The sequence below is a fragment of the Phycodurus eques genome, chromosome 3 (genome assembly GCF_024500275.1).
Source record: "Phycodurus eques isolate BA_2022a chromosome 3, UOR_Pequ_1.1, whole genome shotgun sequence".
Lineage (NCBI taxonomy): Eukaryota > Metazoa > Chordata > Actinopteri > Syngnathiformes > Syngnathidae > Phycodurus > Phycodurus eques.
Window position 1 is genome coordinate 19,606,735 of NC_084527.1, and position 286,008 is coordinate 19,892,742.

The window sequence follows — 286,008 nt, forward strand, 5'->3', positions numbered from 1 at the left end:
CTGTCGATACGCAGACTCGTCACCATCTTTGATGAGGCCGATGACTGTGGCCTCGTCTTCAGAAGTTTGACAGCCGGGTGCGTTGAGGTGCAGTTGTTCGTGTGGAGAAAGAAGAGCAGCGGAGAAAGGACACATCCTTGGGGCGCCCCGGTGCTGATGGTGCATGTGGATGAGGTGGTGTCCCCCAGCCTCACCTGCTATGTCCTGCCTGTCAGGAAGCTGTAAATCCATTGGCAGATGGCAGGCAAGACGCTCAGCTGGAGAAGCTTGGAGGAGAGGATTTCGGGGATGATGGCGTTGAACGCAGAGCTGAAGTCCACGAACGGGATCCTCGCGTAGGTCCCCGCGCCGTCGAGGTGTTCTAGGATGAAGTGCAGTGCCATGTTGACTGAGTCATCCACAGACCTGTTTGCTCGGTGGACAAACTGCAGGGGGTCCTGTGACACTCTTGAGGTGGTCCAACACAATGCATTCAAAGGATGCGTTTCATGACCACATATGTCAGGGCGACAGGCCTGTAGTCATTCTGACCCGAGATTGCAGGTTTCTTGGGGACTGGGATGATGATGGAGCGTTTAATACAGGATGGTACTTCAAACAGTTCCAGAGATCTATTGAAGATCTGTGTGAAGACTGGAGCGAGCTGGTCCGTGCAGACTCTGAGGTTCTGGGGCCGCCGCTTTATTGATCTTTTGTAGTTTGAAGATACGTCTCACATCCTGTTCATGAATGGTCAATGCAGAGGTGCGATGGAGGTCAGTGGTACGGCGAGGTGGGTGTGGGGTTTGAAAGTGTCATTTTAAAATCTGCAGTAGAAGGTGTTGAAGTCATCAGTTAGTCCTCTTTTGTTGTCCGCTTGGGGGGATGGTCACTTGTAGTTGGTTAGCCATTTTAATCCTCACCAGACAGACTTACTTACAGACAGACGCTGGCAGTAAACTGTTTTTCCAGCTTTTCTGCATAATTTCCCATTGCAATGTTAATTTCTTTAGTCAGCTGATTTCTAGCGTGATTGTACAGGGCTCTGTCCCCACTTCGATAGGCGTCCTCTTTAGCCTGCCAAAGTCGCTTAAGTATGGCAGTGAACCACGGCTTGTTGTTACTGAACGTGAGAAATGTCTGTTGGTACACACACATCTTCAGAGAAACTGATATAGGATGTGACAGTGTCCGTATAGTCATCCAGGCTGCCAGTTTCAAAAACACTCCAGTCTGTGCAGTCTAAACAGGCTGGAAGTTGTGTCTTTGCTTCATTGGTGCACTTCTTCGCACATTTAAGTTTACGCCTTTATGTTGGTATTAAGAGAATTAAGCAGTGATCAGACTAGCCCAGAGCTGCACGGGGGGATAGCATGGTATGCGTCATTTAGCGTCGTGTAGCAGTGTTGAAAGGGAAAACTTGGTTGTACTTTGTGTTTAAAATATATATTATGTAACAGCATTCCTGGAACCTTTTTGACACATCCCTTGGTTTGGTTTCATGGATGGACGCTCAGCACTTTTCGAAGGTTAAGAATACAAAGCAGGTGCTTTGCAAACACTGAGTCAGCATGTGGATGCCTCAGCCTTCAAGTTACGATTTTGTCATATTACAAATAACACACCAAGGGTAAATAACAGCTATGTTTGAATTGAGGCAAATAAAGTTCACAAGTAGAACACAGTTTGACTATAGGGAGTGTTCCTCTATGGAAATGCTTAATGAATAGTATCATCATCATACATCCATCCATTTTCTGTTCCACTTTATCCCCACAAGGGTCGCGGGCGTGCTGGAGCCTATCCCAGCTATCTTCAGACGAGAGGCGGGGTACACCCTGAACTGGTCGCCAGCCAATCGCAGGGCATCATCATATATATATATATATATATATATATATATATATATATATATATATAAAATATATACAGTTTGGTACGGAAAGTATTCAAACCCCCTTCAATGTTTCACTCTTTGTTATATTGCAGCCATTTGCTAAAATCATTTAAGTTATTTTTTTTCCACATTAATGTACACAAAACACTCCATATTGACAGGGAAAAAAACAGAATTGTTGAAATTTTTGCAGATTTATTCCAAAAGAAAAACTGAAATATCACACAGCCATAAGTATTCAGACCCTTTGCTCAGTATTTAGTAGAAGCACCCTTTTGAGCTAATACAGCCATGAGTCTTTTTGGGAATGATACAACAAGTTTTTCATGCCTGGATTTGGGGATCATCTGCCATTCCTCCTTGCAGGTCCTCTCCAGTTCTGTCAGGTTGGATGGTGAACGTTGGTGGGCAGCCATTTTCAGGTCTTTCCAGAGATGCTCAATTGGGTTTAAATCAGGGCTCTGGCTGGGCCATTCAAGAACAGTCACGGAGTTGTTCTGAAGCCACTCCTTCGTTATTTTAGCTGTGTGCTTAGGGTCATTGTCTTGTTTGAAGGTGAACCTTTGGCCCAGTCTGAGGTAGTGAGCACTCTGGAGAAGATTTTCGTCCAGGATATCCCTGTACTTGGCCTCATTTATCTTTTCGTTCGATTGTAACCAGTCGTCCTGTCCTTGCAGCTGAAAAACACACCCACAGCATCATGCTGCCACCACCTTGCTTCACTGTTGGGACTGTATTGGACAGGTGATGAACAGTGCCTGGTTTTCTCCACACTTGCCACTTAGAATTAAGGCCAGCAATTTCTATCTTGGTTTCATCAGACCAGAGAATCATATTTATCACCATCTTGGAGTCCTTCAGGTGTCTTTTAGCAAACTCCATGCAGGCTTTCATGTCTTGCACTGAGGAGAGGCTTCCGTCGGGCCACTCTGCCATAAAGCCCCGACTTATGGAGGGCTGCAGTGATGGTTGACTTTCTAGAACTTTCTCCCATCTCCCGACTGCATCTCTGGAGCTCAGCCAGAGTGATCTTTGGGTTCTTCTTTACCTCTCTCACCAAGGCTCTTCTCCCCCAATTGCTCAGTTTGGCCAGACGGCCAGCTCTAGGAAGGGTTCTGGTCGTCTTCCATTTAAGGATTATGGAGGCCACTGTGCTATTAGGAACCTTACATGCAGTAGATTTTTTCTGTAACCTTGGCCAGATCTGTGCCTTGCCACAATTCTGTCTCTGAGCTCTTCAGGCAGTTCCTTTGACCTCATGATTCTCATTTGCTCTGACATGCACTGTGAGTTGTAAGGTCTTATACAGACAGGTGTGTGGCATTCCTAATCAAGTCCAATCGATATAATCAAACACAGCTGGACTTCAATGAAGGTGTAGAACCATCTCAAGGATGATCAGAAGAAATGGACAGCACCCGAGTTAAATATATGAGTGTCACAGCAAAGGGTCTGAATACTTATGGCTGTGTGATATTTCAGTTTTTCTTTTTTAATAAATCAGCAAAGATTTCAATAATTAATTTTTTTTCTGTCAACATGGGGTGCTGTGTGTACATTAATGAGGAAAAGAATTAACTTAAATGATTTTAACAAATGGCTGCAATATAACAGAGTGACAAATTTAAGGGGGTCTTTCCGTACCCACTGTATATGTATATATATATATATATATATATATATACACACACACACGGTATATGCTGTATCTATTGTCTATTTTACATAGAGCATAGATTGAGGGGTATGGCTGCGGCGTTAACTGAGGAATACAAAACACTTTGGAGTCTGGAAGATGCTATTTTTGGTACAGTAACAGTTTTTTTGGTCAAGTGGTTCGCTTTTGGCAACAGATTTGGAACTAGGAAGAACACTAATTTGTCATGGCTCATGAAAGCGACTCGTCTGCAATGAGTACTGTATGTCAACAATGTCACCATGACCAAGCACACCGGTGGGGTAAGTTTGGATAAAATGTGAAACTTTCAAACATTTTCATGCTTTTTTTTATATTTACTTCCAATAACTTTGTACTGTACTGGGCATTTTAGGCCATGAAGAAAATCCTAGAAAACAATAATTTTGTACTGTACAGTAATATGGGTGCATAAGGCCTCAAAAAAGTGCTTCAATGTAACGGACAATCGGCTATATCGGACGACCCTCCGGCCCCTATTAGACCATTCTATTGAGGTTCAACTGTATAAGCTTTACTACCATTCATCCTGTCTATTTGCACAGCTCCCGTCTCCTTTACAGTATCTACCATTAAATCCCACAGCGGAGCCTGGTACCGCACATTAAGTCATGGAGCCTTGCAAAGGCGCCCGAGACAGGCCGTGTAAGGCGAGGTGGGGTGGAGTGGGGGTGGGGGCTGATATACAAGCCAGGTTGTCGAGCCGTGGGTGGGGGAGAGCCGAGGGCCTCTTCACTTGAGGTGATAGATGCGTGCCAGGCCAGCCATTAAAGGTGCAGTACAGCTGGATTTATCTACCGGGACCAATTCCTGGTTTCCTGGGAGAGAAAGGCGGAGGAGGAAAAACTTGTGCTACCAGCGCTGCTGGAATGTAGCAATACTTCATGGAATTTAAGGATTAGTAGAATTTATTTGTGGAAAATCAAATTTAAGACTTTGTAGGAGACATACTGCATTATGCATTTTTTGTTTACAATTTCTAATAGTGTCTTACTAATAAATATGTGGAATTCTTTTGTTAAAAAAAATAATAATCAAGAATCAGTTACGGGACACTCTAAACAGACCAAGTAAAAGTACGTACATTTGAGTACTCCCCGCAGGGGTGTGGACAAGTCACATGACTTGGACTCGAGTCATGAATTTGATGACTTTTGGCTCAACTTGACAATATGTAAAAAAACTTGCAACTCGACTAGGACTTGAACAGCAGTGACTCATGACTTCACCTAGACTTGAACCCATTGACTTGAAAAGACTTGGAACTTTGACCAAAGCACAGAAATCCAATACTTCATAGCTTTCTCGAGCTACAGCTGTATGTGAAACCCTCTGCTTTAATATAGTAAAATATAGTTAGAGTCAACATAATGCTGAAGATCTAGATGCAGTGCGTCATCCTAATTATCTGTTAACAGTTCACACCCTGTTGAACGAACTGTGGTCCAGGAATTGACCCAAAGGTCATTCTTTCACACACTACCTAAAGTGATGGTTTCATAAAAAAAAAAACACACAAAAAAACAGCACAACATAAATCAGCAATAAATGTGACAGCTAAAGAAATGTATACTTTCCAAGTTGTCATCCATGCACAGGGCTGTCATGGCCCCTACTCCACCTGCCTGGTGGTTATATGTCACGCTTGTAAAGTGATATCATTGTGTTAGTATCGGAGTATTTTTCGAATTCAAGTACGAATACAGACCAACAGAATACAGACCAACAGTATCGGTGCATCCCTACTTTACACCAAAAATGTCAAAATTGAGGCCCACTGGCATGGTGAAAATATATTGAGCTTTTCTAGATATGGAAAGGTGCAAAGAAACTAGAGACAACTAAAACAGTAAAAAAAAAAATATCTTCATAATGCCCCTGTGAATAAAGATACAGTGGAACCTCGTTTTATCGGACCCTGATTTAACGGATCTCAAAAGTAATGGACTGCCAGGATAGTACATGTGTCCAAAAATAGTTTCCAGTTTTCACTTAAACCGACGCTGACAAAGTCTGTAAGTTCCAGAATTGTCCACTGTTGTTTACTGGTGCAATATAGGCAGAAACTGGGACACACGTATTTCCGGGTCACAGACATACAATATGACTAGATTCAGCCAACAGACATGCCCGTCCGTGCCTATGTGGCAGCCATGTTAAATATGGTGACATTCCATCAGAGGAAATGTATTGACATATGGCAGCCATGTTGAATGTGGCAACATTTCCAGGCATTGCACTGACGTGGTGGCCATGATGGCAGGAGTCCCATCTATTGTCGCATACAGGTCTGCGCAGAGAGAGCGCATATGGCAGTGGTGTTTAAGAAAAATATGACACAAATCTCTGAAGCATGCTATTTTTGGTACAGTAAGTAGTTTTTGTCAAGACGTTCGTCTATGGCAGTGGAATTGGAAATAGGAAGCCCATTAATTCCTCGCGGCTCATGAAAGAAACCCGCCTCAACTATCCACTCGTCAACGACGAGGACACCAGTGTGGTAAGTTTAGATAAATTTTTCGAACATTTTCAAGCTTTTTTATATTTATTTACAATAACTTTGTACTGTACTGGGTCTTTTAGGCCATGAAAAAAGTACATAATAATTTTGTACTGTACAGTAATATGGGTGCATTTGACCACCCAAAAAAAAAAAAAAAAAAGTGCTTCAATATAACGGTCAATCACCAATAGCGAACGGGGGTTGCCATGGTTGGGTATAAAAGGAGCTTGCCTGAATTTCTCAGTCATTCACAAGCAAAGATGGGGCGAGGTTCACCTCTTTGTGAACAAGAGTGTGAGAAAATAGTCGAACAGTTTAAGGACAATGTTCCTCAACGAACAATTTAGGGATTCCATCATCTACGGTCCATCATATCATCAAAAGGTTCAGAGAATCTGGAGAAATAACTGCATGTAAGCGGCAAGACCGAAAACCAACATTGAATGCGTGACCCTCGATCCCTCAGGCGGCACGGCATCAAAAACTGACATCAATTTGTAAAGGATATCACCACATGGGCTCAGGAACACTTCAGAAAACTGATGTCAGTAAATACAGTTTGGCGCTATATCCGTAAGTGCAACTTGAAACTCGCCGCCGGCTTCTCTGGGCCCGAGCTCATCTAAGATGGACTGATGCAAAGTGGAAAGGTGTTCTGTGGTCTGACGAGTCCACATTTCAAACTGTTTTTGGAAATTGTGGACGTCGTGTCCACCGGGCCAATCCGGACTGTTATGGACGCAAAGTTCAAAAGCCAGCATCTGTGATGGTATGGGGCTGTGTTAGTGCCAATGGCATGGGTAACTTACACATCTGTGAATGCACCATTAATGCTGAAAGGTACATACAGGTTTTGGAGAAACATATGCTGCCATCCAATTAACGTCTCTTTCATGGACACCCCTGCTTATTTCAGCAAGACAATGCCTAACCACATTCTGCACGTGTTACAACAGCGTGGCTTCGTAGTAAAAGAGTGCGGGTACTAGACTGGCCTGCCTGCAGTCCAGACATGTCTCCCATTGAAAATGTGTGGTGCATTATGAAGCGTAAAATACGACAACGAAGACTCCGGACTGTTGAACAGCTGAAGCTGTTCATCAAGCAAGAATGGGAAAGAGTTCCACCTACAAAGCTTCACCAATTAGTGTCCTCAGTTCCCAAACGTTTATTGAATGTTGTTAAAAGAAAAGGTCATTTAACACAGTGGTAAACATGACCCTATCCCAGCTTTTTTGGAACATGTTGCAGCCATAAAATTCTAAGTTAATGATTATTTGCTAAAAACAATCAAGTTTATCAGTTTGAACATTAAATAGCTTGTTTTTGTAGTGTATTCAATTAAATATAGGTTGAGCATGATTTGCAAATGATTGTATTCTGTTTTTATTTATGTTTAACACAAGGTCCCAACTTCATTGGAATTGGGGTTGTATGACCATCTAGTATCACATAAATGACTAAGTAAGCACTGCTTTAAAGATTGTCAACTTACAACAGATTTTTCTTGTCTGGGTGGCGCTTTTCTACCTTAGTTACTCAAAGCACTTTACCACTGTTTCCTCATTCACCTACTGATGACGCAGCATCAGGAGCAACTGGGGGTTCAGTATCTTGCTTAAGGATACTTGGACATCGTCGCAGGGGCCGAGGATTGAACCCACAACCTTCAGGTTGAGCGACTACCACTCTACCACCTAAGCCATGCCGCGCCCATGCATGTTTCTCTGGCTGTGCTGTTTTGTACTGTAAAACGTGACTACAAAAATGTCAGGAAAAGCCTACAAGAACTTATTAACTTTATTTGGGGTTCATCAGAGGCACTTGAAATGGTAGCAGGTGAGTCTGAGTCCCATTTAACATGAGTTTGTTCATTCTGACACAGTCACTCCAGAGCTATAAGAGGGTGTGCACACTTGTACAGTCACATTATCTCAGTTTATTTTTACTCCCCCTCTCCATAAGAATTTTTTTTTTCAACTGAGTAATACAGGCTGACGGTTACAATGGTGGAAAAAGTTTTGAAATTATTTATCTTGGTCACATTTTTTATAACAAAAACCTGGCCTTTGAACAGGGTTGTGTATATCCACTTTGTATATACATTTATGTATGTATACATACAGTGGCTGAAATAAGTATTTAACACGTCACCATTTTTTCTCATTAAATATATTTCCAAAGTTGATATTGACATGATGTTCCCACCTCCGAACTTCACCGTTGATATGGTGTTTTTAGGGTGATGCGCAGTGGCATTTCTCCTCCAAACGTAGTGTGCATTATGGCATCCAAACAGTTAAATTTTGCTCTCATCTGATCAGACTATACTCTCCCAGTATTTAACTGGCTTGTCCAAATGTTGTTCAGCACACTTTTAACGAGCTTTGACATGCTTTTTTTCCAGCAATGGGGTCTTGCGTGGTGAGCTTGCATACAGGCCATGGCGGCGGAGTACATTACTCACTGTCTTCCTTGTGACAACAGCACCTGCTAATTCCAGGTCTTTCTGAAGCTCTCCACAGGTGGTCCTTGGCTCTTGGACAAATCTTGTGGTTATTCTTTGCACTCCTCTGTCAGAAATCTTGCGAGGACCACCTGATCGAGGCAAATTTATGGTGGTATGATTGGCTTTCCACTTACGTATTATGGCCCGAACCGTGCTCACTGGAAAATTCAGAGGCTTAGCTATGCGCCTGTAACCAATGCCATCGTTACGTTTTGCAACAATTAGTTTGTGATGGTCTTGAGACAGCGCTCTGCTTTTACCCATCATGAGATGTGTCTTGACTCACACCTTGACAATGAGACCTTCTTGTAGGCCATCAATTCGGACTGAACCAGCTGATATTCATTTGCACTGACAAGGTGCTGGATTGCTGTTTGATTATTGATAGATTTTAGTTGTTGTCTTGGCTTTCCATGCCTTTCTGCACCACCCTTTCTTCATGTGTTCATTACGTTTTGCCTGTGTCATTTCACACAACTGAGCTTATTTGTTCTACTTTGTTTGTATTATGGATTACTGGGGTTGTTCCCAACATCTGGTGAAAATGTCAGGTTAATAGCAACTTTGGAACTATATTTAGTGAGAAGAATTGTGACGTGTTAAATACTTATTTCACCCGCTGTGTGTGTGTGTGTGTGTGTGTGTGTATATATATATATATATATATATATATATAAAGAGAGAGAGAGAGAGGAAGAGAGAGAGAGAGAGAGAGAGAGTGAGAATGAGACAGAGAGAGCGAGAGAGAGAGAGAGAAAGAGAGAGAGGCATTTGTTCCAGAGCTTTTAATTAACCCAAAGCTAAGGTAGGGCAAAGTAACTGGTTTAGTATGTTTTTGTTGTTGTTTTTTTAAAGAAACAACAATTTTATTGCAACTTTGCGGACCCCAAAGCTATGACTCATGGACCCCTGGGAGTCCCCCCCAGTTTGGGTACCACTGCCCTTAAGCAAACATCTCAGGGATAAAAGGAATGTGTACGTCTGCATTTCAAGGTCAAGCCCATGCAGTTTATTTACTCAAAGGCCGTTAAAGTGATGGGCCCACCATAGGATTGTTTTGTGCTCTGGAGGTGTGGTTCATTTCCCACTATTCAACCTCCACGACGGGTTTTGTAAGCGGACCCTGCGGCTCATTGTTTCAACGTGTTCATTTAAGATGTTAAAAAAGCGCCGCGTCACAATGGCAGAGAAAATAAAGCTCCGCGAGAACTTTGAGGTTCTTTTTTTGTATTAAAAACTGTCCGCGGTGACCTGAGCTCGACCACAGGTTTTGCATGGAGTTATACAACAGCTGAGCATTGTGTGCCATCACAAAGCCTACCACCCGCCAATTTGCTACGCTCCATTAGAGGCCCAAAAGAGGCTGTCCGTGAGCTCAGGTCAGCAGGCATCAAAGGAGAGTGTGTGCGTTTAGTTTTTTTTCATAAGCTTTTTTTTTTTGGTGCTTCCACAAAGGGTGATGAGAACATGTGAGAAGAATATACACACGAAAAACGAATAGCCCTACCGTGTTCCCCCGCTATATGGCAGAAGTTTAATACTACAGTGGTGCCTTGAGACATGAGTGACCTGACATCTGAGGTTTTTAAGATACGAGCGGTCGTTCGGTCGATTTTCTGCTTTGACTTGCGAGCAAAAATTTGAGATACAATCATTTATGGTGACAGTGAGCTCAACTCACTTCGCAACAAGCAGCAGTTTGGCAGATAGTGAACAATTCTTCAAAAAAAGAGGCTTCAGAGAGGCTTCAGGATTTTACATGATCTTGTCTTAGTTCTGGCACCATGCAAGTCCTCAAGAGTGGGTTGGGGAGGTACCGACGATTTTTTCCGGCAGTCCTGTCTGCCCGTTGTAGTCAGAGTTTGTCCTTTTGCCGTTTGTGTAGAGAGAGAAGAGTAGCGGAGAGAGGACGCATCCTTGGGGGGGCCCCGATGCTGATGGTGCGTGTGGATGCGTGTCAACACAAATGGGTCAGAAACACATTTACAAAGACAATATAACAATTCTCACATTCTTGATCTTTTCAAAGAAAAACTAACATTACTGAGAAGCTGAGACCATCTCCATGTATATCTGTATGTCTGTATTATACTGCTCCCAGGTGGCCAAGGCGCACACACCAGAAGGAGCAGCACAATGTCCACTGAATTGAAGCAAAAAAAAAAAAGAGTGAATTTTTTTACATTCAATTTAATTATTTAAGTGTATAAGAAGATGTCCGACATGAGTGTTTTGAGTTACAAAGGTTATAATGGAAATAATTAAACTCATATCTCAATGCAGCACTGTACTACTTGCATGCAACAAACATTTCAGACATACTGTACCAACACTTCTGTGTCAATTAAAACATTTTTTTAATGAGTCAGCAAGCAAGTCTGACTTCAGAGTTGTGCACCTTCAGTGCAATACCATGTTGTGCCACAACATAAAGGGCAGCACTGAGCTCGACTGGAAGACATGCAGAGTCAGAGAAGAAGATGAAGAAGCGGCAGAGAAGGACCTTAACTACTGTAAGCTCCGTAATAGTCATTGTTCCCACAGAGCAGAGAGAATATATGCCTGTGAGTATTGCTGCAGTCTCTTTTTGCTTGTGGTACTGCTCTGTGTGTTGTTCAAGTAGCAGCTGTTTGAAGGTTTATAATTACTGTAATATCTATGTTCTTTTAAACCATATATGGCTTTTCGCATTATATGTTAGCATTACGCTAGTAGACTTTCAGTTGGCGAAATTAATGGTTTGGTTGGTTGTTTAAATATACAATGAATAAATTGAATGGTCTTTTGTTGGATGTGCCAGTTTTGCAGTCCACTTCAACTGAGTGACAAATGAATACGTTGAACCAAGCACGCGTCGCCTCTTATTTGATAACTAGTCGAGCGAGTCTTTTTGTCTCCTCAAAATGCTGTTATCAGGCCATCTCCCACTTTTTGACTGTGAGAAAAGTGAGAACAGGTGCTAAGGAATCCTTGAAAAAAAAAACAGTGTTTAAATCAGTTTAAGAGTGTTTTAATATGTTTCAAGTGTGTGGGAGAGGTTGTCTCTCAAAATGAGGTATTTTTACTGAGCAAGGGTGGGGCTGGAACGTATCCTCTGCTGTAATTGGGACTTGACAGCAATTTATTTCTTAGGGGGAAAATTGATTCCAAAAGGACTTGGCAGAAGGGATGTAAGACCTTATTCCTATATTCCTAATACTTGACAGTATTTGTCATCAATTTGTTTAGCCATACTTATAAAATGATAAATATGCAACTATTTGGATAAATGAATTTGGCTTCCCCTCGCAGGGTGTTGTCCTCAAAAAGGGAAACGTGTCACACCTCTCCAGCACCACGGGAGCTTTTTGGACATCCTCAGTGTTGTGCATTGTTTTCATTTCCAGTTGCCCCTCGACATCCGTAAGAGTGGCTGTTAAAAATGGCCGTCAATCTCCTTTGAGTGGAAAGCCAGCACACTGCCAAAGCCTGTGATTTTTTTTTGTATGATCATAACAAAAACATTTCCTGTGTATCGCACCAGTTTCCCGATTGTGCTCCTCCTGTTGATAATAAGTTGAAAGTCTCTTGAGGGAAATTAATATTCTCCCGTGGCCTTTGTCTTTTCTTATTTTTTTTCAATGATATTTCATGGAATAAATAAACTTTAGAAGAGGAATGAGTCATCAACGTGTGCGCGGACCCGAAATTATACCCAAGAAAATCAGCAACGTTAACATAGTAAACAGCACTTTGAGCTAGTAGTGACCACGTCTTCACGACAGTTCTGAGGTTGTGGGCTCAAATCGAGTGTGGAGTTTGGAGATTTCTCCCTGTGGTTTGTGTGAATTTTTCTCCAGGTACTCGGCTTGCTCTGACATTAAGAAAATATGCATGGTAGGTTTGTTGAAGACTATTCAGTGGTTCTCAAACTGGGGTATTTTGCCTATGCTGTTTATTCTCCTCATGATGCTGGCCCCTGCTGCTAAAATCAACTCTCAGTTGAACAGATCATGCAAATCTACTCCTGGAACGGAATTATCAACAAAAATGATACATTCAGTGTTTGATTCAATTTTTGGTGTGTTTTCTGAACAAACTGAAAAAATGACTAGGTAGGCCATTATTTTAGGAGGGAGACTGGTGCGCCACTAAAACAAACAAACTAAATCAATTACTCCTCCCGTCCAGTTTTGTACCTGAACAAAAGTTCACTTCTGCCTGATGAACGTTATTAAGAACATGCCCATTCTGGTATCTGAACGGTTTTTCAACTACAGTTCATTTTCATTCAAGAGTGCCAGGTTTTGTTCCGGACTTCCAGGCCAAAACCGGTCCGAACACACTCCAGACGAGCCTTCATATGTCGAGGGATAAACGGCATATTTATCAACGGATTCGGTGCAGCCGCTATTCATGTTTACATTAGGCAGGCACATCGCAGCTGCGTGAGTGTTCGGGGTGCGTTTAGGGAAATGGGAGTTGTTCTTTTGTTCCTTTGGAATGCAGGACATAATGGATTCCTAGGAAAATTATTATTTGTATCAGAATGCTTTAGTTAAAACACCATATGTTTACATTGTCATAATATGGAATTTATTTTAAGATAAAAATAAAGCTAAAATATTTTGCTAATATAGTCCTCCAGAGGTAAAAAGAATGCAAAGTTGTCAATGTCCTTTCACCATCGTTCCCATCATACTGTGTTGTGTGTTTTTGTTTGCACATTAAGGACAAAAGTTATGTTTTTGTTTTAATTCCTCATTTCAAAAGACAATTAAAGCAACAAGTTTTTCCTCATGTTTTTGAGATTAACTACTCCTGTGGACTGAATGGGTGGCAACATGGGGGAAATTAAATGCCAGTATTTTGAGGGCAATAGCCCGTCAGGAACATATTGAAGAAAAAAGAAAAAAAAAAAGAACTATGAACTAGTTACATTTTTTAACGGTAAACTTTTGAATGAGGAACTATGAACTGAACCAGTACATTTTTGGAATGAATGAATTGAACTTTGAAGCAGTTCGCATAGAAAGTGAACTTTTCAGACACTGCTCCATACTTCAGCTTTGGGCAAATTAAAAGCTATGATATGATTGTGATGTTACATCACATAAATCTCTCAAAGCGTGCTTATGTCATGCTCTTTGTCACTCCAACTTGAACTTTACTGTAAAACTGACCCATAAAAACAAGAGCATCAAACATTAAATTTCAAAATGGTCGACTAAATCACATAATTTCATCTCACCAAAGTACAAGAGCTTAATGCTAACATATAATGAAATGATCATAGATGTTAAGGTAATTATAAATCAAACATGTTCTACTTTGACACAAGCGTAGCACCAACATATGCAAACTGAGCATACAACAATACTCAGGCATATATTCTCTCTGCTCTGTGGAAACGACGATTATTACTGGAGTTGAGTTGGGACCTTCTCTGTCTCTTCGTTTTTAATTACACTGCATCATTTATAGTAGACTGTGGCACAACGTGGTCCTACACTATAGATCACGATTAATTTATTGTGGTGCCTTCTCCTTCTGGTGTGCCTGAGTTCCCACACCTGGGGGCAGTATAATACAGTCATGTAGACAAACGAAGAAGAGTTTCACGACTAGTGCAAGTGACACAATAAACCACAGTAACATTACTCATTTTTGTGGGACAATAAAGTATATATATATAAATGTCTGCATCCATCCATCCATCCGTTTTCTGTACCGCTTATCCACACTATGGTTGCGGGCGTGCTGGAGCCTATCCCAGCTATCTTCGGGCGAGAGGCGGGGTACACCCTGAACCGGTCGCCAGCCAATTGCAGGGCACATATAAACAAACAACAATTCACAGTCACATTCACACCTACGGGCAATTTAGAGTCTTCAATTAACCTACCACGCATGTTTTTGGGATGTGGGAGGAAACAGGAGTACCCAGAGAAAACCCACGCAGGCAACGGGGAGAACATGCAAACTCCACACAGGCGAGGCCGGGACTTGAACCCCGGTCCTGAGAACTGCGAGGCACTGTGTGCTAACCAGTCATCCACAGTTCCACCTAATGTCTGCATCCTTACAGTAATATTGACTGGTTGCTTAAAAAAACAAACAAACAAAAAACACAGGGGTGGGGGGGTGGGGGGGGGGGTGTCAATTCTGTTTCAATATTTATACACAGTCCGGGACACGCGATAAGGAAATCCTCCCATAGCGGAAGCAGAGCTACTGTACACCACGTTGAAAAGAAAAGCCCCTCAAGTCAACATTTCCTGGCCTTTTCCTCGCTTTGCAATCAAGTGAGAGAGAGGGAGAGGGTAAAAATAAAACTCTTATCTGACCACTCATCTTCAACAACACACCACAAGTGTCAACTCCAAATATGTTACCTCCTCCAAGGAGGTTTGTTTGTCAGCGAGATCACGCCACAGTGACCTGAGTGAGCGCTTTTCCAAGAAACTCTGTCAAGGGGTGTGGCACAGGCCCATTGAAGAACACAGTCATGATCCAGGATTTGTTTTCACACTTTTGTTAACAACCTTCCTCAATTTCCCTGTACAGTTGCCACATGCGTATGATACTTACTGCTGACTATTCATGCTGCCTTTTGTGCAGGTTCAAATCTGCATACAGTATGTAGTCTTTATTAGTCATGTACAGTTCCCAAACACAACATATACTACTCCTGGCAAGTAAGACACACATATGGAGTCCTTCTGTGTTCTTGTGACATCACGGACACTCTAATGACCACAGAATTTCAACACGTAGTCAACAAGGGTCTGAAGGTCTGACCCCGACACTTGGCTGTCACCCATTACCACCGACCTAGCAGCCTGTGTGGGCGCAAGCTGGGACAACAACAGGACTGGCACATACCACGTGTAGTCCCGAATTCCTCACAATGGAGCTGTGTGGCTTGCGACTTAAATGAGTAAGTGGATACATTCAAGGCGGCACGTAGTTGCTGTCGCTGCATCATGCTGTTGCTGTGCTTGTTGTTCCCTCAGAGCGGTCCTGTGACAGCACGAGGCGTCCATCTGCGAGATAATATAAACAAAGCCTTCATAGTCTTCGTGGTCAAAGTGAGTCGAAGTGCTGGCAATGAAAAGGCCACGGCTGTCCTTAACGCCATTACATTTTTTATACACAACTTGTATGCTACTTATAGTGTTCTTCATCTATATCGCGGTTCATCAATTCAAGAAACTCAGTCTCCGCTGTATTGCAAATTTTTAATCGAGCATTTTTTTTTTAGCTTTTACAGGCAACTCAAAATTTAGAGTTGCTCATCTTTAGTGTAGTACCACGTTTTGCCGCAACATGTTGGTCAGCACTGAACTCTACTATATGCAGATGCAATGTAATTAAGACCAAGAAGAAGAGAGGTCTCCTGCAAAATTCCAGTAATACAGTAGTCGTCGTTCCCACAGAGCAGAGAGAATATATACCTGTTTGTATAGGTTAATGCTCTGTATGTATTAAAATAGCAGTTGTTTGAAGGTTTTTAATTACCTGAACATCTATGCTACTTTCTGTTAACCCATCTATGGCGGTTCAGATTATATGTTAGCATTAAGCTAGCAGACTTGCATTTACATAAGTAAATGGTTCGGTTCAGCATCTTGGGGTTTAAATATACATTTGATTCACTTCTGTTTTATGTGTCAGTTTTACATTAAACTTCAACTGGGAGTGAGAAATAAATGTCTGCCTCTGATTTGGAGATTTGTGCAAGAACGATAGTGCTCTTTTTGTTTCTTTAAAGTGTTTTTATATACAATAGTCTCCCCTTCTTGACAAGGGCACGATAAAAAGGCACTAAGGAATACTTTAAAAAATCTGTTTCAATAATTTTATTTGTGCTTTAATGAGTTTAAATGTGTGTGGTTAAAGCATGTGGGAAGGGTAAAACATTTTTAAAGCGACTCTCTATATCGTTTTTTCACCTATTACGGGTGGGTCTGGACCGTATCCGTCGCAATGAACAGGGGGTTCACAGTACATAATTCGCTGGCGTCGGATCGAAATGTACAAATTTGGTCAATTTAATATTTTTTTTACAAATCGATTCTTGGTTTATTGATTATTGGTCAGTCCCCATGTGGGTCTGTTATCTTTACAAAAGTCTAAAGTGTTGAAAATGTCTTGCTTTCTTTGATGATGCAATGTTATTGGGTCAACAAACATGCCGTATTATTACACCAAGTACCTTGAAAATACTTGGCACACTAAGTACCACCACAATGACCAACATGAAAATACAGTAGCGCAGAAGGCAAGCGTTCATGAAAGAGAAGGCATAGGTTTGATTCCTAAAAAGTATATTAAACATTATGTAAGCCACTGTAATATTATGCAGTTTAAACATTAACACTGCACTTAAATATAGAAAAAAAAAAAACTCAATGATTTCATTAAAAGGTCTTGCACATAAAAAAACAGTTTGAAAATCTATTGTACTGAAAAAAGTTAAATACAATAAACCGTATTTAACAAAGGTACTCGTAGTTATAAAAAATGCACCATTACGATGACAGCGATATCACTTGACGAGCTTTACATATACCTTTCTGGATGGAAGCCATGTGAAGATACTTAAAGGTAAACACGGTGACAAACACGGTGTCAACACTTTTAGCTGGCTGCAACTTACACCAAGTTTCGAGCCCTGTTGCCTGCTATGCCAAGCCCGCTGCGCTTATGACTGTCATAGTTTAATTTTATAACTTGTGGTATTCTTAAGACGCAGCCTTTTATTTATTTTCACACATTTTATTTTGTACATAACACACAGACCTAGCATCCAGTGTGTACTATAGAAACCATACTCTACATTCTTCTTCGTCTCTTATTTCTTCTTTGTCTTGCCCTTCTATATAGTGCCCTCTAGTGTTCGTACTGAGACATCACATCGCACTTAACGCTGCACGCTACACTGTGGCAACATTGGCAACATTGTTAGAAAAACATGCAGTTGCATGCACATCATCCTCACAGTTCTGAAGACCCGAGTTCAAATCCGGCCTTGTTGAGTTTTTATGTTCTCCCCGTGTCTGTGTGGGTTTTCTCCGGGTACTCTGGTTTCCTAACACATCCCACAAACATGCATGATAGGTTAATTGAAGACCCTGCCAGTTCAGGGTGTACCCTGCCTCTCGCCCACAGTCAGTTAGGATACGCTCCAGCACACCCACGATCCTAGTGAGGATAAGCAGTTGGGAAAATGGATGGATGGATGGATGGACAATTGCGACACGTAATAGCATTACCAAGTATCGATACTTGGTATCGGCAGGTACTCAATGCAAGTTGCATTTCAAGTTCGAGGTACTTTCTTGAGTCCTTCGAGTCAATTGATGATGCAAAACGCTGTACACGTTGACCCACGGAACACTGTTCACATTCATACGCATTCAGCACACAGTGTCACTGGAGCTCATTCAAAGTGAATTTGTTACTATCAAGGGGGGTAATCAGCAGGCAAAGTGAAACCTCAGTGTCCCAGAGGTGTTTTCCCTGCTCCAGGGACCTCCCCGCCCTCCTTCTCCTTAAACTGAGGCTGTAATTAATGGTCCCCAAAAGGGACACTATGTGATCATAGAGGCTAAGCAACCACTGGTGTAGTTTTGTCTAACAAGTGTTACATAAATTCCCTGTCGACCTTTAGCCACTTCGAGAGGAAACCTGTGACAAAAAGTTAGTCAGTTTGGGGAATTTTAGTGCAGTAGAGCAGATTGTTTGGCAAAGGCAAATAAAATGTATTTGATGAGGAGGCAAGGAAAATAAAATTGATGTTAGGAGGAGGCAGCAAATAAAATGAGAAACAGCTTTTGTCTAAGTGTCGTAATTTATTAGTATGTATTTTCGAGTTGAAGAGTTGAATTATTTGCGTTTTAATGTACAATGCAATTGTTATTTTTAATACGCGAGTGTCCTTTTTCGTCATATAGTATATATTAGTGACTCAAATAGAATTATTGCATTATTTATTTATATATATATATATATGGTTATTTTTTCTTAGTCTAATAATTATTGTTTTTAATTATATATATATATATATATATATATATATGTGTGTGTGTGTGTATATATATATATATCAAGCATCCACGAATACAGTGGATCATGTGATTTTGTAGCCATGGTAATATCACATGGGTGCCATTAAACATGCAGTCCATCCATCCATTTTCTGAGCCGCTTCTCCTCACTAGGGTCGCGGGCGTGCTGGAGCCTATCCCAGCTGTCATCGGGCAGGAGGCGGGGTACCCCCTGAGCTGGTTGCCAGCCAATCGCTGGGCACAAACAAACAAATAACCATTCACACTCACATTCACACCTATGGGCAATTTAGAGTCTTCAATGAACCTAGCATGCATGTTTTTGGGATGTGGGAGGAAACCGGAGTGCCCGGAGAAAACCCACCCAGCCACGGGGAGAACATGCATACCCCACACAGGCGGGGCCGGGGATTGAACCCCGGTCCTCAGAATTGTGAGGCCGACGCTCTAACCAGTCGTTCACCGTGCCGCCTATATGAATACCTTACATTATTATTACATTAAATCTAATTGGATTGTGCAGGTGTACAGTACAGTATCAGAATCATCTTTATTTGCCAAGTATGTCCAAAAAAACACAAGGAATTTGTCTCCGGTAATTGGAGCCGCTCTATCTAGTACAACAACAGACAGTCAATTGACAGAGAACACTTTTTAGACATAAAGACATTGACAAAAAACAGTCACTGAGCTTTTGTTAAATTAGCAAATGATTTAAAATCAACTTAATTAGTAATTTAATAATAAAAATAAATAATTAAAATTTATAAATACAAATAAACTTCACAGATATGTCAATAGTATTATTTAGCTTTTACTAAATTAGAAAACTATTTAAAAACAACTTCAAGTGTTCATATAATAACACAAATAATTAAAATGTAAAAAGACAAATAAAACGGCTGTCCGATAAGCCCAATTATTTTCGTATGGGAGAGGGACTGAGCCCAACTGCAAATAGCAGTGATTACTCAAAAATTTAGAGAAATACTTGAATAGGCGGGGTTTCCCCACAAACACAAATAAGTGGGGTTTTCTGCACAGCTCCCCCCAATAAATCAGTGAAGAGGTGACTTTGCGAATGCTGAACCGCGAATATGCAAGGCATCAATGTAAGCAAATAAAAAATGGAATTCATTCTTTTAGCTTTTTCTAAATGAGAAAATTATTTTAAGGCGACTCAATTAAATTGTAATGAAATAATAACAACACAAAGTCAGCTAGATGTACGCTCCTGCTCAACCGCAACCTTGAGGACAAGCGGTATAGAAAATAGATGAATGGAAAATAAATATATAAACACAAATAAAATAAACAAATAAAAATGTTAGAAAATATATATTTAATTAAATCAGGACGCATTTGAATAGTTAGCACCCACACAATAAATAAATACACTTAGTTTGCTTAGGGTGTTGTTTTTAAATTTTCCAATACAAATACATGAATGTTTGTTATCACCGACTAATCTACAGACGTCCCAACTGGACAAACATGGAAGATAAAAGCAGCCTATAGAGTAGACAAAACAACGACATGCGGCAACCTCCTGCGTGAGGATGAAACGGCAACCCACTTCCTGTTCAGACATGCTAAAGCCTCCCGTGAACCTTTACACCAGACATGTTAACCTCGAGGCCTGCTAATACTCCCGGATGTGATTTCTTTTTTGCGTCACAGTGAGCAGCAGAGGGCGGCACGGTGGGCGACTGGTTAGAGCGTCAGCCTCACAGTTCTGAGGTGCGGGGTTCAATCCCCGTCCCCGCCTGTGTGGAGTTTGCATGTTCTCTCCGTGCCTGCGTGGGTTTTCTCCGGGCACTCCGGTTTCCTCCCACATCCCATAAAAAACATACATGAATTGGAGACTCTAAATTGCCCGTAGGCACGACTGTGAGTGCGAATGGTTGTTGGTTTCTATGTGCCCAGCGATTGGCTGACAACCAGTTCAGGGTGTACCCCGCCTTCTGCCCGATGACAGCTATGGATAGGCTCCAGCACGCCCGCGACCCGAGTGAGGAGAAGCGGCTCAGAAAATGGATGGATGGATGAGCAGCAGAGCCAACATTAATAATGCAAGATTAAATTTTCGATCACCTTTAGGAAGTGTAAGTATCTGTCGTATATATGTTGTCAATGCTGTACTAGGAAGAAGTGATGTTGTAACAATATGCTTGTAACATGTTAAAAGTGCACAGCCACAGTTTATCAACAATTTAGCAGCCAAATACCGTTAGCTATATTACTTAGGTTAGCTACCATACTGACTCGTCCGTACTTTGCACTATATGGCCACATTTCTAGATCATCTTATGATGATTACATTACTAAATAAAAATCAACACTTGATACACTTGCATTTGTAACGTTGGCTCTGGTGCTCAGTGTGACGTGAAAAAAAAAAGAAATCACATCCGGGGGCGTTAGCTGTCACTCAAAATAAATTAGTCAATGAGGATGCATTCCTCATAAAGCCCACCCACCCAAGAGGTTTGTGCCAAAAGTCAGCAAAAAAAACAGAAATATAAGCAAAAAAAACCAGAAAACTACATGAAAAAAACCTGAAACGTAAGCGAAAAAAAAAACAGAAATGCAAACGCAAAAGTCCTCATTGCGAGCAAAGAAATTTTGACACATTTGCGATCTAAAAGGTTTTGTGTTAATCTTTTTTTCACGTATACGATTTAAAAAGTTTTGTGTGAATGTTTTTGGCACAAATCTGATTCCATAGACCTCTTATTTGATCGGACGCAGTGACGTCTACAAAAATACTTTTCAGATTCTTATGGGGTGAGTTTTCATTAACGTTATCTCCGTTATGTTAGTGTTTATTCAAAGTTTTGACAATGATGAAAATGTTCCTCGTGGTTGTTACAATACAAATCTGACTGCAAAATAGTGTTTTCTGCATCGAAAATCACATGTTTATAGGATTCGGACACAATAGAAAACTCTATGGACATTTGCGCTTTCCTTTTGCTTTTGTGTTTTGTCATTGGTTGTCGGCACACGATGTGCTGAATGGGAGACGGCCTTGTGAACAGTGCTGGGCCCTAAATCAACACGTTAACTGCTTGTATTTTGATAAGAAATCAATTGAATACAGCATCAGTCTTATGTGCGAGGTCAGGTTTGAAGGACGAGCGACACGCGAGCCGGGGGAGCCTTGGTGATGTTGTAATGGCGTGTAATAGCGTCGTCATTTAGTGCAGTGTTGGGAAAGTTCATTTTCTACGCGAACAAGTTCATAGTTCATTTCACCGTTCCAAAAATGAACTAATTCAGTTCATAATTCAAATTTTTGAACTAAGTTGAAGTTCTTTTTTTGTTTTTTTCCTCAATATACTGCTGATGGGCTATTCCCCTTAAAATACTGGTATTTCATTTTCCCATTGTTGCCACCCATTCAGTCCAACCTAGTAGCCAGCTGTAGTTTCACACTACAATCTCAAAAACATGAGGGAAAACCATGAACTTGAAAATGAATGGAAAATGGGGAATTAAAAAAACAAAACAAAAAAAAAAAACAGGACTTTTGTCCTTAATATGCAAACAAAAACACACAACACAGTATGACAGGAACGATGGTGGAAGGACATTGGTAACTTTGCATTCCTGGCAGCTCTGGCTGACTATATTAACAAAATATTTTATCTACTCTTATATTACAAAACAAAAGAAATTCCATATCATGACAGTGTGATCATACAGATGTTTGGCTAAATTCTGATACAAATAATAATTTTCAAAGTACCAGTATTTTCACGACCATAAGACGCACTTAAAAGTCTTAAATTTTCTCCAAAATGGACGGGGCACCTTATAATGTGGCGCGCCTTATGTATGCACCGAGTTCCAAAATCTGTAAATGTTGTTGTGTGACTTTAATGAGCGCTCCGCTTGACTGACTCGGAGCATTTCCTGCCGACACGCTGCTTATATAGAGGAAGGCGGACGTGACTGAGGACAGCATGCGGACATAAAGGGGGAAGGGTGCGCGTGACAGAGGAGGCTAAAGACACGCCCCCAGTAGGTATATAGTTCCCGGTATGTGCATCAGTTTGGCTAAGGACCCCCGAAAATGGCACCTACAAAGAGACGCTTACGAAGCACAGTTTAAACTGCAAGCTATTAGTTACACGGAGGAACATGGGAATTGAGCAGCCGCGAGAGAATTCAAGATCATCGAATCCATGGTTCGCAAGTGGAGGAAGCAGGAAAACGAGCTTCGCCAAGTCAAGAAGACGAAGCTGAGTCAAAAAACAAGAAAAACAAAACCCGGAAACAAGGCGAGGTGGCCCGAGTTCGGGCAACGGATTAATGAGCAAAGAACAGCCGGGAGAAGCGTCTCTACAGTCACCATTCGAGTGAGTGCAATAACTCGGAGCTTGCCATCATTCCGGGAGGCTTGACGAACCGCTGGACGTCCGTGTAAACAGGGCATTCAAAGTGAAGTTGTGAGTGGCATGGGAGCCATGGACAGATGCCGAACACAGCTTTACTAAGACTAGGAGGCAGCGCCGGCCGAGTTATGCCACAATTAGTGAATGGATTGTGGATGCTCGGGCTAACGTGTCTGCTTGCACTGTTGTTCGAGTTTTCGTAAAAGCCGGCATCATTTCTGAGGAGCCGCACGGCAACGAGACTGAGTCCGACAATGACGAGAGGGAACTTGCCGTGTTTGATGGAGAACTGGCCCAGCTGTTCATTTCGGATACAGACGATGAGGACTTTTATGGATTTGTGGATGAGGATTGATCCAAAAATAACGTGAGTACATTGTTAAATACTGGATTAAATATGTTTTAATCCATAAAGTACAACCAAACTCAGTTTGGCTCCCGCTGCCTTTTTAAAAACATTGTTTTAGCGTGCATGCATGCTACCGTATGTTTCAAGCTAGCGTATGTTTTACCATGCCTGCGCCCAATAATACGGTGCGCCTTATGTGTGTGTTAAATACAGAAATAGAGCCCATAACTGAGAGTGCGCCTTTTAATATGGTGCGCCTTATGGTCGTGAAAATACAGTGATCAATTCTTGCAATTATGTACTGTATTACAAAAGAACCACTGAAGAACACATTCACTCCCATCTACGCAGTGGCTCGGAACGCACCTGGCGTTATTAGGATTCCCACATAGTTTCTTGGCAGGACATTAACTGCTCCAATATTACTGGCTGCAGGAAACGTGCGGCTGCACTATGATTGGGTGTCGTATCCCTGTAGAACTTGCCCTCCTGCTTCCAGACGGGAAAGAGGTGACTTCAGTGTGGCGGTGGTAATGTTTCCCACTAACCGTAACCCACCCTAATCCTAACCTTAAACCATCCTAAACCACGTTAAGAGCATACCCTAGCCCTAAACCTAACCATAACAAACTTGTTTGTTTTTATTTTGTACAAATGTGACATGTTTGGGATGGTCATCTTGTTACATTTGCATAGCCTGCCCTTCCCGTGACGCAGGAGCCAATCATGTTGCAGTCAGGCGTCTTCTGCCTATAAACTATATGTGGGAATCCTAATAACACAGCAGCAACGTGCCTGCCATGAATCAATGGTGGTGGTGGCTTCCCTGAATCGGTTGCCAAATAGAGCTTTTATCCGCCGACATATGAAGGCTCGTACAGTATATAGTGTGTCCAAACGGTTTTGTCCTGGAAGTCCCTAACAAAATCTAGCACTCTTGAATGAAAATGAACTTTCGTTCAAAAAACGTTCTTTGACACAAGAATGAGCGCGTTCTCATTTATGTTCATCAGGCAGAAATGAACTAATTTCAGTTCACATTTAAACAAAATATGAACTAGTTCATGAACTTTCGTTCAGGTACAATATTGATTTAGTGACGCCATCAAAGGAAAAAATGTGAGTGTCATGAAAGACTAGTGTACTATTACCTTTTCTCAGCCCAAACGCCCAGATTAATAAACACAGTGATGCAGAATTGGCAAATCACACATGATTTACATATTGCACTATTTTTGGTGATTATTTCAGCGTCGTAGTCCTAAATTAACCATCCATCCATTATCTACACCGCTTATCCTCACTAGGGTCACGGGTATGCTGGAGCCTATCCCAGCTATCATCGGGCAGGAGACGGGGTACACCCTGAACTGGTTGCCAGCCAATATAAACAAACAATGAGTCGCACTCATATTCATACCTATGGACAATTTAGGGTCTTCAATTAACCTACCGCGCATGTTTTTGGGATGTGGGAGGAAACCGGAGTACCCGGAGAAAACCTACGCAGTCATGGGGAGAACATGCAAACTCCACACAGGCAGGAGTTGAATCCCGGTCCTCAGAACTTTTATTTTGTTTGTTTTTCTAACCCAAATTTTGGGATAATTCCAAACCGTACTATGTGTGGAGCATTCAACAAGGGTTCCAGCGTGTCCCAGGATTGCTATGATATGATGTGATTGTTCCAGTTTGACCATGAAACAGATTTTTCTTTTTTCTTTTTCTTTTTTTTTTTTGCATGATGGTCTTCAGTTTATTTCTGTCACAGCACTCACTTGTGATCTCTCTCTTGAGTTGTAATGATTAAAAAATTGAGGAATCTGGATGGTGATCACTGACTTAGTCAAACTAGCTTGTTTATATTCTGGAATTTGGATGCTTTTTAACATCTTTGTTTTGAGTCCACGGCTGCGTGATGAGGCGCTATCTGTCGTTAAGCCCAGATGTGCACAAACAACTGCCTCCTTCGCTGGTGGAGGAGGAGGACCACACAGGAGTCGAGGAAGGAGGATGTGGACGCGACAGAAAATAAGGAACATCTGCTCGAAGAAATCACAGCAGAGATCGCAGTATATTACAGCAATCCCTAGGTACCTGCTGGTGGCCGTGCGCAGCATGTAGGGGAGTGACCTGATTGGAGGAAGCCAAGGCATGAAATCGCTGCTTTTACAGTCATAATCTCAAATTCTGATCTCATTGTTGCAGAAATAGTCCAATATTTTGGAAATGATAAACTTTTTATATGTGAGGATAAGCAGTACAGAAAATGGATGGATGGATGCACCCAAACTACTAGGGAGAAGCTTCGTCATGCAACAAGACAATGACCCACACACTGCCAACACAACAAAGGACTTCATCAGGGGGGAAAAGTGAAAGGCCTTAGACTGGCCAAGTCAATTACCGGACCTTAACCCAATAGAGCATGCATTTTACCGCCTGAAGAGGAGACTGAAGGGAGATAACTCCCAGAAACTAACAAGAGCTGAACAAGGCTGCAGTAAAGGCCTGGAAAAGCATTTCAAATGAAGATTGCAACAGTCTGATGAAGTCAATGGGTCGCAGCTTGATGCAGTAAGGGTTATTCCACCAAATATTAAATTTTATTCACTTTAAGTTAGTTTAATGTCTGTTCCAATACTTTTGCTCACTTGAAAAGTGGGTGGCTTCAAACAAAAGGGTCTCTGTCTTAAGTTGTTTAACACATTTAGATGTAAATACCATGAAATGAAAGCTGAATACTGAACTTTTGTCTCATATTTGTCATGATCTGAAACCCAAATGGGCGGCACGGTGGACGACTGGTTAACAAGTCCTCCTCACAGTTCTGAGGACCGGTGTTCACATCCCGGCCCCTTCTGTGTGGCGTTTGCATGTTCTCCCCGTGCCTGCGTGGGTGTTCTCCGGGCACTCCGGTTTCCTCCCACATCCCAAAAACATGCATTAATTGAACACTCTAAATTGCCCGTAGGTGTGAATGTGAATGTGACTGCGAGTGGTTGTTGGTTTCTATGTGCCCTGCGATTGGCTGGCGACCAGTTCAGGGTGTACCCCGCCTCTCGCCCAAAGATAGCTGGGATAGGCTCCAGGACGCCCTAGTGAGGAGAAGCGGAATGGAAGATGAATGAATGAATGAATGAAACCCAAATGTCAGTATACAACAAAATCAAAGGAATTGACCTTGTCGTTCCAATAGTTTTGGAGGGGACTGTATATTTATTTATTATTTGTTTTTCCCAAAGAGCCAAACCCTATTATTTTGGAGATTTTTTAAATATTATGCAGCGATTTAAAAAAATATATACAATTTATAGAATGTATTTATTTTTAATAAATATATTTATTTTTAATAAATATATTTATTTTCAAATATATTTTCACAATATTTATTTCCCATTGCATTTTATGATGATAATGTCACTTGTAGTGCTTATTCAAGCATTTGCTCCACCTATTTATGCATATGAAGTACAGTGGGTACGGAAAGCATGCAGACCCTCTTATATTTTTCACTCTTTGTTATATTGCAGCCATTTGGTAAAATAATTTGTTTTGTTTTGTTTCCCCTCAATGTACACACGGCACCCCATATTGACAGAATAAAAACTGAATTGTTGAAAGTTTTGCAAATGTATTAAAAAAGAAAAACTGAAATATCATACAGCCATAAGTATTCAGACCCTTTGCTGTGACACTCGTATTTAACTCGGGTGCTGTCCTAATAATCCTTGAGATGGTTCTACACCTTCATTGGAGTCCAGCTGTGTTTGATTATACTGATTGGACTTGATTAGGAAAGCCACACCCCTGTCTATATAGATGACCTTACAGCTCACAGTGCATGTCAGAGACAGAATTGTGGCAAGGCACAGATCTGGCCAAGGTTACCAAAAAAACATTCTGCTGCACTTAAGGTTCCTGAGAGCACAATGGCCTCCATAATCATTAAATGGAAAAAGTTTGGGATGACCAGAACCCTTCCTAGAGCTGGCCGTCCGGCCAAACAGCAATTTGTGCGGGAAGAGCCTTGGTGAGAGAGGTAAAGAAGAAACCAAAGATCAATGTGGCTGAGGTCCAGAGATGCAGTCGGGAGATGGGAGAAAGTTCTAGAAAGTCAACCATCACTGCAGCCCTCCACCAGTCGGGGCTTTATGGCAGAGTGGCCCGACAGAAGCCTCTCCTCAGTGCAAGACACATGAAAGCCCGCATGGAGTTTGCTAAAAAAAAACACCTGAAGGACTCCAAGATGATGAGAAATAAGATTCTCTGGCCTGATGAGACCAAGATAGAACTTTTTGGCCTTAATTCTAAGCGGTATGTGTGGAGAAAACCAGGCACTGCTCATCACCCGTCCAAACTTTACCCAGCCCTGCTTTAAACTCTCGCCTACACAGCTAATAAAGGTTTCATGCCGGTGACCATTTGTCCTATGGGAAAAATGTTGAGGTTGACTGTATTGCGTTTGACTTTGGAATTTTGCTAAGCAGTCTAAGTCGCACACTGACATTCCACTCCGCCCACTTTCATACAATGACTTCCTCTCTCTATTACTCTGCAGCATCATGTCTTTTTTTTTTTTTTGGGCCCCCGGCTAGCCTGGGAACAAAGCTAATCCTCCTAGCGTATGTAAGGGTGGGGTGGAGGTGGGGTGTGCGGTACAATGCGGGTCTGTGCGTTCTTGTCGGTGCGGACCTCTTCCTGACCATGGCGTTGTCGGTGTGTGGTCCTCCAAGGTTCTGTGAGAAGCCGGTCCCAGGCATGGAACAAAGGTAGATAGATAGATGGGTGGATGGAGTGATAGATTGATCGTCTTTCCCCATTGAAATGAATGAAAATGCAATTCCTTCGAGCCCCCCACCCAAAAACAAAAAAAAAGTTTTTTCCCCATAAGAAAAATACCACTCTATAGTATTTTACTTTATAAAAACATACAGTAATAACAATTAAATAGAATGTACAAAATTAAACAGTTCGTGCATCATGATAATTGTACACTCTGCTGCTTCTTCTGGTGTGCATACCTTTGTCACCAGGGGCATTATATTAAAGACATAGACGTAGATTTGATGAAACAGAAGAACAGCCATTTCAATTAAGCTGCAGCAATATTTGTTTTTTTTTCACAGAAAAAAGACTATATATCTGTCAGTAGTTATATTGTCTGTCTACATGTGATGCTACCGTTTGTCTTCAAATATAAGTTGTGCCGCGATATTGACGCTAGTTTCGTTAGACTGTCTATGGTATTTTGCATTGTGTGTTAGCATTTAGCTACCAGACTTTCATCAGGCAAAGTTCTAAGCTAAATACATGGGTAATTCTCTTTGTTTTATGTTTAGTTTTCCAGTAAACTTCAACAGGGAGTGGCAAAACTATAGCTTGAAACAAGCACTTGGCCTCTTTTTTGAAAATGTGTTCACTATCTAACTGCTGCTTCCCATGAAGTTCACTGCCACCATCTAGCACCAGTAATGCAGACGTTTGCTTTGAACTCTACTAGATAGAAACAATGAGCCGAGCAGTGTCGTGTATCACCTCAAAAAAATAGGTCAGTGTTAAGTCAAGGTACCACTGAATCATTAAAAAATATATATTTTAATAATACAGAAATAAAATATACCTCATAATCAAAGTGCAGTCTGAAAGTCCTGAATGAGGAGCATGGTGAGCAGTATGCAAAATGTCAGTACAAAGTTAAGGGAATGTGCTAGTAAATTATATTTTTTACGAGAACTATTACGAGGAGCAGATGTGCTGAGCCATGCGTCAGCCAAGATAAACAGCAGACACAGAGATGGAAAGCGTTACCTTGATCCGGGCGTTGCGGGTGTCCTGCGTGGAGGGACGAGGATCAGCGAGTGCAGTAGATGGGATCAGGGAGTCCAGTCCAGGTGGAGTTACATTTTTACCTTGGAACTCCTACAGAGGGAAAAAAAAACGCACAGCGTTCTTCACTATGTCCAGTGGAGAGAGATGGGAGAGGGTTTGTTTACATACAGTGTTTCTTTTACAGTACCCCAGCAAGGGTGAGGCTTCACTATTCAGTGATATATGAGCAGAAAGCATCTTAATGTATCAGGGTTGGGTGGGATTGTTCTCCCTGTGAACCTGTAGCTTGTCACTAGATTGACTTTAATGTGTCTTAAGGCTCTTTATGCTTCCAATTATATGATGTTTATAAATTTCAGAGTCATGAAAATAGGACATTTACGGACACTAGCGCAGAACATATGATATGAATGGCTTATTTAGCTTAATTCCCTAATAGGAGTTTGTCAAAGTACGAGCTCTAGAATTAACCCCAAATGGCTGCTACAAACCAAAATGGCTGACTTTTCTGTTCACTTTTAGTTATGAGTCCTTGAAACTTTTATGTGTCCTGTTATGATAGACATGTCCATCAAGTTTCCCGGTGCATCAGAATCAGAATCATCTTTATTTGCTAAGTATGTCCGAAACACACAAAGAATTTGTCTCCGGTAGTTGGAGCCGCTCTAGTATGACCACAGACAGTCAATTGACAGAGAACACTTTTGAGACATAAAGACATTGAGAAAAACAGTCACTGAGCAATAAAGGATCGCTAGTTGTCTGGTAATGCCGGTACAATTTTTTGTGCAAAAAGATGCAGAGTGCTCTAGCACTTAGATCAGTTTTAATGACTAATATAGCAACAGTGCGGTGCAATTACCATTGTGCAAAGGGCTCCAAGACTTCAAGGAGTGTATCCAGTTTAAAGTGACTAGTAGCGCGATAATCTGGGACAATGTTGATTGTGCAAATGTTGCAGATACTCCTCAGTCAGTGTGCAAGTGGAAACTGCAGTCCTTTTCTAACTGTGCAGGGGATGCTACTGAGGCAGTTTTGGGGGGTCGTGTTGGGCATCCCTAAAATATGTAAAATTTTACCAAAATACACTCGCTTATGAATATTGGTGAGTTTTAGGGCTTTCTGTTAAAAAGCCGCTGCAGCTTTCTGTGCTCCTCTGAAAAGGCGCCAGCATTAAAAAACACAACAACAAAAAAACACGACTGCGGGGAGTTTCACACCCACACAAAAAGGTTTGGTCGATAAGGTAAATACAATTATGTGTTTGTCAAACACAGCTGGGAAACATTCATTTTAAAAAGAAGTTTTCCAGGAAACATTTCATTTCTTGTTTATTTAAAAAGGGACTGATAGACATATAGACATTTGAGGAACAAATCTCTACAGCATCACAGCTAATGCTAATTTCCAATGCCCGTCCCTAGATGGGCTGTAAAAAAAAACCATAAAAATTTTAAACGTTGTCACATTAGAAATACAGGTGAAAATATTTTAAAACAGATGGACACAAACACATGCACCCCCTCACCCCATATGTGAGTACTTGCCTAATTATCACTTCACCATTTTGTCAGTTTAGATTTAAAAAGTTTTTGATTTTGTATTATTTTTAGGTCAGTGGGCAGCTCATTCCATGTCTTTGTTCCCTGAAGTGTAAAAGATATCTGGCCAAAGGTTTTTTTTTTTTTCCTATCGGATATTTGACAGATTCCTGAAGCTGCATTTCTTGTAGATACGCCACATCATTACGGGGAACTGTGGTATTAGATGTGGAAGCTGCCGCCTACGGACAAAAGTATCGGGAGTCATGACTACAGGAATCATATAGCAAATTGGTCTTTCACAAAATTGCAAGCATCCCATCATCCCAAATGTCTTGAACGAAGAGATCCAGTCCAACCACTGACTTTTGTAGTGTAGTGTATACCAGTCCCATGGACCACAATGAGCACAGTGAGAGCTCAAGTCACCGTCGCATAGAATGACCACGATTCATTTACCACAGTAATTTTTAGCATTAAAGGAGATGCATTCAGAATTTCCCCCCCCCCACAATTTAGACGAGTTCCCAGACTGGGGGGGAATAACCCTTGGGAATATGGCAGAGACATCGCCCAATATAAATAACCCTAATAGTCCACAACATTCAATGATGTGCCGTTTATCGGAAGCTAACGCTCACCTATGCATCCAACTACGCTGCAGCTCTGCCTAACTTTTGACTTTGACATGATAGTTTGAAAATGGAGGATCCTCACCCAACCTACTTTCAAGTCATGGGTGGAGAATCTCAGTGTGGAGAATTCTATTACGCAAATTAGTCACACTGTTACATCATAACTTGGAAACATTCAGAACGGCTCACTTTACAGACACATTTTGGGAAATAGTCATCTTACAAAAGATTGACTTGGCTGTGTAATTTCACACTTGATGGATGGGCAGGTAATAACCCAATGATTTGGATACAAGCTATTATACGGACATTTGACAACTCACAAAATGAGACCAAATATATGAGCGGTATTATTAAATTTTGATAACCTTTACAGGGATCTCGTTTGATGTGCGCCCCGCGTCCCTGACGCACAAAACTGACGACGGACGCAAAAAGCTTTGTGAATGTGAGTCCACTGACGCACAACATTGCATGTATGTGTGCAAGGCTCAAATTATGCGGTCTCGCCACCCAGTTTCCAGGTCAAAATTAGCATTTTACGCATCTGAAATCATTGAAAAGCAAAACTGCAAATCAGGTTTACTGCGGAGATAGTTGCGAAGACTGAAGACGGCAGTGGCGTCTATGTCACAATGCACACAGATGCGTGTACGCGGAAGTGAAGCATTCGACTTGGAGGCGCCAAGACAGCGGTTGCAAAATGTGAAGCCGAATTGAGGAGAGAGAGAGAGAAAAGAAATGGCGAAAGTGTGGCCGCATTTCATAGTGAAATGCAAGGCCGTCACCCGTTCGTTGTAACACGGAGCTTTCTCTCCGCCGAGTATGACGCCGTGTCGTGGGACCTGAGAGACGAAAGTGAAGTGCAAATCAGTGAGCTTAACGTTAAGTCTACTTTACTAACAACATTAGGGCTGTCACTTTTAATTCTAAGTGGCGTCGAATGTGTGGCTTTTTTTTTTTTTTTACAGTGACAAGGACAGTATAACGCAACCATAACGGTACATACAGTGTGCTTTTTGCTCAATGTAGTCACTGCATGACATATGGCCAATCTGATTATCTGTATGTGGCAAAAAATGGAGTCAAGTAGGTGAAAAACGTGATAAATGTGGCCAGAGCGGCGTAAGAGTAAAATGGATCTTCATCATGTACCCCAGGGGTGTCAAAGTCATTTTTGTCACGGGCCACATCGTAGTTATGACTGCCCTCGGAGGGCCGCTACAACTGTGAACCCATATAAATGAAAGACGACCTCATACACTGTAATTACATACAGTATACACAACACATTGATGAATAAACGGTTTTGAAATCAGAAGCCTATAAAAACATGTTTTTCGACTGCTTACATTTCTTTTCAAAGTGGGATTGGTAACAAAAAAATGCTTGCAAATATCTTAATGGTATTACACCAGAACACAATGAGCAATTGTGCGGGCCAAATATAATGATGTGGTGGGCCGGATCTGGCCCCTGGGCCACCAGTTTGACACCATGATGTACCCAAACAGAGAAGGTTTTAAGTGAAGGGAGATGAAGGAAATACTTTTCTCTCTCGAGGATTCTTCATTTTAGTTTGAACAAATTGAAAACTTCCAAAACTTGTAGGTGTACAAAGAATAGTTGTCTTATTCCTAGTCAGCTTGTCTAAGCTCATAAATGCACAGCCATGAACCTAATGTATTAATATGTCTCAAAATGCTCAGAGAAGATCCACAAAGGCTGTTAAGTGGGAAGTTCCCACTGCGAGCTCTTATTCAAAGTGCATATAAAAAGAGAACTGCCATTATGAACCAAAACAAAGGTTTCTTTTAACAAACACAACCTCTAAAACGGTTCAATTAAGATTTGTCAAATTAAACTATGTAAAATTGTTTGAGACTTCACTGTTGTGTCAAGATGCCAAACAGAAAAGGGGAAACTCAAACTTTCTTTTTCTCAAGTCCAGCACTTTATTTGAACACTTATAACTTTCTCATTTTATTTACTTGCTCTTATTGTGAAATGCAGCCCTACTTTTATTTAGTAAATGAGAGAACATTACACTGTTGTGCTCATATGTTTGATTAACAGGGCAGAATTTGTAAGATGTGTACAAGTCTTTATTATGCTTTAATATCATTATATCAGTGGCATAAAAAATATCAACGATTCTATCGTTCATCTTGAAAGTTTTGGGGAAAATACATTGTTCTAAAACAATGTGCTATCGTGGCAGGCCTAAACAAACAATATATTGATAGAGAACAAGAGCAATGGATAACACAAAAATATTGTACCAACAGTATAAAAGATTAAAGAGTAACAAGTGTAATAAAGATCTGCAATATAGCAGAAGCAAGAACCACAATATAGCGGCGGATTACAGTATCTGTATTCCATGACGATAAGTTGCAGGGACTCATTGTTCCTATGACATGTGCATCCCAGGACGCTGTCTCAAGTTTAAAATGATCTATGCCTTTATATGGAACTCACTGGAATAGTTGGAATTAACAGCAGAAAATGCATGTACTTTAAACTTTTAAATAAAAAAATATCTAATAAGATTAAAGTTTAATTTGAATTGTATAATTCTGAATTCGTCCAAAACATGGGAGAAGCCAAAAGTCAAGTTATTGAAGAAGTCAAATTAAAAATGTTGATTTTTTTTTTTTTTTTTTTTTCAAAAGTTATATTAATAATGTAATCAAAGTAACATTGTATGATTTGGAATTTGACCAAAAGTTTTGGGAAATGTTTTATTAAAAAAAGATAAATGGGCACCAGCACATTTACGCCATTGCTCAGGGATCTTCTCCCTGCTAGAATTCTGTTGAACAAGCTGTTCAAAAATTCCACAGCCACCTCTCCTAGATGCTTCCATACCTCCACAGGAATGTCATCAGGACCAAATGGCTTTCCATTTTTCATCCTCTTTAATGCCTTTCTAACTTCCCCCTTATTAATCGTTGCCACTTCCTGGTCCACTTCTCTATCATTTTCCTCATTCATCAACTCCACAAAGTATTCTTTCCATCTATCCAGCACACTACTGGCACCAGTCAACACATTTCCATCTCTATCCTTAATCACCCTAACCTGCTGTACATCCTTCCTATCTCTATCCCTCTTGTTTGGCCAACCTTTATAAATAATGTTCTCTTTCTTTAGTGTCCAACCTTGTTTAGCGTTTGCCACCTCTACCTTTGCCCTACGTCACATCTCAATGTATTCCTTTTGCCTCTCCTCAGTCCTCTCAGTGTCCCACTTCTTCTTAGCTAACCTCTTTCCTTGTATGATTTCCTGTACTTTGAGTTTCCGCCACCAAGTCTCCTTCTCTCGTTTCCTGCCAGAAGATACACCAAGTACTCTCCCGCCTGTCTCTCTGATCACCTCGGCTGTAGCGGTCCAGTCTTCTGGAAGCTCCTCCTGTCCACCGAGAGCCTGTCTCAGCTCTTCCCGAAAAGCCGCACAACACTCTTCCTTTCTCACCTTCCGCCACATGGTTCTCGGCTCTGCCTTTGTCTTCTTAATCTTCCTCCCCACCACCAGAGTCATCTTACACACCACCATCCTATGCCTCCTGTCTAGCCACACTCTCCACTACCTTACAGTCGGTAACCTCCTTCAGACTACATCGTCTGCACAAGATGTAACCCACCTGCGTGCTTCTACCTCCGCTCTTGTAGGTCACCCTAAGTTCCTGCCTCTTCTGGGAAAAAAAATGTTCACTACAGCCATTTCCATCCTTTTTCCAAAGTCTACCACCATCTGTCCCTCCAAGTTCCTTTCATGGATGCCATACTTACTCATCACTTCTTCATCACCCCTGTTTCCTTCACCAAGATTTCCGTTAAAATCTGCACCAATCACGACTCCCTCTCTGTCTGGGATGCTCAGAACTACTTCGTCTAGCTCCTTCCCAAATTTCTCTTTCATCTCTTGGTCGCATCCTACCTGTGGGGCATAGCCGCTAATCACATTTTTGATAACATACTCAATTTCAAGTTTCAGCCTGATCACTCGATCTGATACTCTTTTAACCTCCAAGACATTTTTAGCTAACTCGTTCTTTAAAATCACCCGGACTCTATTTATCTTCCAATCTACACCATGGTAAAATAATTTAAACCCTGCCCCTAAACTTCTAGCCTTACTGCCTTTCCACCTGGTCTCCTGGACACACAATATATCAACCTTTCTCCTCATCATTATGTCAACCAACTCCTGAGATCTTCCTGTCATAGTCCCAACATTCAAAGTCCCACATTCAATTCTAGGCTCTGTGCCTTCCTCCCCTCTTTCTGCCTAAGAATTTGCATTCCACCTCTCCTTCGTCTTCGACCCACCGTAGCTGAATTTCCACCGGCGCCGTGCAGGTTAACGGTGCCTCGGACGGACGTTGTTAACCCGGGCCACAAACGATCCGGTATGGAATTCTTTAAATGAACGCTCATATTTGTTTGGCAAAGTTTTAAGCCGGATGCCCCTCATGACGCAACCCTCTGGATTTATCTGGGCTTGGGACCGGCCTACAGTTGCACTGGCTTGTGCCCCCCATAGGGCTGCATTATTCAGGTAGGTTCATTAAAGACACCATTTCTCTGTAGGTCTGAATGTGAATGGTTGTCTTTCTATATGTGCCCTGTGATTTGATAGCGAACAGTCCAAGGTTTGCCCCGCCTCTGGCCATAAATCAGATGGAATAGGATCCATCTTACTGCGACACTAATGAGGATAGGCACTATGAGAAAACGGATGAATGAAAAAATTTATATGCGTATCTATCTTTAATGATTGGCTGGGAGAAATTACATGCTTCTGAATGCCTCTCAAAAAAATGATTGGTTGTGCAGGTGTGCCTAATGTACCTAAAAATATTCTGGTTACCCGTTTGGTTTTGTGGTCTTTCTCCTCCGGCCGAGCTTGTTTACCTCTCTCCTCCCGGGTTTTGTACCTCCTCCTGAAGCCTACACAAATTCTGGTCACCAGTCTTCTGGATGAAGAAGCAGCACAGTGGGGCTCACCACATGGAATCATCTTCCTCACAACAACTGATCTTTATGGCCTGATCGGGTTGACTGAAGTTCACTAACCAACTGCTGCTGCAACGATGTCCTGAAAATACATTTTTAACTTCAAAATGCTGACTCAGTCGGAAAAAAACCTACGCCATCATGTGTAAATTTACCTTAACAGTTCCAGCTTGGTACTGATGCAAACCCTGTTGTCTTAAGACGAGTTCAGTTTGTGGTGCAACAGCTCCACCTCCTGGCCAACACGTGCAATCAGTTCTTCCGTTCTAACAGGAGAGTCTTTTTACTTACACCACTTGGACTTTGCCTTCAATACAGTGAGTGTGAAAAGCCTAAACACCACTGTGTGAATGCCAGGTTGAAAGGTCAATTGTCAATTTTCAGGAAAAGCCTACTAGAATAACTGAACTTCATTTGGGGTTAATCAGAGGCACTTAAAATGGTGGCAGGTGTGTGGTGACTGCCATTTAGCATGACTTTGAATGTGATTGGTTAATTCTGAATTTAGTCACATCCGAAGTTGTAAGAGAGTGTGCACACTTGTGCAACCACATTATCTCAGTTCTTTATTTTTACTTCACCTCTAGGATTTAATGTTTTTTCTTTAAATTAAATTGTTCAGGCTATCTGTCACATTAATGTTTGAATTTTTTAAAATTATTTGTCTTTGTCTAAATTTTTTTAATCACGAAATTCATTCTGCCTTTCACTGGGGTCTCTATGCTTTACGTGTTCCACTGGCTGCTAGAACACAGAACAAGTGGCCACAGTACAACTTCTGAAATCATTCAATCAATTAATTATTACATTAAAACAATAAAATTACACTGAAATTTTAATTAATCTTTTTTTTTTTTTAAACTATATATTTGCAACTCACCCGAACGTTTGGGGTAAAGTTAGATTTAAAAAAGTTGAAAATAGTTAACATAAAATATGTCGTTATGAAAATGAACAATTATATAACAATAGAATTTAATGGAAATATTAAACAATTACAATTAAACTTTTAACCAATAATACAATTAAAAATGACATTTAAAAGTGTCAAGTTACAAAATTAAATCAAAACTATTATCGGTCATTCACGCAAAGTTTGGGGTAAATGTAAATAATACTAAAAGTGTTTAAAATGTAATTTCAAAAATTACATTACATAATTTTAATCAAGTATTATAATTATTTTTATTATTTAAATGTTATTTTTAAAACGTTCAAATAAAATAAGATTATATCTTTCCATAAAGTTGAATTATATTCAAATAAGACAGTAAAGTTACATAACAAAAACATTTTTTTTAAATTAAATTTCATTATTTGGAATTTGACCAAAGATTTCTGCAGGGTTGATGCTGTCTTGTCTTGATCATGTGGATTACACAACTGTTGGGTAAAATAAATGTAATTTAACATTCTTGCAACGTGCCTTATACTGATCAAATTCAATAATTTTTTTAAATTAATTGAAAACTAAATTTTTTTTAATAAATTAAAATTGTGTAAATCAAAAGAGGACTAGAAGATACGGAACACGTTTTTAATTGACTTTTTTTTAAATTTACATTGAAAAATAATTAATTGATGAAATCAGAAGGCAACCCAAACTTGAGGGAAAAGTTGAATAAATATCTAAATAAAGTTGCATAATTTGGAATTCACCCAAAGTTGTATTTAAAAAAATACAAATAAAATAAAGTTCTATTAAATATTACCAGTCAAATAAATTGTGATTTTATATCCGACATCCATCCATTTTCTAAACTGTTGTCATAAATCACTCCTGTAACACTCATGATCATCTGACAATGCCAAAGCATGACTGCTGTTCTGTTCATGTTTTTGCCCATAAACTAATTATTTTTACCTTATGTTGTTGTGTTTGAGCTGAGAAATGTAATGGAACATTTGTCCAGAATGAGACACAGCTTTTCCTCGGGAGTTGGAATCCGCTAAGAAATAGTGACGCTTTTATGTGACAGTTGTTGTTCTGTTCATGATTTTTCATTAAAACCTTATTATTATTGCTATGTTTTTGTGTTTGAGACACAGTTTTTTCCTGAGTAGGAATCTATTGCGAAATGCTGATGCTATTGCACGCCAACAAAACAAGCAGCAGAAGTTCTCTCGCTCTTTCTCCAAACCTCACGAAGATGCATGACATCATCAGACAAATGTCGAAGATAGAGTGCTGTTTCCTGGGCCTTTATGGTGGGGCTGACGTCCCTCTGACCCTGCTGGTGAGATGAATCATCCAAAGATTTATGTGCAAAAGAAGGAAGATTTACAAAAACAGGAATAATCACAGTTCCTGTTACATTACATTCATTCCAGTCGTACAAAAGTGTTTGGATGTAAAGCCAAACCTCTCCAAAGCGGCTCTGGTTGCATGTTCCACCTCGTCCTGAAGCCTCTGGGTTTCCTCTGTGCACCTCTCGAGCTCCTTACTGGTCCAGACATGAAACATTTTTCTCTGTTATCAATATAGTCATTATATTGTGAAATGCAGGCCATAAATATAGGCAAAAAAGTTTCATGATAATTCTGCCTAAGGTACAAAGATAATAATGCTCAGTTTTGTGTGCACAGTCACAATTATTGTACTGTGTAAGGTCTAAAGCCCACCATACACCAAGCGATGCAGCTGAACTATCGATGGAATGGGACAATCGCGAACAAGGTCTGCGACTGACCCTCGCACACCTTCCAACGATCCCAAACTATCTGCAGCAAAGAAATGTCACCCATGGAGTTCTTATCAGGGTTTGTTGAAGGGTCAACTGTATCATTTTATTGGATAATACAAGGGTATTTTTTTCATGACTGAAGCTACATTTCTCCATCTTCGTTGAATGCAAAGAGAGGAAAGAGTGAGAAGGAGACTGTGAATTACAAGGTGTCGAAGAGGCCCAAAATAAATTAACCTCTCACAAGTCTTGTGATGGTTTATAGTGAGAAATTATCCAATTTCACAGAGATTATTATTTATTTACTACAATTCATGTATCGTTGTTTAACTAAATTCCACTACTACTACACGCCATCATTTGTTCAGTATGTATACTTTTTGTGGCATTTTTGTTTGGTGGTGTGTCGTGAGAACTCTCTTATGTAAAATACGTGCCTTGGCTCAATAAAGGTCGGCCTGTACAGCTCATACAATGTTAAATGAATAGCTCACAGAAAGCGACAATTAAAAACAGGTAAGAAAAGCCCCAAATAAGAAAAATAACAAAAAAATAAATAAATAAAATAACAATAACAACACAAAACGTCTAACGTCAAACTGTTGAACCTCAGCCCAGAAACGTCCCGTGTGGCTGGAAAATAAGTCGAACACGACTAAATGTTAACAAAACAAGTCAAAAGCGGCTAGGCTAACTAGCTAAGCCAGCTAAACGTCATGAGCTGAGCTAACAACTTAACAGCTCCTGTTTCCTCTCGACGTAAATCCATGATTAATGCATGTTTTAAATGTAAAACGGGGAGTTTAACCTTGTATAACTGTGTGCCAAATATTGCTAAACTAGAAGCTACGACAACGTCGGGTGCCAAGATTGTCTTTCCGTTCCATCACCATGGGAACTACATTAGTGGCGTCTTTATTGCTTAGTTACAGCATTACACACATACAACACTTACGCCAAAATATAGTTAGTTAATACATAATAATATTTTGTATGTTGTCTCATTTTACCTTTATGACAATTACAGAAATCACTTAAATTGTTGCGGGCACTTTTAAATAATCTTCTTTGGGGTGTTTAATAGTGACGTTTTCAAGAGCACGTACAACTGCACCGCCATCTCCTGACAGAAACGGGAACTGAACTACTGTACACGAACGGCTTCTTCCTGGCGAGCAGCCAAGTTATGGCCTTTGACAGCACATTAGTCTGATTATGTTTGGATAATATGTTATTGTGTGTGTGTGTGTTTCATTAAATGACAATAACGATAAAGCCAAACTTGATGGTAATCTTCTTTTGGAGTGTTAATGACTTCGTCTCGCGATATTTACCAACTCCATCCCCATTCTGTGCCGGGAAGTGAACATACACCAACCGCCAAGCTATGAAAAAAGAAGAAGAAAGAAAATACTCATAATATTCATAAACTATTAAGCACATTGACTACAAAAAAAAAACATTTCAAAAATGTCTTAATGCGGCAAAACGTCCATCCATCCATCCATTTTCTGAGCCGCTTCTCCTCACTAGGGTCGCGGGTGTGCTGGAGCCTATCCAAGCTGTCATCGGGCAGGAGGCGGGGAACACCCTGAACTGGTTGCCAGCCAATCGCAGGCCACATACAAACAAACAACCATTCGCACTCACATTCACACCTACGGGCAATTTAGAGTCGTCAATTAACCTACCATGCATGTTTTTGGGATGTGGGAGGAAACCGGAGTGCCCGGAGAAACCTCACGCAGGCACGGGGATGCGGCAAACGTGAAGTTATTAAAGTTCAAGATGTGTCTCTTTCCGGGTTTTGTCACGGCGGTGCATGTTGGGTATTGTAGTTTACCAACCTAACAGCGGTTATCTCGTCCGAGCAAACGCTCCCTACGAGTTACGTCCCTAATGTTTTCATTACAGTATTTTAGTTTTTAACGATCCACGTGCATGCTTTAACGTCGATGAGTGTTTACACTTGGATGTGCTTGCTTAACTGAGGAAAATAATTGAACCTTTTAGTAATTTGACGACCTATGAAACTTTGCTTTGAAGAGAGAGATATTTTCTGCTTTGCATTTGTATTATTCTATTTTTCCAGCAACATAAGTGATATGTAGTAAACAGTATGTTTTGAGGGTGTTTTGGTGGTGTGATCTTCCAGTGATACGTGACACCTCACCCAGCAGGTGTGGCCTGCGAGTAGACTCCAAGCACTCATGCACACAAACACGTACACACACGTCTGTGTTTTTGCATGAATCCCATTGACAGAGTCACAGTGCTCGGAAATGGCGTTGTTCTCCAGAATGAGGGACCACGGAGCCCTGGACAAGGCCCTGGTGAAGGAGCTGAAGTCCTGCTGTGCACGGGAGAGCAACTTTCTTCCCAGGAAGTCTGGTTTGAAGATGATGGAGTCCTCAGCGGTAACCCACTGACCCACTTTTTGCTCTTTGGTGGTATTTGGCCTCCTCAGAAATGCCAATATAACCTCAAATATTCAGAGCGGCGTTTCGGCCAAATGCAGAGATGCCCGAGTGGAGGAGCTGTGGGGTCTGACCAACTTCTTCGGGTACAGCATGCAAACGTTTGTCCGAGCCGTCAATCTCCTGGATCGATTTCTTACTGTTATTAAAGTAAGAAGGTCAAAAATCCCTTCGGAAAGAACGGGAACAGAAATAATTTGTGCGTGGGTCAAACTGGTCCATCGTAAAACCTTTATGACAATGCTTTGAATTACATTTTTACCATTTCTAACTGACATAAAAGAACTGAACCCACCCCCAAAAGCTCTGTTCAATAACAACGATAATAATAATAGTGCTATTGGCTAGGGGAGTATTTCAGGAAGTAGGTTATTGAAATTAACCCTGAGATGCGGGAACGTCTGGGTTATACGGTGCAGAGAGCTGGCTAACAGAAATTCCACCTGTCGGTCACCATGGTAACAGATTCTGGGAACCGAATCTGCTCGTAAGCGTGTTTTCTATGCTAAAACCTGACTTTGTAGTGCTCTCCTCCCACCTGAAGCAAACATAGCTTGTCTGTTTCTCCATGATCCCAATCCATATTGCGGCACAAGTGAATCTAAAATGATACGCTGGCATTCCCAGATTAATTTCTGGTATTGCGTTTCATCAAACTCAAATATGTATCTTCATAACATCTCTAATCTCACACACCGCGGACTTGTGCTGACATGAGGCAGTCTGACATTCCACACATCATTGCGACAGTCGGAGGTTCAAAGTAGGTGAAATTCTGGCTACAAGAGAAGACACATTACTAGTTCCAATATACTTTTTATTTATTTGGCACATAGTTATTCATCCATCCATCCATCCATTTTCTACCGCTTATCCGGGTCGGGTCGCGGGGGCAGTAGCTTTAGCAGGGACGCCTAGACTTCCCTCTCCCCAGCCACTTCATCCAGCTCTTCCGGGGGGGATCCCGAGGCGTTCCCAGGCCAGCCGAAGGTCGTAGTCTCTCCAGCGTGTCCTGGGTCATCCCCGGGATCTCCTCCCGGTGGGACGTGCCCGGAACACCTCACCGGGGAGGTGTCCGGGATGCATCCGAATCAGATGCCCCAGCCACCTCATCTGGCTCCTCTCGATGCGGAGGAGCAGCGGCTCTACTCTGAGATCCTCCCGGATGACCGAGCTTCTCACCCCATCTCTAAGGGAGAGCCCGGACACCCTGCGGAGGAAACTCTTTTTGGCCGCTTGTATCCGGGATCTTGTTCTTTCGGTCACGACCCAAAGCTCGTGACCATAGGTGAGGGTAGGAACGTGGATCGACCGGTAAATCGAGAGCTTCGCCTTTCGGCTTAGCTACTTCTTCACCACAACGGACCGATGCAAAATCCGCATCACTGCAGACGCCGCACCAATCCACCTGTCGATCTCCCGTTCCATTCTTCTCTTGTGTGCAGCTTAAACACTTCTGAAAAGGATTTTCACAAGGTTCAGGAGTGTGTGTAGGGAACGTTTGACCATTTGCACAGAGTCCTGAACTCAACTCGATAAAACACCTTTGGGATAAATTAATTAGAATGCCGACTGAGAGCCTGGCCTTCTCGTCCAACATCACTGTGTGACCTTACAAACGTGTTTCTGGAAGAACGGTACAAAATTCCCTACACACACTCCTGAACCTTGTGGAAATCCTTTTCAAAAGAGCTTAACCAGTTATAGCTGTAAAAGGTCGACCGATGTCATATTAAACCCTATTGCTTCAGAAGGGCATGTGAAAGACTCATTGGCAGTTGTAGAAAACGCATGATTTCAGTTGCTGCTGAGGGTGGCCCTACCAGTAATGAGGTTTAGGGGGCCATTACTTTTTCACACAGGGCCAGGCAACGTTGAATAGTTGTTGTTGGTTTTTTTTCTTAATAAATCAAATCACCAATTCAAAACAGCATTTTAAGCTCACTTGTGTTATATTTGTCTGATATTTAAAAACATTTTGATGATGATTTTAAACATTAAAGTGGAGGGAATTCGAGAAAGGGGCCAATACATTTTCACAGCACTGTAGAGACACACCTGAAGAAGAGATTCACAACTGACTCAGTGAGCTGCAGTAATATTAATCAGTTTTATTTTTATTTTGACAGTAAAATTCAACTGGCTGTGATATTAAACAGCTCGAAGCCTCTTTTTTGAAGCATCGTTCACTATCTGCCAAACTGCTGCTTGTTGTGAAGTGAGTTATGTTGCCACCATACAGGGGTCTTATCTCAACGTTTTGCTCAGAATTCTCAGCAAAAAAAAATCGGCTGAACGACGGCTCAAATCTGGAAAAGCTCGTAAGTCCAGCCACTCGTATCTCCAGGCACCGCCGTAAAGTATTTCCGTTTGGATGATAACCGATTTCCTAGAAAACCCGCCTGGTTTAGCGTGTGCTCACGAGACTGACTTGTCACCTCTTCGGGGATTGTGACAGGCGCAGCCCAAACACGTGCCCTGCGTGTCCGTGTGCTGCCTCCACATGGCGGCCGGCGTGACGGAGGAGGCCGAAGACGTGGCACCCGTCCGCGAGCTCATCCGCATCGGCCACAGCAAGTTCACCGTGTCGGACCTCGGTCGCATCGAGACCGTCGTGGCCCAGAAGCTGGGCCCTGTGACCCCAGCGGTCACTGCCTTCACCTTCTTGCACCTCTACTACTCGGCTTTGAACGCTGTGTGCCATGATGACGGGTAAGGACTCCCTCGTCTACTCATCTGGTGTACAGTAAACCCGCATTTATTGTGCGAGATGCATTCCAGACCCACCCGTGAAATCTGCGGTATTGAGAGACCATCCAAAAAACATGAGTTCAAACGCAAAAGCAGACATCTCCATTTTTTGTGAATTGAGAAAAATGAGGTTGTTGTTTTTTATTTCTGTTCCCACATTACAGCTAATAATTTTTATTTAGGGTTATATTACATATTCATATATATGAAGTAATATATATTACTAAATAGTAATATATATGAAGCAATTAAGAAGCTAAATGGCAATTTTTAGGCACGGGAGCCCTTTGCATTGGAGGGGGAAAAGAATCACAATACTGTATTTGCTTATTTTTTTGTTTGCTTCAAACCCTTTTTTTTGGTGGAAGAATGTGCGATCCTATGTGACCGCCTCAGTAGCACTGACGAAAAATTGTGGCCCCCGCCATCATTTAAGTTGCCCATCGCTTGTATAGATCTTACAATAATTATAAAACTTCAAACAACTGCTATTTTATCACACATTCAAACAGACACATAAACGAGACTTAAACATTGTATGTTTAAACACCAAAATGGTACAACCAAGCCACATAATTTCATCTAACAAAAGTCCACTAGCATAATGCTAATATGTCATAGACAGCCGAATGGAAGCATTTGCATAGATCTTATAGTAATTCTAAAAAAACAAACAACTGCTACTTTACACACACACACGGAGAAGCAACACATACTGTACAAACAGAGCATATAATAATATGCGCTGGCATACTGTATATTCTCTCCGCTCTGTGGTAACTATTGCCGTAGCTCAGTTGGGCACCTTCTCTGCCTCTTCTTCTTGCTTCTAGTTACGCTGCATGTCTTACATTAGAGCTCAGTGCTGCCCAGCATGTTGCAGCACAATGCGGTACTACACTGAAGGCGTGCAATTCTAAATTCGGACTTGCATGTGTACTGTGAAAACCCATACAAATTGATATAGCTGTGGTGTGAACGATGAACCGCGATATAGTGGTGGTTCACTGCACTTCTTCTTTGTATTACGCACAAAATGTTTGATTACCTTTGTTTTTAAAGGACAGAGATCCCAAGCGTCATGACGCTGGAAGCGCAGCTGAAAGCCTGCTTGTGTAGACTTGTTTTCTCCAAAGCAAAAGTAAGACGCTAAGCTCCCAGTTTGACTTTAATAGAGCAGCGGTGATCTAAGTCTCTCCTCAATAGTCGTCCCTACTCGCCCTCGCCCTAGTTGCCTACGAGTTTGAAAGCCTGCAGTGCACCGCCGCGCCAAAGATGATGCAGCAGATGCAAAGAGTCACAAAGGTACGCCATAGTCAAATATTATGTGTTTGTAACAGTACTTAAGGTTTCAACTTGGGGAATATATGATCAAAGCTTCTATTTAAAACATTTTTCAATACTTTTGTCAAGTGATATTTTGTCCAAAAAAATGTAAATTTATATATATATATAAAACGTTTTTCCAAAAATTGGTTTTGAATCTGTTTTTGTAATTTTATTTTTTCACATTACATTTTAATGCATTTCTTTTTTTCCCCAAATGTTCTTCAATTAGACATTTAAATAAAAAAAAAACATATTTCCAAAATTAGCCTTTTTACATAGATTTTTTTGCCCAAACTTATACAGTATTTCAAAGAAATTTAAATATACACTTCATTCATTTCTTTCACGTTATTTTTCAGTGTTTTTTTTTTTTTTTACTAAATAATATTTGGACATTTTTCCTGCATATATTTAATGTTCTACTAAAGAAAATATATTTTTTTTCTGAGCTGGCATCTGTCAGATTCACCGCATCTGGACCCTACCAGCTTGGTAGTAGTAGTGGTAGTCGACCACATTGCACCCCACTGGGCATTTAGAGGGCATTCTCATTCTTCTGCAGGTGAGTGACGGCGATCTACGCCATTGGCAACACCTGGTGGCCAAGCGCATGACGGAGTACCGCTCAGCACAGTGCCACAAGCCCAACGGCAGGAAGCTGGTGTGGGCGCTGTCCAAGATGACTGCGCAGAGTCTGCACGGCAACCTCTGCACTGCCCCCCGTCTGCCCACCATACCTGAGGACGCCTGGGACCACAGCCTAAGGTATTATATACTTTATGTTCATAATCTGTCTCGTAACATGTCGATAGGTTGTGCTTTTTAGCATTGTTTATTGTCAAAATAAGATTATACTCGTGATTCACGCTTCACAAATTGACATAGTTGCCCAAAAACACCTATTTGTGGGTTTTTGTGCTGCAGTCCTGAAATATGTGTTTTTTTTCTCACAGTGAGGAGGACCCGAGTAGCGGCGAAGACAGCCCTTGCGGCTCTCTGGGCAGCGGTGGTGAAGGAGCCTTCTTCCCTGCCTCCTATTTGTGACTCATCACCACCTGTTTTTTCCCAAACAAACGTTGATTTGCTCCATGCGTAGCCAATGTGAAAAAAAAGCAATATTTTTGGCAAGTCCTTGGTGGCTTTAGTGTCCATGCTAGACACATTCCAGCAAGACAAAAAAGAGTTGCAGTTGACTGTCAGCTAACATGCTGCTTAACAGGATTATGCAAGTAATATGTGCCTACTATGTTCTAATGTCACATTTCAATGTGAAAGTTCCAGACTTAATATGCTGCACTGTTATTATGGTCTTTTTTTTTTTTTTTTTTTTTTTACTTTGTTTACTAAGATAATGTTAAGGAAAAAATATACTTGTACAAAACACCTTATAAAAAGGTGTGGAAAATGTGGTTTTATGTATTTCAATGTATCACCAAGGGAATGTTTACACTGTATTAGATTGTTTTAAAATGAAAGATTACTCTTTTAATGCAGTTTGGTTTGTGTTTCAGTGGTTCTCCAGCTCTTAAAATCAAGTACAACTAAAAAAATGATTAGCTCTCCAAATACCCCCACAATGACCAATATTAAAATACTGCTGCTGTGGTTCTCACCCCTAGACCCATTGTCCACTCTGTCCCCTAAAACTCTTTTTCCGTCCAGCTGCATTTTCAATAAACATAATCATAATAAAAAACAATAATAATAATAAGCAGAGGGAGTACTCAAACTTCAATAGTTCAAACTCCCCTGTTGCACAGAAAAAGTGTTCCAGCACAAAGGCATACAGACCCACCACTGCTAGGCCATGCAGCTGAACAGAAAAGGTTAAAATATATATATGTATATATATATATACATATATATATATATATTTATTTATTGATATCTTAAGTGTCGTTTTAATATTGCTAAATAAGGTCTACATATTACATTTATAAAAATATATATAACATTTTTAAAATTAGCATTCGCATTCTGAACATTTGTGGATTAAATATTTTGTTTGTTTTGTTTTACTGTCGTGGGCCATAAATTGCCCCTATAAATCTTATTTAATGTGCACCCGACTTCCACTTCCATTATGTTATTGGACTAGCTTCCCTGCGCGTGCATGTAAGTGTGCGCGCGCCCACTCTGGCTCCATCTCCTTGATGAAGCCTGCAGGAGGAAGAGGAGGAGGAAGGAGGAGGAAGGCAGTATTAAGGGGGAATGACAACCGTCCGAGCTCCATCTCCACCACCACCACCACCACCATCATCCTCAGCATGTATCCGAAAAAAGGCACACGCAACCGGCGATGAACCGCGGCGGATCAACGTCCGGGCAACAGCGGTAGAAGACGCAGAAGCAGCAGCAGAAGCAGCGACGCCGGTGATGCGGACGCTCGGCCGGACGACAACGACGACGACGACGACGACGACCCCCGCCGAGTGAGGCCGCTCCCCTCGCCAAGATGGCCCGCGTGGCGCGCGCCCTGGGTCTGATCATCCTGTGCGTGGCGGTGCTCATCCTGTCGCTCATCAGCTACGTTTCCCTGCGGAAGGACAGCCTCTTCGGGACGCCCGTCGGGGGGCCCAGGATCATGTTCCACGCCGGCTTCCGGTGAGCGATCAGCGGGGCTGTGCGTGGGGAAAGGTGCGGCCAGGTGGGGAAGGTGGGGGTGGGGGGCACGTGGGCTGTGGGCTGTGGGCGAGGGGTGCAACATGGACGCTTTATGGCTGCTTGTCAATCAAGCAAGCAAGTCATGCTGCACTATCGTGTATATAATGTCACAAAACATACATTGGTAAATGTTCCGGTTTTGTTATTTGTGTATTTCAAACTACTACCACTACTATAGTTTATTACGCTCATTATCGTCGCTCAAGCATGATGTGACATGCTTTGGGTCATGAGTTGTTACTTTTCATAGATAGATTGGTAGATATAGATGGCACATGGTGTGGTATGCTTTGGATGGCGAGTTGTCGGATGGATGGATAGACGACGTGGTACGCTTTGGATCATAAATTGTTACTAGATGTGGTATGCTTTAGATAACGAGTTGTTACTTGGATAGGTAATTAGATCTACGGATGGATGGATGATTGATGTGTTATGCTTTGGATTATGAGTTGCTACTTTCCATAGATGGATGAAGGATGGATAAACGGCACTTGATGTGGGATGCTTTGGATCCCGAGCTGTCGGACGAATGGAGGGACGGATAGATTATGCATGATGTGGTACGCTTTGGATCGTCAACTGTTACTTTGCATTGATGAATGGGTAGATGGATAGGTGACGCATGATGTGGTATACCTTGGATGAAAATATTAGAAAGAGCGCGAGACATTTTTTGATGCGGCTCTTATACTGGCTCTCATTACACTGTTTCAAAAGTACCACTAACTAATGAGTCTTCGAGATGGCCGCAGATAACGACGGAACCAAGCCAATTACACAAAAACTAAAACAAGCACAATGCCGATTCTGTGTCTTTGTCAGATCTCAGTTCGCCATGAATTTCCTGGACCCATCCTTCATCCCACTGACCACTGCCTTGAACGAAGAGCTCCAGGGGAAGCCGTCCAAGTGGAAATTCAACAGGACCGCCTTTTTCCAGCAGAGGTAAGATAAACGTTTTGCCTCTGGTGGGGGTATGGGGGGTGGGGGGTATTTGATTCACAGAATTGTTCACTGAGGCCAAAGGAAATGAGAAAGATGTGAGAGAATTCTTTGGCTGGAAAGAACAAGGGGGCATTCCAACTTTAGCCCCCTCGTCTTGATATTTGCTTTCATGTGGGATAATAACAGATATACACAAGTATCGGAACAGTGTGGCCAATTGCTTTACTTTGGGTGTAGAATGAAAACATTTCAAATGCTTTTGACAGCGTCTTCAAATGATTTGAAGTAGCCGTCAAAAGCTGCTTGTTATGAAGTGAGTTGAGTTGAATTCACTGCCTCCACACGGCATTCCAAACTCAAATGTATTTTTCCTCAAAGTCAGAGCAATAAATCGTCCGGACAACTGCTAGTATATCAAAAACACTCACAAATCGGGTTACTTGCATCTCCACTGTATATGTATTGTGAAGCCCTTATACTACAGTAGCTAAGAGGTATGACCAACATGAAAAGCAGCAAGCGGTCTTCTGTGTGTGGAAAAACAAGCAATTGTGAAGCTGATGGAAGATGGGAAAAGTAGCCCACATTCACTCCAGAGCGCCGTCTATGAATGGAAAGACAAACGATTGTGAATTTGCGGGAAGATGGGGAAAACCAATTTTTACCAACGACCTTTTCACACTGCACTTGCCCAGTGTGAAAGGCCCCCGCGTCAAAGCGCAACTACGACGGCAACGGGGTTGCGGCCATCCCGTATGTGGAAGGCGTCGCTGCAAAACGCGCTGCTGTCCCCTCGGCACATACACAATGAATGGGAAAGTCGAGGGCGTCAGACGCCTTGTCAAGTGCAGTGTGAAAGGCCTTTAAGGCCGCAGCGCTGTCTGTGGGTGAAAAAACTAGCAATTGTGAAGCAGAGAAAAGATGGATAAAGTAAACATGAAAGGGAAATGTATACGGGCGGAAAATGAGGGATTGTGAATCATGTTTGTTACTCTCTCTATTATTCTCTCTCACTTTCACAACTGCTTGCTTTTCACCTGTACACAACTCTCTGATTTTGATGATGGTTACTTTTCTCATCTTCTCCAAACTTTCACAATTGCTTGTTTTTCCACCCGTAGACAATTCTGTGAATTTTGTCTTGGTTACTGTGCCCATCTTTTCTGAGCTTCACAATTGCGTTGTTTCCCACTCCAAAAAAAAAAAAAAAAACGGCTCACTCTTCCGATGCTTTTGGAGAGGGAGTGTAAATACAGGGATAAAATCCTCCCCTGGGGAATGACCAATAAACTCAAAGTGTACTTTTGTGTCAGGAAGGACATTTTCAACCACATCGACATTCCGCACAACTTCTCTCTGACCAAGAGCAGCGTCCGAGTGGGCCAGCTAATGCACTTCGATTACTCCAGCCACAAGTACGTATTCTCCATCAGCAACAACTTCAAGTCCCTGCTGCCCGACGCTTCGCCCATCCTGGACAAGCACTACGGCACGTGCGCGGTGGTGGGCAACAGCGGCATCCTGACTGGCAGCCACTGCGGCTCGGAGATCGACGGCGCCGACTTTGTCTTTCGCTGCAACTTCGCCCCGACTGAGGTGTACGCCAAGGATGTGGGTCGCAAGACCAACCTGACCACCTTCAACCCAAGCATCCTGGAGAGGTACTACAACAACCTGCTGACCATCCAGGACCGCAACAACTTCTTCCTGCACCTGAAGAAGCTGGAGGGCGCCATTCTGTGGATTCCTGCTTTCTTCCTGCATACATCGGCCACCGTCACCCGCACCCTGGTGGACTTCTTTGTGGAACACAAAGGCCAGCTCAAGGTGGAGCTGGCCTGGCCCGGAAATATCATGCACGATGTCAACAAGTAAGACAGCAAGATTGTTATCCACGAATATAACGCAATAGTACATCAGCGCTGTACCAGAATATAACTTTTACACACAACGCGGCAAATAACCCATTTAATTCTATGAGAAAAGTAACTGTTGTTGGGAGGATTTGACCTTGCTAAGTCCATCACCTTAATCACTCATCCACAACAACCTGTAACATTTTTTCTAGATGCAACCATGAGCATAAATGCTAGGACTAAGTGAAGTAGAAGGAGCAATGTCCAAAGTCATCTATTGTTGGTAGGATTCGGACCTGTTTTGAGAGACCACAAGTGATTTCTAGTCCATCACCTCAACCACGCAGCTAGGAGGAAGCCCAGGTAGTTAGACATTCGGCACTGCCCCATTCACTAGTACCAAGTTACCCACGAAGGCATGTTGTCTCTGGTGAAAGTTTACAAAACAACCCGTCGTAAAATGCGCACTGCAGAGTCAGATGGTAATGTTGATGTTCAGCTTGCCATCTCGCCCACAACACCCTGTGCTACCTATGCGAGATCCTATGATTAGCATAAGTGCGAGCATAAATTGTAGTAGATGTACCAAAACGTTCTGGGAAATTCATCTGTTGTTGGCAGGATTTGAATCTACGTAGGGAGAACTCAAGGCAGTTCAAATCCAGCTCCGTCCACATCAACCGCTGTTCATTCACAAGATGCGAACATTAGCATTATTGCAACCACTAACTAAAGAGTCAAAGTTCCAGAAAACCTTCCCGTTGTTGGCAGGATTTGAACCTGCTCAGGGAGATCCCAATGGATCTCTAGTCCATGGCTCAGGTGGTAGAGTGGTCGTCTCCCAACCTGAAGGTTGTGGGTTCAACCCTAAGCCCTTGTGACCATGTCAAAGTGTCCTTGCGCAAGATACTGAACTACAAGTTGCTCCTAATGCTGTGTCACCAGTAGGTGAATGAGGAGACATCGTTAAAGTGCTTTGATTACCTTGAAGGTAGAATAGTGCTGTACAAGTGAAAGCCCATTTACCAGTCCTGCAAGATGCCATTTTGTAGCGCTGTTCGAATGTGTAATGAGTTTGGGGTTATCCCCTCAATGTATCGCACAATGCATCTTGAAAAATAATGATCGATGGTCACGAGAGGAAAACAAATATACAGAATATCCGATAACACATTGTGTTGTGCTGCGAAAATATCTTTAAAATAAGTAGAGCAACACATCACAACATGCGTGGACATAAAGTGCTTTGTTTTTATTCGCTAGTGATTAGGGAGTAGGTAATGAGTGAAGGATAATATTACATTTATTAAGCTTTCTTTGTTTGTCCCTCGGGCAGATACTGGAAGACCAAGAACCTTTCCCCCAAGCGTCTGAGTACGGGCATCCTCATGTACACGTTGGCGTCGGCTATGTGTGACGAGATCCACCTGTACGGCTTCTGGCCATTCGGCTGGGACCCCAATACGGGCAAGGACCTGCCCTACCACTACTACGACAAGAAGGGCACAAAGTTCACCACCAAGTGGCAGGAGACCCACCAGCTGCCCAGCGAGTTCAAGCTGCTCTACCGGCTGCACCGCGATGGCGTCAGCAAGCTGAGCCTGACACATTGCATGTAGAGGGGAGTCACCAGGGGAAGGGGGGTCACGCCGCGCCCGCATTCCGCATAGCGAGCGTTCATGCTAAATGTCCGCCTTGCTCGGTTTTGGTATTGTTGTGTTAAGTATTCCAGTCTGTCGCCTCCATAATGCTCCTTCGCATGACTGCTGGCAGTGGCAAACACAGTGGACCCTCCACAAGGACAACACTAAACCCAACCCTCGAATTGTTCAGTTACACCATAGGAAACAACGGAAGTGGCAGGACACCATTTTTCTCCCACACAGGAAATGTTGCAAAAGTATCTTTGCAACATACAGATTTTAACACCCACAAGACATGTCGTCCACCTATTCTACCAGTCTAAAGTTATCCACCCACTATACTTTACCCACGTCTAATGTCATGTGCCAACTGCAGTCCACCCTTGGAGGGTAGATCGTTCGAATTCTGCAAAATGTTTGGGAAAGGTGCATCGATGCAACCTTTACCAAAGGAAAGGAGATACAGTATATTACCCACAATCCTTTACGGCAGTAATATTAGGCCGCTGCCCAAGTTTACAGACTGCGCGAAGATGTTCGAGACTCTCCCGCTAAAGACTTTAGAAATAATTAAATAAAACTTTTCTTTGAATAAATAGTACAGAACGGTATATAAAAGCAAACATCAAGAATACAGTCTTCGTGAACAATAGCAATGTAAACATACAAATTTGCCTCAATGATTGGAAGACAAACATTACTATCCATACAAAAAAACAACAACACTGTAAACACAAAATATAAAACACAGAAACATGAGCGAGGGATGAAATTTCGAGTGTGATGGAAAAAGGACAGAGAAAGAAAAACAAACTAGAGACATTTTTTTTCCCATTATTTATTCATAAAACAAAAGATACAAAGCCAATTGCCAGAGGGTGACATCAAATTGGTGCCAAAAAGGCAGATGATCATATCACAAAAATAATAGAGAACAGAGAGCCAAGATTTGAATGACTTTCGCAGTGTCTAAGAGTCCTAAAATATTGCTTGATTTAATTTTAGTATCTATATTTATTATTTGTACATTTCAATCGTTGTAGAAACACTACTTGGGTAGAATCCTTGAATTATTCCCCAAAAATATTTTATTAGTAAGCAAGTATTTTCCAATAAAGTGAAATACATGTATATCATTAATTTATACAAATATGATATAAATATGGAAACACGTATGAAGCCTAAACATTAAATATTGTAATCTTTGGTTGCTCTGTGCTGATATCTTGTGGTAAAAGACATTAATAAGACTCAAATATTTTGCAGGTAAAGTCCACAAGCTAGAAACTTTACATTAGCAAGATTTGTAGTTGCGCTCAGTTATGAAAAGTTGACGCGAATTAATTTGAAACAGGGCTGTCCTTTCCTATGCTCAAAAGGAAGCACCTTTTCATGTCTCTTTGACCCGATTCCAAGAACGTTTCAGGAAAGGGGGCATAAATGTTAGGAGATCGGACTTAACGAAGAGGGAATCTACCTACTTGTCTAAGGTGATCCGCCCACCTGTCGAAAGTCATCTGACCTCTACCCTCTACCCACGTCTGAAGTCATCTGCCTGCTTAGTCTAAAGTCATCTGCCTATCAAACTTCACCCACCTGTCTAAATTCATGCGTCCACTAGACCCTGCACCATCAAGAGTCATCCACCTACTAGACTCTGCCCACCTGTCTAGTCTTTTACCCACTAGACTCTATCCACTGGTCCAAACTCATTCAACCACAAGACTCTGTCCACTTTTCTAAATTCATCCACCAATGAGACTGCCCACTCGACTCGGCCCACCTCTCTTAAGTCATCCATTCACTATACTCGGCCTTATCTAAAATCCTCTAACTAGACTCCAGCCCTCCTGTCAAAATTCATCCGCATCCTAGACTCGGTACACCTGTCAAAGGTAATTTGCCCACCTGACGCGTCATCTACCTTTTAGACTACCCACCTGTCTAAAGTCATCTACCCGAGAGACTCCACCCGTCTGTCCAAAGTCATCCATCCACGATACTCTTTCCATCATGGCATTTATTTGGAATAGATGGGCAAACTGTTAGACTTGGGAGGTTCCACTGTAATCCAAATTGTGTTTAGTTTAAAAACAAATAAAAAATAAATAAAAAATCACTGCCTAATCTCAGGGAACGAGTTAGATCAGTGTTTTAAATCCCCATTGGATGCGTCCGAACAGATGCGCTACCCTCTTTGGCCACAAGATGAGGTGTCAGACAATCTGCGCTACTCTTGTTTACAACACTTTAACAACAATCCAACAAGTCCCAATTCTAAAACTTTTGGATAAATAAGTAACATTCCAAATAATAAGCCATAGATTCACAGAGAGATCATATATATATATATATATATATATATATATATATATATATATATATTTACACACAGGATGTTTTTATTATACTACTGAATACTGTCACGTTTAGTGTCACTTTCTAAAATATGTCGTCTTCAGTCACGCTAGGTAACGTAAGGAAGAATGTCACGATATGGCGACAAAATAATACCGCAGGAAAGAAAAGGCAGATTTTCCAGAAAACAGTTGTAATACTGTGAGAATAAAGTCATAGAATAAAGTGGCAATGACGAGGCATAAGGAAATATTACAAGGGGTAAAAAATTTTTTTTTTTTAGCAAGAATAAAATCGTGATTTTAACTAAGTAGTCGTGTTTTTTTACATCTTTTGTTGTTTCTCCATAACTTTTTTCTGGTAAAATTCTGACTTTTTTTGTGATATCAAAACTTTACTAGTGTAACTTCATGACTCTTGTCTCGAATTATTTTTCTAACTTTATTCTTGTAAAATGATGACCTTTTTTCTTTTCCCTAAAAACACAACTATTCTCGTAACATTCCAACTTTTGTCTTTAGTAACGTTAATAAAAAAAATTATAATTGTGCAACTTTTTAAAAACATGCTATTAGGACTTTATTGATATAAGATGTAACAGTACAAGTTTTTTATCGCAAAATTATAACTTAATTGTTGTAGCGTTCTGACTTGTCGAAAAAGTACAACTTCATCGCCAAATTAAGTATTTTTTTTTTCTTCAAGAATGCAATTTTATTCTAATAAATTAATAAAATTAATTAAATAAAATCTAATAAATGAGTTTTTTTCCTGGAAACTAAAAGTTTATTCTTGTAAAATTAGGATGTTCATGTAAAATTAAAACTTATGTAAAATGTAAAATTAAAACTTTATTTTTCTCGTCAAAAATTCCAACTTTGTGACTTGGTAACGATACGGTACCTAAGCGTGGCTAAAATCTTAAGAAAATACAACATTTTGAGCAGATTCAAATTTAACATTTTTTATTTCGGGTTTCACCATGGCAACCGTCAACTAGAGTATACACATAAAACAGATTATTATGAGAGATTTTATTGCCTCGTGTCATAAAGCAGACAACTTGCTGGACTGTTATGAGAGCATGTTCTACTCGAACCTCACGTTGCATGCAAGAGGCACTAACAATGTTTTAGAATTCATTAGTAGAACCTTCTTTTAACCTTGCTTTGCATTGCTGACTGCAATTTTCCTTAAGAATATTTCCAGTGACTGTATAGTGAATAATAAGATACTCTTTTGGAAAAGCCGTTTGAGCATTTATTCTATATCCTTCTAGCGTAAGGTCAATGTACTGTACTAGTATACTCTTTGTTCTCATTAGTCAGACAATTCAGTGCACTAGCAAAACGACTAGGGTGCACTAATAGAACAACTTTTGAAATACTACAAATAGAATCATGCGTGTACTAGGGGTTGAACCGACTACTGGACTTTACCCCTCCGCAATGAGGGTTAGAGCTTGAGGTCAATTAGTCGCCAATCATGGGTTTTGGCAACACGGCGCCTTGCCAAACTCAACAGGAGGTGGGTTTTGCGCAGCAAACTAGCAGGGGTGACTCAAGAGTGCGGAAATATTTTTGTTAAAAATTAGATTGGGACCACGGCCACAAATTATTAAAGTCTATGGCAGCCTTAAATCCTCACGTCAGCAGTCAGGGAATTCATCAAACAACATCCTGTAACAGTGAAAAGAAAATATATTGAAGCGTCTTCTTAGAAAATGAAATAAAGACAAGCGGTGGTCAATCAATAACATATTGTAAAAAAATTACATTAATGTCGCCAGACAAAACTTCACACCCAATCACAGTCACAGACACCTTCTGAGTCCCTTTCACAGTCGGCTCTTATAAAACTCTCACAACAATCCAGATAACATAACTTCAAGTTTTCGACAATACATGGTTGAATTTGAGAAATCCAATACATCCTCTTGTAACTTTAACTGTGTTATGTGAATTGGTGTTAAGGTTTTACAAGCTCCGACAGTCTGCGAGGCTATGACGATATCTGAATGTGATTGGATGAGCGAGTGGTGTCTGAATGTGATTGGATGAATGAGTCTGAGTGGGGCCTGTACAACTGAGAACGGCGGGAAGAATGAGTGAGCGAGCATGTGGTTGGATGCCCACACAGTCTTTAATCCAGCAGCAGTTGGTGAGAGGTGGAAGTCCAATGTCCAATAATTTTATTGCTTGAATGTCTGGTGGTATCAAGTTAAAGGCAGAATTAGAGTAAATAAAAAGTAGCCTAGCAGAGCCGAGGCTGACATTTTTCGGGATTCCCACCGGGTCCAGTGGCATTCCCGTGGGACGGGAGTGAATTTCACCATCAATCACAGGATTGGGCAGGAGGGGGAGCAAAGGTCATCTGGAGCTAGCGGGAGCGGGAACTATGGAAAAAAAAAAGTCACCGGGAATGGACGGGAGTGGAAACCATGGTGGTGGGAGTGAAAGCGTGATGCAGTTATATTGTATTTCATTTTAAAGCTATAATCCACAAATGTTTTGTAAAAACAAACAAAAACAAAAAAAAGTAATGTTCACCCAAGCCGCCACGAGAGGAGATGACACAATGCTGATTAAGCCATTCAGCTCCTCTAACATCTTGCTGTATTTGTCAGTATCTAATTTTTTATATTGAGTGACTGTCCTATTAATTTCTCGCGCTGGCTCGGTTGGTGGCGCAGTGCAAATGACGGAAATAACGGCACGGAAATGACACGTCCTTCAAAACAGTAACATTTTGTAGAATCACATATAAGGGCCATAACACGCATTGCCTACGTCATATTGAAGCGACGGCTCAGTTCTTTTGTTGGGGGCGTTACATACTATAGCTTTAAATCAAATCGATATTTGAATTTCCCCTCAGCATCGAGCCAAACATAGCTACACTAAGGGATTAAGACGGCTTTTATTAATAAATTTATGTTTTGTTTCTTGATCATTCCGGTAATTCAATGTATTTATTATGGTGAGTAAGGCAGACATGTAATGCATATTTCATACCGAGGAGCAAAAAGTGAGCAAGAATGACTGAGAGTAAACAAAAATATGTGGGGCGGGAGGGATAGTAGTGGGATTCTATACATTTTTGCTCAGGAGTGGAATTTTTTATTTGTTTTTAAACTCTGGATTGGGTAGGATTTTTTCAATAATTTGGTACTGCGCGAGATTTTATTTTTTTAAACATTCGCGATTTGTTGGTTTTTTTTTTTTTTTTTAAACACCGGGGATTGGGATGGAGTGGGAGCGATTTCTATGGGAGCGAGTTAGATTTTTTTACTTATTTGGGATTGGGAGGGAGCAGGAGTCAGCATCCACTCCTGTGGCAGCCTCTATAGCAGAGCGCCCCTGCTCTTCCAAGTGTGGGGTGGCAGTGTGGAGTCCCGTGACAATGGCATCTTCTGTCCATCTGTTAGCTCTATATGCCAACTGGTGTGGGTCAAATATGGGTGGGAGACAGGATGTGATGTGATGTCAGACCAGTTTCTCTAAACACTTCATAAAAGTAGGTGTCAGAGCGACTGGTCAGAGTTCTTATTAGTGAGGACAAATAGCATGCTAGTACATGGATCTTAAGCAGCTTTCCAAGTACTCCTGCTGTATAGTTCAAACGGGACCAAACCTCATGCAGTTCTGCCTCATTTTGTCACATTTCTTTTCTCCAAGTGTGTGTTTATCAGAAACGGGGGACCACCCAAGCAAGTCGTCGGTGATCTTTAAGAAGCTGGAGGACACATGATGGCGTGCCTCATGACTGTGTGACTTGTCACAGGATGTCGCGAGCACGCTCAGATTGATTTTTGGCTGTTGCTGTTGTTGACGCCTAGAATCTTTTCCCAAACAAAAGCGTTTCTTGTCATGTCAGACTAGGGGCTATTTTGTTTATTACTCTGTGTAGCTGATGTCACGTGTACGAGGCGCTAACTGTGCATGAATGTCTGGGTGTCAGCACATTAGGAATGTACGCCAAAAAGAATGTTTGAAGGAAATAGTCTTGGACTAGCTCTTAAATGTCAAACTAAAAGGTCATCAATCCATGAGTTACCTCAGCCAAGCCTGAGAGCGCAAGGGTTTGTTCTTTTGACTTCTTATGAAATGCCATAACGTTTTGGCATTGAAAATAAATACAATATTTATTGTATTTGGCCACCATTTGAGGAAATGTTCATTTTTGTCTTTAAAGTCCGATTGCACTGGGCCCAAAGATAAAAAGTAAAAATAAATGCCCCCGGCGACTATTTGAGGAAATGTTTACTTTTGTCGTTACAGTCCACTTGCATTGGGACCAAAGACAACAAGGAAAAATGAACACTTCCTCTCAAATAAATGTCCACATGTCCCCCATTGAACATGTCCCATTATTTCATATGATCAATTTGCCACCTGTCTGTACATAAGTGCCACACAGAAGAAACTTTATTCACAAGATTTTTTTTTTCTTGTACCTTTTGCTACGTCTGCATGGCTAACGTAATTACGTGGACGGTTATGAACATGTCATATATATAAAAAATCATCAATGTCTTCGGGGGTTGTTTTGACCAAAAAAATCTGTATATTTAAATGTCTTATTCCACTGTATGATAAATGTGTGCCTGCATATTAATATGTCCAATAAAAAATATTTTTTTCTTCCAAGTGAACCAAAAAAATTGTTTTACCCTCTTTGAAAAAACAAAACAAAACAAACAAAAAACAAAAAAACCTAAATATCATTCATAAGAAAACTTGTTGAAAATGTGCTAATTGCATTATCCATGATAGTAACTAGTTGGAAACTAGTTTTTAAATGTACTTTTTTGTCATCTAACAAAAAGGCAGGCTAATGTAAGTTCAACCACAGAAAAAGATCATAGAAAATCATTAGCCTTAGCCTAGATGCTAACTAGTGCTGGTAGCTACAAAGCTAATAGTTGAACAATACTACAAAGTCTTGTGATTTCACGAGAATCCAAAGGGTTAGCAAGGTACAAAGCTAATTGTCTGTGTCTGTGTGTGTATTTAATGCTAACAGATGATTACGTGATGATTTCACTTTCACTTTGTCATCTAACAAAATTTCAGGCTAATTTAATCTCAAGAGAGAAACCTAATAGAAAAGTATTAGCCTGAGCCATGATGGTAACGAGCTCTGGCAGCTAAGAAGCTAAAAGTCTAACAGTGTTACGGAGTGTAGAGTTTATGCTAGAATCCAAATAGGCAGCCAACTACTTTTTATTTTGTCATCTAACAAAAAGTCAGGCTAATGTGAATATCAAGGGAGAAAACTAACATAGAAAGCATTAGCCTTAGCCAAGATGATAATAAGGCTGGCTAATATTTCAACAATACTTCGGAGTCACCGCCACACGTTTTTTTCCCCCCCGTCAACGTTCCTCCCACATTTCAAAGACAAGCATGTAAGCTTCACTGAAGACTAAATTGTCCATAGTTGTGAGTGTGTATGCTTGCTTGTCTGGGTCACCAGCAATTGGCTGGAGACCAGTTCAGGGTGTTCCCCGCATTGTTCGCCAAAAGTCAGCTAAGGTTAAATCAATGCTCTAAATCAAAGGTGTCAAACTCATTCTTGTCACGGGCCACATCGCGGTTATGACTTCCCTCGGAGGGCCGCTACAAATGTGGACCCATATAAATGAAAAATTACCTCATATACTGTAATTACAGTATACACAACACATTGATGAATAACCAGTTTTGAAATCAGAAGCCTATAAAAACATGTTTTTCAACTATTACATTTCTTTTCAAAGGGGGATTGGTAACAAAAAAATGCTTGCAAATATATCTCAATGGTATGACACCAGAACACAATTAGCGATTTTGATTTGCTTTCGTGGGCCACATAAAATGATGTGGCGGGCCGGATCTGGGCCCCGGGCCACCAGTTTCACACCAGTGCTATAAATGATTCACAGGTGTGAATGTGTCTATGCTGTCTATGTGTGTCCTGTAATTGGCTTGCGAATAATCCAAAGTTTTTATTGTTTTTATTGTTTGACTGATATTATGATGATAAAAAATGACAAATTATCTTCAGTAGGTACACTTACACCATCCAATGAGATGCAATACAATGAGCATTATTATTGAGACAGCTCTTGTATTTTCTCCTATTGGACGGCACGTACCTAATAAAGTGTCCGGTGATGTCAGGCGTGACGTCAGCAGGCGCACCTCCTCCAGACGGCGACCTCGTGCGCTGCCCCTGCTGGCCGACTGCTGCCGTTGTGCTCGGTTTCTGGCGCACTGTGCTCCATCCGCTTCATCACCATGTCCAGCAGGGTCTGCACCGCCTTCTCCACGCCCAGGCCTGTAGCAGCACTCGTCTCATAGTAGGGGATGCTGGGTGGGGGAAAAGAAACGTTTTTTTTTTTTTTGTAATAAGCTTAGACTAAATCATGCTAAACACAGTTGTTTAGCACAGCCTTGTGGTGAAATGAAATAACACAAACACCTCAGCCTGATGGGAACCAGGCAACAGCCAGGAGGCCAATATGGAAAGCCGCTTGAGCATTTAGTCGATATTCTTGATATTCATCTTAACGTCCATGTACTAGTACACTCTTTAGCCTCACTAGTAGCACAATTCAGCGCGCAAGTCGAACAACTGCGTCTTACTATTATTATTTATTTATTTTCCACTAAGAGTGCCAATTTTGACCTACTGGTACACAATTAAACCTTACTAGTAAACTACTGTGGTGCATTAGAAACACCACAAGGCCCAAACAGTAGGCATATGTCACACACGAGTAGTGTCCTGGACCCTACGAGTAAAACCAAAATGCCCGCTAGTAGTTTTGCCTCACTAGTAACATGTAGTTTGCCTACTCGTATGCCTAGGTTCTTCTACTAGTGTCCAAAAATGTCATGCAGTAATAGAAAAAAAAGACTAGTAAGACAGTCGTTTTACTAGTGCGCAGAATTGTCTTACTACTGAGGACAAATAGCATACTAGTACATGGACCTTAAGCTGGATAGCAAGGAGATAAGAGTAAATGCTCAAACGGCTTTATGCAAAGTTTTTGCACATTAGTAGGACAACTACATGTTTCTAGGGAGGCAAAACTGCGCACTAGTTTAAATGTGTGCCACTAGTGGTGCTAGTGACATTATAAAATTCTACTAGTTAACATTTAGTGCTTCACTCGTAATACTAGTACTGCACAGAAGACAGCTAGTGCACCTACTAATGTGCAGAAATATCACACAGTTTTAGTTAAGGCAGTAGTGGGGAAAAAACATTTCTAGTAATACAGTTGTTCTACTACTGGGCTCAAGGGTTTCGAGCTCAAGGATATCAAATAAATGCCAAAACCGCTTTTCAAATGGCAATTATGTGAGTATTTGTAATAACAATGAAATATAAGTTAAGACAGTTAAATAGTCTATGAAGAGTTATAGACTGAAGGCGGGGAATAATGTATGTACAGTACTTACCCGTATCCGTCAGCCAAATCTCTGGCTTGCCTGGCGTGCACGTCCCTGATGCTGCGGAGGTCAGCCTTGGTGCCCACCAGGACCACGTCGGGACTGTCGCAGTATGCGTTGGCCTGGAGCTGACCTGAGGAGAGCGGCGTTCGTCGGCACCGTAAAGCAGGGGCAAGACATGGTAAAACAAGATATAGTAGAACAGGTTTAGAAACCATGTGTTTTGCGTTGCTCTACAGCCCATTTAGGTAGCTAGATGATTCTGAATTAACCATGCTGGTTGCATGGTTAATTCAGGAGGAATTAACCATGCAACCAGCTGGTTGCTACCAATTAGTGAACATAGTTAATGACTCAGAACATCGTTAATGACCCAAATACGCAGACATGTAATCGCTGAGAGAAATTGTTTTTCGACTTCCTCTTGATGAAAAATTAAGGAAACTAAAGCATGATCCAGACATTATTTCACTGGAGGTGTGACTTAATACTTATGCCCATATTGTGTGTGTGTTTATAAAAAAACAAAAAACAAAAAAAAAAAAAGGGACACATACTCATCCAATTCCTGACATTGAGGAAGCTTTGGTGATTGGTCAGGTCAAACATGAGCAGGAAGCCCATGGCATCTCGGAAGAAGGCTGTTGTGAGGCTGCGAAACCTGAAAACATGTTACATACATACATGAGTTTCCTCCGCAGGATGTCCGGGCTCTCCCTTAGAGAGAGGGTGAGAAGCTCGGTCTTCCGGGAGGATCTCAGAGTAGAGCCGCTCCTCCACATCGAGAGGAGCCAGATGAGGTGGCTGGGGCATCTGATTCGGATTTTTTATTTTTATTTTTAAATGTCGATTAAAAGAACATGTTTGGAAGAAAACATGGAACTCAATCGAAGTCCGGCACACCAAAAACTAACGTGGAACACATGAATTGGCCTTTAATTCCATAGGGGAATTATGTCAACCCATCACTACAGTACCTTCATTCCAATATGATATGTAATGTCTAATGTAACAAATGTATCTATAATATAGTACATTTTCACTGCTCCCAGAGAATCAAGATTGCCTCGAGGGCACCGCCATATCGATATCTGTAAATGTCCTGGAATTCTAAGATAAGTTACAGTACCTGTATAGCCACTGCTGCCCTGGGGCAGTCTGACAAAAGTGTAGTTGCCCTTCTGCAGCTATGCCCCCTTCAACCACCACCAAACATGTTCATTCATAGGAAATGTGGGATAAGTGTCTTACCCAGGGACGACACAACAAAGACATACGCTCGGGCGGGGATACGAACTGGTGACCTTCCCGTTGCAGGGGGTACGCTTACCCTCTCCACCACGCCACTCACACATTCGTTTGAGGGTATAGGATTTAGTGTCTCTACGGGATATCCTGTACCGTCATTTCATGGAGCACATTTCTCAAGTTAAAAAATGTAAATGAAAAGACCAAGTTAATCTGATGCTTTTAAGAAGAAAGTGATCACTGTTGCAGTCAGAAGGGAAGCAGCGTCCGTGACGCAGCTCCGCAGTTTGACATAAAGCTATTGTGTGATTATTAGAGGAAGTCCAAACAAAAGCTCCGACCCGTTAAGTCTGTACTATTTTCAACAGTACAAGGAAAATGTTATACTCACTGTATCATTTAGGATTGATTTGAGTCGATCACCATCTTTGTTCGTTTCTAATATGAGAACATGAGTAGAAATGGTGAGAAGGCGACATGAACGCTCGCCCCCTCCAAAAAATTATGTCACTGGATGCACACAGAGCAGAATATTTATTTGAAAAACCGAATAAAACACAGATAATGCTTCATGTTTTGAACATGAATAGCAGCAAATCAATGGTGCGTATTATACAGAGGTAGAAGTGTTTTCCTTATTTTGGGGGTGCATACTACACTCAAGAGCATATTATGCATAAGATATTACAGTACATAGTCTGTTAGTTTTATGCACTTTATCTTTTCCCTGTATGTGTTGCAATGAGATGAAGCGTGACATTCTGGATTAAAATGTACCTCTCTTGTCCAGCTGTGTCCCAAAGCTGAAGGTGGACTCTGAAGTTCTTTTCCGTTGCCCCGTCGGAATTAGTCCCTGTGTACATCTGATGGAAAAAAAAATAATAATTTGAAGGGTTAAAAATTTAAAATTGATATTTTATACTAATGACAAGAACTGATGTTAGTTAAAATCCGTATTCAGTAAAAGCAGCAAAAAAATAAATAAAAAATACAGACTATGTTTGTATGTAGCACAAGGCCTGAGCGTTAAATGCACTTTTATTAAACGCCCATGGCGGAGATGGAGTCACTCACCAGCCGTTTTTCCCGGAAGTCGATGCCCACCGTGGTGGTGAACTTGTGGTCGAACTTCTTGTCAGTGTACCTGTACAAAAAGGTGGTCTTGCCTACGCCCGAGTCGCCGAGCGCCAACAGCTTGATCAGATAGTCGTAATCCCACTTGGCCATGGTGCCGCTCAGCCTACCAAGCTACGGGAAAAAAAAAGCAGGGGAAAAGTAAAGGTTGAAGTGGGCTTAACACAGCGTCTTACCGCTGTGATCCGAGTGGGACAAGCGCATGACTCGGCCTGAGCTCCGCATGAGTCGTCAAAGGTGTTTTTAGATCTCCTGTTTTGGTAGAAAGAATCCCATTTATGGACTGCACGTCAGCGGTTCCTGCTGGGCCCACGAACGCGGTGTGTCCAATTAAATTTGGCTGAGAGGCCCACAAGGTGAAAATAACAGAGCAAAGCGTTGTTTTTCAGACTTTATATAGACAATGTCCTTATCTGTTTCAATGAAAGAAAGCCCTTTCTAAAGCAAATAACTATAGCCAATCAATTGAAGCAACAGAAGGTTCACATTAATAATGCAAAAGTTGTAATGAAATGTCATGAAAGAAAAGCATATTATACCGGTATATATATATAAATATATATATATATAAATATATATATATAAATATAAATATAAATATATATATATATAATATATATATATATATAAATATATATATATATATAAATATATAAATATATAAAAAAATATAAATATAAATAAATATAAAATATAAATTATATATATATATATATATATATATATATATATTTTTTTTTTTTACGTTTTAGTTAAATCAATAACAAAATACAAAAATATGTTTTTATTATATATTATAAAAAGGTACTAATGTAAACAAGTTTAAAATAAAATAAATGAAAGGCAGATTTCTTTTATGGAAGTAAAATGTTGAAGAGAATGTAAAAGGTACAATTAAATATCATGAAAGAAGAGCATATTATTTTGGCATATTACTATAAATACAATAAAAGGCACGTCATTTTTGCATTGGAGGAAATTTTTTATTTTTTATTATGTTGAAAATAAAAATCATATCATACTGAATAAATCATATAATCAAATGGGTCTGTTATTTTTACAAATTGACCAATTTCAAGTGTTGAAAATCTTTGACAATGCATGCTAATGGTTTAACAAACATGCCGCTTTTTTGTTTTCCTGATGATTTTTGGAGAAGCCAGCATTCCACACAATGGCAGCAACATACTAGTATCATTTACGTTTTGTCATGGTCTTAAACTAAGGCCAGAAAATGGTTCTAATCAGTAGATATTTTTTAATTAATTGACATTTTTCTTCCTACCGCAGATGTCATAAACAAAACCAGACAAAATGAATCTGTGCTATAAAACCATTTTAAAAATATTTTTCATTAATCTCACAGAGGCAACAACATGGATCAACAAAATTCCAACAGAATACTTGTTTTCCGATGCAGCATCTCGTTGCTAAGCGCCATTCATAGAGCTAAATCGGAAACATCCAACAGGCCAATGAGGAAACGGCACTGTACCACCCACAGCCATGAGCCTGTCTATAATTAGGAGTTGCGTGTCTTTAACGCCACCATTAATTGATTCTCTGTATTCACTATAAATGGACAGAAAATAAAGAAAAAAAGTGCCACATGCTGGCTCCTGATGCAAACTTGTCATTTGGACCAATTTGGATCCCCATGTAAATTCAAATTCATTCTTTGAAAAGTCAGAATTCCCAACCACTGCTGAAGAAGAATAAGAAATAAAGTTCTCACCAGCAAGTCCGGGAGCAGTGCCTGCGTCCATCCGATCTGCAGCCTTGTCACTCATTCCCCAGTCGCAGAGTATTGCCCAAACCTCCCCTACATGTGATGCAAGGGTGGAGCAACTCGAGTTGCTATTATTTTCTTCTGGAAGGAGGAAAAATAAGACTAACTGAACCTGACAGCACAAAAGGGTCATATTAATCATAGAAAGAGAAATGGGACTTCCCGCGACATTCGCACCAACTGCAAAGTACAAGATGAACCATCCAATTAAATAACAGTGAGAGAAATTAATTTTACCCAGCAGATGGTCAAATGTGAAAATCCCACTTTTTTCTTGCTTTTTACATGCATTCAATAGACAAGGAGCCCCACAATAAGATAAATTGATCCAAGAATGCGACTTTCAGTCCAATAACTGTTTTTATTGATTAGAAAAACATGAAAAGTAGTCCAAAATACCAAAAACAAAACACACAGTCACTTTGGGGAACCATTAGAATAACTGCTAAGTGAACCAGTGAGTTAACGTTGCCTGATTTTCAGAATCAGAATCATCTTTATTTGCCAAGTATGTCCAAAACACACAAGGAATTTGTCTCCGGTAGTTGGAGCCGCTCTAGTACAACAAACAGTCAATTTACAGAACACTTTGGGGACATAAGGACATTGACAAAAAACAATTGTGCAAAAAGATGCAGAGTCCTCTAGCACTTAGAGCAGTTCGAACGACTAATATTGCAATAGTCCGGTGCAATGACCATTGTGCAAAGGGCGCTGAGACTTCAAGGAGTGTATGCGGTTTAAAGTGACAAGTAGTGCGATCATCTGGGACAATGTTGGTTGTGCAAATGTTACAGATACTCCTCAATCAGTGTGCAAATGGAGCAGATGCTACTCTGGCATGAGTGGCCAGTATATGCAAATAGTGCAGCATGGCGAAATTGGTCTCGGTTTTGCCTGAGAAAAAAAACATTTTTACAAGGTAGAAGTGTAACCAACTCGAAAGCCAGAGATGTTCCACGCCTTTATGTAGACCCTTACCAAAAATTACTTCGATCTCGGTTGGTCCTAATGTCACAATTTTGTGTCCTACTTTCTACTGCTCTAGTCTATCAAAATGGCTGCGCGCTCCAGTTCCATTCATGCAATAAAAGTCTGTTGACTACATTTATACAAGTTAGAGGAGTGATTGCAATAAAACAAGAGCGTTACACCTTTATCCAGAACTTTATCAAAAACAAATTGGAGCCACCATTTTCTTATGTCAAAATAGCTGCTGTGAAAAAGCCAGTGTACAATACCCCAATATACAGTATTTGTAATTCGGCATTCACAGATTCTCACATTTAATGATTTTTTTTCCCCCTGGGAACCAATCCTCCAAGGAACTATGTTGAACTCAGTTGAGGAGCTTCGTTTGGACAAAGGTAGTTCTTCACCACAATCTTGTGGCACCTGGGTACAAAGGAACTATGTTAAAATGACTTGAGGAGTTTCATTTAGAAAAAAAGGAGTGTTTGCCGCACACTACAGCTATGTTGAAGTGAGCTGAGGAGCTTGTCTTGTGGGATTGTGGTGCTAAAGAACTACGTTGAAGGGGTTTAATTTTTACAAAAGTGGTGCTTTGCCTCTATATTGTGGCATCTTGGTGCCAAGTAACAACATTGAAGTTGAGAAGCTTTATTTAGACAAGAGGAGTGCTTTGCTGGAATTTGCCATTGAGTCTGTTGATGTTTTTAAGAGGAGGCTCAAGACTCACCTTCTTGGTTTGGTTGTTAACTGATTTATTAATTATTTTGTTTATTACTGATTTATTCCATTATCTATTCATTTTACCATTTTTATCCTATCTTATTGTATTTCTTACTGTCCTTCAGTTTTTTTATTCTGTACTACTGTCTTTTAGTCTTCTTAACCTTTAAGTTTAAATCCAGTGTCTTCTCATGCAGCCTCCATGCTGGGACGTGTGCTTGGTCTGCCCACGGGGATATCATTCTGCAGTTTCCCCGTGGCCCGGGGGACAGGTTCGCTCTGCACAATGGGGGGAGTCTATCCTGGTCTTCCCAAGTGATGGTGGTCATTGCAGCGGCATCCTCTGTGGCTGCGGGCGGTGGCACCTTTCAGTGTGGATGGCTCACACAGGTTTGTTTTTCCTCACCCGGATCCTCAGTGCCATGCCATGTCTATACACTATTAAGTATGCATGTTCATGTGGTTGTGCTTTGCATTTAAATGTGAGAGTGGGAGGCTCGGGTATACATCTTGTGTTGTATACTTGTCCTTTTTTTGTCAGTTTTAATTTCTGTAAAACGCTGTATTTTAATGAATGAAAAGTGCTATATAAATGCATGTGATTTGATTTTGTGGCATTGTGCTGCCAAGAAACTATGTTAAAGTGAGTTGAAGATCTTTGTTTAGACAAAAGTGGCGACTTTGCAACCATCTTGTGGCATTTTGTTGCCAAGGAACTATCTTGAAGTGAGTTGAGAAGCTTCAGTTACACAAAACTATTGCTTTGCCCCAATCTTGTGGCATCGTGGTGCTGAGGAACTATGTTGAAGTGAGTTAGTGCTTAGACCATTTTTTGGCTTCTTTAGACAAAACTTTCCAGGGGGGTCAACACAGATTCTCCCTATTCGTTGCAGGTCCTAGTCCCTATTCATTGGACTATATTTGGAGTTTTCTCTAAGCGGGTTTAAAATAATTCAACAAACTGTTGGCCTGGCTTCCCGTTCCGCTGCCTTTCTTATCTTTGGCTTCTCTCCCAGGCTTCCTGGAAGCGGCAGGGATCTTCAAAACTGGCATCCGCTGCTCCCACTCTCTCATAAGTTCCCTCTGAAGGTTGGCCGGCAACTCGGAAAACACCTGAGGGTCCACATTGGGCGGTAATCGATGTGTCGCGGAGATTTTGGAGTCACCGCCGTAAGAGCATGTGCTACTGTGAGATGTCGTCACCGGCTGAGACGCCTCTGCTGAAACAGAAGCGCTCCGTGTGTGTCTGGCCTGGCGTGATGCCGCATCACGGCCTGGTGTGCTCTCTGCGGTGTTCTCCGGGGTGAGTGGAGTCATTATGCTGGGTGAGCCAAGACGATCATCTGCCCCACTTGCACTCATAGAGGAGTCAATCTAAAAAGGAAGTCAAATTGAAAGATGGAAATGCATTATTCTTGTGTTTTTCTTCATTATCATCAACATCAGGCTAAAATGTAAAGCTGTGAAAAAGTATTGCGCCCCATTCTTAAATTAATTTTTTTTGCAGTTTCCCCACTTTATTGTTTAAGATAATCAAACAAATGTAAATATCAGCCAAAGATAACCCAAGTAAACATAAAATTGCAGTTTTTAAATGTGATTTTATTGAGGAAAAAAAACTACCGGTATTCAAAGCTACCTGGCCCGATGTGGAAAAAGTAATTGCCTAAACCTAATAACTGCTTTTTCTGTGAGGAAAAAACATGACAGGCATGCAACACTGTTTGCTGACCGCCGCCGTCGACAAGTTGTAGAATATAAGTAATGTGAAAACCCACAATCACCCGGAACCAAGAAGCAAGCGAGGGCAAACACCAACTTGTGAGTCATTTCAACCAGGTTTTGTTCATGATGATGATGGAATGATTGAGCGCTAAAAGGCAGGTGCGCTTAATGAGCCACAGCATAAACGTCCATGACGGACATACTGTTACTTCAGCAAAATGCTAACACCAACACTTTACTAGGAGACAAAGACCAAAGTAGTGAAAGAGCTCATCAAGCAGGCATACTGTAGAGTGTCTCACTCATGATAGACGATAATCACATCGTGACTAGTGAGTGGGTGGTAATATAATTAGACCATTTGAGCAATACGTGGTTTGTGTTTAATTACAGTAAGATTTTTATTATTTCTATGTTGAAAAACAACATCAGAAGTAGCAGGTAAACCTACTGTTAATCCAAACCGAAGAGATGTTAGGTGCACATTATTCGAATAAAGTGTGAATGAATTTGCCATTATTATTTGCCATAATGGTTGTTTTTTTATTATATGCGTAATTAATTTTACCTGATTACTTTAGAAACAAAAGGAATTTGGGAAATTTCACCTGCACTGTCCAGTATCCAGGTATCTATTTCACAGTCACACTGGTTGAATTTTTGGCTAAAAAGTAACTGAATCAATTTCCAAACACTGAATTGTTTCGGAACGGATTGTTCTAGAATAACCAATCCATCCATCCATCCACTTTCTAAGCCGCTTCTCCTTTCTAGGGTCGCGGGCGTGTTGGAGCCTATCCCAGCTGTCATCGGGCAGGAGGCGGGGTACACCCTGAACTGGTTGCCAGCCAATCGCAGGGCACATACAAACAAACAACCATTAGCACTCACATTCACACCTATGGGCAATTTAGAGTCTCCAATTCATGCATGTTTTTGGGATGTGGGAGGAAACCAGAGTGCCCGGAGAAAGCCCTTGCAGGCACGGGAAGAATATGCAACCTCCACACAGGCTCGTCTTTAAATCGAATCATGAACTGTGAATTGTGATACGAATCGAATTTCTGCCAAATTAATCGTTACACTCCTAAATTTTAGTATTATTATTTCTTTTGTTTGTGCTATTTTTTTGTTACAAAGCATATATGTACTATATATGTATATATATTTTTTTTCATTTTACAGTTTACTATTTTTATTTACAAAGCATTTTATTACATAAAAATATATAAATACACACACTTTTAATTCAAAATAATAAATATACCGCTGCCGTCGGGCAGAAACCTTGTACTGTACCTCCATAACCAGTTCAGATCACTTTTCCGGAAACCCCAAAAATGGCATGTTTGTTGATCGATTAACATGTTATTATTATTATTGCACCCAAAAGGTATCTCAATAAAAAACATTGGTAAATATTACACTAGCACCACTGAATCCACCCATCCATTTTCCGAACCGCTTATCCTCACTGGGGTCACGGGTGTGTTGGAGCCTATCTCAGCTGACTTCGGGCGAGCAACAGGGTACACCCTGAACTGGTCACCAGCCAACCGCAGCGCACATATAGACAAACAACGATTCGCACGCACAATCTCACACCTAAGGACAATTTAAAGTCCTCAATTAATCGACCATGCATGTTTTTGGGAATGTGGGAGGAAAAAAGGAGTACTCAGAGAAAACCCATGCAGACACGGGGAGAACATGCAAACTCCACACAGGAGAGGCCAGATTTGAACCTGGGTCCTCAGAACTGTGTGCGGGACAGATATGCTAACCAGTCGTGCCGCAATATATAACTAATAATAATGATGATAATAATAATAATAAGAAGAAGAAGAACAAAAGGAAGAAGAATAAGTAGTAGTAGTAAGGTAACTCTGTACACTTTGAGAAATCACATACATGTACTTGTCACACCACCAGAAATTGTAAAGGTAAAATGATCAGAATGGTAATATCATACCACAGTAAAACTGAGACACTTGTGTGTGCTACCTGGCTTTGAGTTGATGTTTGGGGGGAGGTACTGGGTGCGAAGAAGGACGTGATGGAGCCCCTGGTGCTGGCAGCGGCTGTTTGGGTCGGCAGGTTGCTGAAGCACACGTTAATGAGGGTCAGGTGGAATGGCGCCGCCGTGTCCACCATTTTCGAGAAGAGGTTCATGGCCAACGAGAGCAGCACGGCCGGGGTGTCGTCGCTGCTGGCTAAAATGGATATCGCAGGAAATGAATAGCAGAGCAAAGGCCTCAGCCAAGGCAAGTTGTCTCAGCATAGATTCACATTTCCTGTATGACTGAATGTTATCATTAGGATTCATGCTTTCAGACAAGTTGGGTACGACATGCCCTTTAGAATCAATCAGGTTCTTGCTATGAGAAAGCACACCTTTTATTTCAACCTGTTTTGACAGGGCACACCCACCTCATGCAAATGAGCAACTATTCACCCCTCCTCCCTCTACTGTAATGGTCAAACATTTAGGAAAGCTGATTGATTGAGAAAAGCCACTGGTGCCGTAGAATAAGTGAAATATTGATTTGTTTTATTTTTTTGTATTACACAAAATTTTTGTCCAACTTGAGACTGCATTCGTCTTACCTGAGGTGATCTTCTGTTTGACGTGGTTGGGGATAGGACACTGCCGGCTCTCCCGACTGTACCACTTGTTGCTCGCTGAGTATTTACGAACAGAGAGGCGGAAGGTTTGCGGCTGCCTGCCGTCTTTGCGCATCCTGGGTTTCATGTTAAGATAGAAGGGTTCATGTGTGTCACGTTTTAACACAAACATTGAAGGAGGCTTGTTTATGTTCTGGGGCTGCTTTTCTATATCTGGCATAGGGGGCCTTGAATCTGTGCAGGGTACAGTGAAATATTAAAGGCAATCAAGGCATCGTAGAGGGAAATGTGTTCATTTTGACTGGTTTATTAATCCATTTTCAACACCGCTTATCCTGTTTAGGGTCGCGGGACGCTGGAGCCTATCCCAGCTGACTTCGGGCGAAAGGCGGACTACACCCTGAACTGGTCGCCAGTCAGTCGCAGGGCACATATAGACACGGACAACCATTCGCACTCACATTCACACCGTCACTGAGTGGGAACTGAACCCACGCTGCCTGCCCACGCTACACCATCAGTGACTTGGTTTATTAATAGTAGTTTTAATCTTTTAATGAACATATCAGTTGTGTGGCATCAATACTCCTGCTGTACTGTGCCAGATTTTATTAAATTTTGCAAATGTCCAGTTTATTCTAATGAATTCACTTTTATTCCTGCTAATTCCCATGAACAGTTTTTAACATGCAACACAATTTATATTGGATATAAAATGTCTACACACCCCTGTTAAAATGCCAGGTTTTTGTGGTATAGAAAAATTAGACTACGATCAATCATTTCAAAGCTTTTTTCCACCATTAATGTGACCTATATCCTTTATAACTCGACTGAAAAAAATACAATATTTCCTTGAAAGGAAGTAAATATAAACAAATGAGATAATATGGTTGCACAAGTCTTATAACTAGGGATGAGGCCGTGTTCAGAATAACCAATCACATTGAAACTTACTTAAACTGGAATCAGCACACACTTGCCACCATTTTAAGTGCCTCTGATAAATCCCAAATAAAGTTTAACTGTTCAAGTAGGCTTTTCCTGACATTTTTGTTGTCACATCTTACAGCCCAAGCCATGGTCTGCAGAGAGCTGCCACAGGTTGCAGGTCACATTATTGGTGAAAAAAGTTTTTAAATGATTTATCTTGGTCTAATTTTTTTTGTTTATATCACAAAAATCTAGCATCAGAATAAGAGTGTGGAGACTTTTTGTGTCCACTGTCACTGCTTCCTGTAATAGTGGTACACTATTCAGTACAACAAAGGAAGGTGGTACAGCTAAGTTTTCCGGTTCCCTTCACAATACAAACTATCTTCTAAACAAACCTCGTTTTACTGCTTAGTGGAAACAATTCTATGAGAACAGTCTGAGGAAATGACTGACCTCTCCACCAGGCTGCTCAGGAGCTGCTGAATCTTGTCCATTACTTCTTTCATGCATGTCATTTTTTTGAAAGAGTCTTCATCACTGAGAGACTAAAATCAGGTCATTAACATCGACAGTGCGCATCAATTACACGTTCCACTGTTACCTGAGGGGCTCCGGTGGGGGTGACGGGAGAGTCGTCCATGCCGAGGGATAGATTCTTCAGACGTGTCGCGCACGGAGAGCCTAAGTCTCTCGCCAGCTCGGTCAACGGGAAGAGTTGAAGGTCCCTGACGGTGATCAATCCCAGTACTTGGAGCCTTTTGGCCGTTTGGTGTCCAACCCCTGAAGATACACAACGTTGACGAATGCCGTTAGCTGATTTTTACACTAACATGACAGTTAAACACTTTTAAAATATTACGTTGTAGTATGTCTAATGCAGCCAATTTCGCATCTTTGTCATCAAGGCTAATACCTGGTATCTTACGGAGGCCGCTCAGGCTGCCCATGATGTCATCAACGTTCTCCGGCAGCAGTGTGGTTTGCTGGTTGGGCTTGAAGGTGCCTGACACCAACTTGGCCAGCAGCTTGCTGGTGGCGACACCAGCGCAACCGGTGAGGCCCAGTTTAGCGTGGATGGCTTCCCTCAGCTCGGCGGCGATGTGCGACCCTAACGCCAACTCTGGATGATTATTGGCTTTAGCCTCTGCGACTTCTCCTGTACATAAAAAAAGCATCACATTTTTGAAAAAGAGGTACAGTAAACACCCAGTCCAAGCCCTGTCCCCATAAAAGGCTTATAATTGCCTATAGGAATTGTTCAAATTGTAAATTACCACCAACTATGATCTCAAAACACTATAATATTGTTTCAAACTCATCTTGCAACATTAGCCTTAAAAATAAATTGTTTACAGAGGATTTGATTTGGAAAAAAATGCACTTTAAGTGTGCGTGCACATGCAAATGCGGCAAAACCTCTCTGTAACTGCCATTAACAACCCAGGCTAAACTTAGCTCCTCCCCAACATACAAAGCTTGTCTCTTCGTAGCAATGTATCACTTCAACATACTTCGTTGACACAAATTCCTATTTAGACAGACCTTTGGCTACATCTTTTAGAATCTTAGGGCGTTGTAGAAAGAGCACAACAAACAGTATTAAGTGAGCAAATGGCTGGAGACAAGATACACACAAAAAACAATTATCTAGGTAAATACGTGAATAGTGAGTAAGTGTAACTAGTTTCACAGTTTGTGTCAAGCCTTACTTGAAGTGCTATAGACGTGGCCTTCAAATGAGAAGTCTGGCGTGCATGGCAGCCGGTTCGCTATCATCTCTGTGATGTCCACGAAGTTCTCATCGAAGCCAAGCCTCTCGACCAATGGACAGAAGGACAGCAGAAGATCTTGTAGGAAGGAGAAAAAGGAAAAGCAAAGCGAGGAAACATTAACAAGCACTTACAGTACATGCACAGGGCTTTGTGTAATGTTTGTTATAAAGCCATTCATGATCCCAGCTCGTTGCAACAAAGCATACACTAACTCAGTATTTTCGCTCATCCTATTTGAATTGTCACTCAATGAACACTAAATATGGTACAGCAATCCCCCACTTTTGCGGTACACTATTCACCAATTCACCTATTGCATTTTTGTTGTTGTTGAACCTATCCCTAGCTATTCACTGAAAAACTAAATTTTGTAGTTTTCAGCACTTTCTGAACCATTCTAAAATACCACAAGAGAGCACCAAAGCCCTGTCTAAATAGGAATTGGTGTCAAGGAAGTATGTTGAAGTGAAACCTCTCCATTGAAAGACGAGCTTTGAAAGTTTGGGAAAAGCTCAGTTTAGCCTGGGTTGTTGCTTCCGACTGGAGTTTCGTGTTGACCTTTGAAAACTGATGTCGGGGGCAAAATTTTTGGGACCCATAATATAAAATGTTTACCAAGAAACACGCACATGCTAAAATCAGTGCGTTTTCAGAAATTTTAGGCCCGTCAAAAAGTTTATTAATTTGTCTGAAGAATAATTATAAACACAAACTAATGAAGCAGCTGTTGCAAAATCAAAAATTTGCATTGAATCTTGAGCTTCGGTATCCGACTAGATGTGCGGCATACCTGTCACTTGATAGGACATTTCTCTGTAGTGCGTCAGGTCTTCTCCTTTCACCAGCACCAGTTGAGGACATTTCTCCCTGGCGTTGGTGACGGACATCAGCTTGGTGACACCCTGCTGCCTCGCCACATAGTTGCATGTAACTATGATGTACTTCTGCTGGATACCTGATGGGATCAGAACCATTTTAAGGGGACCTCTTGTTTAAAAGTGACTTTTTACTAGCTTGTATACAAATTGTTTGGTCTCTGGAGTGCAAGTGAAAAGTGAAATTACACAACCAAGTAAATCTTTAGTGAGCTGCCAAGTTGGCAAAATGTGTCTGAGCAACCCATTCTAAATGTTGCCTAATTATATTCCCATCCCCACACATTCTCTGTTATTCACTGAAAAACTCCCCTATTCACTGTTTTTATACTTTTTCTGAAACACCCTAAAATGCCACAAGATGGCACAAAGGCCAGTCTAAATAAGAAAGCAGTATTGTACAACCATTTTACAGGAAAATATTTAAACATGTTAACACTACAAGTCGTTTGGTAATGACATGCAATAAAAATATTATGTGACTTAAGGGTACAAATGAGGAAAAAAAACTTCCTCTTCCAGTTATCAAAATGTCTGACTTCAATTTGCCCTAGCATGTGCTTGAGTGACAAAACAAAATGACACAGGGAATTAAAAAATACAATTTTGAATAAACTTGATTGATCTGAAAATGGTCAATGTGGCGGTAATGAAAGCAACTTTAAGGGACAGACATATCTTAGTAAAAATAAAAGACAGAATTTTAAATGTTTTGTATATATGATGAGAAATCATTAATTCTATTATATTTTAAAGGAATTTATTGTAAAAGTTACACCATTTTAGCATTTTCTACTAGAAAGATAGAGCTTCATATATCCAAACCCTGTGCTAGGGACAGGGTGAAAACTGTAAAATGCCACCATAAAACCACTCAAAAAATGTCAAAATATACTAATATTAACATGAAATTTTAGACAACAGTCATAATTAGGCACGCCCACTGCTGGTTATTGAAAACATCTATTTAAATGTATTTTTTCTTTAAATTTTACATCAAGGACACAAAAGGCCCGTAATCAAACACCCAATTATAAACATTTTAGCGGGGTTCCTCAATTATTCGCGGTTTATCACTCGCTGTATGTGGCAGGACGAGGGGCCTCCTGTACAAAAGGTGCGTACGCACAAAAACGTGGCGTCCGTTGTTTTTCACGGCAAAGTTCAGATGTATCAAGAGTGACATGACAGTGTAAATGTGCGGTGCCTCACGCCAACTGCATGGCTGCCGTACGCACGTTTCTGCAGCTTTTGGTGCTTTGGCGACAGAGTTGATGCTGGGAAACTGTTCTCATAAATCTGCACACCAGAGACACATGAATAATTAGCACTGATGCAAAATTCATGCCCGGCAACATTTGATTTCAACAAGCAATTAATTGAGGCAAGGACTGAGAATTAATTTGTTAACCAGTGTATTTAATGAACCACTGATATTTGCGAGGACACCTATTAATTGATCGAGGCGATCATTTATGTCGCCTATTGCCCTCACAATTGCTTCGTGACTCCAGCACATGCACTGGAGGGAAAAAATAATTTGAATTTACTTCATTAGAACATGTACATCGGTTGTACATGATTAAAATGTGTTTAAATTGACATAATTTACCCCTCTTCTCCTAATAAAATTAAATAAATTTTGTCAGTGCACGTGTCCTCTATAAAAATAATAAATTGAGTAATCAAAAAAGTCAAAGTTTTTGATATCTTCTTTGATATGCTGACGTACTTCTATTTGAATTCAAAAGATTTATTACAAATACCACACATACAACATTTACGCATGAACCTTTATCTCACAGGGTTGAGTGTAGGTTACTGTATGAACACATTTGTTATGAGTTCTAAAAAATACATGATATTAAACTTGTGGGGTGATCATAGTCAGCCACGTCCTCCCATCACCCCTGAGAGAGCAGCGTCATCCACGATCACAGCGACTCTCTCCTCGGACGGGTGAGGCCCTCCGCGCCGGTTCTTCCGCCTTTTTTTGGCCACACTTTAGCAGTGGGCAGCTGTCCTCTGCTTCACATCCACCTTAATGTTTGACCATCTCTTTTTTAGTTCAGCATGTGTGCGCTATTTTGTCTTCACAGCATTGACAGCCGCACACGCGCTGTCTCATCCGCTCCTCTTTTGCATGTTGTTAACGCCGTCGGACAGTGTGCCAAAGAGGATTTTCTTGCATGCCTCCACTTCATTGAGCAACTTCTCATTCAGAAAAAAATATTTGTCTTCATTACCTTGTTAATGTTCCTTTTTTTCTGATAATGCAAAGATCGGCATAGGTGCAGGGTTCATTTAAATATGATTTGCATATTCAAATGTGGGCGTGGACAGAAATGCGCTCATTTCCACGTGGATTGGAATGTACGAAGGAAATCTGCTTGGATTCACGAGTACGCGGAGTTTCATACATCTGAATATTTTTGTGCATACGATGTTTTCTGGATTTGAGCGTACGCCATGTTTTAGGAGGAAATCCACGCAAGTCTTTGTACATGAGACCCCTGGTCCCAATTCCCCATAAATAACAGCAGATCACTGCACAGGGAAGCACTATCATGTCAAAGCCAAAGATTTTTTTTCAACTGGAGGGCATGGAATGTGGGGGTATTTTTGTTTGGTGATGTGCCTTCTGCATTCGCCGCCCCATACACAAATCCACTACACTAATTGAGCAGTGTAATTCATCTGTTTGGTGTTGAACTGTTGCTTGCTGTACAAATACAATGCATGCGTCTTAAACAGGGGTGCAGTTCACACTAGCCTTTTTTCTTACACTTCGGGCTAAACAAGTAGTTCCGTCCCAGGTCGACTCGACATGGTAATGAAAACAGTACTCCGGGTCGGCACCACAGTAAAGGAGGGCGGGTTTGGCTTATTTGCATTAACAGGATCGCCCCCTTAAAAGCTGCTAATTTTGATGAAAGCATGACAAAGATATGTTGCCAAAACACCAAGGAAATGTTTTAAATGGGTGGTGGGGGGATGCATAACATGTCTTGTATTGTATTGTGTTTTGTTTGGTGTTATTTGACAAATAAAAGACAGGTTACCTAGAGGGACATCTCTCAATGCTGGGTTCCGGATCATTTCCACCTGAGCATAGAAGCAATCCAGGTCAAAATGCAAAATGACTTTGTGTGCAGGTGCCGGCGTCTTATTGGGGCTCGATCCTGAAATTGTCATACAAATATCACGTACACGGAAGCATTTTTTTTTGGTATCGAAATTACGATTATTGTAGTTTTAATTAGTTGTTTGTTGTGATGTTACATTACCAGAAACTCGACTGGTAAGCGGCGAATCCATCAAGTGTTGTTTCCACTCGGTTTCGTCCTCTTCTATGTCATCCTCGCTGCTTTCCATTGCAAAAATTGTGAGTTATATTAGTCTAAAGTTTGCAAATGTTTTTGCTAGCTGTTAGCAGGGGAGCGTAACATACCACAGAGCAAGAAACTAATGTCGCGCTCAAAAACAGCGCCGTCTTTCGACAGGAGGGCTTTACTACAAAGCAATTAACAAAACGGACCTGACTTTCTGGTAACACAATTGAAACCGTGTAAGCGTTTTAACAACAACATATTAGATCTCATAATCTGTAAATTAACTTTTTTACCCTGCCGTCCACCGTGCACCGAAGGCTATATAATTCAGACTGGCGGCAACGTGGGTCCTGGTCCCGGATTCGCCAGTCCCCCCACCCCCTCCACCACCCCGGCCGAGTGGTCGATCAGCGATGTTCCCGTCGTCTGGCCTCTTCGCCTGGCTGCCCTGTCCTTTCCCCCAGCGCTGCTGCAAACGACCCCATTGCTGGTATAAACATGCCGAAGACGGGCGACGTTTGCTTGGGTACACTTCGCAGTCTTCTTCGTCTTGGTCGTCATTATCGCCGGTCGACGTAACAGGTGAGCGGCAGGTGTGCGCTTAGTCTGACGCGTTAATTTTGTCATTTTTAAACGATTTGGGATTAAAAAATAAAATAAGAAAACAGTTGGCTGTAACGAAGTTAAACATTTTAAAAATTCGGATTCCATTTATTGCGTTTGGCTGAGGACAAAAAAAAAATACAAAATGAAGCTGAATTGGTGGTCAAGCAAGGTTTCCCTAAACGTGTTAAAATAATTTTTGGATTGCTACAAAAGTACGCTTTGGTTTTTAAATGTGTACTTAAGTTAACCAACGCCCATTAGTAATGTTTTGTCAACTTAATGATTATATTAATTGGCGAATCTGCGGCTTGTTTTAGCAAGTGTCACAAACTATAAGGAAACCCCCTTTATCACGGGGTTACGTTCGAGACCCACTCGTGATGAGTAAAAAGCCGCGATATAGGACGAGACCATATGAAAAAATGTTCTGTAATTTTACACCTCCCACACTCTTTACTCATTTAAACTTATTGTAATGACCTTGTATGTGGTCAAGGATGACACAGTCGCTGATGTACTTTCAAGTGCTTCATTCTCACTAGCGGTAACTCAATATGTTACTACATCCAGAAAACCAGCCACCATTTTCTTTCCATTTCGCTGTGCGCCAAAATTGTGCTTTCTCATTGTATTTTCCGCAAGGTAATCCTTGTTCTTTTCCATTGTATGACGTTGTTGGGGAAATGACTTTAGCACCTCATTTTTAATTTTTTCAAATTGTTTTACATTTTCAAGTCAGATAAGATTTTCTGTGGTTCTCACAAAGATTAAAGTGTTCCTCCATTTTGCTGTCTAAAATCATGCATTCATAGGATTCCGACATGATTGAAAACTATATGGATGTGATGAACTTTGTTTTCGGTAAAGTTCGTAGTAAATCTGATGCATCGCTTGCGCTCGGTGTGGCCTGGAATAAGATGGTCCGAGCAGACGCCACCATTGAAAAATCTGAAAATGGCCTGTTTAAACATATCTTCGTCTCAACTAATAAGAAACATACTGGCATTTTTATCCCTAAGAGTCATGGTTTCGGTCACACATTTCCTATTCATTTACATTTTCTACATTTGGACCGAATGGTGAGAAGTGGCGTAAGATTCTTAATTCTTATCTGATTCTTATATACTAAGGCTTATTTTATTCATATTTAAAATCGCTATCCAATGATATCCTCTATTTTGATATAAAGGCGGTTTGAAATTTTTAGGAACATTCATACAGAGAATGCACATTCATACAAGAGCTGCTATTGGCCACAAGTCACGCCCAGGCAGTCCACACTCAACCAGTGTTCAAGATTAAATGTCCCTTTGCTCCTTTATCTTTGCTGATGTGACAACTACCAATTACCAGGCCCCGCTGTTAACAGCCCACATGCAGTTACAGATATTACGTCATTAAAACATGCTTTTTAAAGTATTCCCAAGTGTCTGTTCTCTCTCTTGTATAGCATCACTCTGAGGGAAAGAAAAGTGCTCCAAAAATGCTCGTTCAGTTGTTCAAATAAGGTGTGCTTGCGTCAAGCTTTGTCACGCCCATTTCAAGATTACTGTAAAATTGACACATAAAACAAAATAATTATAAACATTGGTTTTAAATACCAACATGATAAACCAAATTATATAATTTTGTCTAACTAAAATTGACTATGCAATTATCAGCCTTCAAACAACTGCTACTTTAACAAAGCTTTGGACCAGCCATGCATTAAATTTTATTTTATTTTTTTTCTCTATATAGACACACACACGCACACATCTGTACTTCTACTTAAGAACAGCGTGCGAGTAATTTCCCATCTCTGATTCCCAGTATCGTGTGCGACGCAAGTTGTACTCGACGCCAGAGATGAGTCCTTCCAAGAGCTCGAGCGCATCAACAAGAAGATCGAAACGGCCAAGTACGAAGTAGAGCAGGAGCGAAGGCGGTTGTCACGGTACCGTGCCGCAGACGTCGCTCCCACTGAGGCAGAAGGCGAAAATGCAAATAAAGGTTGGTGTGGACCTGGTATCAAAGCGCCCTCCCAATCCGGGAAGTATGTGCTTGACAATTCCAAGCCAAGGACCGACTTGGAATACGACCCCATGTCCAACTTCACAGCCGAATTCAGGTCCTACAAGTCGTCTGGTAATGAGCTAAAAGGGAAGAGTGTGCACCAGGGTGAAAGAAAAAACCCAGTCAGCCATCAGGTGGTGCAATGCTGCCCTCCTACCCCTAAGACACAAGATGACTCCTACGATGACAGCATACTGATAATTGACATACCAGCCTCGCCTGACAGGAAGTCTCCTCAAGATCGCTGTGATCCCGCTACTCGCATGAGACCAGAGCAGGAGGTTGATTTATTTTATTTTTTTCTGGATTACCTACTGACACACACCTACCTACTATACACATTTACACCTACTTGCCTACCTAAATGGACACCTTCCTACAGACCAAAACTACCTTCCTATATGCGCGCACACACACACACACACACACACACACACCCACCCCTTATCTGCACACTGTACAAATTCACACACACCAAACTCCCAACATGCCTACCTATACACTCACACCTACTACCATCCACACATACATGCATGCCTACCTATACACTTAAATGTGCACACTTGCACACACATTTACCTACACACACGCACACTTATCTAGCTACCTGATTACCTTCCTAGTCTCGCAGTGTTGTTTTGTCTAAATCAGTGGTTCTTAACCTTGATGGAGGTACTGAACCCTGCAAGTGTCATATGTGCAGTCACCAAACTATTTGTATTTGGGGAAAAAAAAAAAATTAAAGCTTGGGCACAATCATATCAGTGCCTAAAATAAACCATGTATCTGTTGTACACAATAACTTTGTTCAAAGAACAAACCCAACAAATCACGAATTTCACTCAAAAATTAAAAACCTAACTCAATGGATATTTACTAGTCATGTAACAATAGTCACGAAATGAAAAGTGGCTCGATATCGTCGTGGTCTTGTCTCTGTATAAAATAATAAGCTGTTGAGTTTAAAATTTAGTTTTGGGATGGCTATACGTAGCCACACTGCTTAGCAAGGCTGCTAGACTACAGCGCCCCACTTCCTCATTAAGAATATAAATGCACCCGATTGGACCCATGTGACAACGTCACAAAAGTGCACTGATTGGCTGACTGGCTCACGTGACCAAAAGGCTGCATTGGGAGGGATGCAGAAGCAACTCTGTGCCCCGAGTCCCTCCCAAGGCTACAGTGTAGCCGCTATGACGGTCGCGTCGCAATCGATCGGGCGAGAGGCGCCTTGTTGTTTGCGGCGGCCTCCGTCCCAGCAAACTCTGAGCAACGGGCCGGCATCGGCTGCTAGTGGACCTCCACTTGGGGAAGTCTCATCCCGGCCCGTGGCGGGCGTCACTGGGAAGCCCCACTAGCTGGCCCTCCGCGGGCTGGCACCTCCGCTCCCCCTCGAAGAGATGATCCGCCAAATTAATTAAGCATATTGTAACAACAGCACTCTTTAGTGGTATACTAGTGAGTGTTTAGCTCAAGAACATCACAGAGAGAGAGAGAGAGAGAGAGAGAATAACGATTCTGACTCCCCATTACACCATATCCCTCTGCCAATACATTACAGTAGTCCCAAATATGAAATAATGAAATGGGTCCACTCCATACAAATACAGATATCAATGCAAAAATATGACTTACTTCCCTCGCTTCAAATTAAATGTCCACATTTCGAATGAAAACATATTCCAGAGGCTGCTCAGAAAAATGAATCATCCTACAATATCACTTTGCTGAGGAAAAGAAACTAAGCATTCTTATGCCTTTAAGAGTGCTCCTGCATTTGACTTCACTTGAATTTTTGGACTCAAGCACAGAAATCACTGTTAGGCAATATCCCGCACCAATAATACTGTTTTGGAGGTAGAGTATATGAATGTAAATATTTGATGGATGGGGATAGAAATACACGGTAATATGATTTGAAGCTGTATTTTTCACAGAAACCTGTGGGAAAATGGAAATAAACTACTAAAACCTATTGAGAAGGACTCTGCATGAGTCAAGAAGAGCAAGAAAAAGATTTTCCGTTTCTCCTTTCGCCTCTTTTCCCTACCTGTACCATTAATCTTACTGCAATACCGTGAGTCTTCTTGGAATACGGTGAGCTTTCCTACTATATAGCAATAATTATAGTACCGTGAGATTAATACCGTTTTAAAACTGAACTGTGAGATGTAGATATTGTTACATCCCTAATATTTACTGCAAACTATGTAACCTTTGCTGTGCATTGCAGAGGTAAGTTTAGAATTTCTCAACTTCACCTCGGGTCTCTCCAAGGCTTTCTACAACTTTGTGATGTGAAAAAGCTGAGAGCCTTGTTGTTTTTAAGGCTTGTCACGACTCATACGAGTGGGGAGAACTGAATGGACACGCATGCGCACAGTATGTGTTTATCTTGACCCCCCCACTGAATCCCTGAGACTGACTTGTCGCGATTGAACCAAGGTTGAGAACCACTGGTCTAAATGAAGGCCTTGATTAGCCTTAAGAATTACACTCAATTGTTCAATTTGTTATTCAAAGGTCAAACATTGAGCCTTCCTGTTTAGGGAATGAATTGTTAAATTGGCTGAAAGTGGCCTTCAAAACGCTCTTGAATACACTTACATTTCGCATCCTCCATCCTGCAGATGGCCTGGAACGACGACTGTGACGCATCTGCAAGTGTGATTGACCTGACAGAGTGTGTGGAAGGCCTCGACGGAAAGTGTCCCGATTCGGAAGTTGGTTGTTTTCAGCCTGCTGAATTTGAAATTGACCAAGATAACAATTTGGACGACGATGACAAGTCTGTTTGTGTCGAGATTACACGGCAAACCACAGAGTGCCATCCAATCCAGAAAAAGCACTGCACTACACCTGACAGCCATCAGGAGCCAGCAGAGGCCTTCCCAGGCACCAGCCACCTCCAGCCCGAAATCGGCTCATCTCCCAAGGAGCTTCTTTCTTGGAAAGCGGGCAACGATGCCGTCATCGTCATCGGTTCCAGCTCCGACGAGGATGAAGAACAAGAAGAGCTGGACATGGAGCTCTCTGACGGCGACCCTATGGAGGAGTGCTATCGCATCTTCATGGAAGCCAACAACGAGGAGAGCAGCAGCCAGGAGCAGCCAGAGGTGCCTGTAAGTTTGAACCAGATCCCCTGCAATAGGTGAAAATCTCAGATGTAGCGGGCGGCAGTAGGTGAAACATGATAAAGCTGGGGACCTCAAGAAAAACTCTAACTCCTGTTGCTGTTGCTAGATGGAACCTATGGATGTGGCGAAACCTGACATTCCCAGCGTCAAACCGCAAGAACTGCCTGCAAAGAGGAGGATTGCGCCATGATTCCAAAGATGCAGAGGTTGTACCGTACACATGCTTGCTTATTCAACTTTTTTTGTTTTCTAAAACTCCACAAGAGCCCTGTCCAAATAGGGAAGTAGTGACATCAAGCAAGTATGTTAACGTCGATCTCAACTAGTGAACGAGCGTTGCATGTCCGGTTTATTATTGTTAAGCTGTTTACGTTTAAGGGTCCTGTAATTTAAAATGAGATGAACCGTTTGGAGGCATATACTGTACAAAAATGTAAACGCAACACTTTGATTCTTGCTCCCATTTTTCATGAGCTGAACTCAGACTTATTTTTCATAGATCTGTCTAAATCTGTGTTAGTGAGTGTTTCTCCTTTGCTGAAAAAGTTCATCCCCCTCACAGGTTTGGCATATCAAGATATTTGACTAGAGAGCATGATTATTGCACTGTTGTGCCTTATGGCCTGTTCACACTGTACTTGGTTTTCTTCGTGTTCACCGAGGGGAGACTTGCAAGGACCACAGCTCCCTGCTGCAAACTAGCCCATATTTGGACGAGAATGTATAGCAGAAAACCAGGAAGTAACGGTGGCTATTCCCGCTTGTTGGTCCATTGTTATTAGCTCTCTGAAATGACTCTGGCAGCCACTGTTCTATTGGATGCGCATTTTGATGTGACCGTGATGCCGCTCTCGAATTCAACGTTGCTCCCACTCCCACTTTGCGTGTCGCCCTGCAATGCGACACTGCATTCAGTCCTTGTGCCCTCTCAGCACATACACAATGAATGGGTTCGTCGACGGTGCGTTGCTAAGTGCAGTGTGAAAAGGCCTTTAGGCCTGGTACACACACACAAATAATCGGGCTGCTTTTGTCATCTTTCCGACCAAGGACGACAAACGTCAATTTATATTGTTTTATAAAGATTATCCTGTGCGCCGAGTTGTTTTGAGAGTAAATATGTCCCCATAATAGGGCCAGAAACAGGTTGGGGCTGACAATCTCAGCATCATCTTTATTTGCAAAGTATGTCAAAAACACACAAGGAATTTGTCTCCGGTAGTTGGAGCCGCTCTAGTACGACAACAGACAGTCAATTGACAGAGAATACTTTTGAGACATAAAGACATAAAAAACCCAGTCACTGAGCAGTAAAAGTATACCAATAATGTGGTAATGCTGGTACGTTTTTTTGTGACAATGTGCAAAAAAATGCAAAGTTCTCTAGCAATTAGAGCAGTTTGAAATGACAATTGGAACAATAGTCGGGTGTGATGACCATTGTGCAAAGGGCGCAGAGACTTCAGGAAATGTGTGCAGTTTAAAGTAACTAGTAGTGTGATAATCTGGGACAATGTCAATTGTGCAAATGTTGCAGATGCTACTCAGGCACATGAGTGGCCATTATTGGTTAACAACAAATATGCAAATAGTGCAGCGTGGCGAGACTGCTGAAGTGAGTGCACAAGTAATGTATAATTGGCCCGACAGAGATGTGACAACAAACTCAAGACAAAATTGGCAGCATGTTGCAATGGAATTGTAAGTTAACTGTTTAAGAAGTTAATGGCAAGGCGGAAGAAGCTGTTGGAATGTCTGCTTGTTTTGTGATTGACTGTGATGGATGAACACAGGACTGATTCAATGACGACTGTGTAGAACTGCCTCAACAGCGCCAATGGCAGGCTGTGTTTCCTCAGAAGCTGCAGGAAGTAAATCCTCTGCTGGGCCTTTTTGAGGATGGATTTGATGTTGATTTCTCACTTCAGGTCCTGAGTGACTGTAATTCCCAGGAACAGGAACTATTTTCAATATTTATGACCAAAAATATTCGTGTGTGGAGAAAGCAGACTACTCCTGTGTCATGAATCTGTTAATTGTGATGTGAAATGGAATGCAGCCAATCAAGAAGCAACCTGTTACCCAAGGAACAAGGAAGCGGGTGTAAACAAAAACGTGCTACCCAATGACTTATTTTGTAAAAGTGCATTCACCAGACTGCAATTTTCCATTGCAAGTCTTTATTAAGAGAAGACCTCATCATTCTGCAAGACTCCCACTTCCGGGCCCTTCGGCTACAGTCGGGAAACATCTGTGTAACATATTCGGTAGCTTTTAAAGTCAAACAGTCACAGTAAAAGAATAACAGTAAAATCACAGTTATGTCAGACCTGAAACACACAGTCCAATGCACCTCAGAAATGTTGGACCAGCTTGTGGAGCTGTTGGAAGGCCGAGCGTGCTCATTTAAAGTCTCTGTCAATTTCGGTCCACTTATTATTATTATTATTTTTTTTTTCAAGTTTGGGTTTTTTTTCCATAAAAAATTAGTTCCAACACTCTTCATTTTTGGTAGATTGTGAGTTTTGTCTTGGCGGACTAGCTTCTAGATCGGTGGTGGAACAGAATCTTTGTGTGTGGTGTGCTGTGTTGAGATTATCTGAGCACATCACACATAATACAGTTAAATGGCTGATTTTAATTGTTTTTAATCTTAATGTGTGGGGTCGGTGACAGTTAAACAATCATTTAAGATTTTAAAAATCCTTGTGTGTACCAGGCCTTTGGTTGCCTACACTAAAAGCCACTTGAAAATATGCAGTTTACTTTATTGTATAGTAGTAGTAGTAGTAGTAGTAGTACACAGTAAAACTACACATTTTCAAGTGGCCTTTTATTGTGGACAACCAAAGGCACAATCATTAATATAAAGGTAGATGTTGCACTGCTTGGCAAAAATAAAAGTCAGTGTTTTCTTAAAATCGACTATGCTGGCTCAGGAAAAATCATAAATCGACTCAGGAAAAACTCATAAATTGGACCCCCTTTATGTCAAGCTAACAATGTTTTTACGGTTTAAACAATTAATAAAGGCAACTTTGAGCCTTTTTTTTGGGGGGGTGGGTGGGGACTCTTGGCGAATTGGTGACTGTATTTCCATTTAAAGGTGAAATTATTTGGCATTTAACAGGTTCCAGGGGCAAAAAGGAGGCCACAGCCTCTTGTTCTTGTTCCGCTGCAAGGGCCAGCAACCCCATCCCTGGCGTCTCGGCCTGCTACCGCCGCCTTGCCTAAGACTCAGCAGGTCCAACAGAAGGCGGCCATTTTGACGGCAGCCTTGAAAGGAGGCCAAGCGTTCCTCTCGTCCATCGGTCAGAAGAAGCAAGAGAGACAGTCCATGCTCTCTCTTCCTCCCGTAACGGCCCTCAGCGCTTTGCCTGCTACTCAACGGAATGGTAAACATTACATTCAAGAATGATTACCTACTGGGCTTTATAGTGCAAGGAAACATATTTGAGAACTTCAAATTTGTATTTAAAATGGATGCCTCAAGCATGTAAAGAACCCACTTATTTTAGCGTGTACATGTTTTGTGCGCATTTTTTTGTTTCAAAGACTGAGCGCTACGTTGTACTCATTTGTGAAGATTTAGCGTTAAACATTTTTGTGCTGTGACACCCCCCACCCCAAAATGTAAAATATATGCCTTGGCTCAAATGTGGGGAAACGCTGCCTCAACTAATGTTCCATGTGGGAACTCATGAGTCCTCTATACTCTACAGAAAATCTGAACACAGACTTATTTTCATTTTCTGTCTCATCTTGCAGCATACATCAATTACGTACCCGTGGGCTCTGCAGTGCTCAACGTGGGCAACAACTTGCGCCTGATCCTCCCTCAGGGTACACTGCCCATCACCTCTACCTCCAGCGACGTCACGTCCGTTCTCACCCCCATCACTCAATTGGGCCTGGCCACCATTAATGCCAAGCCTGCGACAACGTCTGCACAGAAGTATCGTCCCACCACTCCACTGCTCATTCCCGCCGCCGCACGGAGACTCTCCCAGCCCTCCTCTGCTTTGGCACTTTTGACCGCCGCCAGTAACACACCCAGCCAAGCAGCTATAATTAAGGTATGCAGTGACGAGAATTAACAAAGTACAAATACTTGGGTAGTGTACTTAAATAGATTACTTTTGCTCCCTACTTCCTGTACTTTCTACAAAGTCAAAATAGGCTCATTACTTTTTTCAACCATTACGGATAACGACACAACGTAAAAAACACAGAGAGAGAGGTGATGTCACCTGCGGTTGATCTTGAGAGCATAGGGACTTAAATGGCAGAAAAAGCAGGGACAGCAACAACATGGAGGGTGAACCAGGGAGCTTTAACGAATATAATGGAACACAATCAGCGAAGCAAGATATTCCCCATCACTGGCCTTATTTAAGAGAATTGTTTGTTGTCTGCTCCAAAATTGTCTTGTGGTTGTCTTGTTCCAGCCTAAATCCCACCAGCTTCTGACATTCAAAAATTCTGCATTAATTCTGAAAAAACGAGAGGATGTATTTATTTATCATTAGCTAATTTAACATTTTCATACATAGCTTTTCTAACATTGTAGACTACGACTACACATTGTTTTGACAAGCCAACACTAGCTAGCTCTTTACCAAGGAGCAACATGTAACCGACCATCCATTTTCTACCGCCTATACGAGGTCGGGTTGCGGGGGCAGTAGCTTTAGCAGGGACGCCCAGACTTCCCTCTCCCCAGCCAATTCATCGCGCTCTTCTGGTGGGATCCCAAGGCGTTTCCAGGCCACCTGAGAGACATAGTCTCTCCAGTGTGTCCTGGGTCGTCCCCGGGGTCTCCTTCCGGTTGGACGTGCCCGGAACACCTCACCAGGGAGGCGTCCGAATCAGATGCCCCAGCCTCCTCATCTGGGCCTGCACCCATGGGGCCCGGCCGTTCACAGCCCGAAAGGGTAACATGGGTCCCCCTTCCCATGGGCTCACGGCCTGTGGGAGGGTCCAAAGGGGTTGGGTGCAGTGTGAGCTGGGCGGTGGCCGAAGGCAGGGACCTTGGTGATCTGGTCCCTGACTACAGAAGCTTGCTGGCAACATGTAACATTTTCCTTAGTACGAGGTCTATGCAAGTTAATAAGAAGGAAAGTTTTTTTGTGTGCAGGAAAGTTTATTTTTTAATTTTTCCTCCATTGTGCCTCGTTATCAAAATGGGTATTTTGTGTAACTGACAGTAAAAAAGTATGTTTGTTTTTGTACTTTAGCGCATTTTAAGTTACAGGAGTAGAGTAATTTCGCCACCTTTAGAGCTGTGAATGCGAAAACATGGCTAACATGTTATTAGGTGAAAATGTATGTTATTCATTCATTATTGTGGTTGTATTTAAAGTGCTTTATGAATAAAGTTGAGTTATATTTTTATGTGAAAAGCCGGGAGTCACCAAACGAAAAGCGAAGCAGCAATGCGAGGCGGCCAAAGACAAAGTGCCCCGTGACATCAGACAGCGATACGTGACCCAGTTCACAGAGGTGTTCCTCGACACCAGCACAAACATTGATGAGGCCTTCAATAAGGTGATCCCGACGCACACTGGGAATGTGATGCTCCGTGACAAAGTCTCAAAATGATTTTTTTTTGTCCTGTGATGATCAACAGGCCCTGGCAGAGGAGAAAACTGTGTACAATCGCAGTGTCAACAAACTGAAGTATCTCAGTGTTGCTGTGAATGCGCTGAAGAGGTTGAAAAAGCAGAATTCCGCCGCTGCTAGTGGTGAGAAACACTTGCAGGTGAAACTGTAAACAAATTGCATTTTCTTGACTGTGGATTCTGTTTTTTAATGTTCTAGATGAGAAACTCAACGGCAAAAACCACAAAGGAAATATTCCACTCAACCGGAAGAAGCTAAAAGAAAATGGTGCGTTTCACTCTACGGTGCATATTAATCAGACTTATTATGCATGTAGTACAGTGGTACCTTGACTTGAGTTTTCAGGGATACGCGCTATTGCTTTTTAAAAATTATTATATTAAAAAAAATAAAATTGATACGTTGTTGCGAACAATTTGAGGCAAGCGAGCTTCAGTTACGAGTCGCCACTAGATAGCGGCAGTCAACACTGTCCACCCAGCATCCAGTGTCTCTCACACAAGTTGAGATACAAGTGAAGTGAGTCTTAATACTGTGTGACATGCTTTTGTCAAAATACCCTAAGGATCAATAATTACAGCACACTTGCGCTCTGTTTTGAGCCTCCCTCAAATAGGTAAATCACACCTCTGCCCATGCCAGCTACCGCTTTCAGTAAAATGACCGAAGGCGCAGCTTGGGGGTTGTGACAATGCCAGTGGCTTCTACCGAAAAACAAAAACAAATAGCAAGCCCCATATAGACCGTAAAAGCATGGGTTGAATTTTCACTCGTAAAGGCCGCACTTAATTGCCAACCTGCTGTCAATTAGTGGAGTGCATAATTTGCTCTCTGAGGGCATCCATAACTGCAACGTGGCCTGCAACGAAAGCAAATATGACACTCCTAGTGTAGTGAATCTGTGGATGTGGCGCATGCAGAGTACACATTGCCACATACCCAATTCTTAGGAGAGGAAACTCTGTGTGGGGACGGTATGATGTAAATTAGGAAAGGTGGCCTAAAGGTTAGGAGGTTGGAGAATCCGAAGAGGGCCCATTGACTTGGTTGTGTAATTTCACACTTACCTTGATGGGGTGCCAGGCATACTCAAATATGTTCTTTTCCTTGGCAGATGACACTTCTTTGTATGATATTTTGAGGGATTACGTTCTGAGTGAGGAGCATCTGATCGAGAATAATTATCCTATCCAGCACCCCGAGAAACCTGGCTGTGCTGTCCTTTTGGAAAACAAGAAGGGCAACAACGACCGTAAGCTTCCAGACATGTACTGACTATTGAAGTCACCAGAGGGCGCACTTTAGCTGCATCTATGCATCGTCAGCCTGCCGTTTCTCCGAATAGCCCTGAAGAGGATTTGCTGTCGGTGTGGAGCCACGTACTCTGTCAACAAAGCTGGCAAGCACACCCGCACAGAGGAGTGCAACTATCACTATGGGAAAGGAGTGGAGAACCGAGGTACACTAGTTAAATTATCATATCAGGGGTCCGCAAACTAGTTTGTAATAAATTACCATGTCGGATCCTAAAAAAAGTGCATACGTATATATGGGGAGTGGCTCGCCGGGGGGGTTAAAAAAAAAAAAGTTACTTCGCCCTACCTTATTTAGCTTTGAGCCAATTAAAAATTCTGACATCCAAATTTTTATTTTTTGAGAATTTAATCATATTTTTTGGAGAATAAAGTTCTCTTTTCCAGAATAAAAGGTGTCATGTTACAAGAATAAAGTTGAATTTTTGAAACCACTTAAATTTTTCCTTTTATATCTTATGACGCAGTACTTTATTTTGGAAAATTCAACTTGTAAGATTCTAACTTTTTATCTTGACAATTTCCCCCGCTCCCCAAGAATTTTTTTTTTCTTAAAAAAAGTACCATTTTATTTATTTTTTAATCCCCCAAATAGGAATTCGTTATCAGGATATATATTTTTGGGAACAAAAGGCATATACTGTGTGTATGTGTATGTATATATGTATATATATATATATATATATATATATATTTTTTTTTTTTTTTTTTTTTTTAAAATAGAATTACATTTTTTTTTAGAGGACATAGGGGTACTTTACAAAATAAAAGGTGTAATAGAATGAGTTGTATTTTTGAAATTCACTTGTTTAAAGATGACTTTAAACTTTGCCTTATATTACCACTCTATCTTGGGGGAAAATGCATCTATTCTTGTAAGATTCAGACTTCTTATGACGTAATTTATCTTGTATCATAAAGATATGACTTCTCGTGTTTTTTTCTTTAAAATAAATAGTAATTTATTATAGTATCATCGTGACTTTTTTTCTTGAACTGGCAAATTTTAATTCCTATGGCAGTCAGGGGCATAAAGTTATGTTTAATTAGTGTTAGGGTGGTTCCTTGGGGAAAAAAAAAAATTCTCCACCCTAAGGGATCCCTGGACCCAAAAAGTTTAACAACCCCTGCACTAGTGTATGGTGTTTGACATTATGAGATTTCTTGATGCTGTGTGTAACCGCCACAGTGCCAGGTGGGGTGGAGACTCGCTATAGCTGCTGCCAGGGAGTCATTGGAGCGCCTGGTTGCCAAATCTTTAAGGTGAGACACCTGTTGACATAAGATTTGGTGAACCACTTTTATGAAGCTATCTCTTGTCTGCTACAGTTGCACGTCCACGATTCCCTTGCCATGGATGGATTTGTGGCGACCGTACGCAGTCGACCCGCAGATAGCAGATGCCCTGGCGTCTACGCGCTCAACTGTGAATTGGTGACTTTCGTTCACTTCTGTTCTTCACTCAAGTATTAAAATGTCAAGTTTCCTTTTTTATCATAGCGACGAATCAAATACTTTTGCACTAAATCTCTTATGTGGGTACGCAGGCTTCCTCCCACATTCCAAAAACATGCATTTTGGGTTTATTTACCATAATCTCAGGTACCATATGATTTTTGCCCAAAATGTCTTTAAAAATTCTCCTGTACATGCGTGTAAGAAAAATTAACAAAATTAGTCAGCCTTAAGATGGTAAAAATCAATGCAACAAACTTCCCTGCTATTACTTCTTAGACGTACAGTATACCTTTACCTAAGGATGTGTGCCGTAACACGGCATTAGATTTAACCTCTTAGTTTACTAGTTGGCAGAAACGCTTACTCATGAATTTGTAATATACCTTGCGTGTGCGTGTAATTATCATTCCTAGACTAATATAGATCATTTAGAGTGATCACTTCCATAGACGGATGTATCAGTATCGTCAGCGCGGGCGCACGGAGCAAGGAAAATAATTTCTGCTTTCGTTTTGTTTGGTGCATGTGCAAAGGTAGGCATTTCCTGTTTACTTCAGAGAATTTCTGAATATTTGCCTCCAGGAAAAAATAATCGATGCGCCCCACTGTACGATCGTCAACGGGGGCGAGGCGAGTGGCGCCCCCCACAAAATGCCGCCCTGGGGCAGCTGCCCATATCAGAAGCTGCCACTGCTGAAAAATTAGCTTTGTGTGTTAGGGAGTAGCTAAGTTTAACCTGCTTTGTTACGGGGAGTCTTCATGGCATCTCCACCCACACTTTGGATACACTTGTTGGAAATCAAATAACTTGTAAGCCATTTGTTTTTAAGTGCAATATTCTAAAATGAATTTGACGTGTTAGGAAAGTGATTTGGGATGATACTTTGTGGTATGTTTATGGTTTAAACTATTAATAGATAACTTTTTGGAGGGGAGGGTAGTCAGTTACTTGCGGTAAGGCTTGGGCCCCATTACTACACTATTACTGTATGTCAAACGTGTTGACACATTTGAAATGGCCATCAAGGCAATGCGACTATCAGTGAGGTAGGGAAAAAAATGACAGCAGTCAAAGTTCTTGGAGTTTGTAGACATTTTGGTGGAAAGCTGAATTGTTTCTACTGAGTGAAGCACCTGCCCTTTGTTTTTCTCAGTGTTACACTATTTACGGGTTGGAGCTGTCACGAGTGACTGTCGTGGACTCAAGCCTCCAAGTGGTCTATGACACATTTGTCAAGCCGCACAACGAGGTCATCGACTACAACACCAGGTAACGAGCTCATCCAGAAAAGCATCTGGGAGGCTGGTGACATGACCGCTTGTGCAGATTTTCAGGCATCAGTGAGCAGGACGTGAGGGGCAACCACACTTCTCTGGCAGAGGTGCAGAAGACCTTATTGAGCTTCATCAGCGCTGACACTGTTCTGATCGGGCACGGCCTGGAAACCGATCTTTGTGCCCTGAAGGTGACGGAAACTTTTAACACAATTTCTTTTTTTTTTTTTTTTTTTAATTTAAAATTATTATTATTTTTTTTCTCGTCTTGTGCAGGTGGGTTTCATTTCTTCACCAACCAAAAGCACTTTCCCACTAGTAGGATTTGTAGTGTTCCTACAGCAGCTGCTTAACCTGAAATCTAAGCACACTGTACTCCGGTATTTCCGAGTGTCAACTGAGTCAAGGCACATATTGTAGTTTGTGTGTGTGTGTACACTTGGACTCAGACTTGCTCTCTAAATCCTGATTCGTTATTCGTGTTGACAGTAACAAATGACTTAAGAATCGAATCGTTACTCCTGGTATTATTCCGAAATAAAGATGTCACAGTCCAACAAATTAAAAATCCAATTTATTTGAAAACTAGCTATTGAACGAGTACGCTGACGCCTTTTAGGTTCCACTTCTCCCTGCGGGATATGTTTTTCTTTTTAGTTTAAAATGGATTTTGCCATGGCCAAAGGTAGAAACTGAGTTGGTTTTACGCCTGTTACGGTGCCGTAAATCCTTGGTCCCTCCTATCTAGATGGCTGGCTAGCCGGCGAGCTCTCATCATCTGCCACACTGTGTTGGATCAACCTTTTCCCATTCATTCTGCCGTGGTCGCCGTCCCCCTCTAGCGATAGCTCCTTTCCAGCTTTGGTTGTAGCGTTGCCCTGAACAGCCGTGCAGCTCCTTGGACTCTGCTATCAGACACCTACATTTCAGAGAGCTGGGTGGAGGGCTTTAGCGATTTTCATCCGTGATCCATGATGAACGAACTACAACTGCGCATAGTTTCTGCGCAGAAAGTCGTAATTTTTCGTTTTCAAATTACACTACTTTTTCAAGTGTTTTGTTTTGCTCTCAGATACACAGATTTTCATGAAAATATCCAACTTTTACCAAAGAAAATTAAATTTTCCTTTATTTTGAGATCATAATAACCGTAAATATTTGTAAGAACAAGTATTGTAGGCCACAAGTACAAAATAATGAAATGAAAAAACGCATTTTGCTAACTTGTGCCACCTGACCGTGTATTTTAATGCCGCTTAGTCCTAACCTTGACGTGTTTGGCGAGACTATCAAAAAAGGAGGACCTCCTGTATGCTATAATTCTGCAAGTAGTGGCTTTACACGACTGCAGATGGCAGGAGGCATATGCATTTTGGTGTAATATTAAACACTGTTACAGGCACATTACAATTTTTTTAAGTGAAAGTGGACAAATGGGACTATAATGGAGAGAAACTAATACAGATGGATGCACACAATGTGGCTTGGCCCAATGTCAGTCTACTGGAGTGCTAATTGTTAAAGATGCAGATTCCTCATACCACAAGATCATTAAGACGCTTGGGGAACTCTTTTACGTTTGGTAAGACAATACACTAGTTTGTGCGTAGGTGCTGCTCTTTCGGTTAGCGACAGACTTCAAATGGGCTCACCAGTTAACTTATTTTCATTTCGTTAGCCGTAATAGCATCTATGAGCGCATTACTTAGTAGCAGTTTTTCTGCTTTAAAAAGAGAGCAGTTTATTTGACCGAAGACTGCTCCCTTTTTCAAGCAGAAATAAAAGCATGTTCTGCAAGAGCCATTACTGGATAAACTGATATGATTTGTGAAGAATAAAGTAATTGCTATGATTTGTCTTCAGTGTTGCTGCCAAAGACGAGAAGAATGCATGAGCTCTATACCAAAATTGGAGCTCCTGTCCAAGCCATGTCACTTGGGTCACATGTTCCAGCCAGCAGTACAGGTCCAGTCTGGTTGGTCTCTACAAATGAGGAGTGTAGACAAAATTGTGCCAGGGGGCAAAAAAACAAGAGGGCGAGTCTATTTATTAACTGGTGACCAATCAAGTCTAGCGTTTGCCCTTTGAGTATTCCACTACTGATTTTATCCCAGTGAAAGGATGCCAAGAAGTGGTTTGGCATAGTTGATTTCACCTAGGTAATCCCTCCAATTGTATACCGAACTGTACTGCTTGGTGGAAACAAGACGACAGGATTGCCCCATCAAAGTTATTTTGTAACTTACTATACCCCTGCTCTTCAAATGTGAGCTGTACTGACGGCAGTAATTGGGGCACTGTCAAGACATCGATGGAAAGCTTACCAGCTTTGCTAGTCACAATTGAGCCTATTCATTTCACATGATTATGAAAATTGTTGGAATGAAAGGGGTCATTTTTGACATGACCATATAGTCTTGACTGTCTTATCACGTCAACCTTTCACCCTATTGACTTCTATTTGTACTCGTGGTGCCCACCTAGCCAAAGTAAATATTTGGACTTATGCAATTGGAAGGTCATCAGTAGTTTTCATTTTTGATTAATACTGCCGCGGCAGTATTAATTGGAGTGGGTGAAACCAGAAGCTATTTTGTTTTCCATTCATTATCATACAATATTCACCCAAATTTTAATGGTTCATTGTTTATTGTTTTGGTACTGTCTTGTTTTTCCCTCTAACAAGTACATGAATGGCAAAATCCACAACTGGCGTTTAAACCATAAAAGGACAAATGCATTTCCTGGTTCTTTTATTTAAACAGTCCTCTTTATCATGCAGTTTACATTTGACATCATGAGACCAAGATGATGCCCAACAATTGATCATAAAGATTTTTTTCAGAGGGATGTGGCCCCCAGGCTTGCTATCATCAGTAGTTCAAATATATTGAACGACGGATCAAACGCGTCATGAATTTTGCTCTTCAGCTGCATGTTTGAGACCTGCAAGTTGTGCCTAAAGTACTGAAAGATTCAACAGTTGGACATTTGTGTTTAGAGGAGGTCAAATTAAGTTTACCTGTATAGGTTAAAAAGCATTGGTGGTTCATCCTCAATTTTGACCCCAAAGCTGACTATCCTTTTTTGTAAGTAGTGCATTTGAGTTGCTGCTGTAAGAGATTGGTGCTACAGGACGGTCTGTTGCTCTCTCTTACCTGTAGTTACTCCACGGTATGGTGGTGGACACGGCAGTGGTCTTCCCCCACCGCCTGGGCCCCCCACACAAGATGAACCTCAACAGCCTCACGGCCGAGCACCTGACCAGGATCATTCAAGAGAGTGGTGGGTGTCTCACGGACAAACTGCAACCTCTTATTGCGCATCATCTTGTTCTCAATAAAAGAGTAGTCAGGAGTGTAGAGCCAGATTGGTGACACAATGGCGTCTCGTGTATGTCTAAAACTCTTGTTTCTCCCAGTGTGCGGCCATGACACGGCAGAGGATGCCGCCGCCTGCATGGAGCTCATGCTGCTGAAGGGCAAAGATGGCAAAGTCAAAAAATGATGGAAATAAACAAGAATGCACTGTAGTTATACAAAAAAAAAATAATAATAATTGCATGTTCCTCAGAGTGTTTCCTATGAACTTTATTTTGCTTGTTTTGATTTTGTTTGCCAGTTTACAAACTATGAAAAAGCATTTGACTATGAATGAGGACATGCCTGAAGTGGGCTGGGCTCAGTTTTGTTATTGTGTTAGCAATAGCTAAGTAAAAAAAATAAATTAAAAAAAATGACGTGTTTTGTTGTCTGTTTGAGTCAACCTATGAAGTACCAACTTTTAATGAGGTCATGTGGTTGAAATGCAAATAGGCCACGCCTGTGAAGCTTGTGATTGGTTACTGATTCTGCATGTCATGCAGGTGAGTTCCATTGTAATTTCGACCATATTTATTAAAATATTTTGTGTTACAATACCGCTATTCAACGCAATGTGGTCCATACATTGATCTGCTAAGAGTCCACAACATGAGGTACACCTGCATGTGTATGAAGATATTACAGTTCAACTTTAATCCGTTTTGCTGTATCATTTAGCAATAATCGCGCTACCTTCACTTAAGAGTTTAATTAGTTCCATGACTGAGCGTGTAAGTCAATTTACTCTCATCTCAAATTCATTTTCCTCATCAAACGAACCCTCAAGATTTGGCATCTATCTGAAGCTCTCTTGCACCTAATATTTTGGTTCGGAACACAAAGCCAAAGATCAACAACCGAGCTACGGCTCATAACTCGAAAAACCACTCACAATTCGTTTATTATTGTAGAGTACTGAGAGCTGTTTTTAATCATCACTTTATTTTTTTTGATAGCTCTCATATTGGTTCGCCGGAGTCCACGTGTACCTAATGTTGTGCCCCAGTGAGTATAAAACAGCCAAAGTCAAATAGCGCTAACTCCAGCATTTTCTTTACTCTGACTTTTTCTTTGACACTTTCTTCTTCCTGCTCCTGCCGCAGCATCTACGTAAGCAACACCTGCACGTGTGGACGCAAAGAAGCGCAGAGAGCAGGACGACTGCGAGCAGGAAGCCGGCCACATCCAGGCTGTGGTACTGGTACCAGGTGAGTTCGTGGGCGTGTACCCTGAGGTGCTTGGCGCCCTTGTGTCTCATAGTAAACTCGATCCAGAACACGGCCTCATCCAGGGCGCTCATGGGTCGGTCGTGGTGGATGTCGGACAGACGCATGGCGTTCTCCTTGTACCTGTAGACACATATGATGGAAAATATGTTGTCCAAATAGTTGGTTCGCTGGAGTGCATGCCCACCTATCAAGTGTGAAGTTACACAAACGCGTCAATCTCTTGTGAACTGCATATTGTCCAAATTGTGTCTCAGTAAGCCATTCTCGAGTTTGCAGGATTATGATACCGTAAAGTAATAGGGACAACTACTGCAAATAGCGAAAAGATGCAAGTAATTGATGCCCTCCCCTGACAATGTTTATAATTTCCTATATTGTTTAAACCATAGTATACCATGAGCTATGATCCCAAAACAATTTAATATAAGTTCAAACTTGTCTTACAACATTACCTTCACATGATTGGATTTTGTAAAATTCAACTAAAGAAATGCACGTACAGTAGGCTACTTCCTTGAGACCAATTCCTGTTGAGACTGGACTTTGGTGCCAACTTGTGGACATCTTCAAGCTTTATAGAAAGTGTGCAAAAAATGCTAAAAGGTGAGTTTTTCAGCAAAATAACAGAGGAGGAGGTTCCCAACATTATTTAATTTCCCTCATGAGATTAATAAAGTATGTCTCGCTATCTCTGTGTACTACATCTCTCTATATACTGTATCTTTATCTCTTTGTGTATAGCTCTTTCTCTTTTTCTATACCGTGTATATATATCTCGCGATCTCTGTATATATCTCCACCTCACTCTATATAGAATCTATCTCTATTGCTCTTGCTATATGTATAATGTATCTCTGTCATTCTCTCTATATATACACAGTTGAACCTCGGTTTTAATTATTAATCCATTCCCGAAAGTCTTCATAAAATCAAATTGTACAAAAACGAAGCCATGGTCCCCATAGGAAATAATGTAAGTCCAATTAATCTGTTCCAGACACCTGAAAAATAATCAATATAATTATAATATACAAACAAATATGACTTACTATTGGGGCGGCACGGTGGACAACTGGCAAGAACGTCTGCCTCACAGTTCTGAGGACCGGGGTTCAATCCCCGGCCCCGCCTGTGTGGAGTTTGCATGTTCTCCCCGTGCCTGCGTGGGTTTTCTCCGGCCACTCCGGTTTCCTCCCACATCCCAAAAACATGCATGGTAGGTTAAATGACGACTCTAAATTGCCCATAGGTGAGAATGTGAGTGTGAATGGTTGTTTGTTTAGATGTGCCCTGCCACTCACTAGTTTGGGGTGTACACCGCCTCCTGCCCGATGATAGCTGGGATAGGCTCCAGCGCTCCCGCGACCCTTGTGAAGATAAGCGGCTCAGCTAATGGATGGATGTACTTACTATTGAATTGGCAGAGAGGTTATTGTTTGGAAAGGGAATAACTTTGTATTTTAATTGAATGTTCTTGAATTCTTTGACATTTATCACCTTCTTTATCAAAGGGCCGACACTAGGAACTCTATATGGTTGCCTGGTGGCATTTTAAACAGTCGCACTCAATAAATAAGCACAAAAAATACTTTGTGCTTATTTCATCCAAATACTTTGGATGAATGCGACTTGTGACGCCGACTCAAGAAAACACTCAGTAAAGTTGCGCAGGTGCATCTGATGCTTTGTGTGAGGCTAGATTCCAGGAGATGAGTGGTCAATCATGCAGGCAGTCAGATGAGTTTGGTACGTACCATTTTCAACTACACAAAAGCATATCTGTCCGAAAACTGGAAAAAAAAAATCTCAGAAAACCGAGGTTCTCCTGTATGTATGTTATATCTATTGCTCTCTCTCTCTCTCTCTCTCTCTCTCTCTCTCTCTCTCTCTCTCTCTCTCTCTCTCTCTCTCTCTCTCTCTCTCTCTCTCTCTCTCTCTCTCTCTGTGTGTTGTATTGTAACACTAACTTATGAAGAACAAAAATGTGTGGCATACTCTCATTTTATATTCAGAGTTGTCACGCAAGTGTAAAAAGCTGTAAAACTTGTTGAGACTAAATCGTAAAAACCCTAGGGAGCATAAAAACGTACGATTTGTCGTTAATGACAGTCTTGACAGCACGGCTGAGGTCCTCGGAGGTCATGAAGTTGAAGTTCACGGTGACGGCGGCGCCCTTGGCCTTCATGTGCACCATGTTGTCGGGCTGGTCGGCGAACATGGGAATGCCCACCATGGGCACCCCGTGGTAGATGGCCTCGTAAATGCCGTTGGTCCCGCCGTGAGTGATGAAGGCTTTCGTCTTGGGGTGACCTGGATGGGTGCTGGGTTGAGTTTGATGATTGACCTGATCACGCATAAAAGTTGGCAGGCACTAACCCAGGAGGTCGTTCTGAGGGATCCAGTCGTAAAGCCTTGTGTTGGGGGCCAAAGTAGTTGGTTTTTCTCCGCTATACCGCCACAGCACCTATAAACAATAGTTAAAAGGCAATTTATCTCATGTTAACTGCCTTACATATGTGCTTCTCAAACTGGGGTCCGTGAGCTAAAGTTTGGGGGGGGGGGGGGGGGTCCTCAAAATGACTTTAAAACTTACAATTATTTTCTCGTATTGTTTAAAAAAGTGCATACCAAGACAAGGGGAACGATGTGCCAATCAACCATAGATAGCTACTGTAGTTAGATATTTAAATGCTTATAATTATTATGCAGGTGCACCAAGTTATGTCCAGAGAATGTACATTTTCACATTTGTACATGCCACATGCCATGAAAGAAAGTCCAACCTTTTGGGGGATCTGACCAAGGCCCGAGGCGATCATGTTGGCCTTCTCGCTACTGACGTTCTTGATTATGGATCCCAGAGTGAAGACCACAATGCCGTCGTCGCCTGAGCTCTGCACAAACTCTTCGATGTCCTGAATAGAAGAAAACAATTAAACAGCGGAACCTCTGAGGTTAAACGCAATACGTTTAATTCTTTTTCTTTTTTTCCAGTTCTCTTTTAATAAAAATATTTCTCATGCTTCACATTTCCATTAAATTTACGTATCACCATTCTCATCCATCCATTATCTGAGCCGCTTATCCTCACAAGGGTCGCAGGAGCGCTGGAGCCTATCCCAGCTATCATTGGGCAGGAGGCGGGGTAAACCCTGAACTGGTTGCATTCTCATCTATTCATCTGAAAATTACAGTTGAGTCAACAGAGTATATCCCATTGTACATTAGTTCTACAGCGATTTAATAATTGGTCTTTCAACCACATACGATAAATACAATGTGGGGGGGGGAACGCTCTCGAGCAAGAATACTGGGGTGCACCTCCATGAGATTAAACAGAGAAAGCTATAAAATCAAATAAAAAATTAGTTTTCCCCCATTTCTTCAGAAACGCACTTTGTTGCGGTCTTAATGCAAAAGTAATTCTTTCCATCTTGAAAAACATCATAAATAATGTCAATCCATTCATTCATCGTAGATTTTCCTAGTTTGAACCACTTCCTACAGGCAGCACTAAGAATCCGAAATAGATATTTATTAGTGGCGGAAACATTTCCTGGTGGTTGAGCCCCTTGATATAGAGAAACACAAGTAAATGGACCCTCTGTTGGGAATATTTGTTGCATAATTTGATCATTCAATTCTTTTTCAATTAACCTATCTACCGTTATTCTGTGTTTTTGTGCTCATACTGTATGGGGGCATCTTGGTGCCGAAGTGAGTTGAGAAGTTTAATTTAGACAAATGTAGTCTTTTTCCATTATCTTGTGGCATCCATAGGCACGTACAGTACAGTATTAACCTTTTTGGGGAAGGGTGCCTCAATTACTCGCAGATTTTCTCTATTCACGGAAGCGCGTGGTCCCTATTCCCACTGTACCCCGTCAATGCCAGCATGACGTCATTGAAATACATCGATTGGTGACGTATCTACACCCGCATCTGCCTAATAAAACAAATTGTTAGCCTAATCGGATCAAGTTCCAAAGTCATATTTTAACGTTTTTGCCGGGATCTCCAACTCTCACTGGAGCAGCTCGCAGCAGAGTGTGAAGCGGCTGGGATGAGAATCAGCACTTCCAAATCTGAGACCATGGTCCTCAATCGGAAAAGGGTTGGCGTGCCCTCTCCAGGTCGGGGATGAGTGGAGTCTGGGCGTGCCTGCTAAAGCTACTTCCCCCGCGACCCGACCTCGGACAAGCGGTAGAAAATGGATGGATGGATATGCTATAGCGCTGTGTCCATCATTAAATAAACTAAATAATATGGAGATTATCCTCATTTAAATCAATGGGGGCAAGACTCAGCCCAGGCCAGGTAAACCATATGTTACAGTATGTTTATTTGCAATTCCGGGCATCTGCACATTTAGGTTGTTCTGTCATCTTGAAATAGAAAAAAAAAATCCAATATCGGCATTACATCAGAATTGGATTTGGGACTGCAGTGTAAATGCTGCCTAAGACACAGTACAACAAGCCAGTCAAAAGCCAGCCAATAAGACGGTCAGTTTAAATGAGCCAAAGTCTCACTAGGTTTGTGGGCATTACATATTTTTTTAGTCGGTTTCCAAATTGTCCAACATGTGGAGGACTGTAAGAAGAAAACCTAATCAGCCCTTGCCCTACCTCCGGTAAAGCTTTGGCGGGTCTGCAGTGGATCCCGCCGACAAACTTGAAGTTCGGCAGGAAAGGACGAGGGTAGTCAAAATCCCAGTAAGTCCTCATCAGCCAAATGTCTGCCCTCCCCACTAACTCGCAGGCACTCGTGGGCATGCCTGTAATGAAAAAGACAAAAAAAAACCTTGAGATGAGGCGTACGGTCAGTGGACAAGCAGAGCACTCACACTGCAAAAACAACATAAAAGTAATGAAACTTGGAATATATGGCTTAATTGTCTGCCAATAAAACAGGAAATTTTGTTTTGTGTAAAAATTCAAGGTGCCACTGTATCTTGGCTGAAAGAGCAAGCATATTTTGCCTTGATATGAGATGCAGTGCTACCTTGAGATACAAGTGACCCCACGAGATAGTCGAGCCACCATTCGGCTGATTTTATTTATCTATTAATTATTTTTTTATTTGTTTTTGCTCTGACTTGTGAGCGCTGTGTGGTGGTAGTGAACTCAACTCAACTCGCAGCCCAACAAGCAACAGTTTGGCAGCTAGTGACCATACTGGAAAAAAGAGGCTTCAAGCTTTTTATTGCCACTCCTACTTAAAGTTTATGGTTAAACGAAACATGAAACAAAGAAAGTTGTGTATTCAAAAAACAACCAAATAGCTTTGTTTTAGGAATGTCCACTTAGCTGAATGCTAACTAATGAAGCAAAACGCGATATAGAAGTTAACAAATAGCATTTGTGTCACATTGTTGTAATCCTTTAAGCAACAGATATTTGACAATGAACTGTGGAGCAGCACAGACAGAAAATATAACAATACTGTACTCACAGGCATATATTCTTTTCTTCTTCTGAAAGATACGACAAATTACTGCATTTTCTGAAGAGGTGTGACCGTCTCATCAGTATTTCTGTATTGTACTTCCCCCATGTGGCCAAGGCTCTCAAGCCACACTCTATTTAATTGTGGTTCAATTTGAGTTTTTGCAGTGCGTCACTTACCTCTGAAGTGTGTGTAATATTTATCCACATCTGACCAAATGGCAAATTCGATCACAATGTCGTTCAGAGCGTAGAAGAGGAAGTTCCACAGTCTTTCGGAGAAGCTCATCTTGTCAGTCAGTTTGCTCATTGCGGCGGGAACAAAAGAAGGTGGGGAAGGCAACTGTCCGCAGTACCTCTCCCAGTTGTACACCACGGAGAAGCGCAGCGAGTAGACCAGCGGGATACCCAGTATTTCGGCCACCAAGTCGCTGCCCGCATAGATGGGGTCCGCCAGGAGGAGGTCATAGTTGCCCTCCTTTATCTTGGTCATTATGTCCTCTGACTTCACCACGCCATCCAGATACTTCAACGTGTACTTCAGGTCCCGTTTCATCAGGGTCACAAATTTGGCGTAGAGCTGAAAGTAGTTCATGTAGTCAATTTCGTAAATGGAAAACGCCAGGAAGTCCTCCATGAAGCTCTCCACCTCCTCCTGAGAGATAGAGACATTAAATGGCAAGTAGTGGAAGCTGGACTGGTCACTGGCCTTCATGAAGAGTGAAACGCTGGGAAGCAGGACAGTCACGTGGTGCCCGCGGTCCACGAGCGCCTCTAGCATGGGCTTCATGTTGATCCAGTGGCTGGCCTCTGTGTACCACACCAAGATGCGCCCACCGTTGGCGCCTGCCGCCGCGCCAAGCAGCAGTAGCAGGGTGCAAAGCGGGATCATCATGCAAGTGTGTAGTGTTGGTGTGACCCCAAAGCTTTTTAAATAAGCTGTTTGTAGAAAATGAATCATTAACTCGACAAAGCTGAACTCTGCCTTGTAGTTGGACTCATAAAAAGTGCTTACAGGTAAAAGGTGATGACTTTAAAGGTCCATGTCATATCAGTTCAAGGATCTCTCAAGAGTCTTTGGCCGCACCAAAACGAGAGTGAGGAACAAACAGCCACACTCGCAATATAACAAATAATAAACACGAGCCCTCCGGCAAGGCTTTAAACAACTTTCACTTGTGACATCAATGACTGAAGTTATCTTAAGTTAATTATTAGTTAAAAGGAGGTCACGTGTTAGTGAGAATTTCTTTTGTGTCAAAAGGAACAATAAATCATGGCAAATCCACCAAATGATAATCAAACTTTGACAGCCATGCTGCGCGTATCTCAACTCTGACCCACTGTTCAAGCCATGATTTTGTTAAATAAATCAATATCAATATATATATATATATATATATACACACACACACACCTCATGGCCAGATGCTCGCAGACAAACAGGCCAACCCGACTCGAGTTCCTAATGACACTCACTAGGCCAGGCCTCTTAAGGGGCACACATGCAACACATGAATACTACAGTATGTACATTATTGTATCAAACCATTTTTTCCCCCCCCCATCTTCATTTTGTCTCATTTGTTTTTTTTTCTCGATTTTATTCAATACATTTCTATTTTTCTTTATAAAAGCACCTTAATTTTAATGGGGACATTTGATTTGATATACGAACAAATTGAGTTAAGAGCTTGGTCACAGTACAAATTAAAATTGTAGATGGAGGTACCGCTCACTGTATTAGGAGCCAGGGGGTAGGGGCTTTGGTGGTCTGTCCCTTCAGCAAGTGATTTTGCTTTTGCTGGAAAGTGTCACCTCAAGGTGGGCGACTGGTTAGCGCATCTGCCTCACAGTTCTGATTACCCGGGTTCAAATCCGGCCTCGCCTGTGTGGAGTTTGTATGTTCTCCCCGTGCCTGCGTGGGTTTTCTCTGGGTACTCCGGTTTCCTCACACATCCCAAAAACATGCATTGTAGGTTCATTGGATACTCTAAAATGCCCATAGGTGTCAATGTGAGTGTGAATGGTTGTTTATACAGTATGTACCCTGCGATTGGCTGGCGACCAGTTCAGGGTGTACCCCGCCTCTCGCCCAGAGTCAGCTGAGCTAGGCGCCAGCACGCCCGCGACCCTAGGGAGGATAAGCGGTACGGGAAATGAATGAATGAGTGTCATCTCAAAATAAAGAGGGATTCCTTCTTAAAGCTTCCTTTGTTCTCCCCCTTAACATTTTACACTGAACAAAAATATAAACGCAACACTTTTGTTTTTGCTTCCATTTTTGTGAGCTGGACTCCAAGATCTAAAACTTTTTCTACATACACAAAAGGCCATTTCCCTCAAATGTCTAAAACTGTGTAAGTGATCATTTCTCCTTTGTTGAGAAAATCCATCCAACCTCACAGGTGTGGCATGTCAAGATGCTGATTTAGGCAGCATGATTATTGCACAGGTGTGCCATAGGCTGGCCACAATAAAAGGCCACTCTGAAATGTGCAGTTTTGCTTCATTGTGGGGGTCCGGAGGGTCAAAAAAAAAAAACAGTCAGTATCTGGTGTGACCACCATTTGCCTCACGCACTGCAACACATCTCCTTTGCATAGAGCTGATCAGGTTGTTGATTGTGGCTTGTGTAATGTTGCAAAAACAAAAGTGTTGTGTTTATATTTTTGGTCAGTGTCGATTCCTTTCTCGCGCTGCATTCAGGAGCGTGTGGAAAAACAATAAACATTTGAATACAGTAATCCCACGCTATTTGCGGGGGATAGGTAACGAGCCCTGCCGCAAATAGCAAAAAAACAAAAAACGTAATTGATGCCACCCAAAAACATTTTTAATTGACTGCACCAAACTCTCTACACCAAGCGCCTCTTAAAAATAATACTTAGCTCTCCAGTAGCGTAGTAGTTCATCAGAATGAGAGCGGTATTTTTGCTAGCCACACTGTAGCATTTGAACCTTAACACTGTTTAAAAAAAAAAACTGTACTTGAATGATTAAATTAAAATGTATTGTCCATAATAGCTCAGTAAAAATTGTACATAAATAAACATTTAAAAACAACAGTTCTTAAAGATTAAATGCAAATGTAATGAACTTGAAAGTTAAATACAACTGTACATAGGCAGGGATTGTTTCATGTACAACGCGAGGGAACCCGCGTACCACTCGTGGCATAAAACACTGAGAATCACTGACGACCAATAAAAAGGTTTATAACTGCCTATAAATACCACAGGATGGCAGCAAAGCACTACTTTTGTCTGAATGAAACTTTTCAATTCACTTCAACATAGTTCCTCGACACCAAGACGGCGACAAAACACTCCTTTTGTGTAAATGAAGCTCTTCAGCTCACTTCAACATAGTTCCTTGGTACCACGATGCCTCAAGATGGTGGCAAAGCACTCCCGTTCTCTAAATGAAGCTACTCAACTCACTTCAACACAATTCCTTGGCACCAAGATGCCAAAATAGTTATTTTACTACTTTGGGTTGTTAGTTATGGAGACGGGGAACACCGTATTGGATTCAATACACCCGTGGAGGGCATTGTAAGCCTTTTTTTTTTTTTTCCCTCATACACAAAATCTAAAATTTTCCTTGTTAAATGCGTCCTGAATTTTTCCTCGACATTCCTCCCCTGGCTGCTTCCCCTCGCCGCCGGACTGAGGGGTTACAGCGTTTTGCTTTTTGAAGTAGACATTTGCATAATCAGATTAGGACGTGTGATTGTCAGCCGCCTCCGCCATCATAGGGTGCTCCAGAGGAGAGAGGGTCTTGTCCAGGCCAACAATGGACCACCACTCCTACCCCGGGCACCCCCCTTACGGTCCGTGCAATCCTGCACCTGCATCCCACCCGGCTCGCAGGTTGGAGGAGGAAGGAAGGAGGCCGCCAGGAGTGCGAGAGAGGGGGGACCGGTGCTGAGTGGGGGTTGAGCTGGGATATTTAACCGCTGTGAGTGTGAATTGGCTTTGAGGGGATAAAGAGCTCAGGGGCCTATCGGCTGGCGCCCAAAAACTCCAGAAATTCTTTTCTCCGCTGGGAGAATCGAGGGGGCTGCATGCACTGATCTGGCCCATTGTGATAATGGATTCAGGCGGCGTGCACGACGCTGATAAGGAAAGCGCTCTCAATAGACGATTACCCGCACGCACGCTTGGGAGAGAATAGTCAATCAGGCTCTTGGTAGAGGCAACCAGACACATTTTTGTTATTTTCACAGTTTCACTGTTTGGGTAATGCGTGCACGCTGTAAATAAAACACGTCAGCGTAAAATGTTTCCTAACCTGACAATGCAAAAAACAGCAATTGATGCTCACCCCCAAAAATGTTGTAATAGCTCATATTAATATTTTAAACCGTAACTATCCCGCAAACTATGATCCTGTAAGAGCTTAATATCATTACCCTTAAAATAAATAGCGTACAAATGATTGGCAAAGACTCGAACATCCCAGGCTAAATTTAGCCTCGACATACAAAGCTTGTCTCTGAGTCGAGACGTATCACTTCCAAATACTTTCTTGACACCAATTCCTATTTAGACGGCGCTTTGGCAGAATCTTGTAGAGCAGTGGTTCTCAAACATTTACCGAAAAAAAAAATACCCCAAGTACCAGCATCGTGAGTCATGTCCAGCATTAAAATGCAGTAGTGTAGTAGGCCCCTGTTAATCTAAAAACAAGCCATCCCCCCCCCCCCCTAAAAAGTACATTTAATATTAGTGTTAGCCACTGTAACATTATTATTATCTACAGTATTGTGCTTTATAAAAAGAAACATACAGTAATAACAAGTAAATTGAATTTAAGAATTAAACAGTTTGTGCATCATGATAATTCAACAGGCATTATACTGCTCCTTCTAGTGTGTGCGCCTTCGCCACCTGGAGGTAATATAATACATACAGACATAGATCACGTAGATTTCATGATGGAACACGGGAGATCTTACGCTGCAATAATATTAGTCAGTCAATAATATTGTAATTTTATCGCAGAGGATAAAGAATATATGCCTGCAATTATTGTTGTATGCTGTCTGCATGTTTTGCTACCACTTTCAAATGTTCAAATATAAATTGTTTAAAGGTTTGTAATTACTGCAATGTTGATGGTCGTTTCATTAGCCCATCTATGGCATTTACCCTTTCTTTGTGGACTTTAGAAAAGTCATGTGGTTTGATTCCATGTAATTCTCTTAGTTTTATGTTTAATTTGACGGCAAACTTCAATTGGGAGTGGCCAGCCTCTTTTTTTTTTTTTAAACAATTGTTCACTATCGGCCAAACTGCTTCTTGTTGTGACGTTCGCTGCCTCCATAACTAGCTAGAAGTCGTATCTCAAATTTTTGCTCACAACTCAAGACAAAAAAATCATCTGGTATCTCGAAATACTTGTTAGTCAGTCAACAGATAAGTCGGGTTTCACTGTAAATATACAATACAAAACCGACAAGACACATTTGAATCATAATAATAGTAATTCATTTTATTTATAGGCGTCGTTCAAGTCACTCAAGGTCACTGTACAAACATTTAAAATAAATCAAGCAATAAAAAGAAAATAATCTGAACATAAAACATCAATTAAAATGGCAAATGATATGGGAAATGTTAAAGTGAGTAGGCGGACCAAAATAGGTGTGTCTTGATTTTGGATTTGAAGAGTGTTAATGATCCTGTGTTTCAAAGGTAAAGTCGTAGTGAGTTCCAAAGACAGGCGGCAGAGCGGCTGAATGCTCTGTCCCCCACGGTGGACAGACGGACAGAAGTGACGGTGAGGTCGATTGAGGATGAAGATCTGAGAGTATGGCAACCTGAAGAAGGTCAGCAAGATATGGCAGGGCGAGGTTACTGATGCCCTTGAAGGTGCACATCTGTATTTTATATTGGATGCGGCATTGGACAGGGAGCCACTGGCGTTGTTGCAGGGCTGGAGTGATGTGGTGAGGAGAGGGGGTCCTTGTGATAATACAGGCGGAATAATTCTGGAGTAGCTGTAGTTTTTGTAGTAACTTATGCTGGTGACCAAACAGGAGGGAGTTGCAATAATGCAGACGGGAAGTGACGAGGCTATGAACAAGGACAACAGTAATGTGGGGGGTGAGGGATGGACGGAGGCGATTGATGTTTCGTAAGTGAAAGTATGCAGACCGGGTGATGTTGTTTGTGTGTGCTTGGAATGAGAGTGTGCTGTCAAGGATGACACCCAGACTCATAATCAGAGGGGAGGGGGAAACAGAGGAATTATCAAGTGTAATGGAGAAACTGTCCATTTTGGCAAGCATGGACTCTGGACTTATGAGTAGGATTTCAGTTTTATCTCTAATGAGTTGTAGAAAGTTGGATGTGAACCAGTGTTTGAGTTCAGAGAAGCAGTCAGTAAGGGACAAAGGAGGAAGAGTGGCGGTGGGTTTGGTGGAGAGATAGAGCTGGGTGTCATTTGTGTAACAGAAAGAGTAGGAATTTACGGAAAATATTGCCTAGGTAGGTGATAAAGAGCAGGTAGCCCAAGACAGAGCCCTGGGGGACACCAGAATAAACGCAGGGACAGATGGTATTTGAATGATTTCAGTTAAACAAACTGGGTACGGCCGGACAGGTATGAACTGAACCACTGGAGGGGTGTTTGTGTACTGCCAATGTGGTGGAGTCTATTCAGGAGGATGGTGTGGGAAATGGTATCAAAAGCTGCAGTCAGATCAAGGAGGATGACGATAGTGAGTAGGCCAGAGTCAACTGCCAGGGGGAGGTCGTTGGTGAACTTGAGTGCTGTTTTGGTGCTATGGAGGGGGTGGAAGCCAGACTGAAATTGTTGATATTGGAAGTGAGGAGGTAGTGGAGCTGGGAAGTGAAGGTCTTTCCCCAGATTTTTGAGAGATGTTGGAGGTGGAACCAAGGTTATTTAAATTATTTGGATCTGAACCGGTTTTTTTTTCAGTATTGTGGTTATGGCTGCAGTTTTGAATACTGTGGGAACAATACCTGTAGCGAAAGATGAATGGATGATGTTAGTGATGAGGGGGAAAAGGGATGGGAGGCAAGCTTTTACCAAATCAGTAAGGAGGAGCTCAAATTGGCAAGTGGAAGGCTTGGAGTGACAATTGATTTCTGAAATGTCCATGACAGAAGGCAGAGTAAAGCGTGGAAGTGGGTGGATGGGTAGGGCAGGGGGAGGCAGTGAGGACGGATGAGTCCAAGTGGGAAGGAATGGAGTCCGGTGGGCGTGAAATATTGCAAAGCAGGGAGAGTAGTGCCTTGGAGTTGCCTTTGTTTTTATGGATTAGGGTTGTGTAGTAGCTAGATTTGGCTTGAGTTAAACAGTCTTTGTGGTGGTTAAGATGATGACTGTACAACGTCCTCGTGTATAGTGAGTCCGGTTTACTTACGGAGGCGTTCGAGTTAATGACCTTTGGATTTTAATTGTTTCAGGGCAGGGGTGAACCAGGGTGCAGATGTGGTGAAACCTACAGATCTGTATTTTAATGGAGCAAGTGTGTTGACTAGCTGGAGATTATTACTGTAAGGCCTGCCACACACTGCACGATGGTGCCGAAGTCGATTGGACCGAATCATCACCCAAAACCCAATATTTTATGCTTTATGTACTCCAATTATTTGGCTTGGAGCGCCGCGGCAGCCGTTCAGTGTCTCTAGCTTAAAACCTGGAAATGTATTTTTCGTGTGAGTGAAAGTGTACGTGCATTCTGATTGGCTAGAATCTGTGACGCTGCGACGGTGTCTGCTGGGAATTCAAAATTTGAATTGCTGCAAAACCAGTGGCCAACTGATGGGCCACTCATGAAACCACACACCCTGCGCAACAGTTCAGTCAGTCTCGGCTGCGTCGCCCTGTGCGCGGCAGCCTTTTTGAATAACCAGTTAGTTCATGGAAGGTGGAGAGAAAGTCCGTGCTGCAGAGGCTGTTGATAAGAGTGGAGAGAGTGTCTGGGCTAATGTTCTTCATTTGGCAAAAAGAGATGACACAGGCCAAGTTAGTTTATTTAGGAAAAGGTTAGGTGAGTAGAAAACATTATTAGCATGCGGTCTGAAAAGGGGAGCGAGTCGGAATTGAAGTTGCTTGTCGTGATACCGGAGCGGCATACCAGATCCAGGATGTTTCCTTTGCAGTAAATGGAAAAGTGAATTAATTGCTGAAGACCGAAGTTATTGAGACACGATGAGAACTTCCTGGAAATTGTGTTATTGGTGATGTGAATATTAAAATCACCAAGCAGGATAATGTTATGAGATAGTAAAGAGGATGGTGCACAGAGAGGCAGCAAAGTCAGTTTAAAAAGTCATTGTTGTAACAGCAATGGTAGTGGAAGTGGGTCCATAGAGTTGTATAGCTGTTGATTCCAAAATGGAGGAAATGTTGTCTTTAATTTCCAATAAATGGCGATGCTATAAAGTGCGGCAAAAAAAAAAAAAAAAAAAAAGTGTCACAATGCTTGTCCTAACATGCAAATCTGTTATCTTACCAGGCCGCTTAGCTCAGTGCACCGTGAAGAGGTAAATGCGTCTAAACACACACAAGGCAGCCATGACGTTTTTACATGATTTGCGCGTTGTTTTGGGCCACGCCACAAAGGAGTCAGCTGTCAGATTTCACAAGCCGGCCGGTGTGTCCAGCTGCCCTCTGCTCCCTTGAACACGCCATTAGCGCCGCTTTAATAGCGCTAACTGTTTACTCTTGGGCTCAGTTGTCGTCATATGGCTTTTTAGAGGAGGGCCTCAATGGACCACCGCCGCGCAGTTGAGTTTACGACTGCAAACAACCAGGAGATCCAACACAAGAGCTGCATCAAAAAATCTGTTTGATTCACTCATTCAACCAAATGTTGATTATTGTAGTTATCCTACTCTCTATATCATGATCCGTATCATAGAGCGCTGTACACATTCTGACAACAACCCCCATTAAAAATGTGTGGCTTGTTTTTAGATGAAATGTACATTACATACTTTATTGCCATTGTACAATGTAAACGCAATCCTTAAAAAAAAAAAACCAAAACAACTTGTTTCCTTTGGAAAAAAATGTAAATATATTCATATCTTCAAATTGATTTTCTTTATTTCTTACTGCATGTGTAAATGTAATACATTTTTGAAATTGAAATTGAAATGGAAAGAGTCTGCATTAAAGGACCTCAGCAATACAGCGAAACCCAGTTTATCACCCGGAGGGTCACTGGAGGGTTAAACACTTGGTAGCCCGGGGGTCACTGAGGCATTAAAGTGGGCCGTCCTCCTGCGCGTTTGCTCAACTGGACAGCGCTTGACTCCGAGGTGACTTTCGGGGTCACAAGTTAAGCTGCCTCTATTCAGGCGTGTGGTCAGCTTTGTGTCCGTCGCATTGTGCAGGACTCGCTGGCCTTGTTGAGCACAAACTAAAGGAGGCGGCAGGTACGTTTAACTTAAGCTTGGTGCCAGATGTAGCATAGCGCACAGTACACCATCTAATCTGAATGCCGCTACTGTAATTCATCATTTTATTAGTAGTTTTATTTGACAGTATACATCTTTTTGTTAACTCATTGAACTGTATTGAAAAGAAGTTGGGATGCAGGCTGAATAACAAACATCAGTCAGTATGTATTTTTCCCCTGTACTTGAGCTTGGGCTTCTGCACAGTCCGGAGAAGGACCGTCAAGCCCCAGAATCAAAGAGCTGTTTGTTTCTTGGCTATTGCCAATCTTTATGAACAGTTCCGGTTTATAGGTTTGGAGCACTTTTAAAGTTGTATTCCCCCAACCTCCAAATAAGTGTCAAAAAGTCAACATGACTCCTCAAATGTGACAATTAAAGGCAACACAAAATGAATATATAGACCCTCGGCTCACACCATTGCCTTCCGGTTGAAGAGGCGATGACACGTGATGCAAAAGGCTAATGCCTGCTAAAATTAGGTTGATTTGGCTTCTATAAAGTGAGTCATCAGCAAAAGACTATGCTGCTTTAGACCCCACCCCAGCTTTCATTTCCCACCACAAAATATGGTCATGATACCAATGGAAAACACTACGACGCAGAATGCTAAAGTGGGTCATGACTTCATGATTGTGGCTGCTTTAGAACGCCCCCAAATACAATTAATAATGCAATTAACCCACCCAAGCGTGATGTCCCACCCCGAAACATGGTCACCCGCCTTCATAGCAATTGAAAATGATGTGATGTGTGATGTGTGATGCTAAAAGCCAAAGCCTGCTAAAATTAGCTTAGTTTGAACTTCGACTTCTATTCAAGTCGGTCGTGACTTAATTTGAGACCCCTAAAATACAATTAAGTCCCCTAACCTACTCCAGCGCAACATCCCACGCCAAAAATATGGTCACCCGCTAATGACTGTTCAAATTGGCTTGGTTTGGCAGATCCCTAAAATACAATTACTAAGGCCCCCCTCTAACCCACCCTTGCACAAAGTCCAAAGCAACACTGCCCCCACCAAATTTTATACGAAATGAAAACACTATGGTGCTTAATGCTAATGCTAGCCAATGTTAGCGTTGGGCAATGTATTATAAGGGACCGTAGAGCAAAAAAGAAATAAAAAAATCTTCATTAACAAACGGTTTATTCAATAAATAGTTAAAATAAAATATAAATAACATTTGTCACAAGTGGGGACAGAAATTACAAAGAGAGGTATCGGATGCTAATTATGCCAATTAGCATCACAGTAACAATCAAAAAACAATCTTTGGCGAGATGAGATGCAGACTACAAAAATGAGTCCTCACTTTTCAAAGAAAAAGACAGTGCAGTCTCGTCAGTTGAGGGGGGATAAAGAGACATAAAAAGTGCTTTTTGAGGCAGTCACGGAGATAAACGGCCTCTTTTTGTAGACAACACGAAAACCTATCAGGGGACAAGTAAAACATCCACGCACAATACGAACACAAAGCTGCTCATGTGCAGTCCTCACATAGGTAGAAGGTCAGACCTCAAAAAGGGGACCTGGAAGCCTGGAAGTCCGTTCCCCGGTGTCATTCTACCAGGGTTCCGAGCTGCTGCAGCTGGACCCAGGTGAGGAGGGGGCCTCGGTGTCGCTGGCCAGCGTCCATGGGCGGGAGGGCGAGCGGAGCTGCTCCATGTTGCCCCGCAGGAGCGTGAGTAGGGCGGCGGGGGCGTGGTCGACTCGCCCCCCGCCGCTGCAGACGCCGCCTTGGCTCTCCAGCAGGCGCGCCAGGAAGTCGATGTAGCGCATGGCCAGCCGCAGGATCTCATTCTTGCTGAGCTTCTTTTCGGGCGGGTGCGTGGGGATGAGCTTGCGTAGCTCAGAGAAGGCGCTGTTGACGTTGTGCTGGCGCCAGCGCTCACGTGTGTTGGTAAACACCTTCCTGGTCATGACGGAGGAAGGGGGGAGACCTCTGGTTCCTGTGCTAAAGCGAAAAAGTTGTTTCTATTAAATCCCAGCTCCAATTTTAGTATAACAAGGGGAATTACCAACTATCTTTTTTCTGTTAAAAATGGTCAAATAAAAGTATTTTATAAGTATTATTTGGCACCACCTTGTGGCAGCTCGGTGGTAAGGACTTGGTAGAATGAGGGGAGGAGCTTCAGTCAGGTCGTAGCCCTGTCTAATAGAAAAGTAGTGCTTTGCCGCCATCTTGTAGCATCTCCAGGCAATTATAAAGCTTTTTAGAGGATGCATCACTTTTTGCTATTGTTGCGGGGCTCATTGACTATCCCTTACGTATATTGGGAGAACATTATAATTCCCTGCATATGAGTGATTCAATATGTAGGTTTTTCTTAGATTAAACCACCATTTATCACGGGGGATACATTCCAGACACATAAGCATTTGGTGAAAATCCAAAGTTGCCCCTCCAACATGCCTCAAACACACCTTTTAAACGTATTTGAACAAAAAATAAAAATTCCGTGTGAGTGCCTGGACTTAAGCTGTGGTAGATATCAGTTTATGCGCGAGGGTGATCATTCTGTTTATGCGTTTTACTCTTCTCCCAGCATTCAATAAACAGCTGAAAAGTGCATCAGTGACTAGCTCTCCTTTCCCACACGCAAGGGAATTACAGTCAGTGAATTGACTGTAAAACCCCAGAAAAAAGATTGCTTAAAAAAATACAATATAAGGCAGGAAGATGGTAAACTAATTAGCAGCTCAAATTTTTAGCGATAGATGGTTTCATACAGTTATTAAGCACTGTATATACAGTATGCAGTGTGTAACAACTAAGTTTGTGACTTGTCAGTGGCTCAATGAATACAACCTGTGTGTATAACGGCAAATTCATTTTGTAAGTCCTCATTTTTTAAAATGAACCCGTTTGTATAAAAGTAAAATAAGCAGTTATGTTTTTCCCATTATATAATTGGTTCGTTAATACAATTAGAAATTAGCATGGATTATTTGATCATTTCAGTTAATTTTATATACAGTATTAAAGTTTGAGGTGATCAAACATTTTTATGTCGTATTTAATTCAATTGGTTAAATAATTATGAATAAATCAAATAGATTATATCATGTCTCATGTAAAAAAATAAAATCATCTTAATTTACCAGTGCTGTAATGTAAAATAGTGAAAGAATTTGACTTTAAGATTGGGATGCATGTAATTGAATTTATAATTGATACATTGAGGACTAGAGTGGGCTAACTACATTTTTGTCAATTTTAAATTAAGTGCAGAAATGAATTGTGGAAAAACACTTTCAGATGAACACTGGTCGAAATCGACCTTTAGTTCCATTTTTGACATATAAGGGGTCGGCCATTATTGCACTTGACCTGATTCATCAGTGCAACACTGTTCAGAGATTGATCGAAGACTTGGAAAGTAGGTCGTGCTTAAGATTGGGTGCCCGTGCATCTTCATGTTAGTGTGAGTGAATTTTATTGATCATCGTTCACAAATTATTTACATTGTTAAAATACTGAGGCAGCCAACACATGGGCTGTTAAAGAGATGGTGCAGAAGTTTGTTCTTAAATAAAACATATATTTATTTCAAAACAAGCTTCTTCACTGAGAAAAAGAACCTTTTATTTATTGTTTAATGTTTGATGTTAGAGCTTTATTTTGTGCAGCAATTTGTTGTTGTTTAAAGCCTTCTAGAAATAAAGGTGAGTTGAGTGAAGGGATGTTTGGACTTAGACCAATATTGCACTAAACATTTTTTTTCTAATCGCCGTTAGTTCCGTTTCTTTCAGGTGACCCAGATGATACTAACTGTGATCCAACCTATAAAATGTAACATTATGACAGTAGCTCAGTGGTGGAAACAAATTTCATTCTATCGCATCAAAATTGAAATAATTATATTTGGGGGGGGGGGGGGAGTTAAAATCTGAGGAAAACTACAATTTCTATAACAAGTATCGAGAAGAAGTAATTATTGCCATATCAATCTCCCACAAAACTTTAAATCACTCTCGTGCAAAATGACTCCACTTGTCAGTGGCTCAATGAATACAAAAGAGTTCCTTGAAAAAACAGTAAATGAATTGGGGGGGGGGGGGGAGCTCCTTACCGTGTTGTCAAAGTTGTCCTCTGCGGCTCATGAGCAGGAGAGCGGAGGAAAGAGCCAGCTTTCAACACACGCAAGCACACACACAGGAGACGAGAAGAGGTGGAATACTGCCGCATGATCACGTCTGACATTTTATAGCGGGCTTTTGTGTGACGTGGTCATTGTGTGAGGAAGAGGAGGGGGGGGGGGGGGTCGTCAACGCCCCCTATTAACCCCCTCGCCGTCCCATCAAACCGCCCATCTATTATTAACACAATGAGGGGGCATCCTCATCATCATCACTTATCACTGTGTGAACACTCACAGGCGACCATTCTCACTCCCCCCACTCCTCCCCAAATTATGGATATTTTTATGACTATTATTATTATTTAATAGTGATGCCGTCTCCCTTTTTTTCACCAGAGCAAACCCTTATCAGGACGACTACTGGATGATTTTGGAAGATAAATGATGATGTCAATTTTATTTAGCTTTATCCTTATTTTAGATTTGTATCTGAAAACAATATTTAATTTGAGTTTTTATGATATAAAATGTCCTTGCACTGTACTTGCTCCTCACTGGACAGTGACAAATTTTCTTCTGATCAATCCATCCATCCATCGTCTGAGCCGCTTACCCTCACTGGGGTTGCGGGTGAGCTGGCGCCTATATTAGCTGACTTCGGGCAAGAGGGCGGGGCACACCCTGAACTGGTCGTCAGCCAATCGCACGGCACATATAGACAAACAACCATTCGCACTCACATTCGCACCTTTGGACAATTTCGAGTCTTCCATTAACCTCCCAATGCATGTTTTTGGAATGTGGGAGGAAACCGGAGTACCCGGAGAAAAGCCACGCAGGCATGGGGAGAACATGCCAACTCCACACGGGGAGGCCAGATTTGAACGCTAGACCTCAGAACTGTTAGGCAGATGTGCTAACCAGTCGTCCACCATTCCACCCCTCTTCTGATAAATATTTCATAAAAAGAATTCACTCACGCAGACAAATGTACTGGTCTATGTTTATCTATAAAAACACTCATTGGCAAGACCCCACCCTATCTAAGCTCTCTCTGCTCACCATGCATAGCACCACCAGCACTGGGGTGTTAATTAAGTTTTTTGGGGGGGTTTTTTTCTTGTCAAAAGGTGACGTTCCCTTAAACTGAGACATCGCTCTCTCTGATCCTATCGCGGTTGACGTGTGGGACAACCCACCGTCGCAAACACCATTACGGCATTTAATGTGGCCGCGAACTGCGTTTGAATCTGACCCGATTTGCCCACAAAAGGTAAAAGTAGCACATCCAGATTGACAGGTGAACAATGTGCGTTTTGTGCGCCGCTGTGGTAATCTTGTCCAGGCTCGCACATAAATTAGCCAGGAAACGCTTGTCCACACTTGCTAAAAAAACAGGCCTGGTAAAACCAATTGTCACTGTTTTTTGTATTTTACACCCTTCAAGTGTTGTTTGAAAGACGCAGCCTTCCGTGAGACTGTGTGGAGTAGGAATTTGCATAATCCGATTACTGGGCCGGGATTAGCCCCCTCGAGCCCGTTTTTCTGAATCAACCATTCATGGGCGTCGCCCTCGCGGCCAAGAGGCTGCACCTGCAGGCTCGGCGCCATCGCACTGACCTTCTTCACGCCGCTAATCTCCCAACATCAGTTTAGTGTCTTTTTCTTGTATCCCGCCAGGGTAAGACGTTGAACTTGTCGTCGTCTGTTCCTACGATATTTTCTAAGGACCTTGGTTTTTCTACGATTTGTTTTTCGCCGATTGTTTTTTTTTAATGAAATGTCCCAGTTTTCTTACACAGCTTTATTGAGCGTTTCTTGTAGGGCTTGGGAACGTGTCGTCACGCCATGTTGCAGCATGGATGTCTCGCCCGTTTTGAGGTTAGCGGTCTTTTGTTTACTATTCAGACCTGCCTCTATCTTTCCTCTCTCTGTATTTCTGTTAGCTAATCCGTCCCATGACCATGCTCGTCACACAAAACCCATACCTCAAATCATATTTTCGTGTTGGAAGGAAAGGGAAAATACCATTGTGTAGTATTGTACTTTGTAAAAAAAAAAAAAAAAAAAAAAAAAAAAAAAAAAAAAAAACATATGTAAAGAATTACAGTTTTAGCCACATTTTCTGCTTCTATCCAATGGACATCGTGTTGCTCCTTCTGGTCTGTCTTGCTTTGACCACTTAATAGACATACAAATACGATACATGAGGGGTGTCAAACTCATCTTTGTCACGGGCCACATCGTAGTTATGACTTCCCCCGAGGGCCGCTACGACTGTGAACCCATATAAACGAAAGATTACCTCATATAACTGCATACAGTATACACAACACATTGGTGAATAGCCAGTTTTGAAATCAGAAGCCTATAAGAACATGTTTTTCAACCATTACATATCTTTTCAAAGGGGGGATTGGTAACAAAGAAAATGCTTGCAAATATCTCAATGTTATTACACCAGAACACAATTTACAATTTTTATTTGCTTTCGCGGGCCACATAAAATGATGTGGCGGGCCGGATCTGGTCCCCGGGACGCCACTTTGACACCTGTGCTATACATGGAGATTGTCACAGTTCCTCAGTAAAATGCTGTAATATTATCACAGAGGATTAAGATTATCTGACAGTGAGAATTGTTATATGATCAAATCAGGTGTTTGATCCATGAAACTTTCCCAGGACTACCACGTCTATGCCTTTCTGTGACTCTTTCAGTCTCTGTGTTGCAAGCTGCTAATGACACTCTGCTCAATAAGATGTTGTTTTGGTCTCATGTCATGAAAATGTGAACATTGCAGTTGAGTAATTAAAATCAAAGAGCAATTAAACTCCCCCAACCACTACTTTTTTTTTAGTAAAGCATTATTTGTGCAGAATGGTGACTAATTTAAAACAAATAAACTACCTTTGTACAAAGGCTTCCCTCCTCATAAATGCCTTACCCCTAGTAAACCCTGCCTTATTCCAAAATGGAATTTTTTTCCCCTTCAAAATCTGTCAATTATCCAAAAACAACGAAAACACATACATAAATATTTACGCCCCAAATTATTATAAGTCTATTTGTAGAAATAAAGACCCCCCCCCGCCCCCCACACACACATAAATGCCTTAACCCTACTCAACACCTAGTAATCTGAACACCCTATAATGAAAACAAAAAATGTGTTCAAATTTGGGCAAATAGTATATACAAAAAACTAAATCTAAGAGATAAAATGTACATTTTTATTCATAGCCTTTGCTCACTACTTGGCACACCTATCTTTGGTCAGTTTTGCCCCTTCCCCATTCACAAAGTATACATATTGAAAAAGTAAAGCCCTCTGAATAGTTTCCCGATACACTTCACAGCGCTTCAATTTTTCCGCATTTTCTTATGTTGCAGCCTTATTCCAACTGGATTCAACCCATTGTATTCCCCCCCATCCATCACCTGTGTGTGTCACACACAGGTGATGGATGCTGCCGGACACTTTAACTGCACCGTGTGATCGGCGATAACGACGCGACCTTTACACAGGCGGGCCCTTTCCCACCGTACAATCGGCGCACCATTACGCCCGCTGTTTACCCACCGAGCCTTTAACACAGCTCTTCGGACTACCACCCCCCCTCCCTGCGCCATTAAGCAACATTGTCTCTGTCTTTTTTTTGCGCGTCACAGGCTCGTTAGTTGGTTATTGATGCCGGCCAGTCAGTGTGGGATGAGCTTGCTCGGACGCTCCCAGTACCAAATCCCCAGGGGTGGTCTTTGTCTGGAGGACTTGGGGGGGGGGGGGGATCATTCCTCAGGGAGCTGCTTGACTGCGCTGGCTGGTGAAGATAAGCGTTCTCTCTCCACATGGTTAGGTGGCGATAAGGGGATTGCTGCACTCCACACTTGAATGTTTTTTTACACACTCAGCTTTTTATTGTTTAAATGCACAAATAGAGTACACAAAAATATGATCGAAATAGATCACAGTGTTAGGAAACAGTGTTTAAATACTGCAATGCTGTCATTAATCACTTCTTGCAAACAGAACAAGTGAATGTGTGAAATATGTGTAAATAGTGGACTTGAAATGAACAGAATTTGTTATTAAAAGAGTTTAAGTCTGGTCTGTCCGTCTGTCCGTCCGGGCACCTTCTCGTAGCTCAGCCTGCTTTTCTTCGGAGGAATCAGTGCTGAAAAACACAATTATTATGTTTTAATGTTATGGAATATTTAAGATTCATTTTCAAAACGCACAAATATTATTTTTAAGAAAGACACTATGAACACCTTGTTACATGTTATGTTAGCCACCTACCTACCCATCTACTTAACTAGCTACCCACTTACAGTATAAACTTACCTACTCACAAGCTAACTACCTACTTTCCCATGTCCCTAGACCCCCTATACCAGTGGTGGGAAAACTATGGCCCGGGGGCCACATCCAGCCCGTTGATCATTTCAATTCGGCCCGCCAAAGTACAGAATCACCCAATTAATTTCAAAATCATGACTACATTCATTTGACCTTGTCCTGTAATGCCGAGTGGTTCCACCAGGTAGCGCAGTAGGTACAGTGATACATTGACTTGACTTTGGCTGTTCTGTTTTTACTCTGCTACTGCTCTGAACCCTTCTTCAACCACGAGTGGGCCAAAGAAATGAAAAGTCGACAGTGAGTGCCGAGTGTTTAATATAGAAGAGACTACTAAATACTTTTTCACTGAAGTCCGGTCAAAGGCTGTATGTCTAATTTGTCAAGAAACCATTGCGGTTTTAGAGGAATATAACATGAGCTGTCGCTTTTCTACCAATCACGCTGATTATGCTCACAGCCAATCAACGCACGAACTGATGGCTACGGCTCAACGGTTAAAATCAAGCTTGCAGGCTCAGTAAAACACCTTGATCTGACAAACTGCCATACAAGATTCAGTCACAAAAGATCCTGAAACAGCGCCACGGGAGCTGCAGATGGAACTGATTGAGCTCCACTTTAAGACAGCTCCACTGTCTTAAAAGAGAAGTTCAACTCTCAAACTGGATGAGTTTTATGCTTCATTAAGAGCAGACAAATTTCCCAAAATCCAGAAGATGGCACAGAGGATGTTGGTGGTGTTTGGCTCTACATATGTGTGTGAACAGACTTTTAGTGTGATGAACATCAACTACAGATCCCAGCTCAGTGATGAACACCTCAGATGTGTTCTGAGAATTGCCACAACAAAACTAACACCAGACTTTGATGCACTGGCAAAAAAAAAAAAAAAAAAGGTGACCAACAAAACAACACTGTTCCCATTAAAAGTAAATCTGAGTATTAACACTACAATACCTTGTTTGTTTGTTTGTTTGTTTATTTTTGTGATGTAAGCATCTGGTCCTGGCTTGGCCTGCCTGTCAAATTTTAAATGTCAATGTGCCCCCTGAGCCAAAAAGTTTGCCCACCCCTGCCCTATACCATTACATACAGTACCTAACTACAATTGATCTACCTATCTAACCTGCCATATACCCAATCTATCAATCTACCTACCTACTCACTCCCCATCTACCTACTTTCCTTCCTTCCTACGTAACTACCTATCTACCTACCCATCTATTTTCCAACCAGTCTACCTAACTACCCAAGCACCTACCTATCTACTAGGTCTGAATGATATGGACAAAATTTCATATCTCAATACTCATGCCAGATATCTCGATACAATACTGATTAGAACTCGCTGTCAGTCGTAAACATTCGAATAAAGTAACCGATAAAGCTCTCTCTAACTATAATCTACCTACAGTACTTAACCCATTTGTTTTCCTACCTTCTACTTGCCTACACATCTGGCTACCTACACATTTACCTCCAGAATCTAACTACCCACCCTTCTACCTTTCTCCTTTTTCTCTTGCTTCTTTTCTACCTGCCCATCCATCTGTTTTCATACCCACCTACCTACTGACCTTTCCACAAATCTACCCACCTACCTACTTACTACCCATGTCCCTACTAACCAACCTACCTACCGCTCTACTGTCCATATACTATAAATATGTGTGCTACTGTATCTCACCTGTTCCAGTCGAGCCAGCCACCTTTTCACTCCTCTTCCTCTCTTGTCCCATCCAGTATCTTGATCCATAGTTAGCGGACAATCTCCCTCTGAGGTGTGAACCTCTATCAGTCGGGCCTCCTCTCCACAGCGGGCCTTGTGAAGGCGGGCTGAGGCGGCCGAAGGTGGAATCCAAGGATCCCAAACCTTGTCGTGACCACTCGCCGCTTCCCCTCTCTACCACCCTCCCCGCTGCTCCCGCGCGGCCCCTGCCACCAGTTAACATCACTTCCTGGCCCTTTCCGTCCTTCCACCGATTGGATCCGCCCCAGCTGCTAAGATCCGGGCTTTTGGTGGGCCACGCAGAGTAATAGGCAAAATCGGCAGCGTCTTCCTGAGAGTGGAAGCTGATATTCTCGCTCCCGGGGGCCAACAGGAAGCTGGGGTTGAAGCTGGGAAATGGTTCTGAACTGGGGATGGTGAGCTCGGGTGGAGGAGGAGAAAGAAGTGGATAGACTGGGCCCACCTGGACTGGACCCAACTGGTCTAGAACTGACAGGGCTGGAACCGACTGGGCTGGCTGAGCTTCATACAGGGAGGTAGCGTCGCTAAACAGCTGACATCAGAATAACAACAACATTAGGTACACCTACACGATCACATCCATCCATTTTCTCTAGCACGTGTGTGTGATGAATGCGATTGGTTAGTTCTGCCACATCCTCAGTTATAAGAGGGTGCGCAAGGGCTGGGCGATTATATGATCGAGATTGAAGAGTGTGATACATTTCCTGTCAATCTCGGTGATCAGCTGTGTGCGTATTTCCTCAATCTAACACGGTGGGAATGTGCGAGACAACTGCCAATCAGCGTTGTCCTTTTCCTGCTCTACTTCGGTTTGCAAGTTGTGGGAGAAAACAAAAATCGCGCCTCCCCGGCTGGCCCGCCCCGCAGTGAAATCTAAACTCCCGCTTCAACTCAGCCGTCGTAACACGGAGCACGCGGCCGGCCACTTTTCGCCCCTGCTCCAGACCGGTGACGGCCGCTCCGCAAGTTTGCAATGCCGGTTATGTGGCGGTCTCCAAAGTGACATGGAACAATGCTATTAATTAGCCGACGTGCAAGGTATGTTGGCCCCCTAAAAACCAGGCAAGACTGTATTTATTCATTTGAAGACTTACCACCCAAGTATTTGTGGAAAGAATCAAAATGTGAGCGCAGTCAGTACGGCCTGTCATTCACTGCACAGCACAAGTAGCATTAGCAGATAGCAGATAGCCACTGTGAGCAGTGAGGCCACCAGACCAAAGCAACAGATCAATCGTGTAACATTTGAATGTAGCAATAATGTTAATAGGGTATGTAGCATCATTACTGGAGATTAATAATGTTTACAATCCAAGGTGTTTAAATGATCCCCGTGGGGGACGTTTTTTTATTTTGTATCTTGTAGCTCCAAAAATACTCAGTACTTCAAACTAGTGGACTGTTATATTTTTCTGCATTTTAGTGAAAACTGTTCTTATATTTTTCAGTTTTGTTTGCCTTATTTTCTTCGTATGCCAATGTTATGTTGGGGTTACTGTTTTAAATCTTGACGATGAGAATTGTTGTTAACAAAAGGCGTTAATAAAATGCTGAACTACTCTCTAACTTCTTTAGTTTTCAGTACAGATGCTTTGAAACCCATAATTTAAGAGAGGTTTTTTTCAAAAAATGGTGATAATCGAGATCGGATGATATGAAAAAAAATTAATCGTGATCTTTTTTATTTTTATTTTATTTTTTTCCCAGATCACCCAGCCCCAGCACACTTGTGCATCCACATTATCTCAGTTGTTTGTTTGTACTTCCTTTCTCTAAAAGATTTTTTTTCAGTTGAGTTGTACAGGTTGTAGGTGACATTAATGGTGGAAAAGGTTTTTTAATGATTTATCTTAATCAAATTATTATTTTTTTTAATAACAAAACCTGGCATTTGAATAGGGATGTGTAGGCCTTTTCTATCCACTGTATTTGTATGTACAGTGGAGGAAATCATTATTTTATGCCTCACTGATTTTGTAAGTTTACCCACTGACAAAGACATGAGCCGTCTATAATTTGAGTGGTAGGTGTATTTTAAAAGGGAACATAAAATCTAGAACATCATGTAAAACAAAAGATTACAATTATTTCCCAATTCATTGAGGGAAATAAGTATTTGACCCCTTATCAAAACGTGACTTGGTACTTGGTGGAGAACCCCTTGTTGGCCAGTACACTGGTTCAGACGTTTCTTGTAGTTGATCACCAGGTTTGCATACATCTCAGGAGGAATTTTGGACCGCTCCTCTTTGCAGATCCTCTCCAAATCCGTAAGGTTTCGAGGCTGTGCCTTGGCAACTCGAAGCTTCAGCTCCCTCCTTAGATTTTCTATAGGATTTAGGTCTGGAGACTGGCTAAGCCACTCCATGGCCCTAATGTGCTTCTTTAGCCACTCTTTCAATTCCTTGGCTGTGTGCTTTGGGTCATCGTCATGCTGGAAGCCCAATCCACGACCCATTTTAAGTTTTCTGGCTGAGAGAAGGAAGTTGTCACCCAGGATTTCACGGTACAAGGCTCCAACGATTTTCCCCTCAATGCAGTGAAGTTGACCTCTGTCCCCTTTTCAGAGAAACCCTCCCAAAGCATAATACTTCCACCTCCATGCTTGACACTGGCGATGGTGTTCTTGGGGTCATAGTCTGAATTCCTCTCCCTCCAAACACAGCGAGTCAAATTGATTTCAAACAGCTCAATTTTTGTCTCATCTGACCACATCACCTTCTCCCTATCATTCAGATGTTCATTGGCAAACTTCAGACGGGCCTGGACATGTCTTCTTGAGAAGAGGGAACTTACAGGTGCTGCAGGATGTTAATCCATTATGGTGTAGTGGGTTACCAATATTTTTCTTGGTGACTGTGGTCCCAGCTCCCTTGAGATAATTAACAAGCTCCTTCCGTGTTGTTCTGGGCCGATCCCTAACCTTTCTCATGATCATTGATACCCCAAGAGTTGAACTTTTGTGAGGAACGACGGCGATTGACAGTCATTTTATGTTTATTCCAATTTCTAATTATTGCACCAGCAGTTGTCTCCTTCTCACCAAGCCTCTTCCCAATGGTCTTGTAGCCCATTCCAGCCTTGTGCAGGTCTATAGTCTTGCCCCTGATGTCCTCAGAAAGTTCTTTGGTCTTGCCCATGATGGAGAGGTTGGTGTCTGATTGATTGATTCTGTGGATAGGTGCCTTTATACAGGGAACAAGTTGAGATACAGTAGGTGTCTTTCATACAGCTAATGAGTTTAGATTAGGAGTATTTTATTAAATTGAGAGGACTACTGTGTGGGAGCCAGAATTCTTTCTTCATCAAATACTTATTTCAGTCAATGAAATGCAAATGGATTATCTTTTTTAAAATGTGATTTTCAGTTTTTTCTTTTAGATATTCAGTCTCTCACTGTTAAAATAAACCTACAATAAAAACTACAGTATGCACTGCTCATGTCTTTGTCAGTGGGTGAACTTACAAGATCAGTGAGGGATCAAATAATGATTTCCTCCACTGTATGTATGTACGTACAGAACTGAACAATGTCTTCAAAAATTGTTTCCATTTGTCACTTAAAGGTCCTTTAGTTCCAGAATTGGCCGCTATTATTTACTGGCGCAGTGGCACAATGCAGGCAGAGAATGGGACTGAAGTATTTCCACAAAGTACCAAGTCATGTTTTGATAGGGGGTCAAATACCAATTCCAATAGCCAATTCTGGAACTCATAGACTTTGCCAACAGCAGTTTAAGTGACATATGGAAACTATTTTTGGATACATTGTTCAATCCCGACAGTCCGTTTTATTCGATATCCATTATATCGGGGTCCCTTTTATCAAGGTTCCACTGCACGCACACACATATTAAGGCTGCAACGAATACCCCAGTATTTCGAGGACAAAAATGCTCAGATTTCTTTTCTGCCTCGGGGATCTGCTTATTTAACTCATTCACTGCTAGCTAGTTTGATATTATTTGTATATACAGTAGCTGCTTGTTAATAGCAGGAAAGAGTTAATTGTGAAGCTTGACAGAGAAACGCACGACGACAACGTGCTTCCGTCATCAATGTGAAGTGCACATATTTGATTCAAGGAGTGGGAAAATGGTGAAAATGCACTATTATAGTTTGCATACCGCATTAAACGCAACAAAGAAGAAGCAAAAAAGGAAAAAAAACGACAAAAGTCCAGATTGAGCTGAAAGGTGAACACCGAATTGCTCATATCTACCACAGAGCAAAGACTGCAACTGACTTGTTACGCTGCCATATTTGGATTTGTACAGCGTTGCAGTGATTGTGTGCATCTTTGAACCACAGTGAGTACACTATTTAGTGGCTTATAAGTTTGTATTGTGCTCATTTGTTGCAACGCTGTGTTTACTGCCTTTTTCCGTGACTATTTTTAATAATGTGGTTACATTTCGTCTGCTAGGAGCCTGTGGAGAAGCGTGCTTTAGAGGCGGCGCACTTTTTAGATGTTTGAGTATTTGGCACGTCAAGTTTGCCATAAGCTTGGCCATGCGTATTCCATGGCATTACGCGAGGCAGTCAGCCAACAATAAAGATAGTTTCACGCCGTTCCAAACTACGCATTGCTATTAAAATATTGGTTCATGTTATGCCACTGTGTAATTTGCATATAATTGTGCTTCCTCTCGTGGTGTCTTCATTTGAGTTTAGTCAGCTTCGTTAGCTCATAAATGCATAGCCATGAACCTATACTGTATTATGTTGCATGCTAAAATGCTAGCTTCTCAAGTTAAGTGCACATCATAAAGGCTGTTTATGCCTTTTTGTAACTGATGCCTTATGTTTTTTTACTTACAAGAAACGCTCAGTTTAAACTGAAATTGATTTATAATTGTGATTGAAATTGCCTCACTGAAAATGCTTAGAGACAGGAAAAAACAGTTTACTGGTTAAAGTGAATTTAAGAAAAAAAAGTTGATTATCTGAAAAAGAAAACCAATTGGTCACCAATTATGAAGTGAAATGGCTTATTTTTTCTTGTGTATTCATAACTGCTCTTTAACCAAGCAAACTACAAAAATAAAGTGCATTACATTTCTCTTTGAAAAAAAATAAAATAAATCTAATTTATCATAACACTCGATTACTAAAATATTCGATAGCTGCAGCCCTAATATGTCGGAGATTACTGTACATTCCTACACTACAATACGGCAGATTATTCTAATTATTCTGACACGACACCTCGAATGGTGCAGGTGCACCTAATGAAGTGTCCCAGCGGGTCTACCTTCAGCACCTTGCGCGGTACCTCTGGCAACATCTCCTCCAGCTGTGTCAGAGAGGCAGTCAGTAGCCACGGCAATGAGGGCGCCCTCCTGAGCATGAGCTGAGCCACCAGGGGGTTGACGCAGGGGAAGTTTGACAGGTGCTGCTCCTCCTGATAAACAAGGCAAAGTGTGTGTGGGTAAGCACATGACCAAGGTGAAGAGGTTGCGTGGAGCTCACCTGTGAGGACGTGACGGCCAGCCAGTCTCGCTCCAGGTAGCTGACGGGATTGCGATCACTGGACATCAGGTTGAGAAAGCAGATCCGGCTGACCCAGCGGGCCACTTCCAACACCTCCGACGCAATCAAGACCTGCCGTATAAGTAGTAACCTTTCTACTCTCATATTGCAGAAGAATCCATACAAAATGGACACGCTTGTAGCGGACACGCCACGCAAAGATGCCACCCTGCATCCCAGCCTCGCACTACCGCCGCTCCCCGCCGAGGTAGACTATTGCAGGCTGGCGGGATGCAACTTCACACGCAGACGCTAAATGAATCAACGGCCATGAACAATCAAAAACAAGACGCAGACATTTGCTTTGCCATGCCGACGCTAAGTGAATTACTGCTGCCTGACGCTTCAAAGCGGAGACCCAAGGATTCTGAGTTCGCCCCCGGACGCTAAGTTAATTAACTTCCCGCCAGTCGAAGGATTGCACCAACAAAGGCGGCTCCACCCTGCTGAGTACTGCGACTTGGGAGTTGGAACAGGCAACAGCGACACCCACGGGCGACGGAGCGACACTACAGAAATGGGTTCATAAGACAGTCTGTGACTCGACTGGGAGTTAATATTTTAAGAACTTTACATGAATGCCACGAGTGACTGTATTGCTGCAATCTTGAATGTCTAACGTCGAATCTGTTGTTAACTGAACCAGATGAAATGTTCCACCCCACACCACAAATATCACATGGAAAATAATCAAGTTCTCCACACCACACAACATTTAAAACATTGATTACAGGTATGAAAGAGGATTAGCGTGGAACAATGCAAGGTGAGGGAATTGTCTCGTTATCTTAAATCCAATAAATAATATTTGATTCTACTGGTTTTAAACCACAAAATAATCCTAAAATGGAAAAATAATGCCAAAAGGCGGTCCAGCCCCTCTGTGTATGCGAAGGTGATAGAATGGAGGAGAGGGGGGGGGGGGGGTAAATTCACCCTTTTCGTCGCTTCGGATGATCCCCGGCTCTCAAACTCAAAGTTTCTAAAGTGGAGCCACCTTCCGATAAGAGACTGATTAAAAAGGTTTGTGGTCATTTTGCCTCAAGTTAAACCTGTAAAAATTGACATTCTTCCCCTCATATATATCAAATAGCTTGATTTATAACGCTGTAATTTAAAATTACGATAACCCAGAAGTGACGCAGGCGCCGCTTCCAACTCATCGTTTCCTTCTAAATTAAGCACAATTCGTATTTCATACATAATCGCTACACCCTCATCTTTGTACCTTGACATCCAGGTCCTCAAGCTCCATGCCGAAGAGCACCAGTGACGAGTAGACCACCACCAAGTTGCTGAAGGCTTCACTCGAGAACCTGCACAATACAATTAACGTGACATTTGTAAATCTGATCGGGGAAGGATTTTGCTTTTGGGCTTTTTTTTGTTTTGTTTGGTTTTAGGAAATGGAAGGTTGGCAACATAGGAAGGGTTCTGGCAGAAATGTACGATATGAGACTTTGAAAAATGGGGGGAAAAAAAGCTGAATTATAGTACAGTGGAACCTCGATTTAATGGACTAATGGGTGGGAGGGGGTCATCCATTAAAGCCATTTGTCTTCATTTGAAGCACTTTTCGTGGCCTAAAACACTCAGTACAGTACAAATTTATTCTACATAAATATAAAAAATCTTGAAAATGTTTTAAAGTTTCAAAGTTTATCCAAACGTACCTTTAAACGTTGCTGTGATGGTCTGTTGGCAAGTCGCATTTGTGAGGATTATTTGTATTAATCACCAATCACAGTGCTTTCGGTTAATTCAAAATGTGAATAAAACCTCAAACCAAAATGTTCCAGAAAGTAAAAGTGAGGTTTAGGCTTTCTTAGGAGACAATTATTAGGCAATTATTGGTGTGCAGAATTATTTAAACACATTTTCCCATCTCACTTTTTTATTTTCATTTGTTTAAATCAGAATTATAAACAACTCAAAACTTTGCAATAGAAATTGATAGAAACTGATGCAGTTTGTTTCAAAACAAATCTGTTACCAATATAGCCACCTTTCTTTTCAATAACAGTGATAAGCTTTCCATCCATGGATTCTGTCAGTTTTTTTTATTTGTAGTTGATCAAGTTTTTCTGCAGCAGAAACCACAGCCTCCCAGACATTGTTCCGAGAGGTGAACTGTTTTCCGTCACTGTATATCTCCCTTTTAAGAACTGCCCACAAGGTCTCAATTGGGTTCAGGTCAGGTGAGGAAGGGGGCCATGTCATCAGTTTTTCGTCTTTCAAGCTTTTTATGGTCAGCCACGCAGAGGAGTACTTGGATGCATGTGATGGACCATTGTCTTGCATAAAAATCATTGTCTTAATGAAAGATGCAGACTTCTTCCTGTACCACTGCCTGAAGAAAATGTCTTCTAAAAACTGACAGTATGTTTGGGAGTTCGTTCCGAGCCCATCGTCAACCCAAAAAGGTCCAACCAGCTCCTCTTTAATGATACCAGCCCATACCAGTATCCCACCTCCACTTTGTTGGCGTCTTGAGTTGTAGTGGAGCTCTGGGCCCATGAGTGATCCAGCCACGGGCCCATCCATCCGGTCCATAAAGGTCACTCTCAAATCATCAGTCCATAAAACATTAAAGAAATCTGTCTTTAGATACACAATATAGCCAAAAGTATTTGCTCACCCATCCAAATAATTGGAATCAGGTGTTCCAATCACTTCCATGGCCACAGGTGTATAAAATCAAGGACCTCGGCATGCAGACTGTTTTCACAAACATCGTCAAAGAAGCGGTCGTTCTCAGTATCTCAGTGAATTCCAGGATGCTACCTGTGCAACAAGTCCAGTCGTGAAATTTCCACAGTCGACAGCCAGCTGTATTATAAGAACTTGGAAGCATTTGGGAACGACAGCAACTCAGCCACAAAGTGGTAGGCCACGTAAACTGACAGAGCGGAGATGCTGAGGCGCATAGTGCAAAGAGGTCGCCAACTTGCTGCAGTCAATCGCTACAGACCTCCAAACTTCATGTGACCTTCAGATTAGCTCAAGAACAGTGCGCAGAGAGCTTCATGGAATAGGTTTCCATGGCCAAGCAGCTGCATCCAAGTGCAATGCCAAGCGTCGGATGCAGTGGTGTAAAGCACACCGCCACTGGACTCTAGAGCAGTGGAGACAGATTCACACAACAGAAACACTTAAGAGAAAGTTAACTGTTTGTTGTGTTCGCAAGCTAACGAGATAGCATGTGAGCTAGCGAATTAAGAAGTTAAACAGCTTCCTTCACTGCGGCAAAGTCGTTTATAATGTCAGTGCCTCTCCGAGTTGTTGTGTGTGTTCGTCCCCAATTAGCACAAACAACGGAATGTTAACTGTTTATTAAGCAAAACCTCAATGGCACACATTCAGCCAATAGTTGACTACACCGAACGTCAATGCATTTGACAGGCGAAGGGCTCGTCTTCAGCGGACCAACCACCCAGTTTAACATGGAGACTTTTTCTCATTCTGATTGAAATCATTCCGATTGAAGATCTCTGGTCAACTGTTTAAGTGGCGTGATCTATAGCCGTAAAACATGTCATTGAGAATGTCATGTTATTTATCAAGATGGAGGTACGTCATCTATTCAGCACAGTAGTTGGGATTGTTTTTATACGTTTATTTAAAAAACGCTTGCTATAAAAATTACAAGTAGTTAAAAATAAGATCTCCGGCGCATACGAGCTCTGTCGGGAGCCACCATATTTATGCTGTGCGTATGAGATGACGTCACCGTGCATTTACAAATTTAGTTCTGATCGGTTTGGCAAAAGGAATTCCATTCAGATTTGGCCTGTTAATTCCGATTAAGGTGTTTATATGGAGCATTTTCATTCCTTTTTGGCTTCTAAACCGATTATAATCGGATAGAAGGCTTTATTATTTATTTCAGACCCAGGGGGATCCATATCACAGAGTAAAGAAAAACAATTTGAGAGAATCAATAATCAATCGGTGGCCGACTGGTTAGAGCGTCTGCCTCACAGTTCTGATGACCGGGGTTCAATCCCCGGCCCCGCCTGTGTGGAGTTTGCATGTTCTCCCCGTGCCTGCGTGGGTTTTCTCCGGGCATTCCGGTTTCCTCCCACATCCAAAAAAACATGCATGGTAGGTTAATTGATGACTCTAAATTGCCCATAGGTGTGAATGTGACTGCGACTGGTTGTTTGTTTGTATGTGCCCTGCGATTGGCTGGCAACTGGTTCAGGGTGTACCCCGCTTCCTGCCCGATGTTAGCTGGGATAGGCTCCAGCACGCCTGCGACCCTAGTGACGAGAAGCGGCTCAGAAAATGGATTGATGGATGGATGATTTAAAAGCGGCATCACGGTGAGCGACTGGTTAGCACATATGCCTCACAGTTCTCCGGTTCAAATCCCGTCCCTGCCTGTGTGGCGTTTGCATGTTTTCCCCGTGCCTGCGTGGGTTTTCTCCGGGCACTCCGGTTTCCCCCCACATCCCAAAAACATGCATGGTAGGTTAATTGAAGACTCTAAATTGCCCGTACGTGCAAATGGTTGTTTTTTCATGTGCCCTGCGATTGGCATGCGACCAATTCAGGGTGTACCCCGCCTCTCGCTCGAAGATAGCTGGGATAGGCTTCAGCCCGCCCGCAACCCTTGTGAGGATAAGCGGTACGGCAAATGGATGGATGGATTTAAAAGCAAAAAATAAAATGTAATAAATAACAAAAACATAATAAGGTCAGGCCTTAAAAAAACAACATTGTTCATCGTGATAGTTTTGGGGAAAATATATCGTCTTAGAAAAATTGGTATCGTGACAGGCCTAATGCTAAAATGTATTGAATAGAGTATTACATTATTTTCTCATGAGAAATAGTTCCCAAATGCTATCATGCTAGCAGTTGCTACCCTAACATACAGAAAGATAGCAACCAGCATTATGGTTAAGTGATAAGAGTTCTCCAATATTTTCCAGTTGCCAGGTAATATTTCTAATGAGAAGTGATAAGATCAAATGCTAGCAGTTAATGAAAGCAAGGTAGCAAGCTGAGTGATAAGTTATCCCCTTTTCACATGTTGCTTGATCCTGTTTTGAATAAGAACTAATGAGCTCAAATCCTAACATTGAAACAGTTCCTATGCTAACATAGTAAAGCAAGATATCAACCAGAGTAGAACTGACCCTCCGCCCTTGCCGTCGGGGCAGTGCAGTATGATCCAACAGTAGTTATACTGCAGCGACAGAGCGGTGAGCCTCATCACAATCACCTCGCAGGCTTGTTCCTCACAAAGCTCGTCCTGCTCCTTTACACACAAAAAGTAGGTAGGTAGGTTGCAATACTGTAGGAGTTCAGTAGGTGGCGTGTTTGTCTACCTGAACAACAATGACAGTGCGCTCATCCACCGTGATGACAGAGTAGTGATTGGTGCCGCCCAGCCTCTGCAGGGACGGACAGTGGCTCCTTGCCAGCAGCGTTATGTTAAACCTGCAAAAACATCAGAAAGTGTGAGCAGCAAAATGCCGTCTCTGTGTAAAGGTATTCCTTGATGCAGGCATCCGGGTTTGAAGTACTTTAACACCGGAAAGGTGCCTGACGAGTGTTCCACCTTGTCGGGGAAGTTTCAAATAGGAAAAAAACAGCTGTGTGAAAGGATCTTCACACCTGACATTCACATCTTCGGCCTTATTGTGCTGAAAACAATTACTTACAATCACATAGCTAGGAAAATACAGTGGTGCCTTCAGAGGTGAGTGAGAGTGCTATTCTTCTTATTGAAAAACACATTACAAACATTCTTGGTTTTTATGGGAGAATGGAACAGATTAAGGGCATTTCCATTCACTTAAATGGGAAAGATGATTTGCGATATGAGTGTTTTGAGTTACAAGAGTGGTCAGAGGACAAATTAAACTCGTATATCAAGGCACCACTGTGCCTCTAAATTTGAGAAATTGCTGGTTGCTGCTTTGACACCCCCTCCCCACAATTCTGTGTTGATGTCTTTCACACAGAACAGTGACATGCTAACTTACTGTAATTACATTATTGTAATTAAAGTACTTCACACACACCAAAACTTTAGAGCATGATTCGACAGAACCCCGGCATGTTTACGTATAACCGTTAGTGCTAGCACTAGTTTTCTAGGCTACATAACGTTTTGTTGCTAGCTTGCGAGCTGTATCGTATTGAAAGTATGTGAACATACCTCAAGCAATCCTTAAATGAACGTCCTCTCCCGCGCATCGGTGACCACCCCCGGCACGTTTTTCCCCATTTTGTTCTCATAATACACGCAGCGCGATCCATTGTTGTTGTCATCGCTATGGTAACGGGTGTATCCGGTCACGTATGAGTTGACAAGATAAATTTCTCTTGTAGTCTGATCTGGCATTACGTGTTGTCAGTCTCAGACGCATCTACGTTTTTTTTAAATAACTTTATTGACGGTCAGATATTCACAGTACTACATCAAAAGATACGTGACAAGCCTCAAAATGAACTAGCTTTTGAATTCAAATATACTGTACACGATGGCGACGCGGACTAAATGTCGTTTGCGGAGCCGATCAATGACGTCATTGAATTATGACATTAAAGCCGATCAGCAGAAAATGCTAATTATCGGACGATACCAATCAAGCCGATCAGATCGATGTAAAGTCTAGTAGTGAGTGGCATGTAGATTATTATAACGGAGTAAAAGTACCGTTTCTTCACATAAATACTTGAGTAAAAGTAAAAAGCATGCTTTGTTAAAATTACTCTAGCAGGTACAATTTAAGTTACTGATGGTGTTAGTGGTGCATTCGCCTGACTTTGGTGTGGCCAGCATGGGTTCAGTTCCCAATCAGTGACGGTGTGAATGTGAGTGCGGATGGTTGTCCATGTCTATATGTGTCCTGCTACTGACTGGTGACCAGTTCAGGGTGTAGTCTGCCTTTTGTCCGAAGCCAGCTGGGATAGGCTCCAGCGCCCCGTGACCCTAACCAGGATAAGCAGTGTTGGGAATGGAGAATGGATGGTACAATTTATCCAAAATGTTACTTGAGTAAATGTAATGGAGTATATGTAGCGCATTCCTACCCACCTCTGGGTGGGTCAGGCAAATCTACCACCACACCATCAGTGACTTTGGATATATTCCATAGCTTCTATTTTTTTTCTACCATCAGCAGCACTTACATGGACTCCAGCGCCTGCAGCAACAATACACAGTTGAGGAGCGACTCAGTTACCAACAACACATACGCCACCTTGTCCACCAGGGTGTCCTCGCGCGCCTCCTCATCTGTGGGAGTTTTAAAAACAAAATCACCTTCTAGTCCACAGAAGAAAAGGCAGATCGAGTCACACATGCTGACCTCCGCCATGGAGGACGGTGTCAAAGGTGAGGTGCTGCACTCTCCTCTCCTTGCAGACGGTCGCCCACGGTGACGGGCCCGGATGGTCGTACTCCACCACCAGAGAGAAAATATCCCACGGGAAGTCCGGGCCCAGATGCTGCTCGTACACCAACACGCACCCACTGTCTTGAATGCTATGTGGACCAGATCAAGGACTCGTGTTTAGTGTATAGTGGTACCTTATCAGTGCCCGAACTTACGAGTTTTTCGAGTAACGAGACGTGATCGTTTTGCTTTGTGTTGCAAGCTGATATTTGAATTCTGAGTAAGCTTCAGATACGCACGCTCGAGGGAAGTGACAAAAAAATTGAGCAATGGACTATTTGTATAACGTCCGTCACGTACTTCCAATCTCGGCAATTCTCAACAAATTACTTTCTGTAATTACTCCATTCATAACAATTAATGCCGTTTTAATTAATTTCAACTGAGAAAATGTACAAATCCCAATTGCAATGAAGTTGGGATGTGTAAAACATAAAAACCGAACACAATGTTTTGCAATTTTATTCAAACTTTGCATTTTTTTGCAAATATTCATTTTGAATTTGATGCCTGTAACATGTTCCAAAAAAGCTGGGACAGGGGCAAAAAAAGACTGGGCAAGTTGAGGAATGCTCAAAAATCACCTTTTTGGAACACACCACAGATGAACATGTTAATTGAAAACAGGTGAGTGTCATTATTGAGTATAAAAGGAGCCCGGCTTCTCTGGGACTGAGTTTATCTGAGACGGACTCATACAAAGTGCTGCGGGCTCACGAGTCCACATTACAAATTGTTTTTGGAAATCATTGACATCGTGTCCTCCAGGCCAAAGAGGAAAGTGATCAGTGCAAAGTTCAAAAGGCAGCATCTGTGATGGTATGGAGGTGTGTTAGTACCCATGGCAATGGTAACTTGCACATCTGTGAAGTCACCATTAAAGCTGAAAGGTACACACAGGTTTTAGAGCAAAATATGCTGCCATCCAAGCGACATCTTTTTCAGGGACGTCCCTGCTTATTCCAGCGAGAAAATGCCAAACTGTATTCTGCACCTGTTACAAAAGCATGGCTTTGTATTAAAAGAGTGTGAGTACTAGACTGTTTTGCCAACATTCCAAACCTGTCTCCTACTGAAAATGTGTAGCGCATTCTGAAGTGCAAAATACAACAACGGAGAACCCGGACTGTTGTGTGATTGAAGTTGTACATGAAGCAAGTAGTAAGAATTCCACCTACCAAACTTCAACAATTAGTGTCCTCAGTTCCCCAATGCTTATTGGGTGTTGTTAAAAAAAAGGGTAATATAACACAATGGCAACCATGTCCCTGTCCCAGTTGCAGGTATCAAATTAAGTGTTGCAGGTATCAAATTAAAAATGAGTCAAAAAAAAACCTAAGTTTATAATTTTGAATATTAAACATCTTGTCTTTGTAGTGTATTCAATTATACACAGTGGGAAAAATAGTATTTGGAAAGACACTGATTGTGCAAGTTGTTCCCCTTAAAAAGATTAGAGAGGTCTGTAATCTTCATCAAAGGAACACTTCATCTTTGAAAGACAGAATGTGGGGGGAAAAAATCTGGAAATGAATTACTTTGTATGATTTTTAAACAATTTATTTGCATATTCTTGCAGAAAATAGATATTCGGACAATCAAAAAGTTTAACTCAATACTTTGTAATAAAACCTTTGCTTGCAATTACCGAGGTAAAACGTTTCCTGTAGTTCTTGACAAGGTTTGCACACACGGTAGCAGGTATTTTGTCCCACCTTTCCATGCAGATCTTCTCTCGATCTGTCATGTTTTGGGGCTCTCGTTGGTCAACACGGACTTTCAACTCCCTCCACAGATGGTCATGCTGGAAGACCCAGTCACGTTCCATGTTCAATGCTCTTACGGAAGAAAGGAGGTTTTTGCCCACAATCTCACGTTACATGGCCCCATTCATCCTCTCCTTAATACCGATCAGTCATCCTGTCCCCTTCGCAGAAAAGCAGCCTCAAAGCATGATGTTTCCAGCCCCATGCTTCATAGTGGATATGGTGTTCTTGGGATGCTACTCATATTCTTCTTCCTCCAAACACGGCCAAGTGGAGCTTATACCAAAAAGTTCTATTTTGGTCTCATCTGACCACATGACATTCTCCCAATCCTCTTCTGGATCATTCAGACGGTCAGTGGCAAACTTTAGACAGGCCTGGACATGTGTTGGCTTAAAGATCCCATATTTTGTCAATTTAGACCTCATAGTGTGACTCTCTAACATGTACTTAGTATAAAATTGTCAATTTTGGTTTTGTCAGAAATGTGTCCAGAAAAGGAAACCTCCGAGAGCTACATCTTGGTGAACCAGCATTGTATCTGCTTTTCCATATTTGGCTAAGCTCGCCCCCTATCCTCTGATTGGTTGCCTCCATGAAGAAGACCCACTTGTGAGAGCACACGCATTTGTTATGTCAACAGTGCTGGTTCGGGAGCGGAGAGTTTGGCGGAGATCTTCGCTAGTGACGTAGATAAGCTTGAGAAATTCGAATGACCTGATTTCAGGCTTCTAGGCAGAAAAACGCCTGGAACTCAGGAATGCATGGATGAGTTTAATTCATATTTCGTGTTTACTGAGGCACCACAGAGACAATATTAGATACCAAATAGTAAAAAAAGTAGGTTTGGCAAAATACGGGACCTTTAAGCAGGGGGATTTTTCGGGCACTGTAGGATTTGACTCCATGATGACGTAGTGTGTTACGAATGGTAACCTTTGTGATTGTGGTCCCAGCTCTCTTCAGGTCATTGACCAGCTCCCCCTGTGCAGTTTTGGGCTGATCCCTCATCATCATTTTTGCAATTCACTACTTGCAAATTCACCTATTCACGCTGAAAAATAAAAGCTTTTATTGTGCTCAGGCCAAAGCACTGCCTAATATAAAAATATTGTTTCGCCGCCGTCTTTTGGTATCTTGGTGCCAAAGAACAACGCTGAAGTGAGGGGACTGCAAAAAAAGTAGTGCTTTGTCTTTTGGCATCTAGAGGCAACTATAAATCTTTTCCCGGGAGGCAATTAGTTGCCAAATTTCGCGGCACTTTTCGAGTAAATTAATTTACGATCTTGGTCACAGAAGGTATTCAACTTGGAAGTTGAGGTACCAATGTACTTTGTATATGAATATTCATGTAATTAATAAACTCACCTGCTGACAACACTGGCGCCATTCAGTTTGCTCTTGTCGTCATCGGGGCGAACTACACTTACAGCTGCAGAGATACATACAACAAAAGACTGTGTCACTGTAGTTCATGGTTCTATAGAACAGGAGTCCTAAGTTAAAAGTTTGCAGATGCTTGAAAATGCTATTGAATGGGACAGGTGTTGCCTAAATTGTACAGTACCACTGACTTCCAATCAAACCTTTGTGGAATGCTGGTTCCAAACTTTTGACTGGTACTGTATCTATTAATGTACAGTACCAGTCAAAGGTTTGCGGAAACTTTCTCATGCTATGTCACAACACACTTATAATAGAAATACAAAATAAAATTGCATGTTTTTGGGATGTGGGAGGAAACCAGAGTACCTTGAGAAAACCCATGCAGGCATAGGGAGAAGATGCAAACCCCACACAGGCGAGGGCAGGATTTGAACCCCAGTCCTCAGAACTGTGAGGCGGATGTGCTAACCAGTCGTCCACTGTGTTCCACAGTATTAAGATGCGCGCATATATATATATATATATATATATATATATATATATACACACACACACACATATATACACACACACACACACACACACACACACACAATCCCTGGCCCCGCCTGTGTGGAGTTTGCATGTTCTCCCGTGCCTGCGTGGGTTTTCTCCGGGCACTCCGGTTTCCTCCCACATCCCAAAGACATGCATTAATTGGAGACTCTGAATTGCCCTTAGGTGTGACTGTGTGTGCGAATGGTTGTTTGTTTGTTTATTTCTGAAGACATAAAATGTTATAGATGTATATTAAAGCTTACCTGTCAGTTGTTTCAAGCTTTGCATGATTGTGGACATGTTGTTGTCACAATTAAGCGATGTGATTACAAGAATCTGCACCAAAGACAAACGTGTCAGGTTATTGTTGTTGTAATCCAACCTGCGTCAAATACTGACTTTGTCGTTGTGCAGACGCCCCACCACCAGCTTCTGCAGCTCCAGCAGTTTCACGTCAGACTCGCGGTTCCTGCGCCCAAGATGTAAGATGATGTGCAGCCTCCTCAGCAGCTGAGTCAGACCCGTGTCGATGCATGTCTCTGATGCCTTGCTCAGGTACTCTAAAGCAGCAAACTTTATTGGTCCAGGGGAGAACATTTTCCAAGGATCCCTCATAATCCTAACACCAATTAAACATAACTATCATGTGTACCACTAAATGCTACAGGAATTAAAAAGTCTGTAAAGTTACAATAACAAATTCATATTATGTTATGTTATGAGAGTAAAGTTATATTTTTACAAGGAAGAACGTTGTAATCTTTTCAAGAACAAAGACGTACTTTGTCGGGATAAAAAGTCATTGTCTTAGAAGTTTCTTTTTCCAAGGGTCAAGTACAGTGGTGCTTAGACTTATGAGTTTAATTTCTTCCCTGACCACGCCCGTAACTCAAAACACTTGTATCTCAAATCACCTTTCCCCATTGAAATCAATGGACATGCTATTCATCCATTCCAGCTTTTGTGCTCCTTTTAGTGTGCGTGCTTTGGCCACCGGGTGCAGTATAATACTCATACAGGCACAAATGAAGAGGCATTTCACAACTAATCACTGCCAGTCCTCCATGTTAACATGGATATTTGAATTTAACAGCCGTCAATGGCAGTGAATGAGCTAAGTGACTCAGTAAGCATCAGTAATAATAGTTTCATAGTGGATAGAGAATATAGGCCTGTGATTATGATTTTATTGAATGTCTACATGTGTTGTTGCATTCTTTGTGTTCAAATATCCGTTGCTTAAGGGGTTATAACACAACAACTATCCATATTATTTGTAAGTTCATCTATGGCATTTTGCATTATGTGTTAGCATTATGTTAGGGGCCTTTCAAAGTAGTGCTGGGCGATATATCGTGAAACGTGTTTTATTAATGCTCGATCTGGAAAAGGGGATCATTTCTATACTTTTTGCTACTCCACAAGATTTCCATGGCAGCTGTTTTTGTGCAGAGAAGACATGGGGGAGAAGACGCTAGCGGCTAGTGAGACAGAAATTGTCCCAAAAAAAGGGCACATAATGACGATCATTTGGAAACAACCTTAGTCTGCAGAACTTGTCTGAAAGATGTTGCGACGAAGACGGGCATATCAGTCTAAAACCTCCTGAAGATAAAGCACATTACCAAGTGCTATGTATGAATCACGCTAAAGAGAGCCGCGACTCCCTATGCCGCTCCTGTAACCTCAACAAAACAAATTTAACAGGATCTATGTTCAGCTCCTGCAGGAGGTAATGTCAACAATTTCATTCTACAACCCCAATTCCAATGAAGTTGGGACGTTGTGTTAAAAGCAGAATTCAATGATTTGCAAATCATTGTATATACTGTAGCCAAGGACATGATTCGTATTTATACAGTGGAAAAAGATAGATTCATAAAGCTGATGAAAAACACTGGATCCCAGATACGAGAAGTCAGTTGAGTTCGCTGCCATCTCGTGGTCATATCTCAAATTGAATTGGTTCAAAGCAAAGGTAGGGAGGAGGAACTTTTTTGTTTTGTTTTTGTTTGTTTGTTTGTTTAATTGATGCGCCTTTTTTGTGTGTATGATACGCCATAATGGATTGCAAATTATTCTCACGAACCCCAGATTGAGAACCACTGCTCTTAAGACAAAGTGTTTGTGATGGATAGTTAAACTCTTACACTGCGTTGATTTTACTAACCCACAGCAGAACTCAGGTGACACTTGAACAGCAGCTCCCTGGCTGTAACCAGCGTATGGATCACAAGCACCTGGTGGAACAGCTGCTCCTCATCTGCATGCAATACCACATCAATAGTGCTCCTTATGATCCCCTTCACAACTACATTATCCTTTCTGTGTGTGTCCTACCTCCTCTCTCCGCTAGCGTCCTCCTGCACAGCGCCATCTCCCGCTGTTTGAGCACGTAGCGCGTCTGGTCCGGGGTCAAACGCTCAAAGTCCCTCCAGGCAGGGAGGTTGAGGCCCAGCTCTTTGGCAGACGATAGACGAGGCCAAGCCAAGGACAGCAGCTCGTGGTAGGCCTGACGCTGACTGTCTGTGTGCAACATTAAAACACACCTTTAGGTCTTCTTTAGTATGCGTCTGAATATTTATCAGTAATTTCATTTATCCTGAAACTTAAGTGAGCCATCACTATGAGCCAGTTGAACAGTGTAATGTGTCCTGTTCAGTCATCCACAAATAACAATACTGAAAAATTAACAATGAAAGATAATTAAATAGAATAAAATGTAGTATTGATCCAAGATTTTTATTAGATATCAGTGGAATCATGCAAAACAAGTAAAAGAAATGCATTGAAAAGAGATTGTCGTAAAAAAATATTGGTGTTTCTATTTAATCTCTTTGCAATTATATTCTTATAAACTTAGCATTTTTATTAGTAAATAATTTTGTTATTATTATTTTAATGTTTTATATACAAATACAGTATATTTTTTATTTTCGGTATACATTTTAAAAAATAATTTTTGCTTTTATTTTTTTAGCATTATGTTTAGATCCAGTTTTAAGTATTTTTTTATAATTGTAATTGTATGTTTATATATATATATATATATATATATATATATATATATATATATATATATATATACATACACAGACACAACACACACACAATATTACGTTACATTTTCTAAATAGGTAGCAATTTTCTATTCGCCGTTTTTAATGTCTTATTTTTGTTGTTTATTTTATTAAATTGTTTAAAATCTTATTTTGATCATTTTTAATTTGTGTATTTTTTTTAAATGTACACACACACACACATTTTATTTTATCTCTCCAAAAAAAATTATTCTATACGTATCTCGATATATGGAATGCGATACGATTCAAGGACGGTACATTTTAAAGCTGACCAATTCCGTTCGATTCAATGGCCTTGCGATTCGATTTGATATGAATTTATTTGATTATATTTTTCATATAAAATCCGAGCGCCACGGTGGTCGACTGGTTAGAGCGTCTGCCTCACAGTTCTGAGGACAGGGGTTCAATCCTCGGCCCCACACAGGTGGAGTTTGCATGTTTTCCCCGTGCCTGCGTGGGTTTTCTCCGGGCACTCCGGTTTCCTCCCACATCCCAAAAACATGCGTGGTAGGTTGATTGAAGACTCTAAATTGTCCATAGGTGAGAATGTGAGTGCGAATGGTTGTTTGTTTATATGTGCCCTGCGATTGGCTGGCGACCAGTTCAGGGTGTAGCCCGACTCTCGCCCGAAGATAGCTGGGATAGCATGCTCCAGCATGCCCGCGACCCTAGTGAGGATAAGCGGTACAGAAAATGGATGGATGTATATATATGCGTAATCAATGAAATATATGATTATATTTTGCGATTACACAATTTATACATGTACTGTATTTTATTAAAGGAAGGCCTTACTGTGGTGCTGGACAGCGTCAGCAAATACTGTCTACAGAACCAGAGTTTCTTAGTTGTGTTGTTTGAAGTTTATCTCGATCCTGAAACAGGATGCGTTGTCTCTATATAGCAAATGAAGGCGACTCATACCAATGGCTTGAACTTGAACCACTCTGCTGCTGAGCGGATCCTGGGCACGGGTGGTGGTGCTCTGCCCTCTGAAGGCTTGTCCTGACACTGCAGCAGTAGTGATGGGGATGGTGGCGGTAGTGATGGTGGTGGGCTTCCTGTCTGCTTTGCGTGTCTGCTTTGGAGTAGGGTGCACCTCGGGAGCCCTTTGTTTTTCTTGTTCCTCCTCTGGTGCTGATCAACACAAAAGATCACAAACTTACAGTGAATCTCGTTTATCATGGGGGATATGTTCCTGACCCTCCAAGGAGAAGAAGACGCACCTTCAGCGGGAGGGGATGCCTGCTGCGACCTTAGCATGATGAAGCTGGTCAGCGGATCGGCGTGCTGCACCAGATGACCTCTGGCTGCCGTGACGACGCCTCTCTGGTCGTCAATTTTCTGGCTTCTGAGGTTGCCATCCATTTTATGAGTAGAAGTTATGGATGAGACTTGGGAAAACATCTTGTTTGCCGTTCTGTAATTGGTGCTTGTTGAAAGTTCGACTTCTTTTGTGTCAAGAGGGAACGTTTTTTGAGAGAACTCGGCACCGGTATGCTTTTGGACCATGACTGCTGCAATTGTAGACTCATTGGGGTGAGGTGAAGCACTTTGTAAGCAGTCTGAGGAAACAACAGGAGAAATGTTGGTTTGTTATTAGACGGGCCCCTAGTGCTAGACCCTCAAAACTCATTGGAAGGTTAGAAGAAAAGAAATCAGCCTACAATACAATTTGCAACGATCCATGCGGAATTTGGGGGACATGTGAGTCATAACAGAACACATGAAAAGGTCTCAAGACCCATGCATAACACTAAGCTAGAAGTCAGCCACTATGGCTTGAATTAGCCATTTTGGGCAAATACTAGGGCTGGAACAGGGAACTCCTATGAGGGAATTCACCCAAATGAGCATGTTTATCATAAGGACACACACAAAAGGTCTCTGGTAACCATGCCTGAAAAGACAGTAAGTTTTTTTGGACTCAGCATCCTCCAGAATTTTAAAAAGTCAGCCCCAGAAGCCAGTCTTACTTAGCAACATAAACTTTAGTGTGCATGTCTATAAGTAGACCCACAAAAAAATCCTGAACTCCATGCCTGAAAAGACACAGGAAGTCTGCCATTTTGATTGGATGTGGCCATTTTGACTCAGTTGCACCCTCCAGAATTTTAAAGCCACCCCCTTAAGCCAGTTTTACTTACCAACATAAACTTTGGTACGCATGTCTATAGGTAGACCCACCAAAAAGAGTCTCAGGAATCCATGCCAAGAAAAGACACACACAGTCTGTTTTTTGGTTTTGAGCAGACGTTTTAGGTTCATTTTGGCTTGCAAAGACAAACTTGTCCGAGAGATTTTGTCAGATTGCTGTTAATTTTGAATCGCATACACTAGACAGCTGGACAATGCTAAATTGTGAAAACTTTGACTAGTTTTTATTATTACACCAGTTGAGGGCTTTCCCCTGACTTAAACACACAGTAGTATCCCTTATATTACCTTTGAAAAAGCCAGTTTCACTTGGTGACATGAAATCTGGTAGACATGTCCATCATGAGTAGACCCACAAAAAAAGTATCAAGAACCCATCACAGGAAAGACACACGTCATCTGCCATTTTGGTTTAAAGCAGCCATTTTAGGTTCATTTTGAACCTTTCCAATGATACATTTTGTCCAATTGCTACCAAATTTGAACCACATATACTAGACCGACCAGACGAGATGGGTGACGATTAACTGCGAAGTAGCATGGTGGCAAATATTGATGGCTCACCATAAGACCCAAAATTGTAATAAATAAGTCAATACCACAAAGTCAGGGCTTGACCAAACATTTCTTGTTTGATGAATTGATGCAAAAAATGATGAGAAATAAAACTGAGGGAGCTCACACTCTCCATCAGGTTCCGGTGACACGTTCTTAAATTCTTCCACCTTGCGGTCGTCCTCATGAGAAGGAGCTTCAGCGCTCAGCCTCTCGGGAGACTCCCGCATGTTACCAAAAAACTGTCCGCTCTCTGTTTCTGGAACCAAACTTTCCAAGGTTGTCAACTTCAAGGCTTCGTTCAGCGGCTGGAAGTCAACGGCTGCTTCTTCTACTTCAGGTTCTATCAGAAGTTACAAATTAGTTGTTTTCATGTGAAGTAGTGCCTTGAGTTACAAATTTAATTTGTTCCATAACCACGCTCCTAACTGAAAACACTCATATCGTAAATCATCGTTCCCCCATTGAAATGAATGGAAATGCCATTAATCAATTTCAGCCTCCCAGAAAACCCAGCATTTTCTTTTTTTTAAAGAAAAATAGCACTCTATGGCGTTGTACTTTATACAAACATACAGTTATAACATAAATACAACGTAAATATTGTAATTAAACAGTTTGTGCATCATGATTTCATGATTTAATTCATTGTGCTGGTTTTTTTTTGGCCACCAAGGGGCAGTATAATACATACAGATACTACAGATACAGATACATACTACTGTATACATAGATTTGATGATGAGTTTCAACTAAGATGCTGTAATATTAGTCATTCTTTGCGGGGGATAAAGAATATATGCCTATCAGTACTGTATTGTCTGTCTCTATGTGTTGCTACTAGTTTGTGTTCAAATGTAATTTGTTTAAAGGTTTATAACTACAGCAAAAATCGATGCTAGTTTCATTAGCCGGTTTACAGCGTTTCCCATTATGTGTTAGTATTAAGCCGCCTTTCAGCAAAGTCATGTGGTTTTGATTAAATACTCAACCTGTAATTCTCTTTGTTTTGTGTTTAGTTCAACCGTAAACTTCAACTGAGAGTGACATTAAACAGCTTGAAGCCTGTTTTTTTTGTTTTTGTTTTGTATTCACTCTCTGTTGCTTGTTGTGAAGTTTGCTGCCACCATCTGGCTCCTTGAAACTCAAATGTTTGCACACAACTCAGGACCAAAAAAATCATATCACGAAAAATACGTAAGCTGGGCATTCGTAAGTCAAGGTTTCACTCTACTTAAGAATCGATGTTAGACCAAGGAGATCTTGATTCTACCTGCAAACATGAAGCTTAGCACATAGTTTGGATACTTCTCGGCCTTCCAGAGCGACGCTTCCATTGGCTTCTGAGCTCCTGCTGACACCAAAGATCTGGAATGTCATAAAAATGAATGAAAAAAAGTCAGAAAAATTACTAAAACATACACTGACGGCACAGTCTAATGGGATCCAATACAAGCGCTGTATCAAAAAACAATGAGCCACGAGAGCCAATCAGAAGCCTGTAGAAAGTTATTTCTGGAAGTGTCACAGTCAATTACTCTAATACAAAATGATAGATTTTAAGATCCTCACTCACAGTGTGTCCAGTAAAGACAGTTCTTCCCTCTGGAGGTCACATATGCTCTGACAGACGTGATAGTGACTGGTGGCAGTGGTAGGTGGACTCAGAGTCACCTCCAGCTCCATGTCGGTCGGAAGTGTCGCCCATTCTAATGATAAAAAAATAATAATACAATGGAACATCTAACGGGCGGCACGGTGGACAACTGGTTAGCACATCTGCCTCACAGTTCTGAGGCCCGGGGTTCAAATCCTAGTCCCACCTGTGTGAAATTTGCGTGTTCTCCCCGTGTATCCTTGGGTTTTCTCCAGGTACTCCAGTTTCCTCCCACATCCCAAAAACATGCGTGGTAGGTTAATTGAAGACTAAATTGCCCATAGGTGTGACTGTGAGTGTGCATGGTTGTTTCTTTATATGTGCCCTGCGATTGGCTGGCGAACAGTTCGGTGTGTACCCCGCCTCTCGCCCGAAGATAGCTGGGATAGGCTCCAGCACGCCCGCAACCCTAGTGAGGATAAGTGGTACAGACAATGGATGGAAGGGTGGAACATATAACCTTGATTCTTTGGATTACATATGTCTGTAAAGGCGCACAAAACTTGAAATGCTGACCTTTGCATTATTCCACTTTACCAGACGCAGTGCCAGAACCAGCACCAAAATCAGTTAAAGTACCAGAAACAGTACCAGTAAAACAGTTTTAGTTGGCTACCAGCACCAGAGCCTGTTATGTACCAGAAACGGTACCAAAGATAGTTATAGCACCTGACTAGTTATAGTACCAGTACCAGAACCTGTCATGTCCCAGAACCAGCACCAAAGCCAGTTGTAGTACCACAACCAGTTATAGGACCAGTGCCAGAGCCACACATGTACAAAAACCAGTACCACAGACAGTTACAGTATCTGACCAGTTATAGTACCAGTACCAGAACAAAAGACAGTACCCAGTAACAAGTGCCACAACCAGCTCCAGTTCCATAACTAGTCATATAACCAGAACAGGACCAGTACCAGGACCAGTAACAGAGTCATTTATCGTACCAGTTCCAGTACCTGATCAATACCAGACCAGAACCACTAATCGAGACAGTTACAGTTCAAGAACAAGGGGCCAGAACCTTTTATGCTATGAGTACTAGAACGAGTAACAGTTCTACAGGTAGTACCAGAACCTGACTGTTTTGTATTCAACCTGAAGGGTGTGTGTCCTTCATCCAGTTTCCTTTGCTGGTTGTCAGCACTGAAGAAAAATGGAAAATGTCCACTGATGCTGATTCATCTGAAGGACACAAAAAAAAAAAAAAGACTTTTATCCCTTGCAACAACACTTTTATTTTTTGCATGTTTAATGGAAGACAATCTCAACAGCCTGTGCGTTACCTTTATTAAGCGCCTCCAGGTCAGGAAGTTGCTCATCCAGTTGTTCAGCAACAACATTTAAACAACGACAAAGGCTTGAAAAGCTGCTGGGATAGTCGACGGTCATCTTGCAGTCGTCCAGAAGCTCAGCTAACAGCAACGACTACCAGAGGAAAATACAGTTTTTCAGCTATTGAGTGAGAAAATCAAATATTTGTAATACAGGTATTAGTTCAATGACCTCGTTTGCCATTAGTGGCTCTTCGGTAAACTCCTCAGCGATATCCGCTTTGTGCAGCTCGTCATTGGGCCTCTCAGAAGACGCACAGTGCCTACAAGATTGTAACCCTCACATAACATTTGCATTAAAACGTGCATTTATGACATACTTGTCAAACTCAGGCCCAGGGGGCAAATCTGGCCCGTGATGTGATTATATTTGGCCCGCGAGACCATATCAAATGTGTAGAGCTGGCCCGCCAGTAGCCTATATGGCGCATGTACTACTAATACTACAAATCCTAGAATGCTTTGCTAGTGTGTTGGCGCATTAGTCGAGACCGGCAAGTGCAACCATGCCACCGGTCTCCCCTTCCCAAAAAAAAAGGAAAACAGGAGCTTTAAGACAGGTGGGAGGCAGATTATCTGTTCACGTAAAGGACAGACCTGTTTATCTTGTGAGCCAGCATGGCTGTTACAAAACAATATAACATAGCTTTTCTATTTTGCACTTTTTCAACTCCTGTTAATAGTTTCGAGGTTGGCTTTTTATTGAAGGGCAAAAAAGAAACCCGAAGACTACAGATAGAGAGCCAAACTAATTATTGTATCTATTTAAACAAACTGATTTCTCATGTGTTTATAAAATTAAAGTGTGCTTTTTACACCACTGTGAATTTGGGTTCGACACCCCTGATTTATGACGTATGAAACTGACGGTGGTGGGAAGTAAAGAAGTGCAAATACTTTCTTGCTATACTTCGTAAGTAGATTTTAAGGTATCTAATTTCTGGTGACTTGTTACTTTCACTCCCTACATTTGTAAACAGATCAATACTTCTACTTTTACCAAAAGTCTTTTTAACACAAAGTATCTGTACTTTTTAAATACTGAGGAAGTATGTGAGTACATTTGCCACTTCTGCCACCTGAGTATTGTTTCCTCGGTGACAAAGTCTCCACTCAGGCTTATTAGCGGGTCGGCCACCAGCAGGGTCTTCAGCCGGGACACTTTGCTCTTCAGGCTGGGCAAATGTTGTTTAAATCGTGGGAGGAAATCGGCAGCCATGATGTCTTCCAGCAGTAACAGATCTGCCAAAATCCAACAAATGATTCTAATATAGAGTTGAATTTGTTCTGTGATTAAACTTTTAACTCAATTTACTCGCATGTCAAAACAATTTTCCACTTGGAAAACAATTGCCATTCATCCATTCCAGACCACCCCTAAAAAATGTTTGGGGTGCTTTTAATAACGAAAAATAATTCTGTATTGTGTAAAACCATAGTAAAAGAGAACGTTAAGAGATACACTGTTTTAATACAGTGTAATTACTGTACATACTGTAGTATTTGTGTGTTGGATGTGTGGCTTCAATAAGCGTGGCCTAATGAGTGACAGCAGCTGGAATCGGGTTGGCTATGTGAGCGTCTGGGTGTGAGTTGTGGCCTACAGCGGCTGCTTGCGAGTCTTCTCATTTTCTATTTGTGTCTTTAACTGGTTGGACCATTCAATCAACGGACGGAAGTGCATCGGTGACTGTGGCTCTCCTTGCCCACATGTGAGGGCATTACAGTACCTTGCAACGCTGTATCCGAACCTCGCTCGTACCTTTAATTTTGGCTCGCAACACAGAGCAAACAAATTGACCAAACGACGGCTCATAACTTTAAGAACTTGTGAATTGGGGGACTTGTAAATCAAGGTATTTCTGTATTCTAATGCACATTTTCACAGGATTTTTTTTAATTTACCCTGGTCTTTAGTTGAGGGATCCAACTGTGCAGTTAACTTGAAGAAGGATTCCTCACATGGATGGGCAAGCTTCGTCTCTTCCATCTGGTGTAGAAGCTCTGCTGAGTCAGCAGGACAGCTCCCTACAATCTCCATCTTGTCCTTGATACTCCCAGGGTCAACAAATCTGGAGAGGAACAAATCTGTCATTCTAAAAACTACAAAATTAAGGGGCTTTGTAATGACCACAGTGTAGTGAGGCCACCAAGTATCCTCCCAATGCACGACACCCAGGATGTTTCAAAATCGGAAACGTTTGGGGAATGCTCAATAAAACCCAATTTTTAGCCAATTTATGGTTGACAACTTGCTGTAAATGACGTGTATGTATTACAAAATCTATTAACAATGCAAATATGACTTTTAACCGACCGGCGTAAAATCCTTGCACTCAGACCTTTATGGCAGTGATTTCCTCTAATGGCACACGAAAGAATCACCGAATTAAATATTCAAACTCTGCATAACATTATAAAGGCTTAAACATTTTTTTTATTATTAATCCATTCCAGTTCATTTATGAAGCGCAATTCAGTTGTACATATTTAAATCTTAAATTCAATACATTTGCATTCAATGTTTAGTATTGGTTTGTTTTGAAACATTTATTAATGTACAATTTTTATTTAACTTTAGTGTACAATACAATTTAATTGAATCACTATTTAGTTTATTTTCATATATTTAAGTACAGTATTCATGTTGAAACTGTCCATAACAGTGGCTTACAATAATATTGAATATACATTTTTGGAATACAACCTCTGCCTCATTTTGGATGAACACTTTGCCTTGTACACTACTACTGTATTAATGTTGGTCATAATGGTGGTACTTGGGTGGCCAAATATTTTTTAGGTGGTATTTGGTGTAAGAGGTTTGGCAACCACTGATTTAAGAGGTACGTCACTTTTCTGTTGAGTTGATGTGTTGTGTGGTTCCTCTGAGGTCATCCAGGACAGAAGCGCTCAGCGAGGTGGAAAGCACCTTCCCTAAACATGCAAATCACCTCAGTTGCATGATTGAATGTTGATGTTCCGTTCCATTAAATTGATTTTTAAAACAAAAAAAAAACAACAACAACAACAAAAAAACATGCTTTCATAAGTGTACCTCTGACCCACGGCTTCCTGTAGGTGACCTCCGCCAGGGTAACACTGTGAGGGAAATAGTCATCCTTGTCACCTATGTAGGGCGTGGGTAGCGCCAACAAGTCCATCATCACCTTCTGACGGTTTCTGGTCTGAAAGTAAGATTTGTTTTTCTTTCTATCAATTATTCATAATTCCGTTTTACTGTGTTTTTTCAACTCTATCATAATCACAAACTCACCTCGAAGACATAGTCAATAGCTTTGAAGCTGATAAAAGAGAACATAGTTGAGTGTCACACCTGCAAACATAACCAAATAAGTTTTCTTTTTTTTTTAAGGTTTGTGTTGTTTTTTTTCTTTTAGCTTTTTCTCTTCTTGGGGAAAAGAACGCATTAGTTCGACTTGGCTAATAATAGCTAAGCTACGGCTAACAGATAACTACAGTACCATAGCTAACATATTTATTCGATTATCAAACATACTCTGTTCTTATTAACCACTAAAACATAAAGATTAAATAATTTAAGATCACAAATTCACCAATTTTATCGTTATGAGTTATCTTGACTTATAAGTGGGAAGAAAAAACCTGAAGTCGATGACCATCAAAGATCGTCTATTGTTAAGCTAATTCACACAGCGGGAGAAAGTTGGATGTTTGCTATTCACCTGACATTCAGTTCTCATACGCTCGTACTCTGCCTCATACCTTCATTTTCAACTATATCACACGTGTAGTATATGGAGGTCAATTTCGCAAACTGTAAAAAAAAAAAAAAAAAAAAACCGCGGGTGGATTTGTTGTCACGACAAATATACATACAATTACAGCAATAACGACGCTTGAGTCTAATGTCGCTGACAGTCTGTGTTAGGGACCGTCCACAAATTACAAATTCCGAGGGTGACAAATGTCTAACAAATCACCCACCATATATCGAACAAATGATGTTTTTTGTTTGCTTTTTGTTTTTCATTCTGTTTGCTGTAGTAGTTGGCAATGGGAGTCCACCACTTACCACAGGTCAAACTTTGCTGATATCTTGTATTTTGGCGAAACTGGATGCAATTAAATTGGAAGAAAAAAAAAATCACTAAAAATCAATAAAAACACCTTTTCTTATTCCGATTGCCGTAGTAGGTGGCAATGGGAGTCCACTACTTACTACAGGTCAACGTTTGCGGATATCTTGCATTATGGAGAAACTGTGTGCAATTAATTATCAGAAATATGTACAATATTTTTTTTCAATTACTGAACACTATTTGCATTACCTAAATGCAAATTTCACATAGCCACATGGTGTTATTGGATGGAAGATGGAAGAGTCTTAACTCTTAAATAAGAGTCAAGACTTAGAAAATGTGTCTTACATGGCGCAACAAGCATCTCCTCTGCCATCTGTTCTCTCAGACATGCAATGTTTTTTTGTTGTTGTTTTTTTTTTTATCCGGAGAGACGTTAAAGTACTCGGGAATTGACGGAACGCGTTCTATTGTTTGTCTTGCCATCTTAACAGAAAAGGACACGTTTTGTGAACCTCCTAATAGCCTGTTGTATTGAACTGGGTGAATGTGGCACAGACAGTATATCGTAATGGAATATTGTTTGAAATGTTTTTGCGTAACCTCCGTGACAAAGACTCCACAACTAGTTCCGTCTCTCTGTTTCGTGTGAGGAACGGTTGCTGGTTTCCATACCAAGGACAACCAATCCTTTCGCCCAAGTATATGGAACCTTGTTTTGAAGTATTTTCTGTTGAAAAGCACAAGTGTGTTAACTCTTATTTTAGTTAACGATTGTTTTTCAGTGACTTCTTTGCAGTTTTGTTTTGTTTTTGCTGAGGGCAGGATTGGTGTGAGGTAAAAGATTTCTGGTTTCACTTGTTACAATAATGAATCTTGATTGCTGATCTTATAGCTTATTATTATGATTATGATGATCATGATGATTATTTGTATGTGTACTGAGTCGTAGGTGACTGTTGAAAAGAGATTGCTGTCATTAGATGAAATATAATAGTCGGACAGTATTTTGATTGACTTTAAGTGATTTCACCAAAAGCCTTGGTCGTTTAACTTGTAGACGGTCCCTGGCGATTGTCAGGCGAATAGCAAACGTCGGGCTAACTTCCTGTCGCTAATTCACACTTATGTCGGTCCGCTACGACATTAGCTACTACAAAGACAGACCTAAAATACAACAAATACGATTATAAACGCATAAAATATGTTACACTGCTGTTGAAGTTGTACCAAGGAACAAGCTTCAATTCAAGAAACCGATAGCACAGGAGGAGAGGAGAACATTATATAAAACAACATGCATGCAACATAACCAAGATGGTTAGCCTGTGTAAGTAGTTAACATGCCAAGTACTGTACTACAGCTATACGTTTTCATTAATAGTGAAAATTAAAAATAATCTATAACAATTATAATGTTAGCTAATGCTATATGAAAAAGTTTGTAATATTTCCTTATGCCCACTGGGTGGCGCTCTATGGGTCTAGCGTTACAAACTGTAGCTAATCAGGATTACAGACAATAATAATACTGTATTTATTTACAATTGAGACGAATAGATTCACACAGTATTAAGAAATAACAATAATTTTAAAAAATACATTCAACATATGGTTTCACTCTTCCAGCTAACTGTACCAGAACTTAAATAAATAAATAATATAAAATGTAACTTGAAGAGAGACGCGGCAAATGCACTCACACTTTGAACTTAATTTAGAATTTAGTACAAATACTTGATTAAAAAGGTGACACTGGTAAAGATAGAAGTCGTGATGCAACGCCTTCACTTAAAAAAAAGTACCACCATTTTTTCGTGGGAAATGCTGATTGGCGGTATATCCCCGCTTATTCAAGATTTTAATTGGGTTGAAATTGTTTTTGTTTTTGTTCTCAATGCGATTATAATGGGCGTACAGTAAATTAATTGCGAATAGCGGGGGCCCACTGTACAGTTAACTTTTTTTTTTACATCGTCATCCACGTAGATCGAAAAAAGTAAGGACTGAATAAGGAGTAGAAAGAACAGATTTCTGTTTTCAAATGTAGTGTGAAAAACAAAACAAAATGTGAGGAAAAATAACTACTCAAATAAAGTACAGATATACGAAAAATCTACTGAAGCTTCGGTAATTTCCACCACTGGTGAATACTGTATATGTTGTGACTGAGCAAGACTGTATGACTTGCGATATGACCCGGAAGTACTTGAAGGATAGGTCGTTGGAATTCTAAAAATGCTTAAGAAAGGTGCTTCAATGCCACCTTTAGCATCAGTTACTCCTGAGCAACCTTTACGAAAAGAAATAAGATATGTTACCCATAGTCCTTTACGGGAGCAATATTTAAAGCAATAGAACACCGATGGGGCGGCACGGTGACCGACTGCTTAGAGCGCCTGCCTCACAGTTCTGAGGACCGGGGTTCAATCCCCGGCCCCGCCTGTGTGGAATTTGCATGTTCTCCCCGTGCCTGCGTGGGTTTTCTCCGGCCACCCCGGTTTCCTCCCACATCCCAAAAACATCCGTGGTAGGTTGATTGAAGACTCTAAATTGCCCGTAGGTGTGAATGTGAGTGCGAATGGTTGTTTTTTTATGTGTGCCCTGCGATTGGCTGGCAACCAGTTCATGTTGTCTCCCCCCCCCCCCTCCTGCCCAAAGATAGCTGGTATAGGCTCCAGCACTCCCATGACCCTAGTGAGAATAAGCGGCTCAGAAAATGGATGGATGGCTGGAGAACACCGATGAATTTTATAGACTGCGCGAAGATGCTCGAAGGTTTCACGTACATCCTTCTACCAACATACTTACTCTCTCTCCTCTAGAGGTATCCAAACCATCAAAGTCTGCTCTTTATCTCCAAAACATCTAACCTTGGCTGTCCCTCTGATGAGCTCATTTCTAATTTTATCCAACCTGGTCACTCCGAGAGCGAACCTGAACATCTTCATTTCCGTCCGCCACCTCCAGCTCTGCTTCCTGTTGTCTCTTCAGCGCCACTGTCTCTAATCCGTACATCATGGCTGGCCTCACCACTGTCTTGTAAACGTTGCCCTTCATGCTAGCAGAGACTCTTCTGTGACATAACACACCTGACAATTTCCTCCAACCGTTCCAACCTGCTTGGACCCATTTCTTCACCTTCTTACTGTTAGCGGTTTAAGAACAAAGGAAGGCCGCAGCTCGGGTTTAGCTTGGCGGCCGTGCGAACCTCTAACACCCGATCCGTTTATTCTGGTCGAGGGGATTCTTCAATCATCAGGCCAAATGAAAAGTTTTAACAATTTATTCGAAAATACAGACTCAAACTATAAGGGTAGTGAAGGTTCATTGCTGAGGTCTTCCACGTGCAGCTCGATCACCTCTGGGCGGAAAAGACCCCGTTAGTCCGTGGCCGTTGTCTTTTATAGTGGAGCCGCTGCTTCCTGGTGTGACGTCATGTAGTCCCGGACACATCCTAGCTTCTCCTCGGTGTGTGTGTTGCTATATTTGTGCGAGTTTTGTATTTGCGCGACTAAGTGTAATATATGTATGTGTACATATAATGCAAATATATGTTTGTGAGAAATCTGTAATGGAATGTGGCAAACAAAAACGCGTATGCAGTGTTGTGTAAGCAGGCAGCCAGTCATTTCTATCATTGTCACACTCACCATTGCTCTGGACTGTTGACCCCAAGTATTTAAAGTCCTCCACCCTTGCTATCTCTATTCCTTGTAGCTTCGCTCTACTTTCTCCCACTCTCTGATTCATCCACATATACAGTATCTGCCTTACTACGGCTAATCTTCATTACTCTCCTTTCCAGTGTATGCATCCAGTTTTTGAAATGTTCCTCCACCTGCTCCCTGCTTTCACTGCAGATCACAATGTCATCATCATATCCATGGGGGTTCCAGTCTAACCTCATCTGTCAGCCTGTGCATCACCACTGCCAACAGTAAGGGGCTTAGAGTTGAACCCTGATGTAGTCCCTCCTCCACCTTAAACTTCTCCGTCACACCTACAGCACACCTCACCACTGTTCTGCTGCCCTCATACTTGTCCGGTACGATACTAACATACTTCTCTGCCAGTCCAGACTTCCTCATGCAGTACAACAGTTCCTCTCTGTGTACCCTGTTATAGTCTTTCTCTAGATCTACAAAGACCCTTGAGAATTCTGTTACCTCTCTTGGATGCTTCCATACCTCCTTCCATTGTTCATCTGCTTTAGTGCCTTTTTAACTCCCCGCTTACTAATCACTGCTCATTCCTGGTCCACCAAACTTGCCTCGTCTAATCTTTCTTCTCTCTCATTTTCCTCATTCATAACTCTTCAAAGTATTCTTTCCATCTATCCAGCACACTACTGGCCCCGGTCAACACAGTCTCAAGTCTATCGTTAATCACCCAAACATGCTACACATCTTTCACATCTCTATCCTTCTGTCTGGCCAACCTGTATAGATATTTCCCTCTGTACTGTCCAACCTCAGTATACATGTCATCATATGCCTCTTGTTTGGTTTTAACGTCAGTTAGGAAAAGTGGATTCACATTCATCTGAAACATTGGTGTCCTTTGCTATGTTTGAAAGGAAGCGACTTTTCATCGCTCCTTGACCCCATGACACACCTGTATTCGAACAATGGTTAAGGAAGCGAAAAAGTCTCAAGGACCCATGCTCCAAATTAGGCCATTTTGGTTTGAATCAGCCATTTCGGTCTCATACTTTGACAAACTCTTACAAGGGAATTCATCCAAATGAGCCCCAGTTTGAAGCAGGTATCCTAGACCGATGGGTTACGCTAGATTATCAACCTTTTTTGCCTACCCTGTATAATGTAGGTGAGGCATGGCGTCAAAGTTAGATGGTCATTTCCTGGATTGCCCATGAAAAAGTCAGTGCAAGGGCCTGTTAATTGCTGCTCACAGGTAAATTATTATTCTTTCGACTAATTAATCGCCTTTTTGGGGGCCTCAACATGCCTCAAAGGTCTGTATCCTGGTGAAAATTTAGGTATTTTAAAGGTCCAGAACAACACACAGCCAGACACCAGTTTCACCGATTGACACGAAATTAGGTGGACATGTTCTATCATAACAGGATGCAAAATGGATTTTGACGCCCCATTCATCATTGCTTGCTGCTTTAATTATTATTATAACATGATTCAATTTGTATTTAATTGCAGTTTTCCTACAGTATGTCAAAAATTTGGCAGAGTTACATTAAAAACAAATAAGGTTATGGTGAGACTACATATGTGGACCAGAAGGCACATTTTAGGGGCTTCAAATTGGGTCATTTTTTACGCTCCTCAATCTGCTCCACTTTGCTGGACTCGTCCACCACTTTGCCGTTGACCATCGTCTGAGTGACCACTTTGACGATCTTCCTGGTACGCACGTCAGGGTCTTCTGAGAGGTGGGGCGAAACAATATGGTTAGCAGTGTAATGATGTCATTGTTGAACCTACAGTGGTACCTAGATTTGAGTTTCATTTGTTCTGAGACCAAGCTCGTAACTTGATTTACTCATTTATCAAATACATTTTTCTCTTAATTAATACATTTAAATGTTCCAGCCCCCCAAATTAATTAATTAATAAAGAAAAATGCCACTGTATTGTATAAAAACATCCATCCATCCATTTTCTGTACCGCTTCTCCTCATTAGGGTCGCAGGCATGCTGGAGCCAATCCCGGCCATCTTCGGGCGAGAAGCGGGGTACACCCTGAATTGGTCGCCATCCAATCACAGTGCACATAAACAAACAACCATTCGCACTCACATTCACATCTACGGACAATTTAGAGTCTTCAATCAACATAACATGCATGTCTTTGGGATGTGGGAGGAAACAGGAGTACCCGGAGAAAACCCACGCAGGCACGGGGAGAACATGCAAACTTCACACAGGCGAGGCTGGGATTTTAACACGGGTCCTCAGAACTGTGAGGCAGATCTGCTAACCATTCGGTCACCGTGCCTAATAAATAGATTCATCCATCCATCCCATGTCTGAGCCGCTTATCCTCACTAGGGTCGCAGGAGTGCCGGAGCCCATCCCAGCTATCATCAGGCAGTAGGCGGGGTACACCCTGAACTGGTTGACAGCCAATCGCAGGGCACATACAAACAAACAACCATTTACACTCACATTCACACCTACGGGCAATTTGTAGTCTTCAATCAACCTACCACGCCTGTTTTTTTGGGGGATGTGGGAGGAAACCAGAGTGCCCGGAGAAAACCCACGCAGGCACAGGGAGAACATGCAAACTTCACACAGGCGAGGCCGGGATTTGAACCCGGATCCTCAAAAAAGAAAAAAGGCAGATGTCCTAACCTGTCGGTCACCGTGCCGAATAAAAACATAATTAAAAACATGTAATTATTGAAATTAAAATGTATTGAAGTTAAAAAATAAAATATTTATATAAAGACATATTTATATAACTATTTTATTTTAATTTTATACAACCAAAATGTATTACAAAATATGGCATAAAATAAAAATAGTAAATAAATTTTTTTTAAAATGCCCTGCGATTGGCTGGCGACCAGTTCAGGGTGTAACCCGCCTCTTGCCCAAAGATTGTTGGGATAGGCTCAATATATATATATATATATATATATATATATCAATGTAAAATTGATTTAATAATAGTCTAAAATATTCTTTGAAATCTAAACTATTAAAATTCAAATGTATTGAAATTTAAATGCTTATATATTAAAAGAAATCCATCCATTTTCTGCATTGCTTATCCTCACCAGGGTCGCACGCATGCTGTAGCTCATCCCAGCTATCTTTAGGCGAGAGGCGGGGTACACCCTGAACTGGTCAGTAGCCAATCGCAGGGCACATATCAACAAACAACCATTTGCACTCACATTAACACCTACGGGCAATTTATCTGCATCATAAAATGACTTGTAAGATAGGGATATTTTAACGTTTAGTTTTAAAAATTTTAAAGTTTAGTGTAAAATTTTCAAATGTTTAAAGTAAAAGGTTATACATACAGTAATTGTACCGTATATATCTAGCATGTATATACAGTGTGTATTATTTGATATAATGATTTAATAACCAATTTATGAAACAATTCTAATAATTTTGGGACTTACTTTTTGGAGGTGGAGGTATTTCTTTCACCCTGCAAGACGAGTAGCACAGTCAGAACTAGTTTGTTTCCATCATCAACACATTCCCTCACACCACCACAGTTAAAAGCATCCTTACAGCTCCTCTCCCTCCAGCAGCTTCCTGTAGGTGGCAATCTCCATCTCCAGGTTCTGCTTGATGCGCAGCAGTTGCTCGTAGTCGGTCTTGTGGCGTTGCATGTCCAGGCGCAGCTGCGACAGCTCGTCCTCCAGCTCCGCCAGCGCTGCCTGCAGGCACTCCATCTCCACCGAATACTTGTGGCCCGTCTCTGCCAGGTTGCCCTCTAGGATGCCCACCTGGGAAAAGCACAACTCAGGTAATATTCTGCATTAGAAGGCAGTGAATCCATGTTATTCGCTGGAGATATAGGACAGAGCCCTGCCGTGAGTCCGCAAATAATTGACCCCCAAAGAGGTTAGTAATTTCATGTAGATCCCACAAGATAGCAGCAAAGCCCTTAAAACGGAGAAGATCATAAAGCACCAACACCATGCATCTAGCATGTACAATCATGAACCATTATTGCATAAACAATTCTACAGTGGAACCTCGATTAAATGGACCCCAATATAACAGGTATCGGATAAAACGGACCCTCGGGACTGAACAATGTGTCTAAAAATAGTTCCATTTGTCACTTAGCCTGCCGTTGACAAAGTCTGTTAGTTCCAGAATTGGCCACTGTTTTTTACTGGCGCTGTGAACGCAATGCAGGCAGAGAATGGGACTGACGTATTTCCGGGTCACAGATATACAAAAAAAAAATAGATCCAATTCCAAAAGACGTGCCTATGTGGCGGCCAAGTTGAATGTGGGGCATTGACTTGGTGGCCATGTCATGATGGATATATCTATTGTCTATTGTGAATAGACTCGCAGCGCAGAGAGAGAAAGAGCGGAATGGAGGCAGTGTTAACTCGGAGGAACACAAACACAAGTCTCTGGAGTCTGGAACATGCTATGTTTGCTACAGTAAATTTTTTTGTGAAGCCGTTCGCCTTTGGCAGCTGATTTGGAACTAGGAATAACACTCATTCCCCATGGCTCATGAAAGCGACTCGCCAATGATGAGTACTGTACGTCAACAATGTCACCATGACCAAAACACACTGGCGTGGTAAGTATGGATAAAATGTGAAACTTTCAAACATTTTCAAGCTTTTCTTTAGATTTATTTACAACAACTTTGGGCGGCACAGTGGCCGACTGGTTAGAGCGTCAGCGTCACAGTTCTGAGGATCTGTGTGCAATCCCCGGCCCCGCCTGTGTGGAGTTTGCATGTTCTCCCCGTGCCTGCGTGGGTTTTCTCCGGGCACTCCGGTTTCCTCCCACATCCCAAAAACAGAATCTAAAATTGCCTGTAGGTGTGACTGTGAGTGCGAATGGTTGTTTGTTTGTATGTGCCCTGCAATTGGCTGGCAACCAGTTCAGGGTGTACCCCGCCTCCTGCCCGATGACAGCTGGGATAGGCTCCAGCACGCCCGCGACCCTCGTGAGGAGAAGCGGCTCAGAAAATGGATGGATGGACAACAACTTTGAACTATACTAGTCATTTTAGGCCACGAAAAAAACCTACAAAACATTAATTTTGTACTGTACAGTAATATGGTGCATATGGCCTCAAAAAAAAAAAAAAGGTGCTTTAATGTAACGGACAATGAGCTATATCAGACAACTCCCCGCCCCTATTAGTCCGTTCTATCGAGGTTCTTCTAAATTATTCGACACAAACAAACCATCTTCCCATGATATTGCAAACAAATATGCGCACTACCATACAAAGGCTGTGAAGTCATTAAACTCACCTTTTGGCATTTACACACAATAATAAATGTTAGCGAATACATTCCTTGCAACAGCAAAGTAGACTACATGGCTATTTAGTACCTGCATAGGGAAAAAAAGCAAAAATATACTTTCAGTTTCACTTTTGACTGTGCACGAAGTTCTTTCAAGGACCGACAGCAAAGAAAGACATTTCAAATGCAGACAAAGAAACACTATCAATTAATTAACAACAATGCGAAATTTCCATCAGATGGCGCCAAAGCAATACTTTCATTGCCTTAGCCTGAGCACAAAACTCGTGAATAGATGAGATCTTCAGTGAATAAAATATATGTGAATGCCGAACTGTGAATATGCGGGGGTTCATTAGATTTTCTTATTATATTTTTACCTAACCAAACCTAAGCTATCTCTATGATACCTCAAGATAGCACCCTGTCTAAGTGAAGTGATACATCTTGACTGAGAGACTAGCTTTGTTTGTTGAGGAGGAACTAAGATTAGCCTGGGTTGTTAGCGGAGATTATGGAGTCTATTTGCTGCATGTAAACAGGTGTATTTTTGCAAAACAAATCATCTGTAAGACATTTATTTTTAAGGGAACTGTTGGAAGATACATTTGAAATGAGAATTAAAGTGTTTTGGGGTCATAGTGTGCGGTAGTTTTGCAATTTAAACTGTTAATATAGGCAATTATAAACATTTGTAGGTGAATCAGTTTTATTATAATTCAATCATATTTTTTTTCTCCATTTGTGTGAGAGCTCTGTCGCTTTATTTTGCGAATATTGGGGGATTGCTGTATATCATCTTTGTTTTCAAATAAACATGCCCAGATTTCACGCCGAGTCGGTCAATATGTGTGCAATTTGAGATGAGATTATTTCAGTGTAAGCAACTCTTTGGCGGCGTGCCGTGAGATTTTTCTAATGCAAGATATGAGATGTAATGGTGACTATGAGTCACTGTGGAATCTTCACCAGTGACCTCTCAGTAAACAGATATGACAACAACTGCCAACGCGATGATATTATCATTGTGATAAATGTGGCGTATGTGTGTGTGCTGAGCAAACACTAATTATCTACAGGGGAACTTTTAGTACTCACGTTGTCTATGATACCGTACGCTTGCATATAGCTCTTGTGTCTAGGTTGTCATTAGTGACTGATTACAGTGCAATGAATGACACCAGCTAAGTACATTATACAATGGTACAAATAGGAAGTATTGAGAGCTCAGAAAAGGCTGTTTAAATGCCACTGGAAGTTATGTTTGCACAGGGCAATTTTTTTCGTTTTGGATTTAATTGCTTGGTTTGTTTGAACATGTTGGTGTTAAATATACAATGTTGAATCATTTCTTGTTTTATCTGTCAGTTTTGCAGTCAATTGGGAGTGACAAAAACAAACAAACCAAAAAAAAACAGTTTAAACCAAGCACGTTTCACATCTTATTTGGAGAACTGTACGAGCGAGAGGGTTCTTTTCGTTTCCGAAAAAGTGATGTTATATGGCAATCTTCAAGGAGGGTGGGTTTGGGTGGTTACCTGCTTGCGAAGACTGTCCAGCTCTACATCCAGTGCCTGCAGGAAACGCCGCCTCTCGCTGAGCTCGCTTTGGGCGCAGCGCAGCGCCTCGTTACTCTCCTTCACCTCCGACTGCACTGCATCCAGCTACACACAGACACAAATACACGCACACACGCTCTAAGCATTACAGTGAACCCCATTATCGATCGGGGTACGTTCCAGGCCCACCTGCAATAGGCTGTACATATTGTAGTGTCTGATATGTGCCTTTAAGAGGCGGGGCCTGTTGCGGTGGTGTGTGCCATCAGTGAATCTGTATGTGAGTGTCTGGGTGTGAGCTGTGGCCTGCGTGAATGTGCTTACTGGTTTTGTGTTTTACTTTTCTCCACGTGCTAAAAAAAAAAAAACTGAATAAAAGTTCATTGGGGACTGTGACTCTCCTTTTCCACATGCAGGTAATGACAGTAAGGAAGTACAGTGGTACCTTGACTTAGAAGTACCCTAATTTATACGTTTTTTGAGTTGCAAACTTTTTTTTTTTTTTTTTGCTTTGATTTGCGAGCCAAAAATTGAGGTACAGTGAGGTTCAAGTACGTCGCCACTCGAGTGCCGTGAAAAAAAATGTCATGCCCTTGCATGTGGGAAAGTAGAGCAACAGTCACCGTTGGATTTTAAGACTTTTATTGAATGGGACAAACAGTCAAACCCACAAATCCAAAAAGAATACACTCGCAAGGAGCTGCTTTAGACCATGACTCACGCCCAGATGCTCACACGCAGAATAAGTGGAGACCTCACTCACTAGGCCACACCCCTTAAAGGCACAGACCCTAACACATGAATACTACAGTACGTACAATAATAACACTTTATTTCTTTAAATTCTCTTTTATTATGATTTATTATTTTTTTATACAATACAAGATTATTTTGATTCATTAAAAACTTAAAAAGATTTGGTGTTTTTTCGTGGGGTGGAGCGGGATAATATTTCAATTAACGGCAATTGGGAAATTTTTTTTGATATATGAATACATTGAGTGACAAACAAGATCACAAAATGAATTAAACTCATAGACGAAGGTACCACTGTAGACAAAAAACATAAAAAAATTATTGCTATAAAAAAATCAGTGATATAGTTTTATACATGGAGAACATTTCCTCAAAGGTGACTGACCTTCTTGAGGTACCAGGCCTCGGCCTCCTCCTTGTTCTTGCGCGCGATGCCCTCGTACTGGACCCTCAGCTCGGCCATGGTGGCGCCCAGATCCGGGCCCTGAGCGGCGTCCACCTCCACGTTCACCTGCTCGTTGGCCAGGCGCACCTTCAGTGAGCTCTTCTCCTGCAAAAAAAAAAATACAAAATGAAAGAACACCAATCAGATATCTTTTTAATATGATCTTGAATTTGCGTTTTTGTGGGCTTATTCTCAGGTATTTTCTGAAAAACTCACCTATTTGCATATTTTGTGCTCTTCCTATAACGCCCCAACATAATACCAAATCTCTGTCTAGATTGTTCTTCTTCTTCTTGTTCTTCTTCTTCTTTTTTTGGTCTTTTTTGGTCAACAAATAACACTGTTATTCTAAAAAAAATCTGAGTGTTTAATATTACAGCTTTTCATCTAGAAAATAAAATCCATCTTTATTCTTGTCATAGTTTTTATCTTGGAAAAAAATCCAATTTAATTTTCATAAAATTACAGCATAAAATTACAGTCTCTTTGAAACAACGTTTATTCGTATCCAGTGAACACCCATCTAATCCCGATTTTTCCGTGGAACCTAACTAACAGCTATTGTCTTAATAAAACGCACCTAGCTGCGTATTTATTTTTGCACTTTCTGTAACAAATAATCATCTGTAAGCCATTTATTTCTAAGGGTAATGTTGTAAGATGAGTTTTGGGATAAAGGTTTGGAGTATATTTAGGGTATATATACTGTATATAAATGCTAGTTGGGGTATAGCGTGTTTCACACTAATAGCCACATCCTGGACACTACCTGTGTACAATAAGTGTGCATTGTGTGTCTACTTTCTCTTCTTGAAGGTGCGGCTGTACACACTTGATGTGTTTGAAGGATTCGTCACTGTACAAACACTGCAGGTTTGTTCAAGCTGTGTGACCGAAAGCAAAAGCAAACATACAGGCGGGTAGGCTTTTACAAACACTATCACCGTAGCTGCACCGATGGCTGTCGTACTTATTGGACAGCCTGCTGTCAAACTAAGACACTTTATGGATGCTTATGCTCTTGATGAGCAAAGGGAGAAATATGCATTTTATTTTCACAAGTTGAAACAGTTGAAATGCATCTTAATGAAATGTTTTGGACATACTTTTGCCAAAATACCCAGTGGTTGAGCAACTATAGCCCACTTTTCACCTTATTTTTTAACAACCTCTGAAATTAGCCTGTTTTGAGGGTGCAGTCCTGTCTTGTGCACACCCTGTCCCCTCTACTGCGGGGCCAGTGCAGAGTGTGGCTTTCGTTACCATGAAGACCCTTGGCAAGTCTTGGGAGCTGCAACAAGGCGAGCAGCTACTGCTAGCGTGAAGAAAAAAAAGCCAGTAAAAGCATGGATGAATATTTTCATTGCTGTCGGCAGAACTTCATCACCAAACTGCTCAATTACTCTTGTCAGCTAATTAAAAGAAATGTTCCAAGGTGGAGTTGGGCGTCAGGTGGGTTTCATTTCAGTGGACAATGAGCAAAAGTGAAATGAAGACAGAGTTTAAAATGCATAATGAAGTTTTTTTTCTTTTTTGAATCTGGATTTGGTAATTATTCCTTAACTTTTAAGTTTAATTTGCATTTCTAATTATATTCTCTCTCTCTCTCGCTCTTTACAGTATATTGCATCGTGTATGGTGAATGATGGCATGGTTTTAATAATATCATTTTGTTCACAATTATATTAGGTTGGAAGTTATTTATTAATTATATGAAAGCCATCACTCTGAAAGTATCCATCCATCCATCGATTTTCAACACCGCTTATCCTGTTTAGGGTCACGGGACGCTGGAGCCTATCCCAGCTGACTTCGGGCGAAAGGCGGACTACACCTTGAACTGGTCACCAGTCAGTCGCAGGGCACATACAGACACGGACAACCATTCGCACTCACACCATCACCGAGTGGGAATTGAACCCACGCTGCCCGCACCAAAGTCAGGCGAGTGTACCGCTACACCCTCAGTGACACTCTGAAAGTAATTAATGTACATTTTAAAAGTTTAAAAATGCATTTGCTTATAATTAGGGAGGCTACTAATGATTATTTTAATTATTGATTAATCTGTCCATTATTTTTGGATTATTCAATGAATCAGATTTTTTTTTTAAAACTATAAATATCTATTCCTAATTCAAAAACAGGACATTTCAGATTAACAGTGCAGAAAATATACAATTATGATTTGTTTACTGGTTTGGTTTGTAACGTCAGAAAAAAAAGACAAAAATGTGGATTAGTCTGTTCCAAAGTAAAAACAGATGTTTGCATCCATCCATTTTCTACACCGCTTATCGTCAGTAGGGTCGCAGATATGCTGGAGACTATTCCAGCTAACTGCGAGCGAGAGGTGGGGCTTGAATCAACCTACCATGAATGTTTTTGGAATGTGGGAGGAAACGGAGTCACTGATGGTGTAGTGGTACACTCGCCTGACTTTGGTGCAGCCAGCGTGGGTTCAGTTCCCACTCAGTGACGGTGTGAATGTGAGTGCGAATGGTTGTCCGTGTCTATATGTGCCCTGCGACTGACTGGCGACCAATTCAGGGTGTAGTCCGCCTTTCGCCCGAAGTCAGCTGGGATAGGCTCCAGCGTCCCGCGACCCTAACCAGGATAAGCGGTGTTGAAAATGGATGGATGGATGGATGGGAGGAAACGGAAGTACCCGGAGAAATCAAAATAGTTATAAAATAGTGTGTGTTCGATTAATTTGATAATCGATTTGCTGTTGATTATTCGATTCATTGTTGCACCTCTATTTATAATGTATCATATTATGTTGGAGATTATTTGTTAATGCTTTAATCCCATTTATATTGTCATTATTTATAAAAAAAAAAAAAATCTACGAAATCTACACCTCACCTCGTCGTGGTTCTTCTTGAGGAAATAGAGCTCCTCCTTCAGGCTGTCCAGCTCCCCTCTCAGCATGGAGATAATCTGGTCGTGGTCGGACTTCGCTCGTCTCAGAGCCTGGCAGTCGCGTTCTACCGACTGACACAAGGCGGCCTCCCCCTCCCACCTGGACAAACAAAAATATCTCAGTAGTGTCACGAAGAGATTCCGTATAAATTCACAGTACGCTATTTGTATGAATGGGACAAAATAGCAGGCGGCACGGTGGACGACTGGTTAGAGCGTCAGCCTCACAGTTCTGAGGACCCGGGTTCAATCCCCGGCCCCGCCTGTGTGGAGTTTGATTGTTCTCCCCGTGCCTGCGTGGGTTTTCTCCGGCCACTCCGGTTTCCTCCCACATCCCAAAAACATGCATTAATTGGAGACTCTAAATTGCCCGTAGGTGTGACTGTGAGTGTGAATGTTTGTTTGTTTGTATGTGCCCTGCGATTGGCTGGCAACCAGTTCAGGGTGTACCCCGCCTCCTGCCCGATGAGGAGCAGGAGGCGGGGATAGGCTCCAGCACGCCCGCGACCCTAGTGAGGAGAAGCGGCTCAGAAAATGGATGTATAGAGGGACAAAATAGTGGCTGTATACTGTTTGTATGGTGTTGTTTTCTTGTAGTACAGTCGATGCACCAGCCTCTAGTGCTGTGAAATATGGCAAGATTTGAAATTGAGCTGATACCAACTCAATACTGGACCAGTATCGCCAGTACCATCCATCCATCCATTTTCTATCGCTTATCCGAGGTCGAGTCGTGGGGGCAGTAGCTTTAGCAGGGACGCCCAGACTTCCCTTTCCTCAGCCACTTCATCCAGCTCTTCCGGGGGGATCCCGAGGCGTTCCGGGCCAGCCGAAGGACGTAGTCTCTCCAGCGTGTCCTGGGTCGTCCCCGAGGTCTCCTCCCGGTGGGACGTGCCCGGAACACCTCACCGGGGAGGCGTCCTGGAGGCATCCGAATCAGATGCCCCAGCCACCTCATCTGGCTCCTCTCGATGTGGAGGATACGCCAGTACCAATATGTTTAAATAATTTAGGTGGCAGCATCATCAGATTGCTAAATCTGAATGAAGCAAATTTAGCAACAAAAAAAAATCAGAGGAAAAAAAAAATAATAATAATAATATTACTTGGAAAACTGAAAGAAATAATAATCATGATGATCAAACTTTGACACCATGTCCCAGTTACATTAACAAAGCCCTGGAATTCGCTTAAAATGGCTGCTTCAAAATGGCTGAGTTCCTGTTCAATTTGGGGCATGGGTCCCTGAGACTTTTTCTGTGCGTCCTGTTATCATAAATGCCCACCCAATTTCGTGTCCGTCAGGCTGATTTATTTTTTGTTTTGTTTTGCTTTTGTTTGTTTGTTTTTCTCTAACTTTGGCTGTGTGGCTCCCAGGTAAAAGGATCCTAAATCCTGTTTTCTTCAACATGTAGCAGTGTATCATGGATGTAGTCTTTTGTTGTCGTCTTAACACGACAGGGAGTAATGAGGGCGGAGAAACGGTGGACACGGCGAGATGGAATGTTTCAAATGGACGCACTCTGCCGCGTCATTTCGCACACTGGCGGAAAAGTCGTTAATTCACGTTGCTTGGCAGTCTGGCGCTCCCGTGTGAAGGCAAATACAGCGTGTGTTTGTGTGTGTGTGCGTTTGTCTCACTTGACCCTGAAGTCATCGGCCGCCAGCTTGGCGTTGTCGATCTCCAGCATGATGCGTGCATTCTCCAGGGTCCTCTTCCTCACCTGAGGGAGCCACGTGGTACATTGGTTAGTCACAGTTAAAGTTGGCAACGTGGAGAACATATTACACGTTGTGAGAATCTGGATAATATATAATATAGAATTTAACATTTATGCATTTGTTTGGTGCGGATCCAAGTTTGAATTGTTTCGCCTTGGTGGAGGACTCATACTGACAAAATTAGGTGGATGGGTAAATATGTGATTAGATGGGTGGGTAGCTAGATGGGTGTTAGGCAGTAGCACTAGTAGGTAGGTAAGTAATAGTACTGGTAATTAGGAAGGTAGGTAATAGCACTGGTAAGTAGGTAGGTAGGTGGGCTTTATTGGGACCCTTTTCTGGTGTTTTTGCATGGACAGATTCCAAGCCAGCGACCTCCTGCCCGATGACGTGTGCCTGGGCCATCATGTTGTCCACGTCGTGTCCCTTGGGCTGCCTGTCCACCATCAGCTGCTTGATCTTCAGCTCCAGCTCTGCGTTGGACCTCTCCAGAGAGCGCACCTTGTCCAGGTAGTTGGCCAGACGGTCGTTCAGACCCTGCATGGTCTCCTTCTCGCTGGCCCCCGCCACCAGCCCGTCGAGGGACAGTCCGGCTCCCAGCAGGTGGAGCCCGTTGCCCACCGACACGGAGCGGGACAGCGATAGGGCGCCGGCCGTGGACACGGGCGGTTTGGAGCGGACGCTGCCCCGAGCGCCGTCCCTCACGGACATGCTGGAGAAGGACAGCGGGCGCACCGAGTAGCTGCGCACAGACAGCGTAGACGCCATCCTCAGATGATTTCTACCTGACAAATGACAAATGATTTCTATATGACAAATAGTGTTACTACTTTCAATTGAGCTTCGATGCCATCAAAAGCCAATGCCTAAACCTGGCTTGAAACCCCAATTTGAAACCCTGACCCAGGCTAGAAACATTAACTTGAAACCCTCACCTTCGCTAGAAACTCTGACTTCAAACCCTGAGTACAAACCCTACCCGAAAACAAAATTTCAAAACCTTAATGCTGTCTTACAATCTTACTTTGACTAAAACTTCCATAAAACCCTAACACTTGTCTTGAAACCTTAAGCTGGCTTAAAACCCTATTTAAAAATCTTACTTTGAAACCCTAACCCTTGGTTGAAACCATGGTTTGAAACTCTAACTTAAAAACCAAACCCTGGGCTGAAACCCTATTTTGAAATCCAACTTTGAAACCCTAATGCTGGCAAGAAACCCTGTTTTGAAACACTATATTAAACTCCTAAACCTGGGTTGAAAGCATGATTTGAAACACTAACTTGAAACCCTAACCCTGGTTAGAAACCCTACTTTGAAACCCTATTTTGAAACACTACTTTGAAAGCCCAACCCTGTCTTGAAACCATACTTTGAACCAGATATTTGTAATCAAAATGAAAAACAATTGTAATCAATAGCACCCCAACTTTTAACCCACCTGGCCTGTGCAGTATATTACTTTAGAAAAATCCCCTGTAATCAAATACTAATAATGTTTTTCTTGTGCTCTGAATCATAGTATTGTCCCACTTACGTGATTGTTGGAGCTGCTGTGGATCGTTTTCCCAAAAGCGTCCTGGCCGTGGGAACCCGGGCTGTGCAGGTGAGTGTGGCTGCACAGGATCGTCTCTCTGTCCCTCAGGGTGGAGACTGTGAGGAAGACGAGGAGGAGGAGGAGGAGGATGCAACGTGACACCCTGGAGGTAGAAGAAGTCGCTTACCTAAACGCAACTTAGAAGAACAGTTTATTGTTAGGCAGGAAAAATGTGAAGTTAAGCAAAACTTGACTGAAATTCGCAGTAGATTTGGAGAGAATGCACACATTCAGTGGACTTTGCCTCCACTGTATAGATACTAAAAAGTATTAAAAAGACACTAAAATAGACTCAGATAAAAGTTGAAGAACTGATTCAACTCCTTTAATTAAGTAAAATGTAAAGAAGTTCAAGTACAAAATTCTAAAGTACAATTTTTTTCAGGGTGATTTTAATTTGCTCTGTGACTAAGCTAGTAACGCGATTTACTCGTACAGTATGTCAAATCAATTTGCCATTCATTCGTTCCAGCCTGCCAAAATCTGTTACGCTACGTGTTTTTCAGAAAGAAAAATAGCACGGTTTTGTATAAAATATAATATGTAAAGAAATCAACTGTTTTCTAATAAGTGTAATTACTGTACTTTGCGTGTGTGCCTTTAACTCGGAGTCTCCACGTGAGTTGCTGGTCGTGAGTTGTGGCCTACAGCGGCTCCTTGGGAGTGTTTTCATTTTGTATTTGTGTGTTTGACTGTTTTGCCCGTTCGGTGAAGTCTGTTGCCGACTGTGGCTCTCCTTGCCCACATGTGGGGCATTAAAGTACCGTAATCGCTCCGTTTTTTTTGTCCCGCTTCACCCGAGAGGGAGGGTATCAGAAGAAGAAGAAGAATGACAAAAATCGACCGAGCGACAGCTTGAAACGAGTAGTTAGTCAAGGTATGTAAGGTAAGCTAATGTGTATTGTTTACACTTTTTGATAATTTGCCACAACAGATAAAAATGTCTGCTCACAAAATAATGTCCTTCTTTATTAACTTGCATAGTGCTCGCACTAAGAAGGAACAAAAACTATATACTGTACGTCATGTCGTCATCCGCGTGGGTTGAAACAAGTAACAAGCCTATTTTGACAAAGTAGTTGAAAGTACATCTATCAGTTCTCAAATTTAGGGAGTACAAAACTCGTCTGAGTATAAATACTCAAGTAAAGGACAGATTGCTGAAAAATCTACTCAAGTACGGTACAGCAAGGTATTTCTACTTGCACAACAACACGGGGATGTGAGAAGCGGGGCCCTGACGACGGGAACAATGGCGCCAAAGAATGAGGAGAAAGCAAAGACCCCTGAGAAATGAACGGGCGTTCCCGGCCTCAAATGGAAAGCAGGTTTTGTCTTCACAAAACGCTCACACGCATTCTGCCGTGTTGACTCTTCTATGTTCAGGCCATATTGACTTACATTTCCTGTAAAGTATCCCCCACCGCAGAACATATTTACCTAGCCTAAAATTGACCATACTGTATTTATTATTGTACTGTATATAACTTAGCAACTTGTGACTTTTCACTTATATTTCTTTGTCAACCATTTTCATACGAATACATTAATTTGAATATAATGTAATGTTTTGCCTTGAGCTTGTATTAATTAACATTGTTTTCAACTACCCACATAAAGATGCCGAATTGAACATTTTCAATTAGATGTATTCATTTTTAAGTTTAATAAATAGATTATGTTAAATTGCAATTAAAAATGTATTATATGTCAAATTAAAATTGAAAATATTTTTTAGAAAGAAATGTGCGAAAATATATTTAGGAATTGTATTTTATTGTATATGTATTGTTTATTTTTTATTGAAATTTATCATTTAAAAAACAGTATTTATATTCTGTTAAAGATTGTCATTAAACTGTACTGAGAAATAATAACATGTATTTGTATTTTTTGTCAATAAAATGTATAATTATTTACTTTGTATATTAAAAATGTCATTCATTTAGAATAAAAATTACAAAATAATTTGAATCAAAATTGTATTCAAATATTTTAAAGAAATTGAATTAAATCATCTCTTAATCTGTGTACATAATTATTTTTAATTAGATTTTATAAATAGATTATTTTTCAAATTGTTATTAAATTGCATTATTTTAATTAAAAATTAAAAAGATGTTTACATTAAAAACAATGTATATTTTTAAATACATGGTATTTGAATGCATACTTTATTAAATCTAAATTGAATGCAAATATCTATGTTGTTTATGTGTATATATTGTTTTTTAATTTAATAGATTATATACGAAATTGTTATTAAAAACGTTTTATACTCTAAATTAAAATGAATAATCATTTTTCTAAAACATATATTGTTAATTTTCTTTTATACAATGTCAAATATTTTCCAATTTGATTTCATAATATAATAACATTAAATTCTAATTAAAATGTATTTTTGATCAAAATAAAAAATAAGTAAATCCAAATTTAATGAAAATATGTGTAATAAAATGTGATGAAATTATATGTAGGATTTTAAAACTTAGTTTTGAATTGAAAACAGTAATATTAGTAACAGTATTTAAATTCTTTTGAATTAATATGAAAACTGACTCAATCAGTTTCATGCAATAAAATTAACTTCAATATGACTTAATATCTTTCCCTTTAGCTCTTACTCTGTTTAATTAATGACCAACAAGTCTTCACTTTGGTGTATTTTAATTGTAACGTGTACATAACAAATGTAAATAGCTTTTTTCTGTATTTTATTTTCAATACAACAAATAATTTCAATAACTATATGTATAATTTTATTAACTTGGCTTATTTTTATATGTGGGTAGGGGGGGGGGGGGGTATGATATCGGTGTGCGTAGTCCCGAGGGAAGATCATATGACCGTGACTGACTGACCTGGTTGAGTGACTCACCTACAGTAATTCCCATTATCCACTGAATCCCTTTCACGCACATTTGTTCTATTCTTGACTTGCATTAGTCAGAGCAACTAAATACCAAGCCCCAGATGGAACAAAAAAACTCTTCCTAAACCATCTTCAAACATTTCCCCTTTTCAACTCACCTCTAAAGGTGTCCACACAGTTTAAATATACCAATACATTAGTTAAAGCACTTAGTCCCTCTCTGAAAAAAAAATGGAACAGATGGTTCCACTTGCTGGCCTAGTGGCATCTGTAAAGCTGAACTTAATGGCAAATAAAAAGCTGTATGAATACATTGACCTGAACTGATGAAAAAAACAGCGCCCATCATTTTTATACTTTTTGTTTGTTTGTTTTTTTGTAATTGTTTGTTTGTTGTGTATTGGATTGATATATTTATAATTAAATTATTTTGTATAATTATTTTAAAACATGTTATACTGTAATGATTTATTATTGTCTGTGGGGAAAATGTTGTCATTTTCTTGGGTTAGATTTTTTTTAATGCATTTGTAGAGATATTAATAAATGTAGAGCAAAGATGGCATCTGTAAAGCTAACCTTTACATCTGAGTTTATTATTAGTGGGAGTAGTATATTTGTATATTTTTACAAATTGTTTGAAGAAAAAAAATATTTAAAACAGCGACATTAACTATTTTGTTCAAATGCCCCAAAGTCAGCTTCTGTAAAGCTGACTTTTACGTATTTTATGATGATGATGATGATGATTATTATCATTATTATGAATTGTAGTAGTAGTATATTTGTACATTTAAATACATTTATATTAGCTGTATCGGTATTATCTAATATGTTTGTTTTTGTGACCGCCACCTTGCAGAATAGATAAAAGCATAACCACTAGAAATAATACACCGAGTTAAAAAATCAAGTCTTTGGCACATGAGCACATTTCAATGTATGTCATGTAATGAATGTGTTTGTTCTGCAATCAGAGGTGTATTCACTAGCCTGGGGCCCCCTCCTTTCATGTGCAAGCACTCAAGGCTGCCAATCACAGTGGCGGACGCACGGGGAAGATTCTGAGCCGCCGTCGATGCCGTCTTAAACGCTGTTTTTCAGAGTTTCGCGCAGCCCTGAACACTGATTTGTTTTGTGCAGTGTAGTGCTGGCAGGTGGCCCAAAATTGCAGGGAGAGGATCAGCGTTCCTCTTCTCAGCAAGATAGCTGCTTTTGTGCTAACGGTAGCGTGGCGCTAATTGTGACTGATTACGGTGAGTTCTAGTTTTAGTGACCTTTTTGGTGGAAATACAAAAAAGATGAGCTAGCATTAGCCTAGCAACACCACTTTCATGATTAACTTGTAATTAAAAAGAGAACTAATATAATAATCTTATGATTAATAATGATTTTTTTTAATACAGTTGTAAACATATAATGTAATAGAAATGATAGATGTATAGATAACAATATTTATTTTGATTGTTGCCACTGCATCAGTTTATTTGCTGCAGTTAGTGTGACACGTAGTTCTGCTAAAAGCACTAATAAACGTTGAATCCATCAATGGCCATTAGACGTATAGATCGCCCCAAAGAGGTGGTGATAATGTGCATGTTTGCGGCTACTTAAGAAATGCACTTTGCACGTCAACACCGTACTTTAAACACAGCCTCCTCTTTATTCGACTTCTATTTGCACCAGAATGGAGGAGCAACCGTTTATTTGACATGAAGTGCTATTCTGGGTCCGTTTTGTTACCATGACACAAAGACAGAAGACGTTAAAAGCTGCATACTGTATGTGCACATCACCAATACAAAAAGAAAACTATGTACAGTCAGTCCAATGAAGCAGAGATTTCATTTTCTTTATTTCTCATTTTTTAACAATTTTACAACTATTACCTACGAGAGAGCGTGTTGCATTCACTTGGATTTAAAAAAAAAAAAAAAAAAAAAAAAATGTTTTTCTGAGTAATTTTTTGGAGGGCTTTGTTTTTTTAAACATTTTTTTTCAGTTTTTCTGATGAATTTTTTTTCTGAGTTATCGGGACACATCTAACTCACGCGAGAACCTGCGAACTGCAAGTGACTCTTTGTGGACTCACTAATGGCGGATTACTGCTCGCACACCTTCAACCTGCTCATACGCGTTTACCTTACCGCTTCACATAATTAGTAACACACATTGTATGATACTCTAAATAGTTTGTTTTTAGACTGCACACTATTTACTATATGGTTTTATGTAACAAGTAAGTAATAGATTCCAGTAAGGTAACAGTTACTATATGTTTAGCTGATGCTGTTCATTGCTCGTCCTTGACTTGGCAATGTTCTTTTCATCATAACGTTAGTATACAATAACACTACGCTTCCGTAAGTAGAGCGAGACATTTCGTTGTAACGTTAAGTTTATATACCAAGTACACACCAACACTACAGAAGCATAGTAACGGTGTTAATTGTTTAACATGGGGCACGTAAGCATGTAAACAAAACAGAAAGTTGCCAGTAGACTATTTAAATACTATTAACAACAACAACAAAACTGCAGCAGTGGAGGAACCAGAGTTCTGGATATGAACAAGAATGCCACTAAAACTGAGATCCTGTCTCAAGCAAAACAACAGTTTTTCCCGAATGAGAAGTCAACAATGGGAAAGTGGGAAGAGTTCAGTCATGGCATCGTTAACTTTCAGGAAGCACAAGTTGATGAGGACATAAGTGTGCGGTAGGGTTATGACACACACAAATTAGCTTTGATCTGTTCACAAAGACCCTTATCGGTGGAGATGACCTCGAGCAGTGATTCCCAACCAGTGTGCCGCGAGAGCTCTTCTGGTGTGGCGTGGGAAATTATCAAATTTCACTTAATTGGTCAAAATATTATTAACAAACAACAAATAATGTATCTATTTATGCCAGCGGCATGTAAAGACAGACAAAACAAATACATGCTCTTCCATGAGGTGGCACAAAGTGTATAATTGACTTGTGAATCCACATTTTGAGACATTTTTGTTTGTTGGTGTGCCGTGAGATTTTTCAAATGTAAGATATGTCCCTTGGGTCAATAAAGGTTGGGAATCACTGACCTAGAGGAAGGAGCTCACATACCGACAGATGAGCAACATGCAAACTCAACAGAATGTGGACAAAAGAAACAAACAATGGAAAAGGTGGAGCAGCTGACGTGGAAAAGACAAATACACACAATGGAAGATGATGAGCTGAGCACTGCAGCTGTTCAGATTATTGATCTTACATCTTTGTGTACTACATCAGAGGTCAGTTTTGGTCCTTTGACAGCGGGTCAATTTTTAGGTGATCTTGATGATACACTCATACATGGGCCAAACCTTGCAATAGAAGACGAACAACTAAACATCTCCACTTCCACCTCAACTCCTACTGATGCTGAGACAGCTTTTGGTAGACCACCAAGTCCTGCCTTTGAACTTTTATATGTGAATGTGAAACTTCACCGAGGAACTCTCTTAGATGAACTGAATGCCCAATTCAAGGATGAAGCAGTGATGGCAAACTCTGTGAAATACAGCTGCATTGATGAAATGGGGGCAGATGCTGTCTAGGGATGTATACGCTGCCTTCTGGACAGAATTCCTAGACTGTGCAGCAGAAGTTGCAGATGTGAGTGTGCCATCGCTCTCCCCGAAATGGCAAGAGGAAGAATGGAAATCTGTTGGCAGGAGGGACTGAACGACCATGGGTATTTTCCATTTCGGCTGGCACAAGCCTTCATATTTGATGTACACTCTGTTTCATCTGCTTTGCTGTTTGACTCCCTGATGTTGTTTCTTAGTCAATCTGAGCGTCATCTTTTGTCCACTGCTTTGCAAGAAGCTGTTATTGGCGATGATGAGGAAGAGTTTCTTGATCTTATGGATCGCATGGGAGTAAGAACAGTACCAACGCAAGATAACTTGAGAGCTGTGCTTAATCCAGGTTGCCCACAAGCAAATCATCCAGCATCCAAAATACGCATTGGATAATATTGCAGAGGTTGCAGGAGCAACACTCAGGAAGTTTCCCCCCAATGTAGAGGATATGAAGAAGCTGTATGAGGACATTAAACTGACAACACGAAAGGTGATTAAAATGATGACAGCTTTTCCAGCTACTTCAGCAGAGGACCAAAGTTTGCCATTTTTACATCAGTACATGAGGGGATTGGATGAAATAAATCTCTGGAAGCTGATGAGATTTCTGACTGGGTCTGATGCTATCTGTGTAAAGGAAATTCAAGTCACTTTCCCCTCTTTGGAGGGGCTAGCACGGCGGCCAATTGCCCATACTTGTGGCCCAACTGTGGAGCTGCCATCAACTTACAGTTGCTATCCTGAGCTTTGAGCTGAAATGGGGGCAATATTGTCCAGCAACACTCATGCAATGGACATAGCATAAGAGTAAGTGACTGATGTTCACATACACATTTTTTCTCTTCCCCATTCAGCCGGCTATGATTGTTTAGACTGTGAATGTGGGCCATGGCATAAAAGGAGAAGATTTTCTTAACTTAGGTGCTGTGTAAGTAGTGCAAGAAACAATAACTCACACGAGCACAGTCTGATTGAAATGTTCTTTCTACCATTTCAACAATTCACTTTTGTTATCAGTCTAGGATAGGAATATTTGTACGTTAGAAACACCGTTGTATTTTGAATCTCTACCTTATGTCAAATATGAATTCAACAGTGTTTGTGAGTCTGGTACAAGGTGGTTTGGGATTTTTTGTTTGTTTTGCAAACATTTTGTATTAACTGTTTAGTCACGTAGTTCAAGAGTCCTGCTCTGTGAGACATGATATGTTTCCACCTGTAATCTTAAAATTGGACATGTTCCTTTTCCATGCTTGCATTGTGAAATGTTACGAATATGTCAAATATGTGCAAACTCGAGTAAAGAACTTGCTATGTTAAAAGATATTCATAAGTATGCTTCATTTGCTGAAAGTTTAATGACAACTGCATTTTAACATAAATGTAGAATGACATGGCATTAAAATACCTAAAAATACATTAGTTGATCTGATCTGTTTATATGTTTGAGAGATGACATGATAAGCAAATACTAATATTCACCAAATTTTGTTACGTCTAATTGTTTTGCTACAGATTGCACAGACAGCCAATTCACAAGAGAAAACCCCCGCCCCCAAAAAAAAAATAATAATCAAGAACGTATCATTCCTTAGTGCTATAATAAACAAAAACTAAGTATCATAAAAGAAAAAGGTTTCACTGCTCGGTATCAGCAAATATTGCGTGAGAGCTACATTTGACATTAAGCATACACACCATTATAGACACAATGTATTAGAAACTTTTATTTATAAATGATAAACACAATGCACCCAAGATTTTCCATGTTTTTTCATGCATACATTGGAAGTTTACTTTTCCGGAATAGAAAGAAAATATACGAGGCACAACATGGAGATGTCCATTTGGAGAAAATTCACAGTAATTTCCTGTTTTAATAGCCTTTACAGTTAAATTCATGGTCCGTAAGATCTAGCATTTTTGGAGGGTTACATGATCCTGTAGAGCAGGTTGTGATCATGTAATCTGCGCTCGTATGTCAGCACGTAAGAACATGTAAAGCTCGATGGCTTCCTCTGGAGAGGTGGGTGGATGAAGACTGTTTTCGGACATCGCGAGACAACAAATGTCAAACACCGTATCATCACAGGGGTATGGTCCTCTCTGAAGGCATTCCCCTCTGCAGACCTATCTTTTCTAGAGATTCCTCTTTCACGTACTCTCTGGCTCCAAAAAGTTCGGCTCGGGTGTACATCATCACTGGGCGCCCAACTGCAGACGCAGCATTTCTGCATGGGTGAATTCTGTGAGTGTTCCAGAGGTGAACAACTTCCTGTGGTTCTCTCGAAATAAAAATAGTGATAAAATCAGCTCGCGCATTTTATATACCAACTGTGGTACATATGTTGCACTTAACTAGCCAATGTGTAGTACAAATCAGCTCCAATTTAAACATCTGTGCAATAGTAGGCTTAACTGTATTAGTTAAGACATCAAGATACTGACACAAACATTTTGTTTTATTTTACAATTTTCATTTAAGTAATTCTAATATATTATGCTGACAATACTGTCAGATTAAGGTTTTGACTTTAGCCTACAAAGAGTGAGCTCTTGACACTCATTTCTAAGTATTAGTACCACACCAAAACTAACCCACAGGGTGATATTCTACTTCTTTTTGTGAAGTACAATGTGGAAGTAGGTAGACAATTGGGGGGAGGGGGGGGTTGCAGTTCTTACCTCTATTATTTCAAGACATGTGAACTGAATGATACTTTTGTCCAGGAAGTCACCAGAAAAGAAGTCTTGAGTCTTTTAAATCTTGGAACAGGTTCATCCAAAACTGTGCATGTTGCCTCCTTAAAAAGCCCCACCAGTTCTCGATTCTTTGGTTGTGATTGCTTGATCCATACAGATAACATCTGTGTGAAAAGTTGTCCAGATGGTCGTGCCTCAAGAACATCTGCATTTGCTCAATAAAGCAGTTCTCGGTACCAAGGTCAGAACGAATTCGGGCAGACGTCACATTCCTTGATGACACCTCATTAATAAAGTATCCAGCAATTATCTTCGGATCACTGTTTGTCAAGTAAGCATGTAGCCATATCACCATTTGTGAAAACCCATCGACTGCACCACTGATGCAGAACCCATATGGTTTGAGTTTGTCATAAGAGTCTACATGCCACAAAACGTTTGGGCCGGGATTGTGGTACTGCCTCAGTTGCACACCATGCGGGTCCAGTATTTTCATCAGTCTCCTGATCGTCTCTTGAGTCACCATTTAGCCACCCTGAATGCATTTGAAATGTATCCATGGAGCATGCCATATCTGTCCAACTTATTCTGGACAAACATTACTGTATCTAGCAGATCTGAATGGGCTTTCCTCCTGAACAAACGCAAAGTCCCTAGGTGCCTGCGTAATGTCGACAAACTAATAACAATACCATCTATGTGACTCAAAGAAAGGAGTATCTCCCAGTGTCTTAAACCCATATCAAAATAAAACTTGATCCAACTAAATAAGCCGGTCATGTTGCTTACTACGGAGTCCGCAAAGCGTCACTTGCAGTTCGCAGGTTCTCGCGTGAGTTCAATGTGTCCCGATAACTCAGAAAGAAATTAGTCAGAAAAACAGGTGTCAAAAAATTTGTCAGAAAAATAGAAAAACAGGTAGAAAAACATTTCAGAAAAACAGGTGGGAAAAAAATTGTCAGAAAAACAGAAAAAAAATACTCAGAAAATCAGAAAAAAAATATTCAAAAAAAACAAAGCCCTAAAACAAATTACTCAGAAAAACGAGTTGTTTTTTTAAAAAAATCCAAATGAATGCAATACACTTCTGTATATTTCTACACTCCCTTTTATGTAAAAAAAATAAATAAATAGAAATTGGGGAGAAAGTTGTAATAGTACAACTGTCTCCTTTATATGCACATGAAGTTCTTGAGGTTTTCCCATTGTGGCTTTAAGCCGGTCCACAGCACCGTATCTGCATTTTTAAGAGTTTTTAATTATTTGTTTTCAGCTACTGACACTGGGGACTACACTATTCTTATTCTTGTAGACTTTACATGTGCTTTCGACACAGTGGACTACGATTTCCTCATCTGTCACCCCGAACATTGTGTGGCAGTGATTTTATAATGGGTCAACAGTCTCCACCCGATTAGATTATTATGATGCCCTCCTCGTTGGTGTTAGCCAGGCTTCCCTCCCTCGATTGCAATTGGTTCAGACGGCTGTTGCTCCACTTCTAACCAGTGCACATCTCACGTGAACTCGCATCTGTCTCTCCACTGGCTCCCAAGACATTTTAGAATTCAGCTCCATCCTACCTTTTTGACCTTTTACACTCATATATTCCAACACAATTTCTTGAGGTCTTCTGAGAGATCACTTCTTGTCATCTCAAGAGCAGGGTTGAAACTCAGGGGAGACGGAGCCTTTGCTTTTGCAGCCAAAATCGTGTCCACACTAAATGTATATGTAAGAAAGTTTCTAATGCTATTGAATGAGAAACTGTGCGCAAACTTTTGACTGGTAGTGTATACATGTACAGTATGTTGTAGTGGAGTGGGGATGCAGGATGTCAGCGGCTGATGGGAATTTGTGGTAGTGTGAGGCCAGGATGGCTCAAGTGTCCTGGTGGAGCTGCAACTGCCGAGAAGGGATGACCTGCAGCAAGAGGATCACACAAATGGGTCTCTATTTTTGATAGGTGGATAGATGGGGAGGTACAGTAGCGTACAGTAGTAGAGATTTGGTGAATATGTAGATGGGTGGGTGGGTGGGTTCTCTTGGTAGGTAAGTGGCTTGGTAGGTAGGTAGCTAGGTGTGTGGGTCATTAAAAACGTAGTTAGGGACTGTAGATGGTACATAGTTGGGTGGATTGGTTGGTAGGTAAGACTTCAGAAGCTATGTATTTAGCTTGGTAAATAGTTAAGTACATAGGTATATGGGTAAATGGTTAATAGCTAGTTTGAAGGAGAGACCGATAATTAGGGAATTAATTAGACAGGCGGGTAGGTAGATGGGCAGTTAGATTGGGTGGTTAAGCAGGTGGATGTGGGTAGGTACAGATAGGCAAAGGATGGGTAGAAAGGTAGTTAGTGAGTAGGTACAAGTAGGTAGGTTGGATAGGTAGGTAGATGTCTAAGTAACTAGGTGGATGGGTAGGTATAAGTAATAGCACGGTGGGTAGGTCGTTCGCTAAATAGGCCATTAGATTAGGTGGGTAGGATGGTGGACGCAGTAAATGTCTAGGTAGATAACAGGTATCAAACTGGTGGCCCGGGGGCCAGATCTGGCCCGCCACGTCATTTTATGTGGCCCGCGAGAGTGTACATCGACTTTGTGTTTCTTGCTAAAATACCAAACTTCCAAATTGGCTTCACTTTAAAAAATACTGAGATATTGCAGGCATTTTTTTTCTTTCGAACCCCACTTTTAAAATAAAATTGATTCATACTGTAGTTGAACAAACAGTTTTTACTGGCTTTTGATTTCAAAAGTAATTATCCATTAATTTGTGTATATGTAATAATATGAGGCAATCATACATTCATATGGGTTTGCAGCCATAACGGCCCTCTGAGTGGAACCATAACTGCGATGTGGCCCGTGACAAAAAAAGATGGGTGGGTAGATAGTTACCAAGAGGGGTAATTAGGATGGGTGGGAAGGTAGAGGATGATTAGGTGGATGGTTCGATACGTGGGTAGGTAGCTACAGTATATGATGGGTGATAATTTGAGTGGGTAATTTAGGCACGTAGGTAGGTAGGTAAGTAGATGTAGTTAAATCAAATGGCTTACTGTCTAGGTATCCATGCCGGGCCAAGTAGACGTCTGTCTGGGCTGATGCAGGAGGAGAGGTGGCTGTGGTGTTCGTGGAGGGAGGTGGAAGAGGAGGAGGGCTTCATGGCCAGTGAGGAGCTCTGATGGGGGAATCCACTGGTAGGTGGTGGAAGAAGAGGATGCTGCTTTTTGTGGCGAGCACGACAGTTCTGGAACCAAACCTGTAGCAAACCACACATTTTGTCAAGTTTATTTAATTAATTTGAGTTTCAATTTCTTTTTCGGTATCATTAAGGTTTGTACCTGTATGACCCGCCGACTCAGTCCCGTCATTTCCGCCAGTTTCTGAAGCGTAAGAGCATCAGGATTGTTGTCCTGGGCAAACTGGCGCTGCATCACCTCCACCACAAACACATACATATTGGAATAATTAATGCAGATCAGCCTTTATGTGGTCAGGCCTGTGGTCGAATTTATGGTCTATGATCTGGTCCATGGTTAGGTGTATGGTGAGGGTTATGGTCTATGGTTGAGTTTATGGTATATGGTCACCAACCTTTTTGAAAATGAGCTACATCCAGAGGCGCCCGAACGGGCAGCGGGGGAGGGACTTATTAAAGAAGTGCCCCTATTTTAGGCAAAGTGCCCCCCTGTGTGGGGGTAAATTTTTTCGGCGACATTGCCCCCCCCCAAAAAAAAAAACAACAACAAAAAAACAACCCCCAGTCAACAAAATGCACCAATATGGCCGTCAAGTCAAGTCTATGGCGTATGGGGAAGTCTATGGTCAAGATTATGTTCTGTGGTGCAGTTTATGGTCTATGGTCAAGTTTGTGGTCAGGTCTATAGCTCCAGCTACCTGCAGCTGCTCCGCCGTGAACGACGTCCGTGCCCTCTTGGCTGGCTTGGGTTGGCAGCCCAGGTCGGAAGGCAGCGCCCCCTCCAGGGTCAGTCCATTTCCTGCAGGGGAGGAAGGTGAAGGAAAGTGAATATATAGACCGTTAGGTTAGCTTCTCTTGCTAGCCACCGTGTGCTCCAGACCCTTAAGGATGACGTTTTACAGTGAAATTTTGATTAAGATTGCCTGTGCCCAGTGTCGTGCATTTGAGTTGTCGAAACTCAGCGGAGAATAAGGATGTAGATTACTATGCAAGCTTCTCGCACTAGCCACACATTTTTTTTCGGCGCCTACTACGATTCTTGAACTGTACCGTTTTGGGCAGCCCTGCGCAGGTTGTCCAGCACGACGTCGTAGTGGGCGCGGCATAGCACCCTACCCTCTACCAGACCAAACTCCTCGCCCGTGGACAGCTGGCGTTTGCAGGAAAAGCAGGCAAAGCAGGCCAGGTGGTAAATGCTGCCCCGCGCCCGCCGCACCCAGTCGCTGGCGTACACCTGACGGCCGCACTGGGTGCACTGAGTGCCAAACCTGCTACACAACACGGGAATATTGTTAAATCAGTACAGTGGTATCTTGACTAATGCTGTGTTCACACCGGACGTGAATTTAACCATTTGGGCGACGTGATTACATATAAAGTCAATGCAGTTCGCGTAAATAGGCGTGAATCTCTCCACTACAGTACAAGCCACAAATCACGTCGCGACAGCCAATCAGCTTTGAGAATGGTGTGCAAAGGGCCAACCTGCGGGGGACGGGAAGTCTCACTGGATGCGGCAGCTGCTCAAAGCGCTTCGTTGCCACCCAAGAGAGTCACGGGACTAGAATGGAGAGTAAAACTAGGAGGGGTGACTCCTCGTGCTGGCCGTGGCTGCTCACAGTGCTTTGTCGTCAGCCATGAGATTTAAGGGCCGACGGTGCTGGAAAGCGGAGTAAAATTAGGAAGAAAAAAAATAATCTAAGAAACCAGCCAGGGTGACTTGTCATGCTGGCCGTGACCGCTCACAGCACACCGTCTTCGGACCTGAGCGCGCTGACAACCCGTTGAAGAGGACAGAGGTGGGAGGAGCATATCAATGTGCCTCAAATGAAATGAATGCTCATTCAGTGTATAAATAACCCCACTATCAAAGTCATGCGAGGGGTGTGAGGTGAAGGTTCGCGTCCGGTGTGAACGTAGCCCCAGTTTACGTGTGTTTCCAGTCATGAGCTGTCGCTTGGTAGATTTGTTTTTACTTTGCGTTGATTCAAAAATTGAGTTATGAGCGAGCTTCGGATATGCCACTACCTGAATGAAGACCAAAAAAAAAAAAAAAAAAAAGAAATTGGCGCAATTAAGGTACTGTAATACCCTGGAATGTGGGCCAAGAGAGTCACGGTCGCTCAATGCACTTTCAGATGTTTCTTGAATGGGACAGTCAAACACAAATACTAAATGAAAACGCCCCCTCTAAGCAGTGTTGGGTAAGTTCATTTTCTATACTAATTCAAAGTTCAGTTCACCGTTCCCAAAATGAACTAGTTCAGTTCATAATTCAAAATTGTGAACTAAGTTCACAGTTCCAAAAATGAACTACTTCATAGTTGTTGTTTTTTCAATTAGTTGTTGACAGGCTATTACCCTCAAAATACTAGCATTTCATTTCCCCATTGTTGCCACCCATTCAGTCCACACAGGTAGCCAACTGCAACTTGTCATGTGCTCTGCCCTGCAGTCTTTTTGTTGGAGCTTGGGTGGCGCTTTTGCGCTCTCTTTCTCTTTCTTTCTCTCTTTCTCTCTCTCTCTCTCTCTCTCTCTCTCTTCCCAGTAATCAGCGCCTCCTCGGCCGCGCACCTGTCACCAATCAGCCTTCATCATCATCATCATCATCATCTGCATTTAAGCCTGCCAGTTCCAAGACTCCACTGCCAGAGTATTAATGTTCTCCTGTGGTATAACGGCTCTCAAGCATTCACGTAAGCTACGCCATTCCTCGCTATCTTTCTGACCTCCATGTTTCTCCTTGTCCTGAGTGCTTCCTCCGTGTCCCCCGCCGAGTTGACTTTTTCCACCACGCCGCCAAGCCTTTCGCCTTTTCTCCCCGCCGCCCGCCATGTAGTGACGTTACGGTCCGTGTCGAGGCTTCAAAGTGCGTGTCGACTAATCAGCAAAAATCCAGGCGAAGTGTGGTTCGGCGCGTGGTTTGATGACGTAAGCGATGACCTTCGAACCTTCCCAAAGCACCGTACCACGTGACTGATTCAGGAAGTGGTTTGCAGGTTTGGCGCGTGAACCGCGTGTCATTTGAAACATAAAGGCACAGCGAAACGCAACTGTGGCATCGCTTAGATAGATCCATTCGGCAAAGTAAAACTCCCACGGCTACATCACTGGCAGTAAACGCAACAATCGAAGTACAGAAATACCTGCCAGAACCAAACATGGACAGAAAGGAGGACCCACTGCAGTACTGGAGAGCGCAAAGAAACTATTTTCCAAATTTATTCACACTGGTTGGCATGTGAGAGGATTTTTCTTTCCCCCTCTCTCTCTCTCTCTTTCTTCCCCAAAGCAGGAGAAATCCTTACAAAAAAGCAGAAACGCCTTTGTCCTGGCTCTTTGGAGAAACTACCTTCTGGGAATAAAAGCCAATGAAAATGATTGGGGTTTTAATTCTCTTTATTTAATTACAAGCACTACTACAAGTAACAAAAGTGCATTCCTATTTCTAATACTGTGGTCCTATCACTTGTTTTGTAGGTGGCAACTAGATTGTAGTACATTTTATTGACCTCTTGATGCCGCCATAGAATAAATGATTCCCAATGACGTGTCTGCACGTGTGCCGGCACAGTTGACTGAAAGTATCGATGCTTCATGGGGCTTCATCTCACCATCACTACTGCCATGCGTTCCCTGCCTCTACAACCCGCCAGCACGTCTCAAGGATCATCTCCATTTCCTCTTGCAATAAACCTTGAAAATGAACTTTCGTTCGAAAACCGTTCTTTGATCCCAGAATAAGCGCGTTCTCAGTTACGTTCATCAGGCAGACATGAATTAAGTTCAATTCACGTTCGCCCAGAATATGAACTAGTTCATGAACTTTCGTTCCTTAGACTCGTTTAGGTACAACATTGCCTGTAAGGAGCTGCTGCAGGCCACGGCGCATGCCCAGACGCTCACACGCAGACTAATCGGATTACCCGACTCCGACTCCATTCTCGCGTGATGTACAATTTCAGTTGCTCAACAGTCTGGGGTCTCTGTTGTCATATTTTGCGCTTCATAATGCACCACACATTTTCAATGGGACACAGGTCTGAACTGCTGGCATGCCAGTCTAGTACTTTTGTGTACTGTGTGTGTGTATATATAAATATATATATATATACACACACACACACACACGTCCTTCTTCCACATTTTTGACTGATTCACACCATTCCAACTTCAAACTGTTCAGCTATTCAGTGCATCTTGGAAAATATTTCCCAAATTTTCCACAGTAAAATTCTCAAATAGAGATATTTTACATAATTACCTCTTCATTCTAAATTTCTTAGCAGATTCAAACCATTCCAACCTCAAGTCTTGCATTACTTTGACAATTAAGTACACATCATTTGAGTTCAGCTCTTCAGCATTCTCACGCAGTTTGTACAGAAATTGTTTGTTTTGTCTTACCTGAAGTAGTCTAGTTTGCAGTAGACTTGTTTGTTCTTGACGTAGCAACTGCTTTGCTGGCGCAGTGAAGTCCTGCACACGGAGCACTCTAGGCAGCCCAAATGCCAGTGGTGTTCATTCACCTTAAATACACAGACAAAAAAATATCAGTTAAAATGAGCTGAAATGAATAAACGGTGGCATGTGCGTGTGTGGACCTTGAGCAGATATCGGTCGTGGATAGCCACACCGCAGCTGGCGCACAGCTGCAGCCGCTGCTGAGGCTTCTCGATCTCCCGAGGAGAGCAGCGACAGGGGACTCGGGCCTCCTCCTTTACCTCTGGCTTGGACTGCGGCAGAGGTGAGCAGTACAGTATGTGTAATGTAACACAAAATTGTTTTTTTATATATATTTTTTATTTTATTATTATTATTATTTTTTTTAAATATTTAACAATCGGGCGGCACGGTGGTCGACTGGTTAGAGCGTCAGCCTCACAGTTCTGAGGACCCGGGTTCAATCCCCGGTCCTGCCTGTGTGGAATTTGCTTTGTTTGTATGTGCCCTGTGATTGGCTGGCAACTAGTTCAGGGTGTACCCCGCCTCCTGCCCGATGACAGCTGGGATAGGCTCCAGCACGCCCGCGACCCTAGTGAGGAGAAGCGGCTCAGAAAATGGATGGATGGATGGATGGATTTAATAATTGTACATTTTAATAAAAGCATAAAATCATAGTATTATAATCAAGCTGATTTTAGTTTATTTTCATACAAAATATAAATATACATATAATTATGAAATTTATTAAATATATCCCAATCCAACTGTATTTGTTAAGCACTGAAAAAGCACACACAGTACACCGAAGTGCTGTACAACGCAATAAATACGTATATATATATATATATATATATATATATACATACATACATACACACAATTCCAGTTTAGTAACAAATCTATGTAAACATTTATAAAATGTACGCATGAAAAATGTGATACTTATAAATACATTTTGGGAGAAAATTAAAACATGAAATTTAAATGCACAAAAAAAACGTACGAAATGATTAGAAATGATCTAAAATATATGAACTGTAGGTATAAAAGTGAAGAAAAATGCTATAAATTACAAAAATGTAAATACATGTAAATGTATGTACATAACTCAAAATATACTATAAATGATTACAAATGTTACAAATATACATTATAACAGTATATTATTAAAAATGTTTTGATCACAAATGCAGTATGTTATTAGAATGTGATTATCACGGACATAAAGGTGATTCACCGTTTCAAATGTATAATTTTCCGTAATAACCAGTTTTATTTACATTATTAAATGGGATGAATATTCATTAACATTAAGGGATTTTCCCCTTTTAAAACATACTGTATCATACCACCAAAGGATAGTTTTCAAATTCAAGAATATTTTAAGAGAAACATAAAATATATTTTGACTTTTACCAATCGATATCATTTGTCAGATTTGTTAGATATTATAACCAAAACAAATGTGATTATAGGATTTAAAATGTATTATTTTGTATACTATTTTTCTGCATATTTTGTGTTTTAAATACATCCAAGCCTTGTTTTTTGGCTTGGAAGTGCTTTTTTTTTCTTTTTTCTTCCCATAAGTATCATTGTTCCAGAAATGCGTACCGGTAAATTTTCTATTTTACACACATTTTCATCTTTAAAATGTATTCTACTTCCAGAAATTGAAATTGCAACTTTACAAAGCCCTACATTTTAGGGAATAATTCAGTCTTTATCATTATTGTTATTATTATTAGTCATTTATGTATTGCTATTTAAATACATTTCAGCGTGTTCTGCAATGGGCTAAACTTTTTTAGGCTTTTTTTTTTTGCACAATACACAAATTTTTTTCTACTTCACATGCATTTTCTACTGCTAAGATATAAAGATGAATTCTACCTTAGATGTGAATTTTCATGCATGCAAAGATTTTAAAAGCAAAGCGACTCACCATGTTTTGTCTCTGGGAGGCTGCCCACTTCTCAGTAGTAATGCACGGACCACGCAGCTCCCATTGCGCATAATACTTCCGGCTTCCCCTAAAAAAAAAAAATAACTGTAACAAACACTCTCTCTGGTGCATTTAAACCCAGAAGAAGACAATTTGATGCAATTAGACACAAAAATCTGATCGATTAAAAGAGAAAATACGGGTGCAATTAGTGATGGATTGAAAGGAGAGTGTCAATTTCATGTGCCAATCAAGGAGTGTGGGGAAAAAACACTTTAATAGCTAATGTCTTCATTGAACGTGCACTTAAATGTGTGTTTAAAAAAAAAAAAGTGAAGAGTCTCCAAATGCAGATTGGGCCATTGACGGGAGACAATTGTGCCCCATGAAAAGAGCCTGATTGTCTCAATTTTTGTGAGCGTCATTATAGCAGCATTCACATACAACTTACACTATGTGTTAACTGGGAAGGCAGAAAAAAGTGGTGAAAGTACTCCCGAAATGAAATTAAAGAAAATTAAATCAAACTCATTTTCTTGGAGTAATTTTAACATTCAAATACCTTAAATAAAAGTGACAAAAAATTCCACACGGCAGTAGCTCCAAAAAGCTGGAAAAGTCAGCTGCCTCCATTTGAGTCGGTAGCCAAGTCCACAGTGGAAGTCATGTCTGTCGCGTACTTCTTCGCATTTGAGCTTGCCTAAACTTGACAAGGTGGAGAAGTTCCTCAAGGACGCTTTGTCAACTCCAATTGTTTTATTTCATACTTCAACAATTTACAGGGGCTTTAGGTTAAGTTAATAACCTTGAATCAAAGACGAAAGAGAAATTACTAGGATTAATAGATAGATCAAATTAAGGATCACCAACAGGAGTAGCACCCAGGCCTGTTTTGAAGATAGCTCACCAGTGATTGGACATAGTATAACTAAAAGCCATTTGACAACATTTGTTTTTTCAGAAGTGTCCCAAACTGGTAGTCCTTCGCATTAATCAGTAGCCAAGAAATAGTTCTCAGTTTCAAAAAGGTTGGTGACCCCAGGACTCAACATTGTCCAGTGTCCACAGCACACAACCATTTAGTATTTCCTTCGAACAGCACAGTTTTAGTGTACATAACAAAATATATAAGTCTTTCACATACCTGTGAGGTCGTTGAGCTTGTTCACTTATAAGCTCGAACTAACTCCAACTAATTACTTGTATAGCCGTAATTATTAGCTCTTTCATCTCTTACCAACTGACATATCATCGCTAACAAACCTTGGGACATTCATCAAAGAGTTAATTCCAACAAACCTCATCCTATTTCCAGACTCTAATTTCATTCATTATGACTTCCATCCATCCATTTTCGATAGAACTTGACCTCAGTAGCGTGGTAGGTGAGCTGGAGCAAATCCCAGCTGACTTTGGATAACGGAACTGGGGTACACGCCATCCAAACGCAAGGCAAATATACTGCAGACAAACGACCATTCACACTCACATTGACACCTATGGACAATTTGGAGTTTTCAATTAATGTTTTCGTAAAGTGGGAGACCACAAATCTCACACCCACATCTAAGTACAGGCCCTGTAATGCACCCCGAAATGGTCAGCTTCGTGTTCAATTCTGGATAAACATGATAAACATGTCCATCCAATATCGCGTCGATCGGTGAAACTGGTGTTGGAGGCTAAGGTTTTGAAGAACGGGCCCATAATGAGGCCCAGGAATTTGCCTGAAAGGACTGCTTCAAACCAAAATGGACGACTTTCTGTTTCATATCAGTCAGTGAAACTGGTTTTTGGTGCTAATTTTACAACCACAACAACAATAATAATAATGCATTACAATTATATAGCGCTTTTCTGGGCACTCAAAGATGCTACAATTGCAAACATTATTTATTCCCTCCACAGTCAACCTGATGGTGATAAGCTACTAGAGTAGCCACAGCTACCCTGGGGGAGTCTGACGGAAGCGTGGCTGCCACTCTGCGCCTACAGCCCCTCTGACCACCACCAAACATCCAACACATTCATTCAAAAACAGGCCCTTTATGAACACTTGGGATTTGGCCCAAAATGACTGATTCTCACCAAAATGCCTGACTGTTCTATTTTAGGCATGGGTGCTTGAGACATTTGCGTGTGTCAACTATTTATAGACCTGTCCTCCCAATTTCATGTTGATTGGTGAAACTGGTGTCCGGGGCTGAATTTTTGAAACTCTAAACGTGAATCGAAAGAGTCTAACTTAAAGTGCTTCACAATGGTGTATGGTCTCTTAATGACAGGTACAGTGATCAGTCACTAGGGTTTGTGCACAGCCAACGTCCGCTTTGGCATAACAGGTCGAAGCACTTTCTCCCGGCTCGGGTAAATGGCGAAAGGGACAGTGACAAAGCACCCGGAGAAACATTAAACATCTACAGTGTATTTTCTTTAACACAAGATGATTGATTGTATTATTTTTTAAAATAACTGTACATCAATAGGACAAACAGTGGACGACTGGTTAGCGCATCTGCCTCACAGTTCTGAGGACTGGGTTTCCGGTTTCCTCCCACATCCCAAAAACATGCATGGTAGGTTAATTGACAACTCTAAATTGCCCGTAGGTGTGAATGCTGCGTGCGAATGGTTGTTTGTTTATGTGTGCCCTGCGATTGGCTGGCAACTAGTTCAGGGTGTACCCCACCTCCTGCCCGATGATTGCTGGGATAGGCTCCAGCACGCCTGCGACCCTTGTGAGGAGAAGCGGCTCAGAAAATGGATGGATAAAACAAGGATTTAGTACGGTACATTCCAGAAAAGTGGAAACCCAACATTTCCATTCTGCAATGTCAATAATGTGTGCAGTCACTCCGGAGTAATTTGTATTCCAAATTAGATAGGTCCAACGATCCCCTGTCACAGCAACACATTCGGCTTTCTTCAATGAATCAACATTTGCCTGCTTTTCAGTGTAATAGAGCTAATGAGTTTGTATAGTTTGTTATAGTAGGTTGGGTCCGAGGACACTATATTTGTAGCACCGCTTTAAGTCTCTGATCATCTACCACCAAGAGAAGTTGACAATCCTGAGTAATCCATTTCACATACATACACACACACATGGGCCATACATATTGTACATACACACATACAAACCCCTATTCCATTGAAGTTGGGATGGGATGACTCGTCCAATAATTAGGGTTGTGTCCCCACCCACTTATACTCAAACAATAAACCAGTCAGATGTCATAACCTTTTTTTTTCAAGTCTAGGTAGAAACCAGTCCTGGTTTAACATCATTCTTGCATTGATGTGCTAATGATGAAAGGTATGGCTTTATTTTGAATAAATATAATAATAACTTGAACTAAGAACTTGGGCTGTTGATGCTTTGTTAAATACTTTGACATTTATTTATTTATTTATTTTTTAATCTATTTAGAATTTAGCACACTGCCCACATGGCTGTTGATCAACTTGGTGCTGCTGGAGAGCTCAAATGGTGCTGGTAAGACTTTTGAACAAAATACTATCAATTGTTATTAGTGTTTAATTTGTTTGTATTGTTTTTAACTTTTTTTTAAATTATGTTTTAATTTTAATTATTTTTTTTTATTAATTTAATTATTTCTGGGCTTCTCTGCTAAAGCTGCTGCCCCCGCAACCCAACCTTGAATAAGCAGAAGTAGATGGGTGGGTGGATGGATTTCATTTTGATATTAATTAATTTCTCTTTTTAAATTTAGTTTTTAGTAGGTTTGTTTTTCATTTTTTTCTAAAAGCCTTGATTTTCTTTAATTTTTATTTTATTTCAAGTCCACTTATTTTTTTTATTGCACTGTTTATTGCACAAATTTGCACTGTTTATTGCACAAATTTTATTTTACTCTATTTTATCTTTAATTATATTAATTTTAAAAATGTTTACTTTCATTTTTAAATTGTATTTATTTTCTTTTTAAAAATATATATATATTTTACTGTACTGTTGTATGTTTTAACCAATTATATTATTTGGTATATATGGTATTTAAAATTTACATTTTATATACAATTATCTATTTGTTGTATTTCACTTCATTTATTTTTATTAAATTTGTAGATATATTTTCAAATAAACTTTTATTTTACTTTATTTCCCCAATTATATGAATTCAAAACATGTTTACATCTATTTTTTTATTGATTAATCTTAATTTTAGTACAATGCTATTTTCTTAAAATGAAGAATGCTTCGAACTGCAAAAATGTACATTTATTTGACAAATGATCTGCTTTATACAAGGCTTGCATTAAATGGAATGTATGCATGTAATGTATATAAGATGTATATTTGTGTCTCGGGTGAAAATACAGAGAAGATAGATCAAATTAGCTATATTCAAATTAATTAAAAATGTGAATAATAACGTGATTAACTTTATGGTGTTTCTCAATGGACCAGTCACTTCCCTGCATTCATTTGCGCTCCCTCTCCTCTCAGAGAGGGTTGCATAATGTGGCGTACGTGTGTTTATCTAGAGCCTGTAGTTCCGTGCAAATAAGGAAGCCGCAGCATGACATTATTATCTGGCGAAAACCTCCTGAAGTAGAAACAGGAAGCTCATTGGAGATATCGATAAAGTTGCAGCTGCACAAGGACTTCCTGCACTTACATTGCATTGTATCCATTAGTTTACCACTGTATGACAGTCTGTGGTGAGAAATAATGAAGTACAAATACTTGCATACTGTAAGTAGTAGATTTTGCAGTTACCTTTCACTCTCCTTGAGTATTTATTAGTTGGACAACTTTTAACTTGTACTCCCTACATTTGAAAACAGATGTCTATACTTCTGGCTCTTTACTTCAGATGGATGATGATGATGATGTCGGATTCAAGGTGAACACGTTTCGTGCCAAATTCTGGCATTAAGAAAAATTCTCTAATTTGGAAATTTCTTCAATTGTAATCATAAGCTCATTTAACATTTTTTTGTTAGTTCACAACGTCAGCAAAGCTATAGGAACGTCATTTTTGATAGCATAAATGCCTGAGCCTATGCAGAGGAGCGCTTGCTTTAAAAAAAAATAAAAATAAAATAGAATTGCAAAGGGTTGCATATTATAGGCAAAACAAAAAATCACTTTTTACTTAAGGAGTCGAATCAATACTTCTATTTTTACTAGTATATTTTTGGACAAAAGTACTGTATCTGTACTTCTACTTAAGTACAGAGTGGGAGTACTTTTGCCATTACAAAGAGTAGCGGTATGTCGTCTTCACTTTCTTCTTTTTTTGCAGTCAACCCTTGTTGCTACTACCCTTGTCAAAACTCGGGAGTTTGCGTGCGATTGGCCTCCGAGAGCTACGAGTGTGACTGCACCCGCACCGGCTTCTATGGGGAAAACTGCACCCATCGTAAGTCTAATCGTCTTCTCCAAAAGGCTTCAGGTACTGTAGAATAACTCAAGGGAGAGACAACTGTGTTGAAACAAACAATGAGCTGACTGGGAGCTACAGAAGAAAAGCCAAGGAGCTGAGAGGCCGAAAGAGGGGAAAGGGTTAGGAAAGGAGATGAGTGGCTGACACATAAGCAAAAAGCAAAGTAGCTGATTGGTTGATTTAAAAAAAATAAAAATAGGAAAGGAGCTGAATGGTTGACACAAAGGGGGGAGAACAGTAGCTAAGGAGCTTAGTGTGAGAAATGCAAGGGAAGGCGAGGAGCTGATTGGTTAAAACTGAAGAACAAAGGTAGCCAAAGAGCTGAGTGGCTGGCATATAAAGAAATACAAGGACCTGACTGGCTGAAATGAAAAGAAGGGGAGGCAAGGAGGGGGATGAGCTAGAACAAAATGAGAAACACAAGCAAGGAGGTGCTTGGCTGATACAAAAAAGAAAAGTGCAGGCAATGAGCTGATTGGGTGACTCAGAATGAGAAGAGCAGACAAATAGCTGATTGGCTTTCAAGAAGAGGACAGTCAAGCAGCTTATTGGCTTTAAAAAAAAGGAGAGGCATAGACGTGACTTACAAGTACGAGTGCCCCAACTTATGAGTTTTTCTAGTTGCAAGCAGGCAGTTGGAAATTGTTTTGCTTTGTGTTGTGAGCCAAAATTTGAGGAATGAGCCAGCTTCAAATCAACTGCCGCTTGAGTGAAGTGGCAGAGTGGCTGACAGAAAATCGGGTTTGATTGATGCATCACGTGCAAAGATTTACTTGATGGAAAAGAACAACTTCTGGTGAATTTGTGTTTATTTTCTTCTTACTGGCTAGCGGAGTTCTGGACTTGGCTTCAGCTCACACTAAAGCCCAGCCCAGAGGTGACCCACTACTTGTTGACACATTTCCAGTGGCTTTGGGACTTGGTCAACAACTCGTTCCTGCAGGACACCTTCATGAGACTAATACTGACTGGTGAGCCACAAATCTGCTGTCTTTAGCACTTGACAGAAGGTATCAGTACCCCATAAGGCAGTATGTAATGGAAAGTACTACGTTGAAAGTAGACTTTATACCGATCTGATCGGCCTGATCAGTATCGGCCAATAATTAACATTTTATGCTGATCGGCTAATTGGCCGGCATTGAACTGCTCCGCAAAAGACATTTACACCGCGTCAACATCGTGTACAGTATATCTGAATCCAAAAGCGAGTTTATTTTTAATCTTGTCGCCTGTCTTTTGACATAGTACTGTAAATATCTGACCACCAATAAAGCTATTTAAAAAAAAAACATGTTGGCGGTGTGGGACAGACAACACGTTTGAGACAGACAACACGTAATGCCTGGATCAGACTACAAGACTCGTGCTCTTTCACGATTGCACTGTCAGACTACTGCAATAAAATCTTGTATTCCGATACCACCACATCCCGTTTTTTACGATCACTGGGTTTCATCTTGTCTACTCAAAGTGACCTGATACACTCGTTACCAAGGCGACGACAACAATAATGGATCGCACCGTGTGTTTATAAGAACAAAATGGGGAAACACGTGTGTTGGTGGTCACCAGTGCTCGGGAGATTACGTTCATTTAAAGCTTGCTTGAGGTATGTTCACGTTCTTTTAATACGATGCCGCTCGCAAGCAGGCAACAAACTGTTATGTAGCCTAGCAAGCTAGTTCTAGCACCACCGGTTGTAAGGGAACATGCAGGCGTTCTGTCGAACCATGCTCTAAAGTTTCAGTGTGTGTGAAGTAATTTAATTACAATAAAGTAATTTTATTGCAGTAAGTTAGCACCCATTATTTCTGTCATGTAATGTTGGTTTGACCTGACTGATTAGAATACATGATCTGACGAGAGCAGTGATTTCCAACCTTTATGGAGCCAAGGCACATATTTTACAGTTGAAAAATCTCACGGCACACCAACAAACAAAAATGTCACAAAAAGTGGATACATTAATTACTGTATGTACTTCCTACCATCTAATAGAAGACCATTCATTTGTTCTGCCTGTCACTATGCCTCACTGGCATAAATAGATGAGCAAAGATAGATTATTTATTGTAAATATATATTTTTTTGAGCAATTAAGTACACAAGTATAGACAGTAAATGAACAAGTCATTTAAATAGAAACATTGCTCCATCTTGCGATTGTATCGGTGATCGGTTATTGTTTTTATAAACTAACTGATTGGTGATCGGCCCCAAAAATCCAGATCACGTAAAGCTTACTTGAAAGTTCTAGATTTGTTTGCTTGTTGGATCGCTTTCTATCTACGGTGTGATTTATCCTCCCAAAGTGCGCAGTGACCTCATTCCCAGCCCTCCGACCTATAACACCAAGTATGGCTACCTCAGTTGGGAGTCCTACTACAACACTTCCTATTACACCCGGATTCTACCGCCAATCCCAGATGACTGTCCTCTACCCATGGGAACCAAAGGTAAGAACCTCCAATCTCCCGGACGACCCCAGGATATCCCAGAACGTTGAGATGTATTTCATCGGACGCAGGCAAGCGCCATTTGCCTGATCCCAAAGCATTGGCTGAGCGTTTTTTCAAAAGGCCGAAATTCCGGGAGGATCCAGGAGGAACCAACGTTATGTTCGCCTTTATGGCTCAACATTTCACCCACCAGTTCTTCCGCACCGACCATAATGTCAAGGGAGGCTTCACCAAAGCTCTAGGACATGGGGTGAGATTTCAGAGCTACAACGTGTGAGGTTGACATCTTCCAATAACCCTGGATGATGGAGGTAGGCTACATCGAAAACCACTGGATAGGATTAAATGACTCACTGTCTTTGATTCAACTTTTCTGGACAGGAAAATTCCCATCAGCGTAGATTATCCGTCTTCCAGGACATGGTAGGCTTGAGTGAAGACCACTGGACTGATTTCAACAAGGTCTAGTTGACTTCGATTCCACATTTGTGGACTGTAAAATTGGCATCCGTGTAGTTCCTCTGTGATCATGGTAATTTACATCGAAGGTAGCTGGGCTGATTTCAGTAAAGCCTGTTTGCCTTACTTTCAACGGTTGTGGACAAGAAAATTGCTGTTTATGTAGATCTTCCATCATTGTAGTCTACGTCAAAGGAAAGTAGATTGAATTCAGTGAAGTCCAGTTGCTTTCGATTGCAGATTTGTGGAAAGAAAATTGCAATTTGTGTAGAATCTCCATCATCCAGGTCATGTTGTCTACATCGAAGGCAACCAGACTTGATCAAATTCAGTCCAGTTGCCTTCAATCCAGTTTTTATGCACAGGAAATTTGCCATCTGTGTTGATGCTCCGTCATCCAAGTTCATGGTAGTTTCCAAATTTTGAATGGAAGGCAACGTGGTTGTTATTTGTTTGCAGGTCGATGCAAGCAACATTTACGGCGATACGCTCACGCGGCAGTTGCAACTTCGTCTTCATAAGGACGGAAAGCTGAAATATCAGGTAAAATATTTTTTTATTTTGGCCAGAATCTGTCATTAGCTGTTAGCTTAGCATCAAGACCTGATCTATACAGCTAGCGTGAAGAATGTCAAAAGCGCATGTTGAGGGTGGGATAAACCAGAGGTTCAGAAACCTTTACAGGTCAAGACCTAAATTTTAAATTGGTAAGTCCCCGCAACCCAAAATGAGGAAAATATGTCATGTATTGACATGACATTAAAGACACTAATCAAATAGCTTGTTACACTTTGCAATGAACGACCCAATTAAGGAAGTAATACACTATAGCGTTGACGGTAATCATTGGAAATATGTGCTGTTTATCAGAGTTTCCGGTCTTTCTGGTAAGCTAACTTGCTTCCACAGTTAGCAGAGGAGTGCTTCCTGCTCTGTATCTAGGTCCATTTACTCTGCATTGAATGTGATCACCCACAATTGGTAGGTTTTTATTTTCTGTGTCAACAAATCTTTTTTGGTAGGTTATACTGTAAGGTATATTTGTATGGTGATTTCATGTAATTTGTGGTGTTTTATTTGGTATGTCCCTCAGCTAGTGAATGGCGAGGTGTACCCCGCTTCGGTGTCCGAGGCCCCTGTTCACATGGTATACCCCGCTGGCTTTCCTTCCGAGCAGAGACTGGCTGTCGGTCACGAGTTGTTCGGAATGCTGCCGGGCCTGACCTTGTATGCCACCTTGTGGTTGAGGGAGCACAACCGAGTGTGTGATGTCCTCAAGTTGGAGCATCCCAGCTGGGACGACGAGCAGCTCTTCCAGACTGCCAGGCTCATTGTTATTGGTAATTATTATTATTATTATTATTGAAACTAGAAAGACCTCCAGCAAGGGCCAATTCACACTCAGTGGTGGGATGAATGTGAGTGTGAATGGTTGTCTGTCTCTACATGTGTCCTGTGATTGACTGGTGAACAGTCCACGCTAGAGTCTGCCAGCTCCCCACAACCCTAAACAGAATAAGCTGCAAAGGAAATAGATGGGTCGGCACAGTGGGCGACTGGGTAGCACATCTGCCTCACAGTTCTGAGGATTGGGGTTCAAATCCCGGCCCCGCCTGTGTGTAGTTTGCATGTTCTCTCTGTGCCTGTGTTGTTTTTTTCCGGGTACTCCGGTTTCCTCCCATATCCCAAAAACATGCATGGTAGGTTGATTTAAGACTCTAAATTGCTTGTAGCTGTGAATGTGAGTGTGAATGATTGTTTATGTGTGCCCTGCGATTGGCTGGCCACCAGTTCAGGGCGTAGCCCGCCTCTCGCCCGAAGATAACTGGGATAGGCTCCAGCACGCCCGCGACCCAATTGACCCGAGTGAAAATGGATGGATGGATAGAAATGGATGGATTGTTTTCATGATGGGACTGGAGGGTGTGTTCTGACACTCTTCAGCCTATTTCCTCGAGTACATGCAGAGTATCCGACTGTTAGTCGAGGCTAGGATCCAGCAGACCCAATGTAGTTTTCTGTCCTGGTTGTGCAACACTGGACCACCCTTGCTAGGGGCATGGGCATTTGCTCAACCAGTAGTGGGAAAGGCATTTCTTCATTACCCTTGTGGTGTTCTCTGAGGGGTGCTCCAGGAGCACATGAGCCAGGGTCCTCTACTACGGAACATTCATGTCCATGTACAATTGTGGGTTGGTACAAACAGGACAAGATCACAGATACAAGTGGACAATTTTCTTCACAGGGCTTCCTAGCTCCCCCTCAGGGGTAGGATGAGAAACTTGATCATCCGAGAGACAGTCAGAGTAGAGACACCTTCATGTCACGGGGCCAGTTGAGGTGTTCCGTGCACCAGGAGGCCTCAAGGTAGACTGAAGTTATGATAGAAGGCTGACCTGGGAACATCTCAGGGTCATCCTGGGCATCCCCACTTAGATGAAACTGAAAGATCAAGGATGGATACAATGAATGGATGTTTTTTTTTCATCATCGATCTTTTTATCTTCACCTATTCAGGTGAGATCATTAAGATTATCACGGAAGAGTACGTGCAGCATCTGAGCGGCTACCTATTCAAGTTGAAGTTTGATCCCTCCTTGCTCTTCGGTCAGCACTTCCAGTACAGCAACCGTATTGCTCTAGAGTTCTGCCACCTGTACCATTGGCACCCATTGATGCCTGACAGCTTCCACGTGGACAATGACGACATTCCGCACTCACGCTTCTCCTTCAACACCTCGCTGCTTTTTCACTACGGTGTGGAGAAACTGGTGGACGCCTTTTCGCGGCAACCGGCAGGACAGGTAGGAGAAGGCTAAGTGATGAAAGCTTACTAGGTAGAGGTTACCCGTCTTTACATGACCAGCTGTTTTTTTTTTTCAGGTATGTGGAGGGCGTAACTCTCACGAAGTGGTCCTCCGAGTGTCCGAAATGGTCATCCGAGAATCCAGAGAGACGCGTATGCAGCCTTTCAACCAATACAGGAAGAAGTTCAACTTGAGGCCCTACACCACATTCAGAGAATTTACAGGTACACAGCTGCCAGGAGTCCCCTAAAATTGAAAAGTTTATAAAACGGAGGCTGTGCAAGGGCTTTTACCGTGCAACAAATGGATAGATTGCAGTACTAAAGTACCACAGTAGCTGTTGCTAGTATCTCTGCTGTGTGAAGCTACGTAACTGTCAAGTCCCAAACATTTTTGTCATTAACAGTACAGCAAGAAAGATGTGTCAGAATGGCTTTTTGGAGTCTTTATGCTAAGCTAACTGTCAACAGCCTGAAAGTCACACACATTGTTGTCAGTTATGATAGGATGATGAAAGATGATGATGTAATTTATGGCACAAAAAGTGGAAGTCATGGTAGCTATTTCTTTATTCTAAGCTAGGCATTTCTATTCTTAATGCTAAGCTACACCAACTGTCTGTAGCCAGATATGCATGGGTGATAATGTCATTTACTGTACATGAAGAGTCATGCTAGCTGTTTCTAGTTGTTGTGCTAATTGTCAATAACCAGTTATTTAACGATATTGTTGGCATTTACTGTGGGACAAGTAGGATGAGCCACGCTAGGTGGTTGAAGTCATTATGCTAAGTAAAGCTAGCTTTTACTTAGCATAGCATTTGTACTAAGCTAAACTAGTGGTTTCTGGTTTTATGCTATGATAAGCTAACTGACAGTAACCAGATATTCACAGACAGTTTTGTATGGGGTGCTGTTTGTAAAACTGCTCACGCCAAAAATAACAGAAACATTTTGTCACATTTTGCTTCAAAACGTGTTTTAAAAACTGGTGACCTTTCTGCACATTTTGAACAAGATTTGTCAATTTTATAGTTACTCTTAAATATGTATTTAAATGTTAAATATATATCTAAATATAACTCTTAAATCTAAATGTTATATATATTTATTTATTTACTCCGATTGGCGGGGAACCAGTTCAGGGTCGCCAGCCAATTGCAGGGAACATATAAACAAACAACCATTGGCACTCATATTCACACCTAGAGGGAATTTTGAGTTTTCAGTGAACCTACCATGCATGTTTTTGGGATGTGGGACAAAACTGGAGTGGCAGGAGAAAACCCACGCAGGCACGGGAAGAACATGCAAACTCCACACAGGCGGGGCCGGGATTTCAACCTGGGTCCTCAGAACTGTGAGACAAATGTGCTAACCAGTCGGTCACCGTGCCGCCAAACAATACATTAGACACCTAATTATTTTTTTATTTGTTCTACTGTTCGATGGATAATGTTTTGTTTTTGGAAGTAAAATCAGAAACCCTTTGTTGAATATCTCTGCAAGTGCTAATTATTGAGTAATTTGAAAACCTCCTTCTCTGAAAGCTACTTTAACGTTTTTGGGACACTGGGAGAACATGCAAACTCCACACAGGCGAGGCTGGGATTCGAACCCCAGTCTTAGAACTGTGAGGCAGATGTGCGAACCAGTCGTCCACCTTGATGCCATACAGGGAAATTGACCCTTGGAAACATATCACTCCCTGAAATAACGAGCTGGAAACTGACGAGCACTTTGAGTGTTTAGCGTCACTTTTATGAAGAAGTGTCGCGGGTCGGGAGCCGGGAAGAAAAGAGAACCAGGCAGAGACCGGTGCTTCCCACTTCCTGCCCGCCTCAGAGTGCTTGCTCACCGGCCGCAAGAGAGAGGATGTCAGCCCTGGAGGTGGACTTGGAAAAACAAGTGGCAAGGAGGGTAAGGGGAGAAAACTAGAACTGTTGCTGTGGTTCTTTTTTCACCCGAGCGAATGTGTTCTTTGTTAGGAAAATTATTATTTGTATAAGAATGCTTTAGTTAAAACACTGTACAATCACACTTTCATATGGAATGTATTTTGTTTTATAATATAAGACTAGTTAAGATAAGATATTTTGTTAATATAGTCAACCAGTGGTGCTAGGAATGAGTCATACTGAGTTGCGTGTTTTTGTTTGCACAGCAAGGACAAAAGTCCTGTTTTTGTATTAATTCCTCATTTGAACAAAAAGACCATTCAAGCAAGTTTTTCCTTGTTTTTAAGATTGTAGGGTGAAAGCTGAAGCTGGCTACTAGTATGGACGGAATGGGTGGGAACAAAAGGAAAATGAAATGCCAGTGTTTTGAGGGTAATAGCCCGTCAGCAAAGTATTGGGAAAAAAGAAAAAGAAAAAAAGAACTATGAACTACTTCAGTTTTGGAACTGTGAACTTTGTTAAAAATTTTGAATTATGAACTGAATTAGTTCATTTTTGGAAGGGTGAACTGAACTTTGAACAAGTTTGCGTAGAAAATAAACTTTCCCAACACTGTTCACAAATACTGTCATTTACTGTACACAAGCAGCAAGTCATGCTCGCTGACGTCTTTGTGCTAAGCTAAAGCTAGCAATTTCTAGTCCTTGTACTAAGCTATTTAGTTTTTTTTTAAATAATAAACTAAGCTAACTGTCAGTACAATATATTACAATACAATACAATATATTGACCAATATTGTTGTAATTTACTGTACGAAAAGTACAAAGAGTCCCACCAGATTATTCCCATCTGTATGTCAAACTACACGCGGCGAAGCTAACTGTCAGGAGCCAGATATTCACTGATGTTGGAAACAGTTGTGCTACCTGATGCTAAGCTAAGCAATGCTACCCGTCACCACAGGTGGGTAGAAACGTGATACATTTGCTCAAGTAACATTTAGGATAAATTGTACTTGTCATTGTTTTAATGAAGCATATTTTTTACATTTAATCAAGAATCTATGTTAAGAAGAAACAGTACTTTCGTTTTCGACTTCCGCGTCAGGCGCCCTTGCTCCACTCCCCTGTGATTAACACGGAGATGTTTGACTCAAATTCACCAATCAAACAACACAAGAAAGTCTCATGTCCACATATAAAGTCTTCTATTGGGCTTCAGGGGGCAATCAAAGTGAGTCGTGACAGCCGCGCGTGACTCGTGTTTACATTAAAGACTACAAAAAAACAACAGCTTTAACATGCAGCGTAGTTTAGTCGCTGCCCACACTTGGACATTTCAGCCCACTTCTAACTTGAGAAAACACCTTGCGGTAAGTTTTTGCTGTTGTTGTGGCTGTGCATCTTGTTCTCCCTCTCTCTCTCTCTCTCACACACACACACACACACACACACACACACTTTATCAGTAAGTCTTCCACTTAACAATGTTAACCAGGATAGACAGGAAGCCTTTATGTTATGCTAGGCTAAAACAGAAAGTCTTCATGCTACGGTAGCCTAACATGAGTGGAAAATGTGTTCAGCTCGGAATATTTCTATTTTTCCCAAATAGACGACAAGGACATTGCGGCGGGTTTGCTGGAGCACTATGGTCACATCGACGCCCTGGAGTTCTACCCGGGCATCCTCCTGGAGAAGCCACGTCCCGGCTCTATCTTTGGAGAGAGCATGGTGGAGATGGGTGCCCCCTTCTCCCTGAAGGGCCTGCTGGGCAACCCGTTGTGCTCGCCTGAGTACTGGAAGCCGAGCACTTTCGGCGGGGAGGTGGGCTTCAACTTGGTCAAAACATCTACGCTGAAGAAAGTGGTGTGCCTTAACACCAAATGGTGTCCATATGTCAGCTTCCGGGTTCCTCTTCAGCAGGAGGACACTAAGATGAAGAACTCTGAGGAGCTTTAACTAACCTAATTAGGAGGCATGTTTTTGTTTTTGTTTTTTTAAAATAAGTAGCTTGTAACTCGTGGCGTCCCTTGGGAGTTAAAAAAAATAATAATTGAATTACAATTCAATCCAGTTTTGCTGCAACATGGAATTTAGTATGCAACTCTATCATGAGTAGACCCACGAGTCTCAAGAACCAATGTCCATAAATACACGAAAATTCCGCCATTTTAGTTTGAAGTGATCCCCCACAATTTGGTTAGGTCGCTTCTCTATTTTTTGGGAAAATTCAGTCCCCATGGCTAGTTTCACCTAACAACTTGTAATGTAGTAGGCACGTCTATCATGAATAGACCCACAAAAAAGTCTCAAGACCCCAAGTCTGAAATGACACAGGAAGTCAGCTATTTTGGTTGATCTTTAATCTTTATTTTTGTCTTGTCCAAAAACAATGTGTCGTGGAATAAATGCAAAGCAGAGGAATATTGCATTTTACGTCCTTCCATCATGTTTACATATATACACTCACCTGTCAAAATAATGCAACATAATGAATATCACATTTTACACAAGCATGGTTGTAGCCCCTTTTGGTCTTTGAAAAAGATTTAACAGTCAGGTTTGTATGTGACATTGAACTGAAACAAGTGGCGATGCCACTGATATAACATTTGCGATATTCAAAATGTCCTTGGCTGGTTTGCTAAACAAATCAAGAAACACGGCACATTTCAGTCTTCATTTACATCAACTACTAACTCAAAGAACTCAATACAGTATTAACATCATACAAGGTAAAATAATGTACAGCAGTTCCAATGAAGAAGCTTTATAGAAATGGGATGTTACAGAAAATGCAACCAAGGTCTTATAAAACCTAAGTTAAGGCTTTAATTTACATTTTACAACAATTAATTTACATTTACAACAACAACAAAAAGAAATAAAATATTCTATGTGCTTTACTTCTGCTATAAATTGCACTTATTTGTCATAACACAAAAAGAGGGTACCAGTGGATACCGTAAATTTAACTCATTGCAGAGTAGGAAAGCGGTACACATGCGCACACATCTGCTTATTCCTGTAAGAGTACATTTTATCCCAGAAAAAAAATTATTCGTGTGAAGATTACTTTTTTTAATTTGAAAAATTATGAATTTGATTGGTCGGCACGGTGGTCGACTGGTTTGATCGTCAGCCTCACAGTTCTGAGGACCCGGGTTCAATCCCCGGCCCCGCCTGTGTGGAGTTTGCATGTTCTTCCCGTGCCTGCGTGGGTTTTCTCCGGGCACTCCGGTTTCCTCCCACATCCCAAAAACATGCATAAATTGGAGACTCTAAATTGCCCGTAGGCGTGACTGTGAGTGCGAATGGTTGTTTGTTTATATGTGCCTTGCGATTGGCTGGCGACCGGTTCAGGGTGTACCCCACCTCCTGCCCGAAGATAGCTGGGATAGGCTCCAGCAGCCCGCGACCCTCGTGAGGATAAGCGGTTAAGAAAATGGATGGATGAATTTTATTGTACGTTAAAAAAAATTTCACCCAAAAAACATGAATGTGTAAACATACATCAATTTTTTAATTCCTATGGTATTTCGGGGTACACATAGTAGTTACACTACTCCCCATTTGGCTTTGGGGTGAAATTTGAGGATGAACCTAAAATGCACTGCAATCAACCTAGGTGAACTTATTTTGACCTTCTCTAAACTTTTGAATTCAAACATCCAACTGTTCAATGTTTCATTACTCTTTGTTCAACTTGCTGATATCTAACAAGTAGGTGAACGGCAAAATGAATGAAAATGATGGACCAGTCCATTTCTGTGCCTTTCTGTGACTCCCCCAGTAATCTCCATCTTGGTTTCAACCACTGTTGAGACACTAAGCTCAGTGTTATATTTGGTTGATCCATGATTGACCAACTAATGTCCTGGTTCAATTATAATTGCTATCTAAACAGTCCTCTTCATCTTGCTATTCACATTTAGAAATCACGAGACAAAGATAAAACCCAACATTTGAATGAGTTGATTCAGTAGCTACTGAGCTTAGAGTGTTGTTGAATGTCATCAGTAATTTGCAACAGAGAGACTGGAAGAGTCACAGAAAGACCGAAACAATCAGACATCCTTGGACATTTTCATGGATTAAATACATTTTACTGTGAATTTTGGCAGTTCAGCTCTTTGTTAGAGAACAGCAAGTTGTGCAAAAAGTATTGAAATATTGAACAATTGGACACAGGGGCACCGTAAGAGTCACAGAAAGGCACAGAAGTGGACGTCCTTGGAAATTTTCATGGATCAAATGCAATGCAATATACCCAACGTGTATGTTTAATTGCCGTTAGGATTATGAGGTGTCCTTGGAAAAATTCCTCCCTTGTAAGACGTCCCTGGACTCGAACGGTTTAACAACCCCTGCTTTAAGTGTCCTGGTTTATTATGTATTCATTTGCTCTGATGGAGTCTGGCCTTGTCGTTCTTCTGCTTGTTATCCATTGTGGAAGTGGCACCACTCGTGCTTTCCGCCGCAGCGGTGCCTGCCGGGTAAAAATGAACGTCCACCGCCACGGTGGCGTGTCCCACCGAGACGTGGTGCGAGATCATCAGAGGGGCGCCTCCGTGCGACAAGCTGAGGCTATGGTGGACGGGGGCCGCCAGAGCCTCGGCCCCCCGCAGGGTGAGCGATGACCGCAAGCCAGTGTCGGGCAGGGAAGGCAAAGGTGAAGGTGAGGAGGACAGGGGAGGCAGGGTGTTCTGGCATAGGCTCTGGTTATCTGTCGCCATGCCCGGCCACTCCTCCTGTGACAACTGAAAACTGGGAGAACTGGAAGGACCACAGCTCTTCTCCTCCTCCTCCTGATCACTGTTGTCGATCTAGGACATGGAGGGGCAAGCTTGATCGTAGGCAGTGGCGAGGCTTTTAGCTAATTAGGCACTTGGGGCTATCGCTAGCTAATTGAACAGCAAAGAGTTTTTGCCCAGTGTATCTGATACAATATGAAATGGCTCCGTGAAGTACAGTATCTTATGCCAAGATAGGGCGTGTTCATACGTGGTGTTTTTTGTTTGTTTGTTTTTAAGAGTGTGGGCCACAAAAAGTTGCAAAACTTTCAATCTTACCAAGAATATTTTATTTGTAGTCAAAACTAATTAGACACATCACATGAACAAAATACATTTAAAAAATGCCAAGTGGAGTATATATTTTTTTTTAAAAACCTACTCCCCTGGCAAACCTTTTGTCAACTTATTGCAAGTAAAAATTAGCTTGAAATGTTTCTAAAAACAAGGCGATGAGTCTTATTTTTTTTTTTATTTTGAAAGATTTTGATTAGAAGATTAGAAAGAAGAAGATTAGAATGATTTTAAAACTTTTGGGAACTTTTTTTTTTTTTTTAATTTGCAGTTAACTTTTTAAGAGATGCTGCTGATCGTGGGACCTCCCTGCACTTTTTGTTTTTGAACTTTAAACACATTATTATTATTATTATAATTATTATTGGCTCCAATTATCGGTTATCAGGCTCCTTGACTGCTAATAATCGGTTTCTGCCCTGAAAAAATCATTTTGGTCTTTCACTGGTGCTCTCACATGGGTGGCGGTCTTAGCCTTACGTTTGAAAACAGATATTGTTGACTTCCGAGTTTACTTCCTTTTGTGACCAAGCTCGTGAATCAATTTACTTGTACAGTTGTGCCTTGACTTACAAGTGCTCCAACTTACAAATTTTTTGAGTTAAGAGCCATCATTCGGTTGATTGTTTTGTTTTATGTTGAGAGCAAAAAATTGACTTTTGAGTGAGCTTTTTTTCTAACCATGGTGTCTATTCTGCCCTCCCCCAGAGTTTGCCATGTGTGCAGTTTCAGATAGTGAAAATCTCGTGAAAAAAGATGCAAAATGTGCTTGCTTTAAGATGTTTATTGTGATACGTCATCAAATCTGTGTATTAGATGTATGTATTATACTGCCTCCTTTAGGCCAAGGCCAATGTTCATTGAATTGAAACGATTACGTTGTGATTAATTGAATGCCCCCTTCCTAAAAAGGTTGCCTGTAGATGCCAGAAGATTCACTTTTCACAACACGTTGGCACCAAGATGCCACAACATGGCAACAAAGCAATACCACTTATTTGATCTGACATAAAACAGGGAATACTGGATAGGTTCAAACAAAAAACTGTACTTTTACGTTTACTGTACTTCTACATTTCCGAGAATATATATATATATATATATATATACATATATTTTTACAAAGTATTTGTACTTTTACTTTAGTACAGTGCGAGTACTTTTGCCACCAGTGTTGTGTTGTACCTTGGTGTCCACGACGGGCTCGGGGTACATTTCCACGGTGACCGAGCGGGGGTCCTCACACGTGGGCTCCATCTGCACCATGACCAGACTCAGCCCCGGAGGTCTAGCTCTGATGTCTGACCCGTTGGCGTCGCGTTCCATCACGGCCGTACACTCGTCGTCTTCGAAGGCCCTGCGCGCGTTAAAGGAAACGTGCCGTTACCTGGCACATTTCGAGACTTCTAGGGTCAATCTTGGTCTACGCACCGGTTTTCGTACGGTCGTCCTGCTGGGTGACGCTCCGCGTGACGCATCGGGACGCCCAGGTTCCTCTGGGCTGTCGAGGGGAACAGGACAAGAGTTCAAAGTCCTTGGCAGGCAGCATTTGAAGGCATTCATAATGCTGCAGGAAGGTCTTCAAATACTGCCTTCGTGTTAGTTGAAGGATAGTAAGAGAGAAAGGAAGGCAGCATTTGAAGGAATTCCACCGATGTTCATAGGATAGAAAGGGTGTCATCCTCATAAATAAGAGGGAAAGTAGTGCTGTTGTTTGAACGCCTTCTTAGAGTGGTCACGTAGGATAGTAGTGGTGTATCCTCCAGAAAATGAAAAAGGGAAGAATGTATTTGAGGGCCATTCATCGGTGACCTTGAACGTAACGGTGTGTCTTGCAATAAATGAGAAAAGAAGCCTGCATTTGAAGGTATTCCAAGTTGGCCATGAAGGGTAGCAGCGGGGCAACCTCCAAGAGGACAGCTCATGTTATCATGTCATGTTCTGTTTTTATTTACTTGGTTTTGGATTTGATTGAAGTTCTTTCATGTTTTGTCCAGTTTTCCTATGTCACATGTTAATGTCTTGTCTGCTGGTTTGGTTTTTGTCTCCAGCAGTTCTCGTCAGTACTTACCTTATGACATAAGGTAGGCATGACATAAGCCTTATGTCAACCAATCATCTCCCTCCAGCTACTCGTGTCTTGTCCAGGTGTGCCTCATCGTCCTCCATGAAAACATCTGCTGTAACACATGCACCCAAATGTACGTTTCCCATTTAGTGTAAGACTTACTGCTACTATTCTTCACAGTCACTCATGAAAGGCCTTCAAAATGCAGGCTGCTTTTTTGCAACCTTCTTTTCTCATTTATTTTTTTCCAGACTGTCAAGTGAATTCAGAGAATCGTTTGTTAATTCACTGTACGTGTTTATAGATATTTCGTGAAAACGTGCAAAGATTGAGAACTCTGTCGTACTTGGTGGTGGAGGTATAGTGTTAAACTGTTTTTCACCATTTCAGTTTGACCCTGTTTTTTTTTTTTTTTGGGGGGTTGCTGAAACAACGCCATGTAACGCACGAGTCACCCCTCCCCCAGACCCAGACTATATACAGTGGGAACTTGATCTCCTTCATTCGTATCAACGGTTATCCGGCACAATTACGACGTGCAGTTAGCTAGCTATGTCTACTGCTGGTTTAGAGCGCTTCGTGGTCAGCTGTGAGTGTGCGCATGTCACGGTGAAGAAGGCAGAATGGTCAGGAGGGGCAGAGAAGGGGTGGGCTGGGGAGGAATCTGACTTGAAACTGGTGTGGTCGCTTTAGAGCGCCTCGTTGTCAGGAAAGTATAGGCGCACGTCGAGTGAGAAAGACTGAAGCGACAGGAGGGGGTCATTTTCTTTTAAAAAGTCCCACTTGATAGCCAACGTGTGGACCAGAAGTAGCATCCATTTTTCAGGTCGTAGTAGAGGTATTTGCTTGACAGTTGACTGTTGAGCAGGGAACAGTTTCAGCGCAATCAACGCACATGCCCACAGTGTCTGAGAGCAGAGACAATGGCTTGATATTTAACATTTTTTTGAATTAATTTGAAGCCTCATTTTAGATACCTTTATTTATTTATTTAGTCATTCGGATCTCGCAGGATCGTTAACAACACTATTCTTTGCTGTGTGTCACATTTAGAAGATATATAGTATGTACACGATGAAAGGCCTCCCCCCCCCCCCCCCCCCCCCTGTTTTGCTTTTACAATCTTACAAAAAAATAGTACTCCCATCAATTAGGTTGTAACAATAGCTTTTAATGTACCGATGATCAGTAGTTCAACACATGTTCTACTCTTTTCACAACTCATCTTTTAAGACAGACTGGTCAGGCTGGACAACATGCCCTCTTTTGTTGTTGGCCCCGCGTGAAGCGTCCGCTTGCTTGTCCTTAAGTTTGCTTTGGCTATCCTCCGAAGACCCTTGTTGTCCCTTGTGATTGCCCAGTTCTTTCACCCCCACACATGCCTCGGACTTCTCATAGCAAAGGAGGACGTCCAATGCGTCCAGTTTGCGATGCACCAAAGCTGCGTAGAAGTCATCGTAGTGGGAATCGATGAGTTTGATACAGGCGGCGGTCAGCTCGTCTTTGGGGAAAAACCCGTCAGCGCGCAGTCTGTTGCACACGTTGCTGTCGATGATGAGGTCGTCGATAGCGTGCCGTTGTCTTCGAGTAGAAGGCTCTCGCATTGCTTTCTCAAACTCTTTGCTCGCGAGCAAGCAACTTTGGCAGTAGGTCGTGGGGTCGATGTCGACGGTATGAACGCACAGAAAGACAAAGCAGCTACACAGCGCCAAAGTGACGATCGCCACGTTGCAAGACTGCAGAACGACCATGTTGGTTGACAACTAGTCAACTCTGAATGCGTATGCTGGGAATTGTCAGCTCGCAAGACAACAGATTTTTCAGGTTTTTCAGGTTTTCTCCTAACCGTTTCTGACATACTCATCACTTTCCAAGCACACAAAGTATTTTAACCCTTACATACTGTTTATTTTCCATGCACACGTACTGTAGTATGTTTGAAAGCCTTCAAATACGGCCTTTTGTTGCGTACCTTTTTTCTTTTTTCTTTTTCCTTTTTTTTTTTTTATAAAGAATATACTACCAATGTACTTCATAGCGACCCATTAAAGGACTTGGGTTAGGGTGATACTGACTTTGGTTATTTATTTTGTCAATGATACAGCAATACTATCCTTCATGGCTCCTCTTTAGAGGCCTTCAAATGCAGCCTCCTTTTGACTATTTTGGAGGATACACCAATATTGCCATCTTAGCTACCAATTGAAAGCCTTCAAATACAGCCTTCTTTTGAATTTTGTATTTTTCAGGGACATCTTATGACCACCCTTAGAATGCCTTCAAATGCAGCCGTCTTTATTTTTGCAGGATATTTTACACCTTTATTGCCCTTCATAGCCACCCATCAAAAGTATTTAAATATGACATTATTTTATAATTTTCTTCTGACAAGACAATACTACTGTCCTTCATGGCCAGTGATAGAAGGCCTTCAAATGCTGCCTTCTTTTGCCATTTTTTTTGGATGCTTTAGAACACTGCATAGCCAACCATTGAAGGCCTTCAAAAACAATCTTCTTTTATTTCTTACTTTATTTCAGACTACATCACTACTATCCTTCATGACCTCACATATAAGGCCTTCAAATGTGGCCTTTCTTTTCTCATTCATTAGAGGACACATTGCTACTATCCTTCATGCCCGCACTTGGAAGGCCTTGAAATATGTTCTTCTTTTGTCGCTTACTTTTTTAAAAGAATACACCGCTACAATTCTTAATGGCGCCACATATAATGCCTTCCAATGCAGACCTTCTTTTTTCATTTATTGGAGGACACACTGCTACTATCTTTCATGGCAACCCTGGTAAGGCCTTCCAATACATCCTTTTTTTGTTGCTTACTTCTTTAAAGAAACACGACTACTATCCTTCATTGCCACCCTTGGAAGGCCTTCAAATTCGGTCCTCTTTTTGCAAGGATTAGAGGACCTACTGCAGGCATCCTACATGGCAACATATGGAATGCCTTTAAATGAAAGCGTCTTTTGTCATCTATTTTTTAAAGATGCACTGCTACAAGCGTTGTAATGTTCGTAACAGAAGCACGTCTTTCCTTTTTTCTGTGCACAGACTATTTATTCTCCCACAAAAATTGTCTTACAAAAAATAAAGTACTGAGTTATCTCATCACTTAAATCGTAACAAAACTTGATTGATTTGGTTACACAGGGGTTCGACTCCTTTTCAAAGCTCATCTTTTAAGGCAGGCGGGACAGGCTGAGCAATGCGCACTTCTTCCATGTTGTCCTTGTGAAAAGCATCAGTCTCCTCGTCCATAGATTTGCTTTTGGTATCCCCAAAAGACTCTTGTTCTTCGTCCTCTTCCTGTTCTTTCACCCCCACACACGCTGTGGACTTCTTATAGCAAAGGATGTCATCCAACCCAAGGGGTCTGTGACTCAGCAACGCTAAATAGAAGTCATCGTGGTAGGAATCGAAGAGTTTTACGCAGGCGGAGGCCAGCTTGTCTTTGTGGAAATGCTCGCTGGAAGGCAGCCTGTTGCACACCTCATTGTTAAGCATGAGTTCGGCGAGAGCCACCCGTCGTTTTCTTGGAGTAGCAGCTTGCAAGGTTTTCTCAATCTCTTCGGCTACGAGTAGGCAACTTTGGCAGTAAGCCTCGGGGTCGACGTGTACGCTGTGAACGCGCAGAAAGACAAAGCAGCTGCACAGCACCAAAAGGACGCTCAACATGGTCAAGACTGCAAAATGGCAATGTTGGCTGACGAGTAGCAGCTCTGAATGTGCATGCCAGTAATTGAGAGCTTGCAAGACAACAGATTTTTCAGGTTTATCCGGTTTTCTCTTACCCCTCACATACTGTAATGTTTTTTTGTTTTGTTTTTTTTTTATTAAAAGAATACACCACTACTATCCTTCATGGCCACACTGGAAGATCTTTTCTCATTGACTAGAGGATAGACGGGCACTTTCCTTCATGTACCGTCTAACTGTACCTTTTCCAGGGACCCACCCTGTTGACATATTCTCCTTAACCAACCTTAAAGTATTCCATATTTCTGCAATTCCAGACCTGCACGTCCGGTGGGCGCCGGCTCGTTCTTCTTCACCACGGAGTAGAAGGCCACTGTGATGAAGATGAAGGCCAGAGACACACCCACGCCCACCAAAATGGGCACGTCGTGTTTCTCCAGGACGGGCAGCCATGATGGTGACTGCGGAGTCACCCTGGAGCTGGAAAGACAGACAAGAAGGCAAGTGTCAATGGGGAAAGTGGTGCAATGCTGTAATGCGTCCAGCAGATGATGCTACGGAGAAAAAAAGCTCGGTATCACGAGAATGAATGAACCCAGGCTTGAAACCCTCACTTTTTGCCCCTTTTAACCCCATCTTAAAAACCTACTTTAAAACCATAACCATTGTTTTTATATCCTAACCCTGGCCTGAAACCCTACTTTGAAACTCTGATTTGAAAACCCTAACATAAAACTTCCACCAGTGTGTGAAATCTTAACCCAGGCTTCAACCCTACATTGAAACCATGACTCTGGGGGTTACGCCTGGCTTGAAACCCTACCTTGAAAATCCAATTTTAAATCCTAACCTTTTGCTTGAAATCTTAACCCTGGCTTTGAAGCGTACATCGAAACCCTAACCCTTGCTGAAACCCTATTTTTAAACCCTGACCTTTGTTTGATATCCTGGCCAACACCTAAACCCTAAACCTGGCTTGAAATTCTCATCTGAAATCCTAATTTGCAAATCGAGACTTATTTGAAACCCTAACACTGGCTTGAAACCCTACTTTGAAATTGTAATTTCAAGCTCTTGAACCTTTCTTAAAATGTGTTTTTTACATGTTTGAAATCTTACACCCAAAGGATTCAAACTCGGGTTTTCAAATTAGGGTTTCATGCTTGGGTTTGGGATTCAAAATATCATTTCAAGGGTTTCAAAGTAGGGTTTTCAAGCCATGGTCATGGTTTACTGGCCCCCCGTTGTCACCATAAATGACCTCCATTGATACTCTCTGGTGTCTACCTACCGAGGGTCATTGCTGGTCATGGGCGACTGCGAGGTGTTCCTCTGCTCTTCGTCTTCGGCCTTAGATGACTCCACCGGTTGATCCTGCTGGCCACCAGACACATTGAGCCCTCGGACCCCGTAAGGTTCCTGAGTAGGATGACAGGTCCGGACAGGAGGAGGCTTTTGAAGAGAGCTCTCGTGCTGGACTGATTCTGTTGCATGGGTGTGAGACGGGTCTGCGGATGCTTCTCTGGAGGGGTGAGTGTCCGTTTGGGGTTCAGGAGGATGTGCAAGCTCCAGGAGGAAGTTGGGGTAAGGGGATGGCGGCAACATGGGAGGCTGAATCTGAGTTACTAAAAGCAGGCTGGGAGGATCGCTTGTGGACCGGCGTTCTGGAGACAGAGACGGCAGCCTTATCGATGGCTTTGTTGTGGTTTCACGCCGAGAAGTTGGGTTTAAAATGTTGGTATGGTTCAGACACTAAAGTACAAACTAAGAATTAAAAGTGCAACTTAATTTTGGAACACGAACCACTGGTTTGAAATCCAACTTTTAAAACCCAACCATGGCTTGTACCACTAGTTTGAAACACAAAACCCTTGTTTCGAATCGTACCACAGACTTGAAACCTTAACCCTGTCTTTAAACCCTCATTTAAAACATTGACCTAACCCAAGTTTTAAACCTTTTACTGAGGCTTGAAACCCTAATTTGATACCCTTGCCGTCTTGAAGCCCTACTTTTAAACCCGAACTTGGAAAACCCTTTTTAAACTCTAACACTGTCTTGAAATCTCTGTTTTAAAAACCCGAGCCCAGGCTTGAAATCCTAATTTGAAACCCTCACTCAGGCTTTAAACCCTAATTTGAAGCCCTAAACCTAACTCAAGCTTGAAACCCAAATTTGAAAACATCCTGAATTTAAACACTTAACTCGAAAGCCCAATTTGAAACTGGAACTCTGTCTTGAAATCTCAGTGAAACCCTAATTTGATACCCAAACCCAGGCATAAGATTTCAGTTTTAATTCATGGTTTCAAGGCAGTAATAAACGTTAAGCTTTTACAAAGGAATTAGAGTAATATTTCCTATGTGCAAAACAGAGTTTCCAGCACACATTTGTTGAAATGACAAACATATACATTGAAATACATACACATTATACAGTATGTATGCCGTATGTATTTGCATGACATGCATTTCAATCCTTTTTGTTGCGATGACATTGGTTTACATTACACTTCATGTTCTTGTTGTGGTGTAGCTGTCCAGTAATCTGCTGAGTCTGCAATGTCGGAAATCGGGATTCTTTGCTGGAGTTGTTGCGCTATAGATTCGAAGATAAAACAAGACCATTTCAGAATAAACATATGTCAAAAGTTTACTGTATGGACAAAAGTGTTGGGAAACTTAAAGCATATGGCACCTGCTAGTTGTGGAAAGTAACCCAGTACAAATACTTAATTGCTGTGCTTAAGTAAAATTTTCAGGGATTTGTACTTTATGCTCTCTGTGTTAAAGTACCGTATTTTCACGACCATAAGGCGCACTAAAATAAATCTTACATTTTCTCCAAAAGGCGGCACGGTGGGCGACTGGTTAGAACGTCAGCCTCACAGTTCTGAGGACCCGGGTTCAATCCCCGGCCCCGCCTGTGTGGCGTTTGCATGTTCTCCCCGTGCCTGCGTGTAATGCGGCGCGCCTTATGTGTGCACCGAGTTCCAACATCGATAAATGTTGTTGTGTGATGAGTGCTCCGCTTGACTTTTTTTCTTTTTTTTCCTGAGCATTTCCTGCCGACACGCCGCTTACGCAGAGGAAAAGCGGACGTGGCTGAGGACAGGGGAGGCTGCGTGAAGTAGGACGGTAAAGCCACGCCCCCGCGCCGGGGTGTTTATTTTTTTTTACCGCTTGACTTACTGGGAGCATTTCCGGGGTGTGCATTGTGCAAAACAACATCAGTTTGGCTAAGGACCCCCGAAAATGTCACCTACGAAGAGACACGCTTACGAAGCACAGTTTAAACTGCAAGCTATCAATTACGCGGAGGAACATGGGAATCGAGCAGCCGCGAGAGAATTCAAGATCGGCGAATCCGTGGTTCGCAAGTGGAGGAAGCAGGAAAACGAGCTTCGCCAAGTCAAGAAGACGAAGCTGAGTTTCTGTGGAAACAAGGCGAGGTGGCCCGAGTTGGAAGACCAACTCGAGCAATAGATTAATGAGCAAAGAACAGCCGGGAGAAGCGTCTCTACAGTCACCATTCGACTGAGGGCAATAACGCGGAGCTTGCCATCATTCCGGGAGGCTTGACGAAGCGCTGGACTTCCGTGTAAACAGGGGAGTTCAAAGTGAAGTTGCGAGCGGCTTGGGAGCCATGGATGACAGATGGCGAACACAGCTTTACTAAGACTAGGAGACAGCGCCGGCCGGCCGAGTTACGCCACAATTAGTGAATGGATTGTGGATGCTTGTTCGAGCTTTCGCATGGCAACGAGTCTGTCTCGAACTTGGGGTGTTTGATTGAGAACTGGCCCAGCTGTTCATTTTGGATACAGAAGATGATGACTTTGATGGATTTGTGGATGAGGATTGATCAAAAAATAACGCCAGTACATTGTTAAATACTTCAATAAAGTACAACCAAACTCAGTTTTCGTCCCGCTGCCTTTTTAAAAACATTGTTTTAGCGTGCATGCATGCTAGCGTATGTTTTAAGCTAGCGTATGTTTTACCATGCCTGCGCCCAATAATACGGTGCGCCTTATGCATGTGTTAAATAGAGAAATAGACCCCGTTTCTGAGACTGCGGCTTTTAATACGATGCCCCCTATGGTCGTGAAAATACGGTAGTTGTTTGAGGGTTTATAATTACCGTAACACAGGGGTAATCAAACGCATTTTAGTTCGCGAGCCACATTCACGACAATTTAATCTCAAGTGGGCAGGACCAGTATATCTGTGGCCTTAAAAGCTATAAATATAAATTCTATTTTTTGTACCATTTTTTGGGTGTACATAATTACAACTACATTTGAGAAAATATTCACATTTATTGATTATTATCTTGTTGCAAATCTTGTTACAAATCATCTGAGCAATCTCAAATGTCATAAAGATTAGTACAATTTCAACAGTATTATGAATGAGTGTTTTCATTGACTATTGCAACTTACAGATCACAGTAGATATATAAAGTGTATATGTACCTTGTATGTATACATATATTTTAAAAAACTATTTGGAAATAATTTACATAACTTTCCACATCCATCTGGAACTCTGCGTAGGCTCAACTGACTCATCACACCATACAAAAACTAAAGCGGGAACTTTTCAGAATGGAAGCGAAGTTATCCCCCTGCCTTGTAAATATATACAGGCAGATTGACAGAGTGAGACTAAAATAATAGCGATGTCTACTAAGGACATACCTGTACATATCCACAGTAAGTGCAAAATAGAAACTTAAATTAGCTGCTTATTTAACAGTCACCCAGTAGCTTGCCATAAAAAGCTGAAAACACAAAGAGTGAATCTATATGAGGTTAGCATTAGTCTGCAAAAGCAATTCGCAACCCCTCTCCAATTATTATCATGCATCAAATTAGCCTGTAGACTTTCAGCTTCTGCGATTGGCTGGCGACCAGTTCGGGGTGTACCCCGCCTCTCGCCCGAAGATAGCTGGGATAGGCTCCAGCACTCCCGCGACCCTTGTGAGGATAAGCGGCTCAGACAATGGATGGATGGACTTTCAGCTTTTCCCTGTCAGGGGTCTCCGCCACAGCGGGTCACTTGCATGATTTGTTTGTCTGATCTAACCCAACCTAATTTTTATCAGGACTTTAATAAACCCATGTCCCTATTACCTTCACAAACTAATTTTTAAGTGGGAATGTGCACATGAAATTGCTTAACAAAAAACACATGATCTGATACATATATAGACATTGCTTCACACAAAGACTCTCTCTTACTTCATATGGATTGGAGGCGTGCCCCGCCGTGCCGATCTTTACTCTCTCGCTCAGCTTTGTGCATGTCGCGTCACGTGACTCACAGGACTTCCGGTTCTACGGTGCTTGCGTGAAAATAAAAACTCAAGTTTCAAAGTGGGAGTCTATACATAAAAATAAACTAAAACTTGCCTGACCGTCAGAAAAATGTCCCGCAAGCCGGATTGGACACCTGACTGGCTGCTTCTGGCCCAAGGACCGTACATTTGAGACCTCTGTCATAACATCTATGCTAACATCTGTTAGTCCATCTGTGTTGTTTTGCATTATATGTCTGTACTGTTTTGTAACGTTTACTTAAGTATAGGAGGTGAATCAATGCTTCTAATTCTACATCTTTTTTTTTTTTTTTTTACCCAAGTATCTGTTACGTGGGACGTGTTCACGTTTTGAGCAGTAACCCTGGCATAAAATCTTAATTTGAAACCCTAACGTAGTTTTTAAAACCTACTTTGAAACCCTAATCCTGTCTGGAAAAACTAATTTAAAATCCCAAACCCTATGTTGAAGCGCTAACCTTGTTTTGAAACCCTCATTTAAAACCTTAATCCTGTATACAAACCCTACTTTGAAACCCTAATTTCAAACCTTAACCTTGGTTTGAAACCCTAATTTAAATCCCTGATTTGAAACCCTCACCCAGGCTTGGAAACCTACTTTGAAACCCTAAACCAGGGGTGCCCATTACGTTGATCGCAATCGACTGCTTGATCGCATGGGTAGATTGCATGCTGGTTAAAAAAAAAAAAACAGAATGTCAGTTAATTTATCATTCTCGCTGGCTATTAGATAAAAATTTTTTTATTGATACCCAGATTAACCTCTACAAGGGTTGCGGTGCAGCCAGTGTTAGCGCTCCTTTGGCCAATCATCTTCCCTCCCTGGCGTTTCCCACACTTTCAGAATCAGTATCAGAATCAGAATCATCTTTATTTGCCAAGTATGTCCAAAACACACAAGGAATTTGTCTCCGGTAGTTTTTTTTAAAAAACAAATACTATTACTTGAAGTTGGAATTTGATTTTATATATATATATATATATATAATTTGTATTGATTAAGTTTGTAATAGTTTAATCATCCATCCATTTTCAACACCGCTTATCCTGGTTAGGACGCTGGAGCCTATCCCAGCTAACTTCGGCTACACCCTGAACTGGCCGCTAGTCAGTCGCAGGGCACATAGTTTAAATCAATCGATTGTAATTAATTTTAACACACTAAAGTTGGACTTTTCTTCATATTTTAATTAACATAGTATTTTAAAATGTCAAGAGAATTAAGTCATTATTGTTCCAGAAATAAAGTTGTAAAAAGCAATACTTTAAAAATCAAAAGTTATATACACACTGGAAACAGTTGAACTGATCTAAAATTTCAAGAAAAACGTCCTAACTTCATCCATCCATTTTCTGAGCCGCTTCTCCTCACAAGGGTCGCGGGAGTGCTGGAGCCTATCCCAGCTGTCATCGGGCAGGAGGCGGGGTACACCCTGAAATGGTTTCCAGCCAATCGTAGGGCATATACAAACAAACAACCATATGCACTCACATTCACACCTATGGGCAATTTAGAGTCTTCAATTAACCTACCATGCATGTTTTTGGGATGTGGGAGGAAACCGGAGTGCCCGGAGAAAACCCACACAGGCACGGGGAGAATATGCAAACTCCACACAGGCGGGGCCGGGGATTGAACCTTGGTCCTCAGAACTGTGAGGCAGACGCTCTAACCAGTCGCCCACCGTGCCGCCAAGTCCTAACTTTAAACTTGTATTTTCATGAGGTCAGAAATGGCATGGCGATAACCACATTTGTTTGATGCTCGGCAGAATACGGGCTCGTACCCGCGACAGCGAGGGTGAGCGTGGCTCGACTTTGGCCGAGTGCGTTGGCGGCGGCGCACACGTACGTTCCTTCGTCGTAGCTGTGACCCGCCTCGATGTTTTGTTGGATTTTTGTTTTTGTTGGATTTTTGTCTCTCTGAGACAATGTGAGGGTATAAATCTGAATCTTTAATGGTATGCCACGTAAACGACAATGCCGACTCACCCCAAAGTCATCCTGGCCCCCATCTGCTTGGAGTGTCCTCGCTAGAGCCAGCTGATAGATGGCGGAGGCTCACCCGACGCTTCGCAGTGAAGAGACACTCGGCCCCCCGGGGCCACCGTGAGAGCAGAGGGCCGCAGTGTCACTGAAGGAGTAGCTAGACGAACAGGAAAATGTGGAGGAAAAATGCAATGGACCTCCGCGTACACACAGTTCGACATGGATTTATTTTCAATATTTTTGTTTACTTTTTTAAAATTGTAATTCAAATGTGTGTGTGTGTGTGTGTATATATATATATATATATATATCTCCGCGGATTTTTGCTATTCACAGTCCAGTCCTGTCCCTATCCCCCGCGAATAGTGGGGTCCACTGTATATGCAAATGTGGGATAACCATCACCTCCTACCTCCATGCCATTTGGGAGTTTGGGGGAAATCGAAGCACCACGAGATCATTTGAAAATGACTGTTTCCATATTCAAGGCAGGGTTAAGGTTTCAAATTAGGGCTTCAAACCTCAGTTAGGGATTCAAATCAGGGTTTCAAGCCAGGGTTAGGGTTTTGAGCAAGGGTTAAGGTTTCAAAGTAGGATTTAAGCCAAGGTTAGGATTTCAAAAGAGGCGTTTTAAGCCTGGGTTAGGGTTTCAAGCAAGTGTAAAGTAGCCTTGTTTGTACCGTGCACAGTGAGCGTTGCTCTCGTGGACATGACAAATCTTTGCAGGTGGACGTTGGCCGCCCTGCACAGGTAACTGCCCGCGTCTGCCTCCACCACGCTGAACAAACAAAACACACACGCACACTTCTAATGGGCCCTCAAAAAGATTACATTAAAAAAATCAAATACAGTACAGACCTGATTAAAAAAGTCATTTGTATTTCTTTGATATTACGACATCACTTCAGAGTTGACATTCGTCTCCATCTTTCTTTTTCACTGACAGAGCCTCGTTTTTCAGGTTCAACTCCCTGTGTTGCACATTCAAGTTTCATTTAGTCACTTTCAAACCCTAATCCTAGCTTTAAACCCGATTTTGAATTTCTAAGCCTGGCTTGAACCCATACTTTGAAACCCTAATGCTTGTTTGAAATCGGAAGCTAAGCTTGAAACCCTGATTTGAAAATCCTTAGGGAATCAAGCCTAATGGGATTTTAAAACAGGTTTAGGGTTTCAAAGTAGGATTTCAAGCCAGGGTTCGTGATTTGAAAGCAACAAAAAGACTTGAATGCGCAACCCATGAAGCTTAAATGGAACAGACTCTGGAAACCAATCCAAGCACAGTCACTTAAGCAAATGGACATGAAAGCCAAACGTGCAGTGCGTCCTACCCAAACGCTGGTCTTACTAATGGTGCATTTGTTGCTGGCGGACCTGAGGATGAGGAGGTCTCCGCCAGGGAGCACACCCACACGGGCCGAGGGCGTCACAAGCACGGTTGTCCTTGAACCAGGAAACCTCGGCGGGAGGTCTGCTGAAGGGCGGCCCGCACGACACGCTCACGTTGTCGCCTCTCCACGCCGTCACGTTGGACGGATGCCGGGTGAAGCTCCACCCCATCTCTGGAAAAAAACAACGGAAATAAAAATACACTATAAAACATGCTTAAGGTTGCAAGTCCGATTTTTAAGCTTGGGTTGAGGTTTCAAGCCAAAGCATGGTTTCAAGATGTGGTTATAGTTTGAAATTAGGATTTCAAGTCATCGGTTTTTTTTTCAAGTCATCTAAATTTAGGGTTGGGATTGGGATTTCATAAAAGAGTTTGGGTTTTAAATACATGTTTAAAGTCTGTGTTTCAAACCATGGTTAGAGTTTCAAACATGGGTTAGGATTTCAAAGTATGGTTTCAATATGGATAGGTTTTTAAAGTTTGCTTTCAACTTGGGTTAGGTTTTCAAATTAGGGTTTCAAGCCAAGGAGAGGTTTTAAAATGATGGTTTTAAGCCAATGTTAGCTTTTCAAATTAGGGTGTCAAGCCATAGTTAATGATTCAAATTGGGGTTTCAAGCCAGTGTTTGAATTTCAAATAAGGGTCGGGGTTTCAAATTTGGGTTTCAAGCTGTGGCTAGGGTTTCAAAGTTGAGTCTGGAATCTTTTTAGGATCTCAAACAAGGGTTAAGATTTCAAATTAGGGTTTCAGGTCAAGGTTCAGGGTTCAAAGTAGCATTTCAAACCTGGGTTTGGGTTTTGAAATTCAGGTTTCAAGCCTGTGTTCGGGTTTCCATTTAGGCTTGAAGTGACATTGCAACTCTTTCTATTCCTGCTGTGTGCATACGAACCAGCAGGAAGGAGGAAAGCTGCCTGCGACTTCATTTTCTCTCGAAGGTTTGATGCTTCGCAGTGATACGAGCCTTCATCCTCTCTACTCACATTTCTGAAAAACAATACCAAAAAATCCCCTCAAATATGACTGTGGATGAAAATGCATTTATAATTTTAGTGATGAACAATCAGCACCTGAATGCGAGGCAGCTGTCCGTTGTCCCGCAGGCCAAGCGAGGTTGTGACCTCCAGGGGGGCGTCGTCTTTGAACCAGCGCACCGCGGGCACCGGGAAGCCTGCCACCTGGCAGTGCAGGGAGGCCTCGGTTCCCACGGCAACCGTCACGTTGTCTGGGCCCCGTGTCACACGCAGTCGGTGGGGGACCCCTAGACGTACGTGGGGTTTCAAATAAGGATTAGGGTTTCAAAGTAGGGTTTCAAGCTTTGGTTTGGGTTTCAAGCCTTGTTTATTTTCAAACAATGCTCAGAGTTTCAAATTAAGGTTTTTAGCAAAGGTTGTGCTCTCAAAGTAGGATTTAAGCCAGCGTTAGGATTTCGAAGGGTTTCAGGCTAGGGTTAAGGTTTCAAAGTTGTGTTTCAAGCCTTGTTTCGGATTTCAAACAGGGCTAGAGTTTCACATTAAAGTTTCAAGCCAGGGTTACGCTTTCAACAAAACGTTAGGGTTTCAGAGTTGGGTTTTAAGTCTGACTTAAGCTTTTGAGTCAGTGTTGACATGAAATGAGGATTTCTATTTATTTATAATGTGTGCATACAAAGTACCAGGAAGGAGGAAAAACCGCCGGTAAAGTTGCTTACCGAGCACAGTGAGCTTGGCCGGTCTGCTCTTCCTGCTGATGTTTAGCGAAGGGTTGACGGTCTGGCACACGTACGTGCCAGCGTCTTCCAGGCTCACATTGACGAGATGAAGTGTTCCCGACGTCTTCTTCTGGTGGCCACCTCCGTATTCTCCCTGAATACAGTGGAGGAAAAAAATGTACAAGAGTGTAGCATAACTAGACAAACTATCAATAGATGGGTAGTAAATACACTATATTGCCAAAAGTATTTGCTCACCCGCCTTGACTCACATACATTTTCCATAAATTTGTTTCCATCCATCCATATTTGAATTCATCATTCAGTCGTTAGTTCATGCATTTATATCCATCCACCTACCCATTCATTCATTCATTCATTCATTCACGTACAGTATTCATTCATAATCGATTCATTAATTCATGCATTTATTTGACACCCATTCATCCGTCCATTCATTTATCAAGCCATTTAGTCATCCCACATTAAAAATCTTTGATTCATTAATACATTCAATCATCCATCCGTCAGCCATTCATCCATCCATTTTTCATTTCCATTTCATGTTTATTTGAATAGGGACAGTTGCTACAGCATAGATATTTTGGATGAACAAATCTCTAATGTACAGCATCACAGCATTTGTAGCTACTGCTAATTTCCCATGCCCGTCCCATGACCATCCAGCCATTCATTTGTCCAACCATCAGTTATTTTACATTCTCTATTTACTCAGCCAGCCATTCATTCATTATTCAGCCATCTATTAGCCATTCATCCATTAAATTGAACATTTGTCCATCCATCAATCAATCATTCTTTCATTTGTCATCCACTTTTTTGTTCATTCCTACATTCATTCATCTTCATCCACGCATACATCCATTCATATATTTACTCATCCATCCATTAATTTATTCAGCCAAACAACATCTACCCCTTTTTTCAGCCGTGAATAATCCACATCCACCATTCATTAATTCATCTATTCAGCAATCATCCATTCATTTGTTGGTCCACCCATCAATCAACCATTCATGTCCATCACCCATCCATCCATCCATTAATTCTTCTCACATCATCCACTCATTCAATAATACATACATTCACTCCTATCAATCATTCCCAGACATCCATCCACCCATTCATTCATTATCAATCCATTCATTCAACCATCCCCCAGTCATTCACACAGGCCAGGCTGAAGATCCGCCTTTTTAATTTAGCTTTTAACTAATATTTAATTTATCTACTCATATCTTTTGTCTCCATTCATTATTACAAACCTCAATTTCAATGAAGCTGTGATGTTGTGTAAAATGTAAATAAACACAGAATACAATGACTTGCATACTTTTCAACTTATATTCAACTGAATACACTACAAAGACATAAAACAAAGCTATTTAATGTTGAAACTGATAGACTATATATTTTTTGCAAATATTCAATCATTTTGAATTTGATGCGTGCAATACGATCCAAAAGTGCTGGGACACTGGCATGTTTACCACTGTGTTACATCACCTTTCCTTTTAACAACACTCAATTAGTGTTTGAGAACCGAGGACACTCATTGTTGGAGCTTTGTAGGTAGAATTCTTTCCCATTCTTGCTTGAGGTACAACTTCATTTGCTCAACCGTCAGGGGCTCCGTTGTCATATTTTGCACTTCATAGTGCGCCACATATTTTCAATGGGAGACAGGTCTGGACTGCTGGAAGGCCAGTCTAGTACTCACTCTCTTTTATTCCGAAGCCATGCTGTTGTAAGACGTGCAGAATGTGGCTTGGCATTGCCTTGCTGAAATAAGCAGGGATGTCCCTGAAAAAGACATTACTTGGATGGCAGCATTTGTTGGTCTAAAACAAACAACCATTAATGGTGCCTTCACACTTTATGCAAGTTACCCCTGCCTTGGGCACTAACACACACCCCCCCCCCCCCCCATCCCCCCATACCATCACAGATGCTGGCTTTTGAACTTTTCATTTGCAACAATCTTGAGGGTCTTTTTCCTCTTTGGTCCGGAGGACACGAAATCCATGATTTCCAAAAACAATTTGAAATGTGGACTTGTCAGACAACAGCACACTTTCCACTTTTCGCCAGTCCATCTCAGATGAGCTTGGGTTCATAGAAGCCAGCGGCATTTCTGAGTGTTGTTGATAAATGGCTTTCGCTTTGAATGGTAGGCTTTCGCTTTGCATGGTAGAGTGTTAACTTGCATTTGTAGATGTACCGATGAACTGTGTTATCTAACAATGGTTTTCTGAAATGTTCCTGAGTCCATATGGCAATATAATTTACACGATGCTAGTTTTTAATCCATTGCCGCCTGAGGGATCGAAGGTCACGGGCATTCAATGATGTTTTTCGGCCTTGCCACTTGCATACAGAGATTTTTCCAGATTCTCTGAATCATTTGATGATATTATGGACCAGAGACTATGAAATCCCTAAATTCCTTGCAATTGTATGTTGAGAAATGTTCTGAGGACCAGGGTTCAACCCCCGGCCCCGCCTGTGTGGACTTTGCAGGTTCTCCCCGTGCCTGCATGGGTTTTCTCCGGGCGCTCCGGAGAAATTGAAGTCTCTAAATTGCCCATAGGTGTGAATGTGAGTGCGTATGGTTGTTTGTTTGTATGTGCCCTGCGATTGGCTGGCAACCAGTTCAGGGTGTAGCCCGCCTCCTGCCCGATGATAGCTGGGATAGGCTCCAGCACTCCTGCGACCCTTGTGAGGATAAGCGGCTCAGAAAATGGATCGATGGATGTATTCTGTTTTTATTTACATTTTATACAACGTCCCAACTTCATTGGAATTGGGGTTGGTATTATCTTTTATCTTCATGGTGCTCTTATATTTTTAGTTCTGTTATTCATGTTTTAAATAATTTTATTCTATAAAGTTCAAGGTCAAGTTTGATGGATTCATTCATCCATCACTCATGAATTCATTTATCTGTCTGTCAATCATCCACCCACCCAGTTATTCATCCATTCATTTTCCCACCATTAATTCATCCATCCAGCCAATTTCTATTCATCCATCATCACTCATCTGTTAATTTGTTCATCCATCCATCAATTTATTCATGTATTCATTGTTTCCTCCATGCCTCCATCTAATCATATATCCATCCATATATTCATCCATCCATCCTTTTCTCCATGCACCCATCCATTAATACATGTCTCCTTCCATCAGTCATCTATCCACCCAGACATTCAAACATCCATTCGTTCATCCATTCATTCATCCACCTGTTTATTCAGCCATACATCCATCCCTCCATCCACCCATCAATCAAACCGCTTCCTCAAAGACATCAACTTCCTGGTTGAAGTGTGGTTAGGTTTTCAGTACCTGGCTTTGTCTCCCAGTGGTGACCAGGCTGCCATCTTTGATCCAAAGGATGCTGGCAGGAGATGAGCTTTCGCCAGACACGCAGCGGAAGGAGGCCTCCTCTCCTTCTTTGACCATCTGATCCCACGGACTGAAGAACACCTCCTCCAAACCTGACAAAACACCAACCACCATGTCACGTCCATGAAAAATGATACTGCTACTACCACTACTATAGTGAGACCATAAAATCAATGAACAACAATATGTCAACAAAACTGAATTGAACTGAAACAGAACTTCGTCCAATGAAAGTCTGCTAGCTCAATGCCCACTTATAATGTGAAACGCCATAGACAAGTCAATGGAAATTAGCATAAATGTTAAGATCATTATTAAAAAGCTCATTCACTGCCAAGCCTCCATTTTAAGATGGATATTTTAATTGAACAGCCGTCAATGGCAGTGAATGAGGTTTAACTGTCAAACAACTGATACTACTGAAACACACACGGAGCAGCACATACAAACAGAGCACACAACAATTCACACAGGAATATACCTGTATTCTTTCTGCTCTGTGGGAACAACAATGAACCGCATTATATCTGTGGTTAGTATAGCGCGCGTGGGACCTGACTCACGTGACTGGGAGGAGGCTGTCAGACTGGACAGGACAACTAAGCAGAGGACGGGAATCATCTGAGGAGGGCAGACAAGCATCCTACTGCAGAACTCCACCAGAGACATTAGGAAACCACCATGCAGCTTCAGCCATTTTGTCCACTCTGAAAAGCCGATATACTTTAATGAGGTCAAAAATCAATATCCAACAAACCCTATCGACTTGGATATCATAAAAAAGTCCTGGATGCTGCTTTCTAGATCTGCTATTTGTTGAAATAGCAGTGGTGGGAAGTACAAATACTTTGTTACTGTATCCAAGCAGATTTGTGTATGGGAGTGCTTCTTCCACCTTTGCACGATACCCTCACATGATGATGTAATGATCAAAAATACATTTTTGGTTAAAAATGTCTCAATATTAACAAAACAAAAAAATACTACCACTGATTCATGTGTTCTTTTTGTGCTCATTGAGCCCCCTCGCCACTCTCCCCAGTCGTCCTCTTTAGTGGCTTGAATAATTCCAGACACTTTATAGAGCGCACTGCGCACTCAATGGAAGTGACATGAAACGAAGCTGCCGAGCTTTGTACCGGCAACATCAACATGTTCTCTTTTATTTTTGTCTGAGCCTATAGGCTTTCATGGACCTCTCGCTGTGTCCATGTGAGGGTTGGAGCACACAGCAGCACAATTTTGGCTTATGTAATGCTCCATTATCGTGATACTGGAGAAGGCATAGTTTTGATCTAGCTCAGGGGGGCTTCATTTAAAGGTGAATTGGGTCATGATGGAGGTGTGAAGCTGGATGAGATTGATGAGTGGGTGAACACATGGGTAAATGGGTTGATGAATGGATGATAGATGAGAGGGTGAAAGTAAATGGAGGGAGGGATGATTAGTAGGTAAAAACAACTGGATGGGTGAGTGGATCAATGCATGAGTAAGTGGATGGATGGTTGAAGGCATGAGTAAGTGAATGGGTGTATGGATGGATGAATGGATGATTGATAGGTGGATGTACAGTATGAGTAAGAGGTTGGATAGGTAAAAGCATGGTTATGTCAATGGATGGATGGATGGATGAGTGAGGGAATAGATGACTTGATGGTCAGGTGAGTGGGTAAAGGCTAGGCTTTACACGATCACGATTTTTGGGGCCGATCACCGATCAGCAAGTTTAAAAAAAAACGATAACCGATCCGATCACAAGATGGCCCAATGTGTCCATTTCCATGACTTGTTCATTTATTGTATATACTTTAGTACTGTATACTGAGTACTGTATCCATCCATCCCTCCATTTTCTGTACCGCTTATCCTCACTAGGGTCGCGGGTGTGCTGAAGCCCATCCCAGCTCAAAATTATTCTCTAGCATTTTAGACAAAAGTTAAAACATTGATCACCTCTAGGGGACATTCAAGGATTGGCCACTGACATAAGTTTATGTCAGATCAACATTACAACATGACGGAAATAATGGGTGCTAACTTAGTGTAATTAAATTACTTTATTTCAATTAAATTACTTTAATAAATACTGTTAATGACATGCTGACTCTAACTTTTTCACTGTCCCGGCTATATGGACGGGTGTTGTCCAGAGTTTGGGTCCGTTTGTGTTTTCCTTTTTTTTCCCTCCACACTGTGTTGCTTGAACGCGCCATGCTCCTCCTTGTGTACATTCTTCAAGTGCCTGATCAAATTTGTGTTGAAGCATTTAGATGACGTTCCACACAATGTATTTCAGTTGTGCACAGACTGCAAATAACTTATGTGTTGTTTGTCTGAGACACCGCAAAATAGTTCCACACCGATGACGTGTTTTTCAACCGATAAGATTGAACAAAACTTTATTGGCCATCAGATAGTTGCAGTGCTGCACCACAAGACACGTGACAAGGCTAAAAATAAACTAGCTTTTGGATTCATACGCAACGGCGGCGCGGAGTTAAATGTCGAGTGCAGAGCCGATCGATGACGTCATTGATCGGATCGGCGAATTATGACATGAAAGCCAATCAGCATAAAATGCTCATTATCGGCCGATACCGATCACACCGATCAGATCGGCGTAAAGTCTAGTAAAGGCATGAGTCAGTGGCTAGATCGATGCATGGATGATTGGGTGATTGGCTGAGTGAGTTGCTGATCGGTACAAGTAAGGGATGGTGGCTGGCTCAGTGAGTGGATGGATGGATGCATGACTGGGTGAAAGCATGAGCGTGTCGACAAATGTGTGAGTGAGTGAACCGTAGGCAGAGGTGGGTAGTAAGGCCCTACATTTACTCCGTTACCTTTACTCAAGTAACATTTTGGATAGATTGTACTTGTTTAAGTAGTTTGAATCAAACATACTTTTTACTTTTACTTGAGTATTTACGTGAAGAAGAATCGATACATTCACTTCGTTACAATGATCGACATGCTGCTCGCTACTTTTTTTTTTTTTTTTTTTTTTTTTTTTTTTTTAGTGCAGGCGCGATAAATTTTTAGACTCCAGCATTGACTTTCACTTAGTGCGCCATTGTGCCAATCCAACGTGATCACTAGTGTGATTTGACTCCAATTCACCAATCGGACTGCAGACTGCAGTCACACGACCGCACACAACCCCTTCGTGGGCCAATCAAAGTGACTCATTTTAGGGAAGAAAAAAAAAACTGCTGCGCAAGTGTTTACTTGTCAGACTCTGAAAAACAACATCTTTGTCATGCAACTCTTAAATTGTGACTGCCCTAACTTGGATAGCTCAGCCCACTTCTAACTTGAGAAAACACCTTGCGGTAAATTGCAGATGTTTCTGTCTCACGCACACACACACTTCCAAGTCTGGTCAGCAAAAAACTTTTTCATGAAGTCATTGGTCATGGCCAGTGGTCCCTAACCCCCGGTCCGCAGACCGGTACCGGTCCGTGAGGCATTTGTTATCGGGCCGCATAGAAAGAATGACCAATTCATAGAAATACCGTTGTATTGCGTTTCACGTGTGAAATGTGTCTTATTTTGAAAATTGACTGGATCTTCTCTGCCACAACAATGTGCGTCTCATTGACACATCAAGACTGCATAGCACACTTCTGTTTCCGCTCCCAACCAACTCACTAACGGCAGTGGCTAAGCTCAAAGAACGAATCATTTCATAAACTCATTCATTCATTATGTTCACTGAAAAGATTTGTTCTTTGAACGAAACAACACTAGACTGCACATGTGGGTCACGTGAAGCGTTACTAAAAATAAATCCGCAAACGAGCAAAAATAAGTAAAAAAAAAACTTCATTGGAGAGCTTCTTCTCAAAAGGAAAAAGGCCACCTGAGGAGCCAGAAGAAGCCTACGACCTTAAAGAGGAGGCCTCCGTAAAATACAGGTTTATCGCAACAGGTAATTCTCACGCACCAAGTCCGCTCTGCATAATATGGCGACAACCTAGCCAACAGAGACCAAGCACCCTGGACTAAAAGATAAGCCATTGGAGATTCTGAAATAAAAAGAGATCCACTGAATAACTGCTGCTACCATTTCCAACATCCTATCTTTGACAGCTTGAATAGACAATTAGGTGGATGCGTGGGTGAATGCTTAAGTAAGTCTAACAAGACAACACAATACAACATTGTGGGACCTCACAAAACACGGCAGTGGTTGACTCACAAGACAAGATGGCACTGTTGGTCTTGAGTGTGTTGAAGAGTCACCTCGCTTGGTGGCTGCTAACTTGATGCTAAGCGAGCGTGGGTGTCCATTTGAATGTACGCTATGACTCATACAGCTCACAACAGATTTACACTTGTTTGCATGTTGATAACATCTCCACTTGCTAATTGAATATCTCCCACATGGACACTTAATTGTGTGGATTGACAGCTTAGTATTGATCAGGTTAACAGCTACAGTACACAGCATGCAAGGACATCAAGTCAAATACTTACTAAATACTGAAGTTACAGTCTTTGCGTGTGTGGTCTGTGCGGACGCTCAGTGCGGACCCTCTGTCCTCTTGATGCACTCTGGCATGAAGAGGGTGCCGATAAACAGCTAACACGTGCACACACGCACATCCACGTGTGAGTGTTCAATCAAAGCCAACAGCTGTAAAGGCGAGGCACAGAAAAGAAGGCCTCCTTTGTGAATGCTTCTTTTATGCACCAAGAGATGCTAAAAAGGATTTGGGAACGTGAATGTACATGAAATATTGGTGCAATTTCTCAGATTTGTTGTTGTTGTAAAACTGGTCTTGGAGTGTTGACTAATGACAGATGACAGATGATGTCGCTCCGAATCAGATGCCCCAGCCACGTCATCTGGCTCCTCTCGATGTGGAGGAGCAGCGACTCTACTCTGAGATCCTCCCGGACGACCGAGCTTCTCACCCTATCTCTAAGGGAGAGCCCGGACACCCTGCGGAGGAAACTCTTTTCGGCCGCTTGTATCTGGGATATTGTTCTTTCGGTCACGACCCGCAGCTCGTGACCATAGGTGAGGATAGGAACGTAGATCGACCGGTAAATCGAGAGCTTCGCCTTTCGGCTTAGCTCCTTCTTTACCACAGCGGATCGATACAAAGTCCGCATCACTGCAGACGCTGCACCGATCCGCCTGTCGATCTCCCGTTCCATTCTTCCCTCACTCTTGTGGCTCGCACCTGAAAGTGTCAAAAGTTTTACTTTTTTCCCTCCCTGTCCTGTGAATGTTTTCATGTTATTTTCCATAAAATGTGGAAACAGAGTTGTTTATGTGTTGTTAGTTTAAGCAGACTCTGTTTATTCTGGAGATTTCGATGAAGATCAGACAACATTGTATGACCAATTTGTGGTCATATAGGTTAACATACTTTTTCCACCCAATGTACATACCTACCTACCTTCCTACCCATCTATGTAACTACCTAGCTAGGCATCTACCCACCAAACTATCGACTTACCGACCCGCTTCGCTACCTAGCTACTCACCCATCATAATACCTTACCTACCTACCCTCCTACCTATCAGCACACCTACCTACCAACCTATCTGCCCACCTACCCAGTTGATCAAGCTTTTCTCCGCAGTTGTCAATCAATCATCAGACTGCGATCAATACTGGAGCTTATTTTTTAAAGTCCACTTTGCACCGTTTCCCTATTAAAAGTAGGTTAATGAGATTTAATGGCCCTTATACAGGTAGTTAGTGCAAGGGACGCACATTTATTTGATTCAATTGGACTCGCAACTCGTCTCTTTTTGTGTCTTCATAGGTTTTATCACTTTTATAGCCGGGATAGGAAGATGTTTAACTCTTAAAAACATTTCAAAAGAATTGTTTGTGTTCCTTGTTACACTTGTCTCCCACAGCCTTGCAAATGGGAATGTCCGCCGCCGTGCTCTGCATAATGGCATGGAAATTGAAAGTACAAATGCAACCGTTTATAATGTATGCTGGCCCAGCGCTGATTTTAATTAAAAGCGGACAAAGGTAGAATGTCACACGCTCACTCGGGTTGAGGACATCAAACGGCCTCAGTGCAACCAAAGGAGCTGCTGCGTCCATCCATGCCGTATTTAGCTAAAGCACAGGCTCAAAATATTAGGGACCACTGCGAACTGCAACACAACACTAAATCTATCTTTCTATCTGTGTTTATCTTTTAAATTCAACTTTTTTTTTTGCTGCAGCTTTCTAGTCGATCTCATTGCTACATGTGTACCTAATGAGGTGACCTGGTGAGTGCAGAAATCTATTATATTTTCCAGAAATTGCGTAGAAATCTAAATCTCTGAAAATGATTTTTGTAATAATAGAAAATAAAATTAATATTAATAATAATAATAAAAACACAATTACCAGGCTGAATCATTTTATGACTGGAAATAATCTGAAATATTAAACAATTTTTAAAAAGTGAATAATAATAAAATGGAAAAAGAGTCACTAACAAGACTGAGTTGAGTCATTTTATAATAATAAATGGAAATAATCAAAATATAATAAAATAATCTAAATAATGAGTATTTATAATAGAGAATAATACATAACACAAATAAAATGAGACTAAGTTTAATCATTTCATAATAACTCTTAAAATAATACAAATATAATGAAATTATAACCGTGATAAAATAACAAAAATAAAAAAATAAAAATAATAAAAAACAATCAACACAATACATAAAACAACATAAGACTGAGTTCCCGGAGAAAACCCACGCAGGCACAGGGAGAACATGCAAACTCCACACAGGCAGGGCCAGGGATTGAACCCAGGTCCTCAGAACTGTGAGATAGACGCTCTAACCAGTTGTCCACCGTGCCACAAACAAACAAACAAACAAACAAAAACAGACAAAACATAATAATGCTTGATTGTTTTGACATTGATTGTTTTGACATCGTTCTAAGCATGCTTGGACCGTTCTGTCCACGTGCAGGTATTCACTGCTATTTTCTCCATAAGAGTCTGTGAAAATCATATTGTTATTGTTAATTTATAATCAAAACAAACACATTTACGGTCTGAACCAGCGGTGGATAAAACAGTTAAAATTTTATTATTTAGAATTTATTCATTTATGAAACTAAGCGTTACTTCTTGGCTACTGACTAATGTGATGGACTATGATTTTGTTATACACCTCTGAGGCTGCTTCAGGTTTAACTACTGTAAACAGTCCTATACTATGGCTGCAAATAACAATTATTTCCATAATAGATTAAACTAACTAATATTTTTTCCATAAATTGATTATGACTCAGTTACTGGTTTGGTCCGTAATGTCAGAAAATAGGGGAAAATGTTTGTTTGTTTGTTTGTTTGTTTTCCAAAGTAAAAGTAGATGTTTTCACATGTCTTATTTTGATTAAACACAAAGATTATCAGTCTGCTTTCATGGAGGACATTTATTTACAGTTGCGAGGCTGAAATCAGAGGACTTGGGACAATTTTAGGTCAAACAATGGCTTTAAATGATTATTTAATTATTAAATTAGTTGTTCATAATCAATGATTTTTTTGCACCTCTAGTGGGATATGTATACAAATAATTAATACATAACTATTAATTCTATCTTTTATTTCATTTGGAATTAATTTAACTATAATTAACCAATTACTTAAACGAATTATTACACACATTCTATTGTTGGACATATTTGTGTTTTTATTTTTTATTTTACCGGTATTTATTTTGTTATTTACAATAAACAAATCAACTGTTTGATGAGCTAAATGAATAAACATGAATTCCCAGTAATAAGAAATTCACCAATTACTGGTATTTAATAAAATAAATATAATAAAATAATTTTAATAAAATAAAATTATTTATGTTCTAATATGTTGTCATGAATATTTTTATTCACCCAATGAGATCAATACATTTAAAATGAATACATTTGAATTAAACAGTTTTAGGAGGAAAAAATTAATGCAACAAATATTAGTGGACTCTTGATAATGTAAATGATTGTTGGGCCATACTTTGCCCAGCCCTGGGCAGAAACGCTAACTTTACTTACTTTACCTTTGGGTTGCTTGGACAGCAGGTGCTTCAATTCCCTGAGAGCGTGGATGGGTTTCTGCAGCCGCTACTACAGATGGACGTTCTCCCCCTTCAGAGAGTGTATGGTGTCTTGCAGCTTGTAAGCAGAACTGCACAGTAAAAGCAGACAAAGCGTTGCTGCACTCAAATGCAAATGAAAGGCCATAATGTGAAGGCTCTCTGTTGGTGTTGCTGCTGATCCACGGTGTTCCAAATCAGGTTCAAGTGCTGGAGTTATTCAGTTAGAGATACATGTTAAGTAAACTTGATTTTTTTAACTGCTTGTATTCTATGCAAATATTGGGGTCACTGGAGTGCCTGCTCACCCATGAAATGTGAAATTAAAAGACCTGGTAAAATACTGATTAAAAAAAAAAAAAAAAGTACTCACAATCTTTACTTAAGTAGAAGTACAGATACCTGCATAACAAAATACAAAAATCATTTTTTAAAAAATCTTTTAAAATCCCCTTTAAATTGTGGAAAACAATGTATGATGATTTAATTATTCTAACCTTCATTAATAAAAACATTTAAGTCTGTGTTTTTCCAGATTTGTGTCATGCCGAAAATGCTTTACTGCACCATTTCCGGGTCAGAGTTCCAATCCGTCTTTCGGGGAAGTCAAGATGGCGGCCCACATGTCCCGGTGTAGGTCTTGGAGTCGTGTTCAAAGGTAACAAACTACGTCGTTAAAGATCGTAAACACCAACTAGACGTGACCGAATTACAGATAATTTTGTATAGCGACAGATTTTATGACACGAATGTGATGTCGTCGTCTGATTTGCGCGTTTTGTAACTTTTACCATCTGGCGGCGTGAGGTTCCGGAGTTAGCATGTTGCTTATATACCGCTGTCAGCGACGCCATGCTTCGACTCTCCCGTATACTTGATAGATTTTGAACGTTAGAAAATGAATAAAATACTTATTTAAATTCAAGCCAATGTCTATCAAAGTCTGATAGGGTATCGAAAATGAATAGTTTGTATCAGGACTCTTCGCGTGGTTTGCTAAGCTACAGTGCCTAACGTTAATGAGTCCCGTTCAGTACACCCTGTAGCAAAGGGAGCTTTTAATGCAATCAAAAAAGTGGTAAATATTGACAGTTAAGTAGTTTTTTGTTGAGGGGAAAAACATGAAATATTGTTGTATAAAAGTAAGAGTTTTACTAGAAAGAAATCGCAATAAAAGCTAAAATTCTTGAAACTTCATCAGTGATTTTAGTATATAATTCGTAATAACGTGTGAGATTCACAAGCCTACAGTAATAAGAGTGATAAAAAGTAGTCAATATTGAGATTTTTTTGTAGGAAAATATTGTATTGTTACATAAATGAGTCATAATCTAACAAGAAAAAAAGTTCAGTTAAAATCGTGGTAAATATGGATAATTAAATAGCAATTTTGGTAGAATTTTTTTAATAATAATACATTGTAATTTAAATATGTAATCAAATGTGTGGTAAATATTGACAATTGAGTTGTCATTTTCTATTATAATTTTTTTTAAAGATTAAAAAATGCAATAAAAAAGTGATCAATATGGAGATGTGTTCAAAATGTTGTATTGATGTGAATCAAGTAATTTACAAAAACAAAAAAAATGAAACCAAAAATTTTGATAATCAAATGATAATTTTAAAGGGAAAATTAGTGGTATTTGATAAAATAAAGTAAATGTGAAATATGTATGTAAAATTATTTGTTTTAATATTTTATCATTAATATTTTTATTCAAATAAGTTAAATCCATGTAAAATGAATACATTCATTTTAATTAACCAATTTTAGGGGGGGGGGGAAATTTAGTTAATGCAACAAATATTATTGGACGCTTGACAACGTAAATGATGGCCCATACTTTGCCCACCCCTGGGCAGAAACGCTAACTTTACTTACTTTACCTTTGGGTTGCTTGGACAGTAGGTGCTTCAATGAGTTTCTCCAGCCGCTGCTGCAGATGGATGTTCTCCTCCTTCAGAGAGTGTATAGTATCTTGCAGCATGTAAGCAGAACCGCACAGTAACAGCAGACAAAGCGTTGCTGTACTTAAATGCAAATGAAAGGCCATAATGTGAAGGCTCTCTGTCGGTGTTGCTGCTGATCCATGGTATTCCAAATCAGGTTAAAGTGCTGGAGTTATTCAGGAGCATGGGGCCTGTTGTTCTTTTAGTGGGGGTTAACATTGATGCAGTAAATGGAGGACTGCATGCATGCTCTTAGCTGGAATCAATTGTTTGGGTTTGGGCACATGTTAAGTAAACTTGATTTTTTTAACCGCTTGTATTCCATGCAAATATTGGTCACTGGACTGCCTGCTCACCCATCAAGTGTGAAGTAATGTTTTGTTGTGGGAAAAACATGAAATATAATGAGATAAAAGTAAAAGTTTTACGAGAAATAAATTGCAATAAGAACCAAGATTCTGGAAAATTCCCCATTAATATTGGTAAGTAATTGGTAATACTGTGTGGGATCACAATCCTACAACAATAAGTGTGATAAAAAGTGGTCAATATTGATTTTATTTTATATATTTTTTTTAGGAAAATATTGTATTGTTACATGAATGAGTCATAATTTAAAAAGAAAAAAGTGCAGTTAAAATCGTGGTAAATATAGAGAATTAAATAGCAATTTTGGCAGGAAAAAAGTGATAATAATACATGGATGCAGGTATTTAAATATGTAATCAAATATGTAGTAAATATTGACAATTGAGTTGTAATTTTTGGTTATATTTTTTTAAAGATTAAAAAGCACATTAAATAAGTGATCAATATGGAGATTTGTTTGGGGGGGGGGTGTTTTATGAATCAAGTAATTTTACGAGAGAAAAAAACTCAACCAAAAATGTTGAGAATGAAGTCATAATTTTAAAGGGACAATGTTGTCATGTCGCATGAATAAAGTCAATTTTACAAAAACGGTATTGTCCAAAAGTGGTGAATATTGAGACTCAAATCGCAATTTTTTTGTGTAATATTGAGTAAAGTTGTAATTATTCAGGGAAAAAGAACAAACGTGTGAATAAAATCATCATTTTACAAGAAAAAAAACTGCAGTTAAATTTATTGAGAATAGTCATCTTTGTGGAAATAAATTGTAACGTGAAGAGTTGTAATTTTACAAGAAAAGAAGTACAATAAATTGGGTAAATATTAGACTTTACACCGACTTTATCGGCCTGATCGGTATCGGCCGATATTTAGCATTTTATGCTGATCAGCTTTAATGGCATACTTTGCCGATCCAATCAATGACGTCATTAATCGGCTCCGCAAAAGACATTTACTCCGCATCGCAGCATGCACAGTATATTTGAATCCAAAAGCTAGTTTATTTTTAGCCTTGTCGCGTGTCTTTTGACGTAGTACTGTAAACATCTGACGGCCAATAAAGTTATTTTAAAAAAACATGTTGGCGGTGTGAAACAGACAACACGTAATGCCCAGATTAGACTACAGTACAAATTTGCTCTTTCATGATTGCACTGTCAGACTACTGCAATAAAATCTTGTATTCCGATACCACCGCATCCCGTTTTTTAAACGATCATTGGGCTTTATCTTGTCAACTCAAATGCGACCGGATACACTCGTTATCGTGGCGACGACAACAAGAGTGAATCTCGCCGACTGTATTATGAGAACAAAATGGGGGGGGAAACGTGTGTTGGTGGATACCGGTGCTCAGAAGAGGAGAGACGTTGGTTTAAGGCTTGCTTGAGGTATGTTCCCATACTTTTAATACGATACGGCTCGCAAGCAGGCAACGAAACGTTATCTAGCCTAGCAAGCTAGTGGTTGAACGAACGGTTGTATGTAAACATGCCGCCGTTCTGTCGAATCATGCTCTAAAGTTTCGCTGTGCGAAATATTGTGTGGGAAAAGGTTTCACAAGGTAACACTGAAATTAAAAACAAATATTGAGAATTGGGAGCAGTTTCTCTGACAAAAGGTTTACATATTGTGTGAATTAATTCATAACTTTGCATCATAATACCCAACAGGTGTGGTATTGCGGCCTACAGGAAGTACAGCAGCGGTGGAGGCTACCCCAACATTTCGCTTTCTTCGCCACTGCCCGGAATCCCCAAGCCCATGTTTGCATCTGTGGACGGGAAGGAAAAGTATGAAACCCGGATAACCGTGTTAGAAAATGGCCTCAAGGTCGCTTCACAAAACAAGTTTGGGCAATTCTGTACTGTTGGAAGTAAGTGGCCACTGTCAAATGCTAACCATGTGTGTCCAGCGAGTCATTTTAACTAACCAAATGTTGTTTTTTTCCTATAGTATTAGTCAACTCCGGATCCAGACATGAAGCAAAGTATCCCAGTGGAATAGCACACTTCTTGGAAAAACTTGCTTTTTCTGTAAGTACTTATTGGGTACAGTGTGTAGATGAATTAAAATATAATAATTTCACTTGATGCGGTTGGTGGCCTAAAAATTATTCATTGTGGGAGCAAGGGGAACTATGAGGAGGAGCTTCGAGTCATTTACGTGAAAGCTTTGCAATCATATCAGAACCCAAAAATTGTTAGAGAGTGATTCTCTCAAATAGATTCATTGAACGAGCGAGAGACTCTACGAGAAGGAAATGCACACAAGTGATTTACACGATTCTTCTCAATTATTTTGGACTTTTTATTAGCTAAAGTTCATATAAGTGAGAGAGGTATTTCCTCAAAAACATATTCATTGTGCTAGCAAGATGAGCCATGCGAAAAAGCTGCACACGAGTGATTTATGTGACTCATCGCAGTTTTTCGAAGTTTTGAGTTATTCCCTCAAAAACGTATGCATGGTGCTAGCAAAATGATCTTATGTAAATCATTTACGTGACGAATTGCAAACATCAGAGTTTGTATTGGACCAAAGTACACAAAAATAATAGGTATTCTCTCACGAACATGTATTCATTGTGCTACGAAAAGGAGCTCCATGTGAGATGTTCGTGAGTCATCCCAGTCATCCATCCATCCCATCCATTTTCTTTACCGCTTAGCGTCACTAGGGTCGTGGGCTGCTGGAGCCTATCCCAGCTATCTTCGGGCGGGAGGCGGGGTACACCCTGAACCGGTCGCCAGCCAAACGCAGGGCACATAGAAGCAAACAATCATTTGTGCTCACATTCACACCTACGGGCAAATTAGAGTCTTCAACCAACCTAGCACGGATGTTTTTGTGATGTGGGAGGAAACCGGAGTGCCCGGAGAAACCCCACCCAGGCACAGGGAGAACATGCAAACTCCACACAGGCGGGGCTGGGATTTGAACCCCGGTCCTCAGAACTGTGAGGCAGATGTGCTAATCAGTCATCCACCGTGCCGGCCATCCCAGTCATATCAGACTTTTTACCAGCATAAACTTCATGTACTGTCATTTCTCCTGTGTAATTTTGGATTTTTCCCCCCAAAAAATTGTCAAAAATGAGTAGTGTGCTTTATACACAGGTATAGGGTAAAATGGAAAAAAACTTTCATATTTTATAAATGTATACCGCCAACTACAGGTTATGAAAAACCTGTACACTTACATTCCAATATGGCAACGCCACCTAGAGGTTATGAAAAAGGTGTAGCCTACACTTTCATTCCAACATGACGGGGGTAGGGCTGCATATATGTACAGTTGTGCTCATAAGTTTACATACCCTGGCAGAATTTGTGAAATAATATTTTTTTTTAAATACGACTGATGACTGAACAACCACCATCATTAATTTCTTAACGGTTATATTTTGTTTGACGATAATGCTTTTCTGAAATGCTTGACAGTTTAATTTGAATCCCATTAAAATAAAATAAAATGTGTTTCGTCTGGCCCTTCATGTTTTATTTAAAGAATTGTACACATCTTATAAATTCTGCCTGGATAATCAAACATGAGCACAACTTTGTTTTCTCATTTACTAAAAAAAATTAGGGGTGTGAATTTCAAAATAAGAGGAAGTAAATAAAAAAGTATTATGTGTTCAAATAAAATACTTCAGAATAATTATTTGAAAGAAAAATAAAATACAGATAATACTTAATGGGGATCATATGGGTAGAAGCAAAATCATGGATTTTACAAAGGCATAATACATAGGTTGAAAGGTTTTCCAAAATTTTGAAGTCAACTTTGGGGGTGCGTATTATACATGGGTGAGCATTATACACAAGAAATTATGGTAATTTAGTTATTCCCTCAGAAGCATGCATTCATTGTGCTAGCAAGAGGAGCTGTGATTTTTACGTGATTCCTCTCAATCATGTCAGACTTTTTATTTGCTCAAAGTTGCACTTAATGTTTAGTCTTTACCACGAGTGGCTCTAACTGTGTCCATCTTTGTAGTCCACAGCTCAGTATGGGAGTAAAGATGAGATTCTGCTCACACTGGAGAAACACGGAGGGATTTGTGATTGCCAAACATCCAGGTAGCATTACTACACCAACGACTCTTCATTTTATAAGATAAATAAAGAGTCACTTGTCAGGAACCAAGGCATTCTGAGAACAACATATAACACTACTAGTAGTGTTATATGGTCACATGAACAAAATACATTTGTGAGAAAAGTTGTGCAAGTATGTTTGTTGTTATGTTTGTGTGTGTCTTTTGTTAGTTTTTGTTTATGTTTTTCGGTGGTTTGTGTGTTTTTGTCTATTTTTGGGTTTGTGCATCTTCGTTTTTTGGTTGTGTGTGGTGGAGTTGGTTTTGTTTGTGTGTGTTTTGTTTGCTGAGTGTGTGGGAGTTGGTTGGTTTTGTTTTTGTTGTTTAGTTTTCTGTGGTTTTTGTCATTTTTTGCTTTCAGTGTTTGTGTGTTTTTTAGTGTAGTTGTGATTTGTGTTTTTTGTGTGTGTGTTTTTGGTGGTTTTGTGCATCTGTTGTGATTGGGCTTAATAAATGTATTATTTGCCTCCGCAGGGACACCACCATGTATGCGGTGTCTGCCGAGGTGAAGGGCCTGGACACGGTGGTCAGCCTTCTGGCCGACGCCGTCCTCCAGCCTCGCCTGCTGGGTGAGTCCGCTGTCTCACGAGATTCCCACCAATGGGAAGGCACTGTTTCTGACTGCGTTTTTCTGTCCAGACGAAGAGATGGAGATGACCAGGATGGCGGTTCGATTCGAGCTGGAGGACCTGAACATGCGGCCGGACCCCGAGCCTTTACTCACCGAGATGATTCATGCTGTAAGTCCGCTGTTTATTATTTCAGTCCAAAACAATGTCTGGGAATGCGCACAGCTCATCCTCTTAGCTCCTCCTGCTCGTACAATGAATACATGTTTGTGAGAGAATTAACTTTCACTTTTATTAACTTTGGGTCAACTAAAAAAATGACTGTGGCAATCCAATTTGCTCAGCATTTTTTACTCAGAAAATAATCTTTCAGTTCTAACTATGGCCATCAGAAAAATTACGTTGAATGTCTAACATGTTTTTACTGGTTTGTTTTTGTATGCTATGTTTATTTTTATTTGGGCTTTTTGTTGTTTTTGTGTTTCTTGTGTGTCTTTTGTTTAACTGTTTTTTGGGTGTTTTTGTTGTTTTTAGTTTTTAATATTTTATGTTGGTTTTGGTGTTTTTCTTGGTTTCTTTGTAGGTTTTGTCTGTGTGTACGTTTTTGTTTTATTTTTTATTTTTGTTAGTGTTTTAGATTTTGGTTTTTGTTTGTGTGCGACAGTTTTTTTGTTGTTTTGTCTGTGTGGCGATTTTGCTTGTTTTTATTTTGTTGGTATCGGTGTGGGTTTTGTTCATGTTTTGTGTATACCTTTTTTAGGGTGGGTTCTTTTGTTGATGTTTTTTCATGCATTTTTGTTTTTTTGGTGTGTATTTGTTTTTATGTTTATATTTAGTTTTTTATGTTTGTGTGGTGGTTTTTGGTTTGTTTTTCCCCTTTTCTGTATTTGTATCTGTATGGCTTATTACTACTTTTAGAATAGAATTTGTTAATTGTCACTGAGTAAGAAATGTTTTTTAGGATGCATCAAGATTTTCTGTGTATCTTTCCCGCATTTCCCAACTTTTGATTGGCGTCCCATTTCAAATTCGCAATTCACTTTAAGCGTATTTCCGTACCTTGTTAGTAAGCGACTCTCTCCGGCGTGTAATAGTCGCCACGTGTTGTCGTCTTTGTAGGCGGCGTATCGGGGGAACACGGTGGGACTTCCCCGCTTCTGCCCGTCGCACAACGTGGACAAGATCGACAAGGGGGTGCTGCACAACTACCTGTCTGCCTACTACCGGCCCGAGCGCATGGTCCTGGCCGGAGTCGGTGTGGAGCACGAGCGGCTGGTGGCGTGCGCTCGCCACTACCTGCTGGGCGTCCGGCCCGTGTGGGGCGACGGCGTGCCGGCCCCCGTCGACCGCTCCGTGGCGCAGTACACGGGCGGCATTGTCAAGGTGACCCTCCCCTGGCTTTCTTACCTGGAGAGCAGTAAAAATGAATAATGTGTAATGAATGTTTCAGATGGAGAAGGACATGTCTGACGTGAGCCTCGGGCCGACGCCCATACCTGAACTCACGCACATCATGATCGGGCTGGAGACGTGCTCCTTCCTGGTGCCGTGCTACCTCCTTATTATTATTCCTGTTATTTATGTGTTTGTTGATATTTTAGTTGGTTTCTTTATGATTTGCTTGAGTGCCTTTGTGCGTTTGATGGTGTGTGCCCTGGTAGGAAGACGACTTCATCCCGCTGGCGGTTCTCAACATGATGATGGGTGGCGGCGGCTCTTTCTCGGCGGGAGGACCCGGCAAAGGCATGTTCACGCGCCTCTACCTCAACGTCCTCAACAGGTAGTGGAAATACACGCGCGCATACGTCAGCCACATTTCCGTCAGCCTCCGTTTATTTATACTTGCGTAAAAACCCACAAAAGAACTGGTGGCTATAAACCACACATTTCCACAACAGACACGCGAATATGATCCACCAAAAAATATATATAAATGTTCTGTTTGTTTTCTTTGTTGGTTTCTGTGTGTTATTGTTGTTGTTTGCCTTTGTTTATTTTTTTTATATTTTTTTTTCGTTGGTTGTTGTGTTTTGGGGTTTTTATTTTATCTGCTTTTTCTTTATATATATATATATATATATATATATATATATATATATATAGGTAGTTTTTTTTTTTTTTGCTTTTTGTTGTAATGGTGTTTGTTTTTCATTTGCTTATTTTTAGTGTTTTGGGGAGTGTTTTTTTTTGTGTGTGTTTGTGTTTATCAGGGTTTGTTTGCACAGTCATGAAAAACCTGGAAAAGTTATGGAAATTGAAAATGCATTTTCCAGGTCCTGGAACTCCATCAGTGAGTTTTCAGGTTTCATTACATGCACAGTTAGTTACTGCACCACAGACTGCGATGGCTGTGGGGTCTGCAATTCCAACGGCGAAGCAGACAAAGTTGGACATAGCGGCGACAACAGAAGTTCTGTTAAAAGTAATCAATTCCCACTATTCTTACAATTCGTCTTTTCAAGTTAATGTTATCCGACACCCAGATAGCAAGTAGGTTTGCGTGTGGTGAGAGAAAGAGTAGCCACGTGTGCACAAACCGGCTTGGCCCGTATTTTAAGAAGCCGCTAAATAAAGAAGTGTCGCAACAAACTGCATATGCGTGCGTGCGCCTCAATAATTTTCTGTGGTCTGACATAAATGGAAAACTCATGGAAAGCTACTGCTAAAAAAAAAGTGTACAAAACCTGGTTTATTTAATTGTAGCATTTTTGGTTGTATGTTTGTCTTGTATTGTTTTATTTGCTTTACTTTTTTTGTATTTTGTTGGTTGTTTTGTTTTTATTTGTGTGTATTGTTGTTTTTGTGTTTGTCTATTTTAAGGCTTTTTGTTGGTATTTGAGTTTTTTGGGGGGGGGTATTTTTTGTTGGTTTTTGTGTTTTCTTTATTGTTGGTTTTTGTGTCGAGTTTCTAGTTTTTTTGGGGGGATATTTTTCTTGCATAAAAATCCACTATAAAGTGTGGCTGCTCTCAGTGAACAGTGACATAGCAGGGGAACACTATTTGAAAAATATTTAGATTTTTATTTTGTTTGGGAGTAGTCATTGTTGTGTTTTCTCTGCAGGCATCACTGGATGTATAACGCAACGTCGTACCATCACAGCTACGAGGACAGCGGCCTGCTGTGCATCCACGCCAGCGCCGACCCCCGACAGGTCGCCTCCGACTTCTGTCACAAATCTAACGCATTATGTTCATACTTACTTCAACTCGCTCCTGCAGGTTCGCGAAATGGTGGAGATCATAACACGGGAGTTCATTCAGATGACAGGAATGGCAGGAGAGGTTGGAGCGTTAGTTGGCCTTGTATGTTTTTTGTTTTTTTTGTTTTGTGGTTTTTTTGGTCATTTATATTGTCGATTTTGTGGTCCCAGATGGAGTTGGAGCGAGCCAAGACGCAGCTGAAGTCCATGCTGATGATGAACCTGGAAGCCCGGCCAGTCATCTTTGAGGACGTCGGCCGCCAGGTGCTCTCCACGGGCAAGAGGAAGCTGCCGCATGAACTCTGCTACGCTCATAAGTGAGTACGGGATTGTTAGGAAAAGGGCAGTGTCAAGTGTCAGCTCATTTCAACAACAACAAATAAGCTATTGGGTAGTGTAAAATGCTAGTGTATTGATCTAAATGTAAATTAATATAGAAATATTCAAAAACAAAACAAAATTCTATTTAAAAAGGTTACAAAAAGAAGCGTGTATAAAATATTTAAAACCAAGAAAAAGCTATTTATCTCCGAAAAAAATACAAAAAATAAATTTAACAAAAGTATTTGATTAAAAATAAATATTCTACAGCAAAAAGGAAACTTATAAAAATATATATATTTTTGGTCTACAAAATAAACATTTTTAGTATTTAAAAGTAATAAGTCCTATATATAAAAAATATATAAGTCCTACAAAAATATGGAAAAAAATTTAATCTAAGAAACGAGAAATTTTACACAAATGTAAACATTCTATTATTTTATTAAAAAGTAAACTTAAAACAAAGTCAAATTAAAACAAGGCTATACGTTTTTTAAATACAACTTAAAAAAGGAAGAAAATATACAAAACTTAAGAAAATAAATTCTACATTAAATATCAAACAAAAAAATTGTAAATATATTTTTAAAAATAAGAAAATCTACTAACTGGTTAAAAGTAAAAAAAAATCTATGCAAATATTTTTAATTTTCTTCATTCAAAAGATGTCTACAATAAACAGAAAAATATTTTTTTTTTTAAATAAAAAACTTAAAATGAAAAATGTCTCAATTCTCTAACAAATATCTAAAAAATAAACCGAAGATACTTAGTTTTACAAGTAAAATAAAAATGCATAAATGTATTTTTTTAAAAGTAGCATGTTAAATATAAAAAAACATTACAAAGAAAAGAAAAAAAGGTGGGGGGGGAATAAATGGCTACAAAATAAAAAGAAACTGCATGCGAAAACTATTTTTTTTTAAAAAAAAGTTTTTTTTAAAAGTAGCATGATAAATATAAAAAAACCATTAAAAATAAAAGAAAAAAAAAGGGGGCGGGAAATATATAGCTACAAAATAATTAAAAACAATCTGCATGCGAAATTAAAAAAAAAAAAAAAAGAAAATCTGCAAAAAGGTTTTAAGACATTTTACAAAAATGTACACCATTATATTCTGAGCGGGATATTTTTGTGTGCGTCACAGGCGAGGTTAAGGCAGGCGACATCAGGCGAGTGACTGCCAAGATGCTGCGCAGCAAGCCGGCCGTGGCGGCTCTAGGGGACCTGACGGAGCTGCCGTCCTACGAGCACATCCAGGCCGCTCTGTCCAGCAAAGACGGACGCTTACCGCGCACCTACCGCCTCTTCCAATAAAACCATCTAAAATCATGTAAATAACACCAACAAACAAAAAACACTCACACTGAACTCTCCGGGAGGGACTCATACCTGGAGTCGACAGTAAGTCACCTGTAATACACGCTAGTATTTATTCTTTCTTTGTGCTTCATGTTTTTTTCTTAAAGGGACAGTTGATTTTTTTTTTAAAGCATAATTATTATAAGCACTGACAATTGACCACTGGATTGGTGAAAAAAAATCATAATCAAAGTATGAACGAAGGACACTGTGTGGCTTTGTATGATGGACATTTCTGGCGAGAAGCTGGGGGAAAAAAACGTTATAAGCCTTTTTATCTGACTGAAACGTGGATGTCAACTGTTAAATAAAAGCAATCTATTCACCTTGTTTTTTTTTTTATTATAATGCTTCTGTAGAAAGAGATCCTGAGGAGATGCAAACAGGCACTTTTTAAAAAAACAATAAAAAATAAAAAACTTTTTACATGGAAATGACAAATGACTAAGGTTTCAGTACATGGACAAGTTACACACAAACGTTTTAATATGAGTAATACAAAGGCAGGGGTTCTCAAACCTTTTGGGTTCGGGGAAGAAAGTGCCCTGAGACAACTTCAGTTGTAATTTTGATTTTCATAATCCTAATGCTACTTAAACACCATAGAAATTAAAAACTCGCCTATTTTTGAAAAAAAAGTAAAATGTTTTGAGAGAAAAGGTAATTTTTACCAAAACAAAGAGGTATTTATTTGGGATGAAAAGACGATTTTATAAGAATTGTGTTTTTACAAGATAGCTGTAATATGGTAACAATTTCATAATTTTTAGAACTATTGTGAAAGTATTTTTTTACTTTTGTTTCTTCCATCTTTACAAAAACAAAGGTGTGTTGTGTTGGGATTTAAACTGGTATGAGCTCCAAGATAGTTGTAATATATTTTTTTAAGTTAAAGTATTTTTTCAATATATTTTTTAAACCTTTAAGAGGAAAGACTTTTTGCTGGGATAAAAGGTAATAATTTTATGAGAATGTTTCCAAGATACTTAACTAAATTATGTTTTCTTAAATTGTCCTTGGTGATAGTGTTTTAAAGAAAAACATAACATTGGCAGAACAAAGACATATTTTGTTGTAATTTGTATGTTTTTCCAAGTTAGTTTCAAATTATGAAAACAACTTTTTTTAACAGGTTTATGTTGGCCAAAGCTAAGGTAAGGAGGAAGAATTGGTTATGTTTGTTTATCATTACCCGAACAGCATAATTGCCTAAGACATGTTTAACTTTGTCACAATACCAAAAACTACATTTGTGCTGGCTAAAAATGCTATTTTCTTCATGTCTGTGTAAAATCTCTGTCATCCAGGTCAGTAATCCACAATGGTTGAATCGAAGCAACTGGACTCTTGTTTGTTGAATTAGTTTTGTCTTGTTTTCCAAAACCGTTCAAAGAAATGACAGGCAATTATGCTCACAATGAATAGTTTGCACTTTAAAAAAATAAATAATAATACCACATAACTTAATGCAAATTATTTTACAGACTCCCAGTTTGAGAACTCCTGATATAAGGCATCTTGTTCGGACCACACACATTTGAAATTAACAGATTAAAATGTAGCAGCTGCTCATGATGATAAACTTAAAAACAATAATAATAATAATAAATCCTCATTCTTTGTAATGGCATCTAGAAAACACGTCTTTAGTAATGTGCTATTTGCTCTAAAAATGTCCCGAGGCATTAATATTAATACTGATGTTGAATTTACGGATATGTCGAGGTTCCTGCCCTCGAGAGCTCCCCAATGTGACCAGTAGATGGCGCTGAGGTACTGTCCGTGGTTTAGGGTGTGTAGTGTTTCACGAGATGACGCACACGCTGCTTTGATTCTTCATGGCCTCTCTCATCTTCAACTCCCTGCTGATCCTTCTCTTGATGCCCTCCAGGTACAGACTGCGGTCAAACTGGCCCGCTCCCAATGGAATACTGCACAACGTGCACACACAAAATCGGGATTTTGAAGTGGGAATTGGAATATTTTGCAAACATATCGACCCATCGATTGACCTACTTACTTTGCATACATACAATGCCACCTACTTGGCCATCCATCTATTTACCTACTCAGATACACATTTGTTTACCTCTTTTCATACCCATCTACATATCTAGTTATAGGCAATCAACCTATCAATCTACATTCTTTCATACCTATTTACATACTTATCTGGTTACCTAAATTTCGATCCAGGTACCTTCTCACATACCCATTTTTTTACCAACTTAGCTATTTATCAACTTACATATCTGTCTACCTACAAACCCATACACCTACTTGCATACATATCTACTCACATGCCCCCTTTAATTAACTACTTGTATTCTTACCTACCTACTTTCATACCCACTTACATAACGTATCCATCTATCTATTGACGTACCTATCTATCTAACAACCTGGACACCCATCAACTCCCTTACATACCTGCCGACCTACCTTTCTACTGACTGTACATACCCTGGAACTGTGTCAAGTACCATCCTGTTTCAAACACTCCACCATCATCCCAGTTCTCAAGAAAACCTGCAATCTCGGGTCTGAATGACTACAGGCCTGTCGCCCAGACATCTGTGGTCATGAAGTCCTGATGGGCAGGAGACAGCAGGTGAGCCTGGGGGACACCGCCTCCTCCACACGCACCGGGGCGCCCCAAGGATGTGTCCTCTTTCCGCTGCCCTTCTCGCTCTACACGAACGACTGAACCTCAACGCACCCAGCTATCAAACTTCCAAAGTTTGCAGACACCACCACAGTCATCGGCCTCATCAAAGACGGTGTCCGACTGCCCCCGTGTCAACCGTCAAGTTCCTGGGAATTACGGTCCTGAAGCGGGAGACTAACATCAACTCGATTCTAGAAAAGGCCCAGCAAAGGATGTACGTCCTGTGGCTTGTGAGGAAGCACGGCCTGCCACAGGAGCTGTTGAGGCTGCTGCCACAAAAAAGGAAAAACTCCAAATGCAATGGACAATCAGGACTGCCAGAAAAATCTTCAGTACGCCCCCTACCCACCCTTGAGGACTTGCACGCTGCCAGAACTAAGACAAGAGCATGCAAAATCCTCTTGGACCTTCCACATCCTGATCACCACCTCTTCTAGCTCCTTCCCTCAGGTAGGTGCGATCGAACAATGCTAACTAAAACCAGCAGACATTCCAACAGCTTCTTCCCTCTTGTCATCAAATTGCTAGAGGCAAAGTGAAGCTCCGGAGTGTTTTTATGTCTCAAAAGTATTTATTGTCAAAATGGCTGTCTGTCATTGTACTAGATCGGCTCCAACTACCGGAATTAATTTCTTGTGTGTTTTTGACATACTTGGCGAATAAAGAGGATTCTGATTCTGATCTATCTGAACCTTCTTACGTACCTATCTTCCAGTCCAGCTACTTACTTACATACCCATTTATTCACCTACTTACAGTGCGATGAAAAAGTATTGGCCCCCTTCTCAAATTGTTAGATTTTTGCATAGTTTCCCCACTTTGATTAAGATCAAACAAATGTAAATATCAGACAAATATAACCCAAATGAACTTAAAATGTTGTTTTTAAATGGTGATTTAATCTGAGACGCACAAAAATGAGCGGGGATGCATGAAGCATAGTTATTCTGCATCCTTACACTCATGGTTAATGACTCGCCCCACGTGTGTGTGTGTGTGTGTGTGTGTGTGTGTGCGTGTGCGTGTGCGCGCATGTGTCTGTGCGTGCGTGTTGGTAAAGAGCTTCCACACAGCGAATCTAAAGTATGAATCCTTGGTGCTAGCCAATCCGAGAGAAAGTGGGGCGGGTTATTGTTCCACACAATGCACACGGGAGTTTTCGTTGTTGTGGCAACCCGCCACGCCACTCACGACGCAGCAACACGCTGGCAGAACGACGTTTGCTCCGTGATGCACACAATTGGGACAAAGTAGTAGTTAACTGTTTTTTACATTCGCTAGCCTGCTATGCAAAAAATATAACAATTTGAGAAGGTAGCCAATACTTTTTCACAGCACTGTTTTTTTATACACACACATCTGCAAATATATATTCTGTCTATGTGAGTGTCGTCATGGTGCTCACGTGTCTCGGCCCGCCTTCAGTTTGACGTGGTAGATGCCGATGACTGGTCGGTGGTCTGAGGTCTTGATGCTGGAGCAGCTGGAGTATTTGAGCACGTGGATGTCATCTGCGTACCTGGTCCGAAACAAGATCCTGTCCTGGGGAAGCGCACAAACACGTTTTTTGTATAGGCGGTGTTCTGGGTGGTGTTTTGTGGTGGTGTTTCTTACGGTGTACGATGGCGTCCTCTGTTTGGCGCTGGTGTCGTACACGTCACTGCCGATGTCAAACTTGTACGTGGGCAGGAAGTGGATACCAGCCTCCTGGAAGCCTTTGAAGATAGAACCTGGCGACACCACACAATTTACTTTCCAATTCGTTCTATGGCAACACATCTAAAGAACCTACCCATCTAACTCACTCCCTCCCTCTACCAAAGGTCCAAATCTATTTTATCTACCTACCTATATACATACAGTACATATCTACCGATCTATTGACCTCAATACCTACCTAGCTACCTGTACATACCTGTATCCATCTCACAACCTCAATATCGACTGTATCTAGCTACCTACCCCAAAACATCTCTCTTCATCTACTGGCCTCTCGCCCTACCTTAAGGCTTATCTACCAACCTCAATACCTTTCTAGCTATCTGCCTTCATACCTACCTCTCCATCTACCTGCCAATCTCCTTAGTACCCTACCTATCAACCACACGAAAATCCATGAAAATGTACCGTCTTTCATCTCCTTGGACAGCTGGTCGTGTTCCATCAGGGCGTCCATGTCGTCCCCGGACGCACGCTTGATGATACTGTCCACGCTGGCCCGCTCGTGACCTAGACGGAAGTTGAAGTCCCCGAACCAGAACACCTGGTCGAATCTCGTGGTGACGTCAGCTACATAAAGCAAAGACACACAAACAGAATCGCACCACCTTAGGGTTAAAACGCGACAGACACCAGCACCATCTAGAGCAAGCTTTGTACTACGACTGTGCCTTCTAGTTAAAGTTCAATTCATTCAATTGTGTTGCAGCACCCCCTGGAGGGCGGTAGCTGACCATGCACATTTACAACTGATGGAAAATAGCCAAAATCAGGGTTGGGGCAAACTTTTGTGCTCAAGGGTCATTTTATTTTGAAAATAGACAGATGAGGGGAAAAAAAAAAAAAAAAGAGTAAAAGTTCAGATCATGTATTGTAATAATAATTCAAAATAAATGTATTCATTCAGTACATGTTATTTTATGATTTACAATAACTCAACTAAGAAATGATTTAATGGGAAAAATGAATTAAACATTGTTTTTTGAAATATGAAGATTTGGGATGTAAATGTACAAAAATGGGGTTATTCCAATCTGGTAGTTTATAGTAACATTCAGGATTCCCACTGCCAGTTTATTTAATTACAAATCAAATCATCTGTAAATCATTGATTTTTTTCAGGGTAATGTTCTAAGATGATCTTGAAATGAGATTTAATTGTTTGGGGGATGTTTGTTTTGGGCATATCTAGAATTTTGAATTGGCCCAAATCTATAATGGGGAGAAGTACTTGCGTCATAATGTTTGTTTTATTGAAGTTCCTGTCCCCACATGTACAGGGGTGTGAATAAGTGTTTTCCCCCCTTCCTGATTTCTTATTTGTTTTGCATGGTTGTCACACTTAAATGTTTCCCCATCATCAAAAAAATGTATAAACACAAACACAAGTATACACAAAATGCAGTTTTTAAATCAAGGTTTTTATTATTAAGGGAGAACCAAAAAAAATCAAAACCTACATGGCCCTGGGTGAAAAAGTGATTGCCCCCTAAACCTAATAAGTGGTTGGGCCACCCTTAGCAGCAACAACTGCAATCAAGCGTTTGCAATAAGTTGCAATTTTGCCCAACTCATCTTTGCAGAATTGTTGTAATTCAGCCACATTGGAGGGTTTTCGAGCATGAACTGCCTTTTAAGGTCATGCCACAGCATCTCAACTTTGACGAGGCCACTCCAAAGTCTTCATTTTGTTGTTCTTCAGCCATTCAGAGGTGGACTTGCTGATGAGTGTTGGATCATCGTCCTGCTGCAGAACCCAAGTTCATTAGAGCGTGAGGTCACGAACAGATGACCGGAGAGTCTCCTTCAGGATTTTTTGGTAGACAGCAGAATTCATGGTTCCACTTATCGCAGCAAGTCTTCCAGGTCCTGAGGCAGCAAAACAGCACCAGACCGTCACACTACCACCACCATATTCGAGTGTTGGTATGATGTTCTTTTCGGAAATGCGGTGTTACTTTTACGCCAGATGTAACGGGACACACACCTTCCAAAAAGTTGAACTTTTGTCTCATCAGACCACAAAGTATTTTCCCAAAAGTCTTGGGGATCATCAGGATATCTTCTGACAAAATTGAGACCAGCCTTAATGTTCTTTTTGCTCAGCAGTGGTTTTTGTCTTGGAACTCTACCATGCAGGCCATTTCTCTTTCTTATGGTGGCATCATGAACACTGACCTTAACTGAGGCAAATGAGGCCTACAGTTCTTTGGATGTTGTTGTGGGGTCTTTTGTAACCTCTTGGATGAATCGTCACTGCACTCTTGGAGTAACTTTGGTCTTCTGGGGAGGTTGTCGTCATTTGTGGATAATGGATCTCACTGTGGTTCGCTGGAGTCCCAAACCTTTAGAAATGATCTGAAGACCTAAATTACTTACTTTCTCGTTTGTTCCTGAATTTCTTTAGATATCGGCATGATGTCTAGCTTTGGAGAATCTTTTGGTCTACTTCACTTGATCAGGCAGGTCCTATACAAGTGATTTCTTGATTGAGAACAGGTGTTGGAGTATCAGGCCTGGGTATAGATAGAGCAATTGAACTCAAGTATGATAAACCACAGTTATGCCTTAATGTGGGGGGCAATCACTTTTTCACACAGGGCCAAGTGGGTCTGTATTTTTTTTTCTCCCTTAGTAAAGAACCTTCATTTAAAAACTGCATTTTGCGTTTACTTGTGTTGTCTTTGACTAATATTTACATTGCTTAATGATGGTAAAAATGTCAGTTTGACAAATATGCAAAAACAAAATAAGAAATCAGGAAGGGAGCAAACACCTTTTTAATGGGACACTGTGCAAGAATTACTCCCATCTAGCGTTGACGTTGTGGGTTACATCCAAATGTACAGTGCGCTCTCGCGCCTCAGTTTCCCAAACACGTATTGCAACAATGGGAGTAGTTGTATATCAAAAAACCTCGAACATGGGAAAATTTGTCGGAACACCGGCTAATACGGGACCATTGACCCCCACTGGGTTCTGCTGCCTATAGTAAATAACATTGTCTAACAAAACCGGCTAGCCTTCCCCAGCCTTCCACCTGGGGAAGGCTAGCCTAATCCTCTTTTGAATGTGTCGCTACTTAAGTTGCCTTTTTCGCTTTCTCCTCAACGGCGTAACTGTCTCCATTGCATATCCATGGTTGTGCATTATGCTGCAGCAGTAATGGAGATTTGCCGTGGTATGGTAATAAGCTGATCTTCGCCTCCAGTGTCTCAATCGAACATCCTTATTCCGCGTTTGGTGCTGCTTGTCCCCTTACGGCGGCTGTAGTTTCAAGATGGCAGACTGTCACGGCAGACATCTACTGGGTCACGACTCTTATGTATAATTACATCTAAAATCCTTCGCTTTCGAGAATGTATCAGATGATTAGCAGAGGTCATAATACACCAATGACAACACATATAAACACAGACATCAATTTTGGCCATTTTAAACAACCGAAAATGCTACAAAGTGTCCCTTTAAAATGATACGACAGAATTTTTTTTGCAATTTTGGAGACCCCCAGGCTAAGGACCACCGTTTGACAACCCCTGTCTTACATGACGTGGATCGGTATGGGTTGGTATCCGGGAGTCCCTTGGGAAGTGCCAACGCCTCCACGATCTTGTTGTAGTCCAAGATCCTCTCGTACACTTTGGCATCTCCGGCTGGAAGACATTTTGTAACAGTGCGTCAGAATAATACATTTTGTATATCGCTTGTCCTCACTTGGGTCCCGGGTGAGCAGGCGCTTATCCCAGCTGACTTTGAGCGAGAGGCGGGGTACACCCTGGACTGGTTGCTAGCCAATCGCAGGGCCCATACAGACAAACAAGCATTCACACCTTCACACAAATGGACAATTTAGAGTTTTCAATGAACCAACAAGAATTTTGGGGGAATGTGCCAAAAAGGTGCATTCCAAAGTGTGACTTTGATGCTTACAGGTGAAGTGTGATGTGATGAAGAGGAAGGACGTGCCGAAGAAGGTGAAGGCCACAGCCACTGCCCCTTTGGTTTTGATCTGCGAGATGATCCTGGTGGTGACGGTGGCGTGCTCCACTTCGGAGCAGAACCAGATCAGGTCCCTGCGGATGAAGGCGCTGAGGTGCAGGACGCCGTGGGACGCCGCGTACAGCATCACGTAGTGTGGACCCAGAGACTCCTGGAGGCGTGTCTCCCACTCCCTCCTACACGCAGGCACACAAACACACACATGCATGCACACGCACGCACGTGTAGCCGTGGGATGCACAAAACAACTAAATAGATTGAAGTTGAGTACCTGTCAGGACATCCTTCCTGCACTCCGATAATGTAAAAGTCTTGCGCAAATTCTGAGTCGGTCGGAAGGAGGAGGTCGTCGAGATTGGACGGGAGGCCCTGGGGGGGGAATTAACAAACAAACACACGTTCATTATAATTCAACGATCCCCACGCCAATCTAGTGTTGTCAAAAAGCAGCGCAGTACCTTCTCCCCCTGCATGTTCCAGGTGACCACATATATGCCCAGCCTGCGGTCCGGGAAGTAGCGCTTGAGCTCCTCCACCCCCAGCAGGGCGCCGCTGCCCAGTCCTCCTCCCTCCAGAAAACTCCTGGGAAGACACCACGCTCACTTCATTTCTTTGTTTTTGTTTTTTTATTTCTTACACTTGTGAGGCAGTTAAGCAATGTGTGTCAAGAAATTCAAATGTGGCTTCAAACTCTCGCCAGTACTTTACAGCTAATCAAGGTTTTATGAAGGTCACATTTTAACCTTGGAACATCGGGCTGGGTGATATGGCCAGAAAATACAATCTCCAATTTGTTTTCACAAAATTCCGATTGTTAACCATTTTCTCCCATTCATTCGTAGAAAAAGAAAATGACAAAAGAAAAACAAACACTCAAGTACAGGACAGCTAACTGAAAAATGTACCTAGGTACAATAACCAAGTATTTGTATTAATTGAACAATCAGATAAAACAAATATTTTGCAATAACATTTATTGTAAAAATATTTTGGTCTCCGATTACTGTTTTGTAATGATTATTGACATTTATTTGGTAATGTTTAATGATTAAACAAAACCAAATAAATAAGCAATATCACACGAGACAGAGATATGGTGTACTCACCAACTTTTTTGAAACTGAGAGCTACTTCTTCAGAATCAGAATCAGAATCATCTTTATTTGCCAAGTATGTCCAAAACACACAAGGAATTTGTCTCCGGTAGTTGGAGCCGCTCTAGTACAACAAACAGTCAATTTACAGAACACTTTGGGGACATAAAGACATTGACAAAAAACAATTGTGCAAAAAGATGCAGAGTCCTCTAGCACTTAGAGCAGTTCGAACGACTAATATTGCAATAGTCCGGTGCAATGACCATTGTGCAAAGGGCGCTGAGACTTCAAGGAGTGTATGCGGTTTAAAGTGACAAGTAGTGCGATCATCTGGGACAATGTTGGTTGTGCAAATGTTACAGATACTCCTCAATCAGTGTGCAAATGGAGCAGATGCTACTCTGGCATGAGTGGCCAGTATATGCAAATAGTGCAGCATGGCGAGACAACTACAGTGAGTGCACAAGTAATAAATAATTGGCCCCACAGAAATGTGACAACGAACTCAAGTCAAAAAATTGCCAGCTTGTTGTAATGGAATTATAGGTTAGGTGTTTAAGAAGTTGATCGCAAGAGGGAAGAAGCTGTTGGAATGTCTACTAGTTCTAGTTAGCGTTGATCGACTGCAAATGGTTATTTTTCTAATAGATTAAACAGAATATTTTTTTCATCAATTGATTGTGATTCATTTATTGGTTAGGTCCATAGGGGGAAATGTTGATCATGGTGTTGCAAAGTAAAAGAAGATGTTTGCAAATGTCGCATTTTGATTAAGAACTAAGATAATCAGTCTGCGTTCATGGAGGACTATAGAAATCTGAGAATATTTACTGGTGAGAGGCTGAAATCGCAGGATTTTGAGATTTGATGTTAAAGAATGTCTCTGAACGATTAATACATGATCACAATAGTTGTAAATTATTTTGATAATCGATTAGTTGTGGGTTTATTGTTGAAGCTCTGGTTACTTCCCACCACTGGTGTGAATGGTAAACAATAGGAGCGGCAGCTACCGAATGAGAATGACCAACTCCCCCTAGTGGGTGAGATGAACAGATACCTAAAACATCTCTTTAGGTAGATAGATGTGTTATCACTTTCCACCACTGGTCCAGCGTACCTGTTCCGAACTTCCTGAGGTTTGATGGGACTCAGCACGCTGCTGGTGGATCTCATGGAGTTGACGGACACGCTATCCGAGCCGGCGTCGCTTTCGCTCAGGTTCCTGTGCAGCAGCAGCCTCTCGGCGCTCCTCCTGGCGACGTAATCCGAGCAATCTTTGTCAATCCGATTAGCGGCCCTCAGAGCGGCCGACACGAAGTTGTGCTGAAGGGCGGGCAGCGGTGCCGAGACGGGCTGCACCGGCGACAGGCGCAACCTGGAGGCCCGCAGCCGGTGCTCCGGGAGGTCGCGCCGCGGCTCGGCGGCCGAGCTCAGCGGGCTGCGGTCGAACTCGGACAGGCTGCCGCCTCGCTTCCGGAACGCCTCGGGGGTCGCCACGTTGGGCTCGCTCGTGGGGGAGCCCACGTCCTTGAGGGAGTCCGTGGACGAGCCCACCGGGTCGCTCAGACTCTCCTGGCTGGATCTCAGCCTCCGGGCTCGGACGCTCTCCTGCGGCATCTTCCTGGCCTTCCACTTGCTGGGCAGCGAGGGCGGCCGAGGCTGGTACGGGCTGTCCCCGGCCGCGTTCCGCGCAGCCTGCTGCAGTTTGAGGGCGTTGTTGAACTCCTTGCACATTTTGCGCTCCGCCGAGGGGGCATTGGGAGGTCTGCCGTCACTGGCGACCGTCGCCGGGATGTTGTTGGCCGGCCTCGCGCCGTCCACTCCGTTCTCCGTCATCCTTGCTTGGCTCGTCGTTAGCCGCAAGCTAAACTAACTCAGCGTACCCCGAATAAACGCACTATGCATCTTCGCGTAGGCATTATATACATTCTCGCTGTTGTTTACATGCCATTAGAATATAAATAAATCAGACATTTGCAGCCCAGTGTACCGACGTGCTACCGCCCATCCGGAGCGTCTAGTTTAAAAAATAAAAACAAGTAGCCGCGCGACTTCCTTAGCAACGTTTGACAACAACTACTTCGTTGCCAGGAGGGAGGAGGCAACATGGTCAGCGCGGCGCTGTACTGCCCCTGTGTGGTCAGTGGGGGAACTACATGCGATATCTACTATCTATCTATCTATCTATCTATATAAAACTCTCACATAGGTACACCTGTGCTAATAACACCCAATGCAGGAACTCAAAATTAAAATCAAAATATAAGAACACTGACTATGGGTTAGTATTTCAAACAATTGTTAGGTCTTCAAGCCAGGGTTAGGGGTTTAAATTAAGGTCTCTAGCCTGGGTTAGAGTTTCAAGGTAGGGTTATAAACCTGGGTTAGGGCTTCAAACAATGATTAGAGTTTCAAATTAGCGTTTCAAGACGGGGTTGGGATTCCAAATTAGGGTTTCACACAAAGGGGAGTATTCCAAATTAGGGTTTCAAATCTGGGTTAGGGTAGATTAGGTAAATTTGGGATTAGGGTTTCAAACAAGGTTTCAGGTTTCAAATCAGGGTTTCAAAGCATGTTCGGATGTAGGGTTTGAAATTAAGGTTTCAAGCCTTTGTAAGGCCTTTAAAGGTTTCAAGTTAGGTGAGGTTTTTAAATTACAGTTTTAAGACTGGGTAAGGGTTTTAAAAAGGGTTAGGGTATAAAATTGGTAATTGGTGTTTTAAGGCATAGTATTTTAAAGTCAGGTTTCAAATCTGGGTTGGTGTTTCCAATTAGGCTCTTCACCCTGGGTTAGGCTTTCCAACAAGGGTTAGGGTTTCAAGCCAAGGTCAGGGCTTTAAATTTAGGTATCTAGTCTGGGTTAGGGTTTCAAACAATGGCTAAAGTTTCAAATTAGTGTTTCAAACCAGGGTTAGGGTTCCAAATTAGGGTTTCAAGACAATGCTAGCGTTTCAAACAAGGGTCAGGGTTTCAAATTTTCAAATGAAGGTTTCAAGCCTGAGTTACAGTTTTAAAGCAATGTTTCAAATCTGGTTTAGAGGTTTAAAAAGGATCAAGGAGGTTTTACATTTGAGTTTATAGACACTCTATAAAGTTAGTGGTTAGGGTTTTAAATTAAAGTTTCATTTTACAGTTAGGGTTTCAAATTCATGTGTCAAGTCTGGGTTAGGGTTTCAAACAAATTACTATTGCAGACACACACTAAGGAAACTACTGTGCTCCTAAAAACAATACTATAAGGATTCTTGACCAATCCATACACGCTACATATACACTCTTGGCAATTGTGTCACTGCTCTGTATTAAATATAAGCGACTGTCTCTGTCCAATGAAAAGCATGTGATTCTTCCAATCGTGTAATTAGTAAAGTTAACGATCTCAGACATATTCCGGCGTGTGACGTGAAGCCTTCTCCCTCACTCCCCGCAAGCGAGCAACGTCTCAGAGGGGCGTATTATTCGAAGCACATCTTTTCTTCTCCTCTTTCTCGCTTTTTCTTTATCTTTCCTCCTCCAGAGGATGCGGATGCTGGGGGGAAATCGATAACCCCGATATGAGATGGGGTCCTTAATGAGGATCAGAAACATCTTCATAAAGACCCTTAATCCAGCACTTAATCCCTCGTTATAGAATCATCTGCATTCACCGGGAGGCCTCGTTGTTCATCTCGCCGTCCGCCTTTGTCTTCACTCGCCTTTTGTCATTTTTTTCATGCGCTCTCATTACACTTTCAGATTGGGTGCAAATTGTGCTTTTGTGTGCACTCCTGCCCTATCGCAAATGGGAGACATACAGTATGCTTAATTAATGAGGGAGAAGCACACAAAAGACACTTTTTTTTGGGTGGGGGGATGATGGCTCTCAAGTGGGGCGTGTGGATTGAAGTTGATGGCAAAAGTTGAACTCTAGAAAACACTGAGTGGCCTTCGAACCTCACAGGAACCCTGTGGACGTGTGCCACGAGAGGTCAGAGGAAGACACACAGTGCAAGAGGCCCCAACAATTACAAATAATTCATTTGATTAGACCATCATTCCTCACATCATGGTCCTAATCTTCACATTTTTCAATTCATAAAACCGGGTTGAGGTATCAAAGTAGAATTTCCACACAGAGTAAGGGTTTCCAGTTAGGGCTTCAAGCCTGAGTTATGGTTTCAGACGGGTTTCAAACCAGGGAGGGCTTCAAATTGGGGTTTCAAAGTAGGGTTTGAAGCCATGGTTTCAAGTGTGGGTTTGCGTATCAAATTAGGGATTTTACTTTGAAACCTTAACCCTTGTTTGAAAACCTAACGTAAGCATAAAACTGTAACCCTGTCTTGAAGCCCTCATTATCAAACCTACTTTCAAACCTTAACCCAGGCTTAAAAAGCTTCTTTGAAACCATAACCCAGACCCTAGCGCTGGCTTGAAACCTTCATTTCAAATCCTGACCCTTGCTTGAAAACAAAATGTTTGAATGCTTTTGTCCATCCAGTCGGGGAGAATGAATGAGTTTGGATGCCACACGTTTTGTATTCATGTGAATTTCTCATCATCAAAACATCATTCAAATGTCATTCCTACAAGAAACTGTTGGCTTGAAATGTGTAGCCCTCTCGTTTTCCAACTCATTGTGAAAAAAGAGGCGATTAACTATCAAGGACATTGTAACATCCAACCCCATTTTCCTCTATGTTGTTGTATACTTGTTATGAGACACATGTAACAAAGTGAAAGAAAACAGTGTTTTACATCAATATGAGACTGTTCATCACGAAATGTGAAACAAAAGACATTTATTTGATTACTTTATTTCTCCGACTGCTTTTCCCACCCCAAAAAAAAATAATTTTGAATTTTTCCTCGCAATGTTAATATTTGTGTGTTGACAGAGAGGCGAGCGGAGAGGTTCATCCTAAGAAGTGCAGCTGTGTCAACAATCAGCATGTGTCCTTCTTAACACGTGCCAAAAATAAATAGAAACCTTCATTTGAAACTTTAAGCCCAGTTTTAACCATAACTAGAAACCCTCCTCCAGCCTTGGCACCCTAACCTAGGCTTAAAACGCTAAATTGTAACCCTAAACCATTCTTGAAACCCTACTTCGAAAGCCTGTCTGTCCCTTGTTAGCCAGAGCTAGGGTTTTAAAGGAAGGTTTCAAGCCAGAGTTGGGGTTTCAACATAGGCATTCAAGTTTTGGTTAGGGTTCCAAAGAAAGGATTCAATCAAAGTTTAAGGATTTTAAACCAGGGTTACGGGTTAAAACAAGTGTTAGGGTTTTAAATTAGTGTATCAAGCCAGGGTTAGAGTTTCAAATTGGCCTTTCAAGCCTGGTTCAGGCTTTGAAGTTAGGGTTTCCATCCAATTTTAGTCAGGGTTTCAACCTGAGGTTAAGGTACCAATTTAGGGTTTCAAGCCAGGTTTAGGGTTTCAACACTGCGGAAGTTAAGGTTTCAAATTATGCTTTCAAGCCAAGGTTATGGTTTCAAAGGAGGGATTCAAACAAAGATTTGGGTTTCAATTCAGGGTTTGGGTTTAAAATTATGTTTCCAATTTAAACCGAGATTAGGTTTTCAAACAAGAGGGTTTCAAATGAGGCTTTTAAGTCTAGGATATGGTTGCAAGTCAAGTTTAATGCACCTTTTTAACGTCGCAAACCAAGTTTAGGGTTTCAAGTTAGGGTTTCAAATTAGACTTTCAAGCCAAGGATGCGGTTTCAAATAAGGATTAGGGTTTAAAGTCAGGGTTAGGGTTTGAAATCAGGGTTTCAAGCCTCGGTTAGGTTTTCAAACAAGAGTTAGGGTTTTAAGTCTGCTGGGTTGACAGTGTAGCTCTGTCTCTAATGAAACGTTTGCATTCCCTGCCAGAAGGTGGCAGTGGTTGTCTTGTGCATCCTCATAAACCTCTCGGTCTTTCTCATCTGGTCCGGTGTCGAGGGATAATATTAAGGACAGGCAGGCGGGGTAAGTCATCAAGGGTGTGGAAAGTGGTTTCACCTTGTCTGCGAGTTGAGGGACAGTGCTTTAGTATCGCATGCTCTATATTTAACAGTACGTTTTCAAAAGGCTGTTGTGTGTATTGTTGTGTTCAGGGACATCCTGTGTGTAACAGGTGTGCTCCCTTCATGCCTGTGAATAGAACACAAGATACTTTTACCACAACAGCTGCAGAAACAAATGGCAACTTCCTCCTAATGATGCGGAAATACAACAACATTAATCTGTGTTGCCTTGGAATTGAAGAATGTTAATTTGTTATCAAGGAATAATCCATCTGTACCACTTATCCGCATTATTTATATTAATGGCTGAGCAACTGTCTACTTTCCTACATAGCCACCTTCCTACCTATACCATGCTATCTACATAATTCCCTATCTACCGTCCTACTTAGAGTAGCTACCTGCTAAACCCCCCCCCAAGCTACCTAACCCATCTACCTTCCTACCTAGCTACCTAGCCACCATGCTATCTACATAATTACCTATCTACCGTCCTACTTAGAGTAGCTACCTGCTAAGCGCCCCCCCCCCCAAGCTACCTAACCCATCTACCTTCCTACCTAGCTACCATGCTATCTACATAATTACCTATCTACCGTCCTACTTAGAGTAGCTACCTGCTAAGCGTCCCCCCCCCCCAAGCTACCTAACCCATCTACCTTCCTACCTAGCTACCTAGCCGCAACCTAGCCACCAAGCAATCAATCAACCTGCATATCGACCTTCCGAACAAGCTAGCTACCTAGCCACCCAGATAACTACATGTTTCGCTTCCTACCTAGCCACCAAGCATCCTACCAATCTACCCGTTTACCTTCCAACCTAGCCAGGGAGCTACCTATATACCTACCTATTTTGCTTCCTACCTAGCCACCAAGTAACCTACCTACCGTCCTACATGGTTAGCAGCCTCCCTAGCCACCAAGCTACCTACATACCTACCTATCCAGAGGCGCTAGAACCAACTTTTTAGTCTATGTGCCCCTATGTGTGTGATGTTCCCCCTTTTTAGTCATGGAAAATTGCCCCTTTCAGGAATGGAAAACATTTTGCAAAATTAAGTGACAGTAACAATTTATTTTGACGAATGTACTTAAAGGGGAAGGAAAGGCAAAACATTTTTGGGCAAGAATATGTTGGATGTGCCCCCACTAGTCTAAACCACTATATTCTGATTAATATTCGTTTGTGGGATAAGAATTAACAGATAAATTCATCAATTTTTACCTATTCCAGGGGGCGGCCTTGTTGGGCAATATTAATGTCACAAGTGCCCAAGCGAACATCACGTGACTAAACACGGAAATCAGGGTATCGGCAATAACTAGCAGAACTACGGGTTGATTACATGACGGTTTGGCCAATATTCTAGCAAGCTTGGATTCATACCTTCATGTCATCAACCTCTGCCTCCAGTCAAAAAGTCAAAGTCAAGGCAACCACCACAACGATTGTTCATCAGCACCACGGCGACATGCTGGACGTCACCAACACACCACGGAGGCCAACTTCAAAATAAAAGTCACTTCAATAATACATTGGACATCAATACATTGGACATCGTTGTCACATTTCTGTGGGGCCCATTATGTATTACTCGTGCACTCACTGCAGTTGTCTCGCCCTGCTGCACTATTTGCATATACTGGCCACTCATGCCAGAGTAGCATCTGCTCCATTTGCACACTGATTGAGGAGTATCTGTAACATTTGCACAACCAACATTGTCCCAGATGATCGCACTACTCGTCACTTTAAACCGCATACACTCCTTGAAGTCTCGGCGCCCTTTGCACAATGGTCATTGCACCGGACTACTGCAATATTAGTCATTCGAACTGCTCTAAGTGCTAGAGGACTCTGCATCTTTTTGCACAATTGTTTTTTGTCAATGTCTTTATGTCTCCAAAGTGTTCTGTAAATTGACTGTCTGTTGTACTAGAGCGGCTCCAACTACCGGAGACAAATTCCTCGTGTGTTTTGGACATACTTGGCAAATAAAGATGATTCTGATTCTGATTCTGAATGTCTTAATGTTAGGCTTTTATTTTGAAGGCGGTCTCCGCTGCTTGTCGGAGGCTTCCTGCATGAACACATGGCGTGGCGGCCTGACCGCAATTCATATTAGCATCATATACTGCTGCCATCAACATTACACCATCGAGAAATTATGTTCAATCGCAAATCTTTGCTAAATTTATTTCCCTGTCTTTGATTCAATGGTAGAATATGGGGCTAGCTGCGAGGCGAGTTCACGGTAGGCTCGCGACAGTTGGTATGCTACTTTTCCGAGGCAGTTTAATACGCCAAAATGAACCTGCCCATTTATCTTTGATGGTGACAGCCTGACACAGTTGCAGTTCCTCCCGATCCATTTTTAATAAACTAGGCTTGCTCAAATGTAAGGGAACATGCTAACTAGTGATGTCAATTTGTCCTTTTCGCCCGAAGAAGGGTCAGATTCACGTCACATTCTTGTGACTTTTGCAAACGGAATGACGTAAAATTGGCGGCCCCCAATGCAGTGTTTTAAAAGTATTTTTTTAGAGTAAAAACTTCATAGATTTCAGTAAACTGCATCAGATAAAGAAGATATGGACATTTACAATATTTACTTTGCGGTTTACTTCCACTTTACATACATTTCGGAGTCTGTAAAGTAGTCAAATCAGTACTTGTACTGTTAAGTCTTTTTTTTTTTTTTTTAACACAAATACCTGTATTTCTACTGAAGTACTAGCATGAGTGCTTTAGCCACCTGCGTCCATTCCCAAACAGAGCCAGCCTCTGCTGTTTATTTACAAATCATTAGGGAGCTTGGGAAGAGCCTCTCTTCAGACTCGATTTGGTCGGCTTTTCCGCGGTCACGTTTGCCAGTGTGTCTGTCGACACACTGGCAGGGCATCAAAGAGCAACGTGGCTGATGGGAGACCGCTCACTCAGTCCTAATCTGCTCGCAGGAGGGAGGATCCAATCTGGATCTTCTCTTTCAATCCTGAGGTTTTCCAAGTTAGACAATGCATTAACCAGATAAAGGCCTCTCGACTGAGGCTGGATCTGCGGGAGCCTGACTTTCTTTTCCTCCCTATCTCGTCCGCGGATGTCTTAAGCTTAGCCTTATTTCCTGCCTCTTTTATCATAGCTCTAATAGTCTTCTTGGGTTTCTTTGCTCTCTATACTTTTCTACCAAAAAAAAAAAAAAAGACCTGATACATTTCAAATGTCTTTGTCTTCGCCATAGTATTCTATACAGGTTAAGGTTGAGACTAGAAATTAAAAGAAGGCCTATGCATAATTTTCCATTAAAGTAGGGCTTCGAGACAAGGTTAGGTGTTCAAGTTAGGGTTCGGAGCAGGTGTTAGGATTTGAATTTAATGTTTCAAGCCAGGGTTAGGGTATAAAGCAAAGTTTAGGGTTTCAAATCGGGTTAGGGTTTCATAGTAGGGTTTCAAGTCAGGGTTAAGGTTTTATATTAGGGTTTCAAGTTGAGTTTAATGTTTCAAAGTAGGGTCTTGAGACAGGTTTATGGTTTCAAGTAGGGGTTTTAATCCTGGGTTAGGATTTCAAGCCAGGGTTAGGGTTTCAAAGTAGGGTTTCAGGCAAAATTAGGGTCTTCAGAACAACTTGGGATTTCAAGATGGCGTTATGGATTCAAAGGAGGGTAACAGGTTGTGGTTAAGGATTCAAGACAGGGTTGGGGTCTCAACGAAGGGTTTCAAGTCAGGGTTGGGTTTCCAAGTAAGGGTTTCAAGCCAAGATTAATGTTTCAACTGATGGTTAAGGTTTTAAAGTAGGGTTTCAAGTCAGAGTTAGGCTTCCAAAGTAATGTTTCAAGTCAGGATTCTTTTCTTTGGTAGAATTTCACATCGAGGTTAAGGTTTCAAAGTAAGGTTTCAAGACAGGAATGGTTTTCAAGTCACGGTTAGAATTTTAAAATAGGGTTTCAAAACAGGCTTGGGATTTCAGGATAGGATTTTTACTAGGCCTTTCTATGGAATCAGATTTGTGCCAAAAAGATTCACACGAAAATCTTGTTACATCCCTAATGGGTAGTCAAGGTTAAGGTTTTCAAGTCGAGGTTAGTTTTTCAAAGAAGGGTTTCAAAGGAGTCGTTGCGGTCGCCGGGCAGGCAGGCGCAGACCCCTCCCCGGGCCGCACCACTAACTACCACTCCTGAGGCGGCACGGTGGGAGACTGATTGCTTGTTTCTATGTGCCCTGCGATTGGCTGGCGACAATTTCAGGGTGTACCCCGCCTCTCGCCCGAAGATAGCTGTGATAGGTTCCAGCACGCCCGCAGTGAGGATAAGTGATACGGAAAATGGATGGATGGATGGTTTCAAAGGAGGGTAACAGGTTGAGGTTAGGGTTTCAAGACAGGGTTGGGGTTTCAAAATAGTGTTTAAAGACAGGGTTAGGTTAGGGTTGCAGCCAGGGGTTAAGCTTTCAAAATAAGGTTTCAAGTCAGGGTTAGGCTTTACAAGTAGGGGTTCGAGTGAGACATGATTAGGGTTTCAAAGTACGTACGGTTTCAAATTAGGGTTCAAACCAGGGTCATGGATTCAAGGCTGAATTAGGATTTCAAACCCGTATTAGGGTTTTAAAGTAGGGTATCTCGAAAGGGTTTTGGTTTCAAACCAGGGTTTCAAGTCAGGGTTAGTGTTTTAAGATCAGGTTTCATAATAGAGTTTCAAATTTAGTTTAAGGTTTCAAGACAAAATTAGGGTTTCAAAGTCCGGTTACAAACCAATCTTAGAGTTCTAAATTAGGGTTTTAAACCAAAGTTAGGTTTTAAAAGTTGGGTTTCAAGCCAAGCTTTGGGTTTCAAAATAGTGCTCCAGCTAGATCAGGATGAATTATAGTTTAATCAAATTTGAGCTCAAGAAATGTATTAAATTTCAATGAAAACATTTATTAGTTATACTATTATATTATTAGCGATCAACTCACAAGAGCCCGACTGATGGGCGGGTCGTTTTCAATTGGAGGCCAATCAGTGTGAAACTGCTGTCAAGTGTGCAGTATTTCCAGTGTGACGGATGGGAGTGTTTCTCCCTTGCAGACGCAGCGAAGGACATCCAGATGACAACACTACTGGGCAGGAAGGGAAGCGGAGGGAGGATAAGCGGGATGGTGGTGTGATGGCAGAGGGAGCCCCAGACGTCACGTCTGCCACTAAAATGTCCCATGGCCTCCAGGGCATGGGAACCTTGGTCCTTTCACCCCTTCCGCCCGTCCAAAGTCAGACACAATTCCAAATGTAGCTGTGTAAGTATGGAAAAAAATAATAGAAACTCTTCAAACTAGGATGTCCACTGTCCTTGTCCTCCCTCACCTTGTTTCCATGGCACCTCATGGCAGATCTCCATGACAACTGGAGATAACGCCCTATAACAGACTTTTCGATCATGATGGAAAGTCTGAGTGAGACATTTCCCACAATTCAAACACTGATAAAATTTACACTTTGGCAGCGTTTGATTTCAGAATGTATCCCAAATCAAACTGACAGTGATATATGTATATATACTCACATTAAGGGGATGAGGGAAATTTTTCAGGGAAGTTTGCTTATGTTGCAAGTTACTGATGAACCTGGCAGCACGAGAATTGTTTTTTGCCTAGCTTCATATGAATAAAATACAATAAGGGTACTTTATTGATACAAGGTGAGAAATATAAAAGTAAAATAATCTAATACGATAAAATCAGAATCATGTATTAAGCCCAGGGGTATAATGAAATAAATTAACAAAAAAGTCCAAATAAACAGTTTATTGATCCCGAGGGGGAAAATGTGTTTGTGTGGGGGGAGGGGGGGAATAAGCAGAATAATTTCTTGATCACAGGAGCAAATTTGTAAAAAATAAACCACAAATTAAAATAAAAAATGATAATGAAACAAATCAGCATATCCTTCCCATCAGGAAATTAAAAAATATATATATTATTATTTTTATTTTTTTTAAAACACAGACTACATTACTGAGTCCTAGGAGTAAAATAAAATAAATGTAAATATCTGGATACTTTGTTGATCACAAGCGGTAATTTGTTAAAATAACCCAAAAACTCAAATCCAAATGCTTTGTTGATCTCAGGGGCAAATTTGTGAAAAAGAAATTTAAATAATTAAAAATACTTTATTGGTCCGAGTTGTTAAAATACAATAGAAATGTCTGTAAATAAATGCAAATGATTTCTTGATCCCCGGAGAAAATTGGTGAAAATAAACTAAAGCTAAAATTAAAACACAAACAGAAAATTAAATCTGAATAATTTATTGAACAAGTACTAAAATAAAATGAAATGAAAAATACAATGAGAATATTTTTTGGCTCATTTGGGGGAAATTTGTCAGAATAAAATAAATACTGGTCAAATAAAATTCAATCAGAATACTTAGTTTTGATTAATTGCCAGAATAAAATAAAATAAAGGAATGGTTTTAATTAACTTAATTTAAAAAAAGATCCATATTTATTCAAATCCCCATGTCTTAACATCCTTTCCTGACTTATTTTCAGCCCGCTAGAAGCATCCATCCATCCATCCATCCATTTTCTGAGCCGCTTCTCCTCACTGGGGTCGCGGGCGTGCTGGAGCCTATCCCAGCTATCATCGGGCAGGAGGCGGGGTACACCCTGAACCGGTTGCTAGCCAATCGCAGGGCACAAACAAACAAACAACCATTCGCACTCACAGTCACACTTACAGGCAATTTAGAGTCTTCAATCAACCTACCATGCGTGTTTTTGGGATGTGGTAGGAAACAGGAGTGCCCGGAAAAAACCCACGCAAGCACAGGGAGAACATGCAAACTCCACACAGGTGGGGCCGGGGATTGAACCTCGGTCCTCAGAACTGTGAGGCAGACGCTCTAACCAGTTCTCCACCGTGCCGCCCCAGCGAGAAGTCAGCCTAGTTTAAAGCCATGACAATACAGAGACATTTATTTGTGAAGTTCAAATCTCGAATGACGAGTGCTTGGGTTTATGGGTTGGTTTGTCCCTGTTGTGACATTCCAGCGAAGGTCACTTGTGGCCTCATTATGTCTAAAGATAGAACTCACTGTGTGTCTACTTTTTTTCCTTTGGTCTTCAGTTCCAGGGGTTGATGCTCTGTCAAACACTGAAAAACACATTTAAGCAAAAATGCTAACAGCTGAAGGCGCCAAATGCAAAGGTCCTGCTGAGTATTTGTTTGTTGCTGATTAAACTGTTATCTATAACAATGTGCAAATGCGGCAGGGGAAAAGTTGCAAAGAGTCTGCGAGATTTGTGTGGACTTTCACACGGAAACACTCATGCTGTTTCCTGATGTCAGAGCCTCTTTCCCAGGCTCCTGAGGAATTTGCTTGGGAAACAAAAAAGATAGGGGTTTGCATCAGAAGTGGAAAAATTACCCAGTACCAATTTTTTTTTGTATAAGAAAAAGACTCTGGTAAAAGTAGAAGTACAAATTCAACTCCTTAACTAGTAAAAGTGTTGGGAAGTAAAGTAAGCATGACTTTGTTACTGTACTTATAGATTTTTCATGTATCAGTACTTTATGTGTATACTATATGAGTTTCTGGAGATATTAGCTGTCGTTCATCTGATTATTTTACTTTGACTTGTCAGTAAATATTTGAGATACGAGAGCTATATGGTGGCAGTGAACTCAACACACCTTTTTTCGCAACAAGCAGCAGTTTAGCAGATAGTGAACAAGTTTTCAAAAAAAGAGGCAACCTGTTTAAAAAAAAAAAAAAAAGCCTTATATGGGCTAACAAAACTAGCATTGATGTTGCGGTACTTACAACCCTTTAAGCCAAGGGTGTCAAACTCATTTTTGTCACAGGCCACATCGTAGTTGTGACTTCCCTCGGAGGGCCGCTACAACTGTGAACCCATATAAATGAAAGATTACCTCATATACTGTAATTACATACAGTATACACATCACATTGATGAATAACCAGTTTTGAAATCAGAAGCCTATAAAAACATATTTTTCGACGATTACATTTCCTTTCAAAGTGGGATTGGTAACAAAAAATGCTAGCAAATACCTCAAAGGTATTACACCGGAACACAATGAGCAATTTTGATTTGCTTTCGCGGGCCACATAAAATGATGTGGCGGGCCGGGTCTTGTCCCCGGGCCACCAGTTTGACACCTGTGCTTTAAGCAATGGATATTTGAAGACAAATGGTGCAGCAACACATGTAAACAGACAATATAACAATACTTACAGTCATATATTCTCTATCCACTGTGAAAAACGACCATTACTGCAGTTTACTGAGCCACTTACAGTCGTTGTGAAACTCTTCTTCATTCGTGTCTGCATGACTGTATTCTACTGACTCCCGGTGTCCAAGTGCCGCACACCATAGGGAGTCGTAATTTGTTAATCATGATGCACAAACTGTTTAATTCGTTACATTCCATTTAATTGCTATATGTTTTTATGAAGTAAAATATTATGGAGTGCTATTTTCCTTATTGAAACATATGACACAATTTTGTGATTAGTCTTTTTAGGAGGAGGCTAGAGAGTCACTAGCCCGGTCAGGGAACAAATTAAACGTGTATCTCAGGCACCATTGTACTCAAGTAAAGTAAAGTACTCAAGTAAAGTACAGATATCTGAAAAATCTACTGAAATATTGTAACAAAGTCTTTATATTTGGTTACTTCGAGAGGTGCAACAATTAATAGAACAACTAATCAATTATCAAATTAACTATTTTGATCATCGATTCATCGTTTAGAGCCATTGTTTAACTTAAAGTTGTCCAAACCCTCTCCTTTTAGCCTCTGAACATTAAAATAGTATGTAAACAGTCTGATTTCTTATAGTCCACCATGAAAGCAGACAGATTATGTTTAATCAAAGATTGTTTTGTTGTTTATTTGGTTTTGTTTAATCATTCACCCGTACCAAATAAACAACAATAATCATTTAATAAACAGTAATTGAGGAAACAATAAACAATAAACTAATGCAAAAAAATATTTGTATCTGATTTCTTGATTAATCGATGGAATAATCGAAAGAATTATTGATTCTAAAAATGTTCCATAGTGGTAGGCCTACTTACTTCCCCCCACTGGTGTGCGTGGTAAACAATGGGAACAATGAGGTTGGGACAAACGAGCACTTAAACGGGATGACTGGTGTGAGGTCTCACAGGGACCTGATGGCAACTACCTAATGAGAACGAGCAACTCTCCCTAGGCCCAGTAAACACACTGTCGCACAAAGTCAGCGTTTGCTTAGTCAGCGGGAACGTCATGCGCCATACGCACATTATAATCGTGGGAAACTGATGGAGGGTCTGATAAGAGTTAAATAGGTGTGAACCTACAGTACTTATGTATACAGATTTGATTGCACACGCAAAAATAAACAAGTTTAACAAACCAGTACTAATGGGTCTGGGGCTCCTTTGCGACATGTGGCACGGAAGAAAATGGACTTTTTGGAAAATCACTTCAGCTCTATGATGAAATGCAAAACTGAAGCATTCGAAGAAAACAATGTCGCTGGAGCGAAACATGGAGGAGGCTCACCTATGTTTCTGGGGCTGCTTTGTACAAATGTACAAAGTGCATGCGAGGTGTACTAAGCAAAGGAAAAACTGAAGCTTGAACTTTGGAGGTTCCGCTTGTTTTCCATTTGTGGTTGAACAAATACAAGTCAGTGGTGTGTACCTTATGTTTACGTCAACTGATGTAATTATGTGTTGAAAACCTGCAATCACCTGTTTTTTTCTGAAAGATTTAATTTCGACTTTATGATGCCACCCACCTTCATTTGAAAAAGTTCCCACCATGTCACTTTTGCCTTTCTTGAGATATTTAAGGAGCCTGTGAATACTTTGGCAAGCTGAGCCTTAAATAGAGGTTTGCTTTTAACAACGGGATCAGGACTGGTGAGCACAGGACTATCGTTTGAAGACGTTGACTGCTATGTTAGCTTCTCACGCTAGCCGCGAGCTAGATAGCCACCCACTGTTTTTAGTTTTTAGTTTTTATTCTGGTGTATTGGTCCTGTTTTTGTTCCCATTCCCAAATATATCCTGATTTACACATGTATTTTAAAAATATTGTGTGTGCATTCATCATGACTTATCATTTGTAATTATTCAATTCTTCAATTTTTAGGGCTCTCAGGATTTATTTATTATCAATTTATCGAAATATAATTGATTTCAAAGGAAAATGTTGTTATGTGTCAAACTTGCTTATTTAAGGTACCGCTGTAGTTAAATGACATTTAATCTGCTTTGTAATGTGTTTATAAACCATCAAGTCCCATAAAGGTGTGTGAATTTTCCTTTCCTTCCTTTCACGGCTTCATAAAGCCCCACAGGTGCTGCATTGTCTTGCCCCAAAAACTCTGCTGCTTTCCTGGCCTTTTGTGTGCCATGCTGCGCCACAGGTTCTCATGCAGACATTAAACGCACCACCAGCGACGAGGAGAGATAATCCTCACACTTCCTTTCCTCTCCCCACGACAATTATGAGATTACTCACACAAACAAGCTCACACACATTCATGGAAGTTTCATTTACAGTACTGAGGCATCAAATGTTAGAATAATAAACTGGGGAGCATCAAAGTTATCATCATTTTTCCACAAAATGTTTTTCCTCCTCACTGGGAAAGGAGAGAGGATATATATGTATGTTTTGCATCTGGGAACAGACTGAGAGTCTTCCTACTCTTTGATCAATTAATGACCTTGCTAAATATGAAATATGGAGCCATTTTATTCCCATGATTTTGCTGCAAATATTTACCCACAAACCCAGGAGAATATTAGAATAAAATATTCAGATGAAAATATTAAACAATACAAAATATGAGGCAAAATATTACCAGAAAAACATTAGAAAATATATATTTTTTTTTTAAATTCGACAAAAAAAGAAAACAATATTAGATTAAAAATATCAAACTAAAAAATACAGAAGCTAAAATAATACAAAGATATTGGACACAAAATATGAAAATATTAGCGAGTAATTAAAAAAATAAAGCTATTAGGGAAAAAAAGAACAGAGGAGAAAACTGCAATTAGAAATAATAGAAAGATACCAGACTAAAAAAAACTATTAGATGAAAAAATACAATAATATTAGCTGGGAAATACAAAGAAATTAGAACCCAATAGAATTAGATGAACCATACAAAAATCTCAGGCAAAAAAGAAACAAATATTATAAAATAATAATAACTGCTAAATATTATATGAAAAATACTAAAATATTAGAACAAATCAAAATTATTAGACAAAACTAAAATAATTATATTAAATAATTCATAAATAGTCGGCACGGTGGGCGACTGGTTAGAGCGTCAGCCTCACAGTTCTGAGGACCCGGGTTCAATCCCCGGCCCCGCCTGTGTGGAGTTTGCATGTTCTCCCCGTGCCTGCGTGGGTTTTCTCCGGCCACCCCGGTTTCCTCCCACATCCCAAAAACATGCATTAATTGGAGACTCTAAATTGCCCGTAGGTGTGACCGTGAGTGCGACTGGTTGTTTGTTTGTATGTGGCCTGCGATTGGCTGGCAACCAGTTCAGGGTGTACCCCGCCTCCTGCCCGATGACAGCTGGGATAGGCTCCAGCACGCCCGCGACCCTAGTGAGGAAAATGGAATGGAATTCATAAATAATAAACAACAATAGGCAATACACAACAGGCAAAAATATACAGTGACAAAATACATAAATATTTGAAAATTATAATATTAACTACAAGAAAAATAAAACTATTGGAAAAAAATAGTAAAATATTACAAAAATATTAGACGAAAAATACACAAATAGTCGAAAAAAAACAAAAAATGTTGTTTTAATTTTTTTTATCTGACTTATTAGAAATATTATTAGAAATATACAAATATTATATATATATATCCCTCCATCCATTATCTACACTGCTTATCCTCACTAGGGTCGCAGGTATGCTGGAGCCTATCCCAGCTAACTGCGGGCAGGAGGCGGGGTACACCCTGAACTGGTTGCCAGCCAATCGCAGGGCACATATAAACAAACAAGCATTCGCACTCACATTCATACCTACAGACAATTTAGGGTCTTCAATTAACCTCCCGTGCATGTTTTTGGGATGTGGGAGGAAACCTGCGTACCCGGAGAAAGCCCACGCAGGCACAGGGAGAACATCCAAACTCCACACAGGTGGGGCCGGGATTTGAACCCCGGTCCTCAGAACTGTGAGGCAGATGTGCTAACCAGTCATACACCGTGCCGCCATATTAGAAAATATAAAAAATATTTCACAAAGAAAGCACAAATTAGAACTAACTTACAAATATCATCATCATCTCATTTAAAAATGAGACTACGTACCCAGAGACTGTTGTTAAGACTATGGACCACCATACCATTAAGGATCATTTCCTGTGCTTTACCCATTCAGCTAATTGAGTAAAGACAGCCTGTTGAATGTCATTAAGAATTCACGACACTACTTTTATGTCTGAAGCAGCTGCTTCCCAGTATTGTAGCGTCCCGACCACGTCGACACAATGCCTGGCCAACCAGTCGCAGCGGGCCAGTGTTTCTCCCATCTTCACTAGCAGGCAAGAGTCGCGGGAGGTTCCAGAGCAGCCGGACTTGTTTTTGGAGGCATAATCACAAACAGGAAGTTCTGCCGGATAGTCACACAGAGCCACTTCCTCCTTTTGTTTACGGTTAGGCTTAAGTAAATGCTACATGTTCGAGGTTTGTCACTGCAGCGCTTATTTAGTTGCCGTCGTCTGCTTCTTTACCATCTGGCTCAAATTATGATCTGGCAGAGGGTGCAACACCTTAATCCAACCCACCGAGCCAATTAATTTCACATTTGAAGTAATGAATACAAATGTATTTACAGAGAGAATGTAAACATGCCTGTGAGTATTGTTGTATGCTACGTTTGTATGCATTGCTGCTCTGTGTGTTTTCAAGTAAGAGTTGTTAGAACATTTATAATGACCATAACATCGATGGTAATTTCTGATAGCCCGTTTATGGCATTTTGTATCATATATTAGCATTGTACCTTCTTTATTATATGGTCTGGTTGAACATTTTGGTGTTTAACTACACAAGGTTTAATTCTCTTTTGTTGTATGTGTGTTGCTGCTCCATGTGTGTTCAAGTAGCAGTTGTTTGAAGGGTTAACATCAACGCTAATTTCTGTTAGCCCGTTGCCGGGGTTTCGCATCATATGTTAGCATTAAGCAAGCAGACTTGCATTATCATACGGTTAAGTTGAACATTTTGGGGTTTCAATTCACAATGTTTACTTTTTCTTTATTTTATGTGTCAGTTTTACAGTAAACTTCAATGGCCATTAGCAAATAAACACCTTGAAGCAAGCACACTAAGCCTCTTCGTCTTCTTTTCCTCTCCTCCAAGTGATGTTATATGATAATTTCCCATTTCTTGACAGCGGGAGAGTGAGAAATGGTGTTAAGGAATACTTTAAAAGTGTGTTTTAGTACATTTTTAGTGTGTTTTAATAAGTTTAAATGTGTTAAAACGTGGGAGGAGAGGTAAAACCCCAAAACATCTCTATGTGGCAGATTTCCACCTATCACGGGTGGGTCTGGAACGTATCCTCACAATAAATACTGTAGCTGTGTTTTTCTGCAAATAATGTGTTCTGTTTTACAGAAATATGCATAAGTAGGTGAATTGTGAATCGGCCGAGGTTCGCCGTACTTTTTGGGGGAATCCCCAAAGACAGCATAACTCTCCCTCCTGTCTTGGATCTTATTTCATTGCTCAGTCCGTCTGTTCTTTGGTGTCATTGGCTTTCTGCTCCTGAGCATCCGCAGCCTCTCTTTGTGTTCTGTGTTTCATTTTAAACCCACTCCCACACACCCAAATGCAGTGCCATGAGTCAGAGGTGCAGTGCAATTCCTATGGGGCCATTTGAACAGATTCATTATTTCCATTTCCCTCTTTTCATGCTCTTATGACATTAAAAAATTCCAGTAACAGAGTCGTATGATGTAACGAGTCAAGGCCCATTTTCACTTGGATTGAGTTCGATTTTAGTTCCGTCTATAAAAACCTCACCCCACATTTTTCCCCTAAACATTTTTAAACATTACAGTGTGGACCGTAAAAGGAAATGGGAAAAAGGAAAGTTTGAAATATTATCTGGAGTTCATATTCATGTCATTTGGTGCTTGTTGTTTCATCTGTAGGAAAACGTGTTTGGAGTTGCTATTCATATAATACATTTTATTGCAATTGTAGATATGCTAACTTGAAGCTGCTTTCAAATGTTCATTACAAGATCTTAATTTGTTGATGAGTGATGGGCGGTGCTCTGGTAAAAGTGATATCTTATTGTTAGTATTGCCTACGTTTTGCACATCCTTCCTCTACTGAGCTGTGGTACCCCAAAAATTTCCAAAAGATCCGACCTTTTCGAGAAGGGGAAAAGTCATTGGGCTCACTGCCTGCTCATGCTAACAACGGGAGGCGGAGGGGTCGTGTCCTTTGCCTGCACTAACGACACACACACGCACACAAAAAAACACCAGTTCATACTGCTGATAAAATGTTTCAGCAGTTTTGAAACTGTGACTTTTTAAAGCCGCGGTATAAAACAAATAAAAACAACTCGGGGGGGAATTTTTTCACACTTCCCGACAAGACGCACCTTCTCCCCGGCAGCAGTCGCCTCCTTTCCCTTAACTGCCGGAAAGCAGGAGCCAAAGACCCTCGCCTGTGTTTCCTCACATTGGGCAGCAGCAGAATGTACAATTCAACAATCAAGTCACTGGACCCTCCTCCTCCTTGATAAGAACAATACAGACGTACCAGGATGCATTAATTTGTGTGTGAACCACTCAGGAAATAATAGGACTGCAATACAATGGCCTATTTCCCTTCCCTCAGGTATTTTTCGTTTGTGTTTTGGACACCATGTTCGCAAGAATTGTGACTTCTGTGGTGTCTTCTATGCTAAAAAAAGACTATGAAGCTCAATGGCAGATGATATTGGATGTCGTGACTGCTGCGCCCGATGAGGATAATCTCAGACCTTTTGATCCCAAAATGGGGTCCACAAAATAAAAAAAAATAAAAAAGTATTATGTCGAATCAATGTAAAAAAGGCATACCTACATATGGTGATGTGGGTCAATCAAACAAACATACTAAACCAAATACTCCTGCTCAACCTTAGCTTTGAGTCAATTAAAAGCTCTGATAAGATTGTGACATACCGCACAGTGTCACATAAATCTGTATAGACGTATTATTACCGGAATAAAGTCCTATTTTCTATCAAAACAAAAGGCATACTTTTTTTGGGAACATTGTCCTATTTTTAGAGAATGCATCTTTTGCAGAATACAATGCATAATATTACTTATTCTCAAAAATATGAATTTGTGACCATAACTATGACTTGTTTTCCTCAGAAATCGACAACAGTATGTAGGGGTACACATTAAACTGAGGGGGCCCTTCTGAAAACAATTTCCCTGGACCCAAAAAGTTTGAGAACCCCTGATTTTGTGGTTTTGTGTTCCCCGCATATTCGTGATGCAGTACTCGCGGATTCAACTATTTGCAGATTTTTTATTTGAATTTTTTTTTTGGGGGGGGGGGGGGTGAGGGGTGCTATTTGCTCAGTTATTTGCTTAAAAACTCACCTATTCACTGTTATTGTGTGCTAAGGCCAAAGCCATCCCTAATATAAAAGTATTACTTTGGTCCCAAATTGTTGGATTTTGTTGCCAAGAAACCCTGTTTTGCCGCCATCTTATGGCATCAATGGGCAAATCTAAATCTTTTTGAGAGGCATTATTCCCTGATTTTCCCAGCCCACCAACGGTGGGGGAACACTGTACTCCCGCATTTTTTCGAGATGGAAAATCGGGATGACCTCGAGGAAAAATGCTCTCAAATCCATATTGCTGACCATGTCTTATTCTTTGCGGGTGTCTCTCTAAAAATTTTCCCACAAAGTGGGAAATGTTCAAAATATTAGCCCTTGAGCTCCAGTAAAAGGAACTTTGAATGCTTCAGCATACCAAGAGATTTTGGACAGTCAAACCCCATCCATCCATTCTCAATCCCACTTATCCTGTTCAGGGTCGCGGGTTGCTGGAACCTATCCCAGCTGACTTCGGGCGAAAGGCAGACTACACACTGAACTGGTCGCCACCCAGTCGCAGGGCACATATTGACATGGACAATCATTCGCACTCACATTCACACCGTCACTGAGTGGGAACTGAACACACGCTGCCCACACCGAAGTAAAATGAATGTACCACTACAGCGTTCAGTGACCCCTTCCTGTTCCAACATGTCTGTGCGCCAGTCCACAAAGCAAGATCCACAAAGACATGGATGAGAGAATTTGGTATGGATAAACTTGACTGGCCTGCACCATCCTGCCCTCAACGCGATAGAACACCTTTGGGTTGATTTCGAGTGGACAGTGAGCGAGGCCTTCCCGTCCGACATGGAGGAATGGGGGAAAATTCCCATAAACTCACTCCTAAACCTTGTGGACAGCATGCCCAGAAGAGTTGAAGCTGTTATAGCTGCAAAGGGTAGCCCAACATCATATTAAGCCAGATGGATTTAGAATGGGATATCACTTAAAATCATATGGGAGTCAAGGCTGGTAAGCGAATACTTTTCGCAATAGAGTGTATACCTGTATATATTTTTTCAGTGCAATTATAATGGTCGTCAATTATCCGCGGATTTTCTCTACTCGCAGTCAGGGGGTGTACTGTACCCTACTTTAGATGTTAAAAGTTTTTGTGTGTACCAGGCTTTACATACGTATCTGGACACGTCCCAAATACACACCTGCTGTTGGTTGTGCCCTCCACACACACACACACACACACACACACACACACAGTCACTCATGAGAAGATCTGTATGCAAACAAATTTTTTTAAAGTACCTTTTCACATTCTTTGCCTCAAGGTGCAATTGGTGGGGAATGTGGCAGTTGAATCAACAAAATTACTGTCAAGCAGACAATTTTGTTTTAATTGCAGTGTTGTATTTGTCCTTTATAAAAACTCAAACAAAAAAGGGATCTAGAAGTCCTTGAAAGTCAATAAATCTGTGAACAGACACAAACCCAGCAATACCTTGTGCATCTTAAATTTCATCAGAAGCATTCCGACATTCCGTGAGTCCATGCACTGTGATATGCACCGGTGGAATATTAATGAAAGATGAAGCCGAAACAAACCACAGTCTAATAAGAGAAGTTTTGCTCATCCGTGTCTAAGCAGTTGTTAAACATGTGTAACATTAAATGCAGCTGGAGGAAATCAATCCGGTCTTTAATCTGGACTGATACCCAGTCATGCGTTGCTTATTAAATAATGACAGCCACTGTATTAGCGTGAACAGGGTGTGCTTTAGCGCTTTTGACCCGAACAAGCCCCCATGCAGCTGTCTCCGCTTGTAAAGCTGATAAAGTCGAACAGTTTACTGCATCTGCGCTGGCCCAGTTGCGGGCACAGACCCCTGAGGGCCCCTGGGTCCACACAATGAGGAGGAAATCAAGACAAATCCTGTTTACGCGCCATTTCACAATGCCAAAGTGTAAACACATTTGGGTCTTGGTCACAATGGGTAATGAGCACAATGCGGCAGTTATGTAAAAAAATAAAAATAAATCTATTCTCATGTCAGAAGATTTACAAGAGGATTATTGTCCTCTGGGGTCAATATCCAGAGGTGTTAAAAGTACTTCCACTCTGTACTGAAGTAGAAGTTCAAATATGTGTTTTTAAAAAGACTGGTAAAAGTCAAAGTACTGAGTCAGCGTCTGTATTTCAGTGAATGAGTGCACACTCCGAAGTACAAAAGTCAAAGTAATTTGCATTAAAAAATGCTTATCTGGATACAAAATGGTTTCCCTCTTTTATAACTCAGATAGTGCTTGTTCAGGACTGACAAGAAAAAAAATATCATTTTATATGCTGCGTGTTGTTGCTAGCATTAGGTAGCTAGCACTGGCTCGACTGCCATCAAAACGACTTGTTCCCCTGAGCTTTGCTGAGTAATAAAAAAGACAAAATTAGCTAATGATGATAACTGGAAATATCACAGTTTACCTGCAGATTTTTTGTCAGATTTGACCGTTTTTGAATCCCAGAAACTGGCGGCTTTTAGGCTGGCATAAAACACAACGTATTCACCACGAATCACTCTTCGAGCGGACAATACCAACCAATTGTCTCAATAAGGCCATGGATGGCGAATAGCTTGCTTCTGCCAATCTGTTGTCGTTGTCGTTAATACTCCCTGGCTCCCATTCCTCCATGTTGCAGCTGTCCCTGTTTTTCAATCAATCATTTTACCTCTCTCTGATTACATCATTTTTTTTAAAGTCATGTGGCCATCCGTGATGGTTAAAAAAGTAACAAGCCAATTTTGACCAAGTAAGGAGTCGAAAGGACAGATACAGTATATGTTTTCAGTTGTAGGGAGTAAAAGTAAAAAGAGGGCAGAAAAATAAATATCGAAGCAAAGTACAGATACCCCAAAAAGCTACGTAAAAACAGTCATGAAATATTTGTACTAGGGGTTAAACGATTAAAGATATTTTTGGACTTGACTAGTACGTGATAAAAGTCAAGTCGAAATTGATTAATCAAAAATGTCATTGATGATTTTGTTCCATCACAGTACAGCAGTCACTAAACTTTTTTTTGCGCCTCTGTCCAGTTTCACGTAAAGATATAGTTCAATGGACTGGCATAGACATAAATAAAAACAAATGATTAAAAATACAACTAGTCGACTAATCGGTTCAATCCCTAATTTGCACTTTTACTACTCTTGCATTTTGTCACACTAAAACAAGTGCTGCGCTGCTGAGATGAGGCAACCAGATTGAAGGCCTTGATATGTATCAGTCACGAGCTGTGGTCGACCTCTGTTCAGCATGTTAAGTGGGTGTCACTGCTTCATTGTTCCAAAAGGAGACAGAAATAGGTCATTGATGGTAAACAATGAGCAATTGGGGACGTTTGAATTGAGTTGGAGCGCTTGATTTGGTCAAGTGGGTGCAAAGTCAACTGTAAATATTGTACTTTCCTAAGAAGAAAAGTTGCAGTCTGATGTTTTGTGTGACTTTAGAAGTATAGGTTTCCCTCAAATTTGGGCCAATTCCAAATTTAGAGGAATCCCCGTATCGCCATTGTTTTACGCGCATTCCCTTGGGAACCATTCAAAACACCAGGTTACGGATTAAAATACACAAATTAATGGACCGATTGGGCTCAAATCAAAAGCAGATTATGGGCTTAGTTAATATAATGCCCTTTTATGACAATGCTCATGTGACCTGATTAAACCGTGATATTAATGTGCATGAAATTAGTTTACAGTTTGGGCACACCATATTTACTTAACCTGGTTCGTTGCCTCCTTTACTGTAGTTTGTCTGCCCTCAGGCTCTCTCAACGTCTACTACTATTTTGGCCTCCTGCAGCAGTTTTACCTGCAAGCTAAAAGTGCGTCACTCTGTGGTTTATACAACAAAAGGGGAGCAGCTGACAGTGATAAAAGAGGCAGTTTAACAGTTCTTAATAACCGCTCAGGAAAAGATGGTTTTGTTTGCATGAAATGACAGTTTCCCAGAAATATGGTTAAATAGAACATTTTAAAAAGTATCAAAAGATTGATTTCCGCCAGTGTGTCCATGTTTATTTGCTTGGAACCAACTAGAGAACAGCGTTTTCTTTCTTTCTGCTAAACATCTCCATTATTTAGAATGGGAAAACACATTGACAATGTGTTTAAAAAGTGGGTTTAAGTTTCAATGTGATTACAGCACATGCAAGAGGTATTTTAAGACTTGCACTACTGTACTAAACTCGCTCTCTGCTCACCGTGCATACCACCAACCGCACTCTCCATTCCAGCAGTTTTATCAAACTCTACGTTCCCAAAGTTTGCACTACTTTTGGTTGATTTTCCACTTCAAATCTTTAAATCTTCTCAAAAATCGACTGTGCGCCTTATAATCCGATGCGGATTATGTATGAATTCTGGTTGTGCTTACTGACCTCAAACCGATTTTATGTGGTACACGGCGCTCAAAAATCTGTCAAAATGTTTTAGTGTGACTTTGGTAAGCTACCAAGCCAGATTGTCGGACCATTACGGCTATCGTAGTGAGGAGCTTCGTGGAGTATACTTACTGTGCTTCAACATAATATTATGGTATGTGTGTAAGTGATTTATCTGACTGTTTTGTTTCGCTTAATGCGCCTTATAATCCAGTGCGCCTTATGTATGAAAATAGACCCGTTCATTGATAGTGCCGCCTTATAATTCGGTGCGCTTTTGTAGTCTGAAAAATACGGTAATATACTTCATCATAAAAATACAGTATAATACTAGTCCAATTTTACAGCAAAGGCTTAAAGTGACCTGATGGGAACCTGTACTCGTTTTGTGCTGACTCAGCGAGAAAACGTTACCTTGCGCCAGCAGCGTTAGTTTATCAGTGTGGAAGAAGATCCTAACTGATAATAGAACGGTTCCCAGGCTTTTATCCGTTGATGCCACGATCGTGTTTCTGGTGATGATGATGGTACTTTGGTTCCTTTGTTTTTGTTTTGGTGTTGTGTTTCATTGAGAATTTCACACTGAGGTGCTTCTTAAAGATCTACAAATGTCAAGTATTCACACTTGCTGTGATTATTCCCATCTGAAATAATCGTGTCATACCCAAGACTGAATACAATCACAGTAATTGATGCTATGCAACATGGCATCTTATCAATTTTGTGACCATAGAATTGATTGTCAGCCTTGTGCTCAATTTATAATCTTTATTGTTATAAATAATATCCCTTCATGTTCTTTTCGCTCGTCGGTATTAGGGCGGCGGGTGTGCTTGAACCTATCCCAGCTGACTTTCAACAAGAGGCTGGGTGCATCCTGGACTGGAATGCGGAAGAAAGAACACACGCAAACACAGAGAGAACATGCAAACTCCACACAGGAAAGCCAGAGCAGAGATTTCAACCTCCAACCTCACAACTACAAAACATACAAGCTAACCACTTGTTCACGGTGCATTCTGTTTCAAATACATTCTAAATAATGTTATTATTATTTTGTTTGAAATGAGCAGAGTTTTAATTGGCGGTGGCCAGATAAATGCATGCAATCAGGGCAAAATAAAAGATGAACATAAATTTCTATCAATTCTATGACCATATTAGCATTATGCTATTTTCTTTTGGTCTTCATTGTCATAATTACATTTGAAATATGGCAGCACGGTGGACAAGAGGTTCGTGGTTCTCTCTCGGCTCCGTGTGAGTTGGAATGCTTGTTTTACTCTATTCTGTCTATAAAGACAGTATTGTGTAGAGACCAGTCCAGCATGTACCTAGGCCTCTAGGCCACAGTCTGCTGGCATCCAAGCTCACGTCGGAGCCTAATGGCGATAAAGACGATAGAAAATGAATGGATGGATGTTCATTTTCAATCCAATTGCACTTTTTATTGTTGTTTTATTATAAATACAAATACATTTTAAACGACATGACATTATTATTGATCATTTTTAAAACGAATTTGTGATCTTTTTAAATTCACGGCGGCCATTTTGTCATAACCCTGATGCATTTGGGGGATTCAGTCTACTGGTTTATGGTACATACATCCAAACGTTGATTATTATTGTTTTCTTTCTTTTAAGCTTTTTTAA

The 286,008-nt window shown here is 41.2% G+C and overlaps 14 protein-coding genes across 19 annotated transcripts; 5 read left to right on the top strand and 9 right to left on the bottom strand.

Moving 5' to 3' along the window:
- Positions 1-41,340: 41,340 nt before the first annotated feature.
- LOC133400657 (cyclin-G2-like) lies at positions 41,341-46,977 on the top strand. The gene is made up of 6 exons (XM_061673522.1): positions 41,341-41,515; positions 44,034-44,287; positions 45,389-45,467; positions 45,533-45,631; positions 46,218-46,420; positions 46,609-46,977. The coding sequence occupies exons 1-6, from the start codon at positions 41,381-41,383 to the stop codon at positions 46,697-46,699; spliced, it is 861 nt and encodes a 286-aa protein (XP_061529506.1). The 5' UTR covers positions 41,341-41,380; the 3' UTR covers positions 46,700-46,977.
- An 833-nt stretch (positions 46,978-47,810) lies between these two features.
- LOC133400115 (sia-alpha-2,3-Gal-beta-1,4-GlcNAc-R:alpha 2,8-sialyltransferase-like) lies at positions 47,811-59,773 on the top strand. The gene is made up of 4 exons (XM_061672382.1): positions 47,811-48,259; positions 49,145-49,267; positions 50,581-51,138; positions 52,460-59,773. Exons 1-4 carry the CDS (start codon positions 48,111-48,113, stop codon positions 52,740-52,742), a joined length of 1,113 nt encoding a protein of 370 aa, XP_061528366.1. The 5' UTR covers positions 47,811-48,110; the 3' UTR covers positions 52,743-59,773.
- Positions 55,413-68,111, bottom strand: LOC133400116 (ras-related protein Rab-27B-like). Of its 2 annotated transcripts, none has more exons than XM_061672383.1 (7): positions 68,022-68,111; positions 66,684-66,818; positions 64,889-65,062; positions 64,592-64,677; positions 63,124-63,227; positions 62,576-62,699; positions 55,413-61,477 (listed from the first exon to the last, which is right to left on the bottom strand). In XM_061672383.1, exons 3-7 carry the CDS (start codon positions 65,039-65,041, stop codon positions 61,297-61,299), a joined length of 648 nt encoding a protein of 215 aa, XP_061528367.1. In that variant the 5' UTR covers positions 65,042-65,062; positions 66,684-66,818; positions 68,022-68,111; the 3' UTR covers positions 55,413-61,296. The 2 variants fall into 2 exon arrangements, with proteins under 2 accessions (XP_061528367.1, XP_061528368.1); XM_061672384.1 differs by having other exon boundaries at positions 64,889-65,248.
- Positions 68,112-69,349: 1,238 nt separating this feature from the next.
- poli (polymerase (DNA directed) iota) lies at positions 69,350-79,805 on the bottom strand. Of its 3 annotated transcripts, XM_061672381.1 has the most exons (11): positions 79,650-79,670; positions 79,425-79,467; positions 77,601-77,661; positions 76,278-76,442; positions 75,425-75,562; positions 74,629-74,871; positions 74,317-74,495; positions 74,169-74,260; positions 72,762-72,895; positions 72,159-72,367; positions 69,350-69,803 (listed from the first exon to the last, which is right to left on the bottom strand). In XM_061672381.1, exons 4-11 carry the CDS (start codon positions 76,372-76,374, stop codon positions 69,363-69,365), a joined length of 1,533 nt encoding a protein of 510 aa, XP_061528365.1. In that variant the 5' UTR covers positions 76,375-76,442; positions 77,601-77,661; positions 79,425-79,467; positions 79,650-79,670; the 3' UTR covers positions 69,350-69,362. The 3 variants fall into 3 exon arrangements, with proteins under 3 accessions (XP_061528365.1, XP_061528362.1, XP_061528364.1); XM_061672378.1 differs by lacking the exon at positions 77,601-77,661 and having other exon boundaries at positions 79,425-79,544; positions 79,650-79,805; XM_061672380.1 differs by lacking the exon at positions 77,601-77,661 and having other exon boundaries at positions 79,650-79,730.
- A 302-nt stretch (positions 79,806-80,107) lies between these two features.
- Positions 80,108-98,670, top strand: LOC133399562 (RNA exonuclease 1 homolog). Its single transcript, XM_061671127.1, has 16 exons — positions 80,108-80,276; positions 82,113-82,636; positions 84,989-85,480; positions 88,626-88,890; positions 89,264-89,571; positions 90,899-91,042; positions 91,125-91,239; positions 91,316-91,384; positions 92,232-92,369; positions 92,463-92,576; positions 93,620-93,693; positions 93,760-93,864; positions 95,043-95,158; positions 95,216-95,354; positions 98,328-98,448; positions 98,585-98,670. Exons 1-16 carry the CDS (start codon positions 80,108-80,110, stop codon positions 98,668-98,670), a joined length of 2,979 nt encoding a protein of 992 aa, XP_061527111.1.
- Positions 98,671-99,579: 909 nt separating this feature from the next.
- Positions 99,580-106,096, bottom strand: LOC133400658 (UDP-glucuronosyltransferase 2A1-like). The gene is made up of 6 exons (XM_061673523.1): positions 105,382-106,096; positions 104,383-104,531; positions 102,538-102,669; positions 102,131-102,218; positions 101,845-102,064; positions 99,580-99,874 (listed from the first exon to the last, which is right to left on the bottom strand). The coding sequence occupies exons 1-6, from the start codon at positions 106,094-106,096 to the stop codon at positions 99,580-99,582; spliced, it is 1,599 nt and encodes a 532-aa protein (XP_061529507.1).
- Positions 106,097-116,211: 10,115 nt separating this feature from the next.
- tal2 (T-cell acute lymphocytic leukemia 2) lies at positions 116,212-116,568 on the bottom strand. The gene has a single exon (XM_061673524.1). The coding sequence runs from the start codon at positions 116,566-116,568 to the stop codon at positions 116,212-116,214; it is 357 nt and encodes a 118-aa protein (XP_061529508.1).
- A 6,153-nt stretch (positions 116,569-122,721) lies between these two features.
- LOC133400661 (protein shortage in chiasmata 1 ortholog) lies at positions 122,722-154,055 on the bottom strand. Its single transcript, XM_061673525.1, has 28 exons — positions 153,981-154,055; positions 153,551-153,610; positions 153,332-153,461; positions 153,129-153,210; positions 152,179-152,345; positions 151,353-151,515; positions 150,446-150,536; positions 150,226-150,367; positions 150,038-150,124; positions 148,858-148,990; positions 148,555-148,649; positions 147,409-147,624; positions 145,796-146,134; positions 145,494-145,706; positions 143,824-144,009; positions 143,654-143,746; positions 141,883-142,043; positions 141,747-141,819; positions 140,929-140,992; positions 137,708-137,883; positions 137,529-137,634; positions 135,716-135,827; positions 135,524-135,645; positions 131,608-131,695; positions 130,320-130,451; positions 130,102-130,251; positions 124,782-125,376; positions 122,722-122,906 (listed from the first exon to the last, which is right to left on the bottom strand). Exons 2-28 carry the CDS (start codon positions 153,593-153,595, stop codon positions 122,821-122,823), a joined length of 4,047 nt encoding a protein of 1,348 aa, XP_061529509.1. The 5' UTR covers positions 153,596-153,610; positions 153,981-154,055; the 3' UTR covers positions 122,722-122,820.
- A 5,449-nt stretch (positions 154,056-159,504) lies between these two features.
- On the bottom strand, positions 159,505-172,360 carry krt1-c5 (keratin, type 1, gene c5). 2 transcript variants are annotated; one of them, XM_061672386.1, is made up of 9 exons: positions 172,239-172,360; positions 171,076-171,485; positions 170,620-170,702; positions 168,922-169,078; positions 165,994-166,158; positions 164,832-164,957; positions 161,573-161,790; positions 161,458-161,486; positions 159,505-159,737 (listed from the first exon to the last, which is right to left on the bottom strand). In XM_061672386.1, exons 2-9 carry the CDS (start codon positions 171,466-171,468, stop codon positions 159,625-159,627), a joined length of 1,284 nt encoding a protein of 427 aa, XP_061528370.1. In that variant the 5' UTR covers positions 171,469-171,485; positions 172,239-172,360; the 3' UTR covers positions 159,505-159,624. The 2 variants fall into 2 exon arrangements, with proteins under 2 accessions (XP_061528370.1, XP_061528369.1); XM_061672385.1 differs by having other exon boundaries at positions 159,505-159,740.
- A 10,889-nt stretch (positions 172,361-183,249) lies between these two features.
- On the bottom strand, positions 183,250-192,326 carry lhx6b (LIM homeobox 6b). Its single transcript, XM_061671128.1, is given in 10 exon segments — positions 183,250-183,406; positions 184,546-184,630; positions 184,632-184,748; positions 184,831-184,926; positions 185,387-185,487; positions 185,739-185,959; positions 189,096-189,217; positions 189,293-189,344; positions 189,346-189,424; positions 192,317-192,326. Coding segments are annotated over 10 exon segments (969 nt in total). The 3' UTR covers positions 183,250-183,320.
- Positions 192,327-194,310: 1,984 nt separating this feature from the next.
- ptgs1 (prostaglandin-endoperoxide synthase 1) lies at positions 194,311-206,797 on the top strand. Its single transcript, XM_061673526.1, has 11 exons — positions 194,311-194,395; positions 194,510-194,575; positions 196,353-196,469; positions 197,324-197,464; positions 198,809-198,952; positions 199,024-199,205; positions 199,874-199,957; positions 200,508-200,754; positions 201,932-202,218; positions 202,298-202,445; positions 205,734-206,797. The coding sequence occupies exons 1-11, from the start codon at positions 194,386-194,388 to the stop codon at positions 206,078-206,080; spliced, it is 1,773 nt and encodes a 590-aa protein (XP_061529510.1). The 5' UTR covers positions 194,311-194,385; the 3' UTR covers positions 206,081-206,797.
- Positions 206,798-207,138: 341 nt separating this feature from the next.
- Positions 207,139-211,557, bottom strand: LOC133400663 (uncharacterized). Its single transcript, XM_061673527.1, has 4 exons — positions 211,280-211,557; positions 210,640-210,709; positions 210,394-210,565; positions 207,139-208,947 (listed from the first exon to the last, which is right to left on the bottom strand). The coding sequence occupies exons 2-4, from the start codon at positions 210,684-210,686 to the stop codon at positions 208,519-208,521; spliced, it is 648 nt and encodes a 215-aa protein (XP_061529511.1). The 5' UTR covers positions 210,687-210,709; positions 211,280-211,557; the 3' UTR covers positions 207,139-208,518.
- Positions 211,558-237,515: 25,958 nt separating this feature from the next.
- pmpca (peptidase, mitochondrial processing subunit alpha) lies at positions 237,516-248,752 on the top strand. The gene is made up of 12 exons (XM_061671129.1): positions 237,516-237,571; positions 240,912-241,114; positions 241,195-241,274; positions 243,241-243,323; positions 243,815-243,909; positions 243,980-244,080; positions 245,029-245,292; positions 245,360-245,452; positions 245,571-245,689; positions 246,972-247,200; positions 247,282-247,427; positions 248,608-248,752. The coding sequence occupies exons 1-12, from the start codon at positions 237,525-237,527 to the stop codon at positions 248,750-248,752; spliced, it is 1,605 nt and encodes a 534-aa protein (XP_061527113.1). The 5' UTR covers positions 237,516-237,524.
- A 158-nt stretch (positions 248,753-248,910) lies between these two features.
- Positions 248,911-260,364, bottom strand: inpp5e (inositol polyphosphate-5-phosphatase E). Of its 2 annotated transcripts, XM_061672387.1 has the most exons (9): positions 259,404-260,364; positions 257,645-257,768; positions 257,458-257,555; positions 257,118-257,362; positions 256,733-256,840; positions 253,593-253,754; positions 253,080-253,195; positions 252,871-253,007; positions 248,911-250,728 (listed from the first exon to the last, which is right to left on the bottom strand). In XM_061672387.1, the coding sequence occupies exons 1-9, from the start codon at positions 260,120-260,122 to the stop codon at positions 250,602-250,604; spliced, it is 1,836 nt and encodes a 611-aa protein (XP_061528371.1). In that variant the 5' UTR covers positions 260,123-260,364; the 3' UTR covers positions 248,911-250,601. The 2 variants fall into 2 exon arrangements, with proteins under 2 accessions (XP_061528371.1, XP_061528373.1); XM_061672389.1 differs by lacking the exon at positions 248,911-250,728 and having other exon boundaries at positions 252,890-253,002.
- Between the last annotated feature and the right edge of the window lie 25,644 nt (positions 260,365-286,008).

Excerpts from the sequence above, each read along its gene's own strand:
- krt1-c5 (XM_061672385.1), bottom strand. The coding sequence starts at position 171,468 with ATGGCGTCTACGCTGTCTGTGCGCAGCTACTCGGTGCGCCCGCTGTCC. Across the intron at positions 164,958-165,993 it reads AGGCCTGGTACCTCAAGAAG|CTGGATGCAGTGCAGTCGGA; the intron begins GTCAGTCACCTT and ends GTCTGTGTGTAG. Across the intron at positions 159,741-161,457 it reads AATACCTCCACCTCCAAAAA|AAGACCCTGACGTGCGTACC; the intron begins GTAAGTCCCAAA and ends CCCACCTCTCAG.
- LOC133399562 (XM_061671127.1), top strand. The coding sequence starts at position 80,108 with ATGTTCCCGTCGTCTGGCCTCTTCGCCTGGCTGCCCTGTCCTTTCCCC. Across the intron at positions 89,572-90,898 it reads GCCAAGCAGCTATAATTAAG|CCGGGAGTCACCAAACGAAA; the intron begins GTATGCAGTGAC and ends TTATGTGAAAAG. Across the intron at positions 93,694-93,759 it reads CTGGTTGCCAAATCTTTAAG|TTGCACGTCCACGATTCCCT; the intron begins GTGAGACACCTG and ends TGTCTGCTACAG.
- pmpca (XM_061671129.1), top strand. The coding sequence starts at position 237,525 with ATGGCGGCCCACATGTCCCGGTGTAGGTCTTGGAGTCGTGTTCAAAG. Across the intron at positions 244,081-245,028 it reads TCACCGAGATGATTCATGCT|GCGGCGTATCGGGGGAACAC; the intron begins GTAAGTCCGCTG and ends TCGTCTTTGTAG. Across the intron at positions 247,428-248,607 it reads GAACTCTGCTACGCTCATAA|GCGAGTGACTGCCAAGATGC; the intron begins GTGAGTACGGGA and ends AGGCGACATCAG.
- LOC133400116 (XM_061672383.1), bottom strand. The coding sequence starts at position 65,041 with ATGGCCAAGTGGGATTACGACTATCTGATCAAGCTGTTGGCGCTCGGC. Across the intron at positions 64,678-64,888 it reads ACTTCCGGGAAAAACGGCTG|ATGTACACAGGGACTAATTC; the intron begins GTGAGTGACTCC and ends TTTTTCCATCAG. Across the intron at positions 61,478-62,575 it reads GATTTGGCTGACGGATACGG|CATCCCCTACTATGAGACGA; the intron begins GTAAGTACTGTA and ends TCCCCCACCCAG.
- poli (XM_061672378.1), bottom strand. The coding sequence starts at position 79,737 with ATGGAAAGCAGCGAGGATGACATAGAAGAGGACGAAACCGAGTGGAAA. Across the intron at positions 72,368-72,761 it reads CAAACAGAAGATCACCTCAG|CCAGCAGCGACGACACCCCG; the intron begins GTAAGACGAATG and ends TATCCATTTTAG. Across the intron at positions 69,804-72,158 it reads AAACATCAACTCAAAGCCAG|ATTGACTCCTCTATGAGTGC; the intron begins GTAGCACACACA and ends CTTCCTTTTTAG.
- tal2 (XM_061673524.1), bottom strand. The coding sequence starts at position 116,568 with ATGACCAGGAAGGTGTTTACCAACACACGTGAGCGCTGGCGCCAGCAC.
- LOC133400115 (XM_061672382.1), top strand. The coding sequence starts at position 48,111 with ATGGCCCGCGTGGCGCGCGCCCTGGGTCTGATCATCCTGTGCGTGGCG. Across the intron at positions 48,260-49,144 it reads ATGTTCCACGCCGGCTTCCG|ATCTCAGTTCGCCATGAATT; the intron begins GTGAGCGATCAG and ends TGTCTTTGTCAG. Across the intron at positions 51,139-52,459 it reads ATCATGCACGATGTCAACAA|ATACTGGAAGACCAAGAACC; the intron begins GTAAGACAGCAA and ends TCCCTCGGGCAG.
- LOC133400663 (XM_061673527.1), bottom strand. The coding sequence starts at position 210,686 with ATGCGTCACGCGGAGCGTCACCCAGCAGGACGACCGTACGAAAACCG. Across the intron at positions 210,566-210,639 it reads GGACGACCGTACGAAAACCG|GGCCTTCGAAGACGACGAGT; the intron begins GTGCGTAGACCA and ends TAACGCGCGCAG. Across the intron at positions 208,948-210,393 it reads AGCCCGTCGTGGACACCAAG|ATCGACAACAGTGATCAGGA; the intron begins GTACAACACAAC and ends TCCATGTCCTAG.
- inpp5e (XM_061672387.1), bottom strand. The coding sequence starts at position 260,122 with ATGACGGAGAACGGAGTGGACGGCGCGAGGCCGGCCAACAACATCCCG. Across the intron at positions 257,363-257,457 it reads CAGGAAGGATGTCCTGACAG|GAGGGAGTGGGAGACACGCC; the intron begins GTACTCAACTTC and ends GCCTGCGTGTAG. Across the intron at positions 253,008-253,079 it reads AGAGGACGCCATCGTACACC|GACAGGATCTTGTTTCGGAC; the intron begins GTAAGAAACACC and ends GCGCTTCCCCAG.
- LOC133400657 (XM_061673522.1), top strand. The coding sequence starts at position 41,381 with ATGGCGTTGTTCTCCAGAATGAGGGACCACGGAGCCCTGGACAAGGCC. Across the intron at positions 45,468-45,532 it reads TTGTTTTCTCCAAAGCAAAA|TCGTCCCTACTCGCCCTCGC; the intron begins GTAAGACGCTAA and ends TCTCCTCAATAG. Across the intron at positions 45,632-46,217 it reads AGATGCAAAGAGTCACAAAG|GTGAGTGACGGCGATCTACG; the intron begins GTACGCCATAGT and ends ATTCTTCTGCAG.
- LOC133400658 (XM_061673523.1), bottom strand. The coding sequence starts at position 106,096 with ATGATGATCCCGCTTTGCACCCTGCTACTGCTGCTTGGCGCGGCGGCA. Across the intron at positions 102,670-104,382 it reads CCGCCAAAGCTTTACCGGAG|GACATCGAAGAGTTTGTGCA; the intron begins GTAGGGCAAGGG and ends TCTTCTATTCAG. Across the intron at positions 102,065-102,130 it reads CCCTCAGAACGACCTCCTGG|GTCACCCCAAGACGAAAGCC; the intron begins GTTAGTGCCTGC and ends GCACCCATCCAG.
- ptgs1 (XM_061673526.1), top strand. Across the intron at positions 197,465-198,808 it reads CATGAGACTAATACTGACTG|TGCGCAGTGACCTCATTCCC; the intron begins GTGAGCCACAAA and ends ATCCTCCCAAAG. Across the intron at positions 199,958-200,507 it reads ACGGAAAGCTGAAATATCAG|CTAGTGAATGGCGAGGTGTA; the intron begins GTAAAATATTTT and ends TATGTCCCTCAG.
- LOC133400661 (XM_061673525.1), bottom strand. The coding sequence starts at position 153,595 with ATGTTCTCTTTTATCAGCTTCAAAGCTATTGACTATGTCTTCGAG. Across the intron at positions 148,991-150,037 it reads GAAGGACACACACCCTTCAG|AATGGGCGACACTTCCGACC; the intron begins GTTGAATACAAA and ends TTTTATCATTAG. Across the intron at positions 143,747-143,823 it reads GACGCTAGCGGAGAGAGGAG|ATGAGGAGCAGCTGTTCCAC; the intron begins GTAGGACACACA and ends TATTGCATGCAG.